This window comes from Talpa europaea, assembly GCF_964194135.1.
Source record: "Talpa europaea genome assembly, chromosome: X".
Lineage (NCBI taxonomy): Eukaryota > Metazoa > Chordata > Mammalia > Eulipotyphla > Talpidae > Talpa > Talpa europaea.
This window is the reverse complement of record NC_140081.1, coordinates 35,216,539-35,487,213: the sequence shown is the minus strand read 5'-3', so window position 1 is coordinate 35,487,213 and position 270,675 is coordinate 35,216,539. Positions and strand designations below refer to the sequence as shown.

The window sequence follows — 270,675 nt, the reverse complement described above, 5'->3', positions numbered from 1 at the left end:
AGACCTGAAGACAAGAAACAGCAAAGAAATTCAGAAATACTGAAGCATCAGGTTTCATGGGGTCTGGAAAGGGGGGCAAAAAAAATGTAGATGGGAGGTGATCAGGAACCAGATTGGAAAAGGGTCCTAAGAGCCTGGCTGCAGAGTTCAGATTTGCCTCCTGGGGCAGTGTAGTTCCCAAACTGGCTGTGTACCAGAAAGGTGGGACATCCCAGGCCACAACTTCTAAAAATTCAATTACTGCAACTCAGGTTGGGGCCTTAGGCTCTGGAGTGCTTACAAAGGTCAGCATATGACTTTAGGGTACAGCTGGGTTTGGGAGCTAGCCAGAGGCAATGCAGGAGCCACGGAATGGTCTTAAGCAGAGGGTACTCTGGACCAGATGTAAATTTAATAACCCCCTTTCTAGCCAGTCAGTGTGGGAATGGATTAGCTTAGATCTTTACTGCTGTTTTCTCCCAGACCTGTAGTTTCCCTGTTCTACTTCTTACAACGTATTATATTTGCATGTTTTGTCTCTGAATAAGCTGTAAGCACTTATAAGGGTGGGCCTATAAGGTTATCTTATAAGGTAACCTTATAACCTTATAAGGTTATCTTGATACTGGTATATATATCCCCAGCAAAAAAGCACGGTGCCTGACAAAACAGGCAGCCAATAAATTGTTGAATGAATGCACGTATATGTGAGGGAGAGAATGGAGATAAAGAGATTAGTTAGGAAACTTGAAAAGACCAGGAGGTCTGCTATAGGGCGAGGGTAGTAGGAATGGATTGCCAGTGATAAGGTGTGAACTGTTAAAGGAAGATGAACTGGACATGGTGATTGATTATTGGATGTGCAGGGTGACTGAGGATAGAATGAATACCCATTAATAGCCAAGATTCCACCCTATCCCCATTTTCCTTTCTCATCCTTCTGAATCCAAATCTTCCAGCCTCAGCAGCTGGAATTCCTCAAGTGAGTTAAATGTGTGCTGTGTGGTCTCCCCTTCCCCCAACCATTGATTCATCCATCCAGTTCAACAAGTCTTGGCTAACTAAGCACCTCCTGTGTATAGCAAGGCTCTTCCTAGCCAGGATCTGACTCCCTCTTTCCTACCTCAAGAGAGATTGTCAAGGGCTTCCCCAGGTTAGAGTCACATCCCTTATACAGTAACTTAAAAATGAGATGCCCAGATGTCAGACTTGTAAGGGAACTTACAGACTGTCCAGCCCCCTCCTGAGGCCCTCGGAGGGGAAGAAACTTGCCCAACGTCCCATTACTAGGAATAGGAACCTAAGTTCCCTTCCCATATCATCCCTAGAGCCTTGATCTCTCCCATCTCAGATCAGGGCAGGTAGAGGTGGCCAGGGAGACTTAGGTTGAGCCTTGAAGGTCTATGTACTGGACAGGCCACGCAAGAAGCTTGCCAATTACACTGCCCCCTTCTAGAAGCCCTCAGCAAACCTTCCATGCCCACAGTCCTTAGGGGTTTCTTAAGCATGAGTTGCCATGCTCTGTACCATGTGACCTCAAGTCTGACCACCGATGGTTGGTCTGGGATAGCATCTGACTTGAGGACAGCTCTTTAAGCTGGCCAGTGGCCAATTAGGTGGACTGATGTAAAACTCCGCCTTGTAGGGTTCATCTATCTTGAATGGCAAATGTACGAAACAATCAGATCCTTTTTCAGGGAGACTGAGGTGTTCAGAAGAAATGAACAGTTAATTAGAATTTGATGAGGTAGAAGTGGTGGTAAATGAGGGGTGCTAGGAACTAAGCAGCGAAAACAAGGAGAAAGCTGCAGAAACCATGAGACGTTTGTATCATGAGATCATGGGACCACAAGGCAGCAGAAGCCATGAAACGGCAAGATAACAATGGGCCAAAAGGAGACAGAAGCCATGAAGCAATGGGAGCCACGATGTAGCAAAAGCCACAAGGAGCAGAAACCAGGAGACAACCCTGAATCTGAGATCCATGAAGCAGCAGAAGGCTTGAACAGACACGATCCATGAGGCAGCAGAAGTAAGTGATGAGACTGAAAGAGCCACAAGGTAGCTGGAACTACGTGGCAGCAAGGCAACAGGAATCAAAGCAGCAGGAATGACAGACACAAAAAAGTGATAATACAGAAAAGCCCTGGATAACAGGAACTGAACCCCCAAAAGCCAGGAAGCTGCAGGAGCCAGGAGGCCTTGAAGGCCATGGACTAGTGAGGAGGCGAGTAGAAAGAAGGGAGTCAATAGCAATAGGAGTATAAATACAGCCAGAAAGAAGTTGAGTCACCGTTTTGGGGACGCGCTAGAGAAGGGAGCAACAGATGCCTGCAGCTGAGGGGGTGATAAGATAAGCCAGGCTCTAGAGCTGCTTTGGATCGTGAACCATTTTCAAGTTTCTGTTCTTCCATGAGGCTGCCTGTGTAGCTGTTTTTGTCTTCCTTATTTCCCTGTGAATGCTTCAATAAATCTCCATCACTAACCTGAGTGTGTCTGTTCCTTGTAATCTGAAAGAGGTTAACATGGTGCTGTGCACTTTAGATGGGGGGAGAGCAGAGATTTTCAGGTGGGTTGGAACTAAGGTGCAGAGGTGGGGCATTCACTCACCTCTTTTCTCTCATATCCCCTCACTAGTACAGATACTTTTTATTCATTTGTGTACTGACTTAGTTTTCTCATCTATTCATTATTTATTCACTTATTTATGCTTATTCCTCATTCGTGCATTTGTTCCTTTCTTTCCTGTATTCACACACTCATTACTTTTCCATTTATTTGTTAAGCAAGCATACTCTTGAGTTCCTATTGTGTGTCAGGCCCGGTGCTAGGTTTGGGGGATAAGATACCCTTCCTGAACTCCAGGAGTGCACACTTTAATCGGGGACTCAGATAAGCAGTTAAGGGCACAAAATGTGACATAACAAGCATAGTTGAGGCAGAGTGAGAATATAGGAAACATTGGATGTTCTTCCTGGGGTGGAACAGGGAGAGAATACTCAGGAAAGCCTTTGTAGGGAAGGGGGTACTTTGAAGGAAGAGTTGGATTTACCATATGGAAAGGGGGAAAGAACATTCCAAGCAGAGAAGCTGTCTAAACAGTAGGTTTTGGGGAGACCAGGCATTGTCCCTTAGCGGTGGAAGAAGTCACATCCTTTATACAGTAACCATCCCTTATACAAAAGCCAGCCTATCAAACTTAGTTTTGACCCAGTGTGCTATAGGAAGGTTTGAAGCAAGGGAGACAGTAAGATTGATATTTTAGGAAGATCACTTGGTAGCTGGTGTGTAAGATGATTAGGGCCATGAAACACTGAGATAGTGTACTTGAAGAAAGTAAATATAAGACTCAGGAATCGCTGAGGAGGGAGAGAAGTTCTACAAAGAAACTAAAGAAGACTTTGGGAGGAGGTGAAATTTGAGCTGAACCTTGAAGAATAGGGAGGATTCCAGTTTGTGGAGATGAGGAGAAAGGGCTTTCCAAACCTCAGAGAGGGAAACAAGGAGATGGGTGTAAATTGGCAAGTTTGGGGTAATGCTCCGTTTTGACTGGAGCAGAGCTGCGTGTAAGGGGGAGAGAGGAAGGGAGACATACTGTAAGGGTTCCCAAAGTGTGTTCTGTTCTGCAGGTTTGCAGGGATAAGGGAATTTTGTGGGGGGGTTATGGGGTGGACAGGAGTATCTTGTGTGTGCCTTGAAAAAGATGTTAATTTTAAAATAGATGCATACTTTTTATAAAATATCAGTAAGCTCAAATAAGTACAAAAGGACATGAAAAGCAAATCTGCTGCTCCACACATCCCTACCCTCACTTTCACTTTGAATAACCACTTTTAGTTATTTCTTCTGATAGTTATCTCCATAACTAAATAATATGCTTATGTGAGTATTGATCTTTTATCCATTTCAGACATTGTTAGCGACCTGTTATGACAGATGAAGATCTAGGTTATACTAATTTCAACTCTTGTTTTTCCTACTTTTTTTTTAAGATTTATTTATTAATGCATACAAGAGCTGGGGTACAGGCCAGAGATGCGGGGAGTGAGAGGATCCACCAGAGACAGAGCGGGGAACAGAACAGGCAGGTTGACTGAAATACACTGCTGAGGGGAGCAGTGGGCCAGTCAGGAGAGGTCTGCTACGCCATGTGGGTATCTCCCTGGCCGGGGATTGAACTCATGCTGCAATGGCTGTGGAAGCTTCATAGGTTGTGTCTTAACCTCTTGTGCCCATAAGTAACACCTTTATTTCTGGTTTCATGATTGAGACAGTATTTCTCAAACAGAACTTTGTTAGATGAGAATATCTTTTCCTTTCGTCCTTTTCCCTGTCAACCTTCCAACTTCTGTCATCTGATCTTTTATGTTGTCAGAGTTGGATTCTGTAATCATGATTAAGCATGTGTGTGTGTTTTGTCTGTAGTTTGAAATTTTAATTCTAAAAGTTGTAAAGCAGGAAACAATATGACTAACTGTTCAGTGCAGAGCCAATTAATGAACTTACATATATATAAATTTTTCATGTAGCAGTTCATTTTTCTTGAATTTTCTTATTATTTTTCCCTTTCACTATTTTATCATATATTCCATTTTTTTCTTTTCCAGCTCTCTCTTACACTAAGTAGTCCATCAAGTCCACTTCCCCCTTTTCACCCCAAGAGAGCTTTCTGGAGTCCTCCATCTTCTTTCTTATATCTGGACTAGTTGCTCTCTAGTTGTGATGCATGACTGTCATTTTGGGACTTTGCTTCACTACTTTCCTTGGTTATATCTGCTAATTGCTGGCTCCTACGGGTTTGGTTTTGTTTGTTTTCCATTATTTTGATGATTCACATCCTTAGTAACTTTCTCAGATAGGTTTTGTCTTTGTATGCCTGAGTCTTTGTATGTCTGAAAATATCTTTATTTATATCCTTATGCTTGGCTGCAAAGTTTGAGGTTTAGCATTTTCCCACAGAACTTCGAAAACATTGTTCCTCTTTCTTCTACTATCCAGTTTTGATAAGATGTGTGATGTCGATCTTAGTCTCATTGCTTTTAGATAACTTTCCCCATCTTTTTTTTTTCTTTCCTTCCGGAACCTCATTGTTATATCTTTGTTATAGTCTCAGGGGTCCTTATGTTTCTTTTGATTCTCTCTACACCCCCCCCCCCTTGATTTTCTCTGTTTTCATGATTGGGTAGTTCCTATTCTCTTTTCAAGTTCATCCATTCCTACCTCTGCCCTGTCTGGTTTGCTGTTAGCCCATCCATTGAAGTTTTTTTATGGGTTATTGTAATTTTTAGTCCTAAAATTTCCATTTGGTTCTTCTCCATATCTTTTATTTCTTTGGTGATTGTTTCTATTTTTTCATGTGTTTTAAGCATGTTCCTAATTGTACCTTGAAGCATTTTTAAGATTGCTCCTTAAAAATCTTTGTCATCTAGGTGTTGGAGCCTGAGTGTCTTTTTTCATTCAAGTTGAGATATTTTTGTCTCTTCTATGGTGAGTGATTTTCTATTGAAACCTGGACATTTGGGTATTAATTATGAGGCTCTGGGTCTCATTTAAATATTCTATTTTAGCTTGCCTCCTTAGACATCCATCTTGCAGTGGAAGGGGGCCACTGCTTTGTTATTGCCAGGTGGGCACAAAGTCCAGGACTCACACTTAGTTACTGTTGACACCCCAGTGGGAGATTTCCTCTTAATCCTGGGTGGGGAGGTGAGAGTTCTGGCTCCACACTCTACCTTCTCTGACACCAGCCCAGTGGGAAGGGAAAGCAGTGACTTTACAGCCAGTGAGGCTGGAAGTCTGAGTTCACATGGCCTTTGCTGGGATGGGAAGGGAGGGAGGCATGGTTTCTTCTGTGGTGTTTGACTGGAGTCTAGTGGTTATTATAATTGTTACCTTCTCCAGCACCAAGTTGGGTATAAAGCAAAAAGGAAACTCTGGGCACTTACCACCAACCATGTCACTACTGTGCTGCTGAGTTCCCCAGCAAATTTGCCTTCTCCCTTCTACCTCTCATTCTTCTTTATAAATAAATACATATGTATTTAAATACCTAGTTTATAATGTCCCAGGATTTTAACTGTACTTGGTGGGAAGACTAGGGAAAAGTACTTCTCCTTCTTCCTTCTTTAAATAATTTTTAAAATTTGCTGTTCAGAAATTTCATAATATGTTTAGGTTTGGGGTTTTTTAAATTTAATTTTATTAATTTTTTAAAGGGTGTTTTTTTTTAAAGATTTATTCATTTATGCATATAAGAGCTGGGGTACAGGCCAGAGGTACAGGGGGTGAGAGGATTCACCAGAGACAGAGTGGGGAGCAGCACAGGCAGATTGAATGAAATACACTGCTGAGGAGAGCAGTGGATGAGACAGCAGAGGTCTGCTGCACTGTGTAGATAGCTACCTGGCCGGGGATCAAACTTGTGCTGCGGTGGCTGCGTATAGCTTCATAGTGCTGCATTTTAACCCCTTTTGCCACCTTTGCCACCTTGGGGGTTTCTTTCATTCATTTTTCTGGTCATTGGTTACATCCCTTACTTACGAAATCCTTTAACCTGGGAAATTTTCTTTTATTATTTCTTTGATAATGTTCCTCTCTTCCATTTTCTTTCTCTCCTGGAACCCCTTAAATTTGGATGTTAGACCTTCTGAATTGATCTTGTGTAGTTTTTAATCTTCTCCCCTCCCATTCTAGCTCTGTCCCTCTCTTTTGATTCTGTTTACTTCCTGAGAGAAGATTTAACTTTACCTTCCAATTCTTCTATAGCATTTCTGTTCATTTTGACAATTGCATTTTTAGATCTCCAGATACCCATTCACATTCTCTTTTTTTTTTTTTAAAGATTTATTTATTTACTTATACAAGCACTGGGTACAGTCAGAAGCACGGGAGGGTGAGAGAATTCACCAGAGCCAGAGCGGGGAGCAGAGCAGGCAGAAGGACCGAAGTACACTGCTGAGGGGAGCAGCGGGCGGCAGGAGAGGTCTGCGTGCCATGTAGGACCCTCCTCCGGTGGCCGGGGAGCAGCCGAGAATTGAACCGGCGCTGCAGAGACCGCGGGCAGCTTTGCAACCCAGCGCTCAACCACTGCGCCACCGGGGAGGCCCCACATTCTCTTTTTTTTCTTTCTTAACGTCCTGTTCTTGTTTAATGGATGCACTATCACCTAGAATCTCTTTAAGAACAATAGGAGTATTTTTATATTTCCTTCTATGGTATATCTATTTCCTTTGGCATTCACTTCCCTCTGATTGCTTATCTTAGCCTCATTTTTCAATTTTTAGCCTTTTCTCAAATTCCTGGTGACTCAGGGTTGTTTACTCATATTTAAGAATGTAGCAATAAAAATCTGATTGGAAGCTCTGTGTATGGGGGACAGGGCTAGGTAACTGACAATCTGCCTTTAGGGTGACTGGAGGACAATTGACTGTTATGCTGTAGAATCCCTGAATGCCAGAATGCAAAGATCTTTTTCTCTAAGGCTGTCCAGTTTCCTATTACATAAGAACCCTCTGGTTTTTGCCTAATGGGTAGATACCTGGCTGCTGTGAAATTGTGCAAATGGGAGTGGGTTGATGTTTTGATATATAACCTTCCAATTAATCTCCCTGTTTTCAGCCCCATATCTCACTCCTATTTTACATCATACCCAGCATTATTAAGTCCTAAGACACTCTAGGCTTCTGCAGAGAAAGAGCAGCTCCTTCCTCAGTGGGATCACCTCCCTGCATACTCCAGGCTATGGCTTCCTCTGCCATGCTTCATCAGTCATCTTTCTTCCATTGACTTCCTATCTTCCAGAAATTTGTTGAAAATTCTCTTGCTGATGGACCTGCTCCCATTCTCTTCATCATTGTGTTTTTATACCCTTTTTAATTCCTTTACTGTCATTTTAGCAGGGTCTCAGGTGGGAATGGAGATAAATACATGGTAAGTCTGCCATCTTGACCTGGAAATCTACTAGTGTACTTATAGCTTTTTTTTTCTGGTAATTATCTTCATATCTCTAAATAACATGCAGATTTTCTATTTATCACTTTGGGACACTGTTGACTTCCTGCTATTATATCATCCAACTGTCTTCCTCCCATGCCCCCATTATAGCCATATCATGAATTATGTATCCTCTATTCCTTACCTTTATCTCTTTAAAAAACAGACTTATACACCCTCTTTCTGTCTCTCTCATCTTCTGTCATTTGTACTTTTATATTAACAAGGTTAATAATATATACATTCTGTTCTGTGACCATCATTAATTCATCCATACTTTGCCATTCTAAAAGTTTAAAGTCAACAAAATGTTTTATATTTTTATGATTATGTGAATATTGTTCCCTAAAACTCCAATTCATTTACATTTCTTAAAGTTTTTTTCCCCTTGGAGTTTCTAATTGCCTTTTTTTCATACATTGTCTGACTTTATCTCCTTAAGTTGTTCCAAATTCTCAAGGAAAGTATAAAATCATTTGAATCCCCTTTTTCCTCAGATACCTTCCTCCTGGAGCCCTCCGTCTTCCTGCTCCAATTTGGACTGATTGCTCTGTAGTCCTGCGGCACAACTGTCATCCTGGGACGTCCCTTCATTACTCTTCTGGGTTGGAGCAAATCTTTCCTGGACCCCAATATCTTCCTCTTTCTTACTTTACTCCTTTGTAGTGGACTGTGTGGTTGTTCTCTAACATCCATTATATTCCTCCCCTATTTTATAACAACTATACAATTTGAGTGGGATAGACCCTACACTATCTCTAGGTATAGGTCTTTATTAGTATAAATTGATCTGAGTAATACCACCCCACCTTCCACAGTGATTATTGTTTCAGTGATGATGCAATCACATTGAGACTTAATACTTTGGTTCCATGTTTGAGGGAAGAGGTAGCCTATCTTCCTTTGGATATGAACAAAGAAGCATGTAACCTGGTCACTGATGATAGCCATCTTGTGAATATGTGGAATGCCAGTACATGGAGCTGACAAATGAAGGAGGCAGAGCCAAGAGAATTACAGAGAAATACAACCATATTCCTGATCATGCCATACCCGAAGTCTACTCTATTTACGAACTTCTCAGTTAAATGAGCCAATAAATTGCATTTATTATTTAAGCCAGTTTGAGTTGGGTTTTTATTGCTTCCACCTGAAAGCATTCCAACATATACTTTTTGCTATCTCACTTTAGAGGGGGAAACTAGTGCATTTTTAGTTATACAAAGCATTATATTAGGTGGGTGCATTTTTTTGAAAAGTGAAATATAGGAAAAAGGGGTATTATGGATGTTGGACAACCAAAGGAGTGAACTTTTATGGCTGCCTCGCAACTAAATCCCCATCATGTTTTGGAAGATTCCTTCCTGTGTGAATCTTGGTGGGTGTTAGGACCTCAGTTCCTACTATGGAAACTAAAGATGATCAGAGATCTTTCCCTACTCACCAGGAAGCAAGGACTGAATATTCTTGTTCATGGCTTGGAACTCAGGGTCATCAACACATAAGATATAAGAACATACAAAATTAATGGATTATAGATTAGGAGACTATTACAATGTGCAAAAGCTGACAGAATAATAACTAGAAAACAAAGATAGTAAACTCAACAGGAAAATGAACAGAGAATATGAAGAGTAATTAGCACAAGGAGAAACGAATTTTTTTATGAAATTTTTAAAATTTATTTATGCATACAAGAACTGGGGTACAGGCCAGAGATGCAGGGGGTGAGAGCATTCATCAGAGACAGAGTGGGGAACAGAACAGGCAGATTGAATGAAATACACTGCTGAGGGGAGCAGCAGGTGAGTCAGGAGAGGTCTGCACCATGTGGGTCAGCTCCCTGGCCAGCCGGGGATTGAACTTGTGCTGCAGAGGCTGTGGATAGCTTCATAGTGCTGTGCTTAACCCCTTGCGCCACCAGGGAGGCCCAGGAGAAACGAATTTACACAAGGAGAAACTTGACTATATTAAGAGATTTTCATCTCTTCTAGTATTAGAGAATTGAAGATTAAAATGACACTGAGAAATCACTCTAAGAATGACAACATGTAGAAAGTCAGGTATTACCTAGTGCTTATGACAAGGTAAGGAAAAGGAAAACCATAGGTGGGAGTATAAACTAATACAGGTATCCCAGAGAGTAATTTGGCAGTATCTCCTGAAATTAAGTATGTGCACACTCTGTAACCCAGCAATCACATTCCTCGGTATTATTCCAAAGAAATTCTCCCACGGGTCCTTAAAGAAGTATAGTTGAGGTCATTTGTTGCAGCATTGTTTATGGTTGTGAAGAATTAGGAGCAAGCAACCAGGTCTCCACAACACTATGGACTGGATAAGCAAACAGGATAAAACCATAAAAAGAAAGCTCAATTTACATACAGCCACAGATATAAGCCTCCAAAACCTAGTGTTGAGTGGAAAAGGTTAAAAATGAGATTTACAGCATCCTACCCTTTGCATAAATGTAAAACACTATTTTCATGGATATAAGTAATAAGCATGGAAGATGTAAGAATGAGTTAGACGTGTATATATATATATATATATTTCACTAAATGTGTGTGTGTGTGTATATATATGTGTGTGTATATATATATATATATATATATTTCACTAGGTCAGGAGACTAGGAGAGGGTTGGGAACTGACAGAGGGAAAATTAATAGAATGAAATGAAGCAAAAGAAGGGCCTTGAATGAACTAATGAAAATATGCCATGGATTAGAGACTCATTAACAAAATCCCAAAGTCAACGACAAATAAAAAAGCAAACGGGAGGATGATTAACATTCACCTGCAATCACATGTGATAGTAGGATGATATCCAGGGCTTTTGGCAGTGGGAGCAGCAGTTCCAGCAGTGACCTTCTAACTCGCTTGTTCCCGGTGCCCTGGCTCCTCCTGTCCAATTCTCCAGATGTCTGTGAGTTATGTAATAACCTTGCAATAAATCCTGCTTTTTTCTGCTTAACTAGAGTCAATTTCTGTCACTTACATTCTAGAATCCTGACTGATAACATCACACATTTTGTTGGATAATATCCCCAAATAATTTCTTCAGAAAGGTAAATTTTGACATGTTTGCATGTCTGAAAATGCAGCATTATCTTACCTTCATATCTGAATGATAGTTTGTCTTTAGAATTCTATGTTAAAAATATTTTTCTTCTGAATATTGAAGGTGCCGCTTTTAGCATATCGTGTTGCTGATTAGAAGTTGGGTGTTAATATTATTCTCATTCCTTTGGTGGAGACCTGTTTTCTTACCTCTGGAAGCTTACATATTTATTCATAATTTGTGTTTTGAAATACCACAATGATGTGCCCAGAAATGTGTTTTTCCCCATTTGTTTTGCTGATGGTTGGGCCCTTTCAATCTGAAGACTCTTATCCTTGTCCTCTGAGCAATTCCTGTTTTATTTCTTTTTTTTTTAAGATTTATTTATTTATGCATACAAGAGCTAGGGTACGAGCCAGAGGTTGGGTGGGTGGGGGGCGGTGAGAGGACTCACCAGAGACAGAGTGGGGAACAGAACAGGCAGACTGACTGAAATACACTGCTGAGGGGAGCAGCAGGTAGACAGGAGAGGCCTGCTGCGCCATGTGGGTTGCTCTTGGCTGGCGGGGGATGGAACTCATGCTGCAGTGGCTGGCGATAACTTGATAATGCTGTCTTTCACCCCTGTGCCACCAGGGAGGTCCGCTGCTGTTTCATTTCTTTGTTAATTTTCTCCCCTTTATTTTCTCTCTGCTCTCTTTTAAGCCCTCCTATTAGTTGGATTTTGCATTTCCTGGATAATTGTCTTTTTATTTTCTCTCATTTTTTCCATGTTTTTGTTATTCTGTATTCTGAGACATGTTCTTGACTTTACTGAATTTTTTTGACAGTGATTGTTAATTTCTAAGTATTTTTTTATTCTTTTTTTAATTAAAAATTTTTTTTAAAGATTTATTTATTTTTATACAAGAGCCTGGGGTACAGGCTAGAGGCGCGGGAGGGTGAGAGGATTCACCAGAGACAGAGCGGGGAGCAGAACAGGTAGACAACCGAAATACACTGCTGAGGGGAGCAGCAGGTGCGACAGGAGAGGTCTGCCATGCCTTGTGGGAATCTCCCTGGCCTGCCGGGAATCGATCCCGCGCGCAGAGGCTGTGGACAGCTTCACAGTGCTGCACTCAATCTGCTGTGTGACCGGGGAGGCCCTAAGTATTCTTTTTTTAAAAAAATAGATTTTATTTATGCATACAAGAACTGGGGTACAGGCCAGAGGTTCCGGGGGGGGCGTGAGAGGATTCACGAGAGACAGAGTGTGGAGTGGATCGAACTCATGTCACAGTGGCTGGTGATAGCTTGATAGCTTGACAGTGCTGTGTCTTCAACCCCTGCGCCACCAGGTAGGTCCCTAAGTATTCTTATTCCCCAACTATACCTTTTTGTTTAAAGTGGACACAATATCCTGTGTATGTGTGCTTAGTAGCACTTTCCTAGTCTTTGGGATAACAGATGATAACAGAAAGAAAATTTGTAGGTGGATACCCAATATTACCTCTCCGAGGGAATATCACCTTGAAGGGGGCTGCTTACTGACTATTCCTCTCCTTAGCCCCCTGACCTAATACCATGTGTGTGCAAGATGATCATTAACCAGCTGGATGGTTTATGGCTGTATGCTCCCTACCTGGAGTCAAGATCTCTAGTTCTCACTTTGACATCAGAGAGAGAATGTCACTGTTCTATTCCCCATTTCTAGACCAAGTGTGTCTCCTGCATAACATTCTGCATATTCATTTAGTTTCTGGGACATTCTCACGGCCTCCCACAGTGGTGACCTGTTCTCCATGGTCCACATGAGGAAATAACAATCACCGGTACATTTCATACAGTGGGTTGTTTTTAATGTTTAATAACAATATTTTTACTGGAAATACCAATCCAGTCTAGGTCCTTTTCACAGTCTTTCTGACAACAGGAGTAACAGCAATCCAATTCTCCTATCTCTTGGTGTGGTTCAAACTGAGCATCTTCTGTGGGCAAAAGCCTGGGCAGAAATATGCACACATATTTCTCAAAAACGATGTTTAATGACACCACATTTCAAATAAATGCTTAGGATAAAAAATTAACTCAGTGGAAGCATGATATTGTTAAAGTATACCTAAATTATATCACTACACAGAAACTTAACCTTTTAATCAGAGTGCATAATATTTGCTCAGTGCTTACTTTGTGCCAGGCACTTGAATTACCTTCATTTCATAAAGAAAAGTGAAGTTCCCAGGTGTCATTCGTCTAGTGCCACAGAGCTAATAAACGACACAGAGGAAATTGCACCAAGATTGTTTACCACAGGGCCTCCCCAGTGGCACAGTGGTTGAGCGCTGGGTTGCAAAGCTGCCCACAGCCTCTGCACTGCCGGTTCGATCCCCGGCTGCTCCCCGGCCACCGGAGGAGGGTCCCACATGGCGCGCAGACCTCTCCTGCCTCCCACTGCTCCCCTCAGCAGTGTACTTCCATCCTTCTGCCTGCTCTGCTCCCCGCTCTGGCTCTGGTGAATTCTCTCACCCTCCCGCACTTCTGACTGTACCCAGTGCTTGTATAAATAATAAATAAATAAATCTTTAAAAAAAAAAAAAAGATTGTTTACCACAGCCAACCAACGTAACAGCAACGTAGCATAATACTGGTTTCCAGCAGCTACATTCAGGTTAATGGTGATAGCACAGTTTTCTCTTAGAGTTGGTGGACACCTGAGATACCTCAGTCTAAGTAAGAGACTATTCTGGTAAGTTTGTTTCCAAGGTGAATTGATATCCTTTCCTCAAGAGACAGAAAACTGCTGCCAGCTTTTATTTTTATTTTTTCATAGAAACCATAACACTATTCATTTTTATTTTTCATCAAAGTATTACACATAGCTAAAAAATAAAATAGTGCTAAAGAGCTCATAACAAAACCAGCAATATCCTGTCCCAGTCCTTCCCACTGCAAGCCCTGCTCCCTGGAGACAACCACATTAAAATATTTTAGTTGATTTTTACTTTTCTTCAGGCATTTACCATTCCCAACACCCTTCTCCCTTGGCATCTGCCACTCAGAAGCTGAAGAGCCAGATACGTTCTTAGCCTCCCTTGCAGCTAGAGATGGCTGTGTGTCCCAGTTATGGCCTTCAGATGTTTGCTGGGGCCTTCTAAAAGGTTTTTGCTTTCCTGAGAAACATATAGCTGACACTTCCCCCTTCCTTACTTCTTCCTTGAATATAGTCATGCTGCCTCGAGCTGTGACAACAATCTTGTGACTGTGAGGAGATAGTCATGAGGAGGAAGAGTCAACGCATTAAAGAAGAAAAAGATTGAAAGAACCCTGTTCCTTGTCGGCATCCTTGGACATCTGAAGCCAGGCCACTCTTCTGTTAATAAGTTTACTTGCTGAGAAATAGATGAATGAATAAATAAAGCCATATGTGTTTACTACTGTCAGTGGGTTTTTTTATACTTGAAGCCAAAAGGATTTTTAACTGAAGGACCACCATGTTTCTACATAATACGCTTTACTACTATTTCTTAACTTAGCAATTTCAGACAACTCTTGACATCTCATTATGGTATATAGAAGGATTTTGTCACCTTCCACAAACATCCCTGTTCTCCCTCCCTTCATTCTTTCAATATGTTTATGTCACAATTCCTAGTAAATCAGTAGTTGCTACATGGCCAAGAAATGTAACTAATTACCTGAATTTTGTTTTTGGCATTTTTTGTATTCCTGAATTTAGTAATTGTTGGGTTGTTTTTTTTTTTTTTCACTTGAAACATGCCCAGCCTTACTTTTTCCTATTTGCTTTATCAATTTGTCCATAAACCTACTGGCATATTTCCCCACAAATATTCAAACTTCTCAGCCCATGCATTTAAGAAGAAACCAGTAAAAAGTTGATTAGTTGGGAGCCCTGGTAAGGGACAGGGACTTGTCAAGTCCACTACTAGCCTTCTGGAGGACCTCTAAGTTCAAAAAGTGGAGGCTTTTTTTCTGGGACTATTTGTTTTCTTTGGAGAAACCTCTGTATTTTTCTTAAATATTGATACTTGGCTCTGGTGATTTCCACCCATGAGGACAGGGTAGGGCAGAGAGAGGGTGGGAGAATCAACTTATCAAACACATACTTTGAATTCTCCCCTGCGGGGCATTTGCATCTCACTCCCAGGTCAGGATATCTTTTCTGTGCCAAAGCCTTGTCAATGTTTTACAGGTAGACAAGACTCTCCTAAAGGTTCTCCCTCTCATACACAGACTGTGCCTCTGCTTTCCCTGGCCCTGATTTCTCAGCTGTTGCGCCTCAACCCCTTTCTGCTTACTAGAAATAGTTGGAATCTCTCCCCCAGGTACAGGACCCTCTCCAGGTTTCTCTATAGATGTGGGTTTATGCACTTGATTCCCTTACTCTTATTATCTGGGATCCCAGGAGTAAGAGCACACAGGTGTGTTCCCCTTCTTGAATGGAAATTAGAATCTGAATTTTTAACTCTCCTGGATTATCTGGATACATCCCCAAGTATGTAGACTGATGTTTGCAAACTACTGGCAATGGAAAAGTTCTGGGTTTGGGAATGTGATGGATATGAGTTTGCATTCTGACTTTGACCTCTTTACTCCAGTCACATCTATGGACCTGGATTTTCTCCTCTACAAAATGGGAATCATAATGTCTGTCTGATAGAGTTCTGGAAGATATCCATAGATATGGTTGTAAAATACACAACACAGGGATTGGCAGACAGTAGTTGCTGAAAGACTAGGAGTGACCACTTTTTAATGGGAGCAAGTGGGAAATGTGATGGGAAAGATCTGAATGCGGTTTTAGGAGAGCCTGGTGTGCCACAACTTATTCTTGTGGCACTGAGGACCCTTGACAGACTTGTGAGAAGGCTAGTTATTTAATCCCAAAGAATGTGTTGAATTGTTTCCTCTGTCTGATGTGGGGAGGGAGCAAGAAGCCCTTGGCCCAGCAGCTCTTGGGTTAAAATCTTCCTCTGTATCTGAGTTATTTGTAACCTGTTGTCATGGTAACGAGTTTGGCAAGAAAGCTAGTGCTTGCTGCAAGCTCCTGTCAGTGGGGAAGGGAGGCCAATGGGAGAAGATGGAAGATTTGGAAAGGGGGTTCGTCTGTGACCTGTGCTTCACTTTCCTCTGATTTGTTTGAAGCGTTCAGCTGGAGATGAGGGTGACCATCATCCAGGGAGAATGATTGGATGCTAGAGACTCCACTGCTCAATCTCCTGATATGCCAGATGTGAAAATAGACCCACAGGTCCAGCAACTGGCTCAAGGCCACACAGCAAGTTGGGGGACAGAGATAGGACTATACATTTTAAAAAGGGACTCGGGGATCATAGAACTGAAGCATGATGAACATGGAAAGGATCTTTGGAAAGATTTCATCCACCTCTCGACCAACACACATAAGCATGTTGTTATTCATATGGGAAACCTGAAACCCAGTGTTAGAGCTCACTTGGGGTCACACAGAAACCCGGGTGCTGACCTGAGATCAGAAACCAGAAGCCTCAGGTCTCAGGCCTCCCAGGCTTGGTGTTTCCTGAGGGGGTGCAGTCTAGGTTCAAGGTTCAGGAAGCCCTTCTCAACTAACTGCAAAGATAGAGCCCAACAGGTTAAGACTGAATTGACTTCCTTTACCTTTGAGGCCCTCAAAGGTCTCCCTCCTGACACACCTCCTTCTTCTGCAAATATGTGTTTCCTACTGGCGATGGCAATGCTGTTGCCCAAATGGCAGCCCAACCCTGCCCCACCATGGACTACACACACCTGTCACATGCCTTGCCCAACACATCACCCTCAGGGCTAGGCACTGCCTGGCTATTCCATGGGATTCGTTCCTCATGGTTATCATTCTCAGTCTCCTAAGTTCACAGGTGGAAAATTAAAGGACCAGAGGAAACAAAGTGACTGACTCAAGTTCACACTGTGAGTATTAGCCTGAAAACTTCCTCCAGAAACGTCTTTCTGCTCATTCTGTCCCACACTGATTTCTCAGCCCTCAGAGTTCCTCCCACCATTGTCTTTGCCTTCATCACCCCTTGGCACTTGTGCAATGTTTCCCCTGTGTTCTCTGCCTCATGTGCAACCCTAACACCAAACCCCTTCCTCCTCACCAATCACTTACCAGGTCTGGTTGACTCTGTCTCTCAGATCCACCTTCTTTCATCATCTTCTGTCACTGCTCTGCTTCAGTTCAATGTCCCTTACACGAATGACCACAGGTCACCTCCCTGGCTTCCAGCTTCTAGGCTTGCCATCTTCAACCTACTGCTATTCTGTACACCAGCAGTGAGAGGAGATTGACAGCAAATTGAATACATTGCTTTCTTCTGACACGTCTCACCCCTCCCCACAAGGATAAGTTCAAGCTTCTTGTGTGGCAGTGAAGGTCATCCAGGGTTCTGGCCTCTGCCAACACTCTCTAGTCTCATCTCTTGCCGCTCTTGGCCTCACACTGTGCTCTGACCAGGGAGCCAAGTACAAATAGCTCCTAGAATGTGGCAGACTCTCTCTTACCTAGGTGCCCCTGCAATGTCCTCTGCATGAATTTTCTTCACACCGACTCCCCAAACCTGATGAACTCACCTTAATCCAAGCAACTTTCCTGGATTCCCAAGCTGCATTGCATCCTGTCCTCTAGGCTGCCACAGCCCCGAGTTCACCTCTGCTCCTGCCCCTTTTATGATCCTCTTATCAGATCAGAAGCTCCCTGAGGATAGTCCCAGAGGAAGGGACAGTGAATCTTCGTTGTGTGATGAATGAAATTTGAGTATAGTCCCATGTTTGCACACTCTTCTTCTGGACCTTCTCCTGGAAAGACCTCTGCAGACAGATTCACTGGGGAGATTTGCTGGGACACTGACCTCCACAGACCTTCACAACCAATCTCTGCTTCAAGCTGCAGCCTGACTGCTGCTCCTGCCTCCATCCCTGCTTCTTTCATTGCCTATAAATTGGCACCATCAGCCTGTGCCTGGTGTCTCTCAAAGGGCTGTCTCCTGTTAATTTATGCCAATAGCTCTCAAAGGGCTTTAACACTGGCGCCTGTTCTCTGAGACCATTGCCTGCTGACTGGTGCTGTCCAGTACTGCTGACCTGTGACCCTCACTGCTGACCTGTGCAACCAGCACTGCTGACCTGTGTCTTACTGCCCTGAGAGCTATCCACTGCTTCTTATCCTCTGGTGCTATTGCCTCTGGTGCTTTCTGGTTCTGCATCTGGCACTGGCCAGCCCAGTCTTTGAGTAGGTGTCTCTGGCTGCTGTGGTGCCACCTCAGCAGCACCACCTGTAATCACCTCCAGCTGTCATCCTGAGTTGGCTCCTGGGTCACCATTTACCCATGTGCCACCAGCCTCAGGCCCTCATCAAAGGGATAACACCATGTAGTATGAGCAGTCTCTAGTGTGGACTACTGTACACTGTGGACACTGTCTGGTATAGGACAGTTGGCCATTTGTGGCCTTGGAAACATTTTTCCCCCAACTACCCCTTTGTTAAGAAACCCCATTATTGCTGCTCTCTGAACCTGAGTGGTATCTTGCAATTATGAGTGCACAGGTGGAAACCCACAGTGACCTGCGCCCAACCTTTGCACTGTTTTCCTTATAGGTAAGGAAACAGGACACAGGGAGATTTGGTGACTTGCCAAAGCCACACAACTATTTGAGGTCGTGGTGGCATTCTAACTAACTCTGATCAACTCCAAGTCACTTTCCACCTTGTCCCTGCCTCTCCCAACATTTCCTTTGGACACAAGGCTCATGGTAGTTAATGCTGGAGATGTGCCTCAAACCTGGGTCTTAGAGAAACAATGACCAAGCCAGAAGATAGAATAGAAATCAACTTCTGAGCATCTACTCTGAACTTGTGCCATGGGAACACCCGGAAAAATGACGGGGAGGGGTGGGCCTTGAATATTTATTGAGCTTCTATAACCCACTCAGGTCTCTCTTAACACTTAACATAAATTCTTTTTTAAAAAAGATTTATTTATTTATACATAGAAGAACTGGAGTACAGGCCAGAGCTGTGGGGGGTGAGAGGATCCACCAGAGACAGAGTGGGGAACAGAACAGGCAGATTGACTGAAATACACTGCTGAGGCGAGCAGTGGGCAAGGCAGGAGCGGTCTTGCCTCGCCATGTGGGTTTCTCCCTGGCCGGCTGGGGATCGAACTCATGCTGCAGAGGCTGCGGACAGCTTCATAGTGTGGTGCTTAACCCCTTGCACCACCAGGGAGGCCCTTAACATAAATTCTTAACACTCAAAGCAGCCGCTTTATGTGGAACTTATTAATGTCCTATTTTATCTCTGAAAACTGGAGGCTGCTAGAGAGGAAGTGACTCACACAAGTTTAGGCACCTAATAAGCAACAAGGACAGGAATCGAATAGAAATATCAGGCTCACAATGAAAGGGGACCAGCCAAGGCTCAGAAGCAAATTGGAACATGACTTGTGCAAAGGGCTGGGAGAGGAGCAGCAGGTCATGAGATGCCTGGCCTAGAGGAGGGACTGGTGGGGGTCGTGCTGTGAAGGGAAGGGGAGACTTGATGATGGAGGGACCAGAACTAGAACGGCAGCCTCAGAAAGGACACTTCCTTCTTTAAAATACACACACACACACATGCACACGCACACAAAAACATATATAGTGTATTAACACATATTCTCTTTATATGGTTATATATGAGTAAAATTTTTTTGATGCTAAAAGCTCACTAAATATATTTCAATGTTTGTCTTTGGGGGAAAGGAATGATAGTGGGGCATGGCAATTATGGAGAATAAATAAAATGAACAAACAAGGGAATCGAGAGGACCCTTGAAGGAAGCAATGATGACAATATGCCTAAACTGCAGGCCTGGGGAACTCACCCTTGCCCCGAAGTCCCCAAATGATAAAATTAATGCCTCTTCCTCTGAGTAATATATGCTCTTTGATGATAATTTTGGGAAAAAAACACATCCTACCACTCAAGCACAACCAATGTTAGCATACTGGTGTGCTTAGTCTTTATTTTATGCCTAAAAAAACATGTTTGAGATCATGGTGTGTATTCAATTATATACTGCCATTTTCACATAAATGTTTTCACATCAAAATTTTTACAGACATAATTTTAAAGGTTGCAAACTTTTTCATTGGTGGCTATACCTAAGGCATTCCTTTCTATGTGGGTCTTGGCATTCCTTTTATTACTTTTCTTTCTTTTTCCTTTTTTTGGGGGGGCATAATGGCTTTAATTTAATTTTCCTTGTGGAGAAAAGTGCATGTTTTTCTAAATGGACATCAAAGAATCACTTACACAGAACCACACCCAGGATACAAATGACCAGGTCAAAAGCTCTCACCATAGTGTTTCAGGATCATTAGGGAGAAGTCAGCCAGTGGAACCAGTGCTTGACACTGAGAACAAACTTTACCCCATATTCTTTCTTTTTTTTTTTTTCAAAAAGATTTATTTATTTTTTTATACAAGCACTGGGTACAGTAAGAAGCGCGGGAGGGTGAGAGAATTCAGCAGAGCCAGAGCGGGGAGCAGAACAGGCAGACTGACGAAATACACTGCTGAGGGGAGCAGAGGGGGCGGCAGGAGAGGTCTCTCACGTCATGTGGGACCCTCGCCGGGTGGCCGGGGATCAAACCGGTGCTGCAGAGGCTGCAGGCATCTTCGCAACCCAGCGCTCAACTGCTGCACCACCAGGGGAGGCCCCTACTTTTCTTTCTTTAGAATTGTTTCACCAGGTTTTAGGCTTTGGTCTTGTTTTGATAGATAGATGAAAGAGAGATTGTTGTTTTAGAGACTGTTAAGTAAAGATTGTTGGAAGCAGTAGTTTGTGAGGGGAACTATGGAGTATGTTAACCATGCACAAGAAAATCTTCAGATGATATGAGAAAGTAAAGTGAGGTTAGGTTTGTTTCTCGCTCCTCACCCTCAGTTCTCCACTGGGGATCTTTAATGTTCATGCTTCCTTTTATGTCCTCTACACAAGCAGTCTAAGCCTATACACAAGTGTGTGTGCATATATGTTCTAATGTTTGATGGCTATATTGAGATATAAATCACATACTACACAATCCACTCAATGGCTTTTAGATTATTTGTCGATTTGTGCAACTGTCATCACTATTAATTTTAGAATATTTTCATTACCCCAAAAGGAACTTTATAACCCTTGCTGTCATCCCAACCCCCCATTTCCTCATCCCTAGGCAACTCTAGTCTACTTTGTCTCTATAGATTTGTCCATTCTGAACATTTCATATAAATGGGGCCATACAATATGTATCTTTCTGCTAATGGCTTCTTTCACTTAGCATAATGTTTTTCAGGTTCATCCATATTGTAACATGATCAAAACTGTACTCCTTTTGAATATATAGATTTTATGTATTTTTTTTCTTGTTGGCATAGTTTTTATTTTTTTTAATTTAAATTTTATTTTTATATTCCCCATACAATTACAACCCCCTTATTTTTACCCCAAGCCCTCCTTTCCCCACCCCCCAACCCCCATAGTGTCTCTTGTTCATAGTTATTTGTTGATTTTGATGTTTTCTTTCTTATAGTTATTCTTTTTCCTGGACCCTTATTTAAGTTTTCTAGATTCCTGCTTTGAGTGAGACCATCCGGTATTTTTCTTTTTCTTTCTGGCTTATTTCGCTGAGCATGATCCCTTCCAGCGCCATCCATGTTGCTGCAAATTGCATGTGTTTATCTTTTTTGAATGCTGAGTAATATTCCATAGTGTATATGTACCACATCTTCTTGATCCAGTCATCTATTTTGGGGCATTTGGGCTGTTTCCAAAGCTTAGCTATTGTAAATAGTGCTGCTATAAACATAGGGGTGCAGGTGCTCTTCGGAATGGATGTTTCTGTGTCCTTTGGGTAAATACCTAGGAGTGGAATTGCTGGATCATATGGAAGCTCTATGTTTAGTAGGTCAAGAAATCTCCACACAGCTCTCCATAGTGGTTGGACCAGTTTGCACTCCCACCAACAGTGCAGGAGAGTTCCTTTTTCTCCACAATCTCGCCAACATTTGTTGTTGCTAGTTTTTTTTTTATATGTGCCATTCTCACTGGTGTAAAAGGGTATCTCATTGTAGTTTTGATTTGCATTTCCCTGATTACAAGTGATGTTGAACATTTTTTCCATGCCTGTTGGTCATTTGCATTTCCTCTTTGGAGAAGTTTCTTTTTAGCTCTTCTGCTGATTTTTTGACTGGATTATTTTGTTTGTTTTTGTTGAGTCTCATCAGCTCTTTGTACATTTTTGTGATCAGTCCTTTATCATTAGTGTTGTGTGCAAAAATGTTCTCCCAGTCGGTGGGGATTCTCTTTGTTTTGGTTATTGTCTCTTGCTGTGCAGAAGCTCTTTAATTTGATGTAGTCCCAGCTGCTTATCTTTGCCTTCACTATCACTGCTTTGGGTGATGTGTCTGTAAAGATGTCTTTGATGTGCATATCATGGAATGTTTTGCCTATATTTCCTTCTATATGTTTTATGGTTTCAGGTCTTATGTCTAGTTCTTTAATCCATTTTGAGTTGGTTTTTGTGCATGGTGTTAGGTAGAGGTCAAGCTTCATTCTTTTGCATGTAGTGACCCATTTTTCCCAGCACCATTTATTGAACAAACCTTCTTTGCTCCAATGCATAGTCTTTGCTCCTTTGTCAAAGATTAGTAGACCATAAATCTGTGGGTTTATTTCTGGATTTTCTATTCGATTCCATTGGTCTGTGTGTCTGTTCTTGTTCCAATACCATGCAGTTTTGATGATTATGGCTTTGTAGTAGAGTTTGAAGTCTGGGAGTGTGATGCCTCCATTCCCTTCTTTTTTTTTCAAGAGAGCTTTGGCTGTTCGGGGTTTTTTGTGGTTCCATATGAATTTCATCAATAGTTGTTCTATTTCTTTTAAGAATGACATTGAAATTTTTATTGGAACAGCATTGAATCTGTATATTGCTTTTGGTAGGATGGCCATTTTAATAATGTTTATTTTTCCAATCTATGAGCAGGGGATGTCTTTCCATTTCTTTGTGTCTTCTTCTATTTCTTTTAACAGTGTTTTATACTATTCTTTGTATAGGTCCTTTACCTCTTTTGTTAGATTTATTCCCATGTATTTGATTTTTTTTGTTTCGATAGTAAAAGGGATCCTTTTTTTTTTATTTCTTCTTCTTTGGATTTATTGTTGGTGTATAGGAAGGCTACTGATTTTTGCGTGTTGATTTTGTATCCTGCCACTTTACCGAACTGATTAATTAGATGAATTAGTTTTTCTGTGGAGTTTTTGGGGTTCTCTATGTATATTACCATATCATCTGCAAATAGTGATAGTTTGACTTCTTCTTTTCCTATTTGGATTCCTTGTATGTCTTCCTCTTGTCTTATTGCTCTGGCTAGGACTTCCAGTATTATATTGAAAAGCAGTGGTGAGAGTGGACATCCTTGTCTTGTTCCAGATCTTAATGGAATTGCTTTCAGCTTTTCGCCATTGAGAATGATACTGGCTGTTGGCTTGTCATATATGGCCTTTATGATGTTGAGGTATGTTCCTTGTATCCCAAGAATTTCAAGGGCTTTTATCATGAATGTGTGTTGCACTTTGTCGAAAGCTTTCTTGGCATCTATTGATATTATCATATGGTTTTTATATTTCTTTTTGTTGATGTATTGGATAACATTGATTGATTTTCAGATGTTGAACCATCCTTGTGTCCCTGGAATGAATCCTACTTGGTCGTGGTGAATTATCTTATGGATACATTGTTGGATTCTGATAGCTAAGGTTTATTGAGGATTTTTGCATCAGTGTTCATTAGGGAGATTGGCTGTAATTTTCTTTTTTTGTGTTGTCCTTGTTCGGTTTTGGTATTAGTGTAATGTTGGCTTCATACAACGTGTTTGGTGTTATCCCTTCCTTCTCAATTTTTTGGAAGAGTTTGTGAAGGACAGGCACTAATTCGTTTCTGAATGTTTGGTAGAATTCATTTGTAAATCCATCAGGTGCTGGGCTTTTGTTTGTGGGAAGGTTTTTGATTACCATTTCAATTTCTCTGCTTGTAATTGGTCTGTTTAGGTGTTCTATTTCTTCTTTCTCTAGCTTTGGGTGATTGTAGAGTTGCAGGAATTTGTCCATCTCCTCTAGATCGTTGAACTTGTTTTCAAATAACTGTTCATAGTAGTTACTGATTATTCTTTTGATTTCTGCTGTGTCCGTTGTGATTTCTCCTCTTTCATTTATGATCCTGTTTATTTGTGCTTTCTCCCTTTTTTCCTTTGTGAACCTGGCTAGGGGTTTGTCTATTTTATTGATTTTTTTGAAGAACCAGCTCTTGGTTTCATTGATCTTTTGGATTTTTTTTTTTTTTTAGTTTCAATTTCATTTATTTCTGCTTTGGTTTGTATTATTTCTTTTCTTCTACTGGTTTTGGGGTTTTTTTTGTTGTTCTTTTTCTAGATCTTTGAGCTTCGAGATTAGGTTGTTTCTTTGAGTTCTTTCTTGTTTCTTGATGTGAGCCTCTATTGCTATATATTTTCCTCTTATTACTGCTTTTGCTGCATCCCATACATTTAGGAAATTGGTATCCTCCTTTAGACTTTATATATTTTAAAGATTTATTTATTTATGCATACAAGAACTGAGGTACAGGCCAGAGGTGTGGGGGGTGAGAGGACTCACCAGAGACAGAGAAGGGAACAGAACAGGCAGATCAACTGAAATACACTGCTGAGGGGAGTGGTGGGCGAGTCAGGAGAGGTCTGCTGCACCTTGTGGGTTGCTCCCTGGCCAGGGATCAAACTCATTCCACGGCGAGTGTGGATAGCTTCATAGGCTGCGTCTCAACCCCTTGCACCACCAGGGAGGCCCTATAGTGTTTATATTTTTAGCAATTTTAGGTCTACTACAGAAAAAAAAGGACAGAAAATGCACAGATTTCCTATATACCTCCTCACCTCACCCAATTTTCCCTGACACTTAAAGCTTGTGTTAGTGTGGTATATTCATTACAATTGATGAGAAAATACTAATACATCTTTATTTTGTCCTTTTCCACAGCTATTGAGGTAAAATTGACAACAATAGTATTCTTAACTAATACTTTACATTAGGGTTCCCTCTTTGTGTTTTACATTCTTTGGCTTTTGACAAATGTATACTGACAGGTATCCACTATTGTATTAGCATAAGAGCAGTTTCACTGCCCTAAAAACATCCCATGTTCCACCTATTTACCCTTTTCTCTTTCTCCCTGAACCCTTGGACATCACTGATGTCTTTATTGTCTTCATACTTTCTCCTTTTTTCAGTGTGTCATGTAGTTGAAATCATACAGTAAGTCTTCAGACTGGCTTCTTTCATTTCATAATGTGCAGTATGATTGCTCCCTGAATAACATTCTATTGTGTCTGGACATACCACCATTTGTTTATTCACTCACAAATTGAAGGACATTTTGCTTTCATGTCTGGGCAAATATGAATAAATCTGCTATAAGCATTCAAGAGCAGGTTCTTGTGTAGATATAAGGTTTTATCTCATTAGGGTAAATATCTAGGAATATGATTACTGGATCTTATGGTAAGAGCATATTTAGTTCCATAAGGAACTGCCAAACTGTATTCTAGGGGAATTGTACTATTTCGCATTCCCACTAGCAATAAGTGAGAGTTCCCATTGCTCCACATCCTCACCAATATTTGATGTTATCAGTGTTTTGGGTTTTAGCCACAGTCAAAGGTGGATGGTAGTATTTCATTGTTGTTTTGATTTGCAATTCCCAGATGTAGAACATCTTTTAATATGCTTATATGCCATCTGTTTATCTTTTTTGGTGAGTTGTTTGTTTTTAAATTGGATTGTTTGCTTTCTTATTGTTTAGTTCTTTGTGTATTTTGGATACCAGTCTTTTCATGTTGTTGTTAGTTTTTCAACAAGGTTTATCTATTTTTTAATGAGTTTTGAAATAAGTTATTAATTTTTAAATTGTTTTACATCCTCATTAATATTTTGACAGCATAGGCTTTCTCCCTTCAGGTGTGGTTACCGTGGCTCACCTACCACCAAAGCACCATAGTCCTCTACCATAGCCCATGGTGCTCTCCCTTTCCGTTCTCCTCCCCACCTTGATGCCTCAGATCTATGGTCAGCTTTTGAGGGTTGGTTTTAAAATTTGTCTTTGTCTGACCCTTTGTTTGATTTCTTTGTATTCCATATATAAGTGAGATCATCCAGTGTTTATGTTTCTCCTTTGGGTGTACTTCACTTAGGATAAGCCCAATACTAATCTTTTTATCAGATAAATGTTTTGCACGTATTTCTACCCAGTGTATGGCTTGTCTTTTCATTCTCCAGTGTTTTCCACTAAGTAGGTATTTTTAACTTCTTTTAAAATTGTATTACTTTATTTATTTATTTTTTTTTAAAAGATTTATTTATTTGTTTGTCTGTTTATCCATACAAGCACTGGGTACAGTCAGAAGCGCGGGAGGGTGAGAGAATTCACCAGAGCCAGAGCGGGGAGCAGAGCAGGCAGAAGGACCAAAGTACACTGCTGAGGGGAGCAGCGGGTGGCAGGAGAGGTCTGCGCGCCATGTGGGACCCTCCTCCGGTGGCCAGGGAGCAGCCGGGGATCGAACCGGCGCTGCATAGGCTGCCAGCAGCTTCGTAACCCAGCGCTCAACCGCTGCGCCACCACGGAGGCCCAAAATTGTATTACTTTAAAAAAATTTGTTTGGGCCTCCCCGGTGGTGCAGCGGGTTGAGCGCAGCACTGTGAAGCTGTTTGCAGCCTCTGCAGTGAGGGTTCGATTGCCAGCCAGCCAGGGAGATTCTCACGTGGTGCAGCAGACCTCTCCTGTCTCACCTGCTACTCCCCTCAGCAGTGTATTTTGGTCAGTTGTCTGCCTGTTCTGCTCCCCGCTCTGTCTCTGGTAAATCCTCTCACCCTCCCACACCTCTGACCTGTACCCCAGCTCTTCTATAAAATAAATAAATCCTTTTAAAAATTTGTATTTATTTATTTTTGCATAGAAGAACTGGGGTGGAGGCCGGAGGTGGGGGGGTGAGAGGATTCACCAGAGACAGAGTGGGGAGCAGAACAGGTGGATCTACTGAAATACACTGCTAAGGGGAGCAGCGGGCGAGGCAGGAGAGGTCTGCTGTGCCATATGAGGGTTAGCTCCCTGCCTGGGGATTGAACTCAGGCCACAGTGGTGGTAGCACTGAGACTTAACCCCTAGGCCAACAGGGAGGCCCCTGTATTACTTTTTATTGTGGTAACATTAGTATACAACACCATATATGATTCAAAGGTACAGGTTCATACCTGTTCAGATTTATGATACCAAACCACACCCATCAGTAAGGCACCATAGTTAGATGTTTTTCATCTAACATTAATGAAACCCAATGTACCAATTTTCCCTTTCACAGATTGTATGTTTGGTGTTGTTTCTACCCATTGCCAAACCCAAGGTCACCTAGGTTTTTCCCTATGTTATATTCTAGATATTTTATAGTTTTGTGTTTTATACTCAGGGCTGATGATCCATCTGGAGTTAATTTTTATAAAAGTATAAGGTCTGTGTCTAGATTGTCCTTGCATATAAATGTTGGGTTGTTTAAGCACCATTTGTTGCAAAGTCTTTGGTTTCTCCTTTGAATTGCCATTGCTCCTTTCTCAAACATCATTTGATGCTATTTGTGTGGATCAATTTCTGGGCTTTCTGTTGTGTTCTGTTAGTTTATATGTCTCTCTTTCACCAATAGTACACTGTCTCAATTACTGTAGCTTTTTTTAGATTAATTTATTTATTCATACAAGAACTGGGGTACAGGCCAGAGGTGCAGAGGGTGAGAGGATTCACCAGAGACAGAGTGGGGAGTAGAACAGGCAGACTGACTGAAATACACTGCTGAGGGGAGCAGCAGGCAAGACAGGAAAGGTCTGCTGCACCATGTGTGTTGCTCCCTGGCCAGGGATCGAATTCGTGCTGCAGTGGCTGCAGACTTCTTCATAGGTTGCGTCTTAACCCCTTGCGCCACCAGGGAGCTCCTCAATTACTGTAGTTTTATAGTAAGTCTCAAAGTCAAGTAGTGTCATTCCTCACACTTTGTTTTCATCCTTCAATATGGTGTTGACTATTCTGGGTTTTTCTGTAGTAACAGACAAACTTTAGTATCAGTTTGTCAGTGTCTACAAATTAACTTGGTGGGCACTTTATTAAGATTGTTTTGAATCTCTAGGTCAAGTTTAGAAGAAGTGATTTTTTTTTTTAAATATAGAGCATGGGTTCCTTTTTTTATTTGTAATGACATAAGCAGGGAGGAAAATCTCACATTCACAGAGAAAATCACAACTGGATTCAATAGGAATTAAGTATTTGTGTGGAAAGTCCTGCCTCCTGTTCCTGTCCAGTGCATGTACAGATGGGTATATGTCTATGCCCCTCACCTGCTCCTACCAGGGTTCCCTCTTCAGCAGGTTCCTGGACCAACTGTTCTGCCTGTGGGACTGAGCACTAAAACTAAGAGGATCTACCTCACATAAAGTAGAGGTAAAACCTTGATTTCTAGACCTGTGCACCATCCACACCTTCCAATCTTACTAGGCGTTGTTGTAGGCCCCTCCTCAACACCACACACAGATATTAACAGCTCTCCTGCCACATACATTCAATCTCAGTCACAAAGAGGGACTACTTACATCTATAAGAATTACATTTTATATAATTACTTATAAGAATTACATTTTATATAATTTATCCAGAAGTACCTCTAGTACCTCAGGAACGCTGCCTGGGACAGCATTTGAGCCTTTTCTTTACAAAGACATAACTAAACAGCTAATTCCTAACCAGTGGCATTTGTACTTAAGTACTTCAGTGAACTAAGCTTGAAGAAATTTAAAGGTCATTTACAAAAATTAATTACTTTCTTAAAAATGTTTAAATATATATGTGCATATATATATTTAATTAAGATATATATTCATACTTCTCCCAAAGATAGGCATGACAGCAAGGCTCTTGGACAAGGATACAAGGTTTTTAAAAAAAATTTTTGTAGAAGAACTGGGGTATAGGCCAGAGGTGCGGGCCTGGGTGGGGTGGTAAGAGGATTCACCAGAGACAGAATGGGGAGCAGAACAGGCAGATTTACTGAAATACACTGCTGCGGGGAGCAGCAGGTGAGTCAGGAGAGGTCTGCTGCACCATGTGTGGGTTAACTCCCTGCCCAGGATCGAACTCAGGCTGTAGCCGTGATAGCACTGATACCTAACACCTACACCTCTATGGAGGCCCCTGGGATATATGGCTTGGGAACAAAGGAAGAAAAGGGGGAGGGTGGAAGCCATGTTGGAGAAAATAACTAATACAGAATTTTATTTCATTTCTATTTTTCATTTTTAATTAATTTATCAATCATTTAAATGTTGGTATAACTTTGAGTTTACATTTTACTCCCTCATACATATGCATGCTTCACTCACCCTCCAACACAACTCCCGTGTCAATTCCCTATCCTTCTATCCCTCCACCCTCCCCCCATTCCCTCTGGTAACCAGTATACTTTTCACAAAGCCTAGGAATTGTTTTTGATATGCTTTGCTAGTATATTTTTTTGTTATTTATATTACACAGGTGAGTAAAACCATCCAAATCTTTCACTTTCTGACTTATTTCACTTAGCATAATCACCTGAAGGCCCATCCATTTTGTTCCAAAATGCACTATTTTATATTTTTAAATACCTGAATAGTATTCCATTGAGTATATATTCTACAGCTTCTTTATCCAGTTGTCCGTCTTTTGGCACTTAGGTTAGTTCCATGACTTGCAATTGTGGAAAGTGCTGCTATGAACATAGGCAGGCATAATTTTTTTTTTATTTGGGTTTTCATATTTTTTGAGTAATTACCTAGCAGAGGTATTACTGGATCATACGGGATTTCCATTTTTACTTTGATGAATCTCTATACTACTTTTTACAGAGGTTGTAGCAACAGTGGATAAGAATTCCTTTTTCTCTACATCCTCACCAACTTTGTTGTTTCTTTTTGATATAAACCATTCACACAGGAGTGAGTCAGCGCCTCACTGTGGTTTTGATTTTCATTTCCTTTATTTAAGTGATGTTCAAGAATTTTGTATGTGCCTGTAGGTCATCTGAATATCTTCTTTATAAAAATGTCTATTTAAGTCTTGTGTCCATTTTTTTGATTGGGTTGTCAATTTTTTTTGGTGTGTCATAGAAATACTTTATATACATATTGCAAATTAACCCCTTTTCAGATGTGTGATGGTCAAATATACTCTCCAAGTCTGTAGGTTGACTTTTTGTTTTTGTGATGGTTTCTTTTTATTTATTTATTTTTCTTTTTTAAAAAAGATTTATTTTATTTATGCATACAAGAACTGGGGTGTAGGCCAGAGGTGCAGTTGTGAGAAGAGTCACCAGAGACAGAGTGGGGAGCAGCAGAACAGGCGGATCTACTGAAATACACTGCTGAGGGGAGCATTCATGCCACAGTGGCTGACCATAGCTTGATAGTGCTGTGACTTAACCCCTGTGTCACCAGGGAGGCCCCCTGGGCTGGTTTCTTTTGATATACAAAGCCTTTTTGTTTGATGTAGTCCAACTTGTTTATTTTTGCTTTTGTTTCCCTTGCTGCTGGTTTGTGTCCCCCAATACAATTCTGAAGTTTTATGTTTTCTTTTAAGTATTTTATAGTTTCAGCTCTTAAATTCAAATCTTTAATTCATGTTGAATTAATTTTTGAGTATGGAGTTAAGTATGGATCTAGTTTCATCGCTTTTTTTTTTTTTTTGCATGTGGCTGTCCATATGCTCAACATCATTTGTTAAAGAGGCTTTCTTTTTTCCATTGTATGTTCAAGGCTCCCTTGTCAAATATTAACTGTCCATATCTGTTTTATTCCATTGGTCTGTGTTTCTGTTTTGGTTGCAATACCATACTGTTTTGATTTCTGTTGCAGTGTAGTATAGTTTGAAGTTAGGGAGTGTGAAATCTCCATTTTTCTTCTTTTTGTCAGGATTACTTTGGTTATCAGGGGTCTTTTGTGGTTCCATACAAATTTGTAATTGTTTATTCTATATTCTTGAAAAAAGTCTTTGGGACTTTTTTTAAAGATTTATTTATTTATGCACACAAAAGCTGGGGTACAGGCCAGAGATGCGGGGGGTGAGAGGACCCACCAGAGACAGATGAGGAACAGAACATGCAGACTGACCAAAGTACACTGTTGAGTAGAGCAGCAGGTGAGTCAGGAGCGGTCTGCTGCACCATGTGGGTTGCTCCCTGGCCAGCTGGGGCATGAACTCATGCAGCAAAGGCTGCAGATTGCTTCATAGTGCGGTGCTTTAACCCCTTGCACCACCAGGGAGGCCCTCTTTGGGATTTTGATAGGGTTTTTTTTTTTTTTTGGCATTGAATCTGTAAATTGCTTTAGGTAATATGGCTGTTTTAATGATACTTATTCTTCCAAACCATGAACATAGGATAGCTTTCCATTTTTTTGTGTCTTCTTTTATTTTCTTTACCAGAGTTTTTGTAGTTTTCATGGTATAAGTACTTCATCTCCTTTGTTAAGTTTACTCCCAGGTATTTCATTCTTTTGGTGGATTGTAAATGGGATTTAAAAACAATTTTTTTAAATTCATCATTTGCATACAGAAATGCAACTGATTTTTCTATGTGAGAAATTACCTGATTTATAAAAAGATGCAACAAATTTTTAAATATAGAAAGTATCATTTTCAAAACATCAGAGAGTGTATTCAGCTGATAACAGAACGAATAGAGTAGACTAGCAACAATTCATGCTATAGCATGTTTAATGAACTGGTGGCAGAGAAAGTTGTTTGAAGGAAGGCAGAGGAACTTGATTGTTTAAGAAATAGAATCAAGAGGCCCCATAATCATCTGTAACTATGATTAGAAATGTACATGATGGGAATTCAAGTGATCTTAGATTCTTCACTTAAGGTCTGGTCAATTGTGGCCACAATGCGGCACTTGTGATGAGCTACTCTCTGTATTAAGCAGTCCTCTGCTTAGGTTCCTTTGGTGTGCATGATAATCATTCAACTCTTGGATCCTTGGCAATCACAAGTGCCATTTGAGACTTCTGTCCTATTTTCTTAATTTTAGCCATTACAGTCAGTTATAAAGGGATGCCATGCTTAGTGTCTTCCTCATACAGAATCACCCAAGTTCCACTCTTATAGTCATAGTAATCCCTAGTTCAGACTACTCTTTATTATTTACTTGGCATACAAACAGTCCATCATTCATGGCACTAAGTCCAATTTGGCTTTAATGGAAAAGTTGATAAAGTTGGTGTCAACCAGGGTGTGGTAAGGTGGGTCCAGGTGTGTATTATAATGGAAGAATAGGCATGAAGGGTGTTGGTTGACTTCTCTTTCCTTGAGTGTAATGGAATCTTTCTTTTCTTTCATTTTTGGTTTTAATCTATCCTTTTCTTTAAGTCTCTGCTCTCTGAGGCTAAGCATTTGCTTCATGGTCGCATACGTCCGTGTTTTCTTTTGCTTCCCCATGTTCAAGCTGCACTGCTGTTTCTTTGCAACTGATTTTTAGATATTGATTTTGTATCCTGCCACTTTATTTATTATTTCTAGTAGTTTTGGTGCAGTCATTTGGAATTCCTATGTATATAATCGTGTCATATTCAAATAGTGATAGCTTCACTTCTTTTCCAGTTTGGATCAGTTGTATGTCTTTCTCTTGTTTAATTGCTCTGGCTAGGACTTCCAGTACTATGTTGAACAGTAGTGGTGAAAGTGGCCTCCTTGTCTTATTCCTGATCTTAGTGGAAATGCTTTCAGGTTTGTTTTTTTTTTAGAACTTTTGAATTGAATATAATGGGTTTGTTATCAACGGCTTTTTTTACATTTAGATAAATTCCATTTATTCCCATCTTATTGAGAGTTTTTATCATAAATGGATGTTGAGTATTATTGAATGCTTTGTCAACATCTATTGAAATGATCACATAATTTTTAAAGGTAGAATTGTTTATTCATTTATTTCTTACTGTGGCAACATTAGTTTACAGTCATATATGATTTAGGTGAACAGGTTCACACTGCTCAGATGTATATCACTATACTACACTTATCACCACAGTAGCCACAGTCCTTTACCGTAGACCATTAGGCTCCCTCCCTACTTTTCTCCTACTCTCACTCTCCTTGCCCCCCTCTAGTAACTTCAGTCCAATGGTCATATTTCTAGGGCTTGTTTTCACTTAGTTTTGTCAGTTCTTTTGTTTTGTTTCTCTATATTCCACATACGAGTGAAATCATTTGGAGGTTGTCTTTCTCCTAACTAATTTCACCTCTAACTTATTTTTTCTGCTCCTTCTAACTTACTTAATTACCTCCAGTTCTATCCATGTTTTCCCAAATGGCAAGAGTTCATTTTTTTTATCCCATCATGTATATGTGTGTGTATACATATATATGTATATATATATATATATATATATACACATACATCATATTTATATATATATCACATTTTCTTAGTGGGCACTTAAGTTGTTTCTACAACCTGGCTATTGTGAATAGTGCTGCAATGAACACAGGAGTGCATACATACCTTTGAATTAGTGTTTTTGCAGCTTTGGATAGATATCTAGAAATGGAATTGCTGGGTCAATTGGTAGATCTATTTTTAATATTCAAGAAACCTCTGAACTGTTTTCTATAGGGATTGGCCCAGTCTACATTCCCACCAACAGTATATGAGGGTTCATTTTTCTCCACACTCTCACCAGCACTTGTTGTTGCTGTGATTTTTTGTTTGTCTGTTTGGTTTATTGTTTGTTTTGTTTTGTTTTGATATGGGTCATTTACAGACCATAAGTATCTCCTGTTTTGATTTGCAAGTGATGTTGGCCGTCTGTATGTCTTCTTTGGGAAAAAAAAAATGTCTATTTAGCTCTCCTGCCTATTTTGTTATTGGGCTCTTGGTTTTCTTGTTGACGAGTTACGTGGTTCTTTGTAGACCTTGGATATTAAACTCTTGTTGGATGCATGATGTGAAAATATTTTCTCCCATTCCTTGATGAGCTGGTATCAACTCACCAACATTTAACTACACAGGTCCTAAGCTTTTCTTCCTCCCTTTCATGTTTTGTTGTTGATTCAAAATATTCTTGTTCATACTTCTGATTTTGTAATCTTATGTCACTTTGTTCAGGGTTTTGTGTTTTGCCTTTTATTTTCTTGCAGAAGAACTCTTTCAACATTTCTTTTTGGACAGGGATGGTGGTGGTAAACTCCATTTGCTTTTGTTTGTCTGTGAAAGCCTGTATTTCACGTTCATATTTGAATGATAATTTTGGAGCTTAACGTATTTTTAGCTCATGGTTCTTATTGTTCAGTATTGTGAGCACCTTATTACACTCTCTTCTTGCCTGGAGGGTGACTGGAAAGAAATATGATGAAAGCATGATTTGGATGCCTTTGTAAATTACTATCTTTTTCCCTCTAGCCACATTTAATATTTTTTCTTTACTTTTGATTTGTGATAATTTAACAAAGATGTGTCTTCGTATAGGTTATTTTGCATGTAGAAATTTGGATGTTCTTTCAGCTTCCCAGATATCCATGCTGATTTCATTTCTTAGGTTTGGGAAATTCTCAGCAATTATTTCTTTGAATAGGGACTGTGTTTCCTTTTCTCTCTTCTCTTTCTGGAACACTCATTATCCTTATATCTCTTCTTTTAATTGTGTCTGATGTTCTTATAGGTTTTCTATTTTTTTTAAAGATTTATTTATTTATTTATTTATTTATTTATTTAGTTATTTATTTATTTATTTATACAAGAACAGGGGTACAGGCCAGAGGCTCAGGAGGGTGAGAGGATTCACCAGAGACAGAGCAGGGAGCAGAACAGGTAGACTGACGAAATACACTGCCGAGGGGAGCAGCGGGCAAGACAGGAGGGGTCTGTTAGCCATGTGGGTTACTCCAAGGCCGGCAGGGATCAAACCAGCACTGCAGAGGCTGCACACAGCTTCACAGTGCTGCGTTCAACTGCCTGCGCCACCAGGCAGGTGCCCTCTTATAGGTTTTCTAAATCATTTTTCTTCCTCCTTTTTTTTTTTCTCACTTGAGCCTCTATTTCTGAAATTCCCTCTTTTGTCAGTTTAATTCTTTTAAAAATGCTTTTCATATTTGTTTTCATTTTATGCAAAGTTTCTTTTTGTGTTCTTTTAATCTTCACTTTCGTTGGTACAGAACTCTTTTTATACCTGGATTTCCTTTCTAAGATCCTGTAGTTACCTATTTACCTTTGACTGACCTTCCAGTACCTCATTTAGCACTTTTTTTTTTTTTTTTTTTTTTTTTTTTTTTTTTTTAGGAAATGATATCTTTTAATCTTGAAATTTTATGATGACATTGAAAACCCTGGTATGCAATTAAGAGAGCAAAAGTTGGTAGTCAGGACTTCAAGCATAATGCTCGTAAGATTACTTTAATGCACAAAAGTGTTTTGTAATTACCTAATTGTCTGGCACCACCTCAAACCCTATTTTTTTTTTTAAATAAATTTTATTGTTATATTCCCCATACAATTGCAGCCCCCCCATTCTGACCCCAATCCCTCCCCTCCCGCCCCCCTAAAAGTGTCTCTGGTTCATAGTTTTTTGTTGATTTTGATTTTCACTATCTTATAGTTATTCATTTTCCTGGTCCCTTATTTAAGTTTTCTAGATTCCTGCTATGAGTGAGACCATCCGGTATTTTTCTTTTTCTCTTTGGCTTATTTCGCTGAGCATGATCCCTTCCAGCGCCATCCATGTTGCTGCAAATTGCATGTGTTTATCTTTTTTGAATGCTGAGTAATATTCCATGGTATATATGTACCACATCTTCTTGATCCAGTCATCTATTTTTGGGCATTTGGGTTGTTTCCAAAGCTTAGCTATTGTAAACAGTGCTGCTATAAACATAGGGGTGCAGGTGTTCTTTGGAATTGATGTTTCTGTGTCCTTTGGGTAAATACCTAGGAGTGGAATTGCTGGATCATATGGAAGCTCTATGTTTAGCAGGTCCAGAAATCTCCACACAGCTTTCCACAGTGGTTGGACCAGTTTGCACTCCCACCAACAGTGCAGAAGAGTTCCTTTTTCTCCACACCCTCGCCAACATTTGTTGTTGCTAGTTTTTTTAATATGTGCCATTCTCACTGGTGTAAGATGGTATCTCATGGTAGTTTTGATTTGCATTTCCCTGATGACAAGTGATGTTGAACATTTTTTCATATGCCTGTTGGCCATTTGCATTTCCTCTTCAGAGAAGTTTCTTTTAAGCTCTTCTGCCCATTTTTTGACTGGATTATTTTCTTTGTTGTTGTTGAGTCTCATCAGCTCTTTGCAGATTTTTGTGATCAGTCCTTTATCATTAGTGTTGGGTGCAAAAATGTTCTCCCAGTTGGTGGGGTTTCTCTTTGTTTTTGTTATTGTCTCTTTTGCTGTGCAAAAGCTCTTTAATTTGATGTAGTCCCAGCTGTTTATCTTTGCCTTCACTATCACTGCTTTGGGTGATGTGTCTGTAAAGACGTCTTTGATGTGCAAATCACGTAGTGTTTCGCCTATATTTCCTTCTATATATTTTATGGTTTCAGGTCTTATGTCTAGTTCTTTAATCCATTTTGAGTTGATTTTTGTGTATGGTGTGAGGTGGTGGTCAAGCTTCATTCTTTTGCATGTAGCGACCCAGTTTTCCCAGCACCATTTATTGAACAAACTTTCTTTGCTCCAATGCATATTCTTTGCTCCTTTGTCAAAGATTAGTTGACCATAAATCTGTGGGTTTATTTCTGGATTTTCTATTCGATTCCATTGGTCTGTATGTCTGTTCTTGTTCCAATACCATGCAGTTTTGATGATTATGGCTTTGTAGTATAGTTTGAAGTCTGGGAGTCTGATGCCTCCATTCCCTTCTTTTTTTTTCAGGAGAGCTTTGGCTATTCGGGGTTTTTTGTGATTCCATATGAATTTCATCAATAATTGTTCTATTTCTTTGAAGAATGACATTGAAATTTTGATTGGAATAGCATTGAATCTGTATATTGCTTTTGGAAGGATGGCCATTTTAATAATGTTTATTCTTCCAATCCATGAGCAGGGGATGTCTCTCCATTTCTTTGTGTCTTCTTCTATTTCTTTTAACAGTGTTTTATAGTTTTCTTTGCAAAGGTCCTTTACCTCTTTTGTTAGATTTATTCCCAAATATTTGATTTTTTTTGTTTCAATAACAAAAGGGATGGTCTTTTTGATTTCTTCTTCTTCAGATTTATTGTTTGTGTATAGGAAGGCTACTGACTTTTGCGTGTTGATTTTGTATCCTGCCACTTTACTGAACTGATTGATGAGTTGAATTAGCTTTTCTGTGGAGTTTTTGGGGTTCTCTATGTATAATATCATATCGTCTGCAAATAGTGATAGTTTGACTTCTTCTTTTCCTATTTGGATTCCTTGGATGTCTTTCTCTTGTCTTATTGCCCTGGCTAGGACTTCCAGTATTATATTGAAAAGCAATGGTGAGAGTGGACATCCTTGTCTTGTTCCAGATCTTAATGGAATTGCTTTCAGCTTTTCACCATTGAGAATGATACTGGCTGTTGGCTTGTCATAGATGGCCTTTATGATGTTGAGGTATGTTCCTTGTATCCCAAGAATTTCAAGGGCTTTTATCATGAATGGGTGTTGCACTTTGTCGAAAGCTTTCTCAGCATCTATTGATATTATCATATGGTTTTTATATTTCTTTTTGTTGATGTGTTGGATAACGTTGATTGATTTTCGGATGTTAAACCATCCTTGTGCCCCTGGAATGAATCCAGCTTGGTCGTGGTGAATTATCTTATGGATACATTGTTGGATTCTGATAGCTAAAATTTTATTGAGGATTTTTGCATCAGTGTTCATTAGGGAGATTGGCCTGTAGTTTTCCTTTTTTGTGTTGTCCTTGTTCGGTTTTGGTATTAGTGTAATGTTGGCTTCATAAAACGTGTTTGGTATTGTCCCTTCCTTCTCAATTTTTTGGAAGAGTTTGTGAAGGATAGGCACTAATTCGTCTCTGAATGTTTGGTAGAATTCATTTGTAAATCCATCAGGTCCTGGGCTTTTGTTTTTGGGGAGGTTTTTTATTACCATTTCAATTTCGCTAATTGTAATTGGTCTGTTTAGGTGTTCTATTTCTTCTTTATCTAGCTTTGGGTGATTGTAGAGTTGTAGGAATTTGTCCATCTCCTCTAGATTGTTGAACTTGTTTCCATATAACTGTTCATAGTAGTTACTGATTATTCTTTTGATTTCTGCTGTGTCCGTTGTGATTTCTCCTCTTTCATTGATGATCCTGTTTATTTGTGCTTTCTCCCTTTTTTCCTTTGTGAGCCTGGCTAGGGGTTTGTCTATTTTATTGATTTTTTCAAAGAACCAGCTCTTGGTTTCATTGATCTTTTGGATTGTTTTTTTAGTTTCAATTTCATTTATTTCTGCTTTGGTTTTTATTATTTCTTTTCTTCTACTGGTTTTGGGGTTTTTTTGTTGTTCTTTTTCTAGATCTTTGAGCTTCGAGATTAGGTTGTTTCTTTGCGTTCTTTCTTGTTTCTTGATGTGAGCTTCTATTGCTATATATTTTCCTCTTATTACTGCTTTTGCTGCATCCCATACATTTAGGATATTGGTGTCCTCCTTGTCGTTCAATTCAAAAAATTTTTTAATTTCTTCTTTGATCTCCTCATTAGTCCAATGGTCTTCCAGTAGTGTGGTTTTTAATCTCCATGAGGTAGGAAAGTTCCTTGCCTTCTTTTTATGGTTTATTTCTAGTTTGATGCCTTCATGGTCAGAAAAGATGGTTGATATGATTTCAATCTTGGTGTATCTGTTGACGTTTGTCTTGTGCCCCAGTATGTGATCGATCCTGGAGAATGATCCGTGTGCGCTTGAGAAAAATGTGTACTCCGTTTTTTTGGGGTTTAGTGTTCTATAGATGTCTGTTAAGCCCAATTGCTCTAGGTCCTTATTTAGAGCTTTAGTTTCTTTACTTATTTTTTGTCTTGTTGATCTATCCATTGTTGATAGTGGTATGTTGAAGTCTCCCACTACGTATGTGTTTTCTCTGATGTCTGTTTTCAGAGAGGACAACAGTTGTCTGATATATTTTGGTGCTCCTTCGTTTGGTGAGTATATGTTAATGAGTGTTATTTCTTCTTGAAGTATTGTCCCCTTGATCATAATGTAGTGACCCTTGGGGTCTCTTTTTATCTTTTTGAGTTTGAAATCTGTTTTATCTGATATAAGTATAGCTGTTCCTGCTTTCTTTTTTGGTCCATTGGCTTGTAGGATTGTTTTCCATCCTTTAACTTTGAGCCTATTTTTATCTTTTGTAGCTAAATGTGTTTCCTGGAGACAGCAAAAGGTTGGGTTTTGTTTCTTAATCCAGGCTGCAACTCTGTGTCTTTTTATTGAAGAGTTTAGTCCATTTACATTCAGAGTTATTATTGATATGTTAACATCTGTATTTGCCATTGTGTTTGTCTTTCCTTTGATTTTATTTATTTATTCTTTTAATAACTTTTTTTTTTGGCCTTCTTTCATTGTTATTCGTCCCTCTGAGGTTCTGGCTTTAGGACTCCTTGTAGTATTTTTTGGAGTGGGGGTTTAGTTGCAATGAAATTCCGGAGTTTCTGTTTGTCTGGAAAGGTCCATATTCTTTCTTCAAAGAGGAAGGAGAGCTTTGCGGGATAGAGTATTCTTGGTTGGCATCTGTTTTCTTGGAGTCTGTTGACTATGTCCCTCCACTCTCTCCTTGCCCGTAGTGTTTCTTCGGAGAAGTCTGATGTCAGCCTGATTGGTTTTCCTTTGAATGTTATCTGTTTCTTCCCTCTTGCCAGCTTCATTATTTTTTCCTTGTCCTGGATTCTTGGGAGCTTTACTATTATGTGTCTTGCTGTATTTTTCCTTTCGTCGTGGAAGTTTGGTGTTCTTCTTGCTTCTTGTATATCAATTTTCAGCTCCTTCTTCACATTTGGGAAGTTCTCTTCAATTATCTCTTTGAATATTTTCTCTGTTCCTACATCTCTCTCCTCTCCTTCTGGTATTCCTATAACTCTTATATTTCCTTTCCTCATGGAGTCAGATAGTTCCCGAAGTCTTTCTTCGTTCTTTTTCCTTCGTACTTCTCTTTCCTTTTCTGTTTTGGTTCTTTTTATTTCTATGTCTTCAAGATTACTTATTCGTTCTTCCATTTCATCTATTCTGCTTTCATTGCTTTTCCCAGAATTCTTTAGTTCTTCCATTAATTCTTTGATCTCCTGCATTTCTTTCACTTCCCTCTTTAGGGACTCAATTTCTTTCTTCTGACCATTGTTTTCCCTCTCTAGGGACTCAATTGCATTCTTCTGATCGTTGATTATTTTTCCCTTATCATTGTTTTCCTTTATGACTTCTGTTAGTTTTTTAATCACGGCAATTTTAAATTCTCTTTCTGGAAGGCTCAGAAATTCTTCCAAGTTATTGTCTTTGCAATCTGGGGGCTGGCTTTCTTTTTGTGGTGTGCTTTTTCTCTGGAGAGTTGCTAGGTTGCGTGTGGTTCTTCTCTTCCCTACTGTCTGTTTTCTAATTTGCCGTATGCGTTGGGACACTGTGTAGTTGGGACTGGCCGGCATCTTGGGTGGGCTTCTCTGTTCCCCTCTGGTTCTTCCAGGGGTCATCTGTCAGTTTCAAGCAGTCTTTACTGGAGAAAGGTCCCTGTTCTAAAATGCCGATGTAGGGACACACTCCCCTGTGCGCCTGGTCTGCCCTGGCGGTGGGTTCCTGCTCCCCTCTGGGCTTGGACTGCAGGCCAGAGGGGGTCTGGCGTGGGCGAACTTCCCCCGCTCACCTCTGGCTCCTGAGGAAGCCTTCTGCAGGTAGTCTTTACTGAAGAAATGTCCCTGTTCTAAAATGGTGATGTGGGACACACTCCCTGCGTGTCTGGTCTCAGGCACACTCTTCTGCGCACCTGGTCTGCCCCGGCTATGGGTGCTCGCTCTCCCTGTGGGCTCAGACTACTTGTTCGGAAGGGGCCCGGTGTGGGCAAACTCCCCAGCTGGCCACTAGCTCCTTCAGGAGCCTCTGCTGGCTTCAAGTCGCTAGGTGGTGCCAGAGATCTCTCCTAGAGCCCTTGGGGAGCTGATTTTCCACCCCGTGGGACAGGGAGCAGAGCGGGGATGGTAGGGTACACCTCAACGGCTTTGGGGTGCTGTGTCTGCCTTGTGCCCCACCGTCGTGGGGAACCCACGCCCCTAATTTCGTGCCCCGGGTCTCTGTTCCAAAGCCCTCAGTTCCAGGACGCGGGCTGTAGCCCAGATCAGTGGGGCGGGAATGGCGCCTTTTGAATCCTGCTCCCCTGCCTGGGCGCCTTGTTCCTGCTCACTCAGGATGGGCCTCTGCCGTCTCCCCCTAATTTCGTGCCCGGGTCTCAGTTCCAAAGCCCTCAGTTCCAGGATGCGGGCTGTAGCCCAGATCAGTGGCGCGGGAATGGCGCCTTTTGAGTCCAGCTCCCTTGCCTGGGCGCCTTGTTCCTGCTCACTCAGGGAGGGCCTCCGCAGTCTTCCCCTAATTTCGTGCCCCGGGTCTCAGTTCCAAAGCCCTCAGTTCCAGGACGCAGGCTGTAGCCCAGATCAGTGGCGCGGGAATGGCGCCTTTTGAATCCCGCTCCCCTGCCTGGGCGCCTTGTTCCTGCTCACTCAGGGAGGGCCTCCGCAGTCTCCCCCTAATTTCGTGCCCCGGGTCTCAGTTCCAAAGCCCTCAGTTCCAGGACGCAGGCTGTAGCCCAGATCAGTGGCGCGGGAATGGCGCCTTTTGAATCCCGCTCCCCTGCCTGGGCGCCTTGTTCCTGCTCACTCAGGGAGGGCCTCCGCCGTCTCCCCGCAAGCCTAGGTCGCAGGCGCGGGGACCTGGGCAGCTGCGATCCGGTCCGGATCCGCGCCGCTTTCCGCACGCAACCTTACCGGGCGGCCGGGGCTGTGTGCTGGTGCTGGTCTCCTCCTGGGGGGCGTGGCTCTCTTTAATGGCGCCTGGAGCTCACCTCCGCGGCGGATCCTGCAGGGTTCGCCTCTCCCGTTCACGGGGTGTGGTGGCTGCAATAGTTCCTTTCCACTCACAGTCCCACTTGCTGCGTCCGTTTTTCTTGTTGGCCGTTTTGGTTTGTTGTTTCCCTCCTTTCTGCCGGTCGGAGAGTGCCGACTTTGTGGGCGGGGGAGGGGAGCAGGGTTCTGTGCTTCCCTCCCTTCTCGTCCTCTTTTATGGCAACTTTCTTCTTCGGGCAGTTTGCTGGAGTAGTCCGTTTATCTTCCGTGTCCCAGTTCTCACTGGGACCTGCCGCTTTTCCTCCCTATTAACTTTTTTTAATGGGAGATCTTACTCGCAGCGTCTCCTCGCCGCCATGTTGCTCCGCCCCCTCCTCATTTAGCACTTTTAATATTGTTATTTTAAAATATTTGTCTGTTAGGTCCTCTGATTTCTATATCCTTTATATAGCCTATTCTTCTCCTTCTGCTTTTCCATCTTGTATTCCGATATTCCTTGTTGTGTTGCTTTATTTGTATGTATGTGTGTATGGTTGGGCACTACGGGTTTTGTTTTGTTTGTTTCTCCTCTTTGTTTACCCTGGTGGCAGACAGAGACAGGATGGGAGGCTGGAATTAAATACTCGGTCTCATTCTTGGTGAGGAATGAGGGTGGTTACATCTGCTCGTTCCAAAGCAAATTCCATTCACTACGTCAGTTATTCCGACTTATAACCTCACCTCTTTTCTGCTCCATTCTTCAGTGGGTCATGCTCCACGAAACTTGCATCTCCTGGCATGGAGGGCTAGGCATGGTCCTCATGGCTTGAATCACATGGCTTCAATCTCTGCCTGCAGTGCCAGGCAGAGGGCACCTAATGCAGACTGTGTGCTCTGCATTGCCTAGCAGTGACCTATATTACTACCACTGGGTGATGGACCAGGGCTACAAGGTACCACAACTCAATTGGATCTTTCCAAGGGAGTGGGAAGATTGCTCTCTTACCTGTTCATCTCACTGCCATAGGAACTGTGACTAAGCCTAGAGAGGCCTCTTCCTGAAGTCTCTTTGTTCTCTTTCCACTGGGAGGGAGGCAGGGGTAATTTTTCCTGCCTCTGCCACCTGAGGGACTCCTAATAGCCAAGGCTAGTTCTACGCCTGCACATATGCGTACTCCCTTCCTGAAAAGTCCCTCAGGTAAAATGTACTACATTGTGGGTGGCCATTCCCCAACCTGTTCTACAGGCTAGAGTACCTACTTTCCTAACTGTGATCCCTTTTACCTCCTCCCCTCTCTTTCCCTGCAGCAAGCCACCCATTCAAGAGAAAATACTGAGATTCTGCTGGGGAACTTCCAATCTTCCTTTTGTGAAAATACTTATTTTTTTTTAAGATTTATTTATTTATTTATACAAGCACTGGGTACAGTCAGAAGCATGGGAGGGTGAGAGAATTCACCAGAGCCAGAGCGGGGAGCAGAGCAGGCAGAAGGACTGAGTACACTGGTGAGGGGAGCAGCGGGCGGCAGGAGAGGTCTGCGTGCCATGTGGGACCCTCCTCTGGTGGCCGAGAGCAGCCGGGGATCGAACCGGCGCCACAGAGGCTGCGGGCAGCTTCGCAACCCAGCGCTCAACCGCTGTGCCACCCAGGGGGCCCTGTGCAAATACTTTTTTATAGTTGTGTTAGGAAAAAAAGTGATCCAAGCCTCTCTGTTCCACCATGTAGAATTTAAAGGTGTGGTTCATTAACTTAAGTTTTCTAATATGTTCTTTTAGTGTAAATGGTTTTTCAGGCTTTTCTGCCCACCCACCATTAGGATTGCCCTGCCTGATGGGGCACCTGCAGTTGTTACATTGCTGTAAACTGTCTTATTTACTTCTGTGGGCCATGGGAGGAGTATTGAGTTAGTCGCTGAGAGAAGCAGAAGCAGAGGCAGGAGAAAGAAGCAAGAGTGAGGTAAGAAAGAGAAGGGGAGAAAGAAAGCCCGAAGAGAGACAAGCCCAGAGTGGGGACTTGCCGGGGGCCAGGAAGTTGCTGGTTGCTGCTATATATGTAACAGCTCAATAAAAGCCTGAGAAACCCACTGAGGGCGCCAAGACTCTCCTTTACCCGTCTGCCGGATCATAGACAACCTGCTCAGTGCCTATCCTACCCCTGCAATACTAGAGGTGATCTGGCCTCCAGTTAGGTCAAGTAAGTAGGAGAGAAAAAAAATAATGAAGAGGATTTTGCTTCCACTATAAATGTCTTTTCCTCTCCTTATGTCATGATCTATATCATTGTAGGAGACCTTCACCTCCTTGGTTAGATTAATTCCTAGGTGTTTTATTCTTTTTGATAGGATTGTGAATACAATTATTTTCTTAATTTTTTCTTCTTTATTATTTGTATATAAAAATGCAAAAGATTTTTTGTATGCTGATTTTTTAACCTGTCATGTTGCTGTATTCACTTACTGTTTCTAAAAGCATTTTGGTGGCGTCTTTAGGGTTTTCTATGTATAGTATCATGTCATCTGCAAATAATGATAGTTTCGTATCTCTTCTTCCAACCTGGATTCATTTCATTTCCTTTTGTTGTCTGATTGCTCTAGTCAAATTCTTTAATACTAAATCTAATGCTAAATTAAATTAAACAGAAATGGTGACAGTGGGCATTCTTGGCTTTTTCCTGATCTTAAAGGGAATGCTCTCGGTTTTTTACCATTAAGGTATTGTATTGGTCGTAGATTTGTAATACATGGCCTTTATTTATAGTAGGTTCCTTTTTATTCCCATCTTGTTTAGAATTTTTACAATAAATCGGTTCTGAATATTATTAATATTTATCTCATGATGTTATACATGATTTTTGTCTTTTGTTAAGGTAATATATTACATTAATTTACATATATTCAACCATACTTGTACCCTTGGGATAAATCCCATCTGATCATGATATATAATTCTTGCAATTTAATGTTGGATTAGATTTGCTAGTGTTTTGTTGAAGATTTTTGCATCAATGCACTCAAGGATATTGGTCTGTACTTTTCTTATGTTGTCTTTATCTGGTTTTGGTATTAAGGTAACTTTAGCATTGTAGAATGTATTAGCGAACTTCCATATTTTTAGATTTTTAGAAATAATTTAAGCAAGAATAGGCACAAGCTCTTTAAAGTTTGATAGAATTTACTTGTAAAGTCATCTGGATCCTGGGCTTTGTTTTGGAGAGAATTTTTATTGCATTTTCAGTTTCCATTCTTGTGATAAATTTAATCAACTCATCTGTTTCTTTCTGGTTTAGTCTTGGTAAACTATATTAATCTAGGAATTTGTCCATTTTCCCAAGGTTATTAACTTTATTGGCATATAATTGCCCATAGTAAGCTCTTATGATTCTTTGTACTTCTTTTTTTTTAAGATTTATTTACTTATACATACAAGAGCTGGGGTACAGGCCAGAGATGCGAGGGATGAGAGGATTCACTGAGAGAGTGGGGAGCAGAACAGGCAGACTGACTGAAATACACTGCTTAAGGGAGCAGTGGGCAAGACAGGAGAGGTCTGCCTCACCACGTGGGTTTCTCCCTGGCCAGCCGGGGATCAAACTCATGCTGCAGAGGCTGCAGATAGCTTCACAGTGCTGTGCTTAACCCCTTGCACCACCAGGGAGGCCTGATTCTTTGTACTTCTATGCCATGCTTGGTCATTTCTCCTCTTTGATTTCTGATTCTGTCTATTAATGCTTGCGCTCCCCTTTCCTTTGTTAGCCTAGCTAGAGATATATTTTGTTCATCTTCTTGAAGAACTCTTAGTTTCATCGACCTTTTGTGTAGTCTTTTTGATCTCTGTTTATTTCTGCTCTTAATTTTATTATTTCCTTCATCATATAACTTTGGTCTTGTTCTACTTTTTTCAAGTTTCTTTCAGTAGAGTATTAAACTGTTTATTTGGGATTTTTCTTGCTATTAATATGGACCTATATTTCAATTATCTTCCCTCTTAAGACCTCTTTTGCTGTATGCCATAAATTCTGATAATTTGTATCCTCATTTTCATTAGTGTCAAGTTATTTTTTTTTTTTTACTTCTGCTTTAATTTTCTCTTCAATCCAATTGCTAAGGAGCATGTTGCTTAGTATTCATGTATTTGAGGTTTTTCCAGTTTTTTATTTAATAGTTTGTTTCTAGCTTTATAGTGTTATGATCAGAAAGAGTATTTAGTATGATTTTGATCTTTGTGATTTTATTGATAGTTGACTTCTGTCCCAAGATATAGTCCATTCTTAAAAATGTTCCATGTGCATTTGGAAAAAAAATGTACATGTAGCAGGTTTTGGGTGTAGATATCTGTTAAGCTTACCCGGTCTAGTTCTTCATTTAAGACTATTGTTTCATTATTTATTCTCTCTTTTGTTGATCTGTCCACAGTTGTAAGTAGAATATTAAAATACCCTAGTATTACTGTGTTGTCAAATCTCTAGTTTTATTAATAATTATTTTATTTGCCTTGGTGCACCGCATTTGGTACATATATATTTATAAGCATTATTGCTTCTTGTTGTATTAGACCCTTAATCATAATGTAATGACCATCTCTATCACTCATTATCACTCTTTTCAAATTTGAAATTTCATATAAGTATAGCTGTTACTTACTTTTCTTGATTGCCATTTGCTTGTAGGATTGTCTTCCAGCATTTTACTCTAAGTCAGTGCTTGTCTTTGCTGGTAAGATGAGTTTCCTATAAACAGCAAAAGGTTGAACTTCATTTTGAATTCAACTCAGACACTGTTTACCTTTTGACTGGTGAATGCAAGCCATTATGTTTAAGGTGATTATTGAGACATAGCACTTACTGTCACTTTGCTATTTATTTTTTTTCTTTCTCTTTTTTTCCCCTTTAAACATTTTTAAATGAAGTACCATTGTTTTACATCCTTGTTGATTTTTCTGATAGTCTAGTATTTCTCCCTTCAGGTATGGTCATCATTAGCTCTCCCACCACGAAAGCACCCATAGTTCTCCATCATAGTCCATTGTGCTCTTCCCTTCTCTCCCCTCTCTCTCTCCCTCGCCCCCACCCCCAGGCCTCAGATCTATCATAAACTTTCAAGGGCTGTTTTTTTTCCCCTTTTAAGATTTATTTTATTTATTTATGCATATAAGAACTGAGATCTAGGTCAGAGGTGCGGCGGGTGAGAGGATTTAACAGAGACAGAGTGGGGAGCAGAACAGGCAGACCCACAGAAATACACTGTGAAGTGGAGCAGTGGGTGAGACAGGAGAGGTCTGCAGTGCCATGTGGGTTAGATCTCTGGCCGGGGATCAAACTCATGCAGCAGTGGCTAAGATAGCTTGATAGTGCTGAGACTAACCCCAGCACCATGAGAGAGGCCCCTCAAGGATTGGTTTTGAAATTTGTCTTTGACCCTTTGTTTGGTTTCTCTATATTACACATATAAGTGAAACCAGCTGGTATTTATCTTGCTCCTTCTGGATTTGTTTAGCATAATCCCTTCCAGCTCCATCTATGTTGCCACAAATGGCATGATTTTATCTTTTTTGAATGTTGAGTAATATTCTATTGTGTCTATGTTCTGCCTCTTCTTGATTCACTTATCTGTTTAGGGGCATTTAGGTTGTTTCCATATCTTGGATATCATAGATAGTGCTGCAGAAAACATAGGACTTCAGGTTTCCTTTCAAATTAGTGTTTTTGTGTCTGCACAGATTCCTAGGAATGAACTTGCTAGGTCGTATGATAAATCCATTTTTAGTCTTTTGAGGAACTTCTGCACTGCTCTCCATAGAGACTGGATGAGTCTACATTCCCATCACTTTGTCTTTTTGGGAACATCTTCCTTTTATATTTTGTTAAGGTTTCATTTCCATTGTCTTGTGTGTTACTTCTATTCATTTTTGTTTGAAGGTTATGTTGAAATTAGCTTCTATACTTGTGGCTCATTGGACATTTGATCACAATTTGTTCTACTGCACCACATTTTTACTCTCCTCTTCCATGTTGTATAATTTAAGTGTTTGTTATCACTAGATTTGTTTTGCTATTAATTTATGTAGTCCCTTCACTACTTACGTCATGTCTGGTTTGGTCATGATGTATTTTTTAATTTTATTTTGCAGTGAAGCTCCTTATAATTCCTTCTGTCTTGAATGATATCCTGGAAGGATAAAGTATTCCTTTTCATTGAGTGCTTTTTTCCTGACATTCCTTTCTTGCCTGTAAGGTTTCCTCCAAGAAGTCTGTGTACAGTGTAATAGGTGTTTCCTTATAAGTTATTCTTTTATTGATTTTAATATTCTTTCCCTGTCATTGGCTTTCAACAATTTAATTATGTGTCTTGAAGTGTGTCTGTCTGGTATTATTCTGTTTGGAACTCTTTTGGTCTCTTGGATCAGAAGTCTGATCATTTTCCAGATTGAGATTGTTCTTAGTAATTATATCTTCTCTTTTTTTGAAGAATTAATAGTTTCACCTGTTTGGTTTTTTGGGGACTTTTTTTTTTTTTGCAAAGTTATGTAGTTAAACATGTCTTTAAACGTTTAAGATTGATTTTTTTTATATTCCCCATACAATGGCACCCCCCTTATTTTGACCCCAATCCCTACTGTCCCCACCCACTCCCCATAGTGTGTCTCTGGTTTGTAGTTGTTTGTTGATTTTGATTTTTTCTTTATTATAGTTATTCTTTTTCCTGGTCCCTTATTTAGGTTTTCTAGATTCCTGCTATGAGTGAGACCATCTGGTATTTTTCTTTTTCTTTCTGTCTTATTTCGCTGAGCATGATCCCTTCCAGCTCCATCCATGTTGCTGCAAATTGCATGAGTTTACCTTTTTTATTGCTGAGTAATATTCCATTGTGTATGTATACCACATCTTTTTTTTTTTTAAAGATTTATTTATTTATTTATACAAGCACTGGGTACAGTCAGAAGCGCGGGAGTGTGAGAGAATTCACCGAGCCAGAGCATGGAGCAGAGCAGGCAGAAGGAGGGAAGTACACTGCTGAGGGGAGCAGCGGGCGGCAGAAGAGATCTGCGCGCCATGTGGGACCCTCCTCCAGTGGCCGGAGAGCAGCCGGGGATCGAACCCGTGCTGCAGAGGCTGCGGGCAGCTTCGCAACCCAGCGCTCAACCGCTGCGCCACCGGGGAGGCCCTATACCACATCTTCTTGATCCAGTCATCTATTTTTGGGCATTTGGGTTATTTCCAAAGCTTAGCTATTGTAAATAGTGCTTATCTTTAAACTTTTCTATGCCTTTCTCTTCTTCTGGAAGGAAGCACAATGATACGGATATTATTTCTTTTAGTTTATACTTAACAGACATTACATTATTTTCATTTTCTTAATTCTTTTTTCTCTTGTTTGCTCTGTGTGTTCTCCACCACTGTACATTCAAACTTTCTAATTCTCTCGATTACTTTCATTTGTCTACTGTTGTGGTCCCCTATGGTATTTTTAAGTTGGTTATAGTATTTCTACATCCATTAATTCTAATTTTAACAGTGTGATATTTTTTAATCTTTATTGTATTCCTCTTTTACATCATCCATTGTTTTTCTTAATTCAGCAAGCATGATTGAAACTGTTACCTTAAATTCCTCAGACTACAGTATAGGACTGTGGGTGCTTTGGTGGTGGGAGAGGTATGGTGACCATACCTATACTTTCAAAAAATTAAAAAGCATGTAAAACAATGGTACTTCGTTAAAAAATTAAAAAGTAAAACTCAGGCATAGCACTCAGTTCTGCTGGATTGAGAGATCTCTCAGGTTTTTTTTCCCTCAAGCATTTGTGATATGTTCCTCTGTATCTTCATTTTTGGTTTTTATGGGTTGTAATAGAAGGTTTCCTTTCCTTAATAATTTGGCTTTACCAGAAGGAAAAAGGAAAATATCAGATGGTTTCACTTACAGGAGGAATATAGGGGAACCAAATAAGGGATCAGGAAAAAAAGCAATAAATAAAAACCCAAATTAACAGGCAGCTATAAATCAGAGACATTCTGAAGGGTAGGGAGAGGGAAAGGGATAAAAACAAGGAAGGGAAGTGCACAAGGGACTATGGTGATGGTGCATGGGTGAATTGGTGGTGGGAATTTTATGGGGACTACACCTGAGAGGAGAAAGCAAACATTGTACAAAAATGAACAATGATGTTGTAAAGCAATCAACCCATTCCGGGCAGGTTTATGAACGGTTCTAGCAGCCGCATGCTCTTCGCCGTTGTTCGTAGTCGCCCTTCTCCTCCGTACACTCCACTCCTCCACCCTCGACACCGCACTACCACCACACCGCACTCTGCTGCACCACCCTTATAAATCAGTCTCTTAGCTCAGGTGTACCCACCTACGCATGCCCCACACCCTATTCCAGGTGCCCGCCATCAGGCATGCACTCAGGACCACAGGGTTCCGTCATCCATCCTAATGGCGGGAGGGCAGAAAAGCCTGATACCTTTTACCTTACCCTACAGATGTGAAATATAAGTAAATTATTTTTACAAGGTAAAAATAAAAAAAATAACAGTTTGGCTTTATACTCCTCCTACAAGAAGCTGGGTATAATTTAGGATTTTTACCCTGGGTCTCTAGGTCTCTATTATTATTTCAGACTGCTGCCTTTGCACCTGTTCAGATGGCTGGGACACTAGTGACAATAAGGGGTAATAGGTATGAGCTGGGGCAGTAGGACACTAATTGGTAACTGCCAGTGAGCATAAAGGGTTCAAGCTACTTACATTGCTGTGCGTATCCAAGTTAATCTGGAGGGGATCCACAGTGATCCCTTTCCCTAAGTCAGTTCCTTGGTTAGCGGTAGGAAGGGCACTGTAGGGTAAAGAAAATGTCAGGCTTTTCTGTCCTTCTGCCATCAGGATAGATGATGGATCCTTGTCCTGAATGCATGCCTGATGGCGGGCACCTGGAATAGGGTGTGGGCATAGGTAGATGGGATTCAGCTGAGCTAAGACTGTGCTTTTAAGGGCGGCGTCACGGGGACGCCAGCAGCAGCAGCAGAAGCCGAGAAAGCAGCAGTAGAAGCCGAAGCAGAAGCCGAAAGAGAAGCCGAGAAGCAGCAGAACGAACGCTAGAGAGCCCAGATAGAGTGAAGACTTGCTGGGGGCTGGGAGGCCTCCCAGCCTCCCAGCCCCCCAGCCAGCACCCCTGCCTGCCATATGCCTGGTGAACCCCAAATAAAAAACCTGCAAAACTACTGAGGACTCTGACTCCTCCTTTACCCAGTCTGCATGGGATCAGAAAACCTGCACTGTGCCCTGCCTGTTCCTGCCTCTACAGGCACAGAGCAGGATATCTATGACGCGAGCAGACACAGACAGGTGAAGTCTTGGAGCCCTCGGTGGCTTTTACAGGCTTTTATTGTGTTTACCAAGTACATGGCAGGCCGGGGTGCCGGGGGGTTGGGAGGCTGGCAGGCTTCCCAGCCCCCAGCAAGTCTTCACTCTTTCTGGGCTGTCCTTCTCCTGGTCGTATGTTCTCTTTCACTCTGATGGCGTCCCCATGACACTGCCCTAATAAGCTCAGTCTCTCAGTATGCCCACACCCTACTCCAGGTGCCTGCCATCAAGCATGCATTCAGGACTGCAGGAATCCATCATCAATCCTAATGGCAGGAGGGCAGAAAAGTCTGATACTTCACTTACCCTACACTTGGTCAGTATGTCTTGAACAGTCTCATGCCAACTTCCACCACTAGGCTATGGTTGAGCACTAAATGTGGCACTAGGTGGGGAATATAACTGAGGTAGCGCCACAAGCTGGAAATTGTTCTCTTTGCTTTTTGAGTGTGGAGCCTTACCCTGGGGCACTTGTTCCTGTTGTTAAGACCCAGATGCTTAAAAGTCTGCTTAATGAGAGCACTCATCCTGGTTTCGGCCCTAGGTGGAGATAAGGCAGGTATTTCTCATACCACAACCAGGGACTGCAAATAATAGTGTCTTATATGAGGAGACACAGGAGATCAGATCTGGCTCTCCCCACCAGTTTGAGCTCCAACTGCTCTGATTTGGGAGCCACAGGATTAAGCAAGTAATCATCACTCTGCACCCTTACTCCCACAGTTCTCCAGTACACTCTCTGTCCTGCACGTGGACTCTGTGTACCGCTTTCTCCAGTATAGTCCCTGGTTTTTTTTTTTTTTAAAGATTTATCCATTTATTTATACAAGAACAGGGGTACAGGCCAGATGCACGGGAGGGTGAGAGGATTCACCGGAGACAGAGTGGGGAACAGAACAGGTAGACTGACGAAATACACTGCTGAGGGGAGCAGCAGGTGAGACGGGAGAGGTCTGCCGCGCCATGTGGGAACCCTCGCTGGCCCAGATGTAACTGGCACTGCAGAGGCTGCGGACAGCCTCACAGCGCCGTGCTCAACCACCTGCGCCACCAGAGGAGGCCCGTCCCTGGTTTTTAAAATTCCCCATGTGGGCATGTACCCTTGAGTTAACAACAGTCGAGGGACTATATAGCAGCTGAACCTCATTTCATTGGTTGTGCTGCCCTGGCATCACTCTAAGCATACTTTAATGACGGTTTTTCCTATCCCTTTCTGTTATGTCATCTCCCGTGATGTATGTGAGTGGTCATTTTTTTTCTGGGGTCATTCTCTTTGTTTAGGTTTAATTTGGTTGTGAGTATGTGGAGGAGGCAAACTTGGCATTTTACTCTGCCACTATCTTGCCATTATTATCATTTTTTATTTTGATGTTCATATATTTCAGTTTTGGCTAGCAGGAAACCCTCCAAGCTGATTCCTGTGTCCTTTGGGCAGGTATCCATGTTTCTTTTTTTTTTTAAGATTTATTTATGTATGATTACAAGAGCTGGGGTGTAGGCCAAAGGTGTGGGGGTGGTGGTGAAAGGATTCACCAGAGACAGAGTGGGGAGCAGAACAGGCAGATGTACTAAAATACACTGCTGAGGGGAGCAGCGGGCGAGTCAGGAGAGGTCTGCTGCACCATGTGGGTATCTCCCTGGCCGGGGATCAAACTCCTGCTGCAGTGGCTGCGGATATCTTCATAGTGCTGCGTCTCAATGCTTTGCGCCACCAGGGAGGCCCTATCCATGGTTCTTTGACCACTTTTTTGTTTTCTTTTCCACAAGATGCTGCAGGGCCATCTTGTGCTCCTCCTGCCCCAGCCCGGGAATCAGCATTTTCCCATGGAGTCCTGATTCTTTTTAGTAGAGAATGGCATTTAGGAACCAAGATTTAGGCACTAGTAGTATAACAATATTTTAATAATTTCCATTTTGGGGGGCCTCCCTGGTGGTGCAAGGGGTTGGGATGCAACCTGTGAAGCTATCCGCAGCCACTGCCTCACGAGTTCAATCCCCAGCCAGGGAGCTACCCACATGGCCCAGCAAAGCTCTCCTGTCTCTCCTGTTGCTCCCTTCAGCAGTGTATTTTAGTCAGTCCACTTGTTTTGTTCCCAAATCTGTCTCTGGTGAATTCTCTCACCCCGCCCCCCACACCTCTGGCCTATACCCCAGTTCTTGTATAAATAAATAAATCTTTAAAAAAAAAAAAGAATTTCCACTTTTGTGTATGGGGTGGGGAAAGCTGAAACAATGTCACTGATAACAAAATGCTGTTTCTTGAAAGTGTTTAGATGGGCAATATCTTCCTATGAATGTGGTTGGGGATTGATGTCTTTTGAAAGCAAAATGCACCTTGTCATGTGGTACCATAGAAAAGGAGCAGAATTGAAAGTAAGTAGCAATGAGGTTGGGCTGGAACAGTTGAAAGAATAACAGCTAACAGCATCCATTTAGGCAGAATTTACTATGTGCCAGACAGTGGGCTGGGAGTTTTACATTATCTCTGATCCCTGTGGTAATTCTGGAAGGTGCAGAGAGTTGTCTGACTGGCTAATAATGACCAAGCCATGATATCGATGCAGTGTGGGAAGACAATGGTGGAAGAGGTCACTGAAGTAGAAAAACAGCATATCTATGTTTTGAAGAAGGGATTCTGTTGTGATAGGCTAGGAATTTGAAAACTGAGGCTCTAGTGTCAATTCCGCCATGATCTGGAGATCTGGGACAACATAGCATCTTTGAAACTTAGTTTTGGTGCCTGAGTACCTCACAGGGTTGTTATTAGAATAAAATCAAATAACTTAAATAAGGGACCAGGAAAATGAATAACTATAAGAAAGTGAAAATCAAAATCAACAAAAAACTATGAATCAGAGACACTTTGGGGGGGGGCGGGAGGGGAGGGATTGGGGTCAGAATGGGGGGGTTGCAATTGTATGGGGAATATAAAAATAAAATTTATTATTAAAAAATCAAATAACAACTCCAAAAGCAGATTTGTAAACTTTGAAGTGCTACACAAAAGGAAGTGGGTGTCAGTTAATGGACCTAGTGATTCTAGACTTGACTCTTCCAGATGTACTGAAAATATAAATGCTCAAAAGCCACCCATACTTTATTTATAATCGCAGATGCACAAATAAAAACAAAACAAATGTCCATCAATAGTGAATGGATAAGCAAAATAATGTAGTGTCATACAATGAAATATTACTCTACTTTCAAAAGGAATGAACTTAAAAAGACCTTGGCATGGAGAGATTATCCTGGATTATCTGAGTGGAATCAAGGGCAGAAGGAGAGTCAGAGAAGGAGATGTGACAACAGACCCAGAGATTGGAGAGAGAGGGTTCTGGAGATACTACAGTACTGACTTTGAGGTTGGAGAAGGGACCTTGAGCCAAGGAATGTAGGTGGCAGCTAAGAGTTAGAAAAAGCAAGGAAATGGAGTCTTCAGAAAGAATACAACCTTTGATTTTAGCCCCATAAGATTCATTTCAGACTTTCTGACCTCCAGAACTGTAAGATAATAAATTTGTGTCATTCAGAGTCACTAAATTTGTGTTAATTTGTTGCAACAGCAATAGGAACGCCAATGAATGTAGTAAATAACAAAACTATATTTAAAAAGTATACACTGATATGTACAAGCATCCACCTGTTCTACCTTGAGCCCTAAAGGTGTAGGTAAGCCTATATCTTTACAAACTTCTTGTTCATTCATCCAACGTATCTTTATTCCAATATGTGCAAATACAAATATTTACTCCTATTTCTTCCCTTCTTACACAAAGAGTAATATACTATTTAGACTTTTCTGCCCCTTACTTTGTTTCCAAGTAACAAAGTAAAGATAAGTAATTTTAAGTGTATAAAACTTTAAACTTCAATTTAGTGAATGACTCTATAAATAAAGTCAAAGGATAAACTTGAAAAAATATTTGAATGTAATCATAAAAATGAAAAGATGATCATCCACTGATAGGGACCTACTCAATAAGTTATGTTGTGTTCATTTGTGGAACACTATTGTAGGGTAAGTGAATTAATCGGGCTTTTTGCACCACTAGCTAATTGTGGCTATCACCTGTGGCTTTGATCACGTTGATACAGAAGGTGCTTGGGAGTGTGGGTGCAGGGCATGTGTGCCTGATTGTGGACACTTGGAGCATGGGTGTGCATGCATGCATGTGTGCAAACCTGAGCCTAGGGGGCAGGGATGTAAGGGCAGCATCACTCAGAGATGGAGGATGGCTATGAGAAGAAGAGTGGTGTGACTCCAGAAGAGACAAGACCACAAGAGAATGCTAGAGTGAGCCCAGAGAACGAGTAAAGATTCGAAGGGGGCTTGGAAGCTCTGTTGCTTACCTGCCTCCTAGGCCCCCCTGTCCAGCCTATGCCTACCTCTTGCCTGCCAGCCTCCCTGCCTGGTGTGCCTGTATACCTGGTTCCCTGAGGGAGTATGAAGGCCTGAAAAATCCACCAAGGGCTCTAGGACTCTTCTTTAGCCATCTGCCTGAATCAATAATGAACCTGCCTTGTGCATGCTGGCACAACAACGATGCAGACACTAAACACATGCAAAGGCAGGGAGGAGGTTAGAATTGGTTGATGGTCAGAAAGAACTTTAGCCTCACCTTAAAGCTTTAAAAATGTTAAAAGAAGAAGCTAGAAGGAATTATGTTCAGTGAAATAAGAAGGAAAAGAAAAAGAAAAATATCAAGTGGTTTCACTTATAGGAGGAATATAGGGGAACCAAATAAGACATCAGTGTAAAAAAATAATAACAATACAACACATAAAAAAAAAAAACAAACAATTAGAAACCAGAGACATCCTGCAGGGGAGGAGGCGGGAGAGGAATCAGAGGGAGGGTGGAAGGAGCACAGGGGACTGAGGTGATGGTGCACGGGTGCATTGGTGAAGCAAACAATGATGTAAAAAATAAAAATGTTTAAAGGATAACCTACTGTTATATTAGCTGTATAATTTAAAATTGTTAAAAATTAAAATGAGAGAAAGAACAAGAAAGTATATATAATTATGGAAGTTGGAACAATGTCAAATATATATTGTTAAGAAAGTCCATGCAAAATAGTGTTATAGTATGATCCTATTTTTGATAAAACATTACTATTAACATAGACAAATATATAGAGAAAGAATATGTAACAAAGTATTAATAACAGTTATCCTGGGGGATATGAGATTATGAGGGATTTTTCACTTTCTTTTTTTTTAAAGATTTTATTTTTATACAAGAACTGGGGTACAGGTCAGAGGTGCGGGAGGTTGAAAGGATTCACCAGAGACAGAGCAGGGAGCAGAACAGGCAGATGACTGAAAACACTGCTGAGGGGAGCAGCGGGTGAGACAGGAGAGGTCTGCTGCACCACGTGAGAATCTCCCTGGCTGGCCGGGAATCGAACCGCACTGCAGAGGCTGCAGACAGCTTCACAGCACTGCGCTCAACCCGCTGTGCCACCGGGGAGGCCCAACTTTTCACTTTCTATATTAAATATTTATGTAATGTTTGAATGTTGAAAATATGTGTATCACACTCATAATAAGAAAAAAACTGAAGATATATGTATAAATCAAATTTATTTATTTACCTTTTGCTATATAACTATATAATTCCAGAAGCACAACTTCACACCTCAACATGTGCACATTTCATTCACACTCCACCGAAGCTCCAGTGCCACTACTCTATCACATTACCCTCTCTATCCCTTCCTCCCTAACCCCTCCCCTCTGGTAGCCACCATATTTTTCATAGAGTTTAAAAGCTATTTTGCTTGTTAGTTTGTGAAATGATCCTTTATTGGAACACTTTTCTTTGTAGTTCTTAACAAACTGGGTATTCCACCCCACTAGTGTTGATGTCATCTATGATGTCATGAAGGTGGTACCCATCAACATTGCAGCCTACAAACTGAGCAGTCCCCAGGATCTCTTTGATGGGTCCAGAGAGTTCTCTAGCTAAAGATCAGTGTATCTGTTCAGCATTGCTGACAATCTCATCAAAAGTTATATTTCCACTGTGATTAATGTTTTTCAGCTTCTGTCTCTTGACGGTTCCTCCAGGGCTTTAATGATGAGGGCTGAGGCAGGAGGTACCTCGTCAATCTGGGTCTGTCTGTTTTGAATGGTCAGTTTCACTCAGACCCTTCCAATCACCAGTTGTCTGCAATGTCATCACCAACTTTTTTGAAAGATGGGAGGTCACGGCAGAGGTGGTACCAACTTCCCTACTGGTGCCCCTCTGGCATATGACTTTGATCTTTTTTTTTTTTTTCTATATGCTTTCATGCTGCTCTCTAGTAACCTTTTTTTTTTTTTTAAGATTTATTTATTTATTTATACAAGCACTGGGTACAGTCAGAAGCGCGGGAGGGTGAGAGAATTCACCAGAGCCAGAGCGGGAAGCTGAGCAGGCAGAAGGACCGAAGTACACTGCTGAGGGGAGCAGCGGGCGGCAGGAGAGGTCTGCGCGCCATGTGGGACCCTCCTCCGGTGGTGGCCGGGGAGCAGCTGGGGATCAAAACAGCGCTGCAGAGGCTGTGGGCAGCTTTGCAACCCAGCGCTCAACTGCTGCGCCTCCGGGGAGGCCCCATATGACTTTGATCTTATTGGGGTCGAACTTAGGTGGTATGTTGGAGATACCTGGTATAGGATGAACTTGGGTTCAGGATGACCAAGGAAAGTTGCATCTTGGCCTTCTCCAAACTGAAAGCTCTGAGTTATTTTTGTTGTGTTTTTCCAGTTTGTTTTCTTGGTTATTTATATTCCATAAATGAGTGAAATTGGGAATTCTCTTTCACTTTCTGACTTTTTTCACTTAGCATAATCACCTCAAGATTCACCCATATTATTGACCAAAGGCAATATTTCATCTTTTTAATAGCTGAGTAGTATACTATTGGGTATATATTCCACAATTTCTTTATCCAGTCATCTGTCAGTGGGCATTTAGGTTGATTACATGTCTTGGCTATTGTGAGTAATGCTGCTATAAACATAAGGGTGCATAGAACTTATATTAGTGTCATATTCTGGAAGAACTTATATTAGTGTCATACCACCTGGAAGTGCTAATGTTGGGCTATATGGTATTACCATTTTTCATTTCTTAAGGATATCCATATTATTTTCTATAGAGGCTGCACCAATTTACATTCCCACCATTAGTGAATGAATGTTCCTTTTCCCCACACCCTTAACAAAGCTTGTTTCCAGTCATTTTGATAAAGGCCATTCTTACAAGTATGAAGTGATTATGTTATTGTGATTTTGATTTGCATTTCCCTTATAATAAGTGATGTTGAGCATTTTTTCATGTACCTGGGGGCCATCTGTTTGTCTTCTTTGGAGTTGTTTAGGTTTTTTGCCTATTTCCTGATTGGGTTGTTTGCTTTTATGTTGTTGAACTGTGTTTTTCTTTATATGTTTTGGAAATTAATCCCTTGTTGGATGTGTGAGGTGCAACTATCTTAGTCTGAGATTGCCTTTTTAGTTTTGTGGTGGTTTCTTTTACTGTATAAAAGCTTTGTAGTTTGATGTTGTTCCATGTGTTTATTTTTGTTTCCTTGGTTATTGAGTTGAATCTCCAAATACATCACTAAGGTTTCTGTCCAGGAGTGTATTGCCTATGTTTTCTTCTATGTGTTTCATGGTTTTGGGTCTTATATACAATTATTTAACCATTTTGAATTAATTTTTGTGTATGGAGTTAAACAATGATCCCTCCCTCCCTCCTTCCCTCCCTCCTTCCCTTCCCTTCTCTTTCATTTCTTCCTTCCTTCCTTCCTTCCTTCCTTCCTTCCTTCCTTCCTTCCTTCCTTCCTTCCTTCCTTCCTTCCTTCCTTCCTTCCTTCCTTCCTTCCTTCTGTATGTGGCTGTCCAAGTTGCCTAACACCATTTCTTAAAGAGATTTTCCTCTGTCATTGTGTGGTCATGGCTCTTTTGTCATGGATTAGCTGTCCATATATGTGTGGTCTTATTTCTGGGCTCTCTATTCTGTTCTACTGGTTTGTGTTTCTGTTTTCATTCTAATGTCATTGTTTTGATTACTTTTCTTCTGTAGTATAGTTTGAAGTCAGAGAGTTTGACGCCTCCATTTTTCTTCTTTTCTCACAGGATTGCTTTTGCTATTTTGGGGTCTTCCAGAATTTCAGAAGTATTTGTTCTATTTTTCTTTAAAAATGCCACTGGGATTTTGATAGGTATTGTGTTAAATCTATATATTGCTATAATTAATATGGCCATTTTAACAATATTTATCTGAAGATATATATTTTTAAATGTTTTAACCCCCTATATCCTTTACTAGTCATTTTCCTGATCAGAAATTGCATTACATCAGTGATGGCACTGTTTAACTGTAGCAGGAAATGAAATGTTTGGAATTTGTGGCCAAGTCATTTACTGTTTGCTGAATATCCAGTTCCTTCCCCAAATTTCCCAGTCCTCTTAGAGTCAGATGGGCCATGTGACTAGCTCTGACATTTAACAACTGATACTCAATATTCCAGCTGTCTCTTCCTCAGCTATGCAACTGTAGAGGCCTCAGGTGCTAGATGAGCTAGCTGAGTTGTTGCTTGGAAAGAATGGCTTGAAAAGGCACTGGACTTTCATAGGAGCAAGAAATAAACTTGTATCTATTAAGTCATTGAAATTTGGAGTTTGTTCTGTTCCAACCACTATGGAGAGCTGTGTGGAGATTTCTGGACCTACTAAACATAGAGCTTCCATACGATCCAGCAATTCCACTCCTAGGTATTTACCCAAAGGACACAGAAACATCAATTCCAAAGAACACCTGCACCCCTATGTTTATAGCAGCACTGTTTACAATAGCTAAGCTTTGGAAACAGCCCAAATGCCCAAAAATAGATGACTGGATCAAGAAGATGTGGTACATATACACCATGGAATATTACTCAGCATTCAAAAAAGATAAACACATGCAATTTGCAGCAACATGGATGGCACTGGAAGGGATCATGCTCAGCGAAATAAGCCAGAAAGAAAAAGAAAAATACCGGATGGTCTCACTCATAGCAGGAATCTAGAAAACTTAAATAAGGGACCAGGAAAATGAATAACTATAAGAAAGTGAAAATCAAAATCAACAAAAAACTATGAACCAGAGACACTTTTTGGGGAGTGGGGGGTGGGAGGGGAAGGATTGGGGTCAAAATGGGGGGGTTGCAATTGTATGGGGAATATAAAAATAAAATTTATTATAAAAAAAATATGTCACAATTTTCTTAAAAAATTTGCAGGTTGGGCCTCCCAGGTGGCACAGCAGTTGAGCACTGGGCTATGAAGCTGCCTGCAGCCTCTGCAGTGCCATGTAAAAAAAAAAATTTGGAGTTTGTTTATTATTAAAACATAAGCAATCCTATCCTGACTAACCTAAAAAGTGCCAGGTAATCCATGGGATCCATGAAAGGCCTTGGAGGACAAGACAAAGTCAGGAAGTAAGAGCATGACATGACACAACAAATATTTGGCAGGAATGGCCTGATATGATGATGCTGTTGTCCCCATTGCCAAAACTAACATTTGCCACTACAGTTGTACCATGTTGTACCCTGATATTATTGTGATACTATTGGATTTTTAGCTCTGCAGTATCTGCCTTGGAAAAGTCATTTTTGTATTATTCTCTCAACATTCAAAGTTCCAAGCAGGATCATGTGTTTTGACATCCTGCAGTCACATGTGCATGCACTAACTATGAGAGTATGGGGAGTGAAAAATTTGTGCTCCGCCACCCTGGTTTTAGTAGTCATGATAGGGCCCTGCCTTTAAACCTATCTTTGGATTACTCCCAGACTGGAAGAGTGAATACTGAACAGTCAAAATACCAATGTCCACTCTAGTCTTCAGGTCTTTTATTGACCAATCTTTTACCTTCTGACTTAACTGAAACTTGCCCCTCTCTCCTGAAAAGTGGAAATCTGCCTAGTCTGCCATTCTCTAGCCAATGATGTTCTCAATCATATATCTCGTCTTCCTTCCAGCACAGCTCCAACTCTGGATGAATATAACTCTCCACTTATTCGATGTTAGTGCTAGGCTTCTATAACTTTTCATAGGGAAACTCTAAAAAGTCATGATCCCCCAACCTCTACTGGCTCCTCCATGCTGTCTGGCAATCCTGCTTGCTTAGTATGCTCTCCAAGTCACCATGGCAGTTTTTCCAAATTCCCATTTCTTCAGCCCTCTTGCACTTTTCCTTTCTCTCTCACTTCACTTTCTACCATACATAAAATAGAAGACCTCATACAGTAATGTCCTCAACTCCAAGCATCCCCACTTGACAACCCTTGTCCTTATCCTCCTGTCACAGTGGAAGACATGCCCTTTTTCATGCTAACTTATATTCCTTTGATGCTCTTTGTCCCATTCCCCACTAACTCCTCAGAAAATTTGATCTATCAGTTTCCCCTCTCCCTCCTGTATCTTTAGTCTTTTCCCATCTATTGACTGTCCTTAAACAAGTTCAAATCTCTTGCTTCTTAAAAAAAAAAAATTACCTTATTTACAATAACATCAAATTTTAACGAAGAACATGCAAGACTTATACTCTGGGGCCTGCCTGGTGGCACAGCGGTTGAGCACTGGGCTGTGAAGCTGCCCACAGCCTCTGTAGCGCCTGTTCGATCCCCAGCCATAGGGGAGGGTCCCACATGGTGGGCAGACCTATCCTGCCGTGCCCACTGCTACCCTCAGCAGTGTACTTCAGTCCTACTGCCTGTTCTGCTCCCCGCTCTGGCTCTGGTGAATTCTCTCACTCTCCCGCGCTTCTGACTGTACCCAGTGCTTGTATAAATAAATAAATAAATTAAAAAAAAATACTTATACTCTGAAAACGAAAAAACATTATAGAAGAAAATTTAAAAATACTTGACTATGAGGAGACACCTCATGTTCATGGATTGGAAGATTTAACATTAAGATGACAGTGCTACTCAGAGTGATCTATGGATTGAACACAATTCCTGTGAAAATACCAATGATTTTTTTGCAAAAAATGGAAAAGCTGAACTTAATATTTATATGGAATTGCAAGAGACCCCACAGAGACAAAACAACTTTTAAAAAGGAGAAGAAAGTTGGAGGACTCACTTCCCAGTTTCAAAACACACTATAAAGCTATAGTAATCAAAATAGTGTGGTACTGGCATAAGGACAGACATACAGGTCAATGGAATAGAGCAAAGACCCCACAGAGACAAAACAACTTTTATTTTATTTTTTTTTATAAATTTTATTGTTATATTCCCCATACAATTGCAGCCCCCCCATTCTGACCCCAATCCCTCCCCTCCCACCCCCGCCCCCCTAAAAGTGTCTCTGGTTCATAGTTTTTTGTTGATTTTGATTTTCACTTTCTTATAGTTATTCATTTTCCTGGTCCCTTATTTAAGTTTTCTAGATTCCTGCTATGAGTGAGACCATCCGGTATTTTTCTTTTTCTTTTTGGCTTATTTCGCTGAGCATGATCCCTTCCAGCGCCATCCATGTTGCTGCAAATTGCATGTGTTTATCTTTTTTGAATGCTGAGTAATATTCCATGGTATATATGTACCACATCTTCTTGATCCAGTCATCTATTTTTGGGCATTTGGGTTGTTTCCAAAGCTTAGCTATTATAAACAGTGCTGCTATAAACATAGGGGTGCAGGTGTTCTTTGGAATTGATGTTTCTGTGTCCTTTGGGTAAATACCTAGGAGTGGAATTGCTGGATCATATGGAAGCTCTATGTTTAGTAGGTCCAGAAATCTCCATACAGCTTTCCACAGTGGTTGGACCAGTTTGCACTCCCACCAACAGTGCAGAAGAGTTCCTTTTTCTCCACACCCTCGCCAACATTTGTTGTTGCTAGTTTTTTTAATATGTGCCATTCTCACTGGTGTAAGATGGTATCTCATGGTAGTGACAAAACAACTTTTAAAAGGGAGAAGAAAGTTGGAGGACTCACTTCCCAGTTTCAAAACACACTATAAAGCTATAGTAATCAAAATAGTGTGGTACTGGCATAAGGACAGACATACAGGTCAATGGAATAGAGCAAAGAGTCCAAAATAAACCCATACATCAATGGCCAATTGATTTTTCAGCAGTGGTGTCAAGATCATTTAGTGGAAAAAGAATAGTCCCTTCAACAATGGTGCTGTGATAAACTGATAGATACATGCAAAAGAATGAAGTTGATCCTTCTTCCTCTCACCACATGTAAAATTTAACTCAATTGGTCAAAGATCTAAATGTAAGAGCTAAAACAATAAAACTTAGGAAAACATAGGGGTAAATCTTTAAGATCTTGGATTTGGCAATATTTGCTTATATATAACACCAAATCACAAGTTACAAAAGAAAAAAAGATATATTGAACTTCATAAAAATTAAAAAGACATCAAAAGACACCATCAAAAAAGTGAAAAGATAATTTATAGGGTAGGAGAAAATATTTGAAATTCATCTGATAAGGACTTATATCTGATAAGGGACTTATAGCTAGAATATATAACAAGCCCCTATAGCTTAAAAATAAAAAGACAAACTACTCAATTGAAAAGTAGGCAAAGGACTTGAATAGAAACTTCTCCAAGAAAGATATACAAATGACAGTTAAGCCCATGAAAAAAATGCACTACATCCATCAATTGTCAGGGAAAATACAAATCAAAATCATAATGAGATATAACTTCACCCCAAGTAGGATAGCTACAATAAAAAAATGGAAAATAACAAGTGTTGTCAAGGATATGGACAAACTGAAACGTTTGCATATTGCTGATGAGAATATAAAATGGTATAATCATTGGGGAAGCTTGGTATTTTCTAAAAAAGATAAACATAAAATAGTCATATGGACCAACAATTCCACTCTTGTTTATATGCTAAAAAAAATTGAAAACAGGTATTCAAACAAACACCTGTATACAAACATTCATAATAATATTAGTCACAATATCCAAAAGGTGGAAAGAACCCAAACATCCATTAACTCATGTATGGATACACAAAATGTGACAAATCCATATAATGGCACATTATTCAACCATAAAAATAGATGAAGTACTAATGTATGTTACAACATGGATGAACCCTGAAAACATGCTAAGTGAAAGAAGCCAGACATAATAGGCCACATACTATGTAATTCTCCTTACATGAAACATCCAGAAGAGGTAAATTCTTTTAGACAGAAACCAGGCTGTTGGTTTCCAGGGACTGCATGCAGACAGAGGGATGGGGAGTGACTGGTTAATCAATATGGGGTTTCCTTTTGGTAATGAAAATGTTTTGCAGGTAGATGAAAGTGATGATTGCACAACATTGCATATGTACTAAATGCCACTAACTTGTATAGTGTAAAATGGATATTTTTATGTTCTGTGAATTGAAATAAACACTGCCTCCATTTCCTAAAAAGTTATAACTTAAATTTGCCATGTGAACCAGCAATTCCTCTCCTAAGTGTCTACCCAAGAGAAACGAAAACCTCTGTCCACATAAAAAATTGTACTCAGATGTTCATAGTATATTAAGTGAAAGGTGGAAACAATGAAAATGTCTACCAACTGGTGAATATATAAACAAAATATAATATTATTTATACTATTCATCAAGATAACACAATGACATGCTACACAGTGTATGAACCTCAAAAAAAAAAATTCTCTATGAAAGAAGCCAGACAAAAAAGCACACATTATAATTCCACTTTTATAAAATTTCCAAAAATTGCAAATCTATTGGGACAGGATACTAGTAGATAAGTATTTTCCTGGGCCTGAAGGTGGGAATGGGGAATGACAGCAAATGGGTACAAAGGATTTTTGTTAATGTTTTTTTTAAAAATTATTAAGGTAACATTGGTTTACAATACTGTATATGATTCACACCTCCTCTCCTCAGATGTATGTTACTACACCACACCCACCACCAAAGCACCCATAGTCTTTCACCAGGGAAACTTTTGAGAAGATGGACATGTTCTAAAAGTGGAATATGATGATGGTTGTGCAACTCTGTAAATTTGCTAAAATTAATTGATTTGTATATTTAAAGCAGGAGGATTTAATGTAATATAATTATACTTTTATAAATCTGTTTCTAAAGAATGGTAACAACACAGAACATTCCATCCAATAATAGCAGATTACACACTCACATGTACATGGTACAGTCTCCAGGGTAGATTGCATGTTATGTTACCAAACAAATCTCAGCAAATTTAAGAAGATTGAAACCTTATAAAAGTACCTTTTCTATTCACAATGGTGTGAAATTAGAAGTCAGTAACAGGAGGGAAGCCAGAAAAGTCACAAATATGTGGATTAGACAACACTCTTCTGGAAAACCAATGGGACAAAGAAGATATCGAGAGAAACTAAAAAAAAATCTGAGATCAATGAAAATGAAAATGCAACATACAAAAACTTATGGGATGTTGCAAAAAGCAGTTCTAAGAGGAAAGGATGTTCACAGCAATAAACATCTACATTAAGAAAAACAAAGATCGGGCCTCCCTGGTGGCGCAAGGGGTTGAGCACAGCACTATGAAGCAGTCTGCAGCCTCTGCAGCACGAGTTCGATCCCAGGCCCACCAGGGAGCTACCCACATAGCGCAGCAGACCTCTCCTGTCTCGCCTGCTGCTCCCCTCAGCAGTGTGTTTCAGTCAGTCTGCATGTTCTGTTCCCCACTCTGTCTCTGGTGAATCCTCTCACCCCCACACCTCTGGCCTGTACCCCAGTTCTTTTATGCATATATAAATAAATCTTTTTAAAAAAGATAAAAGATCTCAGCAACAACTTTTTTTTTACAGTGGATAATCCAATGTTTTTTTTTTTTTATTCAGAGGATTGTGTAACCATCACTATTCAATTTTAGAACATTTTCATTGCCCCAAAAGGAAAAACTGCGCTCATTAGCAGTCACTCTCCATCTCCTTACCTTTATCTCAGCTCTATACAGTCGCTGTATACATTCTGCCTCTATAGATTTGACTACTTTGGACATCTCATAAGACATGTGATATTTTGTGAATGACTTACTTCACTTACAATGTTTTTAAAGATTTCCATGCTGTAGCATGTGCCAATACATCATTATTCCTTAGGGTTGAATAAAATTTCATTGTTTAAGTATACACATTTTTTTTCTCATGAAACAAAATGTAGTTTAATTATTTTTTCTTCTTTTTAAAAATTTATATATTTTTACATTGTTGTTCATTTTTATACAATGTTTGCTTTCTCCTCTCAGGTGTTGTCCCCGTAAAATTACCACCACCAAGTCACCCGTGAACCATCACCATAGGCTCTTATGCTCTTCCCTCCTGTTTTGATCCCTCTCATTCTCCCCGCTGAATGTCTCTGATTTATAGTTTACCTGCTAGTTTTGTCTTTTTTTTTTTCTGATCCCTTGTATGGTTTCCCTATGTTTCTCCTATAAGTGAAACCATCCAATATTTTTCTTTTTCCTTCTGACTTATTTCACTGGGCATAATACCTTCCAGTTCCATCCATACTATTGCGAATGGCATAAGTTTATCTTTTTTGATTGATGAGTAGTATTTCACTGTGTATATATACCACACCTTCTTGATCCAGACATCTGTTTTTCAGCATTAAGGTTTTTCCATATTTAAGCTATTGTAAGTAGTGCTGCAATCAACACAGGAGTGCAGGTGTCCTTTTGAATTAATGTTTTTGTGTCCATTGGGTAGATTCCTAGGAGTGGTATTGCTGGGTCATGTATATAGTAGGTCCATTTTTAGTAATTTGAAGGTCCTCCACACAGCTTTCCATAGTGGTTAGACCAGTTTTCATTTCTGCCAGCAATGAAAAGCGTTCCTTTTTCTCCACATCATCGCCAGTGTTTGTTGTTGTTAGTTTTTTTTAATGTGGGCCATTCTTACTGGTGTGAGGTGATATCTCATTGTGGGGTTTTTTTTAAAGATTGATTTATTTATGCATACAAGAGCTGGGGTACAGGCCAGAGATGTAGGGGATGAGAGGATTCACCAGAGACAGAGCAGGGAACAGAACAGGCAGACTGACTGAAACACACTGCTACGGGGAGCAGCGGGTGAGACAGGAGAGGTCCACCTCGCCATGTGGGTTGCTCCCTGGCCAGCTGGGGATCAAACTCGTGCTGCAGAGGCTGCAGACTGCCCCACAGTGTGGCGCTCAACCCCTTGCACCATTAGGGAGGCCCTCATTGTGGTTTTGATTTGCATTTCCCTGATTAAAAGTGATGTTGAGCATTTTTTCATGTGCCTGTTGGCCATCTGCATTTCCTCTTTGAAGAAATAAATGTCTTTTTAGCTCTTCCACCCATTTTTTGGCTGGATTCTTTATTTTGTGTTCGTTGAGTTGTGTAAGCTCTTTTTTTTTTTAAAGATTTATTTATTTATGCATGCAAGAGCTGGGGTACAGGCCAGAGGTTTGAGGGGTGAGAGGATTCACCAGAGACAGAGTGGGGAATAGAAAAGGCTGATCTTCTGAAATACACTGCTGAGGGGAGCAGCAGGTAAGGCAGCAGAAGCCTGCTGAGCCATATGTGGGTTAGCTCCCTGGACACAGATCGAACTCATGTTGCAGTGACTTGGCGATAGCTTGATAACACTGAGACTTTAACCCCCTTCACCACCAGGGAGGTCCTGAGTTGTGTAAGCTCTTTATAGATCTTTGATATTAGTTTTGTAGAGTGCAAATATTTTCTCTCAATCTATGGAGTGTCTCCTCATTTTGATTATTGTCTCTTTTGCTGTGCAGATGCTTTTTGGTTTGATGTAGTCCCAGCTATTTATCTTTTCCTTCATTTTCTTTTCTTCAGGGGATGAATATTTAAAGATGTTTCTAACATGTATGTCATGGAGTGTTTGCCTATGTTTTCTTCTATATATTGTATGGTTTCAGATCTTAGGTTCAGGTCTTTTATCCATTTTGAGTTGATCTTTGTGTATGGTGTGAGGTAGTAGTGTAGTTTAATTCATTTGCATGTGGTGGTCCAGTATTCCCAGCACCATTTATTGAACAAGCTGTCCTTGTTCCATTGCATATTCTTTGCTCCTTTGTCATAGATTAGTTGTCCATATATGTGTGGCTTTATGTCTGGGTTTTCAATTTGGTCCCATTGGTCTGTGTGTTTGTTTTTGTTCCAGTACCATGCTGTTTTTTCATCAGTATTTTTTTCTATTTCTTTGAGGAATGCCATTGAGATTTTTGTTGGAATTGCATTGAATATGTAAATTGCTTTTGGTAAAATGGCCATTTTGATAATGTTAATACTGATGATCCATGAGCAGGGAATGTCAGACAACAACTTAACTTTACACCTGAAGGTGTTAGGGGGAAAGGATGTTCTGAGCTAATTCCATGCAGGCTTTGTGGACTCCACCCCCACTCCAGACCTTCCCTTTGGTGGTGACGGGAGTTGTCTTTCCCAAAGGTAAAGGGAATGTGGCTGGGACCTGAGGGTGGAGTTAAGCAGCCAGGTTTGGTATAAAAACCAAACACGTGGGCCTTGGGGGGGGCTCACTCTCTTGCTCAACCTCCTGGCTTCACAGCTCCTGGCTTGCAGCCAGCTCTCAGAGTGCCATTTGGGATTTCAGATCAGCGGATTGGGTAGGAAGCATTTAGAACTTTGTCTCCCACTTTTCTCCCTGAGTTGTACATTTCATCAATTGCCCTTCCCTTGTAAATAAACCTTTTATTAACCTTTTGTGTGTGCCTGCAGTAGTGTATTGATAAGTCCTTTTAAGCGCGCGGTGAGGACCCACAGTCAGGCAACCCGTTTTGTATTGGGGCTGCCCTATAACAAAGGAACTTGAAAAATAAGAACTAATCTCAAAATTAGTAAAAGAAGTTAAAGAACAAAGAGCAGAGCAGAAATAAATGAAATAGAAGCTAAAAAGACAATAGGAAAAAAATCAATGAAACCAAGAGCTTTTTTTTTTTAATAACATACACAAACAGATCTATAAAATGGGGTGCCTGACTGTGGGTCCTCACCCGGGCGCTTAAAGGACTTATCAATACTCTACTGCAGGCACATGTGAAAGGTTAATAAAAGGTTTATTTATAAGGGAAGGGGAAATGAGGAAATGTACAGCTCAGGAAGAAAAGTGGGAGACAAAGTTTTAAATGCGTCCTACCCGATTCACCGATCAGGAATCCCAAATGGCACTCTGAGAGCTGGCCGCAAGCCAGGAGCCGTGAAGCCAGGAGGCGAGCGACAGAGCGAGAGACCCCAAAGCCCACATGTTTGGTTTTTATACTCAACCTGGCTGCTTAACTCCACCCTCAGGTCCCAGCCAACTTCCCTTTGGTGGTGACGGGATTTGTCTTTCCCAATGTCTTGATGACTTTGGTCTGGAGTGGGGGTGGGGTCCACAAAGCCTGTATGGGATTAGCTCAGAACATCCTTTCCCCCTAACAAAAAGAGAGAGGATACAATTAAATAAAATTAGAAATGAAAGGAAGACATTATCAGTGATACCACACAAACACAAGGGATCAGAAAACACTACTATAGTGACATGCCATTTGGACACCTTAAAAGAAATGGATAGAAACATAAAACCCACCAAGACTGAATCATGAAGAAATAATCTGAATAGACCAATTACCAGTAAGGACATTGAAGCAGTAATCAAAAATGTCCTAATAAACAAAAGTCCATGACCAGATGGTTTCACTGGTGAACTCTACCAAATATTGAAAGAATTAATACCAGTCCTTTTCAAATTCTTCCAACCAATAGAAGAGGAGGGGACACTTCCAATCTCATTTTACAAGGCCAGCAGTATCATGATACTGTTGCGTCAAGCAACACCACACTGATAAAGAAACAGGAGTCGTGGAGCAGGCTTCATAATGGAGGATACTGCTGAAGAGCAAGATCCTGGCCTTTTTGTTGACACATGGTATTGGTTGTAAGGGGGAGGAGCAAAAGGAAATTAAGGGGAAGGAGTTTAAAGAAAGGGGAAGGGTGTAGAAGATTGCGGATTGTGAGTCTGCCCACCAGGCACTTCTTATCTACTTGATGACACACCCTAATCCCCAGCCATGGTGCTAATCTTATCAACAAGGTGGTCCACTGATCAGCTTCTGGTGTCCCTTGTCATACATCGGTCCTCGGCCACGCCCCCCTACCCCCTAACACACACACACACACACACACCCCGCATTCCCGGTCATACCTCATGATGTATAAGTCGGGAGTAGGTGTTCTGCATTGGTCCTCAACCCCCTGGGCGTTCTGGACATACCTCGTGATGCACAACCTTCCGAGCTTGATCCAGCTTTATGCTCTTGTTTGATTTGAAGGGCTGAAGTGTTGGGCTCCTGTACCTAACTGGCCAGGCCATTTTGACCTTGTTTAGGTGACAAAATGGCAGCCAAACAGGCTGCCTAGGAGTAGCAGACCCACATGATACTGAAACCAGATAAGGGCACTACAAGAAAAGAAAATCACAATATCCTGAATTCAACAAAATAATAAAAACCACAAATAAGATTTATTCTGTGGATGCAAGTATGGTCCAACATCTGCAAATCAGTAAATGTGATACACCACATTAATACAATGAAAGACCAAAATCATATAATCATATCAATAGCTGCTGAAGAGCATTTGACAAAATTCCACATCCATTCATTAAAAAAACTCAACAAACTAGGTATAAATGGAATGTTCCTCAACATAAGAGTTATATACAACAAGCCCACAGCTAACATCAATCATAATGGTGAAAATCGGGAGATAAATATTGCATGACATCAGTTATATGTAGAATCTAAAGGAAAAAATCAAACTCATAGTAAAAGTGGTTGTCAGGGATGAGGGTGGTGGGGGAAGAAAAGGGGAAAATGTTGGTACAAATTTTCAGCTATAAGATGAATAAGGTCTGAGGATATAACGCATATAATCTTTTTTTTTCTTTTTTTTAAATTTTATTTTTATATTCCCCATACAATTACAACCCCCTTATTTTGACCCCAATCCCTCATTTCCCCACCTCCCACGCCCCATAGAGTGTCTCTGGTTCATAGTTGTTTGTTGATTTTGATATTTTCTTTCTTATAGTTATTCTTTTTCCAGTCCCTTATTTAAGTTTTCTAGATTCCTGTAACGCATATAATCTTATTATATATTTATTATATATTTATATATCCAATGTAGATAATGGTGACTAGAGTTGATTGCACTGTATTGTACAACTGAAATTAGCTAAAAGAGTGGAACTTAAATATTCTCTTATACACACAGACACACACACACACACACAACAACAACAACAACAAAACATCAGTGCCTCATCATTCTAGCTTCTGCCCTGTTTCTCTACTCTCTGTCAATTGCTAACAGCTTCAGAAGGTTGTTTGCACTCTTGTTCATTGTTTTCCCTGTGGTCAACTATTAATTCATTGCATTTTGTCTTTATTCTTTTCTTCCTGGTTCACTGTAACTTGCCATCCACCGCCACCACTCCATGTTTTCTGCAAGACTACCAGTGATCTTGTTGCTAAATCTAGTGGATGTTTTTCAGATGTAGTTTTGGGTAATATTTGGCATGTTCACTGCTCCCTCAGTTGGGAACAGGATTTGTCTGTGGTTTCTGTGACACCACAATATCCTGCTTTTTACTTTTATTCATTGGCCAATACATCTTGGTCCCTTCTGTGGGCGCCTCTTCCTCTGCTCTTTCCTTAAATGTTATTTTTGATAAAGTTATGTAGATGGATCTTTTGTTTCCTTGTTCTGTATAGTCCAGGTGGGTGATATCATCTATGTCTATAGTTATTATAACCATCTTCATGCTGATGGCTTTCAACTCTATGGCTCTCACCTATATATTTCTCCCCTGAACTCCAGATCCACATATCCAACTGCCTCCTGAATATCTTCTTTTGGCTATCCCACAAACACTTAAAACTCAGCAGGTCCAAAATTGGATTAAATATTTTCTTCCTGAAACCTGTTCTTCTTTGGGTGTTCTCTGTCTCAGTGAATCATTCCGTCATCCACCCAGCTACCTCATCCGTAAACCCAGGCTTCCTTTTTGACTCATTCTGATAACTACCACATGCAATCATGTTAATTTTTACCTCCTATGTATTCTCTTATTCAGAGATTTCTACAGAGGGGTTCACAGACCCTGGAGGATTTCAGAGAATCCATGAACATGCTGAATTACAGGCAAAATTTTGTATGATTGTGCATATTAACATTTTTCTGGTGGCAGTGTGCAGTCCATAGCTTTCATCACATTCTCAGACAAGTCTGTGACTCAATAAAAAGTTTAGAACCATTGTTCTAACTCCTGTTTTTCTTCATCCACCCTCCCACTCTGACCAGATGTAGGCACTAAAGAGCACTGTTTCTCTATGTGTCAACCTTCTATTCTCTTACAACTAAAATAAGGAGAGGGGGGTCGGGTCATGCTGAGAACATGGGCTGAGGCTAGAAGGGCTGGATACATTTTGTCTAGGCACATTCTGTGTGCCATCATGGCCTGCTCTTCTTCCCTCTTTCTGCCAACAAATCATTTATTCTCTTTCCCTTTTTTCCTCCATATGTTTTTCTCCTCCCTCCTCCTCCTCCCCCTCCTCCCTTCTCCTTTGTCCTCCACCTCTTCCCTCCTCCCTCCTCCTTCACCTCCTCCCTCCTCCTTCACCTCCTCCCTCCTCCTCTCTCCTCCCTTCTCCCCTCCTCCCTCCTCCTCCTCCTTCCTCCTCCACCTCCTCCCTCCTCCTTCTCCCTCCTCCCTTCTCCTCCTCTCTCTTCCCTTCTCCTCCACCTCCTCCATCCTCCTCCTCCCTCCTTCCTTCTCCTCCTCCTCCTCCTCTCCTCTTTTCTTCCTTCTTTTTTCCTTCCCCAGTTTCTCCCTCATACTTCATTAACACTGTAATTACAGGATAATCAAATCTCTGGAACACATAGCTTGAAGTCTCTTAAAACTAAGACTAGAAGCAGCATTCATTGCTTTTACTTGCAGAGTGTTCCCATCACCCCCTTCATGGAAGAAAATGGGGAGTGGAAGCCTGTAGTGTAAGTAGGGAGAACCCAACCCTAAGTATAGTTGCAGTGGGACAGGTCAAGAAATCATGGACCTCCAATTTTTTTTATTGTAACTTAAAGTTTGGAAGAAATTTTAAAAGTTTTCTAATCTAGTCTTATCTCTTACAGACTGTCCATCTCAATTCTGTTTTTTTCCTCATCCCACGCAGTCATCAATTTTTTTGCCCTACCTTAAAATATATTCCATATATAAAATATATATAATGTATTCCACATATAAAATAAATATATAAAATATATTCCATATATAAAATAAATATTTTTACTGATCTATGTATCTATTTCTTAAAATAGCATTCTTTCTTATGTACCATAGCTTTATAGTACAGTAGCTATCTTGAAAAGGGGTAGTTTGGTTCCTCCAAATTTGTTCTTCAGTATCATTTTGGTTGTGTTAGTCTTTTGTTTTTCCATATAAATTTTACAACCACTTTGTTTATATCTACAAAACAGCTTGGTGAGATTTTGAGTAAAATTATGTTGAATCTATAAATCACACTTGGAATAACTATCATTTTAACAATGTGGGTCTTCTTATCCATGAACATGGAATGTCTCTCCATTTATTTAGATTTCTTTTATCAGTGTTTCATACTTTTCTACATTCGGATCCTATACATGTTTTGTTATATTTATACATAAGAATTTCATTGTTTTTCTGCTGTTGTAAGTATTATTGTTGTTTTAAATCTCAAATTCTAATTGTTCATTGCTGGTACAGAGGAAAGCAATTTATTTGTGTATATTCCAGGATGATTTTTCTTTTGGTAGATTGGGACCTGCTACAATCCGACAAATTTTTATAAACTGTATTTTTATTTACTTCAGAATATTTAAAAATTTCTCTTGAGATTTATCTCACCCATCTATTATTTAGAAATGTGTTGCTTACTTTCCATACATTTGGGAGATTTCCAACAATTTTTTTTTCTATTACTGACTTCTAGTTTAATTCCATTGTGGTCTGAGATATACTTTGTATGATTTTTATCTTTTTGAAATTTTTGAAGATTTGTTTTATGATCCAGAATGTGGTTTATCTTTGTGAGTATTCTATGTAAGCTTGAAGAGAATGTGCATTCTGCTATTGTTGAATGGAGTAGTCTATGACTGCCAATTAGGTCAAATTGATTGATAGTGCTGTACAGCTAAAAATACATCCCAATTCTGTCTGCTATCTTTCTCCACCATCACTATCCTAGCCCAAGTTATTATGGTCTCTTGCCTGAATTTTCTAATTGGTTTCATAGCTAACCCCCTTACTGGCCTACCTGTTTCTAGTTTTGCCCCCACCATAATCCATTTTACATACACCAGACAGAGTGGTCATAAGTCAGATCATGTCACTCCCAGCTCAAAACCTTCCCATGTTTTTTTTACTGTACCTAGAATAAAATCTATGCCTTCCTATGGCTGTCATGGCCCATATACAGACTTGTTCCAGAATTTCTTCCTTACCTCACCTAGTACCAGTCGTTCTTCTTGTTCCCTCCAGCCAGACTTCTTTCTGAAGTTCCTTCAATACACCAAGCTTGTTCCCACGTATGGACATTTGTCTTTGTATTTCTTCATGCTTCTGGATTTTCATGAAATGACTGCCTTCTTTTCATTCAATCTCTCCTCAACTGTTAACTCCTTGGAGAGAGCTTCACTGACTATTCAATCTTATTCCCCATCCCCAGCCAGTCACATTACTTGTGTAATGCTTTATTCATTTGTTTTCGAAGCACTCTTGACTTTTTGAAATGATCTTGTTTATGTATTTTTTTGTTTGCATCTATCATCTAATATTTAAAATGTGAGATTCGGGGAAGCTGGGATCCTCTTCACCACTAAATTGTCAGCACCTAAAACAGAGCCTGGAACCTATACAGTTATTGAATGACTGCACTTCATCTTGAACATTTGCAGTGATTTGGGGCTGAATGTTTTGATCTATGAGGCAGCCAATGCCTCTTTGGTTTTGTTTGTTAGAAATGTCATATTTCTTTGGTGCCAAGTACTGCATTCTTGACTATATAAACAAGTCAGAAGAGACAAAATTTATGACCATTAGAAATGATGCTGAGGAGGGCCTCCCCGGTGGCACAGCGGTTGAGCTCTGGGTTGTGAAGCTGCCCGCGGCCTCTGCAGCGCCGGTTCGATCGCTGGCTGCTCCCCAACCACCGGAGGAGGGTCCCACATGGTGCACAGACCTCTCCTGCCGCCCGCTGCTCCCCTCAGCAGTGTACTTCGGTCCTTCTGCCTGCTCTGCTCCCCACTCTGGCTCTGGTGAATTCTCTCACCCTCCCGCGCTTCTGACTGTACCCAGTGCATGTATAAACAAAACAAACAAACAAACAAATAAATAAAACATGCCTCTATTAGAAAAAAAAGTATATAGAAATGATGCTGAGGAAGAATTTGATACAATTTAATCCCTGTTTATGGCAAAAAAGTTTTAGTACACTAGGAATACAGGGAAATTTCCTCACTCAATTAAAAGCATTCCCTCAAACTCTACAGCAAACACACATAATGGTGAAACATTGTAACTTTTCCCTTTAAATGAGTAATAACACAGAGATCACAGCTTTTGTTCACCATCAAGCTGGAGCTCTTGCAGAGTAAAACAAGGAAATGAAATAACAGGAATAAGGATTTGAAAGGAAGAAACAAAACTGTCATTTAAATCTTATATCTTTACTTACTGGTCCTCCTACTGTTTCCTAGAGGTCCACAGACCAAAGCAGTCCTCTCTTCTGTATGATTACCCAGGTCTTAGTCTCATTCTGGGCTTCAGTTGCCTCATTTGTAAAATGAATGATTGGACAAAGTTATCCCAAAAGACCCTTGTGTTTGCATGCTTCTGTGTTCATATTCTCTCTCCTATTGGCTAGACATCTCTATTTTCCTCAATAGTTTTTAATAATGATTTACAGAATCCTCCCTTTCCTATCAACACAATATACTTTGTTTTTTAAAAATCAGTGGTATCCAGTACTGGGGCAGAAGGTAAAGAAAGGACAGAGTACAAGAAGATTGAAGTACAGGGAATTAGACTGACAACAGGGCATAAAAGTGAAATGGTAGAGAGATGCAGCAGAGGGGATGGGCTGGGGATGGAGGGTTTTGGGGACAGCATCCAAGGGGGAAGTTGCCGGTGAGGGAGAACTCCTTAACTTCTTTCCCTGGAATGGAAAGAGGGTCTCCTGCATGGTTTGGGGGACAGCTTTCCTATCCTCGGGCTCGAGGGGAAGGGGTATTGACAAAAGCCAGCTCAGAATGGAAAGGGGGTCTGCAAGGAGCCAGGTCTCTGTCCAAGAGGCAGGAGCAGCCGCCACAGTGGGAGGCAGCAGCAAGCCAACAGCTGAGTGAGACAAGGCCCGGGTTATTTTTTTTCCAGTTTGTTGGCATGTGGGTGGATTTTTCTCCCTTTTTCTTCTCTCCTGCTCTCTGCCGTTTCCACAGAGATGTGGGAGTTTGCAAATTTGTTTCAGTGGAGGGGAGAGGCAAGAGCTGATTTGGGGGTCCTTGTCAGGGACCAGGGGAACCAAGAAGGATACTGCAATTCTGTTAGCAAGAAAACAAGGACCTATTCCCTGCTGGTATCACTGGGCTGAAGAAGGCTCTCATTCTCCTTTTCTCTTGAGACCACAGGGATTCCTTCTCACCTCTGCTTAGCTCTTGGCTCTCAAATGCATCCCACCTGGTGATTACAAAAACCTCTCCTTGCTCTGCAATGCTAAATGCCTTGTCTTCAGGGTCTTGGACATACTATGGGCACACCTGAGACTCTTCTGTCCAGAGTACTCTCCTCACCAGTGTCTCTAGAGAGCTGGGTATGAGGGGGCTGAGGAGTCTTCAATTTTTTCTAGTTATACATTTAAAGGATTAAAAAAAGTACCTATATAGCACATGCAAAGTGCTAAATCAATGTTTCAGGCTGTTAGAGGGGGAAGCTCTCTGAAAGTATTAAGGGGTGGGTTGTTGAAGGAAGGCTTCCTGGAGGACGTGGACCGACAAACTGACAAAGTAGCTGAGAGCATACCAGACAGGGGCAAAGAGCAAAGGGCTGTGTACACTTAAATGATGATCCTGATTGTGCTATTTATTTGTAATATGATATTGAACAAGGACATTATTTCCTTTTTCTCTGGCTTTCTTTCCTCATCTGGAAAATGGACTGGATCTCTAAAGCTCTACAGAAGTGTGGAGCCTCAAACAATACCAGGCAATCAGGGTGATTGGTCACCCTAGCAAGGACAACATCCACCCCTTGTTTCATTGTCATCACCACCACCACCACCACCACCATCAGCAACATCATCACCACTAGAGGGCAATACTCTCTTATGCCTGGGGGTAGGTCCTCCCCCACCACAAAGGGGCAGAACTCTCCCCTCATTCCAGGAACAACCAATCCTCTTGGTCTCCTTCCTAGAGAGGAAAACGGGAGGAACAGAAAGATACAGGAGCTTCCTTTTGGCCTTGCCGGTCCCACATGGTCTGGTTTTGCCAATTGTACCTGGATCCCAGATAGCACTCAAGTGCCCAGTTCATCCCACTATGGCAGAACTTGCCTGCTTCTCAGGGGACTGGGAAATAAAGAGACACTTAGTGTTGATTTGTCTGCACACAACAGGTACTTTCACAAGGTTATGCTGCTCTCCCCATGCTTTGATTGTCTAGCAGGGTACACATTCTGCAGGGCCAGCCAAGATAGACTCCATGGATACAGGAACTGGATTCCTCCTTCCTAAAAAATTGATATTTATATTCTCTTATACTTCTTATTACATTGAATTGTAATTGAATTTACCTATTTACATACCCCCGTGAGATTGTTGACTCATGTATTCAACAAACACGGGTTGCTTATTGCTTTTACCTACCATGTTCCAGGCTTTTTGCCATATTCATGGTACAGTGCAAAGAAAAACAGACATAGTATCTGCCCTTGTAGAGTTAATAGTCTAGTGAGGGAGGCAGAAGGGAAGAAAACAAAGAACCACATAAATCAATATATAATCCCACACTTTCTAGGTTCAAGGAAGGCAAAGGCCTCACTGAGAGCACATAATCAGAGCAGCCTCATCTGGGAACAAGAGAAGCCGAATAGGTGGTAAGCAGGCAAAGGTAGTAAAAAGTGCTTTCTATATACACCAAAAAAAAAAAAAAAAAATAGCAGGTGTGCAGGGCTCAAGAGGGGAAGCGCCCAGGTCCCGGGAGGTGCTGTTTGCTCCTTGAGGGCACAGGCTGCCTCTTGCCAATCTCAGGTTTGACATGCAGATGCCAAATAAATGTCTGTTGAAATGATTTGGATGAAATTTTGTCATAGAAAGCATCATAGGCTGGGGATCAAGAGGCCACCTAGTTTCTAGTTCCGTGCCCTTCTGGGCAATTCAAATTTTCAACTGCCTAATATGAGGAATCACAGTGTGCCAGGTTTCCAGGCCAGCCCCAGTTGGAGGACTAAAAGGTAAACAAAATTGTGTTGGTCCTTCAGCAACATGTGGTTGGGTAAATTAGCCGATAGATAGATAGGCCCCTTCCACTCTCTGTGCTCTTGGGAAATGCAGGTTTGGGTTCTGTTTATGGACCATCTTCATTTTACAAATGTCTCAGGAGCAATTAGGGTTCACCGTTTTGGGCTAAGATGTTTCAGTGTTCGATGAGTGTTTCTTTCCTGTCTTCTTTCCCTGCATGCCATCCCTCTACCCTCTTCTTTTCTACTTCTAGAACTGTGTTTTGCTGGCAACTGTCTTTAAAATCATTTATCCACACCCTCTGCCCAATGTTTGCTCTCCCACAGCAACAGACCCTCCAAATGAAGCTGTCCAACCACCATTTGGAGACCTCCAATCATGGTGAACTCAACATCTTCACTAAACTTTGCCTGCGAGAGATTTCTTCCCCCTGGGGAATCTGCTGCCCTGTAATTTTCAACATTGCTTCTGACTGTGCCCTTTGGAGCTGAGCAGAGTGATTCCACTACATTGCGCCCCCCGGCCCTGACAGCCTATTGAATATTTGAAGACAGTAATTGTGTCTTCATAAGCCTGCTCTTTTCTGGTTCAAATCCCCTTAACATCTGTAAATAGTTTAGTTTATACAAGATTCATATCAGGCTTAATTTAAAGAGGATATTAGGAGAGTCATCAGTACAGCATGAAAGAAAAACAAGGGATAAACATGTGCAAGAAAATAGACCAGAGACCATGTAAAGGAAACATGAATAGATGTTACCAGGTACCTAAAATGAACTGGATTATAATTGGACTCTGGATTTGGCTCAAGTTTTATGGTAGCAAGGACAAAATTGGAAACACATTGGGTTATGTGGTTTTGTGTTCTGACAGGATTGAGCTTACAAATCTTCCTCAGAGAGAAATTTTTCCTAAATTGAAACTCCAGACTAACCTATTAGGATTTCTTTCTGTGAGAGTGTTCAAGACTGACAGGAACTTTGAATACATCTTGCCCCTTCCCCCTCTAGCGGGAAGGGGGTTGGAAGGATAATTAATTAATTAGCCAAATGCTGTCTCAGTTTTAAGCACTGCTCTCTCTTCAGGGATCCCCACAGAGATAAGAATCTTCCTTTTCTCTTTCTTTTTTCCTTCGATGGTCACTCTCCTACCCATCATGTCCTTTAAAGTCTGCACTTCTGATTCTTTAGAACACCAGCCCTCAAGAAATAGTTCATGTAAAGAATTGTAGCCTAGCAGTCACACAGCAGTTTTGTGTAAATCATTTCTCTCTGGTCCTCGGTGTCTTCGTGTGTAAAATAAATTAATCTCTAAGGTCATTTTCAACTCTGATATTTTGGGCTGTAATCTCTTTGAGGGAAAGGCCAATGCTTTTTTTTTTCCCAAATTTCGATTTTCCCTTCTTGTGCCTGACACCTAACAGGTACAGTTTGAGAAGGTGCCCTTTGGAGCTTACCAGAGTGATTCCGCTTCATTGGCCCCCACCCTGGCAGCCTCATCAACAGAGCTGTACGAATCCAATAGGAAAAAGCAATTTGAACAGAGGTCACCTTAGCATATGAAGGAAACATTTCATGGTTTTCATTTTTATGATGAGTTCTCATTGACTGGACACTGGCAGCAATGAGACGTAGTTTTCCAGCTCCTTCCTGTGCTAGCTCCATGTTCCTTGGCAAGGCTGGCTCTGGGGTAAGGGGGACTGGAGCAATCACACAGGGATTGAGGCTTCTGGGAAATGATTGGGAAGCAGTAGGCAGGACATTTTCTGCTGAACAACAATCAGCCAATATGAAACTCACTTTGTAGCATGTAGTATTTGGTGCATACAATATCCCTTCCCCTCCTACCATGTTACTCCTTGCTTAAAAACCTTACGTGACTTTTCATTGCCAATAAGAGAAGGTTCAGATGCTTCACTTTGGCAACAGAGTCTTTCCAAGCTGAATCAAGCCATCTCCTATCCCTTACCCCCCCACACACACACAGCTCTCCTCAAGGAATCTAGATATGGTCTCTTAAACACACAGTATGTTCCTGACTCAGTTCTTTCCCTCTAATTGCACATGGCTCCCTTCAACAGATATTTCTCAGATCTACCACTTCCACCTATTGAAAGCCTAAGGTCAGCTCAAATACCTTGATATCTATAAATACCTCCCAGCACCCCGGTCCTGGTGCCTCCCTTCTATTGCTTTGCACATTCTGTCTTAGTCCTTTTTATAATTTATGGCTGTAGCTCTCTGACTAAACTGGGAGCTTCCTGAGGGCACAGACTGTGTCTGATCACCCAGAGTTCTCCACCATTCCTTCCCTACTTTATCTTTCTCCAGAGAATCCATCACCATCTACGTTCATTTCCTAGGGCTTCTCTAACTGGGTGGTTTAAAACAAGAAGAAGTCATCCTCTCACAGTTCTGGGGGCTAGATGTTGACTAGGGAAGAGGCCTTCCTTGCTTCTTTCTAGCTTCTGGTGGTTGCTGGTAATCCTTAGTGCTCCTAGGCTTGTAGATTCCAATCTTTCTTCACATGGCATTCTCTCTCTCTCCCTCTCCCTCTTAAGAGCATACCAGACAATGGATTAGGACCTACACTAATAGAATATGACCTTACCTTACCTTGATTACATCTACAAAGACCCTTATTACCAACCCAAATAAGATCACATTCACGGATTCTGGGTAGACATAAATTTGGGGGGAAAATATTCAACCCAGTACACCATCCAACATGTTCTAACCATTCTGTTGATTTTTTGCCTCTCTCTCTTCCCCAACAGAAACTCAGCTCTATTATGTTAGGAATTGTCTATTTTGTTCCCTGTTATATCCTCACTGTCTAGAAGAGTGCTTGACACATAGTAACACTCAATAAATATTCTGTGAATAAATCTTTTGCCCACCTTCACCCTACTCTGCAGGGAATCTGAATGAAAGAATCAGAGATAAATATGGGAATTCAGGTATTGTGCAGACCATAATAAATACATAGTAAATGTTTGATGGATGAGTAGAACTTAGGGAGCACTGGGGTAAGGGGAATTGGAGCAATCACACCAAGAATTGGTGTTAATTTAACACTTATGGAGCACCTATTTTGACCAATGTACTGAGAAAACATGCAAAGAAGTAAGAAGGAAATATCTTAGTATCTTGATTATGCCTTTGTCATGAAGATTATGTGAGTTCGTACATGTGAAGTGCTTAGCTCAGTGACTGGCAAATGGTAAGCACCCTAGATGTGTTAGCTATTATTATTGTAGTTGTCCTGTGCTAGGCTCTGTGTTATAATTCACATACCATAAACATCTCCCTTGTAAAATGTGCAGTGCAACTGTTTTGAGTAAATTAAGAAATTTGTGCAACCATCACCAAAATCTAATTCTAGAACTTTCCCATTCTCCCTCCAAGTAAGCTCATATTAGTTAGCAGTCACTCCCCTTTCTCATACCCCTGCTCCAGCCTCTGGCAACTACTACTCTACTCTTTGTCTCTATGGATTTGTCTGTTCTGGAATTTTACATAAATGCAATCATACAATATGTGGCCTTTTGTCTCCGTTATAATTTAGGGTAACATTTTCTCATTTAGAAAAACATTTTCCAGTTTCATCCATGCTTTAGCATGTATCAGTACCTCATTCCTTTTTATGACTGAATGACATTCCATTGTATGGATACACATTTTGTTTATCCATTCATCAACAGATGAACACCTTTTGGCTATTGTGAATAATACTGCTATGAACATTTATGTACAAGTTTTTGTGTGGACATATGTTTTCATTTCTTTTGGGTATATATCTAGGAGTGGAATTCTGGCCATTATGTATGGTAACTCCCATGTTGTTTCCCAAAGAAACTGCACCTTTCCGCCAGCTATGAACAAGGATTCCAATTTCCCCACATCTTCGTCAATACTTCCTGTGTGTCCACTTTATTTTAGCTATCAGAGCAGATGTGAAGTGGTATCTTATTGTGTCTTAAGAAATGGAAGTTTGTTTTTCAACCACCTATATCTACTTTCTAAGAGCCTGTGGGAGAGCAGCTTAAGACCCCTCAGTGGTCATTCCTACCTATTTGGTGACTTGAGCAGTGGGAGCTACAGACCTGTCTTCAGTGGTGGGCTAAGCACCCCAGTTTTCAGTAGGAACTGTTGGAGTGGCACAGAGGGCATCTTCCTGCCTCAGACCCCTTTGCAACCTTGGGTTGAGAAGCAGTAAACTCAGAAACTAAAGCCGTTTATTCACCTTGAAATTCCTCCTTTGCAGCAGCAGCCTGCTTTTTTTCAATCTTATCCAGATCTCTGCAGAAGCAGAGACCAGGAATAACCTCCTGCAGTGTTCATGGGAGATGGTGCCATCGCATGTTCAGAACTTCCCAGGCCATCATCCACTACATTAGACCCACTGAGTGAGCTCCCTTATTGGTATATGAGCTGGCAACATCCCCACGGTGCAGAGGAAAGTCTGTGTAAGAGTAATGGCAGGAAGATTAACAAGATGCCTGTAAGAGGTGGTGGTCAGCCCTGGCATCAGTAACCACCAGAAGTCTTGGTTCCTGGAAAACTGTCTGGAATCTGTTAGCAAAGTTTTCCGGGAGGAAGCAACTAGCAATAGAAGTGGCCCTGGTGGCAGCAGCAAACCTCAGCACAGCCCTGTAGCCAGTATTCTTGGAGGATATGGCACTGAGAGCTAGGTTTTCAGTGCTCATCAATGAAGCTTCTCCCATACCCTCTTTGGGTTTATGATGTAGATGCTATCATTTTTCCTTTTGTAGATGTACTATTCCATTTGGAAGTCAAGGTTGGTGTCACCTAAATTCCTTCTGCAAGGAATTCAAGGATTTCCTCCTCCTTCATCTGTAGGACAGCAAGGGCTCCAGATTTTGTGAAAGTTTCCTTTCAGTTAATGACTATGTAAACCCAGAACAATGCCTTACAGGGAGCACAGAAAGCACGTTGTGGTTTTTTTTTTTTTTAACATTTTTTTTATTTGCATCTTGTGGTTTTGATCTGCATTTCCCTGATGGCTAATGATGTTGAGCATCTTTCCATGTGCTTACAGATCAGTCATACATCTACTTTGGAGCAATGTCTCTTCTAATCCTTAGCCCATAAAAAAGTTGGGCTGTCTATTTGTTGTTGAACAGTTGAGAATTCTTTACATAGTCTTAGATACAAAACCCTTATCAGCTATATTATTCGCAAATATTTTCTCCCATTCTTTCTGTGCAAAACATTTTTACACGCTCTTGGCCAAGACACCCATCCCCATGCAAAGTAGTTATTATGGATAGGGAAATGGAAGTTCAGAGAGAAAATGGAATTTAAGTCCAGTTTTGTCTGACTGTAAAGCTTGTGATTTCTCCTGTTCCCCAACTTGCTAAGAGACAAAGACATGTTTCTGACTTTAAGGAGCTCAGTCTGGCAGAGGATATAAAAATAAGAACACAAATGAATGCGCTATAAGGTAGAGTTCTACTTGTCCTGTAAGTGCCACAAGAAAATCGTAGAGGAGGTGCAGTGGAAAGCCTGGAAGAGAAAGGGAGAAATCTGGCTAGGGAAGTCAGGGTTGGGTTCAATAAGGGGGCATTTGCAGGTAAAGGGTGGGTACAGTTTCCCTGGATGGAGATGATAGGATGAATGGGGTGGGGAGCATTTCCAAAGGGGACAAGAAAAAGAGGGTTGAATGAATGAACCTAAGTTTTGAACCTAAGGCTGGCTGTGGTGGGGAATCCAGGACTCCTTGGGACAGGAGATCCTGGGACTCCCTTGGTTGGAGGAGCTAGCATAAGGGATCCTGGGGTTTGGCTTGGGTGGAGAGCTTAGTGACTAGTTGGAATGGGGGTTGCCTGTGTTGTGTGTGTGGGGAGGGGAGATTTCCGGGGCTCCTGGAATGGGGGTGGGGGGGAGGAAGCAGTGAACTGGTGACACTGGAGGGGTTGGCTAGGATGAGAGATCCACGATGTGGGCTTGGAGGGAGGTTGCCTTAGAAGAGGTCCAGGGTTTAGATGGGATAGGGAACCTGACACTTGGGATCCGCACACCAAGGAGAGGAATCCTTGGGATGCCGGGACCTGGGAGCCACCTGGCATGGGGGTTCCTAGGATGGATTGGAGGAGGGTCTTGGGCCTGGGCCACCTAAGGGACATTGGAAGGGGCTGGGACGTGAGGTTTGGTTGGACTGCATTAAATGAGCACCCTACGACCGGTGGGATGGAGAGACCTCCGGCGGGCAGTGATGGGGCTAGCCCTAGCCTGGCGCCGGTGCCTCGCAGCCAGTCGGAGTTCGGGTGCGGGTGGCAGCTGCAGGTGGGGCGCGCAGAGGCGGGCCGGGCGAGCGGGTGGGGGCGGGGGCGGGGGCGGGGGCGGGGGGCGGGCCGGCCGCCGGGGCGGTCCCGCGCGGCCGCGCTGCGCAGTGACTCCGCAGCGGGCGGAGCGCCGTGGGCCGCGTCCTCCCGGCCGTGGCTGTGGCGGCGGCGGCGGCGGCGGCGGCGGCGGCGGCGGCGGCGGCGGCGGCGGCAGCCTCAGCTCCTGCTTTCCCAGCCGCCAGCCCCAGTGTTGTCTCTCGGGCCCCCCCGGGCCCCCGGGCCCTCGAGCCCGGTGCGCGCCCTCGCGTCCCGCCGGCCCCCTCCCCCGGCTGGGCCCGGGGGAGGGTGGCGCCGTGAGCGAGCTGGGACCGGGCTCTCCTGCCCTTTCCCCTGCCCCTGGGCGGCTAGAATGGAGGCGGGGTCCGGGCCCCCGGGCGGTCCGGGATCCGAGAGCCCCAACCGGGCGGTGGAATACCTGCTGGAGCTGAACAACATCATCGAGAGCCAGCAGCAGCTGCTGGAGACCCAGCGGCGGCGCATCGAAGAGCTCGAGGGCCAGCTGGATCAGCTCACCCAGGAGAACCGCGACTTGAGGGAGGAGAGCCAGCTGCACCGCGGGGAGCTGCACAGGGACCCCCACGGTGCGCGGGACAGCCCGGGTCGCGAGAGCCAGTACCAGAATCTGCGCGAGACCCAGTTCCACCACCGCGAGCTGCGGGAGAGTCAGTTCCACCAGGCGGCCCGGGACGTGGGCTACCCGAACCGGGACGGCTCCTATCAAAACCGGGAGGCTGTGTATCGGGACAAGGAGCGGGACGCCTCCTACCCGCTCCAGGACACTACCGGTTACCCGGCGCGCGAACGCGACGTGGCCCAGTGCCACCTGCACCACGAGAACCCAGTCCTGGGTCGCGAGCGTGGCGGGCGGGATGCCGGGCCCGCGCACCCGGGCCGCGAGAAGGATGCCGGCTATTCGGCCGCAGTGGGTGTGGGGACCCGGACCCCGCGGGAGCGGGGCCAGCTGAGCCGTGGCGCATCCAGGAGCTCCAGTCCCGGAGCGGGTGGCGGCCACAGCACCAGTACCAGCACCAGCCCGGCCACAACGCTCCAGAGAAAGTAAGGAACGTGTGTTTTGTGCCCCTGGCTCTTGCCCTCTAGTTCCCTCTCCAACTTGTGCAGCTGCTAAAGTAAGAAGCCTGTGCCAGATTGCCGGCCCCCTCTTCTGTCCCAACCTGTCTGGAGAAGCCAGGTTCCCCTCATGCAGCCGACACCCCTTCTCTAGTCAACCTAGACAGGGTTGGCTGGATCACTGCAGGTGTCTCTTCTGCAAGCCGTGGTTACCGAGGGCCTAGAGTAGTCATCACTCCCTTTACTTCTTCATCCCCAGCAGTCCCCTGGCTGGCTTACTTGTTGTGTATTTACTTATTTTGAATGTGCTGGTTGAGATTTTTATTGTCTGCTATGGTGTTAACTCACAGACCCAAGGGAAAGAAATCCCCCATTCCAATTACCCTTCCTTTTTTTTTTTTTTTTTTGGCCTGCTGGGACCTCCTCAGCAGGTCCACAGACCAGGCCTGGTCTTGTCTTCTCTGACAACCTCAGCTCCATTCTTTTCCAGAGAGGCAGGTGGGGTCCAGAATGGCTGCTGGAGGCTGAGATATCCCTCAGGGGGGAGCTGCAGCACATCCTGACTGGGGGAGCAAAGATGGAGGCCAGGCCCTTGCTAGTTCCTCCAAGACACCCACCCCACCCACCCACCCCCACCCTTTAAGAAAGGAGCCACCCAATTATGACTATGGGTGCTCTTCAGGGAAGTGAAGTCTACAGAGCTTTCCTCTTGTTGGATCAATGCCAATTTTTGTGTTGGGGCCTCTATGTCTGCCTATTTGGGACACCTGGGCAATAATATCTGGGATATGGGCTGCATTCACTTCTTCCATGAAGACACCAGCGTGAGCTGGTTGGGATAAATGTCAGACTGAGAGAGTCAAGGACATGCAGGTTCACAGGGCTTTCCTAAAGGTTCCCTTATTTCTGTTGTATGGGAAAGACCACTAAACTGGGGGTTAGGAGACCTGGGATCCCCTTCTAGCTCTGCTGCAGAATGGCTTTGTGACCTTGACTGAGTCCGTTCCTTTCTCAGGCCATCAGTTCCTCTTTCTGAAAGATCAGGTCTACCTTGGCTGCTCTTTGAGGGCCCCTCCAGCATAGATTTGACAATTCTGTCACTAATCCAGCCACACTACAGACCAAGTCTGAAGTCCCCTAGCGAATGGACAGCCTTCCCCCTCCTCTTACAGCTCAGCTGGTCCTACCATGTGCCACAACCAGTGGAGTGTCTCTTGGAGGCTGGGCTGGGGGTGGGGAAGCCTTCTGCCTCAGGAAATCTGCCGGGAGACAGCTCTCTGCAACTCCCCCGTGGTGAGGCAGCAGGCTGGGGTGCTGGGTTGAGATGGCTGGGCCCCAGGAGCAGCAGCTGCGGCTCAGGGACTCAGCTGGGCTCCACTACAGTGCACCCTCAGCTGAGTTTTGGTGTGCATGCCATAGAGTAGTCTGGGGGCAAGGGACCTGGGCTGTCTTGCCCAGGTGGTGTTCTGGGAAATTGGTTCCTGGAGAACTGGCCATATGTAGCTGGGGCACCACACAGAAGGAACGGTACAAATCGACTGAGCCAGACCTTTTCAGTCGAGGGCCACAGTTGGTGGGAGCAGAGGAAGATTGGATGGGCATTGTGGTCCTTGAGTCTGGCTGTGGAAGACCTTTCTGCAGTGGTCAGGCCTGGAAGAGAGGAAGCAGTCTTATTATGTGTGGCTCCAGGAAGCAGAACTAGGAGCATTGGGAAAATCTGAGATAAATCACGGAGAACTTTCTAACCTGGCTGGCTGGCAATGCAGTGGACTGCCTCAGGAGGTGGGGATGGGTTTTGACTGGATGTGTTGAAGAGAGCTGGAGACATCATAATTCCTGAATCAGCTCAGTGAAATAACTTAGGTCTTCCCCAGGTCCAGGATTCTGTCACCTTCAGATTCTTCATCCTGCAGACATGGGTCTGAATCTCTTGGCTGGCTGGAAGCCCATCTGCTCTTGAGCTCTGTGCTTCTGCCATTGTGCCGGCCTGCCTCTTGGGCCTTCCCTCTTTTTGTGTATCTTCCAGGCTGTTTGTCGGATTTCCTGGCTTCACATTTCCTACTGGATTAATAAGGGGGTTTAGATAGTACTTTGCATACTTTGCATTTCCCCTAACCATATATTAAATATTTGCACAGCCATCATTACCTCTTTTGGTCCTCTCAACAGGCCCATGCAATAAGCATTAGCAACTATTTTAGAGGTGGGGAAACTGAGGTCCCAAGACAAAGGGAGCTTGCTCAAGGTTATGTTGCTGGTTACTATTGGAGCTGGGACTAGAACCCGAGTCCAGTGGTCTCCGAGGCTGTTATTTTTCTGCTAGTGCTTTCCAACCCATAGGAGTGTCTTGACTGCAGTCCTGAACTGGGAGCCTTCGGTATCTAGAGGATTAGAGCAGAAGGAGGTGACTGGGATGAGTGGGGGAATCAACAGAGGATAGAAGAAGGCTGTGTCTGCCTCCCTCCTTCCCATTCCGTCTCTTGGCCAGGTGTCAGGAGGGCCTGTTGATGCAGTAGCCATTGCTGCCATCACGGCTGCTGCAAGCGACTCCCCCTGCCAGGCCTGTTCTGGGTTTGGAAGGAGTGGGTGAGAAGGCTGCTGCTGGAAGCCAAGGCGGGCAGGGTGGGAGTTTAGCAGGAGAGGCTGCAGCATTGGGGGAGGATAGGTAGAGCTGGTACAGGCTGGGTGCTCCTGGTCCCCAGGCTCCCTCTGGTGGAGGAGGAGAGGAGAGAGGGGCTTGGGTACAGCTGCCCCTTGTGGAGGACCCCCTCATCCCAGGGACTTTTGGTCCTCCCAAGGGCCACAGTCCACAATTTACAGCCAAAGAAATTGAGGGCTCAGTGAACTGACACACCAGAGGTCATACTACCAACAGGACCACCTCCTGATCCTGTGAACTTTCCCTCTATTGCAGTTGATGGCAGCTGTCACCCATGTTGTGCCCACAGGATTCCCACATCCTCCTCTACCGGCTCTTCTGGGCAGGTTCCTAGATGCCAGTATATCTTCTGCTGTGCTCTGGGTGTGGCCTTTCTAGAGCAGCATGGAATGAGATGACACCCAACATTCTTCCTGCCAGCCCTCTCTATGTGGGGAGGCTTTGCTTATTTGTTTTTCTGTTGTTGTTAGTAGCTGCTGGTCTTTTTCACTGGAATTGTTGCCACTCCCCCACAGCCAAGATGATTAAAGAAAAGATTCCTGTCATTGTTGAACTAGGCTTAGCCCCCCTCCCCTTTTTGGTTCTGGCATCTGGAAGGATTTACAGGTACACTGGGGGCCATTGCTGAGTCGCTGCACTCTAGAGAGCACTGCAATTTCCATGCTTTCTGCGTGGGCCCAGCTCTGGATCTGTTATAGGTGGTGGTGGGCTGAAGCTAGTTTGATGGTAACTCTCCATTCCTGCTCCCACCCTCTGTCCACCCCACAAGCTGGCCCACATTGGGGGACAGCAAGTGGCGGGGCTGACCTGGTATTCTTGACAGCCAGGGTACTGCATGGTCTCCTGCATAGCTGCTTGGCTATCTCCCAAGTGGAGTGTCAGCGTGCTCCGTGCAGGGCTGTGGGCACCAGGAGGGAGGGAGGGAGGGATCAAGTGAGCCCAGGGAGGGGCTCTGGGAAAATCTGTCTCCTTTGGGGTCTTGGGTACTTCCCTGGGGTGGGGGGGAGTTCTTCTTCCCAGAGGGAAAACTATTAATTGTGCCCCCACTGTGTTGTGAGCATTATACTTGTGTGGGAGGAAATGATACTGTCGAGTTGAATGAGAATTTGAGGACTCTTGCTTCTCTGTCTAGATCTGGGGCAGGAATGGGGTTGTTGTCAGCCACAAACATTTTTTTGGCTGTGTGTACAGAGCAGGAGGGCCCACCAGGCTGAGCAAACACCATGCTCTCTGGGTTGGTAGAACTACCCTTCCCACGCCAGAGACACAAGGTTCTGGACTTGGCTGCCATGGGGATGGTGCTCAGGACAAAATGAATAGCAAAGGTGGCACGAAGTCGAGGTTTGGGGATGAAGAGGGGACCAGAGCAGGCCAGGCCACTGGTCGAGGACCCAAGTGGGGGCCTTTGAAGGAGAGTGAGTGTCTCCTAGTGTCAAACGGAGAAGAGTGAGAGGAATAAGCTGGACCCAGACTGGGCACCTGCTACCCTTTCCTGATCTGTCCCAACCCTGTCCCCTGTGACCTTTGAATGTGCTGGGAACAGAGTACAGGCCTGGGGCATAGAGAAGAAGCCACATGTGTACTGAGTGAATCTCAGCCTTCTGTGTGCCAGGCACCACCGTAGGTGACTTTATGTGATAATACCTAACAATTTTTATTGTATTTGCTGTTGCCAAGCACTATTTGTCCTAAGCGCTTGCTATGTATTCATTCAGTCTTCACATGAATCATTTGATGTAGATATTATTATTAAATCCATTTTACAGATGAAGAAACTGAGGCCTAAGAAAGGTTGGATAAATTACCCAAGGTCACTCAAAGAATAAGCAGCAGAAGTGAGAAGGAGCCCAGGCAGTTAGAGCTCTAGCATCCTCAATGTTCTTACCCACCAGGCAGTAGTCATTGTCAGAGTCCCTGCCAGGGGGAAGTTATTATTATCCTCAATTGTCAGATGAAATGAAAATCAGAGAGGTGCAGTGAGCTGCCTAGGTTGCATACCTGCATGGGGGCCAGAACTGGCTGACTCCCCAGCCCTTGGGACATCCTTGCCTCCCAGGAAGGGGTGGAGGGTAAAGATGTTGAATACAATCTAGGCATGACTCTGGGCTTCCCCAGTGGAGATCCTGGGACAGTATACTGCTGGAGTCAGCTCATTTTCTGGGTTTTTGCTGCTCTAGCTCTTGCCCTGTCAAGCCTCTGATGGGGTGCAACCAGGTTCAACTTTCTGTAAGATGCCAATGGTTTTACCCACTCTTTGGCCTGTAGGAGAATGTTAAGACTCCTCTGCCTGCCATATCTAGCCTTTTAGCATCTGCTCCCAGCTCACCTCCCTCCTCTCACCTTTTGACAGTCTCCTACACACAGACCATGCTCTAGCCAGAATGGCCCATGTGCCCTGTTGTTAGCTCCACAAGCCTTCTGCTAAGCTCTGGGTCTTTGTGCATGTTGTTCCCTTCTTTTAGGCTGCTCTATCTGGTTCCCAGGTTGAACTGAACTTTTCCTTCTCACATGCTGGTTGGCTGGTCTGTCCATCACCCTTGAAATGAGCAGTTTGGCCCTTTTTATATATCTTGATGATTATTTGTTTACATCGTGTATCCCCTCTATTAAATTGAGAGACTTTTGAGACTGAGATTTAACTACCATATGTTGAATGCTTGTTGTGGCAGGCCCTTTGCTGGGAGTTGCAGACATAAGTGAAGGAGCTAGGACCTTTAAAACATGTAGCACAGTGGGCCTCCCCTGGTGGTGCAGCAGTTGAGTGCTGGGCTGTGAAGCTGCCCACAGCCTCTGCAGCACTGGTTCAATCCCTGGCCACCAGCGAGGGTCCCACATGGTGCGACAGACCTCTCCTGCCGCCCGCTGCTCCCCTCAGCAGTGCATTTCGTCAGTCTGCCTGTTCTGTTCCCTGCTCTGGCTGTGGTGAATTCTCTCACCCTCCCGTGCTTCTGACTGTACCCAGTGCTTGTATAAATAAATAAATAAATAAATCTTTAAAAAAAAAAAAAAAACATGTAGCACAGCACATAGTAGGTGCCCAATAAATGTTTAGTAGGCAAATGAATGTCAGATTAAGTCCTGGTACACTAATGTCTGGGGGTGCCTAAATTTTTCTTCATTTCAGGATTCCTATAGAGAGAGGTGACTCAACTTCAGAATCCTCCTGATCTTTTTGTGGCTTTCTCCTTAGGCTCCCTGAAGCTGTTTAGCCCAGCTCTCTGTGTTTCTCACACATCAGTCTCCCAGTTCATAAAATGTCAAGGTAGCTGAGTTGGATGAGACTGTGGAGGCTTTTTGGCCAATGTGTCCATGTCTTCTCCTGGCCATGAACCTTCATGCAAGGTCTTCTGTTTTGAAAGGGAAAAAAGAAGCCTGATTAGGACCTGTGTGCAGTCTGCCCTGTCCAGTGAGGAGTTGCTATTTATTCATCAGACTCTAGGCTAGGCAAGGTATCTTGGAGTCAGAATTACTTGAGCCCCTCTGGTTCATACCCTGTTGTGTTCCCTGGCAGAATAATAAACACTGGTGGGGGGAGGGTGATGCATGAATATCTTATTTCCTCTTTTTAGGCAACTCATTGAAGGCAAGTTAATTTGCTAGTTACTCTCACTTCCTCGTGGTATCCAGTCCTTCTCCAAGCATTCATGTTGAAAACATTTGCCAGGGGAAGCCCGTCCTCAACCACCTAGAAGATAAACTCTGGGACTTTAGCATTTTCAGAAAGTGTGGTGCCAGGGAAGGAGGGTTTTGTGTGACTTCAGGCAAGTCACTTAACTTTCAGACTTGATATTCTCAAGTGGTAAATGGGGACGAAACTATATTTTCTGATATGTAAAATTCGTATTGCACCCCCCCCTCACCCTCACCCATGCACGTATCAGAAAATCTCCTGTCTGCCTAGCATACCCATCAAAGTCCTGATCAGGAGGGAAAAAGCAGAGGGACTGGATGGAAAATAATATGTGAGGCTGCCCTGCCCCCTAGAGGTGGAGTGTAGCAAACAAAACAGCCTGGCCTAGATCAATGCATCACATCCTTTTAAAAACAAAGATGACAAACCAGGGCTATATAGCAGGTCAGGGTGATTCCTCTGTATTTTTAAAAGAAAAATTATTATACTTACCACCTGACATGTACATTTTGCTAATATCAAATGTGTTTCTTTGTCGTTGTATGATCTCCGTTCCTTTTTAAAATGGATAAAATGGATAATATGACTATATATCTGGACATCGTGGCTTCCTACTGGATTCCAGTATGCAATGTACTGCATTAACCAGAAGAAAACCAGTATTTTCCTCTATCTAATCACTATAGAATTATTGTCATTTTGTCTGTGTTAAAAAGTAGCTCCTTTTTCATCTCTAAAATTTCCTTATGAAACTGGGAGACATCTCACACAACTGTACATCTGATATGCCAGCCAATTCATGAATAACCCAGGTATTGTGATTGCTGTGAGAATTAAATGACATATATAAAGTGCTTGGTACCCAGCATGTGCTTACTCAGCAATAGGCATTATTATTAATAATAACTTTGCAAAAAACTCTATGCTGTGGAAGGGCAGGAGGGAGAAAGCCATGTGACAGCTCACTGCATTTTGAGAAGAGGTCAGTGCAGTGAATATTGTGTGCCTACTATGTATCACACTTTATGCACTTGCAGGCAGGAAGCTCTGTAGTTCGTACTATATGGTTCCTGGCTTTGGGGTGCTCATAGTTGGGTGGAGAAGATGGGCATTGAAACAGATGACTGCAATGTAGTGCCCTGGGTACTCTGCCAGAGGGAGCACAGAGGTCATGGGTACCCAAAGGAAAGACTTCTAGCTAGGCTGTTGGGCTTCCTGGAATAGGTGATGGCTGAGCTGAGGCTTGGAGGAAGAGGAAGAGTTAGCTAGGTAAAGAATGATGCATAGGTTGGTGGGAAATGGAGGCAAAAGCGAGGTTAAGTCTGAGGAGACAGCTTGGGCAAAGGTACAGAGGAATGGAACCAGCAGCGTATGTGGGGAGGTGAGGAGCACTTTTAACAGGTCAATAGAAAGTAGAGCACAAAGGGGGAGGCAGGGAGAGTCGGGAGAGGAGGCTGAAGAGTCAGCCACCCAGATCATAAGGACACTTGAATAGCAGGATTAGCTTTACTCTTGGAATTTGGGAGCCGACATTGGGTTTCAAGCTGGGAAAGAAGTGTGCATTGTAGAGTACAGGGTGACCTGTTAAGAGTCATGTTTTGGAGAGATCCTGCTAGAGGGCAGTTTGGAAGATAGGTTGGAGGGCATCAAGTGAGGAGGCTTGTGTGACAAGCCCGATGAGAGATGTGAAGGCCTGAGCCCAGGCACTGCATGGAGACAATCTGTTGGGGGAGAAAGACAGAGAAAACATGTTGGCAAGTACTGGGACAGAGGGGGCATGGCCTATGGCATGAGCTCAGGGCAGCGGCAGCCCCTCATGACCAGTAGGGTTTTAATAATGCCAGCCTAAAAGTCAAGAAAGTTCAAGTTGGAAAGCCTTTAAAAGTCATTCAATTCAAGGTGTTCCTTTCATAGATAAGACTGAGGCACAGAAAAAGGCGTCATCTATGACCACTCACGATCTGAGTGAAGGAGCTGTGGTGAGAAGTCACTCTTGATTATGTCTGCGTTCAAGTCAGTGTTTCTTAAATGGGCCAGTTTATTCTTTGAAATCCTGTGATGGTGGCAGAGATCTTTACCTTTGTGTCCTATAGATGGGAAAACAGGCTCAAGGAGGCCAGGTGGCTCCTTGGGAGGAAGTGATGAAGAGATGCCATCTCCTAAAGCATTTCTTGTTTCAGTGCCAGACAGGCCCTCTGCTCCGGTTCTGCCCTTTGGAAATCAGATTCATAACTGGGGAGTAGACCCAGGCTTCCCTTTCTCCAGTCAGCCCCAGTCTTCTTTCTGCTGGGTTCTTCCTTCAAGGTCCTCATTTAACATAACTGAGGCAGCTCAGAGGCAGCTTCGGGTGTGACTGACTGCCTGACCTATCATCCTCCTTGTCTTGCTCTTAGGGCCTGTCATCACTGTGTCCATGGCCTTGGACAGGGCATCTCTAGCTGGGTGCTTTGTTTTGAGGCCCCATGGCATGATTCACAAAGAATGAGCTATGGAGACACCCACCTAAGACTGAATGTAAGCTCCGCCCCAACCCAGTGGATGACCTCAGCTAGGCATTTTACCTTCTCTGAGTTTTAGTTTCCTCATCTGTAGATGGGAATGCCCATGTCTCAGGATTGACCAAGATCATTTGAATGGCATTCCCCGACACTTGTAGGTGCTCAATAAAGTCTTTTCTGGGGGAAGAAAAACAGTGAAATAATCCATGATTGTGCCAAAGCATATGCTCTTATGCCTTATTTTGTAATCATGATAATGCCAGGGATTCTTTAGTTTTTAAGATTGGAATAGTGCATCATTAAAATAGTTTAAAAAATCAGGAAAACAGAACAGAAATGGCCACTTCCTTCTTCATGAAATCTTCCTTGGATAATAACTTGAATGATTCTGTACTAGGCAAAGATTTGCTCCCTCTGAAAAGTGGTATATTTCCTCCTTCCTAATAGGAGGCTGTCATGGCTCGTTGTATCTTCTTTTCTGCCTCAGCTACCAGTTAATTTGAAGTACAGCTCTAGCATCTCCGTTGATCTTATTTTTTAGTTCAATTTGTATCCTCTCCTTCTGTGTTCTTGGAGTAAACTACCTCAAATCCTTTGTGACTCAGGCAGGTATAAATAACTAATGGGTGTAAATAGTTGAATGAATGGAAAGCTGGAGAGACTGGACTGGCAATGGTGGGGGTTGACAAGGACCAAGGGGTGGTGCAGGCTGGGGCAGCTGAGAGAGAACGCATCTGCGCAGATGACTGTGGTAGGAGGAGCCCAGGCGTGTGTTAGTTCTGTTCCCTCCCTAAAAAGGTTGGATTGGAAAACAAGACCTTATATCTCTTCGAATCATCCATCTCCCCATTTTGAGGTGCAAAGAAAGAGAAGGGACTTGTTTTTAAAAATTCAACCAAAGCAGCACATACACATAATTTTACTAAGGCAAATAGTACGCAAGGAAGTATAGTAAAAAGCCGTTTCCAACGCAGTGGATTATGGTGATGGACGTTGAGTGCTTTGGTGGCGGGTATGTGCAGTAACAACCACCAAAGGGGGAGATCCTACACTTCTGAAATACAGCATTGTAAACCAGTGTTATCTCAATAAAAAGAAATTCAAACAGACCAAGAATAAAGGAAGAAAAGCTGTCTGACAGGCACCCATTTCCCAGCCCCCAGAGGTGGCATTTTTTTGTTTTGTTTTGTTTTTTCCACTTAGGTTTTATGGTGGCAGCTACATATCTCTAAATAGTGTGCTTCAATGGTTGTTTCTTCATTTATCAACTGTAGGCATTATCAATTGACAAATGAGCATTTAGCTCATGGACAACACCTGGCTCTCTCCCCCTTTTAATTCCTCTATTTGTTACCTTTGTAAAATACTATTTTATTTCCTTTTTTTTTTTTTAAATTGAAGTACCTTTGTTTTACATCCTTGTTTGTGTTTGGATACTATAGGATCTCTCCCCTCGGGGTGTGGTGACTGTAGCTCTCCCACCATGAAATCACCCATAGTCCTCCATCCCCCAAGACCTCCTCCCTCAGCCCTTGCCCCTCCCCCTCTGGATGCTTCAGATCTATGATCAGCTTTCAAGGGTTGGTTTTAAAGTTTTTCTTTGTCTGCCCCTTGTTTGGCTTCTCTGTATTCTATTTGAAACTGTGATTTCTGATTCCATCAGTTTCCCATAGGACCTCTTGACCACTCCATTTGTTAAGACATGGTTATTAGTGCCCCATCCTCCCTCCATCTCTCTTCCACGCTTCCACCTCCCACTTTCTGGGTTCTGTACTTTAGCATCCAGTGATGTTGATTACATTTGCGTTCTGTTCTGTAACAATAAATAGAGTCTCTAGTGCTTTCACAAAATTAATCTTAGAAGCCACGCATGGATATACCATGTTTATGTAGTATGACTATGTCATTGTTATTCATTGCAGGCAAAGTAGTGTACTAGAATTGCACTTTGCTTCCCACAGGTCCACTGTCATAACCTCTGTATTCCCAGGGAAATGTTCCAAGCATCAAGATCAGATGAGTTTTCCTTAAGCTCTACAAATTGCTCAAAATCCTGCCACTTTTTTTTTTTGCTTCATATTTGGACCAGGACTTATTTATTATTTTGATTGCTTGCTTACTTGCTATCATGTGGAGTTCCTTGAAACCACAGGATAATCATAGCTCATCTTCTGGTGACATTTTACTTGGAGATTTTTAGGAGAGGATTTTTTTTAAGTTCACGTTGAAATATAATATGCATGGAGAAGAATGCTCATATTGTAATTGAATAACTTGGTCAATTTTTACAAGCCTTTTACAAGGTTACACCTAAATGACCAGTACTCAGATCAAGATCTGTTTTTCACTCACCCTCCTTGGTACTCAGTGAAACCCTTTGAATTTGATGCATTTTGTCTTTTGCTACATAATTTCTTGAATAAATTCCTCCCCTCCATTTTCTCTTTTTGGAATGTCTCCTAGTTGGATGTTGAGCTTTCTGGATTGATCCTCTAGTCCACTAACCTTTTCTCTCATATTTTCTATTTTGTAATTTATGAATGAGTTAATAGAAAGTCTGACTGAGATCTCTATATACCCAGACTGGCCTGTCCACTGCTGACTTTATTTTTGGTGAGCCACCAGGGAGATGGTTGTTATGATGGTGGTTTCCAGATGACAGAATGAAAAGCATTTTATTTTGGGGGCATCAACATGCTACTAGTTGCCCTGACTCCTCCCAGTTGTATTCCTTTAGCAAGGAACTCCCTGATATTTTGCTTATGGGTGAATGCCAGGCAGCTTTTGTTCTGAGTCTGAGAGTTGGGGGACAGGGGAGGATTTCACATATTTACCTTCAGTTTATCCCTGTTTTTAGCCTCCTTTGTATCTGCCATCTCAGTGTCTGGAATCTCTCTGGGCTTCTGGCTCTCTCCCCTTAGTAAGGTCCCTAGCTCTCATTCAACTGGAAATACTCTTCTCTTGGTTTTTTGCTTACAGGAATTTGCTGAACTCTCTCACTTGATATCATCCTCTCCTATCCTCTTCACTGTTCTGAGTTCATAACCTTATTTTATTTCTTCACTTTCATTGTAGTGGGGGTCCTGACATAGAGGGGAGATAAACACGCTCTTGAGGTCCAAACTAAGGCTAAGGCTACTTTTTAAAAAATGGTTGTTCTGAAACGAATGGACTAAACAAAAACAAAAACAAGACCTTAGATATAAGAACAAAGTAGTGGTTACCAGAAGGGAAGGGAGAAGAGTAAATTGCCTAAACAGGGTAAATTGTATGGTGAAGGGTAGAAACTAGACTTCTGGTAGTAAACGTAATATAATATAGACAGATGTTGATTTGCAAGGCCTTACACCTGAAAAACCTGTATTATAATGTTATTAACCAATACTGCTTCAGTTGAAAAGAAGAACAAGAAAAAGAAATGGTTGTTTTGCTTTCTCAAATCAGATTGAGAATAGAAATTATCAGTAATCACCTGCACCTCCCCTACAAATGGCCAACCCCAAGAGGCTCATTTTGGCATGTGTTGCCTCTGACTCCAGCCCTGTCATGATTGCTCCTGGGGCAGCCTCCAGAGCGCCCTTATTCCTGACTTCTGTCACCTAGACCCATGCAGTCATGTCAGAGCCTTCAACGGAGAAACTGGAGACCTGGCTTCTGACTTCCTGACCTCTCTCATGCCACTGCCTTCCTTTGGCCCTTCCACCTCCCTGGGTGCCCTCACTGTGACTAGAGAGGGTCTGGTTGGCTGTGAGTTGTGCTTTGGCAATAATGGGTGGGTGCTTGGAGAGCTGCCCAGCCTCTTTGGCTTAGGCAGTGGGAGCAGGTGGGCCACAGACAGGCCTCAAGTGCACAGGAGGGAGCCTTGAGGCTGAGCTGAGGCTTCTGCAATAGCAGGCTGCTTTAGCTGCTCCCCCTTCCACCCACTCTCTTTCCCATCATGGCTGAACCTCCATCCCTCTGCCTCCAGCAGAGGGAGGCAAGATGGGATGCCTGGAGAGCCAGTTCTGTTTTCTTTCTCTCCCTCCCTCTCTCTCTCTCTTTCTTTCTTTCTCTTTCTCTCTCTCCCTCCCCCTCTCTCTCCCCCTCCCCCATTCTCTTTCTGTCTGCTTAGTGCTGAGCTGATCTGGGCTGCAATACCTGTGCCTAACCCTACCTTCCCTTTTCAGTGTTTCCCTCATTCCATCCTTCAATGAGTGTCTCTTCCAGAAGCCCTCCCTGAATGCACATGGTGTGGGAACCTGCATGGAGGGGAGGTGGAAACCAGGTGAAGGAGGGGGGCCAAGCTCACCACAGCATGGGAGATGAAATGCTGCTTAGCTCTGGTGTGACAGAAGGAAGCCACAGCTGTGGCAGTTAAAAGCATTGGTTTTGGAGTCAGACAAACACAGCCTTGAAGCTCAGCTCCCTTACCTACTAGCTGTGTGACTCTAGTTAAATTTCATTGCTGCTCTGAGCTTCAGTTTTCACATCTATACAATAAGGAGAAAAGTAATTACCTTGCATAGCTGTTATGAAGAAAACACAAGTCCCAGACCACTGTAGATACTTAATAAATACTCACTTGATTAATTTTGGGTTATTAGAAGGCAGAATATGTTAAAGGCCAAATCAAGCCAGCTCTAGTGATTGAAGGGTGTGAGATGATGGAAGGCAGCATTTCACCTTGTTATTCCATGGACTGAGCCCCTAGAGGCTCCCCAACAATTGTAGCATGAGGTTCACACTCTGGCCTGGTGTTCAAGGCTCACCTTGCAGTAGTCTCCGCCTGTTTTTCTTCTATTTAAATGAAAACTGTGAAATGATACTTGCCTCTTTATTTCCTGGAAAAGAAATTTTTTAAGTGATAGATATTTTCTTTAAAGTGTGTAGCCATTACCCTCTTCCTTTTCCTTCTCCCACAACTTGTTCAGTGAGTAGTGGTAATCAAGGACTGTAGGAAGAGTAATCACCAGCAAAAGGATAATCAGCAACTGAAACCACTGTGACCTTGGTTTTGCATCCCTACACCATCTTGGCCTTCAGTGCTGTGTGGATCCATTGCCCAAAGCAGGTTATCCAACAAGCTTTCTGATTTGTCCTGTGGTTCATCTAGTTGTTCTCTCTTTGATAACCTTTGTAAGATTTTCTTTCTTGTCACCATGACCTCATTCACCTGACTTTGGTACCTGTCTCTTTTTGTCATTGATAGGTCTGATTCTTGGCTCAGATAGGCCCCTTAGAAAGGAGTCTTCCTCTCCACCTGAATTATCTTTCAAAAGGTTTTTACTTTTATGTCTTTGTATTGGACTGATTTAGGTAGCATTTTCACTTAAGGAGGCATCTTTGTCTCTCCCTGAGTGCTTTTTTAACTTCCTGGCCATCACAAATAGATCTTAACACCCCTTGTGGTCTGGGAAAGCTTTTACATGCTCTGTTGGGTAGGGCAGCACATGTCTTTCTAGTCACTTTATATCCTTTCTAACCTGCAGTCCAATCTAGGGTCCCCTCATCCCCTCAGCATAGAAAGTTATTCTTGCTTCCATGCCTATATTCTGGCCATTCTCTTGGCTAAGAATACCTTTTCACCTCTGTCTATATGGCAGAGATCTACTTGATTGTTGAAAAACATCTTTTATGTGCCCCACACTGTTTCAGGCACTTAGAAACAGTGAGCAAAACAGACAAAATCTTTGCCCTGCAGAGCTGATGTTCTAGTGTCTGTACCTGGGGGTCAGGGCAGAAAAAAAACAAATAAGCAAAACACAGAGTCTATCAAATAGTGGAAAGTGCTATTGAGAAAATAAAACTGGGTGGTCAACTCCACCATAGCCAATATTGGAATGATTAAGCAGCCTTTTCTCATGTAAGCATTTTCCAGTGTCATTACATGTTCATTACAAGCATAACTCCTTTGAACAACTTTTATCAGGTTAGTGTTATTATTGTCTCCATTATATCAATGAGCAATCTGAGCCTTAATGATCTAAATCACACAGTTAGGAGGGGCAGAGTTGGGATTCAGACTGAGGCCTATCTGACCCAAAGCCTGTGCTCATAAACACTATGCTTTTTTACCCCCAGCAAGCCTTATCACAAGTCTCTGAAGTCAGAATTATTATACCTATTTTATAGCTGGGGAAACTGAGGTTCAGAGAGGGGAATGAATTAATCCACCATTGCATAGCAAGTAATTGGATTTATTTTATTTATTTTTTTATTCTTTTAAAGATTTATTTATTATTTATTTATACAAGCATTAGGTACAGTCAGAAGCGTAGGAAGGTGAGAGAATTCACCAGAGCCAGAGGGGAGAGCAGAGCAGGCAGAGTGACGAAATACACTGCAGCGGCGGCAGGAGAGGTCTGTGCGCCATGTGGGACCCTTGCCCCGTGGCCAGGGATCCAACCGGTGCTGCAGAGGCTGTGGGCAGCTTCGCAACCCAGCGCTCAACCGCTGCGCCACCAGGGAGGCCCAGTAATTGGATTTAAACACAGATATTTCCAACACTCAAGGCTAGGCCTTTCTATAAACCCTGAGCACTAGGCACTTTTGTGCTTGACTGTCTTCACGTTTGTAGCACCCAGCCAAGGTATCAATTGTGGCCTTTGGCCTTCCCTCTTTGTCTTCCCACCTGTGGTTCATATGGAACCTTGAAAGGTGTGTGAACAACCCAGCACACATCCAAGCCCTCTAGCTCCCATTCCTCCTGGGCCTAGCAGATGGACCTGGATGATAATGTTAGGGGGAAAAGGATGTCCTAAACCTAATTCCGTACAGGCTTTGTAGACTCCACCCCCCACTCCAGACCAAAGCCAAAAGACACTGGGAACTCCAAATCCCATCACCACCAAAGGGAAGGTGGCTGGGACCTGAGGGTGGGGTTAAGCAGCTAGGTATGGTATAAAGCCAGACATGTGGGCTTTAGAGGGGAATCCCCCATTTTGGCTCCCCGCCAGCTCACAGCATCCGGCCAGCTCCGAGAGTGCATTTGGATTTCCAGGTGGGCGGATCGGGTAGGACGCATTAAAGACTTTATTTCCCTATTTTCTCCCTGAGTTGTACATTTCCGTAATTCCCTTTCCCTTGTAAATAAACCTTTTATTAACCTTTTGTGTGTGCCTGTAGTGTAGTATTAATAAGTCCCTTTTAAGCGCGCGGGTGAGGACCCATAGCCAGGCAACCCGTTTTATATCGGGGTTGCCCTTTAACAATAAGACCACACAATTATTGAAAGAAGGCTTAAGATATGGGCAGGAAATTCTGGCTTTCTGAGGTTCCTGGCATTCACTCGAGAAGAGAAGGGGCCAATGATCCAAATAGACATATTCCCTTGGCTTTGCAGACCCTTTACCTCATGGAGAGGCACTTGTACTGTGTAGGGCCCAGAGAAGGGGCCTCTGTATCCCAGTATTGCCTATGATATTGACATCTGTAGTAGGCTAGGCTCCAAGATCCTCCTCCCTTGGCTTCCTGAGTTAGGTCCTACTTTGTAGTTGGGGGTGAGAGTGTTCTATGGGACTGGGACTCTGGCGTGTCTGGCCGGTGAAGAAAGGAACCTTGCCAGCAAGCACAGCTGAGCGTTCACGCAGACCCTTAGTTCCCTTTGTACTGTTATTCATGGCACTCTCAGCACACGCAGCCTCATTTCTTAGTTGTTTAAAAAAATTATACACTTGATGTGTTCTTCCATTAGAAAATTTAGAAAAACTTGGAAAAGTAAAGGAGAAAAAGATTACCCATCATTCTAACAAAGGTACCCACTCTGAACATTTGTTGTAATTCCCCCTTCTCTGCATTATTTTTATAGAGTCGAAATACTTCACATTTTTCTTGCTGTTTTCATTTGAACATTTCCCCTTGTAATTGCATATTCTTAATAACCATCATTTTAAATGGCAACTGATATACCATAATGTACTTAATCATCCTCTGAATACAGGGCAGGAAACTCGACCCATTTTTTTCATTGCTTTCAATCATGCTGGGGTGGGCATACTTGCACATACAGCTTTTAGGGAATTGATCTTTAAGAAACCACTCTACTCAACTTCTTTCCCTTCTTTCCCTGTAGCTAGATCTGATTCATTCTTAGAGTTATTCATTTATTCATTCATTTCCTCGGTACACATTTACTCTGTACTTCTCAGGACCAGACCCTGAGATCTCACAGGTGTGAGTAAGACAAAGCCCCAGCCTGCTAGGAGCTCCCAGTCTGCAGGGAGAGTCAGGCATGGAAATGGGCAATTTCAGACCAATTTGATCAGAGCTGTAATGGAGGCAAGATAAAAATCCTGCAGGAGAACAGAGCAGGGGCTCCTGATCCAGCCTAGGGACATTAAGGTAAGCTTCCTGGAGGAGGCTTTGCCTAAATGAGTCATGGAGGATGAATAGGAGTTGGCTTGAAGAGTAACTTCCTGTTAAACATAATGAGTTGAATTAACTTATTTATCTCTGTTTATTTATCTGCTGCTTCCCCAAATTCTACTGAAATATGAGTAAAGGAATAAAACAGGTAGAGACATATAAGGTATGAAGTGCTGACCAGAAGTAAATTATTGCACTCAGAGAACCTGAGAAAGGCTCAGGATTCAGAGGTCCTATGAATGCAGAAGGAAGGGTAAATAAAATGTGCAACTGAAAACAAGAGACTATTGAAAGTCTCTTAATAGACTCTCTTGACTCCTTCCCAATTCCCCCACCCCCCACCTTATCTCTGCAGATGGAGAGTGATTCTTTGGAGAACTTGAAGTTGAGAGGCTCTGGGCTTGGGGACAGCAGGCACAACAGAGGTTGGGGTGAAACAGGGCTGAAAGCACAGGGATCTGCATTCTAAACCATTGAGACTCCCACCTCTTCCTCCACCCCTACTTTCAGCACACCAAAGTCAGAAGCACATGAGAGAGTGAAGGATTCTTCTTTGGGGAAACTGAAAGGCCCCAGAAAAATGCATCCAAAAGGTGACATTTGGGAGTCTTTCAACAAAATCATAGGCTTTCAGCCCAGTAACTGTGTAATGGGGCCCACCACCCAGCATGCTCCATCTGTACACAGAGCTTCCCATCAGCTCATTAGTGTTATGGGAACTGATCACCAGGATCATCATCCAAAGACCCTTAAGATAAGTATATATCATCTTATATAAATGAAACCTCAATACAACTGGCATTAGAAAACTCCCAAGCCCTAGGTAGCCAGAGATGATCATATAGTGCAGTGCCACTCGAGGAAGACCATCAACCTGCAAAGTTGACCCAAAAAAGCAAGCAAACAAGCATAAAAAGGAACTTGGAAGGAACAGAGATAATGAAGGGAAGACAAGAAATTCAGAAAATTAAAGATAGTAGGATCCAAATAAAGATTACAGCAAGATTAGAAACTAAAAGGCGAGGAAATCTCCTTTGGAGCAAAACAGCAAGATGAAGAGATGGATAAAAGAAAAGTTCAGAAAACAGAAGGATCGTTGAGGTGCTCCAACATATGACAACAAGAGTGGTAGAAATAAGAGAATGAAAGAAAAAAGAAGGGAATGATCAGAAACATAATACGAGAGCATAAGTGATCAGCAAACTAAATGAGAAAAAGACCCACACCAAGGCATACCATTGCGAAATTTCAGAACACCGGGGATAAAGAGAAGATCCTGAAAATGTCCAGAGAAAAAAACATATCATATACAAAGGACTAAGAAAAAGAATGGCATGGGGAGGCCTCCCCTGGTGGCGCAGGCAGTTGAGTGCAGTGCTGTGAAGCTGTCTTCAGCCTCTGCAGCACCGGTTTGATCCCTGCCGGCTGGTGAGGGTCCCACATGGCACGGGACCCTCTTGTCTTGCCTGCAGCTCCCCTCAGTGTATTTCATCAGTCTGCCTGTTCTCTTCCCCACTCTGTCTCTAGTCAATCCTCTCACCCTCCCGTGCATCTGGCCTATACCCCAGTTCTTGTATGTATGGATAGATAGATAGATAGATAGATAGATAGATAGATAGATAGATAGATAGATAGATAGATAGATCTTTAAAAAAAAAAAAGAATGGCATGGGACTTCTTGGCAGCAACACCAGAAGCTAGGAGACAATGGAGTAGTGTTCTCAAATTCTGAGGGAATATAATTTCCAACTTAGAGGTCTATACCCATTTGAATTATCAGTCAAGAGGGAGCACATAAGGAAGACATTTTCAGACATGTACAATCTGAAGATTCTATGTCCTGTGCCTCCTTTGTCAGGAAGTACTGGAGAATGTGCTCCAACAAAACACAGGCATAGGGCCTCCCCTGGTGGTGCAGCGGTTGAGCCAGGCTGAGAGCGCTGGTTCGTTCCCCGGCTGCCGGCGAGGGTCCCACAAAAAAAAAAAAAAAACCCACAGGCATAAATGCAGACATGAAGGAATCTAGGAAATGGAAAATCCAACACAGATAAGAAGGGACTCTCAGGATGATGGAAAGGGGGAAGATCTCAGGGCAGTGCCTGTGCAGGCCTAGAAAACAGTAAGCATCATTGGCAGCAGGGATTGATGTCTCGAAGGAAAATAAGTCTGATGGATTACATGATGTGTCAAAACATATTGAGTGGAGAATTGCACAGGTGACAGAGTTTGGGGAAAACTGATCATAGGAATGAAGAAAACTAAGCAAGAAAGTGTCCCCTCCGCCCCCCAAGTAATCAACACAGGGTGAGGTGGCATATAAGTTATAAGGGAAAGAAAATGTAATTATAGCAAATGATATTTATCCATTAATAATATCTATGCATCATAGTATTTCAAACCACCAATATTGATTTAACAAAAAAACTGATTTAACTGCACTGGTAGAATGAGAGGAGGGATGTGCATCTGCATGAAAACTGGGGCCTGAGGGTGGTAGTATGTGTAAGAGCACTGTATCTTCTCCCTGCATAGTAGGAATTCAGTAAGTAACGTAATTTTTTTTTAACTCAAGAAATAGAAGTATGTATGTGTTATTGAGAAATGAAAGGTAAAGACCTAGAAAAATAGTTAAAAGACTTGGGAAGAGTTTGTCTCTGAGAGTGGAAGGTGGAGGTGAGGAGAGGGAGAGTGGGGCATTTGTGTTTTTCGTTATCCTTGTAGTATTGTGAGACTTGAAAATCTATATGCATGCATTACTTTGGTAAAAAAATAAAATTTGAAAAGGATAGACTTGGGAAAAAATTTCAAAAACAGTTTAGCAATATGAACATCGACTTTAGAAATATGAAAATGAACTCTAAGAGTTGTAAAGGAGACTTATTTTTAAGAGCCTTTCACACTTTAACTTTAAAAACTATTTCACTTATTACTTTTTTAAAATTAAAAAAAAGTAATTTAGAAAGCTTAAAAGGGACAAGAGAGTTCCAGGTCGCCAATACCAGGTGGCACAAAACGTAGGTAGGAGAGTGAAATGAGATTTTTTTTAAAAGATTTATTTATTTATTCATATAAGCACCGGGTACAGTCAGAATCACGGGAGGGTGAGAGAATTCACCAGAGCGAGTGGAGAGTAGAACAGGCAGAGTGACGAAGTACACTGCTGAGGGGAGCAGCGGGCCGCAGGAGAGGTCTGCGCGCCATGTGGGACCCTCTCTGGGGGCGGCCGGGGATCGAACCCATGCTGCTGAGGCTGCGGGCAGCTTTGCAGCCCAGCGCTCAACTGCTGCGCCACCAGGCGAGGCCCTGGAATGAGATTTTAGAGCTCTTGCTTGGGCTCCTTGGCCAGGCAGGGGTCAATGGGGGAATTTACTGAATGTTTGAAGTAGACTGACAGATTGGTGCTTTAAAGATGTTAGATGTTCCTTTAGCAGCCAGTATGAGAATATAGTTGTTCATTGAAGAGAATTCTAGTTAGACAGGTGATTTTTGGGAGAGGAGGTCCCTGGCCGCCCCAGGTCTGGCTCTTAGTTTTTGGAGATACCTGTACAATCGCTGGGTCACACTACGTACCTGTTTTTCTTCAGGACATTCCAGGGAGAATCCCTGTTTATAGATGTCCCTTAAAAATAAAATTAAATTAAATAAAGCAACAACTGTTCAGTCTCATTTCCGTTGGACTCTTGATTTTTAATTTTTTAAGATTATTTTTATTAGAAAAAAATTTTTGTTTAAATATCTTTTTTTTTTTATGACATAGGATTTCTTCCTGCAGGTACAGTCACCACACTTTTCCCATCATCAAAGTACACACAGTCCCCCACCACACTCCACTGTGCTCACCTCCCCCCCTGTTCTAACTCTCCCCCTCTCCTTCCCTCTCTCCAACTCCTCCTGAGTGTCTCATATCTATGGTCTGCTTTCAAGTGTCAGTCTTATAGTTTGTCTTTTTTCTGACACTTTGGTTTCTCTAGATTCCACATAAAAGTGAAGCCATCTGGTATTTATCTTTCTCCTGGATCACTTCACTTAGAACAATCCCTTCCAATTCCTTCCATGTTGCCACAAATGGCATGAGTTTATCTTTTTTGATCACTGAGTAGTATTCCATTCTGTATATACGCCAAATCTTCTTCATCCATTCATCTCTTCTGGGGCATTTAGGTTGTTTCCATATCTTTCTTGGCTATTGTAAATGGTGCTGCAATAAACATAGGAGTGCAGGTTTCCTTTTGAGTTAGTGTTTTTGTGCTTTTTCGATAGATACCTAGGAGTGAAATTGCTGGGTCATATGGTAGATTGATTTTTAGTCTTTTGAGGAAACTAAACACTTCTTTCCCATAGGTGCTAGACCAGTCTACATTTCCATCAACATTGTAAAAATGTTCCCTTTTCTCCACACCCTTGCCAGTGCTTGTTTCTGTTGTTGTCTTTTAATTGGGCCACCTCTCAGGTGTGAGGTGATATCTCATTGTGGTTTAACTTGAATGTCCCTGATGATAAGTGATGATGAGCATTTTTTCATATGTCTGTTGGCCACTAGCATGTTTTCTTTGGAAAAGTGCCTATGTGGCTCTTTTGCCCATTTTTTGATTGGGTTTGTTTTTGTTGTTGTTGTTGAGTTATATAAGTGCTTTGTAGATCATTGGTATCAATCCCTTATCAGATGTAAGGTGTGCAAATATTTTCTCCCATTCGGTAGGGTGTCTCTTTGTTGTACAGAAGCTTTTTAGTTTGATATTGCCCCAGTTTATTTTTTCCTTTATTTTTCTTGCTGCTGGAGATGAGTCCACATAGATGTCTCTGAGGTTTATGTCATGGAGTGATTTGTCTGTTTTCTTCCATGTATTTTATGGTTTCAGGTGTTACATTCCAGTCTTTTATCCATTTTGAGTTGATTTTTGTGCATGGTGTGAGATAATGATCTAGTTTCCCTCTTTTGCATGTGGCAGTTCAATTCTCCCAGGACCATTTATTGAAGAGGATTTCCTTGTTTCTAGTGTATATACTTGCTCCTTTGTTGTATATTAATTGTCCATAAATGTGTGGTTTTATTTCTAGGTTCTCAATTCTATTCCATTGGTCTGTTTGTCTGTTTTGTTCCAATACCATGCTGTTTTAATTATTATGGCTTTATAGTATACTTTGAAATCCTCCATTTTCCCCCTTTTTAGTCAGGTGAGCTTTGGATATTCCATATGCATTTCAGTAATCTTTGTTTTACTTCTTTGAAGAATGCCATTGGGATTTTTATTGGGATAGCATTACATCTATAAATTTCTTTGGGTAGGATGGCCATATTGACAATGTTGATTCTTCCAATTCGTGAGTAGGGTATGTTTTTCCATTTCTTTGTGTCTTCCATTTCTTTTAACAATGTTTTATAGTTTTCCTTGAAAAGTTGTTTCACCTCCTTTGTTAGGTTTATTCCAAGGTTGTTGGTTTTTTTTTTTTTTTTTTGATGAGATTGTAAATGGGATGGCTTTCTTAATTTCTTGTTCTTTTGGTTCATTATTTGGTTAGGAAGGCGGGTTATTTTTGTGAGTTGATTTTGTATTCTGCCACTTTGATGAACTGGTTTATTATTTCAATTAGTTTTTCCATGGAGTCTTTGGGGTTCTCTATTTATATTATCATATGCAAATAATGATAACTTCTTTTCCATTTTGGATTTCTTTCATTGCTTTCTGATGCCTAAGTGCTCTAGCTAGGACTTCTAATACTATGTTTAATAGTAGTGATGAGAGTGAACATACTTGTCTTGTACCAGATATTAGTGGAAAGGTTTTCAGTTTTTCACCATTCAGAATGATACTAGCTGTGGGTTTGTCATATGACTTTTATTATGTTATGATATGTTCCATTTATGCTGTTTTTCAAGAATAAATGGATGTTGGCTCTTATCCAATCTTTTCTCGGCATCTATTGATATAACCAAGTGGTTTTTTTCTTTCCTTTTTGTTGACGTGGTGTATTACATTGATTGATTTTTGGATGTTGAACCATCCTTGTGTTCCTGGTATAAATCTCATTTGGTCATGGTGTATAATTGTTTTAATGCATTGTTGGGTATGGTTTGCTAAGATTTTGTTGAGGATTTTTGTGTCTGTATTCGTTGGGGAGATTGGTTTGTAGTTTTCTTTCCTCGTATTGTCTTTGTTTTGTTTTGGTATTGGTGTAATGTTGGCCTTGTAAAATGTGTTTGGAAGAATGCCTTTTTTCTCAATTTTTTGAAAGAGCCAGATAGGTATCAGTTCATCTTTGAAGGTTTGGTTGAACTCACTTGTGAAGCCATCTGGTCCTGGACTTTTGTGTTTTGGGAGAGTTTTGATTACTGTTTCAATGGCCTTGCTTGTGATTGGTTTGTTCTCAGTTTCTATTTCTTCCCTATTCAGTCTTGGATGATTGTATAATTCTAAGAATCTGTCTGTTTTATCTAGGTTGTTGAATTTGTTTGCATATTTATAGTCATCCCTTATCCTGTGAATTTCTGCAGTGCCTGTTGTAACTTCTTTTTCATTTTTGATCATATTTATTTGACTTTTCTCCCTCTTTCTTAGTGAGCCTAGCTAAAGATTTGTCTATTTTGTTTTTTTCAAAGAAACAGTTTTTGGTTTCATTTATCTTTGGGCTGCCTTTTTTATTTCTATTATATTTATTTCTGCTCTAGCTTTCATTATTTCCTTTCTTCTACTGTCATTTGAATTTTTTATTCTTCTTTTTCTAGTTCCTTGAGAGAAGATACAAGTTTTTTTTTGGGCTCTTTCTATAATAGTTTATTAATGTGGGCCTATATTGCTATATGCTTCCCTCTTAGAACTGCTTTTGCTGTATCCCATACATTCTGAAAGGTTATATCCTCATTGTCATTTGCCTTAAGGTATTTTTTGATTTCTTCTTTGATTTCCTGATTAACCCAGTGGTCATTCATTCGTGTATTATTCAGTCTTCACATTTTAATGTATTTCCTTGCTTTCTTTTTATAGTTGATTTGTAGTTCAGTACCTTTATGGCCAGAGAAGTTCCTTGGTATGCTTTCTATTTTCATGAATTTGTTGACATTTCCCTTGTGACACAGTATGTGGTCAATCCTGGAGAACAACCCATGTGTACTTGAGAAAAATGTATATTGACTTTTTATGGGTGTAATGCTCTGTAAATGTCTGTTAGGTCCGTGTGGTCTAGTTCTTTGTTTGAAGCAACTATGTCCTCATTTATTTTCTGTCTCATTGATTTGTCCATTGGTGAGAATGGGGTACTGAAGTCTCCAATCACATATGTATTTTCTCCAATGTCTGTTTTCAATTTTGATAGTAGTCATCTAATGTATTTTGTGCTCCTTTGTTTGGTGAGTATATATTGATGAGTGTTATGTCTTCCTGTTGTATTGTTCCCTTGACCATTATATAGTGCCCATACCTGTCTCTTGTTACTTTTCAAAGCTGGAAGTCTGTTTTGTCTGCTGTAAGTATGGCTGTTCCTCCCTTCCTTTGGGTGCCATTGACTTGAAGGATTGTTTTCCACCCCTTTACTTCCAGTCCATTTTTATCCTTGGTACTTACATGTGTTTCCTGGAGGCGGCAGAAGGTTGGATTCTGTTTTTGTTTTTGTTTTTGTTTTTAACTGAATTTTTAGTTTTTCCACTTTTCAGCAATTTAATTTTTTTCCTATTTTATTTTTAGATTTTTTTATTTTAACATTTATCATTTTTTAGATAATACTTGCTTCCCCTCACCCCCTCAGATTGAGTCCCCCTAGAATTTCCTTCCCCAAGGTACCCTTGCACCATCACCACAGTCCCCTGTGCTCTTCCCTCCCTCCCTCCCTCTCACCCCTCTCCCTCCTCCTCCCCTGCAGGATGTCTCTGGTTTATAATTGTCTGTTTTTGCTTTTGTTGTGTTTTGTACTGTTATTATTTTTTTTACACTGATGTCTTATTTGGTTCCCCTATATTCCTGTTATAGGTGAAACCATTCAATACTTTTCTTTTTCCTTCTGGCTTATTTCACTGAGCATAATTCCTTCTAGCTCCATCCACGTTGCTGTGAATGGCATGAGTTTATCTTTTTTGATTGCTGAATAATATTCCATTGTGTATATATACCACATCTTCTTGATCCAGTCATCTATTTTTGGGCATTTAAGTTGTGTCCACGTTTTACCTATTATAAATAGTGCTGCAATAATATTTCTCCAAAGAGGAAATGCAAATGGCAAACAGGCATATGAAAAAATATTCAACATCCCTCATAATCAGGGAAATGCAAATCAAAACCACACTGAGATACTACCTTACACCAGTAAGAATGGCACATATCAAAAAGCAAGCAACAACAAATGTTGACAAGGATGCAGTGAAAAAGGAACTCTCTTACATTGCTGATGGGAGTGCAAACTGGTCCAACCATTGTGGAAAGCTGTCTGGAGGTTCCTCAGTCTACTAAAAATGGAGCTACCATATGATCCAGCAATTCCACTACTAGGGATCTGCCCAAAGGACACAAAAACAGTGATTCAAAAGAGCACTTGTACACCTATGTTTATTGGATTCTGTTTTCTAATCCAACTATGTCTTTTTATTGGTGAGTTCAGACCATTGATGTTTGCAGTGATCATTGATACGTAAAAATCCATCTCTGCCATTTTGTTCCTAGCATTGTGGTTCTATTTAATGCCTTACTCAGTTCTTTGTGTTCGCTCCACTCTCTAGTTTAGATCTAAGGATTCTTTTAATATTTGTTGGGGTGGGGGGGAAATCTCCCTAAGATATTCTTTGTTTGAGAAGGTACTTCTCTTTCTGTCATACAGGAAGGAGAGCTTTGCAGAATAGAGTCCTCTTGGCTGTCATTTTTTTTTTTCTTGGAGTATTTGGATATGTCATTCCATTCTCTTCTTGCCCTTAGTGTTTCTTTAGAGATATCTGCAGGCAGTCTCATTGGTGCTTCTTTATACGTTATATGTTTCTTCTACCTTGTCGGCTTCCTTATTTTTTCTTTGTCTTGGACTCTTGGGAGTTTTACTATTACGTGTCCTGTTGTAGTTTTCCTTTCCTCTAGAGAGCTAGATGTTCTTTTGCTTCCTGTATTTTTATGTTCATTTCTCTCTTCAAGTTTGGAAAGTTGTCCTCCACTATTTCCCTAAATAGATTCTCATTTCCCTTCTCTCTCACTCCTCTTTCTGGAATTTCTATGATTCTTACATATTTCCTCTCCTCATGGTGTCAGATAATTCTTGAAGTGTTTCTTCATTTTCCTTTGTTTTCTTTTTCCTTTGTTTGTTTTCTGTTTCTCTCTTTCCTTTTCTATCTTTCTTCTTATTTTTTTATTTTCAAGATCACTGATTCATTCTTCCACTTCTACTTCCATGACTTTTTTCTGATTTTTTTGCTTCCTTCTGTAATTCCATTATTTTCTTGTTTAAAGTTTCAATTTTGAGCTTCTGTTTGTTGATTCTGTTACTCACAGTATTCATTTTCATTTCTGAGTTTTCTTTGTGTTGTTCCCATTCTTTAGCTTCCTAATCATGGTCATCTTGAATTCTGTGTCTGATAGGTAAGGAAGCTCTTCCATGTCTGTGGTTTGGTTCTGGGGTTTTGTTTTCTATCTGTGGTGTATTGTTACCCTGAGGGCTTGCTTGGCTATTTGTATTTTTCTTTCTCCTCATTGTTTGCTTTGTTGTCTTTGGGGCTTTTGTTGTGTATGAGTCCTTCTCCCCCACTGTTCTGGGTGTTTTCTTAATGGTGGGCACAGCTACTGAGGTCTTGTAGGATCTGGGATGGTGCTAGAGCCTCCCCAAAGAACTTCTGGCCCTTTTCTGGTGGCTGGAGGAGGCTAGGATGGTGCTGGGTCAAGAGGTTGAGTTGCTGGCACCTCACCTTGCCCAGAAGCAGTGGTTCAGAGTCTGTTTCTGGTGGCCAGGAGAGCAAAGGGTTGCTGAAGAGCCATGATATATAATGAAGCCCTTTTTGGCCCAGGCTAGGGCTTGAGTACACCAAGGCACTGGTGGCTGGGTGCTGAATGGGATGCACTTCCCAGGTGTGGCTAGGGGCCTGTGATGAAAAGCTAGGCCTTGTGAGGCCTGGAGTAGGGATTGTGTCTACTCCTGAGGAGCCAGTGGCTGAGCCTGGAGTCAGGGGTGCTTCCCGGGAGTGTTGCTGCAGAGCCCTGAGGTAGAGCAAAACCCTGTGAAGCCCAGGTTGCAGCACAGGTCTGCTAGGAGGCACTGGTGGCTGAGCAGTGTGCAGGATTCCTGATTTTTTAGACATATTACCAAATCCTGGCTCGAGGTTCAGTCTGTCACTTTCAGCTAACTTTGCATTTCTTGTTTCTGATGCATTTTATGTTTGTTTTATTAGTTGAGCTCTCAGAGGACAGTGTTGTTTATCTAATTGAGATTCTTGAGGAAAAGCACCTGATTGTTTCCCCAGGTGATGTTTATAGATGGCTTGGTGGACCCAAACTGAAGGTGGGAAATCCAGTCAAGGAGACAGACATCTCAATCTGGCAACTTGAAAACTTACATTTTTTTCAGTCATTCTGCCCTGTTGTCTCCATAAGTCCCTAAAAGGCTCAGGAACTTTAAACATTTTGCCATTCATTCTCTCATCTACCAGATAGCCTCGTGTACTTGGAAGTGCAATATCAAAATCCTTGGTCAGATTGTACACTGGGTTTTTGGTTCATAAAATATGGTCATAGGCTTCAATAAGTTACCTTTATTGAACATCACATCTAAGGATGGGAATTGGCATAACCAAGCCTTTTGAGATCCCCAGAGTGGTAAGTGGCCTTTCATTAAGAGAAGTCTGTGAGAGTAATGGGAGAAGTCACCTCTTCTGCTGACAAAGAACGAGAAAAGGAAACCTGCTACTTGCTCTTTGCTGTGACATGTAGACAGCTAAATCTCCAGGTTCAGCCACTGGCTCTTCAGGAGTAGACACAATTTGGTTGATAAAAGAGAAGAACTTTTTGAGGAAGGATCTGAAGACTGTTTGGAACTCTGCTACCATACCCCATCACTTTGTTGATGAGAAACCAAGGTCCAAAGATATTTTTCTACCAGTCTGTACTGCTTCCCAAAAGAATTGGCACCCAGATTCATAAAGAGAGGTGTAGAGTGACCAGGGGCAGCACATCAGCCTTGCAGAGGTTGAGGATAACCCAATATTGATGATTGTTACCTATTCATAATTAATAATCTATGCATAGCCCTTTTTGCACTCTGTGGGGGGGGGGTGTAGCCCTATACTGAGGGTCATGTGAGGCTCTACATACTCTTGATTTAGTAAGAATCAGTGTGCAGTGAGAAGTGGCTAATTCACTCAACATCAGGCCTTGGAGTTCTTTTGTTCTCAGCTGACATCTTGATGCTTTTGGGACAAAAGTACATGTCTGGTAACCTCTCCAAAGAAACAGCCCTGATGAAAAAGGTCTAACTTAACCTTGGTGATTTTAAGGAAAGACATTGGGAGAATAAGGAAAGTCACCTTAACAGTGCATAAGTGTCTTCACTGGTGCTTGTGGTCCAGGGGTGTGTGGTGGTGAAAGCACAGGGTTTGGAGTTCACACCGTGCTCCCCTGCTCATATGACCTGGGACAGATGTTTTAGGGAAAGAGACTCAGGCTTACTCCTTTGAGCTGCTGGGGAGTCCTTGAAGATAGGACCCACCGACCTGGTACCTGCAAATAGTTGGGCCAGGCCTCAGAAGCAATCTTGTTGCTGCAGAACAAGATAGAAAGTTTTAATAAATTGAGAAGGTGCTTGGTGACTCTGGTCCTGTCTCTTTAGGGGGCTGAGGAGGCTAAAAATTGTCCCACTGTCATTGTCTGGGCATCATGTGCTGAGCTGTGTGCACGGTGAAGCATGTAGCCTCACATCACCCTGGAAGGGGAGGGATTCCCATCACCCCTTCCCCATCTTACAAGTGAAAAATCTGGGGCTGGGCATGGGGGAGTGTCTTCCCTCAGATGATATGGTAGTAAGTAGCAGAACTGGAAGTGCTGTACTCAACTGCTGTCTGGCTCCAGCACCCTAATGCTTGCTTACCCCACCAGCCTGGTGGAGACTCCTTTCATACTTCCAACAAATACTCCCTTCCGAGGTCTGGCTCCCCTCCCTGTGTGTCCCTCTCATTCTGCACTCAGTATAGATGATGCTCCCCTTCTAAGGTCTGAGAACCTGAGGACAACCTGTTCTGTGTCCAGCTGCCTCCTCGTCAGTCAGCTTAGGAGAGTGTGGCTGGAGGCTGAAGGAAGAGGAAGAAGACAAAAAGGAAGAGGAAGACACTTCCCACACTCTCCCACTTCCAAGTTCCCTTCTTCCTTCCTTTCACCCTTCTTTCTGTTTCTGTCTATCTCTCTCTTCCCCTCCTTGCCCCCCGCCAGAAACAACCAGAGGGGTGTGGTTCAGACTTCACTCATTCCCTGGGTTCCCTCAAAGCTGTCCCCCATTCCATTCTCTTTTTTCACCCTTCCTTTGCCTCTGAGGGGGCCTCACAATGAAGAAGGCAGGCCCATGTAGTAGAAAGGAACCTGGCAGCTGACTCACTTACCCCCTCAGCCTCATTCTCTTCATCTGGAAAATAAGCAGGTTGGACCAGGCAATTGGCAAAGCCTTTGCTATGTTGTTAATAATACCTGGCATTTGTCTGATGGCTTCCAAAGGGTTTAATCATCCCAACAATCCTGTGAGGATTGGCCTCATGTTACAAGTGGGGAGACTGAGGCTCAGATTCTGAGAGGCGAAATGACTTACTCAGGTTATGGGCTGGTAAGTGGCAAAGCCAATATCTGAAGCTCTGTCTCTGTGTTTAAAGCTCAGGCTTCACCCCTGTCCACGGCTTCAAGCCGCCTCTCAGCCACTCTGAGGAAGACTTCGTTCCTCACTGTGACCCTCATGATCAGTTCCTGACCTCATCTCCAACCCTTTGTGCACTCCACTCCAGCCACGCTACCCTCCTTCCTGTCCCAGCAACTGGCCAGACTGTGTCATTTCATGGCCTTTGCACTGACTATTCTCTCTGCATGAAATACCTTTCCCCTCTTTTCATGACATGTGCTAAGCCTCAAGGCCACTGCATAGGACAGAGAGAAGAAGACTACAGAGTACATACTGACTTGGGTTTTTTTTTGTTTGTTTGTTTCCCTTTCAGATCTGATGGCGAGAATTCCAGAACAGTCAGGTCAGTACCTCTTTTCTTTCATAGTCGTTGGGAGATGGGCTTGGGACTAGGGTGGGGGCCTCTATTTTGTTACTTTGGGATTCATGGGGAAGAGTAGGGGCCACCTCACCAGGTTTTATCCCGTTGGTATCAGGGGTGGGTATAAAGTGGAGTTGTGGGTATGGGTGGCATGGAGAGGGAATAAAAACTGTTCCTCAGTCTTTCTGACCCTAGCTGCCTCCTGGGCTGAGATGAGCACCATAGGGGCTCAAGGGAGCGGTTCAGATGGCAAAGCCATCTCTGTCAGCTCGGGGCTTAGACTATTCTCCATCTTCTCCTCCCAGGAGAAGAGGGCCCTGGGCTTCCTAGTCTAGCTTTTGACCTCCACCCTAACCTGTGCTAACCCTGAGTAGTGGGACTTGGGTGGACTTTTGATGTGTACATTCTCCACAGAAGAAACATGTTATGGTGACAAGTGTGCATTCTTTTAACTTCATTAAGTTTTCAGGGTGTGATCAATCGGCCATTTGAGGATGGGAAGTAAAACTGGGGTGGAGGCAGGGCTGTTAGTGCATTTCCCAGGCCTGAACCCATCAGAAGCTTTGTGAAGACTCAGCATCAAATGTATGGACCCTTTGGAAGTGATGAGGGATTCAGGGTGGACCCACTCAGCTTAGCCAGGGGTAATGGTACAAGGCTCTGGGGTGAGATGGGCCCAGGCAGCAGAGGCGTAGGATGGATATGCCTGGTCTCAATCAGGGCTCCAGCTGGCACATACAGCACTTTGGTGAAGAGTAGAATCCACTGAATAAATCAACTGGAGTAATGTTCCCTTTCTACTGGGTGACTATAGCCCCTCACCAGGGTTTGCAGTTCAGTGAGCACAGAACAGGCTTGATTAAAGTTCCCACTTGTGCTCTCTGGGCTGTGAACCCTTGTTCAGGTTATAACTTGCCCGACCAGGGCCTGGCATGTCTCATTCCAGGGCCTGGCATGCAGGCAGTGGATATGGGAGGAGGCCAGAGAACATACAGATGGAGGTGCCTAATGAGATATATCATATCCCAGCATCCCCAGCAGGGAGTGTAGAATGAGCCCACTGATGCCAAGGGCCAAAGTCAGGACTGTGGGTGGGGAGCAGGAAAGCAGGAGGAATGTGATGGACACAGTCAGGCCAAGTGTCTAGGCAAGGAGTGTGCGATGAGCCACAGATCATCCCACCATGCAGCCAAGGGGTATAGCATGGGCACAGCCTGTACTAGCATTTAGGAAGGTACTCTTCTAGCCAAAGATACAGATCCCACTGCCCCCCTGCGGGTTTGGAGAAAGACAGCTTGGGCTAGCTCCCAGGTAGCCCCATTGATATGCCTGCTACTTGTTGGGGAACCCAATTGAAGGTGTCTCTAGTGCTCGGCTCTTCCTTGCAATGGAGCTCCTGGGACCTATTGCTCAGGTTATTTAATAATTATAATAATCATAAGTCATATGATGACATATGTTATGTCTTTACAACTTACAGATGTTGTCAGGGACTTTCTTTTGTTTGATCCTCCCAGTGACACTGTAGGTGGAATCTCACTGGCCTTATCATCATTGCTTTACAGTTGAGGAAACTGAGGCTCAGGCTGCTTATGGTTTTGCCTACAGCCACACAACTAATAGATGGATGAGCCAGGATTCAAACCCAGGTCTGCCTGGCACTAAGCCCAGAGCCCTGCCCACGGCGTCACTATGGGAACCCTCGGCAGCCTTTGCACATAATAACAACTATCCGTATCCTCATCTGAACATTAGTAATAATAGTAGTTATCATTTCCTTTGCATGTGCTAAGAACTCTGAACATGATCTTATTTAATGCTTAAAGCAGCCCTACTATACACGGATAAGGATCCCTGGTTTGTGGAAGATGAGGACAATGAAGTTCTTAGGAGGGTCAGTGCCGTGTCCAAGGAAAGCAGAACAGTGGGGCAGGTTGGCATCACTCTGACTCATATCCTGGACTGTCTTGTTCCAAAGCCAGCATTTTTTTTTTTACTGAGAGCTCCTTCCTGACACTATTCCTGGGCCACAGTCAAGGAGGCTATAAGAACCTTGAGAACTCAGCAATTGAGGAAGCAAGGGTCAAAACTGGGCTATGGAAAAAAAAAAAACTGGGCTATGGAAAGGGCCTGAAACATAGCACTGTAGGTCTTGCAAATGAGGTAGGAAGTTCCTTAACTGGGGGCCAGGACTGGCTGGGGCCATCTGATGCTCTCTGGAGACCCACATGTAAATTCCTGCACTCACTGCAGCTAGGGGTCAGGGATAGCTTTCTGTAGAAGGTAGCCTCTGAGCATGGCCGTGGATGACTAATGTGCAGACTTTGCATTGGGGGCATCCCTGGAAGTGGGAACCAGCATACACAGGAAATGAGGGTGGGGTTAGAGACATGGGGGCGGGGCAGGGGCCATCAGTTGGGCTAAAACAGATCTGGGCAGGAAAAGAACAAATATTGAAGTTCAGAATGCTGGTCTGGGCTGGATCATAGACTTCTTCTGTCAGCAGTGGGAGCCAAGGAAGGCTGGAGGAGAAAGACTGGAGTCTGCAGCACAGAAAGGGCAGCATCTAGATCTAGGCAAAGGGCTCCACTTATGGCTTGGTTGCTCTCCAGTTACATGTCTTTGGGAAAACCTATTTGTTCGTGTGTGTGTGTGTGTGTGTGTGTGTGTGTGTGTGTGTGTGTGTGTGTGTGTAGAGGAAAGGGTTCGGAGTATAAAGAAATATGAAGGAAGAGGGGCTGGGTGAGGTCTTCCTGTTGTGGAAGCTGGACAATAAAGAGAGAGCAGGGTCAATGGGTTGCAAACCACTCTTGGCAGGGCCCAGACCTGAGGGTTAAGTGTGGGGTGCCAGAGGAAGTATGTAGCAATGCTCAGCATAAGATAGTGACTCCACGTATTGTAATGCCCTCTGCCCTCCCCCAGCCTATTCCAGTGTCATAAACTTGAGAGTCAAGCTTGAGAAATGCGGAACTTGTGAACAGGGAGGCAGAAGGGGTGTATACTTCTACCACCAGATGTGGAAGGAGCCCAGGCCTGGAGGGGCTGCTGCCACAGCGGGAGTCAGGCTGGAACTCAGAGACCCTGGGGACCAGGCTGGGGTTGCTAAGCACGCAAGGATGAGAGCTGGAGGAGGTGGCCTGTTGCTAGGAAAGGAGGGTATGGGTGGGGGAGTCACTGACACCCGCAGAGCCAGGAATGTCCCCATGGCAACAGGAACCGCAGTCGCTGGGGAGGAGAAGTGGGAGGAGGAGCCAGGGCTGGCTCTGTTCCCAGAGGAGGCCGCCCACTCTGGGCCTCAGTGCCCCCATCTGTGCAGGGGGAATTTGGATTAGATAATCTCTAAGGTTCTTCCTTGTTTTGACCTCCTGGCAATCTGGGGTGCCCGAGACCACCTGGACCTTTTGTGGCTCCCCTATCCATACATCCAGGATGCTAGCCATCTCCAGAGCCATCCCAGCTATGTCCTCTTCTTCCCCCCATACTGCCTCCTCTCCACAGCATGGTTGCTCACCCCCTTCAATGTTCCCTTCCCACCATTTTCTTGGCCTGGGACCTTGTCACTGACTGGACAGTGAATGCTCTTTGGCTGGCTACCCTAATCCACCTAACAGCTCTCTCCCTTCTGGGGCTCTCCGGCCCCCATGGTCTGAAATTCTCCTGCTATCTTAGTAATCACTGTTGTCATTTATCAAGTGACTCCTAAGAGCTGGGGTCCACACAGAATATGTAACAGGCTCAGATCTTCACAGCGAATCTGTGGTCTCATATGCCAAACCCGCATTTTACGAATGAGACAAAGCTTGGAGAGCTCATGTGACCCATCTGAGGTCTTCCACATGCTCTGTAGTGGAGCCCGGCTTGGGACTTGGCTCTGTAGTTATCGCTCCTGCCATCTACTTAACAGCAGCACTCACTGGGTAAAAACTTGCTGGGTACATTACCTCTGTTCTCTCATTTCATCCTCACATAATACTATATAGGCTGTGTATTATTGTCATTTTACAGCCGAGGAATCTAAGTCTTAGAGAGCTCAAAGAATGCATCCGTGGTAGAACTGGGTTGGACGTACATACCATCAGAGTTGCAGTCACCACGCTCTACCACGATCAACTTCATCATGTTCCAGAAGCACATACAGAGCCTTCCCTGTGTACCAGGCCTGTGTTGGGTGATCCGTGGGGGGTAAGAAACCAGGCTGCAGAGACAGCTAAGCCAGCTCTGGTGAGCCCAAATGGGAGTATGTTGAAGAGGAGAAGCTAGTTCTAAGGACAAGAGTCTAGAGTGGGTAAAGCTAGAATCTGACAGTGGGATGCGGGGCCGGGGATAGTTGGGTAATCTTCCCAAAGAAGGTACCTTTCCAGGAAGCCCTTGAGGGGCAAGGAGGGATAAGAGGGTCCTCCCTGCCTTTCCTGTTTGTGTTCCCCTGCACCCACATCTGGCCCAGCCCCAGGAAGTGGGTGACCCCTAAACTGGCTGCGTGCCTGGTTGGCACCAAAATAAACTTGCCTTCTTTCTCTTTCCCTCCCCTCGCCTCTGTCCCCTCTGTCCTGGCTTTAATTAGCAGCCCTGGGGATGAGTCACTTGGCAGCTGGGGAGGGAGGCTTCACAAAGCCCAGTTAAGCCTCAACTCCTGCCCTGAGCCTGGTGGGCAGTGCCACTGTGTTCACAAATGTGGGTGCCCTCCTGCGTGTGGCATCTCTGTGTCCTTGTGGGTGTGAAGGGTGCAGGGGGAGCCCTCGTACTGGTACGTGTCCATGCATGTCAGGGTATCCGCATAGAAGCATAGCTGGTCGCTACTGTCTTTGTTTCTATATGCCATTGAATGTCAGCATGTGTGTATGTGTGACTGGAGTGTGTGTCTGTGGCAGTGTCAGGAAATGAGGGAGCATTTGGGTGAACAAACACAAACGCTTTATAATTGCATTCATCCCTCCCTACATAAGTGTTCTTTATGCGTTTTTGCTTATGCAAGCCCTACACTTATATTCCCAATTTTCCCTTGTCTTAGTCTGGTACATTTTGTTGCAGGGAACAGAAACCCACTCAAACTCACTCAAGAATAAAGGGGGTGTGTGTGGGGGGGGACTATTGTGAGGCTCCATCTCCTAGAATCTAAGAACAGTAAATGAGATATGGCCAGACCTCATGCCAGCTGGAAGTGGGGCCAAGAAGTCAAGGATCAAGACTACCCTCTTTCTGTATCTTGGGGGCCCATGTCTCTCCTCTTTTATCTCTGATGACCTGCCTGGTCTCTGTCATCTCTTTGTCACTGACTCTTCTCTCTGGACTAACTTCTCTGTTTTCACATAGCCTGACAGTGGCTGCCAGCCTGGAAGCTATGTGACCTCCCAGCTTCAGGACCTATCCCCACGTAGAAATGCTGTAGCATTTCTGTCTAACCTGTGGCAACACGCACGAGGACAAGGGGCTGTTGAAGGGAGTTGCTTCTCTTGGAAATGGGTGAAGGTAGAGTGTCAAATACCTGGTTCTGGGTGTTTTTTCATAACGAGCAGTGAGGTCAGACTGGAGGGGAGGGGGTACCTGCTTCAAGGCCCACAAATGTCAGCTTGACCATTCATTGAAGTTTGGGTTCCTGTTCTAATCCAAGCTGACCTTGGCTCACTATGCTTCCAAGTTCCATGCTCTTGCATCAACATGCCATTTCACCTAAAAATGTCCCCATATTTTGCGTCCAAACAACATTTAAGTGCACAGTGAATGTTACCACTACTGCCACAGTGGTGATTTTCATAGCTTTGGAACAACTGGCATAAAGCTGCTCATGGTACAGCTGCTACCAAGTTCTTGGTTGCTTCAGGAATTCTTACATTTTATTAGTGCAGTGACTGAATTTATAGTTATCTGCAGTGTATAATTACAGGCGCACATTATCAATATTATCAGCTTGACGCTTGAGCTGACTTTTCCATTAGTACAAACCCTGCATTTTTTACATTAATTACAGAGGGAATTAATGACCCCCTTAGACAAGTTTTCACCTATGAGTAAAGAGTTTGGAACCAGCTGTGGCCATAATGACTGTTCTCCAGATGCAGGGGCAATGCCCATGACTCTGACCTTAGCCTTGGCCTGGCATCCTTTGACTGAGACTAGAGGCTGCCCACCAGCTACTAGAGGCCTTCTGTCTCTGACCTGGCACAGAGCAGGTGTTGTTATTTTTAATAAAATCATAGTTTCCTTACTGTTGTTAAAGACATCTTCTGTATGTAACTGGTAAAACTGACTGGGAGAGATCATCCCAGGCTCAAGGCAGTCTCCTTCAACATGCCCTTTATCCCCCCCCCTTTTTCTTTACTATTCCAAGCATTAATAATTGCTTTGATTCCGAAAATGTCTGCTGTGTGTTAGGTACACAACATGCATTATCTTAAATCCTCCTGGCCGACATGCCAAGTATGGGAAACTGAAACCCAGAGAGGATAAAGTGACTTGCTGTAGAACATCCACCTATCCACGCACCACCTACTTGTGATTTGTTAAGTGCCTACAATGTGCAAGGCTCTGTGCTTAATGAAGTGCAGTTGACACAGTGATGAATGATAGAGGCCCCCTCAGAGGAAGCTCACTTGCTGATTGGGCTATGGGCCAGGAAATAGCCACAGAGGATTACTGGGGAAGTTCAGGTCTGTGGGAGCACATCTCAGTACACCCAACCCAGCTCGAGGGTGAGGGAGGCTTCTCCAAGCTGACATCTAAGTTGAGACTTGGAAGATGAGTAGATGTTAGCCTGCTGAGGGGTGGGGATGTGATAAGGTGAAGTGGTGCATGTTTGGCACCCACATTTGTGAAGAACTTTTAGCCATAATTGCAGTAAGATGGTGCCATCATGAGAATGGTCTGGAAATAGGGCAGAAGGTAAATTGGGAAATTGGAATGGAGACCTAGTTGATTAAACCCAGAGCTTTCATGTTTCCTGGGCTCTTAGAAACATTTGTACAGGGGCAATGGGGGGTGGGGCACTCTGAGGCAAACTATGTTGGCCTGACCAGCATCAGGTCAGCATTCCATTGACCACAGTGCCCTCTAGTGTCCACCAGCCCATCTTGCAGCCTCCACCTTGGCATGGGTAGTCGCCCACCAAAATTTAATGACCTGTGACTAGGTGCCCTGTACCCAGTGCTGGGAACACTGGGATGAATAAGACACAGCCCTTGTCCCCACAGAGCTCTTGGCTTAGAAGGGTCAACAGTGTGAAAGACAATGTGAGAGAAGTTCAGGGTAGTTATCTCAAAGGGAGGAGTCAGGGCAGGTTCCCAGAGGCATAAGCTCTGAACTGACTTGTACAGAACAAGGGAGGGGGAGCAGGCAGGCAGTTGGCAGTAGGGGCCACAGTGGTGGGGAAAAGTCTTTGGGGCAGAGTTGAGCCCTGTACATCAGAGTGGCAGGCAATTGCAAGCACTCTGTCTGGGCAGAGCACAGGTTGAAGATGCAGAGATGGCTAGTTGGAGAAAGGGCCAGCTCACACAAGTTTCTAGGATGCCTGCCTCTAGCTCATAGTAGCTGTTTAGTGAATGGAATCATAAAAGGAGCTCCCTGCCCTTTTTGGATACCAAACCCATCTGAGGATTTAATGAAAACTTGCATTCCCCAGAAATGTGTCCTTACTCTTTAATACTTTTCGTACAACTTCAGGGGACACTCCCTCTACTGCCGATATATGAAGCACAGGCTGCCCAGTTGCTCATGGTATAAATACTCGAGCCTTATTGTGCCTGCCAGGGCTATGCACAGTTGCACTCTACCTGTGTTTCCATTCTTGCCTCTCTCCCCTTTGCTTTTACCTCTCACCCACCTTGGCCTCTTTGCAGATCCTGGAAATACCATCTCAACTCCTTTGCCCAAGTTGTTTGCTCTGCCTGGAACATGTTAACCCCATGGTTTACTCAGCTTAAATCCATGAGTTGTTGACTGGCTGTCTCTTCTCTCAAGTATACGTTCCATGAAAGGAGGATGTTGACTTGAGTCACTGCTGTATCCAGCTCCAGCCCTGTGCCCCATGCACAGGTGAATGGCCTGCCGGTGTCCTGTGACTGGGCCAAGACCCTCACCCTTAGTTCCTTCTTCCCTCAGCCATTGGTAGGTCATCATGAATCTACTCAACATACCCAGATATATATGAATTCCAAGAGTGGCTACTGAAGGATATTTTCCTAGAAATCCTCCTATCCTTGAAACAAAGGGCTCTCATGGGTCTCCCCTGCCTCCCTGGGAGAAGGGCAGACTCTCTCGTGCTGAAACTCTTCATCACATTCCATGTTCATCTCACTGAATCGTCACAAGCAGCCATGAGATAGGAATTGTCACTCACTTTTTTATAGATGAACACACAGGGCCACAGAGAAGTTACCCAAGTGAACTTGTACCCGATTCTACCAGGCACATGTTGCCTATCAGAGAGGGGTAGGTGGCTTGCCCCAGGTCACACACATCATTCATAGAGCCAGGACTGGAATTTCTTTCTCTCAACTCCTAGCAGGACAAGAGGAAGTTCTGGACCAGAGGTGCAGCTCTTTTTATTTTAAAGATGTATTTATATATGCATACAAGAACTGGGGTACAGGCCAGCGGTGTGGGGGTGAGAGGATTTACCAGAGACAGAGTGGGGAGCAGAACAGGCAGACTGACTGAAATACACTGCTGAGGGGAGCAGCGGGCCAGTCAGGAGAGATCTGCTGCACCATGTGGGTAGCTTCCTGGCCTGGTATCGAACTCGTGCTGCAATGGCTGCAGTCAGCATCATAGATTGCGTCTTAACCCCTTGCGCCACCAGGGAAGCCCCAGAGGTGCAGCTCTTAAGGCAATAACTGCAAATGCTCACAAGAGCAGCTGCACAGGAGCTAGTCCTCTAGCTCCTGAAGGAGAAAGGAAAAGCAGGGGCTGAGGCTAGAGCCCTGAGGACTGCGGGCTCTATGATATGGACTGAGGGAGAGAAGGCCACAGAGGGCCCGCAGGTGCCAACTTGTGGTGGTCTGGAGGGCCTATCCCTCTCATCGGCTTTGGCTTCCTTGAGAAGAACCAGCTGACCCAGCAGGGAGGCAGGAAGGCAGGAAGGCTGGGCTGTTGCCTGTCCACTCCTATTTCTTCCAGATCACTGGCCCCCTGGCCCCTCCCAAGGCTGCCGTCTGCTCAGAACAGCTAAGGGCCAGAGTCTGCGGCTGCGAAAGGAAAGGTGTGCTTTGAGCTGGATCTATGTGACTCTTCAGGAACCCCACATCTTTCTCAAATCCTCCAAATTCTGTCCTTTCTCCAGCCCCACCTGTATCAAGGAGAGATTACTGTGATAGGTTGTGGGGAGTCGGCATGCCTGGATTCTGCTCTGATATGTGACCTTTCTTAAGACATCCCCCTGCTCGAGGCATCAGTTTCCCCATCTATACAACCAGGTTGGACAATTTCCTTGGAAGAACAACCTCTTGATTGTGGCATTTCTTCTGATTTTTGCTTGTCTCTTCAGGGAGCATTACCCTAGTCCAGAAAAAAAAAAAAAAAAACATAGAAGAGAGTAAGAATTTGTTGCAGCGGGAAAGAGTATTGACCAAGTCCTCATCTTGATTTCCCAAAATGGGTGATTTGAATTTTACTTGATCTGTAGCATCCAGGAACAATGACCAAAGAGAGTCTTTTTAACTCTGTCCAAAATATGAGGTTTCTGTATTCACAAGGGGACAGTATGGCCATGGGGACAAGATTCCAGATATGGGAATGGTCAAACTAGGTCCCGATCTCAAGGTTCTGCCACTAACCAGCTTTATTACTGGTGCCCCATTCTACTTGTCCTCTCTCCATCTCAGTTCTCTTCAGAATAGAAATAGTGACACATACTTGACAGGGTGCTGGGGAAGATTCCAGCTGATGTACTCTGAGGGAGTCCAACCTGGGGTTTGGCCCAGAGGAATCACTGCTGCTCTCAAAGCTGCTTCTTAGTAGGAGTTCCCAGCCCTCCTGGGGAAGCAGGGGAAGGAGCAAAGTTTCCATTTGCAGTCTGGCCTGTGGCCCAGCTGGCCTGGCCCCGCCTCCCTGGTTCCTCCTTCTAGGGAAGGCCTAGGGAGGAGGGGCTGGTGACACAGTAGAGTCACCGCTTGGGCCAGGGGGCCTGCCCTCTGGACAGGTCTAGACCTATGGAGCCCCCCGGAAGGAGCAACAGGTAGGAGTCTGCCCCCCACCCCCAACCCCACAGCCTGGCCTCTCTCCCTGCCCAGACCTGGACCGGGTCTCTGGGCTGCTGATTCAGCAACCTCCTGGCTTCCTGGTTCCTGTCTTCCCTCTTGGATTCTTGGAGGCATTTGGCTTGGGGGAGGGAGCCAGCTTTAGTGGGTAAGCCCTTGTGCAGCCGGTACTCAACACCATAAGGACCCTGGAGCCCTGAGCAGCGTGGTGATGGGTGTGTGATCTGTGGCTGTCCTGGCCTGGCACTGCAGGGCTCCCCGTAGGTGCTGAGAATCTCTGATACCAACATTTCAGCAGCCTCAGGGGCTCCAGGTTCAGGTTTTAATGAGATAACACTCAAGGACTTGGGCTGGTGACTGGCACATAGATGGCATTTGAGAAACAGTTGCTCTGATGATAAGTATTCCACAGTCTCTGATGAGAAGAATCTCAGATTCAAATATTATTTGTAAGGTTCTGAGATTTGGGCACCGTCAAATTTACAGCAAGTGAAATAGTGGGCAGTTGACCTGGCCTGCAGCCACAGGCCTAGCCTTTACTTGGGCTCTTGAATGGCCCTGACCATGGTTTACCTTCAGGGGTTTGTGTGGGGGGAACAGGGACTGGCGACCTGGAGGGGCAGCTCCACTCCCAGCATCTGCCCTGTTTGGGGTAGGGCAGGGATCAGGCCCTGGGTCTCACTGTCCTCCAGCCCCTCTATTCACTCCCCATTCTCTGGACTTTAATCCCAGGAAGCAGGAGGCACATGAGCCTTTGGACTCTGCACTAGGGGTGGGGGCACAGCGCTGGGGCTGGGGGTGGGGGTGTGGGGAGGGTGGAGCGTGGGCCTTGCCCTGGGTTGGGGGCGCAGCACTGGCCTTGGAAGTGTTAGGGGGAAAAGGATGTCCCGCTTCACCTTCCCTATCCTTTGGCCCACTGGGCCCGACCTGCCCACTCAGCCTGAAGTCCCATCCTGTCACCAAGACCACTGAGACCTTGTCAGCTCTCCTCCACCTCGCCTCTCCTCTCCTTTGCTCTGGCACTATGCCTTTCCCCTGTCTTCTCTCTGTGTTTTGTCTTGCCCTCTCTCTGTCTTTCACTGTCTTTCTCCTCTGTCTCTCCCTTTCCTTGTCTCTTTCAGATTCTCTCTGTCTCTCTCCCTCTCCTCCTACAGTGTTTCCTCCATTCCCCTGGCCTGGGTTCTCATTTTAGACTCAGAGCCTGTCCTCTTTTCCTCCCTTCTTCCCTCCCTTCTTATGAGGGGTCTTCTATAAGTGGGAGCCCCCCTAAACATCTTTCCCTTTCTCTTTCATCCCTTTCCCTCCTTCCCTACCCTGTGGCGTCTGGTGTGAGGAGGGCTCCTTTCCCCCTTCCCTGCTGTGGTGTCCCGGTGTCTCTGTGGCTGAGGTCCCCACCACGGAGTCACCTGGAACACAGGAGGCCCAGCCCAGCTCTTTTGTCTCTGCTGCCCCCTGTTGTCATTGTGTTCTGTTTGTGGTTCGAGTGCCGTCCTCTCTTTCTTGACTGTGGTTTTTTTCTTTTTTTCTTCCTTCCTTCCTTCCTTCCTCCCTCCCTCCCTCCCTCCCTCCCTCCACCCTTCCCTCCCTCCCTCCCTCCATCCTTCCCTCCCTCCCTCTCTCCCTCTCTCTCTCTCCATTTTCCTTCCCTCCCTCTCTCCTCCTTCCCTTCTTCCCCTCCCCCCTTGCCCCTCCATTCCTCTTCTTCCATTCCCTGTCCTCTACAACCTGTTTCTCCCAGTCTTCCCCTTTCCCCTCCCCATTCACTTCTTACTTCCTTGTCCTCTTCCCCCACCCTGCCTCTCCCCTCCCTCCCTGTCTCTCTCTCTGTCTCTCTCTCTCTGTCTCTCACTGTCTCTCAGGTCCACAGCGTCTCATACTCTACACCAGTATTGCTGTCCTACTCAGGTCCTTGACTCCATGAAGCTTACCCCCTCAGTCAGGCTGGCAGATAGCAGGTAAGAGCTAGACCCATCCCAATTCCTCCCCGCTTCCAGATAAACATTCAATATCATTACCAGACCCCACCCCCATCTCCCTCTAGACCCTGGAGTGATCGTGGAATGGGTGTCTGAGCATGTGAGGTGAGTGACTGTGTGACCAGGTCAGGGCCTAAAGAGGACATTCAGAGTCTATAGTTTATCCTTCCTTAAAAATAATCCTTCCCTAGATATCTGCCCCACACTCCCCAAAGCAGGAGTGATTGATGCTAGAATATGTAAAGTGTGAGCTGTTTTGAAGGGTGAGTAAGAGTTTGCCAGTTGGATAGGATGGGGAAAGTCTTTTAGGCAGAAGGAAAAATCTGCCCACATCTTTAGATAACATTATTTCCAAGTTACTTGGAAAAACATTTCACATTTTATAATGCTAATGCAATAGGATTAAAGACTAACAGCAGTGGCTAAAAGGCTAGGCCCTCCTCCCAAGAGTAATTGTGTTAAAGAGGAAATAAGAATGGAATTTATAGACTATTTACAATAAATATGAATGAGAATACCATATATCAAAATCTATGGGATATAGCCATGGGGCGGGGGGGGGGGGGGGGGGGCTCCCCAGAGGAAAATTTGTATTCTTAAATGCTTGTATCAGATAACAAGCCAATTTAAATTAAATTAATTATTTCACTCAAGAATCTAGAAAAAGAACAACCAAAAGAAAGCAAAATAATTACTACAGATAAAACCAGAAGCTAATGAAATAGGAAAAAAAGCTTTGATAAACTAAGAGGTAGTTTTGTTTTTTTTTTTTTTTAAAGACCATTAAACTAGATAGACTATGTTCTGGCAGCTATGACTGAGGAAAAGGCAAGAAAACATAAATAAAATAAAGTATGATGAAGAGGACTTTACCATAGGTTCTGAGGAGACAAAAAGTCATAAATAAATTCTTTGGAAGATTATGAAAGACATGAACTCAGGAGAATATATGCACTCCAGTGTTCATTGCAGCACTATCCATTATAGCCAACATATGGAAACTACCTATGTGCCCAAAGAGGGGGTGACTGAATCAAGAGGTTGAGGAATACCACTCAATTATAAATAATATAGAATCTTGCCAATTGCAACAACATGGATGGAACTGCAGGGGGCTGGGGGTAGGTTAAGTGAAATAAGTCAGAAAGAAAAAGATAGGGGCCTCCCTGGTGGCACAAGGGGTTAAGAGTCAGCATTATGAAGCAATCCACAGCTACTGCAGCATAAGTTCTATGCCCAGCCAGGGAGCTACCCACGTGGTGCAGCAGACCTCTCCTGTCTCACCTGCTGCTCCCCTCAGCAGTGTATTTCAGTAGATCTGCCTGTTCTGCTCCCCACTCTGTCTCTGGTGAATCCTCTCACCTCTTGCACCTCTGGCCTGTACCCCAGTTCTTGTATGCATAAATGAATAAATCTTTTTAAAAAATAAATTCTTTGGATACTTTTACACCAATAAACATGAAAATCTAGATAAAAGGGTAGTTTTCTAGGAAAATGTAAATTACCAGAATGACTCAAAGAGCAGCACAAAACCTGAATGGAATAGCACACTGTAGAAGAAATTAAAAAGATGACCAACGTTTTCGCCTCTAAAATGGTACCAGGCATAGTTAGTATAATTGAAGTTCTAGTTTGATGGAAGTCCTACTAAATCTTGAAGATCACATAAAATATGGACAGCTTCCAAGTTCATTCTAGAAGACTAGAACAGGTTTAGACAAGTAAAGGGAAAACTTTAATCTCATATGTTAATAGAGCAGCAAATATTTTAAATAGAAGATTCTCAAACTGTATCCATTAGTGTATTGAGTAATGTATCATGACAAATGAAGGTTTGTCCCAGGAGTACAGGGATTGGTGAATACTAGGATAGCTGTTATTGTAATTCATTGCATTAATAGATTAAAGAGGAAATATAAACCTTTATCTCCATATGCTAAAAAGTAATCTGAGAAAATTAGACATCCATTCTTTTTTTTTTAAAGATTTATTTATTTATTCATACAAACACTGGGTACAGTCAGAAGTGCAGGAGGGTGAGAGAATTCACCAGAGCCAGAGCCGGTTGCAGAGCAGGCAGAAGGACCGAAGTACACTGCTGAGGGGAGCAGCGGGCGGCAGGAGAGGTCTACGCGCCATGTAGGCCCCTGGGATCGAACCAGAGCTGCAGTGGCTGCGGGCAGCTTCGCAACCCAGCGCTCAACCGCTGTGCCAGCGGGGAGGCCCTAGACATCCATTCTTGAATTTTAAAACTCTTAGGGTTTTAGTTATCTCTTGCTGACTTGGGATAATTTGTTACTCAGTAGTATTTAACTAATATAGTAAGCCAGGAATCAATGAAAACCTCCTTAACTTGGAAAAGGATTTATATCAGAAACCAATACAATCATCAAATGTAACAATGAAGTACTAGATAAATTTCCATTAAATTCAGGAACAAAGTAAGGATGACTGTTATTGCTGATACTAGCCAAAATTTTTCTGAAAGTTTTATTCACTGGGGTTAAAAAATGAAATAAGTAGTATAAATATTAGAAACAGTCAGAAATTATTATTAAAAAGTCAGAAAGATAAATATACATTCAAATCTTTAGCTTCTCTGAAATACCAGCAATGACTAATTAGAAGACATAATAGAAAAATATTCCATCCACTACATATATGTCATTCTTAGGAATTTACAACAAGTATGAAATACTTCTTTGTAGAAAACTATAAAATGTCATAAAAGGCTATAAGAAGACTTGAATAAATCAAAAGGTGTGTCCTATTCCTAGGTGGGAAGATTCAATATGGAAAAACTGATTCTTTTCCCAGTTTGGTTAGAAAGTTCAATGCATTTCCCATTAATATTTCAGAATTGGGTAAAATTATTTAAAAGTTAATTTGGTATAGTAAATTACCCATGAGTTACTTAGAAAACTTCGAATAAAATGAAAAATGAAGGGGACCTGCCCCATTAGAGAAACTTAAAATCTCAGTAATTACAAATATTATATCATCACAGAAATAGAAGTATACATAAATGAACAAAATAGAGAGTTTGGAAACAAACCCATATATTCATAAGGGAATTTAATTTATGATAAGAAACATACTACAAATCAGTGTGGAGTCAATAAAAAGGGTGGGACTATTGGCTACCATTTGGGAAATAAGTCAAACCTCTACCTCATACAAGAAAAATGACAGGAACAAAAGTGTAATAGTATCAGAGGAAAATCTAGAATATGTCTATAGTATGAGGTAACAATGCCTTCCTGAGCATGACTTTAAAATCCAGAAGCCACAAAGTAAAGAGCAGTAATTTCAACAGCATTAAAATGATTATCTCCTGTGTGGAGAAAGAGATATACAAAGTGAAAACATAAACAACAGTCTCTGAAAAAAGTATTTGCTACGTAGATATGAAGCAAAGGCAAATGTCTCTGAAAATCAATAAGAAAAACATACACAATCCACCTAAAATGGAGAAATAATAATATGATTTGACAATTCAGAAGAGAAATTAGGACAATTAGCTAATAAATGAGAAAGGGTGCTCAAGCTTTCTAATAACTAAAGACATGTAACTAAAACAATTAAATATCATTTTTAAAGAACCAAAATGTAAACAATTGAAAGGTTTGTGAGGAAACAGAATCTTCATATGCCTTGGCTGAAATGCAAATAGGTCCTTTTTTTATAGGATCAATTTGCTAGCTTTCACCAGAATCTTAAATGTGCGTATTCTTCCAAACTGAGAACCTTGTCTTAGAGCTAGATTTCTCGAAGGTTTTATTACTAGATAGACCCCAATTGGGCCAGCCAGAGGCCTTTTCTAAAACATTTCAACCCCAACTGCAAATATAAGCCATACTGTGCACCTCTTTAATCACATGCCCTTGTAGGATAGTTGGAAAATAGTATTTTATCAGATGTGGGTATCCATTGTTCTCAACCAACTTTTTGGGGGTTTTGCCAGAAAAATAGTGATTTAATTCTCAGTGTTGGAATATAGGTAATTATCATATTTTCTTTTTTTTTTTGAGGTAACATTGGTTTACAACACTATACATGCCACCTCCTCAGATGTATATGTTGTATGATGTACGCTTCTGAAAATAAAGACAAGATTATATGAGTGGAAATAGTCTTTATTTTTAGCCAGTCTATGAACATGTTAAAGCAACAGAAATGACTTCTCTATATTTTAAGCAAAATGGGCATTCCTCAGACCAGCGATTCATTAGGAATCTATCCTTCAAAACTACTTCCAGACATATGCAAAGATGTTCATTGCAGCATTGTTTGTGATAGTGAAAACCGAAACAACCTACATGTCCATTCAGAGGGAACAGCTTTTCCCTGATGATATACCCATGCTCTTTATTAACCTGTAGCAGATCAAAAGAAAAAGATATATTTCTAAATAATGGCATGGAAACATTGCTAAGACTTACTGTTATATGAAAAAATAGCAAGTTGCAGAACAGGACTTAAGAGTGTGGTCCCATTCCAAAGAAAGTCCCATAACAACAGTGAAAATATGTTATACATACCCTATCATAATTTCAAAATTACTGGCCTTTTCTCTTGGTCCCATTTCCTCATTTTTAGTAACTCATTTCCCTCTTCTTCTATGCCATTTCCTTTATCCAGCTATTCAGATCTTGCTTTAAAAAAAAAAAAACATTTATTTATGCATACAAGAACTGAATTGTAAGCCAGAGATGCGGGAGGGGGGTGAGTGAATTCACCAGAGAAAGTGGGGAGCAGAACAGGCAGATGTACTGAATTATACTGCCTAGGGGAGCAGCAGGCAAGGCAGGAGAGGTCTGCTGCGCCATGTGGGTAGCTCCCTGGCCGGCCGGCCTGGGATCAGTGGCTGGCGATAGCTTGATAGCCCTGTCTTTAACCCCTTGAGCCACCAGGGAAGCCCAGCTTTTCTTTTTAATACTACCGCACTCATTCAGCAAGCATTTGTCCTGCCTGTTTTAGGGTAAGCCTCAAGCTGAACTGTGGTGAGGTATGGGAATGAATTATGTTCGTTCCTATTGTCAGGAAGCTCAAGTCCAGAAGGGAAAGAGAAACGTAGCACTGTGCTGTCATTGGGATGGGACAGAAGGAGGCTCAGAGGGTACTTAGCCCCATCTGGGAATCAGGGAAGTCTTCCCACAGGAGGGGACATTTCTACTGAGTCTTGAAAAAGTAATAGCTTATCTTCATTCCCCAACCCTACCAGAAATGATCTTGTCCACTTTGGGGTTCTTTCAAGCAGAGTGGCAGAAAAAGAATTCATCAGTAACTTTACTCAAGTCCAAGGTCAGCCACTTCCAAACTCTAACTTTGGGCAAGCCATATAACCTCTGAGACTCTTGTTTCCTCATCTGTATAATGAGGATAATGCCTACTTACCTCTTGGGGCTAATTTTAGGATTGGGGTTGTACATGTAAAAATTATTGACTGTCAACTCTTGAAGGGCAGAGCTACCCATGTCCTGTTTTCTCACAGCCAAGTGTGTGGGGTTGGATTGGATTGGATCTAGAACTTGTACGTGTCTGGGGATGGTTCTGGAGCAAAGAATGAGTCTGACTAGAGTGGAGTTTTGGGATGAGGAGGCTGAGAGTAGTGTGTGGGGGTGGACAGGACTATGCCATAAGGAAAGAGAGCCGGTGTCTGTCATGTCATGAAAGTGACACAGCAGGGAAAATAAGAATAGGTAGCCCTAGGAAATGGAGTCCCGGCAGGGAGTTCTGGCCCTAGTTCCTGGTTCTGTTACTTTGCTGATGCCATCTCCCAATCTCACAGTGCAGGGCAAGGAAATGTGGTGGACCAATACTTGAATTGGTGCCAGTATGTCTCAATTTCAATCCCAGTTCTGTCACTAGCTGGGTGGTCTTAACCCACTCCACATTTCTGGGCCTTGTTCTTTATCTCTTAAAGAGACACAGTACCCCCATCACGGGTTTATTCTTGAGGAGTATATGAGTTCATAGCTAGAATTCACTTTGCTGAGTGCCTGGCACATATTGGGTACTCGTAAGATGGGTAGCTGTTATTAGTGCTCATCTGAGTAGGCACTTACCAAGTCTATGCTGGGTAATGGTTCTTGCCTTCCACAAGTCTCCAGTCAGTTGAAGAGACTCAGAACAGGTATGACAGGCTAGCAAAGGGGCAGTGGCAGTCCAGAGGAAAAGATCTGGCCTCATCTAGGGCTGGTGCAAATCAACCCAGCCTAAGAACTGAGTCTTAGAGGATGAGTAAGAGTTAGCCAGGGACAGAAAGGTGAAATGTGGACGAGCATTCAGGCAGAAGGATCAGCATATGAGTAGAGTCAGAGGTTCTTAACCTGGAGTGTGTGGATCTCAGATGGGCTTCAGGGAGCCCATAAACCTCTTGAAATTGAATGTAAAATGTTGTCTGTCTCTACCTATGTGTATTTTTCTTTGTTGGAGAAATACTCTATGGCTTTCATTAAATGCATTAAGAAATGTACCCCCCCAAAAAAGAAAAGATAAGAGCCAACGTTGCTGGTGAATGGATTCTAAATAGGAGAGAAATTTGGTAAAATCTGTGTTTTAGAAACTTCATATCAGCAGCCAGTATGAAAAATGGATTGTGTGTGTGGAGGTAAGCTAGAAGACCACAGCTGGGGTGTTGGCATGGATGAGATGGAGCTGAGCAGGGCTAGCATGTTGCACTACTCCAGTGAACACCGATTATATAAAATCATTTTCATTTCAAATGATGGAGTCGGAATCCTTTGAGAGTTAATGAGATAGACCAATAGAAGGTGAGGGAAAGAGTAGAGGTAAGGATGACATGAGTCTAGGAAACCAAGGAAAGCAGAGGAAAGGGGAACCTCTGTTAATGCTCAGCTAGCAGCCAACGCCCTTGTTTCTGATATAATTGCTGACTTCCATCCTACCCCTGGTTCTTGGAGATTCCAAGGGACACTGGAGACACTCCTCTGGATTTTGGAGCTTGTGAGTCAGGTAGTTGCCTGAAGAAAGTAGTGTTTACATCATTCATTCCAAGTCCATCAAGATTTTGAGACTAGAGATGGGGAGGATTCTCTGAGAGTGTGCACAGGGCCTGGAGTGAGAAAGGGTACAACTCAACACTGGGGTGGCACAGAGTTTAGACACACCTCAAAAAGCTGTCCAGGTAATTTAGGCTCCCTTTTTTGTGGTAGGCAATTAGAGAACCAGGAGCAGTTCTTGAATAGAGAAAATGACATGATCAAAAGTAGCATTTTAGCAGGAAGGGAGACTAGGGAGAAGGCTGTTGCAGTCATCCAAGAGAGAGATAAGGTAAGGTAGTGGCATTGGGGCTAAAACAGAAGAGATGGGTTTGAGAGGTGTTTTGGAGGAAGAGAGGACTAGACTTAGAGACTGAATAGATCATGGGGGAGGAAGGGTGTGCACAGCAGATAGCCAAGGGGAGAGTTCTTAGAGTAAGTTGCAGTATTCAGGCCTGGCCATGGAGTCTCTCATTCACCAAATATTTATGAGGCAACAGGCTCTGTGATGGGCATTAGGCTTGTAGCACTTAACCAAGAAGATGCCTTTCCTGATGGATCTTACAGTGGGTGAGACATATAATAAATGACTAAATATACAGAAATGTGTCTTGTGCCACACCTATTTGGGGATAGAAAGAGCAACAGGCCCTAAGTGCAAAGGCCCTAAGCCAAGAGTGCCCTTGCTAAGTTTGAGGCACAGCTGGGAGAATAGTATGATTGGAGAAAGTATGAACAAGGGGCAAGAGGAGTAGAAGATAAGGTAACAGGGCCAGATTCTGGCTAGCCTTTTACAGCTATTTAGGAAGTAGAATCAATAGGATTTGGTGACTTAGTTAAGGGAGCAGGAAGAATCTAGTGTGACTGCCTAGATTTGTGTTTTGAGCTTGGGCTACTGGGGTGGATGGGGGTGTCTCACACTAAGGCGGGAAATGCAGTGATAGTTAAGGTCCCTGTGAGCTCTGAAGACTCTAAGTTAGGCCATTCTGGTGGGACTGCCCAGAAAGCATTAGGCTTGATGAATCTGAGACCCAGCAACTAGACCCCATGCTAGAGAGACGGAGGCAGGGACAGGGGGCCTCAGCCATACCTGAAATTATGGAATGAGATCACTGACAGAGTGTGGAATGAAAAGGAAGAAGAACAGAGCGGAACTGGGGAAGAGGTACAAACAGACAAGGAACAGGGAGAGGAACAGAGATGGAGGTGGTCAGAGAAGTAGGAGGAACAGCAGCAGGGAGTGGGCTCAAGGCAGGAAGGAGCTGTCCGTGCACAGGAGGGGCTTGTTAAGAGTGGCAAATGTTACAGCTGGGGGATGTAAGAGGCGAGTGGAAGGGAGTCTATTGGCTTTAACCACTAGGAGGTCCTGGGCGAGCATCCTAAGAACAGCTTCGTGGCGTGGTGGGCGCATGAGGCAGATTGCAGTGGGTTGAAGAGCTCGTGGGAGGTACTGAAGTGGAGATGGCCAGTGTAGACGAATTTCTTAAGAAGCTTAACTGTAAAAAGAAGAGGACAGTGATTGCTAGAGGGAGATGTGGGGGCAGATAGAGGGTTTTTATTCCCAGATGGGAGTGACTTGAGCTTCTATAAATATTGGTAGGAAGGAGGCAACGGAGAAGGAGAGGGTGAAATACAGGAGGGTGGAGTGATTGTGTGGAGGTGGTAGGTAGGGGTATGCTCCGGAGCTCAGGTGGAGGGACTGGCCCTCTCTCTCCCTCACAGAGAAGGAAGGAGGGGTAGGAGGATATACAAGGGCATTAAGGAGATCTATGAAAGAAAAGCTTCAGGAAAGTTCAAAGCAACAAATAGAGATCTCTGACCAAGGGCATGGATGCTGAAGCTAGGTGGAAACAAATACTTCTGTTTGGGACTCAGGGAGGACTTCCTGCAGGAAGAAGCATTTGAGCTGGGCCATGAGGTTCAGATGAGATTTCAACAGACAAAGATCATACAGAAGGAAGAAATAGCATGAGCAGAGGCATAGAAGTGTGAAAAGGCTGGCCATGCTGATGGTATAACGAACAAACTAGTTTGCTGAAGGCTGCAGGAGCAGGCGCTGAGCACCAATACCCCTGCTAATGACAGTAATAATAGTAGTTGCCATTTAGGAAGCATCAAACCTATCTCATGGCAGGTGCTTTACATACTTGAATTCATTTAATCCCACCACACTGTGCAGAATAGCTATTTCCTCATTTTACAGATAAGGAAAAGAATTCCTAGAGAGATGAAGAAATGGACCCAAGGTCACCCAGCTAGTGGGTGGTGGGGTTGGTATTCAAACCCAAAACTGTGTGACTCTAAAGCCCATGCTTTTTCCACCTGACAGGAAAGGCCAGGTGAGGCCATATGGTGGGGGAGCCTTGAATGCCAAGTTGAGGAGTCTGAACTTTATCCAGGAAGCAATGGGGAGCCAAGGTGGGTGTCTAAGCAGAGAGATTCATGCTTGAAGGTGGGCTTTAGAAAGGCTAATGTGGTCCAAGAGGGTAGGGAGAAGAAATCAGGAGGTGACTACAGTGTCAGGTTGAGGGATAGCAGGGACCTGGCCTGGATACAAAGGGGGAGTGAGGAGTGGAGCTGGAAAATCACTTGTTCCTCATGACAGCCTTGAGAGGTATGCATTTTTTTCCTCCTTTTATAGATGAGGAATGAGACTCAGAAAGAGGGAGCTACTTGCCTAGGACTTGAGCCCCCTGGTTCATGTGATTTGCCTGACTCAGTGACTCTGTGGAACAATGTGTCAGAAGGAGCTCTGAGTATGAGGATGTGTATGTAAGGGGGTGCGCATGTGTGTGCGTGTGTGCATGCTTGTCTGTGTGTCAGACGGACAACAGCACCTTCCCTTGCCTGTCCTCTTTCCTTCCTATCTCTTTGTAATCTTCCAGTTTCCTGGAGTCCGTACTTACTGCCTCTTCTGAGCCAAGGGGTCTGGGAGTTGGGTGATACTGTTTTGTTTGCTATCCACAGATCAGCCTTTTCATTCCCTAGGCAACCTGGTCCCTCCACCCCAGGTCCTACTGTCTGTTCGTCCATCCCCTGAAGCTAGCCCAGCTCCAGTGACTGCCACATGCCGACTAGCCCCTGGTATTGCTTCCTCTAAAGTACCCTAGGGCCAGACACTTGTCTCTGCAGTGATTCCTCCCTGCCACTGTGGCATTTCTGTATCAGTACAAATGGCCACCTTGGGCACTGGATTCAGTTAACAAAAACTACCACCACGTTCCCATTGCTCTTGTTTGCCAGGCACTTGACATATGTTCCAGTCCTTGCAACAATCCTGCGGAGTTGGCATCATGAGCCCCATTTTTACAGATGAGAAAACTGAGGTTCCCAAGAGGGCAATAACATGCCCCAGGGCACATGGCATAGAAGCATCTGTAGAGCTGGCGTTAGAACCCAAGTCTGTTTGCTTCCAAAGTGGTGGGTTTTCCACATTCCATTTTTAAACATCTATTTTCCTGACTCTGAGCATTCAGGAAATACAAATCTTTTCCTTCAAGGGCAGGGTGGATTTTGAGAGATAATGCCAAGGTTACCTACAAGATCTGGTAGGACCAGTCTGAAACATAGAGCTCCAGGAACTCTGGGTTTAAATCCTGCCTCTGTCACCCAGCTGTGTGAATTTGGGCAGGTTATTTAACCTCTCTGAGCTTCTACCTCATCTTTAAAATGCTGCAGATTGTTGCTAGGGTGGGTGGGGTTAAATGTAATAATGTATGCCAAGTGCCAGCATGGAGCGATGAGGGCACTGTGATGGGCATCAGAAATACAGCATTTTCAAATGAGGCTGGGCACCTGGCAGGTCAGAAGTGGAGTTTATAGTCTCTGGGCATGACCTTAAGACCCAGTCCAGCCTGGGTGTGGGGGAGGGATTTCCCAGGAGGGGACCAGTAAGAAGACTAAGTTGGGTATGGCCCTGGCTAATTGTCACACTGGCCAGCCAGTGCTAGCCCCACCTCCTTGGTTCCAGCCCTTCTTGTATCTCCCCTGCTCTGCAAACTAATGCCTCTGCCTCTCTCTATCACCTGCCTGCCTGTGGCCTCTACCCTGCCCTCACTGGTCCCAGGGAAGAGGAGGAGGAGGAGCAGGAGGAGGAGGAGGAGACTGAGGAAGAGGAAGAGGAAGACGCTCATCAGTTCTGCTGTCCGGCCTCCGAGTGCAGTAGTCCCTCCTCTCGATAACTGAGAGGACGAGGGTCATTTTCTATGCAGAAGCAAAAGCCTTAACCAGCCCCTCCCCTACCCTGTGAGCCCCCATGAGACCCCCTTCCCTGCTTCAGGAACCAGATGGGCAAGCATCCTGCCCCTTCCTCTCCCACCTCCTTCTTGGAAGTCCCACCCTCACTGCTATCTCCCCTGGACTCCAGCCCCTGAATTATAAAGAGCTGGAGTCCTAGGTCTGACTAAAATGTGGGAGCAGCAGAACTTGGAGCTTGGCGCTTAGAGCCTGGAGCCTCCTATACCCGCACTCACTTCCCAGGCACCCTGGAGCCTGCCACTCCTGGAGAGGTCTCCAGATGACATCCCAAGGACCTACCTCTGTCCTGTGTGAGCACAGAGATGCAGGGTGCTTGGGCTCAGAGGACCAGATGGGGGTGGGACCCAGCTTGCTCAGCCCATTGACCTGTTGCTCAAACCCTCGCTGTGGCCATTGCTACGATCTCTTCTACTGCTTGAAGGCCTAGCCCCGTGCCCCCTGCCATTCCCATAGCGCTCTGTACATATGACTACAAGGAAAGGCCTTTCAGAGTGTGTTGCTGTGTACAAAGGAATGTCCATCAATAAAAGCTGATCTCTTCTCTCTGTCTGATGTATGTTCCATCCCACTCCTGTTTTCCTCTCCCCACCCCCACCCTTCTTTTCTATTTCGCGCTGGGAAAGGGGCTAGGAGAAAGAGTAGAGTTTGATTCATGCTGTTGTCAACACTCAAAAGGCCCTCAATGAATGAATGAATGGTGTGTATGCTCACCATTTGCAAGCCTATTTTTTGCCTTCTTCAGCCTGAGGCAGTACAAGCTGATCAACTTAGCGAGTCATTTGACCTCTGATACCTGTCTTCCTAATGTGTTCAAGGAGGGGTGAGGTTAGACCAGAGGACCTCCAAGGGCTCCCCCAGCTTTAATATACTGTCAATCTGAGATGTCACAATGAAAAAAGAAGCTATGATTATATGACTTTAAGATAGGATAACTCAGTAACACATTTCATGGAATTCTGTAGTTTCAACAATGCTGATTTTTGGGTTCTCTAATTCTATGGTTTTACGATTTCGTGACTACATAAATTTTTAAAAAATTCTGGTGGTGTGATTTTAATATTCTGTGCTGTTCGGAGTCCTTAGATTCTGTACTTTCAAGGTTCTGATTCTACAACTTATGGCTCTCTGAATCTGAAGGGAAGTAATTTACCCCAGATGCAATGTCCCTATCTCCTGCACCTGCCAGAAGTTGGTTCTAATAATTCCTAGAGAGTGTCAGTGTGGGGTGGAAGCTGTCCTTTGTAGACTGCAGCTGTCCTTTGTAGACCCACACCACCCATGATATGTCTATGTTAGGAGCAAGGCTGGGAGACCCTGAAGTCAGCGTATGCTGCAACTCTTCCTTTCTGAGTCTTTAGATAAATCTGAGTTTTCATTCCAGTCCTGCTGCTTACCATGTATGTAACCTTGAACAAGGACTTTCTTCTACTTGAAATTAATTTTCTTCCTGAGTGCAGTGAGAATATGTCTACCTCTCTGGATTGTCAAGAAGATTAGCAAGGAAGAACACAGGGAGTCCGGTATAGAGTCTAGTACATGGCTGGGCTAGTGTGCCATGATCAGTAGCTCTTGTTTTGATTAAGGCCCAATAAGGCCCTCCTGTCTTTTCTTCCTTTCTCTTCTTTAGCATCCCCATCACAGCAATCCTGTAGTTTTTCCAGAGACTCACTTCATTCCCTCATTCATTGTCTCACTCAGCATTCAACTCATGTACTCATTCAGGTTCTCATTTCTTTCCCCCTTCCTCTGTCCCTATCTCCCTCTTTTTTTTTTTTTTTTACTCTTCCAGAAGGTATTGCTTGAGCACCTGCTATGTGCAAAGCTTCAAGCTAAATACTGTGAGGGATTAAGAATAAGATACCACCATGTTCTCTATCTCCCAGGGGATGAAAATTCCTTCGGGAAAATAGGCAGGGAGTTGAGAGCAAAAATGATTGAGCAGATGTGACTTCAGAAATGGGTGAAATATGTTCCTGGCCCAAAGAGGAGGGGTATGTCAAGGTGGGCTGGAGGGATGGGTGGTATGCAGAAGGACCTACTAGAGGAAAGGGCAAGAGTGGAAGGCTGGAAAGCCTTTGACTAGGCAGCAATAAGTAAGGAGGCATTACAGGAGACAGGGACAGCAGAACAAAAACCTACTGGAGAGGTCCAGGGTCATGTTGAGGAATAGTGCATAGATGGCTGTTTGACAGGCTCTTCAGTGTGTATGAGGCTGTGGCAGGGGAGGGGGAGAGCACTCTACCTTTAATTTGACTGGATATAGAAGAAAGTAGTGAGGGCAAGCGTTCACCTAAATGGAGGGTTAGTGCAAGTCAAGGTCAGATGGCCATCCGGAAAGCCATGGGGGTGTAGACGCCTGTGCAGGTGACTGACTTGGCTGTGGGCATGGGCTGTGGGCAGTGGGGAGGCTCTCTCACTTGGGAGGGAATGTATATGCTCATGCATACATGTGCATGTCTTGATGTGATGCCTGGCAGGTATGGTGGGAGTGGGAGACTGCTCTGTTAAGTATCTGAGGGAATGTGACTATGTGAGGAATTTCAAGTGTGAGGTTGACTATGTAAGGTGGTACCCCTCTGTGCCTGCAGGCTCACTACATGTGCCTGGTGGAGATAATCACAAGACTGGGTGTAGGTGCCTTTTGAGCATGTGGGGCTGTGACTTTTAGGGGGACAGTTGTTAGGGAGAATGGTCATACAAGTGTATGTATGCTACCTGTGTTCTCAGGGACCAAGGCAGTTGCTGAGCACATGCTGTGTGCTGGGTTCTGGCCTTGGCATGGAGGGGCGGCAGGGGTGAACTGTGCCAGGGAAATAAGAGCAGGGTGAGGGACAGACACTTCAAGAGAGAATTACACGTTAGTGGGTAATAAGGACAGCCCATGACATGGGTGTGCACAAGACACGGAGCTGGGTGTATCTGCCCTTGTCAGGTTCTCGGGGTGGGGGTGGGGGGGTGGGAGTAAGTCAGAACTGACTTCCCAGGAGGGCTCGCCTGCTCAGGATACTGTGAGATGCAGATGATTTCATCAGAGTGCTGAAGTCTAGCGAAGGGCTGAGGGAGGCCAACTGGGGCAGAAGAAAACAAGGAGGAGTCTGAGCAGAGGCCTGGCAATGTGGACCAGCTCATCATAGGCCGTGCAGCGTGAGTAGCCTATTGTAGCTGATATCTAGGGACTTAAAGATTGGATGTGGGAGCTGGACAGATACAAGAGGGCCTCTGAAGCTAAAAGGAAGACACTGGCCTGGGAAGTAGGGGTTCTGGGTTCTCATCCTCCGTGACCCAGGACAAGTCACTTTGACTTTCTGGGCATAATTTGGGTCTATGAGATTGGAAGGTTCGTAAAGCCCATTCCAATTCAACCCTTGGCCAGTCAAACCCACAAGTCATTGCTCTCAAAGTCAGGCACTTCTTGCACCTAACCTCAGCCTTTCCTGTTTTCTTCTGAGTGCTTCCTCACGCACACATTCCACAAATATTTTCTCAGCATCTGACCCTCTGCATGCCACTGTGGGAAGGCATGGGGAGGTGGAGAATGCAATGACTCGACCTTGGAAGGGCTGCTTGGTGTGGGAATGGTAGGTAAGAGCATGAGTGTTGATTTAAATTCTGGCTCTAATACTGCTTAGCTTTGAGATTCTGGCCAAGCTGCTTCATCTCTCTGCCTCTTAGTTTCCTCATCTGTGTGACCCCTTGGACCTAGTCAGGATTCAGACCAGGTCTTTGTGCACCCAAGCCTGTGTTTGTGTGCTGTCCACCCAGTCTGCCCCTTACATGGCTTCCTTCTCCCCCACCAGCCACAACCCCATACCAAGCTGGGCTGGCCTCAGGTTTGGTATCTGTGGTTCTGGTACTGGGCAGCAGAAACATTTTAGAGAAGAGCTGTCAGAGGAGAGGGAAGTGACTGTAGTCCTTCCACCCCTCTGCCCCCACCCCCTACTGGGTCCAGTCTCCTTGTGCAGTCTTTCTCCAGAGCCCAAGCCCCGGGCCCCATGTGGGTGTGCTGACCTCCATGTCCTGTTTCCCTGTCTCTCGCTTCCAGTCCCTCTGCCCTCTTCCCTTGCAAGTTGTCATGGGGATAGTCCTCAGCATCCCTAGCTTCCTCTTGCCCTCATCTTATGGTATCCATAGCAACAGCCCCCATTCATTTCCATGGCAACTGCATCCTGATCCCATCCCCTGCTGGCTGCTTGGCTTCGGGGCAGTGCCAGTGAAGGTGAGGAGGAAGAGAGACCTCTCATGAGGAGCAGCATTGGGGGAGGGTCTGTGCCTCTGCCCAGAACAGGCCAGCCAGGAATACCTAGGGAATGTTCTGCCCTGCTTCTCCCCATTTTAGTGCCTTGGCCCATAAGGTCCTCTCACTTCTCATCTCTACCAACTCCTCCCAACAAGGCACTCATTCAGCAGCTTTCTCCCCACGGGAAATCCTCAAGGTAAAGAGGGAGCTGGCGTAGCTCTGGACTTTGCACCCCTATTCTTCCACTTGAAGTCTTTGGCAGTCACTTTCCCTCTCAGAGCCTTTTTCCTCACCTGCTAAATAGGAATCCTTCTCCTTCCTTCATGTTTGCCATGCAGATTAAGTGATGTGTGGAAAATGCCTGACACAGGCAAGGTGCGCTCTAAGTGCGAGTTTATTTTTATTCTGCTCAGCCACCCCCAAGCAGAAGGAATCTCTCTCCTGAGCTCCCCCAACACTTCCTCTGTTCCCCAGCCCCAAGCACTTTCAGCTTTGTACTGTGGTTATTTGTGTAACATGGTTTATTCCCCCTGCTGCAGAGGATGCTCTCGAGTTTCCCCTACAGAATAGCTCTGCAGACAGTGCACATGAACACGCGCGTGCATGTGTGTGTGCTAGTGCATGTGTGTGCACGTGTGTGCTTTGCTCCTGACAAGGAGGAGTTCAGAGAGGTGTGGGGGGGGGGGCTCCCTGGCCTTTGCTGAAGCCCAGGAATCCAAAAAGGGAACTGCATTTCCTCAAGCCTTGCACAGATAAGAAACAGAGGTGCAGAGAGGTAAAGGGACATGTCCAGGCTCACACAACTGGCAAATGGCAGTCAGGATCTGAACGTAGGTCTGCCCAGCTTTTTACTCTTTAACATAGTTTGTCCCTGAGTATTTGTTGGGGAGAGGGGACTCTGAGTTAAAGGGTTTCCTATCTACAGCTCCCATTTCTTCAGCAGTGTGTATGATGTCAGGAGCAATGCCCTTTAAGTGCTGTCCTTTTGGAGGAGCCTGTCCTTACTGATTGACATCCCTGCCACTATTCCCTTTGCAACGAAAATGGGGGAGAAGCTTTTGAAGGGGTATTGCCAAAGAGCAATGAAGCTAGGAGTGGGGAGAGTGAGGTGTCATGAAAAGAACCTGGGCTCTGGCTGTCTGGGTTTGCCTCCTGCCATTCTCACTTAATAACTGTGTGACCTTAAAAAGTTGATTTACATCACCTCTTTGAGCCTCAGTGTCCTCATCTATAAAATAGACCTAGGGGTGCCTGCCTCGATGAGTTGTGAGGATTCAACAGGCTAGTTAATACTCTTGCCCTGGGGATAGAGATGACTCTGGAGCTCCGTGGCCACACAGAAGAGGAGCCTGTAGGCCAACCTGTGTGGAGGGGGATGGCAGACATGAAGCTAAGTGTTGAGAGGCTAGCGTGCAGCCAGGTAGGGGTGATGGGGCCAAGGCTGACAAGGCAAGGGTCAGGTCTGGGGAGCCACCCATAGCTATTGTGAAGAAATGGAGGTTGTCCTATGAATGGTGATTCCTGTAACACCCAAGTATGAGCATGTCTCTCCTCTGCTTGTCTCAATAAACAAAATCTTTGTTGTGGGCTCAGTGCCCCTCATGATTTGCCCCATTACCTCTTTGACCTTATCTTCACTACTCTCCCCTTTTTCACTCTGCTTCAGCTGTGCTAGCCCCTCAGTGTCCCTCAAATGTGCCAGGTGCAGTTTTACCTCAGGACCCTCGCTCTGGCTACTATTGCTCTGTCCAAACTGCTCTTGCCTTACACAACCACACAGCTCACTCCCTCACTTCCATTAGAGCTAGGTTTGTATGCCATTTCTTCAAAAGACCTTACCATCTAATATAGCACCTTTTATTACTTTGCTGTATCTTCCTTCCTAGCACCTATCTCTACCTGAATTGGTAGTATTTATAGTCTGCTTCTCCCACTAGAATGCCAACTCCCCGAGGGAGCAATGTATCTTGTTCACTTATATTTCCCCCATCAGCATTGTGCCTGGCACAAGGAAATTGTTCAGTTGTTCATTGAATGAGTTATAAGGAGCCATGGAAAGGTTTCTGGTGGGACAGTGAAATGGCCAGATTTGTACTTTGGAAAGCTTTCTCTGGCCACAGGACAGAGAACAGATTGGAGGAGGAGACTAACAGCTATGGTGAAAGTTCAGGTGAGAGGGTTTGTTAGTGTGGCCACCAGAGCTTGTTTGTTGACTGCCCCCCTCCTGGAGCTTTGACGGTGCACCTATTGTGTTCTGGGCCATGCGCACTCTGTTCCTTTAGGAGATTACCAGATTCTCTTCCTGCGCTGGGATTCTGGGAGTCATGGACACAAATAGCTGTCACACTTTGCCAAAGCTAACCTGCGCCATAAAAAGAAGGACATGTGCTGTGTGTGGGAGCTCTGAAGAGGATCAGCAATCATTTCTGGCCCGAGGTGGGCTTCAGAAGGGCTTCTTAATGGTGGCATATGACCTGAACCTTGATGGAATTAGGGTTTGGAGGGATTCCTCAGATCGGAGATGGCAGAAATGATAGAGTATTCCAGGTAGAAGGTACTGCCGGAGCAATTCAAGGTAGAAGGTACTGTCGGAGCAATTTGGGAGGTGAAAGACAGAGGTGTTTTGGGGAGAAACAGGATCTGGGCCAGTCTAGAGGGAAAGGTGGATGGGTTGGGGGCTGGCAGCCAACCCTGCAATATGGCTTAATGTCTAAGAGTGTAAGCTCTGGAATCAGACTGCCTGGATTTGAATCCTGGCTCTATCCTTAATAGCTGTGTGACCATAGATATGTTACTTAACCTCTCTGAGCCTCGGTTTGTTTATGTGTAAAATAAAGATAGATAATAATACCTATCTGATAGGGTTGTTTTAAAGAGCAAACAAGTTATTAAATGTGAAGTGGTAAAAACAGTGCCAGAATGTGTCGAGTGCTCTGTAAGCTAGTATATCTTGTAAAAGCCTCAAATACCAGAATAAGGAACTTGGGCTTATCTCTTTGGGGCAGTGGGATGGTTCATGGACAGAGAAGGCAGGTGATTGAAACTGTGCTCACGCTGGGTGCTGTGAGGGCGGAGGTTTAAAAGGTTGATGGGCAGGATCCTGCAGTCCTGAGTGGGGCAAGAAGAGCATCTCAGATGCCTGGGGGAGGGCTGGACTGGGTCTTATCCCTGCAGGGGGCATTATAGGCCCCTTAAGCCCAGGAGGAGAATTTGGGATAGAAGATAGCCTTTCCTGTCTGTTTCCGCCTTGCTCCTGGCAGTGCTACAGACTGATGCTTGGAAGGGTGGAGGTTGTGCAGCGGTAAGGTGGGCCCTCCTGCCGGGATGGGCTGAGCTCTGCCACTGCAGCCTAGTCTGACCCAACTTTGCCGGTACAGCTTCCCCACTCTACCCAGCCCCCAGCCCAAAGTGCTGTTCTGCAAAGTGGGCAGACCTGTTGAAGCTCAAGCCCTGCACTGGTAGGGCGCCCCTCCCCTTGCTACCCACCCCAGCTTGCCTCAGTATCTGTCAAGTAGATATCTGTCAAGTAGGGACTGGGGAGTGGCCCCTTAATTCTTTCACTAGCCAAAAGCGTGGGTAGGGGGGGCCCAACCCTGTGCCTGCCCAAACCACATAATTCTCTGGGCCCTAGTCACACCCATTCCCCCACAGCCCCCTCCATGCCTCACCTGTCCCTCCCCTCCCAACCCCCATCCCCTGTTCTCCTGACTCTCTGCCTCCTCACCATACCCGCTTGACTCAGGGCGCCTGGGCTCCGTCGCCACCTGGGTTCCCTGGCAGCCTGGTTGTCATGGCACCATGGAAGCAGGTCTGCCAGAACAACAGCTCTGGGTAACCAGGGCGGGCAAGGCCCAGTGCTCAGCGTCTGCCACTCTTCGCCCTCGAGACCCCCGCCCCCTTCCCTCAGCTGAGCAGAGGAAGCCATGAGGAGAAAAAGGAAGCTGCCCCGAAGGGCAGCTCTTTACCTGTGAGGATGCTGGATGGGAGGCGCCTCCTACTGACCCGGAGCTGGAGCCCTGGCAGCCTGAGAACCCTGGGAACTGGCCAGGCCCAAGCCCAGGCAGCTGAGGGCAGGGGTGGGGCTGTAGGGGGCAGGGCTGGGAAGGGGAAGGAAGAGCCTGGATGAGGAGGATGCTGGAGTGAGTCTCAGGCCTGGGGTCAAGGCTGGGAGAGAAACCCTAGCACACGGTAGGGGACAGAGTCACAAGTGGATGGATCTGTGAGGGGAAGAGGTCTGGAGGGAGGGAGTGGAGCTATGAGGGAACTGGTCCATTGGAGGAAGGAGGACTTGGGGCCGAAGCTGTTAGGGGCCAGGGCCACCAAAAAAATGGTGGTTATGGGGAGGTTGGAGGGAGACAGGTCTGGGAGGAACTGGTCTGGAGATAAGCCTGTGAGGGGACATGGATGTGGGGGGTCAAGACTATAAGGGGTAGGGGAATAAGTCTGGGTGGGAGGTGAGGGTGTTTGAGGATAGAACTATGAGGGATCGGGGCTAAAGGGGAATGAGGATAGGCCTGTGAGGGCCGGGGGGGCTGAAGGGAAGGAAATGTGAGGTCAGTGGGGAGACAGCTTTGGGGGATGGGAGTCCCCTCTGACCTTTAAGTATTCTGGTCCCTATGTCTGTGAGGAAGCTGGGTTGCAGGAAAGGATCTGGTCCACCCACTCTCAGTCTGGCCCAGCAAGCCCATCTCCTGTTCCCACATCCTTGCTCATCTTATCTCATCCCCACAGTGTGGAGGGTGATGCCCCAGGCAGTGACCTGAGCACAGCGGTTGATAGTCCTGGGAGCCAACCCCCCTACCGGCTGAGCCAGCTGCCCCCCACCAGCAGCCACATGGGGGGCCCCCCTGCTGGGGTGGGCCTTCCCTGGGCTCAGCGGGCTCGTCTCCAGCCAGCCAGTGTCGCCCTGAGGAAGCAGGAGGAGGAGGAGATCAAGCGCTCCAAGGCCCTATCGGACAGCTATGAACTTTCCACGGACCTGCAGGACAAGAAGGTGCAGATAAGATGGCTTTGGCTGGGAGTGGGAGGATAGAGAGATGTGAGAGAAATCAGGGAAGGGTTGGGATGTCGTGTGGATCGAGAGTATCCAGGGAGGTATAGTGAGACTGGAACAGGTGAAAACTGACTCCAGGACCCTTCAACCTATTGGGGACTCATTTCACCATCCATCAGCAAACATTGATGTACAGATGAATGAGACCTGGACCTGGTCCTCAAGAATCTCAGTCTAATGGGAGAAGCATACATAGAAATTGACAGTTTCAGAACAGTGTGCTACGCAATATCATATCAATCTCATACTATTTTGCTAAAAAAAAAATAAAGTTAGAGGTGGGGTGGGGAGCACAATATACTATGTATAGGAAAAAAAACCTGAAAAAAACATACACCAAAATATTCACTGTGGTTATGCCGAGGTGATAGAACCTCAGGTGAACAAATCTTGTTCCCTCTTTCTTCCTCTTTTCCTTACCCTTTTTACTTTTCCTTCCCCCTTTCCTTTCCTCCTCCTTGCTCTCAATTGCTTTCTGTCCTGTTTTGGATTGATTTTCCAAACTTTTTTTGAATGATGAATATCTACTTCTTGTAAATAAAAAAGGAACCCCCCCCACCCCTGTCCTGTCTTGTGTGACACACAGTAGCCGAGATAAAGTGAGAACACGACACTGAGATCACTGTCCTATGCATTCAGGCAGCTGGAAGCAGCCAGCTTTGACTTGGGGGAGGGGGCGGCAGGGGGGTGGTTGAGGCTGAGGGAAAAGAGGCTGTAGTGAGTTTCTGACCTTGTTCACCTCGACCCTCCCCTGCTAGGTGGAAATGCTGGAGAGGAAGTATGGGGGCTCCTTCCTGAGCCGCAGAGCTGCTAGGACCATCCAGACAGCCTTCCGCCAGTACCGCATGAACAAGAACTTTGAGCGGCTCCGTAGCTCAGCTTCAGAGAGCCGCATGTCCCGCCGCATCATCCTTTCCAACATGCGGATGCAGTTCTCCTTTGAGGAGTACGAGAAGGCCCAGAACCCCGCGTACTTCGAGGGCAAGCCTGCCTCGCTGGACGAGGGTGCCATGGCTGGTGCCCGAAGCCACCGGCTTGAACGGGGACTCCCATATGGAGGCTCCTGTGGAGGGGGCATTGATGGGGGGGGAAGCTCCGTCACCACATCTGGAGAGTTTTCTAATGACATCACAGAACTCGAGGACTCCTTCTCCAAACAGGTCAGCATCCCTAAAGGGCCATTCCTCCCTGTCCCCATGCTCTGGTGCTCCTAGGACCTTTTACCTATACTCCAAATGGGAAGTAGTTGCCCAACCAGCATTTAAGACCAATAAATAGCTACCCTCTGAGTAGGGACCATGAGGATGATGAGAAACACTGCAAGACAAAAAACAGTATAGTTAAAATGAGAAAGGTGAAAGTCTGGGTATATAGAACACAAGAAGATAAAAGTTCTCACTCTTTGGAACTTGACCCACTTTCAGATTAAGGCCTAACTAACAGGTGACGAGCCCTCTTATGTGCCTGGTGCTGCGGGTGCCTCATAATGACCTGGGAGACAGAAGTGGTTATCCCAACTTTACAGAGGAGGGGACTGAGGCTCAGAGGCCTTGAGAGGTAAAGTGACTTTCCCAAACTGGATTGGAACTCAGCTCTGTCTGGTTCCAAAGACCATGTCCTTTACTTTATACCACACGATCACAGACCAGGTTCTGTTCTCAGCACCTTGAGGGAGACAGATAAACTGGTCAGGGGCCTTGTTCCCAAGTATCTCTTAGGCCAATAGGGAATGACAGATACCCATACACATGACTGTCTCCTAAAACTGAGTGTGCTTGGAGCCATGCAAAAAGGATCATGTATAGTACCATGCATGGGAACCCAGAGAAGGGAAAAAAAACTTTCATCTGGGAGAACCAGAGAAGGCTTCATTGAGAAAACAGTGCTGGTGCTGGGCATTAACGGGAAGATAAGATTTAGCAAGTTACAGATAGCTAGGAGGGTGTTGCTCGCACAGGCATTGCATCAGCAAAAACATGGACAGGTGGGAACGTCACAGGCGGTGATGGTGGTGAGAGATCATTCTAGGCGCTGGGTGTATCAGTGTGGCTGCTCAGGTACAAATCTCAGTTCTGCCATTTCCCAGCTGTGTGACCTTGATCAAATGGTTTAACTTCATTGAAACATCACTAAAATGGAGATTAAAAACTCCTTAGAACTGTTTTGAAGATTCTGTTCGGCTAGGTGATATATATGAAAGCACGTAATATGTGGTAGCTGTTAAGTACATGTTCGTTTCCTTCCTAAAATCAAGGTGGTATTTGGCAGAAAGTAGATGAATGAATGAAGCTTTATGAAAGAAGAGATTTCTCTGTTCTAACTTCTGTGATCTGGCCCTGCCATTAACCTAAACATGTTTCCCTATAGCCTAGTAAAAGGGATGTGGAGGGGGAGGGGTGCTGAGGGAAGGAAAGACGTGTTAAAAGGAAGGTTTAAATCACTCATCTACACTTAACTCTTCATTCATACAACAAACATTTGATTGAGCAGCTCTTCTGTGTCAAGCAATGTGTTGAACTGAGCTTGAAAAAAAGAGAAACCAGATCTGGATCCTGTCCCTTAAGGGGAGACCAAGAAACCAGATCTGGCCCATTTCTCAGTCCTACCCAAGTCTGATAAGGAAGTGTATTTGTTGTCAGTTGCCATGTAACAAATGACCCCGAAATTCAGTGACTTAAAACTTAATTTCAAAGTTTAAGCTTAACACACATTAATTATCGCTTACAGTTTCTAAGGGCAGGAACTGAGAGTGGCTAGGTGGACCTTGACTTAGGGTCCTCATGAAGCTGCATTCAAGCTGTGCAGTGGGAGAATAGATAATTGGGAATGTATAACTAAAGAATATATAACTGAAGATATAACTGGGGCCAATGGATCTACTTCCAGGCTCTCTCACTTGACTGTTAGCGGGTGAATTGAGGCCCTTGCCACAAGAGCCTCCATAGGACTGCTTATGGTGCAGCCTCCCCCAGGGAAAGGGATCTGAGAGAGAGAGAGCATAAGCAAGCAAGAGCACTCAGAGCAGAAGCCTCGGTCTTTCATAACCCAAACTCAGAAGTAATATCCCATCACTTCTGCCATAGGCTGATGGTCCCACAGGCCAACCCTGGGGCAGTGTGGTTCAAGAGGGTGTGAATATCAGGAGATGGGGATCATCAAGAGCCAGTTTGGAGGCTAGATACCACAAGGATAAAGAGTTATCAGCCATGGTCCAGATTCTCGAGGTTGAATATTCTGTTTTTTGTCTTTTTTTCCTCAGAGAGAAAAAAACGAGAGCTCTGGAAGCCTAGGGGAAGCTGGGAATTTGGTTTACTCTGGGAAGGTGGGGGGAATGTGTGTGGCACAGGCAAGGATATGGGTTGAACCAGGGAGGAGGTGGCATTTGATTTGGTGTATATGGACACGAAGGAGGATTGGGCTATCTGAGAAGGGAACTTGTGGGCATTAGTCCCAGCTCCTGTGAGCTCACAATGGCTCCCTGGGAGTTATTTTATAAACTGCAGAGAACCTGTGGAAGTGGGGGAGGGGAATCCTTCTTGACTGCCTTCAGGAAGAATCCCCCTTTTTCCTTCCCTCCTTCCTTCCCTCCCTTCCTCACAACTTCCTCCTTTTTCTCCTTCATTCCTACCCTTTAACCATCCCACCATTCCCTGCTTCATCTTCCTTCCTTTTTTTCCCTTTCCCTCCTCTCCTTTCTTGCCAACATAGGTAAAATCTCTGGCTGAATCCATTGACGAGGCCCTGAACTGCCACCCATCGGGATCCATGTCTGAGGAGCCAGGGTCAGCCCAACTGGAGAAGCGAGAATCAAAGGAGCAGCAAGAGGACAGCTCAGCCACATCCTTCAGTGACCTTCCCCTCTACTTGGATGACCCAGTTCCCCCACCATCCCCTGAGCGACTACCCAGCACAGAGGCCCCACCCCAGGGCCGGCCTGAGTTCTGGGCATCAGCTCCTCTCCCGCCAGTTCCTCCACCAGTGCCACCAGGGACCCGGGAAGATGGTAGCCGTGAGGAAGGCACTCGCAGGGGTCCCGGGTGTTTGGAGTGCCGGGATTTCCGTCTGCGGGCTGCCCACCTTCCCCTGCTTACCATCGAGCCTCCTAGTGATAGTTCCGTGGACCTGAGTGACCGCTCAGATCGCGGCTCTGTCCACCGCCAGCTGGTGTATGAGGCTGATGGCTGCAGCCCCCATGGGACCCTGAAGCACAAGGGGCCACCAGGCAGGGCCCCCATCCCACACCGCCACTATCCAGCCCCAGAGGGCCCAGCTCCAGCCCCGCCAGGGCCCCTGCCACAAGCCCCCAACAGTGGCACTGGGCCCAGTGGTGTGGCTGGGGGTCGTAGGTTGGGAAAGTGCGAGGCCACAGGCGAGAACTCTGATGGTGGAGATAATGAGAGCCTGGAGAGTTCCAGCAACTCCAATGAGACCATCAACTGCAGCTCTGGCTCCTCTTCGCGGGACAGCCTGAGGGAGCCTCCAACCAGTGGCCTGTGCAAGCAGACATACCAGCGGGAGACGAGGCACAGCTGGGACTCACCAGCCTTCAACAACGACGTGGTACAGAGGCGGCACTACAGAATCGGCCTCAACCTCTTCAATAAGTAGGTGTTCCCTGTTCCGCTTCCTCACCTCCTCATGAAAGGGCACTTTTATCCCTGGGGCTGATCGCCAAGCAGTAATCTGGTTTTCATCATCCTCTCATTTTGTGGATGGTTTTTCTTCCCAGCTGTTCAAGAAATAGGATTGGCAACAGAGTGACAGAGAAGAAAGCCCCTCAAAGCACCTATCAGAGGCACTTCTAGTCCTGGCACTGCCTCTGACTGACTGTGATCTTGGGAAAGATGTTTGCCCTCTCTGGGCCCCAGCTCACTGTCTATAAGATGGATTATGAACCTTGGACCCCCGCCTTCCTTTCTTGCGGGGAGAGGCAATATGCAGAAAGAGCCCTGCTCTAACAAACAGGTCACATGGACCCCTAGCCTGACCTTGACCAGACTAGGCAAGATGTAGCCCTGGGCAAGATGTGCTCCCTCCTTGGGCTTCAGTGTTTCTGTCCATCAGCCATCAGGGGTATATATTTGAGGTGCTGGGGGACAGGGTGAAGTGCTCTTTTTAGGAGTCTGGTCTTGTGCCAGGTGCTCTGGAAAGGGACAGCATTGTGACATTTCAATAGAAAAGAGTTAGGAGAAAAATGCTTTACGTCTTTTTAGTCCATTAAACTGTTCTCAATATTCTCACATTCACTCAACAGGGTGGGTAGTAGCTGTCCCTATTTTATAGATAAAGAACTTAGGCTTGAAGAAGGAAAGGGAATTGTCCAGAGTCATGCGTGATAATGATCAAGCTGAGAATAGCACCAAAGTCTCTTTCAAGTTCTGGCTCTGGGGTTCTGAATATGGCATACTTCAAACTGAACTTGTCTTACAAACTGAACTTGTCTTAGTGGAAAGTGGGGAGTACTTTATCTGTAGAAGCACTCAAAGAGAGTGCGTGATACCTGTTTGGTTGGTATGCAAGATGCAGGCAAATTAACTTCTTACCTACTGTGGGGGTCCCGGACTCAGAGAAAAGGCCTACCCTGAGGCTCAGGCCTTCTTCAAGAACTCCTCAGTACCTTTGGGGGATAGGCAAGCACCTCACATTGAGCAAGCTCTCACTGGATCTTCATTTTCTTTCAATAATAGTGTGGCTCCAGTGAAGGAGGAAGTTGGATTGAAGATAACGGAATTTTGAAGCTCTGTGAAATGGGAAAGTGGCTTCCCTCTCCATGGGTGTCATTTTTTTTCATGTGTGCCACTGAAGGGATTGGACCAAATTTTGTTTCCTTGGTTCTCTCAGGCCATGGTTGGGCCTAAAACTAGTTCATAAAATGGGACAGAGGGCAGTGTTTCATGAGGATGGTCATCTCACCTACCTCCCCTCTTTCTGCAGGAAGCCAGAGAAGGGAATCCAGTATCTGATTGAGCGGGGCTTCCTGTCAGACACACCAGTGGGCGTCGCTCACTTCATCCTGGAGCGGAAAGGCCTGAGCCGGCAGATGATAGGGGAATTCCTGGGGAACCGACAAAAACAGTTCAACAGAGACGTGTTAGAGTGAGGACCCCGGGATGGGGCAGGCTGGGCCAGGGATTCCTGAAAGAGGAGACTAGGAGAAAGGAAGGGGATAACTTGTCCTTTTTGCTCAGATAAAATTTATAAAACAGGATGACTAGACAGACATTCCTGCTCCCATACCCCTCTGCCCCAAAGAGTTCTGATCTCCCCTGGCCCTATTCCTAAAGTTTTCTGAGTGGCTCTAGTCATGCCTCTCCTTTAACCTGCAATGGGCCTCAGTTTCCCCATTTCTGGAATGAGTGGTTGTCAGAATGTGTGAAGGGATCCTTAGTAACAATGTATCTGACTTTGATATTCTAGGATGGATTCAATTTCAAATGTACCATCCTCATGTGTACTTGCTTCAGCCATGGAACCAGAGTTTGGAAGTCTGTCAGTGGAGTGTTTGTCTATTTGAGCAGGTCTGGGTGGGTCAGAGATTTTCTGCAGAGGAATTGAGTGTCACACACCCCTTCTTTGCTCTTCAGCTGTGTGGTAGATGAGATGGACTTCTCTTCCATGGATTTGGATGATGCACTCCGGAAGTTCCAATCCCACATCCGGGTTCAGGGTGAGGCCCAGAAAGTGGAGCGACTCATTGAAGCCTTCAGGTGTGCCTGCTTCCCACTGCTGGAGCTGCCTTTCCCTGCTTTGGAGGGTGGTGTAGTGTGTATCTATATGTCTGAGCCTCATACTTTTCTCACCAGAAAATGGCAGTTATAAACCCTGTCTCACAAGGCAGTATTGAGATCAGAGGTAATGTGCATAAAGTATCTAGCTCAGCAACTGGGATGCGGGTATCAAATTAGTGACAACAAGGTCGCAGCGACAGCTAATGTTTGCTGTGAGTGCTCACTAGGTGTCAGGTGCTAAGCTGGACACTTCACATTATTATTTCATGGAATACTCATAACAGCCCTATGAAGTTGGTACTTCTATTATTATCTCCATTTTACAGATGACAAATCTGAAATTGAGAGAGATTAAGTAGCTTGCCCAGAGTCATACTGTGAGTGAGCAATGGAACCATAATTTGAACTCAATAGTTAAAGGCACGACCCATCCCCCTTAACTATTATCCTTTACTATGAATGCTTTAGGGATCAGGCAGACCTGGGTATAAATCCTAGCTCTACCACTTTGGGGTATTTTGTGAAGAAACAGAAGAGCTGTTGAGAACCATTTCCCATAATGGGAGAAAGATTTGCTTTGCAGTCAGGAAAATGTAGATTTCCATCCTGGTTTCACCATTTACACAGCTCTGTTACTTTGGGCAAGCTACCTTGCCACTTTGGGCCTCAGTCACTTCATCTGTAAAATGGGGCTGCTAATGCTTACCTTGCAAGATTGTAATAGGACTAAATGAGACAATGTACACAAATCCCCTGGCAAAACTCTGTAAAAGGTGATTCTTACATGCTAGTCTTGGGAAAATTCCATAGAAATAGGACTGACCCAAAGGACTTAGGAGTATTTCTTAGAGGATGAGTTGATGGTGGCAGTCTGGGTGGATGATGATAGGTGGAGATGACTGGTGTCTGACCCTGACCCTGATCCCTCCTGCCCTGCAGCCAGCGGTACTGTGTGTGTAACCCTGCCCTTGTGCGCCAGTTCCGGAACCCAGACACCATCTTCATCCTTGCCTTTGCCATCATCCTCCTCAACACCGACATGTACAGTCCCAGCGTCAAGGCTGAACGCAAGATGAAACTAGATGACTTCATCAAGAACCTGAGAGGTGACCCCAGACTTTCCTATCACCTCTCTTGTCCTTAACCTGGGAAGAAAAAGTGGGCAGGATGGGCGTAGAGAAGGACAAGAGAGATCACATCCGCTCCCTGGAAATTAACCTGTGATGCTCTCACTCTCTGTGAAAACTGGATGTTCCCAGGGCATTCACTCATTCATTCAAGTTGTCCTTCATTGACTCATTGCATGTACACAAGATATCAAAGTCCTGTTATCACAGAGCTTATACTTAAACTATAGTATATACTATACACAGAGCTTATACTATCCACTTATTGCTGCCTCTTTCCTTTTTTTCTGTATGTATGTAAAGACTCATTTAATCACTGTAGGTACCCTTTGCTTCATTCATACATTCAGTGATTCATTTGACCACTGAGTGCCTCATGTGTGCCAGACCCTATGATGGGATGATGAGAAAGTGAAGGAGCATCACCAGTCCCTGCTCTAAGAGAGCTCCCTGTTTGTGGGAGAGATTGACTCATAGTTCCAGACACTCAACACAAGACAAAAAGCAAACCAAAAAGCAAACCAGAGGGACCAAAAATGTAGTCAGAGTTCAGGGAGGGAGAACCCACCTTCAATGCATTTCCTGGAGGAATGTGACAGAATGGCAATAGAGGAGGTCTTGCCTGATGGTAAGAATAGCACAGGCACAGAGGTGGAAAAACTTAAGGTCGTTTGGAGAACAATCTGCAGGGTGGACGATCTACTTGAGGTTAGTTGGAACCAAAATATGAGAGCCTTGAGTGACAGAGGACTGGTGTCACCTTGACCATTTTTCTTGGCTTATTGCATTGATACCTCACCTTTCACCAAGAAGAAGCCTACTAAAAATGACACAGATGTTAGGATGATTTAAACAGGGAAATAGAATTGAGGAAAAGCAAACAGACCAGACATATTTGCTGACCATCGTGGTTGGCACAGTTAATGGGCTTTCAGCTCTCTGGCAGCAGTGTGATAAAGGATATGCCTTTAGCACCTGCCCAAGGAGGAGGCATGGCATTTCCAAAGGAGAAAACATTCTCTCTAGCAGAAGGTTTAGAGGGGAAGAGTGAGTGGGTTTCACTCAGCAGACAATCGGGAGTGGAGAAGGATGGTAGACTGGGAGGAGGGAATTAGACCGATTAGAGGCCATCTGGAGCTGTCTCCCAGAATCCTGCCATTAGTCATTTGTTCGTTCATTCATTCATTCATTCATTCATTCATTACCTCTCCCTTTCTCTCTCTAAGAGTATATAGATATGTGTGTGTGTATGCTTACAAATATGTATACACAGATATACCTACACATATATATGTGTATTGTGTATATACATATACACGCATGTTGTGTGAAATGCATACATGTGTATACATGTATATATAATCTATGTGTGTTGTGTATGCATGTATATTTCCTCCTCCAATTATTAATAAATAAGCAAACAAATGAAACAAATACCTGTGTTGCATCAACACCGAAGAAGACTTGTTGCGTCAACAACTTACCAGCTCATTCCAGAAATAATGGAAATATAGAAAGTCTTTTAATTACCCAAAATCCTGCCCCCTAGAGGCAACCACGGTTAATGTTTTTGTCTAGTCTAGTCTTTTTTTCCTATGCATATGTCACTTTTGACATAGTTAAGATAGTGATGTACATGCAATTTATTACCCAGCTCTTTTCATTTAACTTGCCAAAGAATTTTCTCATGTTTTTTGTAACCATCAAGTTTTTAATAGCTGCATTATTTTATTAAATGGTTATACTCAGTTTTACTTAACTTTCTCTATTGTTAGAACTCAGATTGTATCAGATTTTTCCCATAAGTAGCACTTGCGTATATATACTACATCTTTACACATATTTCTCAATTATTCCTTGGGGCATAGTCCTAGAACAGGAATCACTGAATATTGTCTTCCAAATTAGTTATGTTAGTATACATGCTCACTTCCCTGCACTCTTATTAAATGTTATGATTTAGCATTATTTTTGCTGCTAGAAAGGCAAAAAAAAAAGAGGTATCTGATTGTTTTCACTACCACATGCTCTGAGTTATTTAGACAAAATCCCCACTCTGGGGATGGAAGCAGCGGTGGCTGTCTTATTGAAGGGTACCTTTCCTGACCGCGTCCTAGCCGAGGGACCAGGGGGACTGCCTCCCTCCAGTCCTGGCCACTGTTATGGCCCATGCCTTGGTATGGGAATTTGTGGAGAACCCCTGCCACCCTTTCCCCATATTCATGTGATGTCTGCCTGTGTTATTATCCCTCCCCGCACACCCAGGGGTTGACAATGGTGAAGACATCCCCCGAGACCTCCTGGTGGGCATCTACCAGCGCATCCAAGGGCGCGAACTTCGGACCAATGATGACCATGTGTCCCAGGTGCAGGCTGTGGAGCGAATGATTGTGGGCAAAAAACCGGTAAGTGCCTTGGGAGGCTGTAGGGGGGACAGGGCCTGGGTCTGCTGCTGCCTATGAGGGTAAGTCAATGCCCCTCTCTGAGCCACAGGCTTCCCTCACCAAATGGAGGAATACCAAATAACAGTACATTCCTCAGGGTGTGTGGTGCAGATTGAGATGCTGTGTGAATGTATCCAGCAGATTGCAAGGCACATAGTGGGTGCTCTATTAACATAAACAGTGTTCTTACATGCTTATCACAAGTGAGGAACTAAGTTAATAGTTAGCTGATAACCAGAGCCAAGAACAAACTCTACTCTTTGAGTTGACAAACATTTACAGATGCCTTTCCACTGAGCTTGGCATTTTACTGGACACCAGGGACACAGATAGGAATCAGATGTGGTCTTGTTCTGGGATCACACTCATACCAGGGAGGGTGTCAGACAAAGACACAATACTTCTGTCTTATTTCAGGGTAGCACAAAGAAAGGGAAATCATGAGTGGCTTCTTAGACGAGATAACACTGGAATTGGGATTGGGAGAAGGGTGGAATGTGGCCATCTGAAGCGGAGCAAGGGCGCTATAGGGATGAAGGCCAGACAGCAGAAAATCTAGGCTTAGTTACTTAGACTCCGTGCATCAGAGTGACAGTGACATGTGTCAAATGTAAACTTCTTATGGTCAATGTTAAGGTGCCGGAGGCCTGAAGCTGGCATGCTGGCCTTGCCAACATCTATTCCTTTGTGCCCATCTAGGTCCTCTCTCTTCCTCACCGTCGACTGGTTTGCTGTTGCCAGCTCTACGAGGTGCCAGATCCAAACCGTCCCCAGAGGCTAGGGTTGCATCAGCGTGAGGTCTTCCTCTTCAATGATCTGCTAGTGGTATGAACACTGTCAGGGAGGACCTGGAGGGGAGGTGGCGAGGTTGGCCTCCATGTCTGGCATGAACCATGTAACATGGTGGAGGCATAGTGGGTGAGGTGCTTCACTGTGTGATCTGTGTGGTCTTGGCTCAGGAAGAGGCCACCTCTGCCCCTCATGAATCTATTTGGAGTTAATAACAGCCACCAAGGGTAGAAAATGTGAGGACCAGGGGAGATGACAGACTTACAACCTGGGATGTGGTAGGAAATATCCACCTCAGTAACCCAGAAGGTTGGTTGAAGGGAGGTGAGCCTGTGACCCCAGGGTCAGTTCAACACCTTGGGGTGGTTGAGAGGCTTAAAGTAATTCTTAAGACTGAGCTCATCATCAGTGTGGACATGTGTCTTTTAGAGCTGGGACTCTTAGGACTCTGCAGGTGGAGAGGAAATTCCAGGGCCTTCCCTTCAACCTCTTACCCAGGGCAAGAACAGGCTTCCACACGCTCCCCACTTGCATGACTGCAGGGAGCAAAGGCTGTCTTCCTCCAAGGCAGCCAGTTCCCATGTCAGTCAGCTCTGACTGCTTGGATCTCTCTCCGATGGGTCTCCTCCATCGATCGTCACTAGACTCCTGGCATCACAGAGAACAAGACATTTCCTCAGGGATTTGAGGGCAGTGATCTATCCGCCCTTGGTCTTCTCTCCTTTAGAACAGGATCCCTCTGCCTTAGCTCTGTTAACATTTGGGGTAGAATACTTCTTTGTTGTGGGCGCTGTCCTGTGCATTGTAAGATGTTTAATAGCACCCTGGTCTCCACCTTCTAGATGCCATAGCACTCCTTCAACCAAAAATATCTCCAGACATTGCTAAATGTCCCGGGTGGGGAGGGGAGTAGGCAAAGTCACCACCAGTGGAGAATCACTGCTTTAGATGTACCCCCTCTCGTGTCCTCTCTGAACCTTAATATCCTCCTCTGTGAAGTGAAGCTAACTCCTATGACAGCGATGAAACAGAAGGTCAGATGTGAAACAGCCTAACCCAGAGCAATGCAGGGCCCACACAGGGTATCCCTCATGCCCTGACAACCATGTGTGTAGCCCTACGCTAGGCAGTGGGCTCATGGAGGTCAGTGAGACTCTGTCCTGTTCTCAGGGAGCTCACATGTGAAGGACTAAAAAAATGTTTTGCTAACTGCACACTATAACCATCCTGATATCAAATAATTCCGCTTTAAACTCTACTTGTAGACTGTCTGAGGCATTCTCAACCAATATAAGCAAATACCAGGATGCCCAAGTCCTTGATAAAGATGTAGGTTTGTTGAAAGGAAGACTTGTTCTCCCTCTGCATTTTATTCAGCCAAGACTGCCTTTGTGTGCTGGGTTCCATGGGAGTGGGCCAGCTACACGGAAGCCAGGGTCCTGCCTCTTGGTGCCCTAGGTGCAGCAGGGGGCCATGGTTTGCTTGGAGCCCTTCCTCAAGCCTCAGGGTGCAAGATGCGGCACCAGCACTTAGAAATCAGAAAAGGAGGGAAAATGTGTGTGTGATACTGGGGCAGGCTTCCTGGAAGGAACAGTAGTTGCTGCCTATAAAAGTTGTAAATGCCTGTTGCACATCATCATTACATAAGGAACTTGTATTTTTTCCCATCTTTCCCGTTTCCTGTTCCTTGGGCTTCAGTTCTCCCCAATTGTGGGTATGTGTGTTTGTGGGTAAATGTCTGTTAGTGGCGGTGGGAGGGGAGGGCAACCACTAGAATTAGATACCAAGTGGAAATTCCCCACCCCAAACCCTGCCTCTTGTCTTTTTCCCACCCCTGCCAAAGGTCACCAAAATTTTCCAGAAGAAGAAGATCTTGGTGACATACAGCTTCCGTCAGTCCTTTCCCCTCGTGGAAATGCACATGCAGCTCTTCCAGAATTCATGTGAGTCCCAGCATTCCAAGAGTCTATACCATGGCCCCCTGTGCTCACCCTTCATCCACACCCAAATTCCAGTTTTTGGAATCCATTACAACTGGGCTAAGGTCTCCAAAGCATCAACTTGGTCCCCAGATACAGAGCAGTCCAGGGTGGAATATGACTTGTGTCTGTCCAGGGAATCCTGATCTGGCAGAGAATTACAGTTTATATGTTTTCTGGTGGGCCAAAGAGATGATCTAGCTTCACTTTGAAGTCCTAAGCCAGCGGAACTTTGTCCAGTGACCTGTGGGGCAGCAGAGGCATGAAGGAAAGAGTCCCAGAGAACAGCCAGAGTTCAGTTTGCATTTACATCCAGAAGTACGGGGAGTAACAGGGCCATGACTACCAAGAATTTGGAGACTGTGGGGGCCAAAGGGAGCTGCTGAAGTTGCTTTAGCAGCGAGGAGGCTGGCTCAGAGTTTGGTGTTAAAAAAAAAATTTCTTGTATAAGCCACCTTGCTTACATCCAGATGTGCCGACCTGCCCTTTCCCCACAGATTACCAGTTTGGGATCAAGTTGCTGTCGGCAGTACCAGGTGGGGAGCGAAAAGTCCTCATCATCTTCAATGCCCCCAGCCTCCAGGACCGGCTGCGTTTCACATCTGACCTGCGTGAATCCATCGCCGAGGTGCAGGAGATGGAGAAATACCGCGTGGAGTGTGAGTAGCCCCGCCACATCTCCTTCCCCCTCTCCTAATTGGTGCCCAGCAGACACCAAGAATCCCATCCTCTGAGAATCTGAGTTGAGGGTTAGCTCATCCAACCTTCCTACCCTCATCCCTTGACCCCCTTCAGCCTTTGCTTGAATACCTTCATTGACAAGGGATTCATTACCTCTCAATCTCGGGTTGCTATTCCAATTCCTAATTATCAGCTAACTCTTCCTTCTATTGAAAGGCAGCAGGGAGAAGAATCGGGGTGTTGGAGGTAGGACTCTAGTTTCAGGTCCCAGGTATGCTACTTATTTTCTGGGTAAACTGGGGCAAGTTGCCTGGTTCTTTGAGCCCCAGTTTCTTCATACATAAAAATTGGGGTAATAAAATCTCCTCTAGAGTGTTGTGGCGATTTAATGCATTAAGGTAGATGGAGCATCTTCCATGTTAGTAGCACAGTGGTGTTGAATATCCTTGGTGTCCAACAAGTGGTATTCCCCTTCCCAGCCTCTTCCTAGTTCCTGAGCTGAGTACTGGTATTCCATCCTCCTGACCCACAGGGGCTACACCAAGTCATTTTGATAATAGAAAATATATGAATTTCATTCTTCCCAATGCCCTCCAAGTTTTCTCATCTCCAGGCTAAGCAGTCACAGTTAAGTGTTAAAGAAAAAGAGAGAGGGAGGGAGGGAGGAAGAGAGGGAGGGGAGGGGAGGGGAAGGGAGGGGAGGGGAGGGGAGGGGAGGGGAGGGGAGGGGAGGGGAGGGGAGGGGAGGGGAGGAGAGACACACACACACACACACACACACAAACATTAGGCAGCACACAGCTCCTTGGTGAAACCTGCACTGCCCCTCAGCAAGGAAGGGTCACACATTGCAATTCACTAGATCCTGAAGAACCTGGGGAAGATTCAGAAAGAAATGAGAGGAGGGAAATAGACAAATGTCTCCTCAGGGAGCTAGGAGGTTATAAGGAGACTGGGTGAACATGGGCTCTAGCCCCAGGTAGACTTGCTTCCAGAGTATGGCCTCCACTATTCCCAGCTGTATAAACCTGCACAAGCTTCTAGGACTTCTCAGAATCTCAGTTTTTTCTTTTGAAAAAATGTGGACAATGATATTTAACCTGGGAACTACTGTGAGGATTGAGTGAGGTCAAGTATGGCATACTGATGGCTCATAATACAGCTGTTGATTCCTGTTGATTTCCTGCTCCTGTCCTTCCAGGAGCCCTGTGCTCTGGATCAAGGTATCTGAGAACTGAGAAGACTCTAGAAAGATTGCCTTTTGGCATATGCTAGAAGGGCCATCCGTCCTTGCCAGAACAAGCCACTGTGAAGCTCCACTTTGAAGGCAGTGATGGTTGGGAGGCCAAACTGAGAGTGGCAAGGGAGAGTAGAAGTGAGAAGGGTGAAAGGAAGGGGAGAAGGGCAGGAGCAGCAGGACCTAAGAAGGACAAAAAGAAGACTGAGCCAGAGGAGATGTTGTGAGAAAAGGTGAGGTGCTGCTGGGACTTAGGAGATGTAGCTAAGGCTATCCAGGGGGGACAGACCTGGGGACAGAACAGGTGAGGAGGAGGGGAAGGCCCATAGAGGACTAGGGGCAGTCAGGTGGTTTCTCACTCCTGTTCCTGACTTTTGCTCCCCATCTCCCCCACTGCCACTCAGCGGAGCTGGAGAAGCAGAAAGGTTTGATGCGGCCTAATACCTCACAGCCCGGTGGGGCTAAGGACTCAATGAATGGCACACTGGCCCGCAGCAGCCTGGAGGACACATATGGGGCAGGCGATGGGCTCAAAAGGGGAGCACTCAGCAGTTCCCTTCGAGATCTTTCTGACGCAGGCAAGTCTCCCGGGCCCCTGCCCTGGCTGGGGAGACCGGGACTGGGGGTCCTCCTCTTTACCTCCTATCACTACCGCCAGCCTTCCCTCTACCTGCTACACCTGCACGTACCCTGCCTTCATCCAGAATCCTGGGCATTGTGCTGCAGGGGGCCTGGTAGCCCAGTCAGAACAGGTGAAGCCCAGGGGTTGGGCCAGGGAGTGTGAAGTGGGGCCACAGTTTTAGCCCCTCTCTCTTGCTGCTCCCCTTCTCCTCTCTTTCCTCTTCTATCTCTCCAGTACCACCTCTCCTCCTCCACCATCTTGTCCTCCTCTTGATCCTCCTTCTCCACTCTCCTCCTTCCCACCTCCTCCCCCTCTTCAACGGGGGCAAGGGAATAAGGGTGTCTTTCCCGGGAGGGGCCCAGGCCAGGTGCCCAGCAGGGTGGGGAGGGGGGTTGCTGCTCTGACGCTGGGCTCCTTGCTTGTGGGTGCAGGGAAGCGGGGGCGGCGTAACAGCGTGGGATCGCTGGACAGCACCATCGAAGTAAGTGTCAGCTCCTGCCCCACTTATCCTCTGCATGAGCCCTGACCCGCTGTGGAGTTCCAGAGGAGGAGGGGACCTGTTGCTTCCCCCTCTTCCCTGCTGGGAGCCGTGGGCTGCCTCTCCCAGCCAACTACTCTCTCCATCTGTCCTCAACTCTGTCTGTCCTCACTCTCCCTGTCTCTCAGTCTGTCTTCCACTCTCCAGAACCCCCTCTCTACCCCAGGGCTGACTCTGACCTCAAGTAGTGATGCCCTGGGGGTTGGATCATGAGAAGCTCTTACCTCCAAGTCCTGCTCTTTGAGCCTGAGCAAGTCACTGTCTCACATTTTCCTTGCCTGCAAAATGGGGATGAGGAGGAGGCACTACTGACTCTTCCTCTCCCAGCTGAGGCTCAGAGGATATAGTGGAGCAGAGCTCTAAAAGATGGGGAGCTCCACGCCCAAGTACAGGACTGTCGCTTGGTCTTCATGATGCCCTGGCGGTTCCTAGCTCCAGCCCTCAGGGACGGGGTGGAGTTTAGGGTTGGGGGTTTAGGACTTCTAGACTGGCCTGACTCCCCCCCCTCCCCCTTCCAGGGGTCTGTTATTAGCAGTCCACGCCCTCACCAGAGGATGCCACCTCCGCCCCCACCCCCGCCGCCAGAGGAGTACAAGAGCCAGAGGCCCGTCTCCAACTCCTCATCCTTCCTGGGCTCCCTATTTGGAAGCAAGCGGGGCAAGGGGCCCCTCCAGATGCCACCACCGCCAACTGGCCAGGCCTCTGCCTCCTCTTCATCTGCTTCTTCCACCCACCACCACCACCACCACCACCACCATGGTCACAGCCATGGTGGCCTGGGGGTGCTGCCTGATGGGCAGTCCAAGCTCCAGGCCCTGCATGCCCAGTATTGCCAAGGACCAGGCCCTGCCCCACCGCCCTACCTCCCACCCCAGCAACCTCCTCTCCCCCCACCTCCTCAGCAGCCCCCACCCCTGCCCCAGTTGGGTTCCATTCCACCACCTCCCGCCTCAGCCCCACCTGTGGGGCCACATCGCCACTTCCATGCCCATGGCCCAGTCCCAGGTCCGCAGCACTATACCTTGGGCCGGCCAGGCAGGGCTCCCAGAAGGGGAGCCGGTGGACACCCTCAATTTGCTCCACATGGCCGCCACCCCCTGCACCAGCCCACTTCCCCATTGCCCCTGTACAGTCCTGCCCCCCAGCACCCTCCAGCCCACAAACAGGGCCCTAAGCACTTCATCTTCAGCCACCACCCACAGATGATGCCAGCAACAGGGGCCACTGGGGGCCCTGGGTCCCGGCCACCAGGGGGCTCCTATTCCCATCCCCACCACCCACAGTCGCCATTGTCACCACACTCACCCATCCCACCCCACCCCTCCTACCCACCCCTACCTCCACCCTCACCCCATACCCCGCACTCACCACTGCCTCCCACCTCCCCCCACGGCCCACTGCACGCCTCTGGTCCCCCTGGCACGGCCAATCCACCCTCTGCAAACCCCAAGTCCAAGCCAAGCCGGATCAGCACCGTGGTCTGATGAATGGAGAGAGTGAGCTGGGGGGCCCAGGGAGGTCTGGGGACTCTATAAGAGAAGGACCTTGCACCTTCTCTGCTTCCTCAGTTTTTCCAAAATATATACACACATGGAAATGTTCTTTTCCCCACTTCCTCCCTGCCTCGGACCTCTCCTCTAACCCCTGACAGTTGCCACAGGGTTTCCTTCCAGATTTGAGGATCCTTGCCACTTGAAGCCTGGATGCTAGGCTCTCTAGCTCTGGGGAGTGGTGAGGACCTTTCAGAGATCCTCATCCTCTTCTTCCTCTCTTCATCCTTCTCCCCACGCCCCAGGTCTAACTGGGTGGCCTCAGACCTCTGGGCCAATGTCAGCTCCCTATCAGCTCTGACTGGTAGGGAAGGGCAGGGTCAGGAGCGGTGAAGGTGAAGGCTTCCCTGGGATTCCTCTAGCTGCACAGGGCTAGGAGGCAGCTCTGTAGAGTTGTGGTCAAACCTCAGCTGGCTTGGCCCACACTCTGACTTCAGAGCCAGGCAACACACCTCCATGTGTCTCTAGGAGTTCATGGACTGTCAGTGTACTCACTGGGTATGCCCCCACTTCTGTAGGCCCCCAGATGGGGCAGTGCTTCCTCTCCAGGGCCAGTCTATGCCCTTTCTCCACTGGGTTCCAACCCAGGCCTCTTCAGCTCCAGGACCTTGCCTCTCCTTGCAACATTCTTACCCTGATCAAAATCTAGACAGGTTTTTTTTCTTGGGTGGGGGGGGGCTCAGGTCTGGGATGAGAAGGGCAACGCCCTCCCTCACCCATAGTGCATGCCCCCCCCATTCCCTATACCTCCCCCACCTACAACTGAAGACAATGCACTTTATAGATATTGCCCACACACAAACCTCGCTGGGGCAGGGTACCCAGCACCAGCCCTGGGGAGAGAGGCTTCCAGAGGGCCATCACGAGCCCAAGATGTGCTTCCGGAGGCAGAGATTGAAGCCATCAGAGCAGGGCCTGGGAGCCAGGATGCCTGAGTCCTGTACGTCAAAATCTCTGCTGCCTCTCTAGTCCCTTTCCAGCCCTGTTTATTTATTATAAATATGTTTTTTTACATGCCCCAGCTCCTCTTCTTGCCCTACACATCCAACTCCTTTCTCAGCTCCTGCCTCCCTCTCCCCTTTCCATCATTGGCTGCAGTAAAAACAGACAGACCCTGGCTGTACTAAGGGACCCCAGGGCTTGGGGGTGGGGACGGGCAGCAGTGGGAGGGCTGTTTGGAGAGGAGATGGGGTTCAGGCATTGTCTTTTTTTCCTCCTTGTATATAAGAATGTATATTTGATGCCGCATAAAAGACCTTGTGCTCACCTCCCGCCTCTGCCTCCTACTTATGCCCCCTCCCCCGTGGCAGAGCCCAGGGAGAGAGAGGCCTTAGCCCAGGGAGGTGAGGTGGTAATGTTAGAAGCTCAGGCAACTGGGTGGGCAAGATGCTTTGGGTGGGTGGGAGGAGGAGATGAGGGAGGTCTTTCTATCCCTTTTCATTCACAGTTTGCATGACAGAAAGGCAAGAGTATGGGCTTTGCAGTTGGCCCAATTGAAATCCTGGGGTTTTCCTTTGCTAGCCATGTGCACTTGGGAGAGGTACCCTCTCTGAGCCTCGGTTTCCTCAGTTTGGAACTTGGTGATAAGTCATTTCCTCATGGAGTTGTGATGATTACATGATTATGTGAAGCAGTCAGCTTAGAGTGCTCAGCAAGTTAGTTCCCTTCTCGTCCTTCCATGGGTCAGATACTTCCTTCTACTCTTGTGGCATCTATTCTCACCCTTCCTGTGGCTGATCTGGCTTTGCCCTGGAGCCCTTCCCTCCATTCTCCCCTCCCTGCTGCTAGCCACATTCCTGTTCTTGAGAATGGGGGTGGGCGGTGACCTGTCCAGGAAGCCAAGGGCTGGACACAATATAAGAGTGCTGTAGGATGTTAGATAACAGATCATTGGGCTTTCTTTAGTTTACAAAGGAGGACAGGCCAGAGATGGGCAGGGTCTTTCCCAAGGCTACACATCAAGTCAGGATGGGGGTTTCTGACGTCTAGGCCAGACCCCTTACCAGCAGCCCCCCAAACTGCCTCCCTATGAAATGAACATATTTCCAGCACCACTGATGGGGCAGAGTGATGGCTCTTGGTTAGGATCAGCAGGGTCTCCAGAAGCAGCAGTAAGTACATACCTTTGGTACCTTCTTATAATCTGGAATGACCTCTAACAAGGAATGGTTTAATGGCACTACTCTTTAAATTTTTTTTTTTTTTATAGAGGCATGCTTTATTTGTTTGCTGGTTTGTTTGTTTGTTTTGTTTATACATGCACTGGGTACAGTCAGAAGCGTGGGAGGGTGAGAGAATTCACCAGAGCCAGAGCGGGGAGCAGAGCAGACAGAAGGACCGAAGTACACTGCTGAGGGGAGCAGCGGGCGGCAGGAGAGGTCTGCGCGCCATGTGGGACCCTCCTCCAGTGACCTGGGAGCAGCCGGGGATCGAACCGGCGCCGCAGAGGCCGCGGGCAGCTTCGCAACCCAGCGCTCAACCGCTGCGTAATGGCACTACTCTTTAGCAGCTTGAGCCAGTCTTTCTTTTCTTCCCCGTATGCTTGTTTAAGCAAAGGCAACATCTGGGCCATCTAAGCATTTGAGGCCCCTGTAAGGACCAGACCTGAGTGTTTAAAGAACTTAGACACAGAGGGTCCAAAATCAAGTCCAATTAGCATCTTTTTGGTTCCTTCCTTGGTGAACCAAACTGGACTGCCATTTGGTTGTTCTCCCTTCTCCCACTTTCTATTCAATGCTGGTTTTGTCTTCCCAGAGCTCAGCTTTTAGTACTCAAATCCCAGCTCTGTCACAGATTTGACTGTGTTGCCTTTGGCAAATTATATAGCCCATCTTTCACCTACAAATGAGGAGCCTGATCTTGCAGGAAAATTATTAATAGATACATATGAAATACCTACCTCCTGCTAGACACACAGTGAACTGTTCCTGGCCACCTACAGAATCAAGTGCAAACTCCTTGTCTTGACACTGGAGATGCTCCAATATGTGATCTCAGCCAATCTCTGTAGTCCTAACTTTCATTCCTCACCCACACTTGGACCATCCACTCACTATTCCCTGAAAAGGCCTCTGTGTAAATTTCTAACCTCAGCATTTTATCTGCACCTCCCCATCCCTGCCCACAGGTGCCCCCCCCCAACATCCCTGATGCTGATGGACTTAGAGGACTCATCTGTCAAAAATGTGCCCTCATCACATTCTCTGAGGTCTTTCATGCCATAATCTATCTTCCCCACCAGACCATAAGTGGCTTGCTGGTGACACTGGTCTGAATCATCTCTGTTCAGAACATTGCCCAGCATAATACTTGACACAGCACTGATGATGCTAAAATTTTTGTTGATTTCAATGAATGAATGGTTGATCAGTTCTTTCTAAGCTAAATCTTAGAGTAAGGTATCTTTTCATTGGTTGATTTATTAGTTGATATAACCTGTGTACTCTCTGAGACCTCCTCATGCTTCCAGCTCCATCTCTTTCCTAAGCTCTCCTCTTCATTGCAGGCCCAGCACTGGGCTATCTCTGCCCCAACCTCCCCTCTTCCAGGAAGTTCACCTTCCAGACTGGGGAGGGATAGTGCAACTCCTCACCTCCTCATTTCTTTGAGGAACCTGAAGACAAGAAGCCTGTTGACTGACATCATTTCAAAGGTTATATAACCAGTCTTTTGGGGGATATGGCTGGGAGGGACAACACATAACAAAGGCCAAAGTTCCTAGAAACTCATATAGAGTTCTTATCTTTGACCTCGACTAGTATGATCCTATAGGTCTTTCTGTGATGATAGAAACATTCTATATCTGTGTCATCTACTATAGTAACCCTCTAGCCACATTGCATTGGTTGACTTATTTAATTGGCTACTGAGTACTTAAAATGTGGCTAGTGCAACTGGGGGCCTACATTTTTTTAATTTAAATAGCCACATGGTCACCACAGTGGACAGGGCAGCACAAGACCTTCAGGAGTGGACAGCCTAGCAGGGATAATGTCAATACTATATATTAAAAGTGCAGGCCTAGAAGGAAGCACAACATTTGGGGGGCGGTAAAGAAGGGAAAAACTCAACTTGGGGATTTTAGCTGAGTCTTGAAGGGGGAGCAGGAATGAGCCTGGTAAAGAAGGGCATTTGTCAGAGGGAGCAGTATTTGCAACAGCCTGCAGGTGTGCAATTCTGTGATGCTAGTGGAATAGTGAGAAAGGAGTGGGAGACAGCGGCCCCGGCATCGGCCACCACATAGCCCAGAGCATCGATAAGGACAGTGCACATATCCTCATTCCTCTTGCTCACAGGCTGTCTCACCCCCACCTCAGGGGGACCTAAAATAAAACCAGGGGTCACACTGGGATACACAGTGCCTCCATTGTAAGATTACTGTTTTTCCTTTTGTCGTTTGGGAGTACATTGTGGAGTGATGCATTGAAATTATGCACAGTAGTCCCCCTTATCTGTAGTTTCAGTTACCACTGTCAACCACAGCCCAAAAATACTACTTAGAAGAAGTTATTTTGAGGGAAAGGGCCACATCCACATGACGTTTATTACAGTATGTATTGTTACAGTTATTCTGTGTTATTATTAGTGTTGTTGATCTCTTACCGTGCCTAATTTATAAGTTCAACTTTATCATAGGTAGGTATGTATCATAGATAGGTATTGTAGGTAGGTATGAAAAAAACCACAGTATATAAAAAATAAAGTACTATTTGCAGTTTTAGGAATCCACTGGGGGTCTTCAAACATATCCCTCATGGATAAGAAGGGACTGCTGTAAATGTCCTGTAACTCCTCACACCAGTTTTAGCACTCACAGATGATTCTCCAGGTTTCCAAATGGTGATTTCTAAATGGCATCATTCTTTTGACACATATTAGTTGGCTTTCCACTATAAGGGAGAACTTTCCCTTCACTTACATTTATTTATGTTTAGCCTCATGAACTCATGGTTGTCTATTTTATCCGGTGAGTTCTATATAACCCATTAATATCTTTATTTTGATGTTCCGTGTGTCCAGGTTTGACCAGCAGAAACCTCTGAGGTGGCTGCCGTGTCCTTTGGGTGGAGCTCCATAGTTCTTTGAGCACTGCTTTGTTTTCTGGCCCTACCAGATGCTCCAGACCCATCTTGTACTTTTGCTGCCCTAGCTTTGGAGTCAGCATTTTCTAAGGCATTTTAGTTTTTATTTAATGGAAATTGGGATTTAGGAACCAAGAATTTGGTACTAAATGTTATACCTATATTTTAAGAGTTTGCTCTTTTCATTTGGGGAAAGGTTAAACTTTTATCGATGATTTTCTAACTTCATCATTCTTGTAAGAGAGGACTTTCCCTTTTCCCTTATTTATTTATATCAGTGTGAAGTTGGAGATTTTTGTTTTGCTCAATGAGTTATAATCTACCACCATCATCATTTATTTGGGATTATTTTGAATATATCATTGTTATTATGAAGCACATAATATCCATTTCTATATACATATGTATTATGTATACCTATAACCATGAGTTCATGGAGATACCTTGAGGATGCTTTTTATTTTTTTAATATATTTTATTATCATATATTTTACATCATTGTTCATTTTTGTACAATGTTTGCTTTCTCCTCTCAGGTGTAGTCCCCATAGAATTCCCACCATCAATTCATCCGTGCACCATCACCATAGTCCCCCAATTGCTGATTTTTTTTTGTTATTATTTTTCCCCCAATCCCTTGTTTGGTTCCCCTATAGTCCTCCTATAAGTGAAACCATCCAATATTTTTCTTTTTCCTAATGACTTATTTTACTGAGCATGATCCCTTCTAGCTCCATCCATGTTGCTGTGAATGGCATGAGTTTATAATTTTTGATTGATGAGTAATATTCCACTGTGTATATATACCGGTCATCTATTGATCCAGTCATCTATTCTTGGGCATTTGGGTTGTTTCCATATCTTACCTATTATAAATAGTGCTGCAATAAACATAGGGGTGGGCCTCTCCTGGTGGTGCAGCGGTTGAGCACTGGGCTGCAAGGCTGCCTGCAGCCTCTGCAGCGCTGGTTCGTTCCCCGGCCGCCGGCAAGGGTCCCACACAAAAAAATAAAATAAAATAAACATAGGGGTGCAGGTATCCTTTTGAATGAATGTTTTTTGTGTCCTTTGGGTAGATTCCTAGGAATGGAATTGCTGAATGATATGGTAGCTCCATTTGTAGTAGTTTGAGGAACCTCCACACAGCTTTCCCTAGTGGTTGGATCAGTTTGCACTCCCACCAGCAATGTAGGAGAGTTCCTTTTTCTCCACATCTCTTGAGGATGCTTTTTAAACCCAGGCTAGAGTTAGTAACTGGCTCTTGCAGGGAATAGATTAGAAAATGGCATGGGGGAGAAAGGGATAGATTCCAGAACAATTTAGAAGTTAGAACGCACAGCTTATACCTATTTTAGAACTGGAAGAGACCCTATTTTACAAATTGAACAAGTGAGATATAAAGTTACTCTCATCCAGTTCTTCCAGAAAACATGGACGGGGTGAGTGTGGTCAGGAGCCCAGCCAACTCTTCCAGTCATGGCTTGGCATCAGCTTCATGCCAGACTCTCTTCTCAGCTTGGGTGGGTAAGCCAAGCCAGTCTTTCCTCCAGGGTGAACTTCCTGGTGCTTCCCATTTTTTAACTCTTCAGTGTCCAGAATTAGGTTGGTCCCTAGCAAAACCCAAGGAAATCTGTTTCCTGAATACTTTACTCAGGATAGTGGCGGGCAGGGCACCGTCTAAGACTATTACAGGCACTCAGACCTAAGTTTGAATTCTGGCTCTGCCACTTATTAACCATGTGACTTGGGTAAGTTTATACTTCTCTGAGCTTCAGTCTCCTCATCTGTTAAAAAGGGGTAATAAGATTTAATTCATAGCACTTGGCCCTTGGTGCATGGCAGTCATCCTTATCTCTACATAACAACCCTGTGTGGAAGGGATTATTTAACCTCATTGGATAAATAAAAAGAAAAATCAAGGCTTAGGAAGATTAAGATACTTGGCAGACATCGGTGGGTGAATGCCAGCATTAGGAAAGCAGGGACCATGTCTGTCTTGGTCATCATATATTCCCAGTGCGCAGAACAGTGCCCAGTGCATAGTAGGAATTTAATAAATATCTGTGAATGCATTGGTTCTGACTGACTTCAAAGACTGTATGCAATTTCCAATTCCCCTTCCATTTGTTCTCAGGTGTCTGAGCTAAGGAACTCAGAGAAGGCTATGGGGAGTCTTGGCTGAGCTGAGTTCCCAAACTGGTCTCCTGTTTTTTTTTTTTTTCCAAAGATTTATTTATTTTTGCATACAAGAACTGGGGTATAGGCCAGAGGTATGGGAGGGTGTGAGAGGATTCACCAGAGACAGAGTGGGGAACAGAACAGGCAGATCTACTGAAACACACTGCTGAGGGGAGCAGTGGGCAAGTCAGGAGAGGTCTGCTGTGGGTTGCTCCCTGGCCGGGGATCAAACTTGTGCTGCAGCAGCTGCGGATAGTGTCATGGGTTGCACCTTAACCCCTTGCGCCACCAGGGAGGCCCTCTCCTGACTCTTGATTCATGCTCTTTGCTTTTTGCTGAGCTGCCTCCAGATGGAAATACCAAATTTTCTTCAGCCTAGGCATATTCTCCCACCTTCTTCATTCTCCTCACCCCTTTTTTTCCCAGTTTCATTCCTGATGAGGGCAAATTACAGAAAGAACAGTTGACCAGGAGTCAACAACTTCCTGTGTAACAGCTGTACAAATTACTCTTTCTGGAAATTGGTTTCTCATCTACAGAATGGGAAAATCAACCTACATCTTTCCCATGACTGGTACAAAGATTAAAGGAAATAATTGATATGAAAGAGCTGTGTGGGCTGTCAGATGCTTACACATGGGAGATGCTAGTGATTTTACTGTTGTTAATATCACCTTGCCTAGCTTTGTTTCCTATCCAGAGAGTTGTTCAGTTGGTTCATTCACCTGTGTTTCTAGGGGAAAGGGATGAAAACTTCCTCTGATACCTAGAAACCTAGAAAGATGTCACTATTTCCAATTCTTGGGACAAATTTCCTCACAAGCCAAATGGGAATAAAGATACCAAACATTAAAGGTAATATAAGGATTGAGATGATTAAAAAATGTGAACTCACTGGCACAATGCCTGGCACAAAAGAAATTCTTAATGAGTTTTGACATATTGGTTGCCAACACCTAGAAAAATAAGTTAACAGATGTTGAGGGGCTGCTATGTGCCAGATACTGGACAACAATCCTGCAAGGTAGGTATTACCATCCTCATTTCAGTTTCAGAAGTTTGCCCAAGTTCTCATAACTAGAAAATGACAGAGCTGGTAGTACTAGAAGTCAGACTTCTCTGCAACACACACTCCCCCTCCCCCGCCCGTGAGTTCCTACCTATATGTGCTCCATTCCCTCAGAAAGGATGTCCTTAGCTCAGTCCTAAAGTAGGCAGAAAGATGTACCTGACTGGGACACAGTATGTGATGAGAAACAGTTAACTGAATGAAGGAATGACACTCTCCATCCCCTTGAAATATATTCAAACTTATAACAGATGTTAAATATACACAGGAAATGTCTGCAAAGAGTATACACTATTTTCAGCCACTATACACTAAAGCTCCTCAAAAATACATATGTAATTTTGTTTATGCAACATTAATTTACTGCTTACCATTCTAAGTGCTATGGATGTATAAGCCACAAGGTCCCTGCCCTTGAGGAAGTTAGTCTGATGGGGGAACACAAAATAAGCACTTAAATCAGCATGTGCACAAATATTCTAATATGTGCACAGTAGGTTTCTAAACTGTATGCAGTAGGCCCACAACTGATTAATAACATAACATAAATAATCCTCAAATGCAGTAGATGCCTGATGTATGAGAAAATTACTGGCTTGATGTTCATTCATAGGTCCAATAAATTTAGAAGCTGCACATCACAATAGCTGTATACACAATAGATACTCAAATGCATAATGGGGACTATGCACAAATAAATCCATGTACACACGTTTGAAAAGTACACAGCAGGCTCACAAATGGGCAAACACAAGGTGTTTCATATGATAAGCACTGGAAGGGTAATAAATACGCTGCTGTTAAACATCCAATTGTATATATATATATATATATATGTATGTATGTGTACATACACACACAGGTTTAATTTGTAGCACTACATGCCACAAATGTGCACACGGTGGAAGTGCATACAAAACATTTTGAAAGTGTTCATTAAAATGTTGATTGACAATGATTCCTTGAGAGTTAAGAATGGAAGCACCATCTGGGAGATCTCTACGCATAATCTTAGGCGAAATATTTCCATCCTCTTCTTGGGACTCAGGATTCTAAAAACCCATAATCCCAGGGGAGTAAGCACCCTCCTGCCTTCCTTCTTTCAAAGCCCCAGTTGTATCAGCGCTTAGAACGAAGAGCCCAATACGACTCCCACCACCTGAGGGCGAGCAGAAAGGGCTCCTCCCAATCAGGAACCCGAATCCATCTTCCGTGGTCCGCACCGGAAAGACCCGGGAGGAGTGGCCGTGGGGGCGGGGCTCGCGCCAGAGGTGAGGTCATCGAAGGGGTGTCAGTTTAGGCCCACCACCCAACAACGCCAGCTCCTCTTCCGGTCTCTCTCCATAACGCGCATGCGCACCACTGGCCTTTAAACGTGCACCGCCGGTCCATCCGGAAAAAGGATCCGGCAGTTTAATTACAACCTTGTTCCTCCGCCGCTGAGGAGGACTATTTGCTCTCAGTCTGGGAGGTACTTTTGAGTTCCCGCTTCCAAACAGGGAACCCACGCTAGCCGATTCAACTTGGTCCCCACGGAATGAGAGCTTCCTAGGCTTAGCGTCAGGCAAGGTATGCGAGGCTCAGAGAGACACCCCGCGGAGGGATCCGGTTTGTTGTGGTGAGAGGTGGAGACGCTGACAAACCAAGATGGCGGCGGCGGCGGGGAAGGCCCCGGCGTTTGGGAGGTAACTGTGGTAGTGGTGGATACTGCAGTATTTGGGAGGCAGCGGCAGAATTTGGAAAGAACGGAGCAGGACGAAGAAGCGGTAGCAATAACGTCAGCCTGAGCCTTTCAGAGCGCGGCAGCCACACGCCCCCTGGGCCCTCGGCGGGCGGCGGCCGCTCCGCTTAGGGCCTAGTCTCCGAGCAGTGTCTCGGCTTCACACAGCGGCGGCCGCCATGAGTCCTTAAGGGCGGTCCGAGCTCTCCAGTCCTAGGGCCCACCATGGAGCCGGGCTCCGATGACTTCCTTCCGCCGCCGGAGTGCCCGGTGTTCGAGCCTAGCTGGGCCGAGTTCAGAGACCCTCTTGGCTACATCGCGAAAATCAGACCCATCGCGGAGAAGTCGGGCATTTGCAAGATCCGCCCACCTGCGGTAAGGCCTGGGGCCGGTGGTCTTCGGTGGCGAGGACGGGGGATGCAGAACTAGGGCTGGAAGGGGTGGAGAAGTCTGGGGTGGAGGGTAGCTTGAGGTGTGGGGAAATTGGGTGCCTGGGACCGTTGTGAATGCGGCGCGGGCCGTGGAAGGGGTGTTGGGGCCAAGGGTTCTCTCGTGGAGTGAGGTCCCCGTTTGACCTGGAATCTGAGATCCACCCCACTCCCACCCGCTCTTCAAAATCATTCCTGGTAAGGTTCAAGATAGGGATGCCTAGTGGATAGGGGAGAGTTACAGAGAGGCACCAGCACATCTCTTAGTTATCGCCCAGGTCAAGGTTTCACTAAAAGTCTTTCTTCCAATGTGTAAGGAAGGCAGCCCGAGGGGTTAGTGAAAAGATCACAACTCTGAAAGGAGACATACCTGAGTTCAAAACTCTATTCTGCAGCTTAGCAGCTATGTGACCTTGGATAAGTAAGGTAATCTCTTTGAGCCCATAAAATGGGTCTCATGAATGGTTCTTTCGAGAATTGGATTAAACTAGCATCTGTGTCGTAGGCATTAGATAAGTGGTAATTATTGTGACTGAAGGTTTTTTGATGTGGTCATTAGTTTGCCCCCATGTGGGTTGACTCATATTTACTCAAACCCTGCCTGGCCAATCTGTCTATGAGAATATGCTAGCTTGGAATACCTGTCAGGAAATCAGTCTTACAGAGAATGTGCTATCTGGCTGGCCTGATATCGGTTCAGGGAGTTGTTCTCTTTTCCTTGTTGAAACAATGTCAGGGCCTTTCTTGCACATCAACGCCCCCCACCTCCCACCCAACCCTCACCCACTTCTGAAGAGGCTTGGACAGGTCAGCTTGGGGGTGAATAGGAATCCTTTTCAGAAGATTTCTACTCTGCTATATCCCAGGATGTAGGAAATCCTAGAGGATGGGGCATTTTTGGACTCGCAGAAACAGATTGGAGCTTTGGAAGTCTGCCCCTTTTAGAACATTTGATTCCCAGAGGTCACCAACAAAAGGGCATACATATCTTTGTTCCTAGGCCTGGCTTTAGGCCAGGAGAAGTCCCCAAAGGGCTAGGCTGCCGCCTTGCTGGCATGGAAGAGAACTGATATGTGTTGTTCAGTTGACACTTTGGATTCTAAATCTGGAATTAAGTTTAGGTGGAACAGGGTGTTTTTTGAGTGCGTGTCTCCTGGTTGAAAGGGGATGGGATATTTCACTCCCACCTGAGGAGGGCACCACAGGCCTCCTTACTCAACTCGGTGCTTTCTGATGCTCAGTCACAGATCTTAGCTGGTTTCAAATGGATCCTCCGAAGTGTTCGGTACGCTAATTTCTTCCTTGTTGGACTCTGGCCACCGATCTCTGAGGTATCCTTGCCCATAGTGAGGGAATGATAGCGAGTAGAAAGCTTAGGAAGACAAGTGGAAGGGTGAGGCCGGAGTCCTGAGCAACCTCAAGGGGGCACTCCCTGAAATGGTCTAGAAGGCCTGTGGGAAAGAGGCATATCTGACATAGGGGATAGCTAGTTGAGGCCTGAATTTCTATTTTTCTGTCTTGCTCTTATCTGGACAGGCTGGCCTTGTACAGGTGTTGTTACCTTCTTTTGGAGGACTAAGAAGGGAGAAAGTGACATGCTCCTGGGAAGGGGCTTGTGTGTGTGTCTGTGTCTGTGTGTGTGTCTTGCAGGAGCTTATCCTTTGTTATATGACTCTTTGCCAACAGTGTGCTTCCTCCAGTCCAAAAGACCTGGCTCTCTGGTTTTGTTCTGTTTTTCCTCCTGTGGAGTTGCTCCTAGGTCCCTTTAGGCAGCTGAGCCTTCTGGATGGAATTTGAAGTACTCACCCAAATGGTGCTTGAACACAGGGTGGGGGTATACGTGTACGGGTGGGTGCTAGGAAATTGGTGTTTTACAGATTCTGAACTGCTAGACAGATGATTACTAATGTTGGGGAAGGTGAGTGGGAGGAGAGTGTTGGTACCCTGGAGAAGACCCAGGGAAGTTTGTAAGAGCCTTGCGTTCTTATCAGGTAACCCACCTTTTTATCACCAACCTGATAATAGTGACAAAGTGAGTATTTGGCACACAGGCTTATAGGACTGAAGATGGGATGGGGAAGCTTGTAGGTCCCAGGGACAATCAGGCAGAAGGGTTTGATGGACCTTCCACAGCTATCTGTTGCATTCACAACTCCTGTGCTAGGATTCTCGCTCTACTGTTTCCTGTTAGGTTGCTTGATGTTGTACTTACTATATAGAACTTGAATCAGCAGGAAAGATGGATGCCTGGAGTTCTGGGTTTGAGCATCATTCTGCCTGGGTTAAGTGCACTAAGAGGTGTGCTCTCCTGATGGGAGGCAAGAGGGCATGGAGATCTTGCCTGGGCTTGAATTTTAGCCACTTTTTGGGGAGCAGGGGGAGCAGTTTCATCAAACCTCAGGTGTTTGCTATCTGCTGCTGCTGGGGTTGGGGAAAGGAGGAGTATGTGCCTGCGAGAGGAGTCCTTTGGCTCCTTTCCTAAAAGTGTGCGAACAGAAGAGGCCAATAGCTTTTTCTTCTCTTTTACTGTGCCCCATCCATATGTACGCATGTATGTATATGTGCATGTATGAGCACTGGTCATCTGGTATAGTGCAGAGAGCCTTGGGCTGGAGGTTAGAAGAAAGAGATTCTAGTCTTAGTTCCACCACTAACAAACCATGTAATTTAGAAAAAAATGCATTTCTTCTCTGAGCCTCACTTTCCCCATTCATAAAGTGAGGGCATTGGTCTAGGTTACTATATGCTTTTTTTACCACCCCAGCAGGAATCTAGGCTCTGGGAAGAAGACAACTGTGTGGGAGGTTTTGGAGGAGAGGACATTGTGGAAGGGGGTCTTCACAGACACCCTTTAGTAGGACAGAACAAGTTCCAGTTTGACAGGGCAGTATCTCTTCCACTTTTATTTTTCCCCTGACTTCCTCCTCTTCCCCAAATCCTCCTATTTGCTGCCAGAGTCAAATATCCCAGCACTTACTCTCCAGACTTCATCCCGTACATCTTCCTGTACAGTTGGATGAGAGATGACCCACAGTCAAGCCTTCTAGACTGAATGAGTGCAGATTCTTGCTCCCAGCTCCTTACTCTTTCCTACAGTGTCTGTCTCAGGCCCTTTAAACTGAAGGCATTAAAGGGCCACACCTTTAAGTCCTGCCAGAATTGAAGCTCAGCTACCCTGCATGTGTATTGGGTGGTGGGTCAGCCTTAGATGTCAAATCTAAATGATGATTCCTTTAAATAACATTTTCTTTTGAAAATCACTTTAATTTTCCATATTAGCCTTGTGAGAAAGCCAGGTCAAGAATTCATATTCCCACCTTACAGATGTGAAAACAGGTTCAAAAAGATAAAATCCCAATAGCTAGTAAGTAGTGGGGCTAAATCATGAACCCAGGTCTTCTGACTCCAGATCCTATGTGCTTTCTAGTACTCCCAGACTGTGTGTCCTATAGCACATGCCTAGGGAATGAGATTTCATGTGGATTTAGAGAGTGTTTGGGGTCAGCTGTTTTGGTCCCATCTCCGTTACTTGAAATCCTAGCACTGTACTATTGGAAAGATTTAATATGAGAAGTTTCCCGGGGCATATGCTTGGGTATGGACTTAAGGCACTGCCAAGGCTCTTGTGAGTTCTGTGTGAGGGGATGGTGGATTGAGTGTTTGCTAAGTTAATAGGTCTGGGAAGAAGTGAATAGGGGTACTGAGATGCTTTTGGTGCCCTCTGGTCTTGTACATGCTAGAATAACCCAGCCTTCTTTTCCCCTCTGTACCCATTCAGGACTGGCAGCCACCCTTTGCTGTAGAAGTGGACAACTTCAGGTTTACTCCCCGGATTCAGAGGCTGAATGAACTAGAGGTGAGAAGACTAGCAGCTGGTGGCGGGGTTGGGAGAATGAATACCTGAGCTCTGATCCCACTTCCCTCATACCTTCTCTTGCTAAGGTACTTTGCCCTAATAGGCCTTTATTCTTTCTTCTATGAAGTTGCATAAAGTACTTAGAAGAAGCTTTAGAATTTTTAATATAACCAATATCATGGGGCATTTAACAAAGGCTGAGGATGTCCCTTTCCCACAAAGGTTTACAACTGCTAAAGTTCCTGTCAAATGACCTGCCTTACCTAGATCAACAAAAGGAAAATATGGGACTTGCTAAGACCCTTTCTTGCTTGTCCAGTTGAATGTGACCTCATCTATCCAATTCATCCACTACCTGGTGCTTCCTCCCTTCTTGCTATGGTGGTTGGTAAGGTGGGAGGTGGATGGGTCGGAACAACACAAGAACTCTGGTCTGTGTGTTGGATGAGTTGATTCCAAAGTTGGACAGGGGGTCAGGAAGGTAGGTTTCTCCCTGTCCCGTTTGTTCTATACAGGAAGTCCAGGCCCTTCGCATGGATAGGTGAGGTTCTCTGCCAAGGATTTAAAGCTAGATCTGGGTAAGGACCTGGAGTTGCCCATGGAAGATGCAGGTTAGAAGTATGCCACCCCCCTCTGCCTCATTATTACATATCTGCAAGCCTTACTAGATGTCCAGGGGTGGGAGGAGTATTAGGCCCAATTGAACATCCCAACCTAAAAACTTGGTTACCTTCTACACCACAGTTTCTCAGCCTTGGCACTTTTGATATTTTGGGTCATATAATTTTTTCTCATGCAGTACTATCCTGTGCACTGTAGAATATTTATCAGCATCCCTGACTTCTCATTAGTTGCCAGTAGTACCCTTTCCCAATTATGGCAGCCAAAAAGGCATTGCTAAATCCACCTGGGGGCAAAATTGCCTCTCATTGAATAACAACTGTTCTAGAGTTCATCTAGGTGTTGTTCTGGTCCAAGCAAAAATCATCTCATAGAGGTACAAGTTCCTTAAAGAAATGGATATGACCAAGTCTTTGGGAGTACATCTGGGGCAAGGTATTGCCTATCATGGATGAGGAGCAGGTTTGCTAGAGAAAATCTAGAGATGGTGTTGGCTACTGAGGAGGAGCAGGGATGACTCCATCTTGGAAAGCTAGAGTTGTGGAAGCAGTAAGGTTCCTGACCCCTTAAGGGTTCTCACAGCTAAGGAGCCATACGTTATTTCTTTCTACAAGTAGACCTTAATTTTCCTTGTCCATAAGATGGAAAGAACTGTCCCCCCTAAAGGGATCAGAGAAAGGTAGTGAATGGTAATGAATATCTAATTCTTCAGAGAACCAGACCCTTTGACCAGGGTATGGTAGTTGTAGACTTGGGGCCTTGGTGAGCCCATCGTGGGTCACTGAGGTCACTTGAATCACTGAAATTCCAGGGAAACATGGTATGTGCTTTCTTCCTAGGATTTTTGGCCTACATTGGCTCCTGAGTCGGCTTGGTGCCAGTGCTCTTGATATATTTACCATCTCTTAGTTCTTTAGACCATTGTGTCTTTAGCATGTACACTCACACTTCAGGTATCATAGAACAAGTTTCATGTGCATATGAGATGAATGTGGTTTTTCAGAGCCTGTATTCTCTGAAACATGCCCAGAGTTCAGGTAGACTCTGGAGTTTCCAGTGGGCCTACATTGTTCTTCTCATAAATCTACCCTTCTGGGCTAAATGTACTAGGCAGTTATTTTATCCCTTTTGGGGATCAGAAAACAGGCTTCAGAGAGTAGAACTGATTTGCTCAAGCTCTACAACAAGTCAGTGGCAGAGGAAAAACTGAAACAAGTTATTTCACTTCTAGTCTCTTGCTACCTGCTCTGTGACTTTAGGAAACAGGCTCTCTGTAAAAGATGGTGATACACAGCCCTGTTGGGGAGATTGAGAGAGAGGATATGTAAAGCTTTGGTTATTGTGGGGCCCTAGGGCTTATCCTATTGACTAGAGGGTGACAGAGATGAGAGCCCCTGATAGTGGGCTGCTCCTATCCTTTCTCCTCATCTAAGATTAGGCCAGAAGACGGGTGAGGTGGAGGGGAAGGCCAGCTTCTTTGAGCCATATCTTCTCTAGGCCCAGACCAGAGTGAAACTGAACTACTTGGACCAGATTGCCAAATTCTGGGAAATCCAGGGCTCCTCCTTAAAGATTCCCAATGTAGAACGGCGGATTTTGGACCTCTACAGCCTCAGCAAAGTAAGAACAGGTTTTTCTTAAACTCCTACCCACCTCACTCCCTAATATTCCTTATATTCTGGGGGCTTCCTGGGCTTAGATATTGAACCTCTAGTCTGCAATAGAAAGGGCACAGCCTGGTAGCACACATGCTGTCTTTAGAACTTCTTGGCATCTCTTGCTGCAATTTGAGCCTGAGTGGTGGTAGTGGGAGGTGGGGGTAGCTCCCAGTGAATGTGGGACTGGCGTTGTCCTCATTGCCCTTTCTACAGGTCTACTTCCTCATGTGTATACACACAACACATCCATGTTCCTTCCCACTTCTTGCAGATCGTGGTGGAAGAAGGTGGCTATGAATCCATCTGTAAGGACCGTCGGTGGGCCCGGGTAGCCCAGCGCCTCAACTACCCACCAGGCAAAAACATTGGCTCCCTGCTACGCTCCCATTATGAACGCATCGTTTATCCCTATGAGATGTACCAGTCTGGAGCTAATCTAGTGGTAAGAATGCCAGACTAGGGTTTCCCCCCAGATACTGATTTCCACACTTTCTCTTAATGGAACTGGTTCAGTGGACTGGAGACCTGGAAACCAGATTCCATCCTTTTAGTGGTGTTTATTCTTTTCCCACACTGCCCAGATGAGAGGTCCTAGAGGTACTCACAGGGCTAGCCTACTCTGTTAGGTGATGAAATTGTAACTTCTAGAGGAATTAAAAGGCAGGAGAGATCTTTTGGGCTGGAGAGGTCTGCGAAGAGATGAGGTCTGATTTAGTTGGGGAAGTTGGAAGGAGGAATGGCGTAAGCAAAGGCATAAGAAGAATTTTCAGTGTGTGTGCTAGTGTTAGTGGTAAAGACTTATTGACTGGGACTTACTGATGAGGGTCAGGGGCTTGTAACCACAGCTTTGGTTTGCCATTGAGTAAAGTTAGAGGTACATCCTTGCTGTTGGGGCTAGGACCCCCTGCCCTGACCCTTATCCTTTACTTGTCCCCAGCAATGCAATACACGTCCATTTGATAATGAAGAGAAAGACAAGGAATACAAACCACACAGCATTCCCCTTCGGCAGTCTGTGCAGCCTTCCAAGTTCAACAGCTACGGCCGGCGGGCTAAAAGACTGCAGCCTGATGTGAGTACTTCCCTTCTAAATTAGAGCTTTAGGGGTAGAGAGAATCTTCACCCTCCCTCTGGCCAAGGCTCTCTGTTCTGCATTCTACTCTCCTTTCCCTCAGTTCTCTTAAGCAGTAGTGTGCCTCTCTCTGGCCTTACTTTTGTTGTTTGCTCTCAGCTGAACATAGAAGCTGGTTCTTGATCTGTTCATGCAATAGCTTTTCTTGCCTACCTTGTTCCTGACTCACTCTGCTCAAAGGGTAGAACTCTTCTTCCTCCTTATATCTATCTCCCAGTTAAGCACTGGAGATATAACAGAAGGAGACAGGCACTGTTTCTGGGCTCACTGAAGCATAAATTTAGCAGATTGTATTAGTCATTGCCATTTATTGGTAGTGCCAAACACTGTTAGATTTCTTCATACATATTAATCCTCAAATCCCCATGTAACTGTAAGGTAGGAGTTAATACTCTCATTTTACAATTGGGAAAACTGAGATCCCATCTTAATTTCTTTCCAAGAGGGGTGAGGAGGCATCTCATTTGCCCCCAGTTTCCAAAAAGTAGCTCTGGCCCACCTATGCCTCAGCCCCTGGCAGGATCTCAGGTGATGTATAGTCAAAGTTATTTTTCTTTTAGGATGTGGCTGTCTGTCCCAAATAACAGTCTTGATTCATTTTCTTCTTTTCTTCCAGCCGGAACCTACAGAGGAAGACATTGAAAAAAATCCAGAGCTGAAGAAGCTACAAATCTATGGGGCAGGCCCCAAGATGATGGGCCTGGGCCTCATGGCTAAGGATAAGACTCTGCGGAAGAAAGGTGAGACCTGATAGGCTGGGGCACTGTGAAAGATGGCCTCACCTTGGGGGAGGGGATGGGGTCCTGACTGTTCAGAACTGTTCTTTAGAACCTCTGTTCTCTCTCTTAGATAAGGAAGGACCTGAGTGTCCCCCCACTGTAGTAGTGAAGGAGGAGTCAGGTGGGGATGTGAAGATGGAGTCAGCCTCACCCAAGACCTTCCTGGAAAGCAAGGAGGAGCTGAGTCACAGCCCAGAGCCCTGTACCAAGATGACCATGAGGCTGCGGAGGAACCACAGCAATGCCCAGTTTGTAAGAACCCAGCCCTGACTGCCTAATACTTTATTTCTCATCCCTTAAACAAGCATTTCCCCAGCATAGCGCTGGACCAGGTTACATTAAACAGAAAAGTAGGCTTAGTGGGGAGACAAGGCCAACTCAAATGGAACAAGGAACAAGAAAAGGTGATCAAGTACTGTCATCATAAGTGCTGGAAGGGTCCAGAGGATACTTCCTGTCCATTGCTTCAGGATAAGGGCTGAGCTCCTCATTACCATGCATTATCCAGTCTTTGCTGACCTCTAGCCTCTTGCCCCAGCACTGCCCACCTCACTTCTCTGCTGTAGCCACACTGAACTACTAGTAGGTATGTTCATTTCTTTCCCTGAGACACACCATGCTTTCTGCCATCTTTTGCATGTTATTTCTTCTGCCTGGTAGAGTTTCCGCCTCTGCTCCACCCCATTGCCAGACTTCAGTTGCCTTCAGATCTCAGTTTCAAGTGTCACCTTTTCAATAAAACTCTTAAACTGGTCCCTCTTAATTCCCAGCTGATTTGAGTGCTTCCTTCTCTACGCCCCCACAGTACCCTTTATGGACCAGTTTCTACACTGCCCTGAAGTTTTTATGTATGTGTGTGGAGTACTGTATATACAATTAGAAGGTGGATACCTTTTGTCACTGTGCCACAAAGTTCAGCATATTGTTGAACCCATAGTGTTCAGTGTTAATTGAATGAGTCAAAATGGGGAAACAAGACTGAATGATGAAGACTGCTTTAGTGCCTCCCTGGTGGCACAAGGAGTTAATAAGTTTCAGCATTATGAAGCTATCGGAAGCCACTGTAGCACGAGTTCAATCCCTGGCCAGGGAGCTGACCCACATGCCACAGCAGACCTTGCCTTTCTCGCCCACTGCTCCCCTTAGCAATGTATTTCAGTCAATCCACCTGTTCCCACTCTGTCTCTGGTGAATCCTCTGTTCTGTTCCCACTCTGTCTCTGGTGAATCCTCTCACTCCCCACATCTCTGGCCTATACCCCAGCTCTTGTATGAATAAACACATCTTTATAAAGAAAAAAAGAAGACTGCTTTAATACCTCTACCAGTTTATCTTGGGAGAGGTTCTGTACATGTAGTTAAACTCCAGACCTGCCATGACTAGCCTGTACAGGGCCTTGAATGATCCAGCCAGTGCACACAGCAAGTTTCTGATAGAGAGCTCTGTGGACTAGGTTACTCTCTGGAGGGGCCTGATGTTTGAAGACTGGATAGAGCTTAGGTTGATGAACTTTTGCCTCCCTCCCCTGGCAGATTGAGTCATATGTATGCCGGATGTGTTCTCGAGGGGATGAGGATGACAAGCTCCTGCTGTGTGATGGCTGTGATGACAACTACCACATCTTCTGCCTGCTGCCTCCTCTGCCTGAGATTCCCAAGGGTGTCTGGCGGTGCCCAAAGTGTGTTATGGCGGTAAGACCTTCCCAGTCCCAGGCCTTGCCTGCTTTCATCAAGCCTTATTGAGAGTAACCTAGCTCAGCCACAGTCGTACGTTTTTTGGATCCCTGTGATGGGGCTAGGCTGGGCAGAGCTTTGGGAGAAAGAGAAGATTCAGGCTTTGGTTGTTTCCTTTGGGAACTCTTACACCACCCGGTGAGGTGAGAGTCATTAAACCAACTGTGTGATGACGTGGAATCAGATGCTAAATTGTGTGTTAGGAACTCTGAGGTATAGAAGTTCAGGGGTGAGGAAAATGAAGTTAGTAACCTGGGGAGGTGTCAGAAATGAGATTTGGAGGATAGGAATATGAAGAAAATACTGTTACTTCAGTTTCAGTTTCCAAAGTGTTTATTCTGAGGTTGTTGGATTTTTTTTTGTTTGTTTGTTTTGTTTTGTTTTTTAAAGAAAGCTTAAATTACTTGTCATCTTACCACCTAGAGACAACCAGGTAAATAGTCTGGTAATGATCAGGTATATTTGCTGCTCTTTTTTTTTTTTTTTTTTTTTATTGCTGCATCTATATAATTATCTTGAACAAATGTGGGACCTTATTGTATATTTTCACTTATTACTCCATAATCATTTTTCTATATTTATAGAAAAATGGATGATTTTTGTTTTCCATGTAGGGTCCGATAGGGGTATAAAGTTTACTTATTTTCCTTCTGTTGTGATAGATTGGCTTGCAGTGATGTAGGCTTTAACCGGAGGGAGTGGTCAAGTGTTCCAGACTGGGGTGAGAGGAATGCAGGAGTAAAGGTATATTCACAGGGAATATTGAAAGCAAAGGGAGAGTCTACCTAGTGTAAGAGAGGCAGCAAGGAGGGCAGCTGAAGCAGCAGTGAGTGTTAAGAGGTCTCTGAAGGTCTGTTTTATGAGCTTTCTAGTTTCATCCAAATTGAGTGCTCATCTGCATTTCTCTTTGGGTTTCTGGAGAGCATATGTTGACAGTTTTTTGCTTTGACTTAGGGATTTGATTCTACTAGTCATAAAAACCAGGTGTGCACATGCGCGCGCACAGATGAGGAACAAGAACCAAGGCAGTGTATGTTAGCCTTCGTAGTAATGGAAATTCCATTAGGGAGGAGTTTGAGTACCAACAGTTTATAGACTGGGGTATATATATGGCTCTCATTTAAAACCATGGCTATAGGTACACAATGAGGGAGTTTTATGTGGTAGTCTTTTGTGGTAGTCTAAAGAATAGGACTGTGGTTTGACACTGTAGAAACTGGTACTTCTGTTTTTCATCCTCCAACATACTTGAATGTCCATTTTCCCAGGCCTGTAGTTCTAGTCTGGACATAAAAATGTTTTCCTGAGCACCTTGTAGAAAACTCACATTTTTGCTCAAGAGGAAGAAATAGTAACAGAAGAGCATAGAATAGCATATTTAAGTCAGGGTCTGTGGTATAGCAGTCCTAAAGGAAGAGAAGAGCAAAACTGTGGTAGAGGGTGCCTGTAAGAATGAGAAAACTTAGCTGAAGTTGCAGGAGAAAAAGGTGGAACTCTATAGTAGGCCTCCCTCAGTGGCCCTGAGTGGAAACCTAGGGCTCTTCTACATTCCTATTCCTACCCTATATTCAGTTCCACCTTTGAGGATTCTCCACCTCTTTCCCTCTGCCTCGGTGACATGTTCTTTGGGTTTCAGGAGTGTAAGCGCCCCCCCGAAGCCTTTGGCTTTGAGCAGGCTACCCGGGAATACACACTGCAGAGCTTTGGCGAGATGGCTGACTCCTTTAAAGCCGATTACTTCAACATGCCTGTACACGTAGGTGATGGAGGACTGGGGTCGTAGGTGTTGATGCCTGATGGTCTCAGCTCTCCTGGGTCAGTTGGGCAAGGATACAATGAGTCTCGGTCATCTGCTACCCCTATTTCCCAGATGGTGCCCACAGAACTCGTGGAGAAGGAATTCTGGCGGCTGGTGAATAGCATTGAGGAAGATGTGACTGTTGAATATGGAGCTGACATCCATTCCAAAGAATTTGGCAGCGGTTTCCCTGTCAGTGACAATAAGCGGCACCTAACCCCTGAGGAGGAGGTGAGTGGTGACTCACGGTTATATTATCAATGTGAGCTTAGGCAAGTCATTTAGTACCGTGAAGGATTCTAAACTCTTTAGGATGGGGATTATGCCTGCTTTACATGGGTGCTGTGAGATTTAGATGAGAGATGATGGTGGTTAAGAACACAGCCTAGTATCTGGCATGGCATCTCTAGCCATGAGATTGGCAATTTACTTGTCTATAGAATGGGATAGTATCTGCCTCACACATGTGTTATAATAATTAATTGAGACAGTGCATGAAGTATCTGACAGAGTGCTTGGCTCATTCATAAGAAATGTTCAGGGACTGGGACTGTATATGCAGGAAACAGTGAGAACCTAGGCCTGCCTCAAAGGAAGGGTGCATTTGTTCTGGAGCAGGATCTTTTAACTTGGAAGTATTTTTGATGAGTGGGTACATCAGGTGGGTAGCCCCTGAAATTGAATTGAATTGAAATTTTATGTATGTCTTTAGAAACTGAAAGGAAGAGATACCTATACTTTTTAGATGTTTCAGAAAGGTTTGTGACCTCAAAATTAATGTTCCCTGGACTAGAGATCTCAGCTCCTTAGCATAACTCATCCTCTTTCTGCAAATATCTGTCCTGACAGGAATATGCTACCAGTGGTTGGAACCTGAATGTGATGCCAGTGTTGGAGCAGTCTGTACTCTGCCACATCAATGCAGATATCTCCGGCATGAAGGTACCCTGGCTTTATGTGGGCATGGTCTTCTCAGCTTTTTGCTGGCATATTGAGGATCACTGGAGTTACTCCATTAACTACCTCCACTGGTGAGCTGGGACCCTGGGGAATCAGGGAGGCAGTTAGGGTGGGCTCCCTCAAGGCCATGGATACGACCATTCTGTGTCTTTCTACTTGAACAGGGGTGAGCCAAAGACTTGGTATGGGGTACCCTCACTTGCAGCAGAACATTTGGAAGAAGTGATGAAGAAGCTGACACCTGAGCTCTTTGATAGCCAACCTGACCTCCTGCACCAACTTGTCACCCTCATGAATCCCAACACCCTCATGTCCCATGGCGTGCCGGTGAGTACCCAGGAAACAAGGACAAGGGATAGGAATGATTTAGTGGTAGCCTTTGCGGTGGTTGAATCTGGCATCTACTCTGTCCCTTTCTCATTTATGTTCTTAGTTGGACTGTGGGTTTGATGGGTCTTAGAGACCAAAAATTATAGTGGTAGGATATACAGTGTGATGGTGAACTCTCAAAATGTGTTTGAGGGCCACACATTTTGGATGGTTTCTTATATCTGCATTCCAGCCAGCAAAACGAAGTGGAGGAAGGATGGGGCAAGACCACTTTTCTTACTCGCAAGGGCACACACCATTTCCATTCATCTGTCAGTCACAACCTAGTCACATGACCACATCTAACTGCAAGCAAACTGGGAGATTTAATTCTTATTCTGGGTGGTCATGTACCAGCTTGAATTGAAGGTCATGTTGTTAGGAGAAAAGCTGGAAATGAATATCAATGGACAACTAGTAGTCTGCCATACTTTCCATACTGTAAACCTTCCTGGAACAATGAATAGTAGGTCTTTTTATCTATTTAGCAGGTCAAAAGTGTTTTTGTGGTAATCATTTTTAATGTATAAGTGTATGAGATCAATATATTATACACCTTAAACTTACACAATGTTATATGTCACTTTTATCTCTAAGGTGGGAAGAGAGGAAGGTAACTTCAAATAAAAGTGCCGATGTTTATCAATAGATAAGAAAAATGAATTCTAAGCCACTACTGGAATATCTGAGAATCAACATGATTTATACTCCCATAATTCCCCAAAGGCTCAGTAGTTGGTGGCACCAGATATTCTGGGAGTAAAGGTGAATAAGGTGAAAATAAGATTGGTTCATGTCCATGTAAGAAGCAGTAAGATCCCCTCTAATATGGGCAGCTGGAAGTGTGATCTTCCCTTAATTCTGGCAGACACCTGGAGATTTACTTTAGAACAGGTTAAAATAGAAGACCTTATTCATGAGATCTTTTGGTTATAGTTGAGGAAAAAGGTACAGTGAAAATAGTAGGACTCATATATGTACTTAATGCTGAGGGTCCCAGCTACCTCCTCCACTTGGCTTTTAGAATGTTCGCATCCATACTTTTTTCCTCCAGGCAAAAAATGGAGCATTTTCTCTGGGGAATCTGGCCCAAAAAGCAAGACCTAGAGTTTCTCAAACTAAATGGCTTAGCCATGCCATCCTATAATAAAGGTCACAGGTAAAAAAAACTTGACTTACATGTTAAGAGCTTCCATTCAGCTTTTTCATCTCGTCCACTAAATATAAGTAGATAGCACAGATTAACAGATAACTGAGAATCTCTGGAAAACAATATAGAACCAAACAGAAAAAGAAACTTGCAGATTAGGCAGGGAGAAGTGAACTTCAGAAGAAAAGAGACTTTGTAATCTTCAGAAGCATATATTGCAAGCAGATTATAAGAACAGGATACTATTTTAAAAGAACATAACAGAAAAGAGCTCTTGAGAATTAGATCAAAAGGGAAAAAATCTTTTGGGAAAGAAAAGGGTTAGAAGATCAATAATTGAGGTAATCTCCCATAAAATAGGATTAAAAAATAAAGATTGGGAAAAGGTAGAGAAAATGAGTTTGTCCAAGAGGTTCAATATTCAAAAAAGAGTACTGACATGAGGACCTCCCCTGGTGGCGCAGGCGGTTGAGCACAGCGCTGTGAAGCTGTCCGCAGCCTCTGCAGTGCCAGTTCAATCCCGGCCGGCTGGCGAGGGTCCCAAATGGCGAGGCAGACCTCTCCCGTCGCACCCGCTGCTCCCCTCAGCAGTGTATTTCGTTAGTCTGCCTGTTTTGCTCCCCACTCTGGTGAATCCTCTCACCCTCCCATGCATCTGGCCTGTACCCCGATTCTTGTATAAATAAATAAATAGATCTTTAAAAAAAAAAAAGTTCTGAAGTGAGAGAGAGGCGAAAACCAAAAAGGTCAAATAATTGATAAAATAATTCAGAAAAATCTCCCTGAATGAAAGATTGAGTTTTCAAAATCAAAGGTACCTGAATGAAAACATATATACTGAGGAATGTCTAGTGAATTTTTATGTAGTTTACTGGGACCAGAAAAATTCTAAAAGCTTCTTGAGAAAATATTGATTTAACTCAAAGCATTAGAAATCAGAATTGGTTCAATCTTTTTTAAACACTGGCATCTACAAGACTAGAGCCATGCCTTCAAAATTATTTATAACTTAGAATTCTATATGCAGTCAAATTGTCAAGCGTTAGAGTAGAGTAGGCATTCCTTCCCACCCCCAAAATAGTTCTTCTCAACATTTCCCAGATAGCTATTTATTGCAGGATATGCTCAAGAACAGCAAAAGAAAAACAAGAACGAGGAAGACATGGGATGTAGGTAATAGGAGAATGGCGATCCAGAGAGAATAGCTGGTCCAGATTGGAACAGGTCATAAGACTACATGAGAGACTGCTACATACAAAAGGGAAAAGTGATCAGAAAGAGGAGAGTTGGGTCTACCTGGTGGCCTGGGGGTTAAGTCTTAGCACTATTACCACGAAGGCCTGAGTTCAATCCCAGCCAAGGAGCTAACCCACATATGGTGCAGCAGACCTCTCCTGTCTCTCCTGCTGCTCCCCTTAATAGCGTATTCCAGTAAATCCACCTGTTCTGTTCCCCACCATCTCTGGTGAAAAAACACACACACACCACCACCACCACCACACCCCACCCCACCCCCTGCGCCTCTGGCCCACACACCAGTTATTCTACGCAAAAATAAAATCTTTTTAAAAAAAAAAAAGTTGGACATTTGTCTGAAAGGCTGGATTAAATTATACATGTTTAGAAAGCTAAGCAAATTGAGAAACAGGAGTTTATTTTTAATTAAGTCTAGAGACGTGTTGTTTAGGGTTGTAAAAAGCCAAAATAATCAGAAAAGGTGAAAGTGATTGGCTCTGGGGGAGTGAAGAATAGAAGAGCCTGCTGATTTTAGAACAAACCTTGTAGAACCATTTGGCTCTTGAAACTATGTGACTGATAAAAATAAATACTAATGAACAAAACTTGGCCAACTTAATGAAATCTGTTATTTTATATTTTTATAAAAATTAGGAAAGGTGAAATAGTTGGTATGTACATTTCCTACTTTTGGCTCAGATCTTTCTGCCAACTGACAACACAAATCAAAACCTTGAGAACAGGGACTAACAGTGGTTCTTTCCTTTCACAGTTGGAGGGTCTGGGAATCTGGTTGGACTGTGTTCTCTGAGACTTTGTGTCCTTAAGGACTGTGCACTTAGATCGGGTTTCTCCAGACTGAAAAACCTCTGTTTTAATGACCTTGGCATTTCTTTCTCAGGTTGTCCGCACAAACCAGTGTGCAGGAGAATTCGTCATTACCTTTCCCCGTGCTTACCACAGTGGTTTCAACCAAGGCTACAATTTTGCTGAAGCGGTCAACTTTTGCACTGCTGACTGGGTGAGTCTAGAGTGTGGTGGACTCCAGGGAGAAGCAGGAGGGTCACAGGAAACTGAGGCACTATTGCCTCCAGGCTTGACTACACTCAACTTTGAACCTGTCCACAGTTGCCGGCTGGGCGCCAGTGCATTGAGCACTACCGCCGGCTCCGAAGATACTGCGTCTTCTCCCATGAGGAGCTCATCTGCAAGATGGCTGCCTGTCCAGAGAAGCTAGACCTGAACTTGGCAGCAGCTGTGCATAAAGAGATGTTCATCATGGTGCAGGAGGAGCGTCGTCTACGAAAGGCCCTGCTGGAGAAGGTGGGTGGTGGGAGAGTTCCCTGCATTAGACACCCTAACCTGGTAGAGGTGGGGGGTGGAAGAGGGCACCACCAAAAAATAGAAGACATAGCCTCTACTCTTGGAGTGCTGAAAAGAACTGGATGCATCTGGATTGGAAACCATGTTCCATTCTCAATTTACTTAACTGAGCATAACCCCATCTGAAAAATGGGGGTTATAATAATAATTATCTTGTTGAATAGTTGAGTGGGTTTAAGATGTTTGTTATGTAATTGATCCATAGTGTATGCTGTTAGTCATTATTTAAATAACAAGACTGAACATATGAAACACCTGCTGTGCTGATTATCTGGATGACCTTAAATTCTCATTTCTCTTTCCAACTCTATAAAGTGAGAATAAATACCTAACTTGCAAGATGATAGTAATGCTTGAGTAAGGTGATTTATTGTCAGAGTTATCTGTTACTGTGCTTGCAGTATAGCAGCTGCTATTATAGGTAGTATTCATACGTGAAGAAAATGATTAAAATGTGGAACATTTCTTGGGAAATGCTAGTCATTACATTCAGTGGTTCAGGAGCTCAAACCAGGATAGTATTGTCAAGTAGAAGGCAGTCTTAAATGATTCCTCATAAGCATATGTTAGTTTTGTGTGTAGATTAATGGGACCACTGACTACCCAGTAGATCAGCTGCCTTAAAGCTTCACACTTGGAATTGACTTAGAGTTCTCCATGAGATTGCAAAGAAATGTTGATCTTGAAGGGTCCCTTGCTTCCTGTTTAGAGTAATACTTTCATATCTCAAAGCTCATTTATAATGTTCTAATAGCATGGATTATAAGGAGAATTGGCAGCTGCATTAAGTGTTGGAAATGTGGGAGCTATCAGTCTGTGACATCCATTCATAAGCGCCTGAGCTTTTTCAGGCATCATTTTTCTCTCTGTTTAATGCTGTTATTAAATGATGACCTCCTCTCTGCCAGCCTATAGAGAGGAGCCAAAGTAAGTTGAGTAGACTAGATGTTCTCATCTTGATATTGAGAATCCTTTGCATTTGGCTGTTACCTTAGAGAAGGGTTATGGACCCTCTAGTCTTAAACTTCTGTAAAAGGTTTTATGTGAGAGAGTACATTTCTGGGGAGAGGGCTCTTAGTTTACATAAGTTCTCAAAGGAGTTCATGATCCAAAAATACTTAGGGGCTTCATCCTTAGAACGTTCTCTGACTTCAGCGTCAGAATTGACTACAGTCAAATTCTCAACTTGGGGCAAGTTACTGACTCTCTCCCCAAAACTCAGTTTTCTCCTTAGTCTGAGATAGGCCTGTGAAATAGATATCTTTCTTACAGTAAGTATTTGTTGAACATTTTTTTTCCTGTAATTATCATGCTATACATTAGCATGCCCAAAACTTACTCATCTTCTGACTGGAAGTTTGTACCTTCTGATCAATATCTCCCCATTCCCCACCTCCACCCCCACACCCCCAGCTCTTAGTAGCCACCATTCTATTCTGTTTTTTATGAGTTCAGCTTTTAAGATTCCACATACAAGTGATATCCTGTAGTATTTGCCTTTTTCTGACTTATTTTACTTAATGTTATACCCTCAGGCTTCATTCATGTTGTCACAAGTGTCAGGATTTTCTTGTTACTCAGTAATGAATAATATTCCATTGTATGTATCTCACACATCCATTGACAGATCCTGGCTATTGTGAATAAATGCTCAAATGAACATATTGGTGCAGATACCTCTTTAAGATTTTGATTTCATTCTTTTGGCTATATATTCAGAAGTGGAATTGCGGGATCATATGGTAATTTTAATTTTTTGAGAAACCTCCTACTGTTTTCTACAGGGCTGCATCATTTTATATTCCCACCACCAGTGCCACAAGGACTCCCTTTTTCTACATCTACTCCAGCACTTGTTATCTTTTGTCTTTTTGATAACAGCCATTCTCACAGATGTAACGTGCTATCTTGTTGTGTTCTGGTTTGTATTTCCCTGACAACTATTGATGTTGAGCATTTTTTCATATACCTCTTGGCACCTGTTGGCCAGTTTCTTTGGGAAAATGTCCATTCAAGTTCTCTGCCTACTTTTTATTCAGATTATTTGGGTTTTATTTGTTTGCTGTTGAGTTGTATGAGTTCCTTATATATTTTAGATAGTAACTGAATCTGATGTGGTTTGCAAATATTCTCTCATTCTGAAGGTTGCCTTTTCATTCTTTTGCTGTACAGATGCTTTTTAGTTTGATGCCAGTCTCTTTATTTTTGTTTTTGTTGCTTGTGCTTTTGGTGACATATCCCGGAAAATCATTGCCTAGACCAACAGCAAGGAGCTTTTTCCCTGTTTTCTCCTAGAGTTTAAAGGTTTGGGGTCTTATGTTTAAGTCCTTAATACATTTAAAATTATTTTTTTTTAATAATAAATTTTATTTTTATATTCCCCATACAATTTCAACCCCTCCATTCTGACCCCAATCCCTCCCCTCCCTCCCCCCAGCCCACAAAAAGTGTCTCTGGTTCATAATTTTTGTTGATTTTCACTTTCTTATAGTTATTCAGTTTCCTGGTCCCTTATTTAAGTTTTCTAGATTCCTGCTATGAGTGAGACCATCCGGTATTTTTCTTTTTCTTTCTGGCTTATTTCGCTGAGCATGATCTCTTCCAGCGCCATCCATGTTGCTGCAAATTGCATGTGTTTATCTTTTTTATACATTTAAAATTAATTTTTACAGATGGTATAAGGATCCAATTTCATTCTTCATATAGTTTGCGTAACACTACTTATTGAAAAGATTATCCTTTCCCCATTGATTTTTTTTGAATCCCTTATCAAATAATAGGTGACTGTATATGCAAGGGTTTTTTTTCGGGACTTGATTCTAGTCATTGGTGTGTATGTCTTTTTTTATGCCAGCACCATACCATTTTGACTACTGTTGCTTTGTAGCATATTTTGAAATCAGGACACGTGATGTTCAGCTTTGTTTTTCTTTCTCAAGATTGCTTTAGTTATTCACAGTCTTTTTTCATTTTACTTATTCTAAGTGCTAAGATGTTTTCCTAGGTCCTTAGTTGTTTAACCTTATTAATCCTCATAACAACACATTGAGGAAAGTACTATTGTCTCCATTTTACAGGACAGGGAAACTGAAATCCAGAGAGATTTAAATCTTAAATTTACTCAAAATCACTCAGTTAATAAGTAGCAGGGCAGGATTTGCAATGGGCAAAGTATTCCTATTTTATGCAGAGGTTAGGTGTTAAAGTTGGTATAGAAGACAAATACTCTAAGAGTCAAAATTACCCTTTAAAATTCCTAAAATTGCCGTATTTGTCTTTGTATTTGACTTACTCCAATATTAGCTATTCTTCCATTTTTGGAATGGATTATTTTTACATCTGAGCAACAGATAAACTTATTAGCCTAGGTTTGAAGCCATATTATTGGGGGGAAATTTTTTTTATCTTTAAACACTGGGCACAAACTCTTATTTCTGTAAGTAATATATGTGCACATAGTGTGTCCTCCCAGTTCAACCATCATGGTGCATGAAATACATTGGTCACTGGTCACTGAGTGACTAGAAGCCAGCATTGTTCCCCAGTACCCAGCCTTTCTCTGGGCCACTCCCACATGTTGCCACCTCTCTGGTGCCTTGGTCCATCACATTCCTCATTACCTTCTCTCACCCTGAAGGCCTTTTTTGCTTATCTGAATCTTACCTGATTTTTCTTCATGTGAGCCTATTGGCTTATCTCATCCCATCCATCAACCCCCCCTCCCCCGGTTTTGAGTCTGGACTTTATAGAGTCAGTGTGCTCTATGGAATTTGATCTCCACAACTCTCAGCACAGATTTGAGTTTAAAGTGGTATTTGGTAGTGACTGAAATCAGGATTTCTCTGACCCTGTTCTGGTTCTATATGCAGATCTTTGTTGATTTACAACCAGTTGTATCCTAATAAACTCATTCTAAGTTAAAAATCTACCGAACACCATAGCTTAACCTAGCCAACCTTAAATGTGCTCAGAATGGTTACATTAGCCTACAGTTAGGGCAAAAACATCTAACACAAAACAATTCTATAATAAAGTATTGAATATGTCTTATAATTTATTGAATTACATGATTTGGCTGACTGGAGCTATGGCTCACTGTTGCTGCTCAGCTTTATAAGAGAATTTTATTCCACATATCACTAGCCCAGAAAAGGATCAAAATTTGAAGTATGATCTCTATTGAATGTATACTGCTTTTGTACCTTCATAAGGTCAAAAGATTATAAGTTGAACCATTATAAGTTGGGACTGTTTGTAACAAGTGTGGGTTGACCTACCACCAGGGCATCACAGAAGCTGAGCGAGAGGCTTTTGAGCTGCTCCCTGATGATGAGCGCCAGTGCATCAAGTGCAAGACCACATGCTTCCTATCTGCCCTGGCCTGCTACGACTGCCCAGATGGCCTTGTCTGCCTTTCCCACATCAATGACCTCTGCAAATGCTCTAGTAGCCGGCAGTACCTGCGGTAAGCAGGGGTCCTACCTGGAGGAAGTGTACCAAGGAGGAGGAAGCAGAGCTGGGCCAGATGTGCTCTGCCCTGCCTTCTTCCCCCAGGTATCGGTATACCTTAGATGAGCTCCCTGCCATGCTGCATAAGTTGAAGGTGCGGGCCGAGTCCTTTGACACCTGGGCTAACAAAGTGCGAGTGGCCCTGGAGGTGGAGGATGGACGGAAGCGCAGTGAGTGATGGGGGGACGGAGGGACTCCACAGGCAAGTTCTATTCCCTTTTCTTCTGTACCCCCACCCTTTTCCTTTGCCTTTACTCAATACTGCCTACTCCTTGCTGCTCATTCTCTCCCCAGGCCTTGAAGAACTGAGGGCACTAGAGTCTGAGGCCCGTGAGCGGAGGTTTCCTAATAGTGAGCTGTTGCAGCGACTGAAAAATTGCCTGAGCGAGGCAGAGGCTTGCGTGTCCCAGGCTCTGGGATTGGTCAGCGGCCAGGAAGCTGGGTATGGCATCATGAGGTGTTGGGCACAAATAGCCTGCTGAGGAACCACACCTGGGAAAAGTACAAGGGGGTGGATTCTGAGTACCATTGGGTAGACTTAGACATCTGTAGGAAGCTGACAAGCACTGTAGTATGAGGTGCCATGGAAGGCATTAGGGTGGCAAAGAGACCAGGCAATTAGAATGGAGACAAGAAGTACATCTCAGTGTGAAGAAAGCTAGAAATGTTTCTTTTTTATTGACATATGGAGCAGATTTCAGACAGGCTTTGTGGTCAGAGAAGAGTTGTTGAAGTGTTAGTGGCGGGAAAGAGCACAAGCATAAACCTGATCATAGCTACAGAGTTGTAGAGTTCACAGTAGAGTATGGATTGAATAGTCCAGCTTCTGTTACCCTCAGTCTCTAAGCCCCCCCGCCCCATATGTCAAATATTCCAATCTTCTCATTCTTTTCCCTCATATGAACATGCTTATATCAAAGCCCTTCGCCTAACCAGGGCATCTGGTGGGGAACTGGAATAAGAGAGCTCAGGGTGGTCAGGGATGAGGAAAGGTGTTGGGTCTCAGCACAGAGATGGAGGGAGGGAACTGGATTTGGAGCTGAAACCCCACATGTGAAATTCCATAGCCCCCACAGGGTGGCTGGTCTACAGATGACCCTGGCTGAACTCCGGGCCTTTCTGGACCAGATGAACAACCTGCCTTGTGCCATGCACCAGATTGGGGATGTCAAGGTGAGGAGGGGTGGAATTGGAGTGCTGCTAAAGGGTCAGGGGGGTTGGGGGAACTTGAACAGCAAGTTACTGTGGGCTCCCTTAAATGTTTGAATAAGACAGGGTGCACATGTGAAAAAAATAATGGGAGCTAGAAGACAAAGGGTCTAGCAACTGCCTCTTAAAGATGGGATCGGAGAGGGCAGGTCGAACGGGTATAAGTCCAGGCTGCAGAATTAAAGTTTCCTGATGAAGGTGGCAGAAGAGAAGGAAGGAATAAGGACGTGGGCCTGGAAAGCCGAGTCAGATTCAGTAAGATAGAGAAGTGGGGTGGAGAGGGCAGTGGACACCAGCATGAGTATAGGGGTTTGTGAGAAGGCCAAACGTGGTATTTTAAGGGGAGAGGGTGTCTTGGTGCCAAATATCAGACTCCCACGGGGACTTAAAGCATTGACTTGGGGCCAACCCTTATTAAAAATATCCCGGGGTGGGGCACAAGAATCTGCATTTTAATAAATTCCCCAGGGTGTTCTAACAGGCAGAGTGTTAGGAACTTCATGGTGAAGGAGGAGAGCCCAGTCATGTTAGGCTCTTCCCAAAAGACTGGAGGGTAAGAAAAGGTAGGTGGGATAAGTATATCTGGTGGTGGGACCTCTAAGTGGGCCTAGCTGAGTTTGTTCTTCATCCTATATTCTGGTAGGGTATTCTGGAACAGGTGGAGGCCTACCAGGCTGAGGCTCGTGAAGCCCTGGCTTCACTGCCCTCCAGTCCAGGGCTTCTGCATTCCCTGTTGGAGAGGGGGCGGCAGCTGGGGGTGGAGGTGCCTGAGGCCCAGCAGCTCCAGCGGCAGGTGGAACAGGCGCGATGGCTGGATGAGGTGAAACGCACGCTGGCCCCCTCAGCCCGAAGGGGCACCCTCGCTGTCATGAGGGGACTGTTGGTCGCTGGTGCCATTGTGGCCCCTAGCCCTGCTGTGGATAAAGCCCGGGCTGAGCTGCAGGAGCTGCTGACTATTGCTGAACGCTGGGAGGAGAAGGCCCACCTCTGCCTTGAGGCCAGGTAGGCCCAGCCTCTTTCCTCTCCTGCTCTACCCCATCCTTCAAAGTTTAGTGGAGAAATTCCCACAGATGGCCATTGGCATAGACTCTTGTGTTAGTATGTTTCCATCCTCCCCTCTTTTGTTTCCCTGTCTTTTTTTTTTTTTTTTTTTTCCTTAATACCATAAACACCTAGAGCAGAAATAAGTTGATGAGGAAGTAGAGATTGGCAGAGTCAGATGTGTGGAAGTCTAGCTCCTCAGAATGATGTGCACATGACACGAGCACAAGTACCACCACCAAGAGATGGACAGATATTGGCAGAAACACCATACAACAGGCAACCTGACAAACTCTAGCACCAGATTAGTAGTACTACAGGTAGTGTGTGTAGGCACTGCCAGCAGGCTGACAGATTGATGGACAAGAAAAGGCACAAGGGCTCTCGCAGAATTTACATGCATGTAGTCTAGAACCAGCAGGGACAGGCAACTGTCACAGGCAGAATACAAGCAAGTAGGCCCAAGGTGTAGGCCCAGGGCCGCTGATGTATTTGGTGGTCAGGCTGGGCTTCTGGTCAGGCAGGCCACCAGACTGAGCCCTCTTTCTTCCCACCTTTAGGCAGAAGCATCCACCAGCCACGCTTGAGGCCATAATCCATGAGGCAGAAAACATCCCTGTTCACCTGCCCAACATCCAGGCTCTCAAGGAGGCTCTTGCTAAGGCCCGAGCCTGGATTGCTGATGTGGATGAGATCCAAGTGAGGACCCTGTCATCCCCCACCATCCAACCCCGACCTTCACTTCATCTCAGGGAGATGGCATATACATTGGGTTGTGCTGGGTTGGATTGTCTAGAGAGAGGAAGGGGGCATGGCACATGGTGAGAAGGCAACATGTGCCTGATGAACAGCATGAAAAGCGGCTTCGAGAAGGGACAATGCTGGGCAAGGATCAAGTGGTGGTGGGCAGGAAGGGTAGAAGAGAAACCACAACACAATAACTAGTCTGGCGGCTGACTACCTGGGAACTGAGCTGATATATGTAAGAGTTGTGGGAGGTAGCCAGGTGAGTGATTTCCTTAGGGTCATCTCTGATTTTTTTCTGCCTCAAGATTACAAGTCCAGTCCATGTTTCCAACTCAGGGGCAAGCATCAAGTTGGCAGATTAAATTGAACTTTCTCTCGCCCCTGTACCAGAATGGAGACCACTACCCCTGCTTGGATGACTTGGAGGGCCTGGTGGCTGTGGGCCGGGACCTACCTGTAGGTTTGGAGGAGCTGAGACAGCTAGAGCTGCAGGTGTTAACGGCACACTCCTGGAGGGAAAAGGCCTCCAAGACCTTCCTTAAGAAGAATTCTTGCTACACGCTGCTGGAGGTGAGGCCTGGGACCCTAATCCTTTCCTCACTTGGCCTGACTGTTGTAAGACCACTCATATGAGAACATAGGGGACTGGGGGCACTAGAAGGGAAGTCTTTCCTCACTTGGCCTGACTGTTTAAGACCACTCATATGAGAACATAGGGGGCTGGGGGCACTAGAAGGGAAGAGAGGGGCTGTGAGATAGGGAATGCTGGTCATTCCCCTTCTGTCTGCCTGCCTCAGGTGCTCTGCCCGTGTGCAGACGCTGGCTCAGATAGCACCAAGCGCAGCCGGTGGATGGAGAAGGAGCTGGGGTTGTACAAATCTGACACAGAGCTGCTGGGGCTGTCTGCGCAGGACCTCAGGGACCCAGGCTCTGTGGTAAGGAGCTTAGGCCCAGAGGGGGAAAAGAGCCTGGCATTGATAGTGTCTGAGCTGGGTGACCGTGGACAGACTGCTTGCTCTCTGAGCCTCAGTTCTCCTGGTTTGGGAGTGGGGTCTTAATGTCGCTGGACAAGGGAAGGGCTGGGCTGCTGACCTCCTCTTCCCCTGTCCCGGGCATGGCAGATCGTGGCCTTCAAGGAGGGGGAACAGAAGGAGAAGGAGGGTATCCTGCAGCTGCGCCGCACCAACTCTGCCAAGCCCAGTCCCCTGGCATCATTGACCACTGCCTCCCCTGCAACCTCCATCTGTGTGTGTGGTCAGGTGCCAGCTGGGGTGGGAGCTCTGCAGTGTGATCTGTGTCAGGACTGGTTCCATGGGCGATGTGTGTCAGTCCCCCGCCTTCTCAGCTCCCCAAGGTCCAGTCCCACTACATCCCCACTGCTGGCCTGGTGGGAGTGGGACACCAAATTCTTGTGTCCACTGTGCATGCGCTCACGGCGCCCGCGCCTGGAGACCATCCTAGCACTGCTGGTAGCCCTACAGAGACTGCCTGTGCGACTGCCTGAGGGCGAGGCCCTGCAGTGCCTCACAGAGAGGGCCATCAACTGGCAAGGCCGTGCCAGGCAGGCTCTGGCCTCTGAGGATGTGACTGCTCTGTTGGGACGGCTGGCTGAACTTCGCCAGCGGCTACAGGCTGAACCCAAGCCCGAGGAGCCCCCTATCTACCCTGCAGCCCCTGCCTCTGACCCTCTCAGAGAAGGCAGTGGCAAGGAGATGCCTAAGGTGAGCTGCCCAGCCCAGCTCTTGATCTCAAACTCTTGTCTCCTATTCCTCACCCCTGTTTAGGCTCCAGCCCTGTCCCTGCTCTGATTTTCTAACTCCTTTGGCCCAGCTTCCCTGCCATTCTCCATCCTATTCAGATCCCTAGACTAGTCCCTGCAGCAACCTGTGTCTGTCCAGGAGATGAAAGATTCCAGGGTTGGGGGAGAAGACTAGGGCTTGGTTCTTCACTTCAGTTACCATTAACCATTCTTGCCCTCCTTGCAGGTCCAGGGATTGTTGGAGAATGGAGACAGTGTCACCAGTCCTGAGAAGTTAGCCCCGGGGGAGGGCTCAGGTAAGAGAGGTAGGTCTAGGTGTGGGTAAGCTGTTGACCACCAGAGTGACCCCTGTGGTCCTTAACTTGGTTGTGGTGATGGGGATATACCAGGGGTAGCCTCTGACCAGCCTGTCTCCGCAACCCCTCCAGACCTGGAGCTACTGTCCTCGCTGTTGCCACAGTTGACTGGCCCCATGTTAGAGCTGCCTGAGGCAACTCGGGCCCCGCTGGAGGAGCTCATGTTGGAGGGGGATCTCCTTGAGGTGACCCTGGATGAGAACCACAGTATCTGGCAGCTGCTGCAGGCTGGGCAGCCTCCAGACCTGGAACGGATCCGCACACTTCTGGAGGTGAGGAGAGGGGTCATGGGCAGGGGCCAGGAGGTCAGGCTAAGCAAGCAGGGAATCCAGGCCTGACCACTGGCCCACATCTCTTTCTGCCTATCTGTGATCACAGCTGGAGAAGGCAGAACGCCATGGGAGCCGGGCACGGGGCCGGGCCCTGGAGAGGCGGCGGCGGCGGAAGGTGGATCGGGGTGGGGAGGGCGATGACCCAGCCCGAGAGGAGCTAGAGCCAAAGAGGGTACGGAGCTCAGGGCCAGAGACCGAGGAGGCCCAGGAGGAGGAGGAGCTGGAGGAGGAGGCTGGGGGTGAGGGCCCCCCGCTACCCCTCTCCACCGGCAGCCCCAGCACCCAGAAGAACCAGAACAGCTTGGAGCCAGCACTAGGGGCCAGTTCAGACCCCTCGGCCCCCTTCTCTACTCTGACACCCCGGCTGCATGTGTCCTGCCCACAGCAGCCACCTCAGCAACAGTTGTGACAGTGGCTGAACCTAGCACAGACCCCAACAAAGACCCCCCTTGGCCTCAAGGATCCTTTTTCTGACCATCAAGCCTGCTTCTCGGGAGGTGGGCAAGTAGAGGGGGATGGCCACCACCTCCTCACCAGCCCACCCCTGAGTCCCTTGACTTTTATATTCTGACTCCAAGGTATTGTTCAGACCTCAGCTCCTGGGGGCCGGCCCCTGGAGTTCCCCTCCCTGGTAGCCTCTAACCAGCATTCCCAGACACCTGAGGCAGATAGATGGGCAGGTGGGTAGGGGGGTAGCTGGGGCTAGGCCAGCACCATTCCAGAAACAAGGCCAGTGCATATGCAAACTAGGGGAATCTCCTCTCTCTCCTCCAGTTCTGACCCTGGCCAGGCCATGCTACACTAACCTCACTTTCCCCTCTCACTCTTTATCAGCCCTCCCCCCTTTCCCTGCCTCCCTTCCCACTTTCACCTCCTTGTCCTCCCTCCCTGACCCAGACCACCCAGGAGGAGGAAACTTTCACATAGTTGTGCTTACAGTTTTTTATTTTAAACAAATTTGGTTGGGGAGCCAAACAGGGCTCTCTGTGATCTGAAGAAAGCTATTGGTGCTTGTCCTCACAGCCACCCCAACCTTCCCCTCTCTGTCCTGCCCTGACTGTCTCCTTTCCTCCTCCTGGGTTCATGTTGTAATAAAAGAACATTGTTGGTGTGTAATTAATTTGTTCCCCAAAAAAAGCAAAACAAGAAACTTGGTTCCAACTGAAGCCTATTTTAATTTTATTTTATTATTTTCCTCTTGTTAGAAATAAAACCCTTAGCAACATTTTTTGGAAACCTGTTTCTGAAGTGCATTTCTCTTGGAAGGGGGAGAACAGTGCCTCCATCACCTATGAGTGGAGCTGCTACAGTGCTGGCATTAGGGCTGAAGCCAGGGAGCTCTGGGTTCTAAAACTGAGTTCCACCAGGTTCTTAACCTCGGGTACAACATCCCCTAATCTGCCCCCACCTGACCCCCAGTCTCCCAACAGATAAGCCATGGCGCCCCTCACCTGACCTGCGACAGCCGCCTCCAACTTGATGCCCTCCAGTCTCCTCAAGTTCCCCAGAGAGGGTTGAAGGTTTTTTTTTTGGGGGGGGGGGTTATTGAGGTATCATTTATACACCATGTAGTTTACCTATTTTAAATGTACAATTTAGTGATTCAGAGGGATGTTTCTAAATTGCAGATCTGACCATGTCACTGCTGCTTCCCCTAGGCCATGATGCTTCATTGCCCTAAAGGTCAAGATTATATATTTAATCTTATTCTTCCTGGAATGCTATCCTGTCCTACCTATATGACACATTCAGGGACCCTTCCTGTAAACTTTATCTTCTCCACGCTAAAGGGTTTTGCCCCTGTGAACAGGAACTAAAGCTCAGATGTGTGGTCATTGGCAACTAGTGAGTTCGCTTTTTAAAAACAACTTTATTGTGATATGATTTATATACCTTAACATTTTGCCCACTTGAAGTGTAGAAGTATACAGTTAAGTGGCTTTTAGTATATTCTAGTTGTATGACCATCACTACAAAAGATTTTAAAACATTTTCATCATTCCAAAAAGAAACTCCATACTCCTTTTAGGGCACCACCTCCTTCCCCAACCCCATAACCCTAGGCCACTATTAATCTGTGTGGATTCACCTATTTTGGACATTTTTATATAAATGAAATCATACATGATCCTTTATGACTGTTCTTTAACTTAGCATAACAGTTTCAACTTGAGTTCACTTTTAAATGTAGATACTAATGGTTCCATTATACTGGGTAGAATTTTTTTCCCCTCCTGGGCCCCAATCTTTAAAATGAAGGTGTTGGACTAGGTCTTTGACGATGTCTTGAAAGAGATGAGCATGAAAGCTGGGACAGGGACAGGTAGGGCTTCAACCTCAGCACTTCACTACCATTCTCTATCCCGTAAGGCAGCCACCAGAAGTGACCAGACAGTAGCGGAAGAGGGAGTGCCTATGACCCGCAGCAGCTCCCAGGCTAGAGATCTGCTAGGCCCAGAATGTGGGCCCTGTTGCTTCTTGGCCTTTTGGTTAAGATCAAGTACAGAATGTGCACCCAGCTCTATTTCTGGACAGCCTTTTCATCTCGGCCACCCTGCCCCATCCCTCACTGTGGATGTGCATGCAATGAGCTCTGCAACAGAAGCCCCAGCTCAAATGTGACCCCTTCCAGAGAGCTTGCTCGCCTTTCCCGGGAGACAGACAGCTGTCCCAGACACAAGAAAGGGAGCAATGGCTTACTTGTGCTCTTCTAAACCTGCCTATTTGGTGGTGGAGTGCTGCTGCACATTGACAACTTCATGCTTGACCAGTTAACACAGCTCACCTTGGGCAGCTCAGCTCACACAGGTCACATGGTAGCCTAGGCTTAGTCACAAAACATTCCTGCTTTTATATTTTTGTTTCTGGGACTCCTGATAATACAATGTAGGCATTTTATAAACGTCTCCGTTATACTGTCACCTCCATCCTAGCCAACCAGAAGAGGGAAAGATCACGTGGGCGGTTTTTATTAGCTAGGCCTGGATATTGTGTACATCATTTCTGCTCACATTCTATTAGCTATAATTCAGCCGGTAGCCATACCCAACTGCAAAGGACACTGGAAAATGCAGTCTGAATTTGTCCCAAGGAGGAAAAAGAAACAGGCTTAGTAATCACCTAGCTAGTCTTTGCCACACCTCAGAATTTATTTCTCAAAACTAAAAGAACTGTCATCAGAGTGAGTTAAGTGGTTTATACATGATTAAACCATTCCAACATTCTTTACTGCCCTAAATATTTGGAAGGCAGTACTTGCTCCACTTTGCCACCAGTGCCACTAGCATTTGGATTCTTCCCTCTATACTGTAGAGCTGACATAGCTGATTCAGCTGACATAGTATATCTAGGATTGCTGATAAGTGCACCCATTAAAAGGTTTGGCCTTACCAAAATCAGGAAAAGACAAGAAAATTGCAGACCAATGTCTTAAGAATAAATTCAAAAATTCTTAACCAAATACTAATTATATACCCTGATCCAGTTGGACTTAACCCAGGGATATGAGAGTGGTTTTTAACATCAGAGATTAGATCAAGGTTATACATTATATTAATAGAACAAAGTAGCAAATCTACATAGTTACCTCCATGTAAAAAGCATTTCAAATACAGAAAAGGCATACAGCAGGATACAAAGAGCAACAAAAATCTTACGTTTTCAGGACCAATCCAGCAATGAAATTAAGACAGTAATATCTAGGAATGAATTTAACCAAGGAGACACAAGATTTGTATGCTGAAAATTAGAGAACATTGCTGAAAGAAATTAAAGGAGACCGAAATACAAGTTATCCTGTGTTCATATATTAGAAAACTTCATGTTGTCAAGATGTCCATACTACCCAAAATATCTAGATTCAACACAATCCTCATCAAAACTCCAACAGTCTTTTTACAAAACTCGAAATGCCAACCTCAAATTTATATGGATTTGCAAGGGACCCTGAATAACAAAAACAATCTTGAAAAAGAATAAAGTGAAATGGTCAGGCAGCTTTTAACAAGGATGCCAGGTCCCTTCATTGGAGGAAGGGGATAGACTTCTCAAGGGACGGTTCTGGGGCAACTAAATGTCCATGTGCAAAAGATGAAGTTGGGCCCCTACCTTACACCATATATTACTAACTCAAAATGGATCAGTGGCCTATGTTTTCTTAGAAGAAAACAGTAAATCGCCATGACCTGGGATTTGGCACCAGATTCTTAAGCATGTTGCCAAAGGCATGAGTAACAAAAGAAAATATATAGATAAACTGGATGCAATAAAATAAAACTTGTGCATCAAAGGATATTATTTTAAAAAGTGAAAAGACAACTCACAGAATGAAAATATTTGCATATCCTATATCAGATGAGAATGTAGAACTATGCTTCAACAACAAAAAAAAAAATCAAAAATATGGGCAAAGGATTTGATAGACATTTATCCAAAGAAGATATTCAAATGACCAAAAAGCACATGAAAAGTTGCTCAACATGATTAGTTACTAGGGATATGCAAATCAAAACCACAATGAGACACTACTTCATACCCACTAGGATGGCAATAATCAGAAAACAAGCATTGGAGAGGATGTGCAAAGATTAGAACCTTTGCAGATTGCTGGTGGGGATGTAAAGTGGTATAGCCACTGTGGAAAACAGTTTGGTAGTTTCTCAAGGAACTATATACCCAAAAGAATTTAAAACAAAGACAAAACAGATACTTGTACACCAATGTTCATTGCAGCATTGTTTGTGATAACCAAAAGGTGAAAACAATCAAAATGTGCCTCAACACCTCTGTGTTTTATACATGTATTGAAATATTATTCAACTATAATAAAGTGTGAACACATGCTACAATATGGATGCACTTTGGAAACATTCTGGGTGAAATAATCCAAACACAAAAGGACAGATAGTCTATGATTCCACTTACATAGAATATCTAAAATAGACAAATTCACAGGGGGAGGGGAAAATGGGGAGTTATTGCTAAATAGTGCAGAGCTTTTGTTTGGAATGATGAAAAGGTTTTAGAACTAGGTAATGGTGATGGTTGCACAACATTATGAATGTAATTAATGGTACCTAATCATGCAATCGAAAATGGTTTAAATGGCACATTCTGTTATATTTATTTTACAATAAAAAAAGTTTGACCCAACCTAAACTCACATTTCTTTCTGATTTATCATCCCTAGAATCAGTTCCCACACATATTACTGAGACATCTGCCAAGATAAATTATCATTTTTTGTTGTATGTAGGCTTTCTCCTCACAGGTGCAATTCTACTTCCCATGGGACATGCAGGAATCTGAATCCAGGAATGGGTATTAAGGCACCAAGGGATGATAAGGGTGGACATTGAGAAAGGTTAAAGAAATATCAATAATTAGAGGATCCTCAAGTCATGCATTTCAAGTCCCATTTTATTGGGGAGAAAGGGCTGCCTCTTTGACCAAGGGAAGCTGAGGGAGAACTGGGCTTAAAGAATTAATTCAGGTCATTCCTACGCCAGTTTTCAGGGTTCCACTCGTTCTCCAATCGCTGGTCTTTTGGTTTTACTTTAGGTATCTGAAGAGCTTGTGAATTCAACCTTCATTGTAATTCAGCAATCTGTAGGATTAGCTCTATGTCTGATTTCAGGCTAGATCAGTTTTGTGAGTAGAAGAGATTTCTTCAAGCAATCTTCAGAGCAATTTTAGGTTCAGAGTAGAGGGGCACTGTTGGTCCACATCCTAAGCAGTGCTTGGTACTGTCAATTTTGAAGTTGTGCCAATCTGAGGAGCATGAAATCATGTTGCATGTGGTTTAAGCTGGCATTTCCCTGATAACTAGTGAAGCTGAGCACATTTTACTATACTTACTGGCCATTTGGGGATTCTCTTCTGAAATGCTCATTCAGCTCTTTCACATAGTCTACTGATTAGCTTTCTCTTGTTGAATTGTAGGACTTCATTTTATACTCTGGATATTAAATCTTTGATAATTTTAAGAGATATAAATATGTTTTCACATGTAGTATGCCTTTGTACTGTCTGTGGTATTTCTGAGTGAAAAGAATTTTTTTTTTTTTTTTTTTTGGTGGGACCCTTGCCAGTGGCCGGGGACCGAACCGGTGCTGCTGAGGCTGCGGGAAGCCTCGCAACCCAGCGCTCAACCGCTGCGCCACCAGGGGAGGCCCGAAAAGAAATTATTTTTTAACAATTAGGCAAAAATATGCTAATTACCAGAGGAGAAGGGGGAGTGGGGGAGGGATGGGGGCTAATGTGATAGGATAGTGGCACTGGAGCTGTGATTTAGGGTGAATGGAGCATGTGTGCATTTTGAGGTATACTGTACTCCCCAAATTATACAGTTTTATAAACAAATGGCAAATCAACAGAATTTGATATTTTTAAAGAAAGTTATTATTTTTAACAGTCAATTTTATCAATCCTTTTATTGTTAGTAATTCTGGTGGCTTGTTTATGAAATTTTTAGTATTCCAAGTCAAAAAAATATATTCTCCTATGTTATCTTCTTTGCTTTCAAATTTAGTTTTATAATCCACCCATAATTCCTTAAATGTATGACATGAAGTAAATATTCACTTTAGAATTATTTTTCCTTTTGGATAACCAATTATTTTAACACCATTTTGAAAAAACTGAGCTGCTAATGGTGCCCTACATACAGAGCCACAACTTTGGTAATCAATTATGCAAATATGAGACCTCCCTGGTGGCCTAGGGGTTAAGTCTCAGTGCTATCACCGCTATGGCTGTCTCACCCACTGCTCCCGTTGGCACTGTATTTCAGTAAATCTGCCTGTTCTGCTCCCCACTCTGTCTCTGGTGAATCCTCTCACCCCACCCCACTCCCTTGCACCTCTGGCCTACACCCCAGTTCTTCTACGCAGAAAAAAGTATGCAAATATGTGTAGGTCTTCTGAGCTGTTTGTTCCACAAAACTAGTTTTATTTTTAATTGTATTTTTTATTTTAAAATTTATTTTTATGGCCAACAGGCATATGAAAAAATGCTCAACATCACTTATCACCAGGAAATGTGAATCAAAATCACTATGAGATACTACCTCACACCTGTGAGAATGGCCCATATTTAAAAAAAAGCTAGAAAAAAATGCTGGTGAGAATGTGGTGAAAAGAGAACTCTTTTTCACTGCTGGTGAGAATGCAAACTCATCCAGCCCCTGTGGAAAGCTGTGTGGAGGTTCCTCAAAACAGTAAAAATGGATCTGCCCTATGATCCAGCAATTCCACTCCTAGAAATCTACCCAGAGGACACCAAAAAAAAAAAAAAAAACCCACTAATTCAAAAGGAAACCTGTACTCCTATTTTTATTGCATCACCATTTACAATAGCCAAGATAGGAAACAAATGACCCAAAAAAATGAGTGGACCAAGAAGATGTGGTGTATATACACAGTGGAGTACTACTCAGTGATCAAAAGATAAACATGCCATTTGCAGCTACATGGATGGAGCTGGAAAGGAACATGCTGAGCGAAATAAGTCAGAAGGAAAAAGATAAAATTGGATGGTTTCACTTATATGTGGAATATAGAGAAACAAAACAAAGGATCTGAAGAAAGACACAACCTGCAAGCTGACCATAGATCAGAAGCATCAGCAAGGGAGGGGGAAAGAGAGGGGTCAAAATGGGAGGGAAGAGCACAAGGGACTATATACTAATGGATCACGAGTACTATAGTGGTGGGCGAACTATAGGGACTACCCTTGAGGGGAGAAATCAAATACTATACAAAAATGAACAACAATATTAGAAAATAAATTTAAATATTTTTTTAAATTGTAATATTTTATTGAGGAGACATTGATTTACATCACTGTATATGGTTAAGGGTTCATATCTCTTCAGATGTATATTATCAAACCATGCCTACCACACCCACCTCTACAATAGTTCATTTGGGCCTCTCCCTCTGCTTCCCATCCCCAACTTCCCCCTCTAATAGTCTCCATTCAGTCAAATTTCTAGGTTTTCATTTGGTTTATTCTGTTCCTTTGTTTTGTTTCTTTATATTCCACATATGGTAATATAAATAATCTGATATTTGTCTTTCTCCTTTTGACTTATTTCATTCAGCATAATTCCAGTTCCATCCATGTTGTCACAAAGGGTAAGATATCATCATTTGTATAGCTGAGTAGTAGTATATGTGTGTATATATATATATGTATATGTATGTGTATGTGTGTGTGTATATATATATACACACACACAAATCACATTTTTTTTTCATCCTATTTTATGGGGTTTTTTTGTATGTATCTTCATCTTGGTTATATTCCCCATACAATTGCCCCCCCTTATTTTCACCCTAATAATATTTTGACCCTTCCTCTCCCCACCCTTCCCCCCAACCCTGTAGTGTGTCTCTGGTTTATAGTTGCTTGTTGATTTTGATTTTCACTTTGTATTAATTAGTCTTTTTCCTGGTCCCTTATTTAGGTTTTCTAAATTCCTGCTATGAGTGAGACCATCCAGTGTTTTTCTTTTTCTTTCTGACTTATTTCGCTGAGCATGATCCCTTCTAGCTCCACCCATGTTGCTGCAAACTGCATGTGTTTATCTTTTTTGATTGCTGAGTAATATTCCATTGTGTATATGGACCACATCTTCTTGATCCAGTCATCTATTTGGGGGCATTTGGGTTGTTTCCATAGCTTAGCTATTGTAAATAGTGTTGCTATAAATGTAGGGATGCAGGTGCCCTTTGGAATTAATGTTTCTGTGTCATTTGGGTAAATACCTAGGAGCGGAATTACTGGATCATATGCTCTACCTTTAGTCGGTCAAAAAATCTCCACACAGCTCTCCATAGTGGTTGGACCAGTTTGTGCTCCCACCAGCAGTGCAGGAGAGTTCCTTATTCTCCACAACCTCGCCAACATTTGTTGTTGCTAGTTTTTTTAATATGTGCCATTCTCACTGGTGTAAGATGGTATCTCATGGTAGTTTTGATTTGCATTTCCCTGATTACAAGTGATAAACATTTTTTCATATGCCTGTTGGCCATTTGCATCTTCTCTTTGGAAAAGTTTCTTTTTAGCTCTTCTGCCCTTTTTTTGACTGGATTATTTTCTTTTTTTTTTTTTTTGTTGAGTCTCATTAGCTCTTTGTAGATTTTTGTGATCAGTCCTTTATCATGAGTGTTGTGTGCAAAAATTTCCTCCCAGTCGGTGAGGTTTCTCTCTCTTTTTTTTTTTTTTTTTTTTTTGGCTATTCCCTCTTTTGCAGAAGCTCTTTAATTTGATGCAGTCCCAGCTGTTGATCTTTGCCTTCACTATCACTGCTTTGGGTGATGTGTCTGTAAAGATGTCTTTGAGATGCATGTCATGTAGTGTTTTGCTTATATTTCCTTCTATGTATTTTATGGTTTCAGGTCTTATGTCTAGTTCTTTAATCCATTTTGGGTTGGTTTTTGTGCATGGTGTAAGGTAGTAGTCAAGCTTCATTCTTTTGCATGTAGTTACCCAGTTTTCCCAGCACCATTTATTGAACAAACTTTCTTTGCTCCAGTGCATATTCTTTGCTCCTTTGTCAAAGATTAGTTGACCATAAATCTGTGGGTTTATTTCTGGATTTTCTATTCAGTTCCATTGATTGGTGTGTCTGTTCTTGTTCCAATACCATGCAGTTTCAATGATTATGGCTTTGTAGTATAGTTTGAAGTCTGGGACTGTGATGCCTCCATTCCCTTCTTTTTTTTTTTTTCAGGAGAGCTTTGGCTATTTGGGTTTTTTGGTGATTCCATATGAATTTCATCAATAATTGTTCTATTTCTTTGAAGAATGTCATTGAAATTTTTATTGGAATAGCATTGAATCTGTATATTGCTTTTGGTAGGGTGGCCATTTTGATAATGTTAATTCTTCTGATCCATGAGCAGGGGATGTCTTTCCATTTCTTTGTGTTTTCTTCTATTTCTTTTAACAGTGTCTTATAGTTTTCTTTGTATAGGTCCTTTACCTCTTTTGTTAGGTTTATTCCCAAGTATTTGATTTTTTTTTTTTGTTTCAATGATAAAAGGGATGGTTTTCTGATTTCTTCTTCAGATTTATTGTTTGTGTATAGGAAGGCTACTGACTTTTGCATGTTGATTTTGTATCCTGCCACTTCACTAAACTGATTGATTAGTTTAATTAGTTTTTCTGTGGAGGTTTTGGGGTTCTCTATGTATATTATCATATCATCTGCAAATAGTGATAGTTTAACTTCTTCCTTCCCTATTTGGATTCCTTTTATGTCTTTCTCTTGTCTTATTGCTCTGGCTAGGACTTCCAGTATTATATTGAAAAGCAGTGGTGAGAGTGGACATCCTTGTCTTGTTCCAGATCTTAATGGAAATGCTTTCAGCTTTTCGCCACTGAGAATGATACTGGCTATGGGCTTGTCATATATGGCCTTTATGATGTTGAGGTATATTCCTTGTATCCCGAGAATTTCAAGGGCCTTTATCATAAATGGGTGTTGTACTTTGTCAAAAGCTATTGATATTATCATATGGTTTTTATATCAGCATCTGTTGATTTTATATCAGCATCTATTGATTTTATATCAGCATCTATTGATATTATCATATGGTTTTTGTATTTCTTTTTGTTGATGTGTTGGATAACATTGATTGATTTTCAGATGTTGAACCATCCTTGTGTCCCTGGAATAAATCCTACTTGGTCATGGTGAATTATCTTATGGATACATTGTTGGATTCTGATAGCTAAAATTTTATTGAGGATTTTTGCATCAGCGTTCATTAGGGAAATTGGCCTGTAGTTTTATTTTTTTATGTTATCCTTGTTCGTTTTTTATATTAGTGTAATGTTGGCTTCATAGAATGTGTTTGGTATTATCCCTTCCTTCTCAATTTTTTGAAAGAGTTTGTGAAGTATAGGCACTAATTTGTTTCTGAATGTTTGGCAGAATTCATTTGTAAATCCAGCAGGTCCTGGGCTTTTGTTTTGGGGGAGGTTTTTGATTACCATTTCAATTTCTCTGCTTGTAATTGGTCTGTTTAGGTGTTCTATTTCTTCTCTATCTAGCTTTGGGTGATTGTAAGGTTGTAGGAATTTGTCCATCTCTTCTAGATTGTTGAACTTGTTTGCATATAACTGTTCATAGTAGTTACTGATTATTCTTTTGATTTCTGCTGTGTCTGTTGTGATTTCTCCTCTTTCATTTGTGATCCAATTTATTTGTGCTTTCTCCCATTTTTCCTTTGTGAGCCTGGCGAGGAGTTTGTCTATTTTATTTATTTTTTTGAAGAACCAGCTTTTGGTTTCATTTATCTTTTGGATTGTTTTTTTAGTTTCAATTTCATTTATTTCTGCTTTGATTTTTATTATTTCTTTTCTTCTACTGGTTTTGGGTTTTTTGTTGTTGTTCTTTTTCTAGATCTTTGAGCTTTGAGATTAGGTTGTTTCTTTGAGTTCTTTCTTGTTTCTTGATGTGATCCTCTATTGCTATATATTTTCCTCTTGTTACTGCTTTTGCTGCATCCCATATATCTTGGAAATTGGTGTCCTCCTTGTCAATCAACTCAAAGTATTTTTTAATTTATTCTTTGATCTCCTCATTAGTCCAGTGGTCTTCTGGTAGTGTGGATTTCAATCTCCATGAGGTAGGAGAGTTCCTTGCCTTCTTTTTATGGTTTATTTTTAGTTTGATGCGTTCATGGGCAGAGAAGATGGTTGGTATGATTTCAATCTTGGTGTATCTGTTGATGTTTGTCTTGTTTCCCAGTACAAATACCATACTGCTTTGATTACTATAGTTTTATAGTTTAAGTGATACCTCTATTCTTCTTTATTTTTGTCAGGATTGCTTTGACTATTCAGGATCTTTAATGGCTCCATGTGAATTTCAGTATTATTTGCTTTATTTCTTTGAAGAATGCAATTGAAATTTGATAGGGATTAAGTTGAGTCTATATCTTGCTTTGGATAAGATGACTATTTTAATAATGTTAATTTTTCTAATCCATGAGCAAGGACTATCTGCATTTCTTTGTGTCTTCTATTTCTTTTAATAATGTCTTAGAGTTTGGTTATACAGTTATTTCACTGCCTTCATTAAGTTTATTCCTAAGTATTTAATTATTTTGTATGTGTAATGGGACTGTAAATGGAATTATTTTCTTTATTTTTTTCTCTTCTAATTAAGTTTTTGCATATAAGGTCACAACAGGTATTTTTTGTATATTGAATTGGTAGCCACTAAGCTAGTTTTCTATTCTTGTGCCAACAGTACAGTTCTAATTACCATAGCGTTATTTAAAAAATTTGTACATTTGATAGAGTAAATACTCCTACATTGTTCTTTTTCAGAAGTTGTGGCTATTGAGGGCCTTTTTTTATTTCTATATATTTTTTGGAATCAGTCAGTTTCCACAAAAACAACCAGCACCCATCAAGATTTCAACTGGGATTTCATTGATTCTATAGATCAGTTGGAGATAACTGACATCTTTATAATAGTAATTCAACAGGCTATGAATGTGGTATGTTATCCATTTATTTACATCTTGTTTAATTTCTCTTTTAAAAGTTATATAGTTTTTTCCACAAAGGACTTATATGTTAGATATATTTCTAATTTATTTTTACATGTCACTTAAATGTTAATCAAAAACTTTTATTTTCTATTTGTTTCTGCTTGTATATAGAAACATGTATAGATGTTCGTAAATTAATGATGTTTATAAATGGATTTTGTACCCAGAAAATTTTAATCTTGTTTGTTTATGTTTATTATTACTCTTTCTCTGATATTATCAAGATGCTGGCACAGGGGCCTCCTTGGTGGCACAGGGGTTAAAGTCTCCACGCTATCAAGATACGCCAACCACTGCAGCATGAGTTTGATCACGGGCCAGGAAGCTAACCCACACAGTGCAGCAGACCTCTCCTGTCTTGCCCACTACTACACTCAGCAGTGTATTTCAGTAGACCCTCCTGTTCTGCTCCCCACTCGGTCCCTGGTGAATCCTCTCACCCCCTGCACCTCTGGCCTACACCCCAGTTCTTGTACGCATAAATAAATAAAAATAAATCTTTTTTGAAATGATGCTGGCACTTCTCTCTTGATTTTTTAAACAAATATTTTGTATTTTTAATTATTTTCTGTTGCTTTTGAATTCCTCAATCTGACTTTCAACTTGCTTATTTTTATCTGTCTTCATGCTATTTATCCTATAAATTGTATTCTTTATTTCAACTATAGAGTTTCCATAGCTAATTTTCCAAGTTTCTGTGCCTGAGGGACATGGTAAGGGAATATTGCACAGAGAATATGATGGTGAACTTTCTGGAGAAATGAGTAGGGCTTTGCCAGATAAGGAGAGGGAGGAGAATCAATGTGAGGGTTCAGCAGTAGCTAAGACCTGGACACCAGACAGAAAGCCCAGCTTGTCCTGCTGGGAATGACTGGAACATTGGAAGTAGGGTGGGAGGGAGATGAAATGGAAACTGCAGGGCTTTATACTTTATAGGGCCAGGGTCGTTGTGGCTAGTGGAGAGAGCCCTGACTTGTGAGCCCTGCAGATTACAGTGACCTTTGGAAAGATCGCAGCTTTAAGACAATTTTGGAGGGCACCCAGCCCTCTGAGATGGACAGATTCCCGTCCACCCCATGCTCCAGATAAATTCCTCTATCCTTGGCCACCAGCCAGGAGTTTCCTCCTTTATTTCTTGGGAAGGAAGGTAAATGGAAAAGGGGAAGGAGACTTAGGCTCAGAAAAGTCACCCTAGAGAAACTGTGATTCGATCTGGATTTTGTGGGATGCTAGTGGCAGGGGTGGCAGTAGGAATAGAATGATTCAAATAAGGAAGAGTAGAAAAAGGCAGCCATGATAAAGGCTGCATCTGTGTGTGATAGAAAGGTGTTGGGGAAGCGCCAAAAGTCTACTTTTGAACAGAAAGGCCTAGTCTGGAGAGATTTGGGAACTGAGGCTGGTTACCCTGGAGTTGCCTCTAGGGCAACTTTTGAGAAAAGCCACTGCAGATCTTAGGCGCCTCTCTCCTCCTGACTGCCCCCCTGCCTCCTTCCTAGTGGTTTCCTGGCACTGAGGCCCAAGACTTCTTTAAAACTCTTCCACCGTCCTTAAAGAAAGAGTGCCTCTTGCTCCAGATGGGTAGTCCCCGGGGCCTCGATAGGTGTGAAACCTCCTTGGATGCCCTGTTCCACTGACAGATTTTGTAGTGCCTCCTTCCCCTGATGGGGCCCACATAGAATTCTTTCCAGGATTTTGAACAATAGGATGTCTTTGGGATTTTCTGATGTAGATTTACCTCTGAAAGGGGAAAGATAGTTCTTAAATAGATATAGGACTGAGTGGAAGTATGTGGAGGGCTTAGAAGTTGCATCCTCAAGGTAGTAGGGATGTATGAATAATGTCCTTATGATGGCCTTGATCCAAAGTGAGATTTTGGGGAAGGGGGTTTCTGAAGACCAGAGTCAGGGAAGGTAGTTCAAACAGGTCTAGAAACCAGAGACAGAGAAGCATCTGTGTGTCCCCCACAGTATAGAGGGTAGATGGCCTGGTTAGGACCCAGGTTTTCCACCAGAATAGCCTTCAGAGAAGGAAAAACTTTCTAGAGGCCTTCAGATATAAATAAGTCTACAAAGATTATGAAAATGAAAGCCACAAGGCTACAAGAATATGACAAAATGCTCAAACAACATATCCATCAGATAAATACAAATTAAAACAAGATTAGATGTCATTTCATACCTAATAGACTAGTGAAAAAAATTTCAGATGGATAAGGCCAAGTGTTAGAGTGTCCATACACATGCACATGTATATGTTTAACTCTAGGAATCTTCACGAATTGGTGGTGGCAGTGAAGATGGAGCAGCCATTTTTAGAAACCTTAATTAAATTAAGAATAGACTATGAACCAGCAAATCTGCTCCTTCTAATACATCCCAAAGAAATTCTCCCAAAGGTGCATAAGGAGACATGTTTAAGGATGCTGATAACAGCAAAAGTTGTGTTAGCAAAGAATTGGAAGCAATCTGAGTGTATTTCTGTAACCAGGCAGCCAAGGCATATCCAGGGACCCTAAATTGTTAAAGAGTGCACATTCTAAAAGTGTTTGGCCATTGCACACACAAAGACAAAGGAGAGAACATCTGAAAAACCCATTCAACAAATTAACTGACCAATACTCTTCAAAAGTATCAAGGTCGGGAAAGACTGAGTAGCTGTCACAAATTAGAGGATACAACTAATAGTGATGTGGAATACTAGAACAGAAAAAAAATGGGGGGGGGGGAACTGGTAAACCCTAAGTAAAGTTCAAGGTGAAATTTTAATAGATCAGTTAATAGTATTATATCAATGTCAATTTCTTCGTTTTGATAATTGTACTGTGATTATCATAAAATGGCAACATTTGGGGAAGCAGGGTGAAGAGTATATGAGAATTATTTGTATTAGTTTTGCAATTTTTTTATGTCTGAAATTATGACAAAACAAAAAGTTAAAAAATGTAAGAATTAAAAGTGCATATCACCACATAAATCAAGTAAGAAACAGAAGGAAATAAATAACATAATATCCTTAGATAAATTATATATATTTTTTTAAAGAGGCATGAATTTTTATTTATTTATTTGTTTGTTTGTTTGTTTGTTTATACATGCACTGGGTACAGTCAGAAGCGCGGGAGGGTGAGAGAATTCACCAGAGCCAGAGCGGGGAGCAGAGCAGGCAGAAGGACCAAAGTACACTGCTGAGGGGAGCAGCGGGCGGCAGGAGAGGTCTGCGCGCCATGTGGGACCGTCCTCCGGTGGCCGGGGAGCAGCCGGGGATCGAACCGGCGCCGCAGAGGCCGCAGAGGCTTCGCAACCCAGCGCTCAACTGCTGCGCCACCGGGGAGGCCCTAGATAAATTATAAATACATACAAACAAAATAGTTTACATTTAGAAATTAGTTTGATTCCTGAGAATGGTCAATAGGAATAAAAGAGAATCAATGAATTGATCAATTCAAGAGGACAGGAAACTTGGAAGTGTTTCTGGAGATGGTGGTATTGATTTGGACCTGGGAAGGGACTTGGGAGGACTACGGGGTAGTAGGAAGCCATGACAGTGGCAGAATGTGGCAGATAGACTAGATGGAACTTGGAGGTGGTACCAAGAGTCTACCTTGGTCTCAGCAGAAGGACCTCGTCCAAAAGCGTTGGAAGTTGAGGCTGGTTATGGTGGACGCTGGGAGTATAGGAACCCCCCCCCCTGCAAGTGTTATTACCATAGTACACCCACCTCCTGGCAGTCTCACTCCTGCCATTTCATCTCCTCAATCACTGCCAGGAGATGCTGCTGGGTCTGTGCCTCTTTTCCACCCTCTACCTGGTATTTAGGCCTCCTTATAGTCTAAGGAACTCCTGGTCCCCTGAATAATGGCCTCCAATGTGTTGTCCTGTGGATCAATTCCAGACAGGGTGGTAGACAAAAAGGTCAGGCCTTTTTTCTAGACTAGAACTTAAGGTCAGTCTGGACCAGGGGCCAGTGCATTCATTAATCCCTGCTTCCCTTGCTGTAGACCTCAGGGTCCTCAGCTGGGTCTGTCTTCCTATTGGTATGTATGGCCAATCACCTGGTCAATTGCTAGTTGGCCAGGGACAGCCCCAATATCAACATTTCTACACAAACCAACCACTGCAGATAAAAAATTGAGGCCCAAGAGGAGCAAAAAGGGGTCCAGAAGAAGCAGACAAATTGGAGGGATACTCAGAGGAGAGGAGTCACCCTCCCAGGGACTTTTGGATTTCCTGGGTGCAAATCCAGCTTCCACCAATTACTGACAGTGTGATTTTTGACAAATGACTTAATTTCTTATGGCCTCAGTTCCCACCTCCTTATATTGAAGGAGAATAACAGAATAATAGTATTTATCACAGAGGTGATCCTGACAATTAAATGAGACTATATATCTGAGAAAGTAATTTCTCAATAAATGTTAGCTGCTATTACTGTCATTAGATGTTCATAGTTCTGACAGAACTAGAGCAAGACTACCTACAGCACAGAGGAAAGAGAAATTGAGAATAGTGACAGAGAGGGGGAAAAAGGATGGAAGAAAAAGATGGAAGGGCAGGAGGACAGAAGGGGAAAGAGAATGGCGAAGTAACAACTAAGAAAGTAAAATCAACTGTGTTCTTTTTTTTTTTTAAAGATTTATTTATTTTTATACAAGAACCGGGGTACAGGCCAGATGTGCGGGAGGATAAGAGGGTTCACCGGAGACAGAGCAGGAACAGAACAGGCAGACTGAAGAAATACACTGCTAAGGGGAGCAGCGGGCGCGACAGGAGAGGTCTGCTGCACCATGTGGGTTTCTCCCCGGCCGGCAGGGATCAAACCCGCGCTGCAGAGGCTGCGGACAGCTTCACAGTACGGAACTCAACTGCTTGCGCCACCAGGGAGGCCCCAACTGTGTTCCTTTTAACAGCACCTAATAATAGATGTCAATGATGCTGACAATAAAGATAAGATCTTCACTAAGTTCTGTGTCACTAAAAGAATAGTCAAAATAGAAGATTGACTCTAACAAAAATTTAAATGTTATATATATGCCCACAAAACAAAGCATCTTGACAGCAGAAGCGAAGTAAAAACCAGATTAAGTGGAGTGATTTCCAGAGAAAGTCAGGGGAGTGCCACATGGTACAACCCCCACAGAGCTGCTCCCATGTCACCACAATAACTGCTGGATTTAGAAGCTCACAGAGGGACTCATGTGAATACTGTATGTACTGTTTAAATATAGTTTTAAAATATTTGAAATCTGGCTTTTAAAAAGTTGTAAATGCTTGTTAGAGATATTTTATAGACACTTCTATCAATATTTTAAAAATGATACCTATCAATAACTCCCAAGCCTGGAGCAGATCAATTCATAGCACTATAGGGTATCTAAGCACACAGGTTGGGAAACTCCTCTTCAAAAAGGAAGGGCTTGTATTTTTGCCCTTGGGGGCTTCTGATTTGAAGAAACATACATGCATACATACATAATGTTTATTTATTTTTGCCTTTTCTTTTTACACTTAATGCTGTGATGAACATCCCCTTATACATCTGTTGTATTTCCCTGGGGGTTACTATGCCCAGGGACAGAATGGTTCAGTCATGTACTATGTACATTGTATTTGACCAGATAAATAGCTGCCAGACAGCTCTTCAGAGTAGCAGTGCCAGTTCACACTGGTAGCAGTCATGTGGGTTGTTGGTCCTCACATTCTCACCAGCACTTGGTATTATTCAGCTTTCTAATTTTGTCAGTGTCACATCCCGTTGTGATTTTAATTTCTCAGATTTCCAATGATCTTGAACTCCTCATCATATGGCTTTTCAAATTTTTTTTTTAATTTTGCAAATTGCCTATGCTAAATTTTGCTCAATTTTCTATTGGGGCTGTTGTTCTCTTCTTGTTGATCCATAGGAGGTATTTGTAAATTCTAGCTATTAAATTCTTTGTTGATTTAGATATTGCAAATATCCTCTCTCAGTCTGTCTTACCTTTCTAGGCAGTATCTTTCGTTGAGCAAAAATTCTTAAAGTTAGTCAAATTATTATGTTGTTTTTCATTTTAATAATCTTTATTTTTTTTAAGTTAAATTAAGAAAATTCTGTGGCTCAGTATAAAAAAAAAGTGTTTAACTGGTGATATAATTTTTTTTCTTTGAGTTAATCAAACCAATCAACTCTTTATCATATGGATTATAGACTTATAATTTTATCTACTAAGTCATTCCAAACCCCCTAGATCACAAAGATATTTGTTGTAGTTTATAGGGTTAAAACTCAGTCTCTTCTTTGCCTTGCACACAGGAATGCAAAGTTTTGAACAGATAAGGGGAACTAAAGGGTTACCTTGGGAATTGGCCCAGAGACCTTGGAGAGATAGGGGAACCAAATCATTGTTATTGAAGCAGGGCTATAGTACCCTCCTATGGCCATTAAAGGCTGATGTAAATTCTAAAAAATGCAAGAATTAATCACAGACTGACACTTTAGTAGATAGCAGCCAACACAGACCTGTGTCCTAAATCTCAGAAAGCCCTCAAGTTCAGAAGATAAGAAGTACTTCAGGGCCTCCCTGGTAGCTCAGCGGTTGAGCGCTGGGTTGCGAAGCTGCCCGCAGCCTCTGCAGCGCTGGTTCGATCCCTGACTGCTCCCCGGCCACCGGAGGAGGGTCCCACATGGCGCACAGTCCTCTCCTGTCACCCGCTGCTCCCCTCAGCAGTGTACTTCGTCATTCGGCCTGCTCTGCTCCCCCGCTCTGGCTCTGGTGAATTCTCTCACCCTCCCGCGCTTCTGACTGTACCCAGTGCTTGTATAAATAAATAATAAATAAATAAATCTTTAAAAAAAAAAAAAAAGAAGTACTTCAAACTTCCCTCGCTGAGCAGACACTCTGGTCTCACCCATTTCTCCAGCAGGGTAATCAATAAATCTGTCTTTTCTACTTTCCATAAGGTCTCTAGTGAATTCGTGCATGCATGCACACACACATACACACACGCACACACACAAACACACGCACACCCCTACTTCCCCCCATCCCCTGCAACCTGGTGGCCCTTCAAAGACATTTGATTGCCTTCTCACAGCAATATCCTCCTATATCAAAGTTTTATTTTTCATATTTAGTTCCTCTACCCAAAGTTTATTTTTGTAGGTGGTGTGAGGTAGGGGTCTAGTTTTATGTTTCTCCATGTCATGAATCAGTTCTTTAAACACCGTCTAATAAACAACTTTCTTTTCTCCATTGATTTATTAAGCACTAGGTTCCTTTTTATACACAGGTCTGTATCTATGCTGTATTCTACTGGTCTACTTTTTTGGGTTTTGTGCCAGTGCCACACTGTGTATATCATTAAATCCAAAGAAACAAGAAATATTATAATGATAAGGCAGAAATAAACAAAATACAAATGAAAGATAATCATGAAAATGAACCAAACCAAAAACACCTCTTTGAAAACACTATTAAGCAGGCAAACGTCTGACAATAGTGATGAAGAAGAAAAGAGAGAGAAAATTTAAAAACCAAGACACAGAATGAAAAGGGGGCAATAATGATGGACCCAAAAAAAAGATGTTTTAAGAATTATGAACACTATGCCAATGTATTTGTTGTTCTAGATGCTTGGCGAGATCCAGTTACACACACCCCAACTGGCCAACAGCATATGGTTAATTTGCAAGGAATATGTCTATCTGATGTTAGTAGGTACACAAGGGTTATGGAGGAAGGCACATACTCGGTGAGACATCCCATGGCAACAGGGAGTCATTTCATAAGATAAGGCATAATTGGCTTGACGTCAATTTCAATGGCAGCAAAGAGCAGGTCTAATGAGGCTAAATGAACATGGTGGGGGAGAGGCAGAATGGATGGCTTCAGTGGCAAGGAGGAAATAATCCATTTGCCATCAAGAGACAGGGACACTAGGACTGGGAAACAGAAGGGGCCACAGTATGGTTAGTGGTGATCTCAGTAGACTCAGTGTAACACCCATGATTCTTTTCTAGGCTGAGGATGGCTGAGGTTTGCTCAAGCACTCACTTTTTCCAACAGTCAAGATTTTGGTCTTTGTTTTTAAACTACAGAGGTAATTTTCAAGACATGGCCCAATACGGAACTATACTTCTAAGGCCTGAGGATCTGGTCTTTTCTTTTGGAGTCACTTGAGCCTCATTTCCTGCTTTCTCCACTGATTATTTTTAAAGATTTATTTTATTTATACAAGAGCTGGGGTATAGGCCAGAGGCGCAGGAGGGTGAGAGGATTCATCAGAGACAGAGCAGGGAGCAGAACAGGCAGACAGACCGAAAGCACTGCTGAGGGGAGCAGTGGGCGAGACAGGAGAGGTGTGCCGCACCATGTGGGTATTTCCCTGGCCGGTTGGGAATCGAACCCGTGCTGCAGAGGCAGTGGACAGCCTCACAGCACTGCTCTCAACCCACTGCACCACTGGGGAGGCCCTCTCCACTGATTTTTTAATTTTTATTGCGAACTGGGCTGATGTACCAAGAGCTGCATTTGGAATCCTTCAGGAATGTTGCTCAGCAGTCCATGGACAAAACTTTGGAGAAATGACCACTCACAGGTGCCTTCAGAACCCTCCAACTCAGAAATTTTTCTGTCATATCATCTACTTGATTTTACTAATCTTTTGGGTATTGTGGTGTGTCTTTACATCTATTGTTCTTGGACCATCTGATTAATAAGGCCTAGATTCTTTTTTTTCCTTTTTTTTTCTTATAAATTTTATTTTTATATTCCCCATACAATTGCGACCCCCTTATTTTGACCCCAATTCCTACCTTCCCCACACCCCACACCCCATAGAGTGTCTCTGGCTCATAGTTGTTTGTTGATTTTGATTTTTACTTTCTTATACTTATTCTTTTTCCTGGTCCCTTATTTAAGTTATCTAGATTTCTGCTATGAGTGAGACCATCCGGTATTTTTCTTTTTCTTTCTGGCTTATTTCGCTGAGCATGATCCCTTCCAGCGCCATCCATGTTGCTGCAAATTGCATGTGTTTATCTTTTTTGAATGCTGAGTAATATTCCATGGTGTATATGTACCACATCTTCTTGATCCAGTCATCTATTTTTGGGCATTTGGGTTGTTTCCAAAGTTTAGCTATTGTAAACAGTGCTGCTATAAGCGTAGGGGTGCAGGTGCTCTTTGGAATTGATGTTTCTGTGTCCTTTGGGTAAATACCTAGGAGTGGAATTGCTGGATCATATGGAAGCTCTATGTTTAGTAGGTCCAGAAATCTCCACACAGCTCTCCACAGTGGTTGGACCAGTTTGCACTCCCACCAACAGTGCAGGAGAGTTCCTTTTTCTCCACATCCTCGCCAACATTTGTTGTTGCTAGTTTTTTTAATATGTGCCATTCTCACTGGTGTAAGATGGTATCTCATGGTAGTTTTGATTTGCATTTCCCTGATTACAAGTGATGTTGAACATTTTTTCATATGCCTGTTGGCCATTTGCATTTCCTCTTCAGAGAAGTTTCTTTCTAGCTCTTCTGCCCATTTTTGACTGGATTATTTTCTTTGTTTTTGTTGAGTCTCATCAGCTCTTTGTAGATTTTAGTGATCAGTCCTTTATCATTAGTGTTGTGTGCAAAAAGGTTCTCCCAGTCGGTGGGGTAAGGCCTAGATTCTTTATCACATTCAATATTCAGGTGCAGAAGGTATATGAAACTACTCCATTGGTCATACCTTATCATTATATTTGATCAGTAGAATGTATATCTTTTCATTTATTCATTCCATTTTCTCTACTTTTTAAAAAAAGATTTTATTTATACAGGAACTGGGGTACAGGTCAGAGGCACGGGAGGGTGAGAGAATTCACCAGAGAGAGCGGGGAGCAGAACAGGCAGACGGACAGAAGACACTACTGAGGGGAGCAGTGGGCGAGACAGGAGAGGTCTGCTGTGCCATGTGGGTTTCTCCTTGGCCAGCTGGGAATCGATTCTTCACAGTGCGGCGCTCAACCCTCTGCACCACTGGGGAGGCCCTTCTCTACATTCTTCATTCCCAACCATTCCCCTCCATCAGCAGATATTCTAATGTGCTGTGATTCTCTTCAATTCTATGTGTTCTGTCAGATGTAAATGTTGCTGGGTTTGAAAACTGAAGGTTTTTTTTTACATTATTTAATGCATTCAATAATACAGAAAAATCTCTAAAACTTAATTAAACAGTCTAAGGAAGAAGAATAAAACACCATTATACCCACCAACCAGGCTAGGATCCAGAACATGACAGTATTTTAGACGCCTCCTTCACATGTCTCCTTCCCTTGCCCCAGAGGACACCATTAACCTGGGTTTTATGCTTTCATTCTTTTGTTTTTCTTGCAAGTTTTTTTAAAGATTGATTTATTTATGCATACAAGAACTGGGGCACAGGCCAGAGGTGGGGAGGGGTGAGAGCATTCACCAGGGACAGAGTGGGGAACAGAACAGGTGAATTGACTGAAGCACACTGTTGAGGGGAGCAGCGGGCGAGACAGGAGAGGTCTACTGCGCCATGTGGGTTGCTCCCTGGCCGGGGATCGAACTCACGGTGCAGTGGCTGCAGACAGCAGATAGGTTGCATCTTAACCCCTTGCGCCACCAGGGAGGCCCATTTTTCTAGTAAGGTTTGCCTCCCATGTATGTACCCCTAAACAATATACTGTTTCATTTTGAAAACCTGAGTGGCAAGCACATACCTAGTTGGCCACTAAAGTTACTGTTAGGAAAAGATGTCCAGGAGAGGATGAGCAGAACAGAGTTTCTCTGTCAAGTCTGGCTTCAGATTCCCTAGAGTTTACAAGAGCTGCTTCTGGGGTAGTTAGTGGGTGAGTCCAGGCTAGTAAACACAAGACTCACCACAGTCAGGGTGTTGTTGTGTGGACCAGAAATGATTTGTATGGTAACAATATGATTTGACAGGGAATGGATCCCTCTGACTTCTCTGCTTCTAATCTCCCCATGAACATCCCCCGGAAAAGAAGATAACAGCAGGTAACTTCTGTGGAGTGGAAAGTAAGTCCACACCTGATCCGTGCTGCTGTAGCACTTGGAGAGAAGGTGTGCAGCGGCTTTGGCAGCATGTGGTCAAGATTAACCAAGTACAGATACTCTGAGCCAGGCTCACCTGGGCATTCTGTCCTCAGGTTAACAGAGAACAGTTGGGGCTGTTTCTGCCTTAGCAAAGATGCTAGAGGATGAATGCCATGGGAAGTGGGTAACCTAATACAAGGGAATATACTTTCTGTTTATTTCCTTTCTTGTTTTGTTTATTCCCTATAATCCAATTCCCATTCCTTTCCAAACTGTGCCACACAGTCATCTTTTTTAATGTGTTTAACTTATGTCCTTTTGTTTGAGTGAGTTCTTGTAAGATGTATGTTTGGTGTAGATGTGCATCCATTTTTAACTTAGGTCAATAGTTTTTTATGTCTTATTTGTCTCCCCTCGTTGATGTTTTGAAACTCATCGGTGTTGCTCTGTGTCCATCTAACTCACTGCTCTAACTACTGACTGGTGGAGTGCATCCCTGGCTATTTCACTCTGCACTTCCCCAATGCTGGGCAGAAACCTCCAACTTGGCCACTGTTGTAAATGACAGCAAAATGAACATTTTTTGATGTGACCTGTTACACATCTGTGTAAGAAATCCTTCAGCGGGCTCAATGGGATATTGAATTTTACTAAATTCTGCCTCACTCATCTCTGGAATGACTGCCAAAGTCCCCATTACCACTAGAAGGGCAAGAAGGTCCCTGTACGCCCACAGATCCACTATATGAAGTAGTTAAAAAATTTTCCAATCAATGAGAGCTAAAGTGAAATCTCATTGTAGCTTTATTTTGTACTTTTCTGATACGTAATATACTCGAGTAACTTTTCTTATGCCCATTAGCTTTTTAGGGTTTCCACTTTAGAACTTGCTTGTAGACCTGTTTGTGGAGGCCCCGCCACTATTTTGGCCCACTGATAAGATTTTTATTTGGGATTATGTTGAATGTATACATAAATTTCAGAAGAACTGACACAAAAATACTGAGTTTTCTGATCCATGATCAAGATACATATTTCCATCTATTTTGTTCTTTCCCTTATCATGAGATGTGTACAGGTCTTCTACATCTTTTGTCAGATTTATTCCTACTTCACATTTTTGGATGTTACTGGTGTTAAAAAATTTCTATGCCCATTATTAATTGTTATATATAGTTGATATATACAATTATCTCATGTATATTAATCTTTTCTCTTACAACTTCTTGGAATTATTAGTTCTAGTAGTTTTATTGGGTTTTTTTTGGTAGATCCTATTAGATTTTCTACAGATAATCATGCCACCTTCAAATACAGTTTTACTTCCTCCTTTTCAATCTGGAAGACTTTAATTTCTTTTTCTTGTCTGATTGCACTGGCAAGAACCTCCAGTACAATGCTGAATAGAAGTGGTAAGAGAGGACATCCCTGAGTTGGTCTGAGAATGTTCTATATCTGGTCAAGGACATCCCCTTCTATTCTTACTTTGCTAAAGGGTGGTTTTCTTTTTAAAATGGGAAAGGGTACTGGATTTCTTCAAATGCTTTCCTGCATTTATTGCTATTATCATATATAGTTTTTCTTTTTAAAATTGCTAACATGGTAAGTTGCATTGGTACATTTTCTGATCTTAACCAACCCTGTGTTTCTAAGATAAATCCCACTTGGTAGTGTTATCCTTTTAATATATTGTAGGATTTTATTTGACCGTTAGATTTAATATGATGTTGGGCTTATTTAAAATTTTTGCATCTCTTGAACTTTTACTTTTGACAGTGTCCTCAAATTTGTTTCCCTACCAAGCACTTACATTTTGTATGAAATGCTTCTCCTGTTCATATTCTCTAGATTGTGTCTGTGATGGTTACTGAGGCTGGGACTTTTCCAAACTCAGAAAACTTGGAACAGAGACTGATAGTATTTTTGATGTGGTCAGTCCTACCTCTGAGAGTGTGAATCAACTTCCGGCAGCAGATTTGCTACGTACCCAGCCAACAGAGCCATCATACCCTGTAAAGTCTCTCAGTACCTGACAAGTTAATTCCAAAAAGGAAATCCTTATTAAATGTTGAGGATTTTTTTTTTTATCTTAGATTAGGTCCTCAGTGTCATTGCTGCCCCGCTTATTGCTGTGTTCCAGTGAGGGAACAGTCAACACAGGCCGCCTCTCAAGAGGGGCCCATCCTTAAACATAGCTTCCTATTTTCTCACTGAAGAATCTTATCCTATTCTGACTATCTAGTGAACTTGATATTCCACACCCTAAGGTGCCCAAATAAGTCCTTCAAATTGCTGACCTTATTTTTTTGAGAATGGCTTTTGTTTTTAAGATATTGGGGGCATATGGAGGGTAGGATATTATCTGTGCTTTACTCATTGTACCACAGAAGCTCTTCCTCTCTCTTCAATCCCCAAGCACAAAAGTAATAATAGTAATAATAGCAGATGTATATAGAGTGTTTATTATGTGTAGACACTATTCTAAATGCTTTATATATATATATATATATATATATATATATATATATATTATCCCCTTCAATGCCTTTAGTAAGTCTGTGGGTCAGGTACTATTGTTATCTCCATTTCTACAGAAGATGATACTAAAGAATATTTATGTTAAGTAACCTGCACAACTATGAAATGAAAGATCTGGGATTTGAACCTAGGTAGGCACTACCATGCTGTCAAGTGACAACAGTAAAACTGATCCATGCTTGCACACTGGTAGAAAAGCCCCTTTCTCATCATCACTATGTGTACAAACTAAGACTTCAGAAGATGTCATGTCTTCAGTAGCTGTGATGCCTCTGGCTGAATATGGCTAGAGTGAGTTTCCAAATGTAGAAACAAAAGCTAGGCAGAGGAAAAAAAAAAACACTTTTTGAAAAAGGACACTATGACTTAATGGCTTCAGAGTGACAAGAAAAATTACTCCATTTATGAGGCCAGATTAAAAAGCCTAAAAAGGAACATTCAGAGAACAACAAAACGCTCTTTGAGTCAAGCAATAATCAAAGAAGGATCTTCAAAGTGGCCAGAGAAAACAACTAACTAAAAACCAACTAGACAGACAGCAGGCTTCTTAACAGCAAAAATGGTAGCCTGAAGACCATGTCATATCTTCTACGTGTTAAGAGGGAAAAAAGATAATTAGAATTGGGTACTCAGCAAACCTATCTTTCAAGAAGAATAAAGTACAATGAAGGAATTTATAGGTAAACAAATATTAAGATAGTTTCCTGTCAAGAGAGCTGAACCTGGGCCTCCCTGGTGGCACAGGCGGTTGAGCACCGCACTGTGAAGCTGTCCGCAGCCTCAGTAGTGCAGGTTCAACCCCAGCCGGCTGGCAAGAATCCCACATGGCGCAGCAGACCTCTCCTATCTCGCCCACTGCTCCCCTCAGCAGTGTATTTTTTCAGTCTGCCTGTTCTGTTCCCCACTCTGTCTCTGGTGAATCCTCTCACCCTCCCGCGCATCTGGCCTGTACCCCAGCACTTGTATAAATAAAAAATAAATCTTTACAAAAAGAGAGAGAACTGAACCAAAAGATCTTTAAGAAGGAGAAAAAATTTACGTCTGAAGTATAAACAAAGGAAGGTGAACAAATAATATAGTAAGCAAGTATTTAAATATGAACAATGTCTGCATAAAATAACAATATTGTTAATGTTTATTTTATGTGTTTGTTAATGTCTTCTTTAGAAAAGAAGGAACTAAATCAGTAAACAACAACATAACTTGGAAGGCAGTGATGTTTTATAAAGTTCCTGTAGTGTTTGGGTGGAGGATTGTGATAGTGTTTAACTTTAGGCTTTAGGTAAGATATGCATGGTAAAATTTCAAGAATAACCATTTAAAAACCTCTGATGCGGGCCTCCCCTGGTGTCACAGCGGTGGAGCGCTGGGCTGCAAAGCTGCCCACAGCCTCTGCAGCGCTGGTTCAATCCCCGGCCGCTGTTGAGGGGCCCACATGGCACGCAGACCTCTCCTGCTGCGCCCACTGCTCCCCTCAGCAGTGTACTTCATCAGTCTGCCTGTTGTGTTCCCGGCTCTGGTGAATTCTCTCACCCTCCCGTGCTTCTGACTATACCCAGTGCTTGTATAAATAAATAAATCTTAAAAAAAAACCCAAATGTTGAAACTAAAGCTAAGTTTAGGAACTTGACCAAGGTTACAACACTAGTAAATACTTGAGGTGCAATCCAAATCCAGGTTGGATTGTTCATGTTCGTAACCATTATGCTATTCACTCTTTAACATTGATAGCAGTAGGGTGATCAACAAAGGGTGGTCAGGTGCCAGGTACTCTATATGTGCCATAACACCCACAACAACTGTCCAAGGTGGGCATCACTTATTTTTCTGATGAGGAAAGTAATGCTTAGAGAGGCCAAGTGACTTGGCTAAGGTCACACAATTCAGACAGGGAGGTTCCATGCTTTGAGGCTAGGTCTACCAGACCTGACAACCCACAGGTCCTAGATTATTATGGGTATGAATGAAGCCCCAGAGGAGATGAACCCCAATATCTGAGGACAAGTTGGGCAGGCCTTGTCTATTCTCTTAAAGATGAAGATCTCTATGCCATGGCTGGTGTCTGAAGTCAGAAAAACTCTTCACAATGACATCTCCATACATGTGGGTAAGGGAGAGTCCATGACCTCCACGACAGTGAGAATCGCCCAACTCAGGGACATTAAAAACTGGTGTAGAGAGGTTCATGAATAGTCATGTCCAACCAACTTTTCATTATTTTTCTAAATATATGACAGATTAATATGTCAGAAGAAGCCATAAACGCCTTGTGTTTGAATTTTGGTATGTGCCAAAGTGTCTGAGGATGCTCTTGTAGAAAGACAGGTGAATGGTGAGTGTAATTAAGCAAGTTGGTGCACACCATGCTGCTGCCTACCTTTAGACCTTAGCCCATGCTCAGTCTTTTGACTGGATTGCTCTTCTCTCCCTCCTTTAGTCACCCAGAAGATTCCTACTCATCTTTTAAGACTCTGTTCACATGTCATTTCTTCCAAGAAACCTTCTCTGGTCCCCTGAGTTAGGCTGTGTGTTCATAGTGTATTGTACCAACTCTGTTACTACACTGACCACATTGCTCTGAAATTATAGTTCTATGTCTGGGAACACATCTTGCTCATCTCTATGTCCTTGGTGAGGAGGAGGAGCCTTGACACATAGTAGGTGGTCAACTTTGCTCAACTGAACTTTTAACTGGTTGGAGGGTTAAACCCAGTGTGATAAAAATTAAAGAATTGATGTTGGCCTGGAGAGATCGTTAGTGGCATGCCACAGGGCCCTGTGTTTATTGATGGCATTCTGATGAGAATAGTTGGTGACAAAAAATTCGGGGAGTCACACATTAGACAACAGAATTAGTATGCAAACAACCACTGGCAGACAGAAACACTGAAGCTAGCCTGGTCCCCAAAAGGTTTAGGGGAAAGTCAGGACTGAAACTTCACAACCCATTATAGCCTGAACAATGGGAAAACATATTTTTTAGGTGAAACTTACTTCCCTGCAGTGTCCACCATTACAATAGCACTTAGCATGTGCTATATTTGCACTACCCTCTCCCCATCAAGTACTGCATGGCAAAAAAAACTTAATGAGGATGTGATCTTCTTGGCCTGTGGACCACAAAATAGTTCCTTAAAGGGCAAGGGAAAGGGGGATTCTAGTTGGGACCTGAAGGCCCAGTGAGAGCTGTGGTTTTGGTTTTCACAAAAGGCAGGCAGGACAACACATCTGTTTGGGAAAGAGACAGGTCTACCTTCAAGAGCCCCAGCCATAGAGAATATGGGGTTTTGTTACCACTTTACTAACTGAACTTGCTTCTCAAAGAGCCTAGGAGTTAACCTCACTCCTTCTTTATAGGCCCCAACCTTCTGAACAATAACAACTCCTTAGTATGGCATGAAAGGCCATCATGCATAGACTAGTTCTCAATGCATTTCTCTCTCTATCCTCCACATTAATCAATTCATTCATTCATTCTGATTGTTCCACAAATATTTATTGAGTGTCTACTAAATATTACTGTCTACTAAATATTACTATGTACTGTTCTTCTTGGCACGGGGCATACAGCAATGAACAAACAAAATTCTCTGCTTTGTGGAGCTTACAGTCTATTGGGGAGAGACAAACATTAATCACAACAAATAAATAAATAAATAAATAAATAAATAATTCCAGTGGTGATCAGAGCTTTATTGAAAAACATAAGACATAAAATGCTCCTCAAGGGAGGTGACATTTGAGCATACTGCAAGTAGGTAGAAATTCATCAGATTATCTAGGAATAAGAGTGTTTCAGGCAGTGATGACAGCAAATACAAAGGCTCTGACATATTTCAGGAATGGCAAGGAAGCCAGTGTCACTAGAATACAGTGAATGATGAGAAGAGTGATAACAAATGAGATCAGAGAGGTGATGGAAACAGGTTGTGTAGAGACCTTTGAGCCATGGGCTGTGCTTTGGTGTTTATTCTTAGGGAGCTGGGGGCCATGGGAGAATTTTAAGCAAAGGAGGGATATTACATAATTTGGTTTTTACAAATAATTCAAAGGAGAATTAATAATAGATATTAGAACACTAGACAAAAGAAAAAAAAATACTCAGAAAACAAAAAGGTCTACAACAAAGGATATATATAGTCAGAGTATATTGTGTGGTTTAGAGGTGAGTAATACGTACAATGTCATATTTATGCAAACAGTGAACAAAAATGTATAAAACGATTAAAGAAACCATAGATGCGACCACAAAGATGAGCAAGCTACAAGAAACTATTAGGGATAATGAAGCACATTAGAAATTAAATATATAGAGATTGTACAAACAAAAAATACAATTATCAAATAAAAATCTCAGTGGCTATATTAAACAGCAAATAAGACATAGTAGAAGAGAGAATGGGTAAGATGAAAGACATACCTAAAGAATTGCTCAGAATGAAGTATAGAAAGACAAGAATATAGAAAATACCAGTGAGATGTTACAAGCTATGGAAGATAGAATGAAGAGGTCTAAAATATGTCTAACTGGATTTTGATAAAGAAAAAAATAGAAAGACTGAAAGAATGGCAATATTTGAAGAGATAATAATGGAGAATTTTCCGGAAATTAACATAAATCTAAAGGCAGGAAGCACATTTCCAAAGGGGAATTAAAAAAGAAATATATGCCTAAACAAGTTAGAATGAAATTTCAGAATCCCCTGCACATCCCCTTTCCAAAAAAAGGACAGAGAAAAGATCTCAAAAGCAGCAAGAGTATGAAAAAACAAAAATACCTATATAAAATAGCAATTAGACTGATAGCAAACTAGAATGCCTATGACAAATTATATTTTAAGAATGAGGATAAAATGAAGACATTTATATTTAACATGACTTGTAAAAGAGTATCTACACATTGTATTCATAATGAAGGAAAGTGATCCCAGCATGTATGCACGTAAATCCAAACCAGTACAATCCATAAAAATAAATTAATGATGATACATAATTTGTGAGGTTAGAAAAAAAGGAATAAACATACTCAAAACAATAGCATATGGTCATGAAACTAATTACTACAGTTGAAAAATTCTAGGGTTCCCACAGTCTTTAAGAGAAAGGTTAAAATACTATTTAACTCTAGGTCTTATAAGTTAAATATGTGCATGGTAAAACTTCAAGGATAACCACAGGAAAAAAAGAAACAGAAAAAGAATAAATAAATTCTAAAAAGTAAGGAGGAAAATAATAAAGGCAGCAAATCTGAAAACTAAAAAAATGGTATGAAAAGAGTAAAATGAAGCATAGAAAAGGCAGTGGTAGGAAATAAAAATAAAAAAGCATGATGGTGGAAATAAATCCAAGTATATCACAGTAAATGTAAACAAGCTAAACTTGCACTTTAAAAGAGTACATCAGATTAGATTCTTTTTTAAAGGTGCAGCTATATGCCATTCCCAAGTGGTATAAATAAAGCATAAGAATGTGAACATATTGAAAAGTAAAAGGATGGAAAATTATATACCACACAAATCCTAACAAGAAAAAACGCTTGTGTTGCTATATTAATGTAAGATAAAATAGACTTCAAGGAAAAATACATTATTGAGAATAGCGTCATTACATATTTACCAGGAATATATATATATATAACAATTTTTAATTTGAATATTCTTAATAAAACACCCTCAAAATATATAAAGTAAAAAAAGGAACACGGAGAAATACACTCCACCATCATAGTTGAGTATTAATATACTTCATAATTATTGGTATATCATGATCAAAATAATTAGTATAATTAGTATAGATATAGAAAATTTGAACTTGATAAGACATATGTAGAACTCTGTATTGAACAATTAGAGAACATACATTCTTATAAAGTACATAGGAAACATTCAAAAATATAGATCACATACTAAGCCATAAAACAAGTCTCAATAAATTTCAAAGTTATTATCACACAGATCACATCCTCTGACCACACTGCAATTAAGATAAATTTCAATAATAATAAGATTAATTTTAAATATGCAAACATTTAGAAATATAAAAACACACTTCTATGTAATGCACAGGTCAAAGAAGTAACCATGATGGAAATGTTGAAGTACTTGGAACCGAACAATAATGAAATATGACATATCTGAACTTATAGAAAAGCAGTATCTGGAGGGAAATTAATATAGCATTAAATGCACAAATGAGAAAACAAGGCTAAAAATTAATATCCTCAGTGTCTAAAACATTAGAAAAAGAACAACAGAATAAATCCAAAAAATGTGGAAGGAAGGAGATCAAAAAAGATAAGAGCAGAAATTAAAGAAATAGAAAACAAAGATACAATTGAGAGAAGCAACAAAGCCAAAAGTTGGTTCTTTGAAAAAACTAATAAAATAGACAAACCTCTGGTGAGATTGATCAAGAAAAAAAGTGAGAAGGCACAAATAACCAATATAAGCAATGAAAAAGGAGACATAACTACAGATTATATACAGCAGAGAATAAAAAAAAAGCCAAGGGAACTTTATGCCTATAAATTTGAGATGACAAAATGAACCAATTCCTATAAAACAATAACTTACCAAAATTGACTCAAGAAGAAAAAGAAACCGTGAACAGCCCTTTAACTACTAAAGGAATTAAAGTAGTTGTTAAAACTCTTCCTACCCAAAAGTAAACAAAAACAAACAAAAAAAAACCACAGGAACAAAAAATAGCAGAAGGCAGAATTTTCCAGTTGCTATGTGGATTACAGGCAGGTGAAGAAACACTAATCGTCTCAGTTGTGAAGGTGTCCACGTACACCTTCACCTAAGGCAGTGGAGATCCTGGGCAGAGCACCTGTCTCTATGGGAAGCCCCCTATGGAGGTCCTTAGAGGGTGGTTCTTAATGAAGCTGGGTCTGACAAATCCCTCTGCAGTCCCTGTAGGTGGTAAGCATGAATGAGTAACATCCAGCACTCAGTTACTGCTCTTTGGTAAATGTGCTAAGCAAGGCCAGAGAGGAGGCTATCATGTGGACAACCTATTCAGTAGCCAGTCTCTGTAGTTTTCTGCTCACTGTGGAGCTTCTGAAGGAATCCGTGTTTAAGTTTCCAAGAAACACCACACACAGTTGTGACTGGTTGGATGGGGTTGGTGCTTCAAACAGGGACTTCTAGAGGATGTAGCTCCAGGTAGAAGTCCTGGAACTCTGTCTTCACAAATACCAGATTCTTCTATCCGTTTGCAGCTGATATGCCCTTTTATTCCAGCTAGCTGCAGGGTGATTGTTCTAACAATGATGTATGTTCTGTAAATAAGAACTTTATCATTATTTTGAAATTGTTACTATGAATGAGTTCAATTAGATTTGAAATCACATTATCACAAGAAATTTTTAACATATCTGTCAGTGAAACACATACACACAAAGCTGTTAGATATAATTTGTTGTTACACATTTTTGAAGAATTAAAAAAAATGGCTTTAAATACTTTACTACCTAGTTGTACAAAGAAAGGCTGTTAAGAATTTGGAACACATCATTAAAAAGTCTTGATCAGGATTTTTGTGTAGCCATACATGTTACTGAAGCAGATTTCAAGTCTGTCATTTAAAACTTTGAAAATATTTTATTTAGCTTATTATTAATTTAATATCACAAAGGGAAATACCAGACCAATATGATTTTACAGGTGAATTCTACCACAGAGATTATTTCAAAGTTATAAAGCATTGTTCAGAATATTGCAAAAGAAGGAACACTTGGACTCATTTTATGATACCAGCAGAACTTGATCCAAAAGCAATGAGAATGGGAAATTAAAGGTAATTTTACTCATGGACACAGATACAAAAAGCTTAAACAAAATATTAACAAACTGAATGTAGTACTAAGGAAAAGATCATGACAAAGTTGTGTTTACAACAGAAATGCAAAGGTGGCGCTAACATGAGAAAAAATTTATAAATGTCACTTATCACACTATCAGATTATTAGAGAAAAAAACCATATTCACCCTAAGAAATAGATAAGGTATTTGATAAAATATTCAACACCTTTTTATGATTTAAAAACAGTAATAGGGACTCCCCGGTGGCGCAGCGGTTGAGCTCTGGGTTGCGAGGCTGCCCGCAGCCTCTGCAGTGCTGGTTCGATCCCCGGCTGCTCCCCGGCCACCGGAGGAGGGTCCCACATGGCGCGCAGACCTCTCCTGCCGCCCGCTGCTCCCCTCAGCAGTGTACTTCGTTCCTTCTGCCTGCTCTGCTCCCCGCTCTGGCTCTGGTGAATTCTCTCACCCTCCCGCGAGTATAAATAAATAAATAAATCTTTTAAAAATTAATAAAAATAAAAAAATAAAAACAGTAATAAAAACTTCTTAGCATGGAGGAAAGGATGAAACTTCTTTAATCTGATAAAACCTGTAGACCTCTACAGTAAATACACTTAATAGGGAAAAGTTAGTGTTGTTCCCTCTAAAATACCTAACAAAACAAGTGTTCCCACTGCCATATTTTCTATTCAACATTGCACTGAAGGTTCCTGGTCATCTTAGTAAGTTAAGAAAAATAAATTAAAGGCATAAAGATTGGATAGGAAAAAAATAATACTGCCATTATTTATAGTTAATAATTGTAGTTCTATGTGTCAGCATAGAAAAGACAAAAAAGTATATAGAAAACTTAAAAGGAACCAGGGCCCCTTGAGAAATGGTTGATTCCAGGGCTGAGGCAGGACAATACAAGATGAGTAGGAATCATCTTGTGGTGCCAGCAAGTAAGGATACATTCAAAAACAAAAGGGGGTCTGGACCTCCGTGGCGGTGCAAGGGTTTAAGTCTCAGCACTACCAAGCTATCATCAGCCACTACAGCATGAGTTCAGTTCTCAGTCAGGGAGTTCACTACTGTCTCTGGTGAATTTTCCCACCCGCCCCTCCCGCACCTCTGGCTTACACCCCAGTTCTTGTATACATAAATAAATTTTTGAAAATCTTTAAAAAAAAGGGGGGGTCCTAAGGGACATGGAAGCCAACCTGAAAGAGCCCCAGTAGGCAATGCTGAAGCAATTTGAGCAGCAAGACAAATAACATTGTATTGAATTTATAACTCAAATTATTAAATAAATATGCATGAGTTCACACTGATATAAATATGTGACTGAATAACAAATAAATAAATGAGAAGAAACAAGTCTTTTCTTTCTAACTGAAGAATTACAAATAATATATGTAAATACAACCATTCCTTTTCCCTGGGGGTAGGCAAGATTCTTCCAAAGAATAGATAATGAAAAGAGAAAAAACAGTGACTTTCACTATGTACAAACCTGGTAAACCCCACTTTAACCAAGCAAACAACATCACCAGTGCTGATATATACTCTTGGCATGTAATGCTAAGAAGAGCATTTCTACTCTGGCATTCTTTGCCAAAACAACCCCAGTCTAAATATGAGGAAAACTTCAACCAAATACAAATTGAGGGACATTCTACCGTACTTCTCAAAACTATTCAAGTTATAAAAAATAAGGAACGACTTGGAAATTGTCATAGACCAGAGAACACTAAAGACACATGACAAATAAATGCAATGTGGTATTTTGAATTGGAGCTTAGAATAGAAGGAAAACTGATAAATCCACATAAGTCAGATGTGCAGTTAACAGTACTATACCAGTGTAGCTTTCTTTGTTTTGACAATTGTACCAGAGTGAGAAGTACAGAAGCTCTCAGTGCTCTCTCTTTATTTTCCTGTACTGTAAAATTACACTCAAATTAAGAGTTTGCTTAAAAATAAAAGTTTAGCTAAGTAAATAGATATATTATCAACATAAAAAATCACCTTCATTTCTACACACCTGCAAAAGAGATAAAACATGTTAAGTTACAAGATCTCATTTATAATAGCAGCAAAACAATAAATGCCAAGGAATAAATCTAACACAATATATGAAAGATCTTATACAGAATGACCAAGGTCTACCAAAGGTCACTGAAGAATTTATTTATTTAAAATAAAAGGATATATCATGTTCACAATTAGCAAGACTCAACATCATAAATATATCAGTTCTCTTCAACTGATCTGTACAGATTCATTGCAACTCCAATATTTTTGTAGAATATGACAAACTGATTCTGAAAAGTGTTTGAAATAACAAAGGGCCAAGAACATATGATAATCCCCAAAAGAGTAAGATGGGAATATTTTGTTCTCTCAAATATTAAGATTCTTTAGAAAGCTAAAGCTTTAAAGATAGTATGATACTAGTCTGGGAACAAAAAGTTGGCCCACAGCAGAAATCCGAGAAACAGACCTATACAGATATGGAACTCTGCTGCATGACTGAGGAGGCAGTTCAGATGGAGAGGTCATCCATGTGCAATATAATGAACCCAGGGCCTCCCTGGTGGCGCAAGGGGTTAAGTGCCAGCACTACAAGCTGTTGGCAGCCTCTGCAGCATGAGTTCGATCCCCAGCCCTCTGCTCCCCTCAGCAGTGCATTCTGTCCAGTCTGCCTGTTCTGCTCCCCACTCTGTCTCTGGTGAATCCTTTCACCCCTAGAATCTCTGGCCTGTGCCCCAGCTCTTATATGCATAAATAAATAAATCTTTAAAAAAGAGAAAATAATGAACCTGCTCCCTGACTTATACCTTATACTACACAAAAATGAATTTTTGGTTAAGGACGTAAGTGTGAAAGGTAAACTTTAATTAGAAGAAATTAAAGAATACCTTTGTAACCATAAGTTAGGGAAGACAACACATAAAACGCGCTGAACACAGAGAAACAGTTAAATCATTCAGTTCAATTAAAATTAGAAATTTTTGCTCATGCAAAAACACCATAAAGGAAAAAAAGCCACAAACTGAGAGAATACAAAGGTGATATGTGATGAGTGTCCAAATAATTAAATAACTCTTGCAAATCAATAAAAATGATAAGCATCCCAATTTTTTATTATCCCTCCCTTTTTTATTCTGTAACATTTGTTTTATTGAAGTAACATTGGAATACAACACTGCATATAAAAACCCAATTTTTAAAATGGACAAAAGATATTAACAGTCATTTTACAGTGTGGCCAATAAACATGAAAAGATGCTCAATCACATTAGTGTCTAAGTTCACAATGTGATAGATAACATTTTACACCTACAGTAATGAAAAAAATTTAAAGTGAGACACTGTCAAGTGTTGATTAGGGTTTGGATCCATGAGATCTCTTATAAATGCTGAGAGGTGTGTAAATTGGTACCATCAGTTTAGAACACATTGTGATATGCTCCTGTCACTAAATTCTAGACAACAGTGTGATATGACTGCTTTGGCAGGGAATTTAAAAGGAAATCATAGATAATGAGACAACCATAGGAAAATCTGAAAATCTCTGACACGTTCCTGGGGATCAAAAGGGCTGTGCACATATGCAAAGATATATGCATGCCCAGCAGAGAGCTGGAAAAGGAAAGGGCCCAAGTCACGCACTTGTGGCTGACAATGAGGCTCTGTGTAAGAAGAAAGTAAAAGCAAAGGCTGTTGTATAACTGACTAAAGTTTAAAAGCATGCTTTCTCACACAGATCCTCTTGACATACAGATACAGCATTTAAGAAAATCTAACCACTAGTCACTGGCTACCAAATTATACTTACCCAGGTATAACCCACAGAAATCCAGATTTAAAAATGAAAACAAGCACTTTTTAAAAAGCAAGCAGAGAGCTCAGGGGCCACATATGCAGGGAATATAGAATCCACAGAATTAGCTGCAAAAAGCCACTAAACAAACACCAACAAGAAATATAACAGTAACAACACACACACACACACACACACACACACACACACACACACACCCAGAACAACAAAACCCTGAGGGTGGAAGAATTTGATCCCCAAGTTGTTATAACAGAGTATGTAAAATGTCCAGTTTTTGACAAAAGAAATAATGAGTAAAGTATTTTATATATACAGGGGTGAAAAGCAGCTACAGGAACATGTCCCCAAGGGAGGCCATACTTGGAATTTAATACACAAAGACTTTAAATTAGTTCTTATAAATATTTTCAAGGAAAATCATATCTAAAGAGTTAAAAAAAAGTATGAGAACAATGTCTCACTAAATAGATAATATCAATAGAGAAAGAAATTTCAAAAATGAATTAAACCAAAAATCTGGAGTTGGAAAGTATAACTGAAATGAAAAAATCACTTAGAGGAACAAAATAGCAGATTTAAGCTAGCAGAAGAGAGGAAGGATAAAGTTGATGCTAGGTCAGTATTATTCATTCTGAAAACCAGAAAGAAAGAAGAACTAAGAAAAAAGGAACAATGCCTCATGGACCTGTGGGACACAACTAAGCATACCAGCACATACAAAACAGGAGTCCCAGAAGGACAAGAGGAAGACAAAGGGGCCAAAACATCACAAGTTTTAACTACACACTCACAAAACTGAAGTAGAATAAACTCAAAGAGAACCACATCTAGTCACATCACAGTAAAACTGATGAAAGTCAAAGACAAAAAATATCTTGAATGCAGGAAGAGAAAAATGACTTAACACATATAAGAGATCCTGGGCCTCCCCGGTGGCGCAGCAGTTGAGCGCTGGGTTGCGAAGCTTCCCGCAGCCTCTGCAGCACCAGTTCAATCCCTGGCCTCCGGGCGAGGGTCCCACATGGCAGGACAGACCTCTCCTGCCGCCCGCTGCTCCCCTCAGCAGTGTACTTTGTCACCCTCCCTGTTCTACTCTCTGCTCTGGCTCTGGCTCTGGTGAATTCTCTCACCCTCCCGCGCTTCTGACTGTACCCAGTGCTTGTATAAATAAATAAATAAATCTTAAAAAAAAAAAGAGAGATCCTCAATAAGATTAGCAGCTGATTTCAGGTCGAAACCATGGAAGCCAGAAGACAGTGTGACTATCTCATCTCCTCAAAGCGTTAAAAGAAAAGATTATCAACTAAGAGTTCTTTCTAGCTAATTTGTCCTTCGAGAAATAAGAAAAATTGAAATTATCTGTTGCTAGCAGACCTCTTTTACAAATTTTAGGCCAAAATTAAAGGACATTAAATGTGTAACTTGTAAGTAACTACATAGATATTATGAATATCATGAAAGAAAGCATTTTTGTCCATAACTTGTATTTTCTATCTTTTCAAAAAGATGACTTATATATTAATAATATGTAGCATGACATGCTATTATATGATAATATTACTACAAAGGAGGGGGAAGGAACAGATCTATATTGGAGCAAAGTTATTATATACTACTGAAATTAAGTTAGTTTTAATCTAAAGTAAACTGTTTCAAGTTAATATGATGATTGTAATCTCCAGGGCCGCCACTAAGAACTTAATTAGGAAATATACAGTTAAGGAAATTAAAATGTCACAGTGGAAAATATGTATTTAACACAAAAGAAGAGAACTAAAAAATAAATGAACAGATAATATATAAGACATACACAAAGCAAATATTAATCCTTTATCAACTCTTCAAAAAGTAGAAAAGGAAACATTTCCCAACACATTGTAAACTGCCAGTATCACCCTGATACCAAAACCAGACAAAGACATCATAAGAAAACTACAGACCATATCTCTTATTAATTTAAATGTGAAAATCCTCAAAAAATACTAGCAAACCAAGTCCAGCATATTATAAATGTGTTACATAAGATGACCAAGTAAGATTTATTTCAGGAATGCAAGATTGGTTTATCATGTGAAAATCAGCCAATGTAGTACAACATATTAATAGAATAAAGCATAAATTCCACATGATCATCTCAATAAGATGTATAAAAAAATTTGACAAAATACAACATGCATTCATGACCAAAACACTTAAAAAACAAGGAGTAGAAGAGAACTTGTTCAACTTGATATGGGGCATCCAAGGAAAATCCATGATTAGCATCATACTTAAATGGAGAAAGACTTGATGATACTTTTCTTCCTAAGATAAGTAACAAGACCAAAATATCAGCTTTCATCACTTCTAGTCAACATTATATGAAAGATCATGCCAGGATAATTTGTCAAAAAGAAATAAAGGGGGCCTCCCTGGTGGCAAAAGGGGTTAAGACACAACCTATGAAGCTAGCCACAGCCACTGCAGCATGAGTTCGATCCCTAGCCAGCCAGGAAGCAACCCATATGGCTCAGCAGACCTCTCCTGACTCACCCACTGCTCCCCTCAGCAGTGTATTTCAGTCAGTCTGCCTGTTCTGCTCCCCATTCTGTCTCTGGTGAATCCTCTCACCCGCCCACACCTCTGGCCTGTACCCCACTATGCATAAATAATCTTTTTTTTTTAAAGAAAGAAAGGGTATCCAGGATGAAAAGGTAAAAGCAAAACTTTCTCCATTTGCAGATGACATGGATTTGTATGTAGAAAATCCTAAGGAATACTTTAAAAATCATTTGAACTAATAAACAAGTTCAGTAATGTAGCAGCGGGATAGATCAATAAACAAAAATGAATTGTATTTCTATACATTAGCAAGGAACAACTGGATACCCAAATGAAGAAGAATGAAATTTGGATCCCTACCTTATACTATACACAAAAGTTAACTCAAAATAGATCATCAACCTAAATATAAGCATTAAAATCACATAATTCCTAGAAGCTAGGAATAAATCTGTGACTTTGGGTTAGGAAATGGTTCCTTGGATATAGTAAAAACAGTTCAAGTGACAAAAGAAAAAATAGATAAATTGGACTTCACCCAAATTATAAACGCTTGCACATCAAAGGACACCATCAAGAAAGTGAGATGACAGCCCACAGAACAGGAGGAATTATTTGCAATTTATATATCTGACAAGAGATTTGTATTCAGACTATTTAAAGAAAACTTAAAACTCAACAATAAGACAATCTTATTTTAAAAGGGCTAAGAATTTGATTAGCTATTTCTCCAAGGAACATATACAAATAATCGATAAACACATGAAACAATGATCAGCACCACTAGTTATTAGGGAAATGCAAATCAAAACAACAATGAAATAACACTCCATACTGACTAGGATGGCTACAATAAAAATGATAGACAATAAAATGCTGGTGAGGATACAGAAAAAGCGAAACCCTCATACATTGCTGATGGGTGCAGTCACCTGGTTATTTCTCAAAAAGTTGAACATAGATCACTAAATGACTGAGCAATTCCACTCCTAGATACCTACCCAAGGGAAAAGAAAACATACATGCACACAAAAACTTGTGTACAAATGTTCAGCACAATGTTATTCATTAAAGCCAAATAGGGCAACAACTGAAATGTCCATCAACAGATGAATGGATAAACAAAATGTAGTACATCCACACAATGGAATATTATTTGGCAATAAAAATGAATGATACAAGCAACAACATGGATAAACTTCAAAACTGTTGTGCAAGAGAAAGAAAGTTAGATTAGTGATTGTCTGGAGCTGGGAGGAGGGGATTTATGGGGCGTGGCTGCTAATGAGTATAATACTTCTTTTGGGGGTGGTGGTAAAATGTACTAAAGTTGATTGTGGTGATGACTGCACTATTCTGAATTTACTGAAAACACAGAATACTACCCTTCAAAAGAGTGAATTTTATGGCATATGAAATATCTCAACAAAGCTGTAACAAAAAGATGGAAGCAATAACAGAATGTCTGTATGTTAATGAGAGAGATATATATATTTTTTAAATGATCTTGTAGAGAGGGGAAAATTGCTGGAGCAATGTCCTCCAGTGGGTTGGAATGGGATATAGTGCTAAAGTGGAGGTACTCGGGCCTCCCTGGTGGCGCAGCAGTTGAGCGCTGGGTTGCGAAGCTGCCCGCAGCCTCTGCAGCACCGGTTCGATCCCCGGCTGCCAGGCAAGGGTCCCACATGGCGCGCAGACCTCTCCTGCCGCTCGCTGCTCCCCTCAGCAATGTACTTCGGTCCTTCTGCCTGCTCTGCTCCCTGCTCTGGCTCTGGTGAATTCTCTCACCCTCCCGCGCTTCTGACTGTACCCAGTGCTTGTATAAATAAATAAATAAATCTTAAAAAAAAATAAAGTGGAGGTACTGGATTTTGATGATAGCGAGAACAGCCTAGAAGACAGAATAAGTGAGTATTGATGCTGTATAGTGGTTGGATGTGGTAGTGAGAATCTGCAGAGGTTTTCTTGGGATTTTTTTTCCTAGTCAAGTAGTCAGCCTGAGTATAGAGTAGGAGTGAGGAAGTGTTGGGAGATCTGAGGAGAGAGAAGGTATGAAATAGTCATCTAGGAGACAGGACAACTAAATGCAATAGGGAATTCTGGATTACATTCTGGAAGAGAAAAATTCTATTAATGGAAAAACTGATAAAATTCAAATAAGTTCTGTACTTTTCTTAATAGTATTGTACCAATGTTAATTTCTGGATTTTGATCACTGAAATGTAGTTATATAATTTCTTATTATTTGGGGAATCTGAGTGGAAGACATTCTTTGTAGTGTTTTTACAACTTTTCAAAAGTCTGAATTAAAAAAATATATTTTTAATTTATAAGAAAAAGGTTATTTAAGAAGGAGGGAGAGAAAATGTCTGGGAATAGCAATTAGAGTGAGGACACCTACCACCATCTCCTGGCCTCTTGGTAGGAGGGTTTTGAGGAGGCTGCTGGAGAAAAGTACTCATGGGAAAGCCAGATTTCTATTAAGGCAGTGATTCTCATTGGGGGGGTTGGGTGGGGGTGTATGGTCAAGGGATATTTGGGGCATTTTTGATTGTGTCAATAATGGGAAATCACTAGTGACATTTGGTGGGCATGGACTAGGGATGTTAAGCATCCTGCAGTGCACACAGCAGCATCACACAACAAAGAATCATATCACATCCCACACAACTTTAGAATGTTCCATCAGATCATGTGGGTGATAACCCTGTTCATTTGTTCATTCAACAAACATGTCTTGAGAGTCTACTGTGTGTCAAGCACTGTTTTAGGTAATAAGCTTACATCAGGGCACAAACACAAGCTTTCAATCAAGTAAAGAGTCAGACAATACGCAACAAACATAATAAAGATGCAAATTATATATGAGGTAAGAGGGTGAGGAGCACTATGGGGAAAACAAAGTAGGATAAGTGCTAGTGGAGAGCTGTAATTTTAAATACAATGGTCAGGGTAGGCCTTATTGAGAAAGTGATATCCCAAGGAAGTAAGGGCACCAGCTTTGTGGCTAACTGGGGAAAAAGCATTCTAGGTACAGGGGATGGTCCAATACAAACCACTAAGGTGGAAGTGAGCCTATGTTCAAGTAACAAAGAGGCCAGGATGGTGAAACAGAGTAAGTGGGGAGAGTGTTAGGAGACAGGGTCAGAGAGGTGATGGGGGCCACATGGTGGATTTTAGTATCTATTATTTTTTCCAGAAATTCAACCATCATATACATTGAGAAAAGACTGTTTGGGTTAGAACTTTACAAAAAACTGTTCATCATTTAAGAAAATCTCATGAAGATACCATCTTACACCAGTGAGAATGGCACATATTAAAAAAACTAGCAACAACAAATGTTGGCGAGGTTGTGGAGAAAAAGGAACTCTCCTGCACTGTTGGTGGGAGTGCAAACTGGTCCAACCACTTTGGAGAGCTGTGTGGAGATTTCTTGACCTACTAAACATAGAGCTTCCATATGATCCAGCAATTCCACTCCTAGGTATTTACCCAAAGGACACAGAAACATCCATTCCAAAGAGCACCTGCACCCCTACGTTTATAGCAGCACTGTTTACAATAGCTAAGCTTTGGAAACAACCCAAATGCCCAAAAATAGATGAATGGATCAAGAAGATGTGGTACATATACACCATGGAATATCACTCAGCATTCAAAAAAGATAAACACATGCAATTTGCAGCAACATGGATGGCGCTGGAAGGGATCATGCTCAGCAAAATAAGCCAGAAAGAAAAAGAAAAATACCGGATGGTCTCACTCATAGCAGGAATCTAGAAAACTTAAATAAGGGACCAGGAAAAAGAATAAGTATAAGAAAGTAAAAATCAAAATCAACAAACAACTATGAACCAGAGACACTCTATGGGGGGTGGGGGGCGGGGAGGGGAGGAATTGGGGTCAAAATAAGGGGGTCACAATTGTATGGGGAATATAAAAATAAAATTTATAATAAAAAAAAGAAAATCTCATGAATCTCCTTATGGTTTCTGAGTCACCAATCATTGAAATGTGTAGCTGTCACATGCCTGGTTGTAAGTATTACATGTGCAAGACCACTGCATTATATCTGCTAGTAGAGTTATATCCCAGCCTTTACATATTGAAATGTGTATTGTTCTGTTATCAATGACTCCTCTTTTACTTTTCCCTTATATTATAATTAGGACATTACATTGGTTTGGGGGGAATTACTTGCATAGACAGATTCTACTATCTATGCACTTCAGTATAGAATAGCAAAGGGGAGCATTTCAAAATATATAATTATAAAAATGGAGTGTTATGTCCAATGGGTATGGGAACCACTAAGATATGGAATGAAAATGAAGGGACTATTCAGAAGACAGAGTAAAAATAGATGGGATTTTACTGATGACTGAAGGTAAGTTCTAGGAGGCCTGGGGGCAAAAAAAAGAGGATGCCCAGAGCTATATGGGGCTGTAACTAGGAGAATCCCTGGTCTTGTTACGGTGACAGAAATGATACTGGATAAAGGGTCTGATGCACTATTTTTATCTTCCTTGTTCCCCAACCTGGGAGGGTCTCTACCTGTTTAACACAGTAAGCTGGGGAACAAAAAGGGTTCTCTCCTCAATGAGATCAGAAGCAGACCAAGGCAGCTTTATTTATTATCCACAGAACTGTCTGGAGCCACAGGCCAGGTTATTGCTATAAACAGTACAGTTCTTACCTGTTTAGGGATGATAAATAGGTAGAAAGAGGAACAATAACAGAGAAAGACATGTAGAAAGAAAAGCCAGTGGAGGAGGGTCAGAGGCAGGTGTATGTGTTTGGCTGGGGGGGGGGCGGGGCGGGGAGCCAAAGAACAAGAGAGATAACATTCTTTCCAATCACATCAGTCGTTATTGAAAATTTTCTAGGGGCTGGGTGCTGGGCAAAATGATGCACATGTATTGTCTCAGATGGAGATTATTATATCCCCATTAGGCAGACGAGGAAATTGAGGCCCAGATGGGTGGATGAGATGGTTTAGGGTCTTTTGGCTAGTTTTAACTGTCAGGGTCAGGACGCAGCCTTTTGGGTCTGGGCTGTCTAGTATATCTCAGAGGGGAAGAGAGACAGAAAGATGCAGACAGAGACTGAGTGGGAGATTGGGGGCAGAGAGATGGAGATTTACAGACCTGCACACAAACGATCACGTGAGCTGCAGACCTGCAAGGTCCGTTTCCTGAGAGAAGAGGAGGTTGGGGGACGGGGGTGGGGAGGCGGACATGGCTGGTGGGCCCAGCAGGGTACTCACCTGGATGCCGGCTGGGGCCACAGAAGCACTTGCCCAATCTTTGCTACCCGCACGATCCTCCGCAACCCGCTGACCTAGGGTTGAAAGGCGGCCCACGTAAAAGCCGGCTCAGGTCCCAACCCTCATGCGCTCGAGCCGGGTCTCATTCCCCCGCGCACCCCACCCCGTCTTTACAGCGTCTCACCGGATACCTCCGGAAGTGGGCGCCGCTGCTGTAGCCGGCGAGCGGAATCGAGGGGTGGGCAGCTGGATCTTGGGAATACGCTGGATGCGTTCTCCCGCGCGCTGGAGCGCGAGCCGGGTCACAGGCCTCCACCACGGGATCCAGGCCGGAGAAAACTCCACCCCTTTGATTGGTTTACGAGTCAAACCCACCCTTTAATAGGATTGGCCCAGCAAAGAAGACTGTTGTAGCCCTTGGCAGGTCTATTCCATGGGGTTTCAGCAGGTGAAGGTGGGAACACGCAGGCGCGAAGCCCAAAGTGAGGTCTGGCGCGAGTCACTGTAGAATCGGGCGCCCGCGGCTTCTTGACGTCTTCCTCTCCATAAGCCACCTCGACTAAGCGACCGCTCCGCTAAGAGACACATTTCCCATAACACTACCCTTTCCTCCACCCGCAGTGATTTCTGAGTCCGGTTTCTCTCGTTCAAATTGAGTGTAGTTGCTAATTGCATCCAAAAAGGATGAGGTAGTCACCCTCCAGCCCCTGCTACTTACTAAGGCATCTGTCAAGTTATGATGCTCCCTGGTGGTCTAGTGGTTAGGACTGGGTGCTCTTATCGGTCAAGTGACAACCTCTCTAGAAGCCTCGGTTTAACCATCTGTAAGATAGACAATTTGAAAAGCTCTCCTGACAACATAAATGGGAGGATTAAATAAAAGAACCTAAATTAATTGCCTGGGATATAAAGAGTTAAATTCTTGGGGCCTCCCTGGGTTAAGACGCAACCTATGAAGCTAGCCTCAGTCACTGCAGCACAAGTTAGATCCCCAGCGGGCCAGGGAGTAACCCACGTGGCACAGCAGACCTCTCCTGTCTCGCCAGCTGCTCCCCTCAGCAGTGTATTTCAGTACATCTGCCTGTTCTGCTCCCCACTGTCTCTGGTGAATCCTCTCACCCCCCCCCCACACACACCTCTGGCCTGTACCCCAGTTCTTGTATGCATAAATAAATAAAATCTTTTTTTAAAAAAAAGAGTTAAATTCTCGCCACCCAGTTCTTGCCTTTCCCATTGTTCAGACTGAGAGAACTGATTGACTTGAGGTCATTATAACCCAGAAAAAAACTCAGGCTTCTGTCCTCTAAAGGAAAGCTGTTTAAGAAGAAAGGAGGGGGGCCTCCCTGGTGCTGCAAAGGGTTCAGCACAGCACTATGAGGCAGTCAGCAGCCTCTGCAGCACAAGTTCGATCCCTGGCCGGACAGGGAGCAACCCACATGGTGCAGCACACCTCTCCCGTCTCACCCGCTGCTCCCCTCAGCAGTGTATTTCAGTCAGTCTGCCTGTTCTGTTCCCCACTCTGTCTCTGGTGAATTCTCTCACCCCCCCTGCATCTCTGGCCTGTATCCCAGCTCTCGTGTGCATAGATAAGTAAGTCTTTAAAAAAAAAGAAAAGAAGGAAGGAGGGACAAGGAGAAATTTCTTATTACCAGGGAGGGGTCTAAATCCGAGCCCACAGATCTCCAATCCACGCGGGTGCAAGATTTGGAGGGGCTAATGAATTTGGATGGGAAAAAAATTACATCTTTATTTTACTCTCCTCTAATAGAAATGTAGCATTATTTTAATAAAGAATGCAACAAATCATAGTAGCCACAGTACCTGTCACTGTTACCAAAAGAAAAGATATTTTCAAATCACTTTATAGATATTGCAGATCTCTTGAAATATCTTGTAATCTTACGTTTTAAAAATTGTGGTAGTAATTAGACTCTCCTTTGGATCTCATTAATGAATTGAGAGCACACATACTACTGTAGTAATCTTTGCTTTTTCATATTTTAATAACTATATTTCAATATGATCAGTCCCCTTTGTAACTCTAAGTATTTTATTTTATGCATTTAGAAGATTTTTTTTTTCTGAGAAAAGGTCCAAAGGTTTCACCAGACTACTAAACAGGTCCATGGCACAAAACATGTTAGGAATCCTTGTCTTCAACTCGAGGTTACAGGAGGAAAAAGACTTGGTTTATCTTATTTTCTTGTATCACTGTCACCCACTTTAGCATCAGGCACACAGTAGGTACTCAATAAATGTTTACTGACTGACATCACTTGTAATCAGGGGAATGCAAATCAAAACTACAATGAGATACCATCTTATACCAGTGAGAATGGCACATATTAAAAAAACTAGCAACAACAAAGGTTGGCGAGGTTGTGGAGAAAAAGGAAGTCTCCTGCACTGCTGGTGGGAGTGCAAACTGGTCCAACCACTATGGAGAGCTGTGTGGAGATTTCTTGACCTACTAAACATAGAGCTTCCATATGATCCAGCAATTCCATTCCTAGGTATTTACCCAAATGACACAGAAACATTAATTCCAAAGGGCACCTGCATCCCTACATTTATAGCAGCACTATTTACAATAGCTAAGGTATGGAAACAACCCAAATGCCCAAAAATAGATGACTGGATCAAGAAGATGTGGTACATATACACCATGGAATATTACTCAGCAATCAAAAAAGATAAACACATGTAGTTTGCAGCAACATGGATGGAGCTAGAAGGGATCATGCTCAGCAAAATTAGTCAGAAAGAAAAAGAAAAATACCGGATGGTCTCACTCATAGCAGGAATCTAGAAAACCTAAATAAGGGACCAGGGAAAAGACTAATTAATACAAAGTAAAAATCAAAATCAACAAGCAACTATAAACCAGAGACACACTAGGGGGGGTGAGGGGTGAGGAAGGACTAGGGTCAAAATAAGGCGGGGTGCAATTGTGTGGGGGATATAACCAAAATGAAAATGCATACATTGTGCAAAAATGAAAAATGATGTAAGAATTATATAAAATAAAATTTAATTTAAAAAAATAAATGTTTACTGAATGAATAATAGTATTCCTCCACAACCACTCTATACCCCAAACTGAAGGAGCCCATACTGGCTCTTTTGGCCACCTAGGAAGGAGGGATATTCCTGAATCTAGTTATGTCTCTGCCAATATGCTTGTATTCACATAAGTGGGTGGCAATTTAAAGGTTTGGTCTCAGGAAATGCTAGGAACCTCACCCCCAGAAGCAGGGCCCTCTGCTGCAGCAGAGAGGGGTGGGCTATGAAGGATACCAAGACAAGTAGCTTCTACGTAGGACCATGCCCTGGGCACACTGGGCCCACGACTCCTCATCATCCTGTTTTCTGTTTAGGGTCCTCTAAAACGCGGTCCAACTTCCCTGGTCTTCAACAAAGGCTATATTTTGGAGTTGGATATAACCTTAAAGGCCTTCTAGACCAGCCTTCCCTTTTAGCAGTCCAGACTAGGACCTGAAGCCCCACTATACACTGAAGACTGAGAGCAAGGAACAAGATGTCACTCTAGTCAAAGAACATCCTCTCCTCCCATGCCTTAGCCCAGGACATGAACACCCTAGCCAACTATATTAGAAGCCCATAAATGATCCCTCACAGTGTTTCTGAAGCCAAAGGCCCTCTCTGACCGGATGGGTGAAGAGGAGTCTCAAATGCCAAGATGAGGGGCCTGGGGATTTGGTGAGAGGACAGAGAGGAACCAGGGAAGTACATGATGAAGGCCAGGCTTCAAAGTTCTGCTTTGAGACTAAACTCCATCTTGGGATCTTAGGCAGGTTGCTTCTCCAAGGTTGCATCTCCCAGCATGATTAGCCTGTTTGCAGATGGGGAAACTGATGTCCTCTAGAGGGGGTGAGAGAGTCACATTATGAGGCAGATCACATTAAGGCAAGATACCCAGGCTATCTGTTTCTCAGACTAGCTGGGATGTTGCCAGGTTGATCTCTTCCCGGTGCACTCCAGGTCATTTGCCCCTGTTGCTTTCCCCTTCCCTTCACTTTACCATGTGCTCCTTGGGACTGGCATCAGATATTGCATGTAGAGATGTGTTGACTTAGGGTGGGTCCTACATTCTCAGCTCTCGGCCTTGAGATAAGATATTCCTCTTTCTGGGCCAGTCTCTTCCACCCACTACTATCAGTGTGGTCCAAGATCAGAACCAGAGACATCCAAACCTCCATGCTGTTCCCAAAACATCTATCAAAGTCATGGAATAGATCTAAGATCTGCCAGAGAGGGAAGGGGATTGCCAAAGATCCCACAGCAACCTGATAGTCATCCCTGACTCCCCTCAATCCTTCTTTTCTAGTATCTAAAAGACTTTTGATTCCAGTATCTTAAAAACTCTCATAGAATAGATACATTCAGCATGTAGGAGAATTCCAACTGATTTTCGTAGACACTTCCCCCTCAAGGAGATGAAGCACAACACCCCACTCCCTGAGCATGCGCTGTGTTTAGTGGTTGCCTTCCAAACAGTACAGTATGGAAGTGGGTGAGGAGTAATTTTACAGTGGAGAAACCTACCTCAGTCAGGTGATTAATATTAACATCAACAGTGATAAGACATATTGATAGCATGTAGCCTTTACATGATGAGGATGGCACTTTATTCCTGGGTCTTCTTTCCCAAACCCATAGTAATCATGGGTAAACTAGCAAATGTAATCATGAGAAAAAGATCAAACAAATCTCAATTGAGGGACATTCTACAAAACACCTGACCAGTACTCCTCAGAGGTTGATGACTCCAGGTCATCAAAAACAAGGAAAGTCGGAGAAACTGTCACAGTCAAGAGGAGCCTACAGAGACACGGAAACTAAATATAATGTGGTACCCTAAATGGCATCCTGGAACAGAAAAAGGACATTAGGTAAAAACAGAGGAAATCTGAATAAAGCATGGACTTTAATAACTGTGATGATATTCATACTAAGACGCTAACGATAGGGAAATAGGCTACGGGCTGTATGGGAACTCTCTATTATCTTGGCAACATTCTGTGAATCTAAAACTTCCAAAATAAAAAAAAAATTGAAAATTTCTCATATTCCCCAACCTGCCAAGCTGAGGTGTATTGTCAACTTCCTCATTGCTCTCCCTCTTTCCATTCCATTCCCCTGGCAGCCGGCAGAGGGCAATCTCTAAAACGCAAAACTGACCATATCTGAAGCCGCCTTGAGCAAAATAAGGGCGTTGGATAGAAAGTTCGGGAGCTGTACTGCAGAAGACTGACTCGGATGTCTGAATAAATTATTATGATCCAGAAAAAAAAACTGTTAAGTATCTCTGGTGTCCTTTGAAATAGTTACTGTGTTCAAAATTTAAAACAACTTGGCCTTTCTAATGTCGCCCAGATAATGTCAACCTTTCAGACGCCCAACTCCTCCAGGCCTTCCCTCCCCCACCACGGGGCTGCATAGCTATTTCCCTTTGCTTTTTCCTTATCTCTTTGCCAACTCCTCGGCCCGAGCCATCTTTTTTTTTTGTTTTGTCCCCCAGTTCTAGCTCCAAGGAAGCTCTCCCCTAAAATGAGAGAACACTCATTAATTTTTTGATTGTGCTATTCCTACCGATGTAATCTTTGTGTTACAGGCAAAGGAAAAAACTGAATTCTTCTGGCACCCCTACGCCCAGCTCACACCAGGCCCGAGAAAAGACTTGACGCATGACAAAAAAGATGAATCACCGAATAAATGGATATTCTAGGGTGCAGTGCATTTCTATGCGCTTGCGCGAGAAGGGAAGGCGTGGGAAGCGACTTGCTACCTGGCTGAGTCCACTGCAGTCTTCGGGAGGGGGAGGGGTTTCCTCAGCCTCGCCCTGCCATTGGCCAGGATGGTCCGCATTGGCCTGACGCAACACCTCTGCGCCCCCGCGGAGCCCACCCCCTACGAGCCAACCCTCCACCCCTCCCATTCCCCCCAAGTACGGTCTTACTGGCTAGTACGTAGACAAGGCCGCAGAGGGCCTGTGAGAAGGGAGACTGGCTGCTGGGGACGGCGCACCGGGCGGGATATGTGACTCAAACAGCACTTTGAATTTGCTCTGACCTTTATTAGGATTAACTAGTCTCACTGGGAGCAAGGAGGGACTTCTGGGGGAGGGGTACAGGAACACCGCAAAGGCAAAGCGGCCTTGCATAGACACTGAGGCGAGCTAGCGGGCACAGCAAGGAAAGATGAGGGATGGAGGAAAAGAGTAAGACTTGGGAGAACAGGGTGGCAACAGAGCCCCCCCCAAGGCCACAGCGGCCCTCCCCGCTTCGGGGATCAAGGGTGTCCACTCCATACAGCATGAGGAGGGGGATAGAGGGAGCCCTGACCAAGGCATCACAATAAATACGTTTAGCAGCACACAGAAGCCTGCAGGGGAGGAGGGCCAAAAGGAAGGGGTAATTCCCCTTCCCCTCCCCCCCAAAAATAAGAACTCTGCAATTACTAAACCATAAAAATAAACTTTAAACCCGTGTATGAAGTCGGTTAACCCCCCAGAAGTGCAATGTGAGGCCGCATGGCCCTAGCTGAGGGGGAGGGTAAATGGGGCAGAGGGAGTGGGATATAGAGAGGCATCCCTTGCAATGGTAAGCCATTTATCCAGTGTTGCCCCTCTTCCCTGGGTTGGCCCATGCATGTTGGACCAGAAGCACCTCCTCCATGTCAGAGTCTTCCCCTTCTGAATCTTCTTCAAATCCGTCCTCCTCATCTATTACATCCTCCTCATTGCTTGCTTCCTCCTCCTCTTCATTGCTGCCCTCACCTTCTTGATCACTGTCTGCATAGGGAAGAGAGACAAGGAGGGGAAAATGGAAGGATGATTAGATTGGGCAGGCAAATGTCACTCTTAACAAAGAACACTTAAAGGGGACGTGTGTGTGTGTGTGTGTGTGTGTGTGTGTGAAGGCACAGAAATGTAAGCATGGAAAATGTGCTGGGGGAGGAGCAGAAATCTGGGCAGGGTGGGCTCTCAGTCTCTGTCCTACCAAAATCCATACATCTCTGAAAGTATCTTTTTCTCTCCCAGTATGTATCAATGTGTATCTCTCATCAGTTTGACCTTGGCTGAATAAACCTTCTATTCATGCCCCTAATCTGATCCAAACAGGCCCTATTCTATCTTCTTCAAGCCAACCCCCCACTACCACCCTAAATCTGGAATAGCTGTCACCCCTTCTCTAAAAGAGATGTTGGGAAGGGGTAGGATGAGCAATTCCCTCAGTTTCCCTACCCTACCTGAAAATGTCTCTATTGAGTCTACTCATGCATTTAATGACTCCTCCCTCAGTATATGCCCCTGCTCTCAATGGTACCTCATCGCCATTGAGGAGTGGTTGGTCTTCCTGCTCCTTCCACATCCTCCAAGGGCATGCCTTTCCTGCATACAGCTGGGCTCAAACATCTCCCTTTTCTGCACTTTGCTATCCCCTTCCTAGCCAAGGTTTGACTCTACTACTTTACCTCCTGCTCATCCTCCTACCCCACTACATCTGGTTCTGCCTCCACCAATCCATTGAAACCATTCTTACCAAGGTCACAGATAACCTCTTCAGTCCCAAATCCACTGGACATATCCCAGTCCTCATTATACCTGAACTTCAGCAGCCCTGGACATTACTGACAACCCCGGACATTACTGACAACCCCCTTCCCTGCTGAGAATGTTCCATGACCTGGTTCTCCTCCTAACTCTACCTCTCAGTGCCTGTTTCCTCATTTATAAAGCTGGGATAGTATTATCTACCTCATAAAAGTTGCTGAGAGGATTACATGAATTAAAATGAGTAAATCAATAGAATAGCGTCTGGCATATCACAAATGCTTCATTAATGTTAACTGGACCCAGAGTCCAGAGCAAGGATTCTGCTATTACCCACTCCCCACTTTCTTTACAACCTCTGACTTCCCAGACATATAGCCAAGTACCTGCCTCTGGGTCACCTGTGCCTTAGGTAGCCCTTCCAACTCCATGTTCCTTTCTGCATCCTACCACCATAATGTTCCCCACCCTAAGAAATTGTATCTCCTTTCACCAGTCATCCAGGCCAGAACCAAACCTGAGAGTCACCTCAAATACTGCCTTCTCCTCAAACCCTCACATGGAACACTTTCTCAACATTTCTCAAACCACATTCTTTGGTGAGCAGTGAACAGTGGCCTTGTGGTCAAGAAGTTTATATATTACTGGATTCCACAAAGTTTAAATAGGTTTCTTACAGCAGGGTTGATTTCTCTGCATCTTTAAGGTGCTAATGTACATGTGTCTCTACATGAGGATGTCTTTGTATGTATTAATTTCCCCAACATATTTGACCACTGAACCTTCTTGTGAGAAGATGCTTTCAGAACGTGAAGGGTTTTCAGAAGACAATTTTGGATACTTTGCCAACATACTGTGCATTTCACCCTTGCAAGTGCTTGTTCTCTTCCACTAAGAAAGTCCCGTAATAATCCTTAATGTGAATGTACCTCTCCAATTCAAATGTCACCTCCTTTCTCTAGTTCTCCCTTTCCCAACTCCTGAGGTAGAATTAGCTGCTTCCTTCTCTAGGCTCAGAGTACACTGTTCACTCCCAGCTCACCACACAAGCCTGGGAATTCCCAGAAGGCCAGAGTCAGGTACACAGTGTGCTGGAGTACAATGTGTTTGCCATTCCCCATCTCCCCTTTGTGAAACTATCCTTAGTTTCCTCCCACTGTCTCCTGTACCTCTTTTCTCTACTTCATTTGTAGTTTGCTCTGTTACAGCGTATCTACCCTTCACCTAGAACTGAAATGTTTTATTGTTTTGCTTTGTTTTATCACAATTGTAAATGTTCCCTGACCTTACTTGCTTACAAAGTTAGGCAGAAAGTTTTCTCTTTCCTCCACGAGAGTGGACTGTGTTCATGCCTTGATACCCAGATCCAGGCCAGATTTTCTGTGAGAGAAATAAGGGAAGACAAGTGGTAGGGGTGGGGGAAGTATAACTCACCTTCCTCACTGCCCTGCTCCTCCTCTTCTTCCACTGATGATTCTTCTTCAGAGATATTCTCTACTTCGTCCTCATAGTTATTTTGGTTGTTGCTGTTCTCCCTGTCCTTGTTAGGGTCTTCAATGTCATTCTCGTAGTCTTCTATGTCTCTGTCATCATCATCACTGCCTTCATTGTCACCTTCATTGCCGTCATCATCACTACCTTCATTGTCACCTTCATTGCCGTCATTGTCTTCATCATCACTGCCCTCGTTGTCACCTTCATTGTCACTGTCACTGCTGTCTTGATTGTTGCTATTGTTGCCACCTTTGTGATTCTCCTCTTCACCATCAGCATTCTCTTCATCATCTGAGTTCTCATCACTGTCATCAGGGTTTTCTTCATTGTCATCAGTGTTGTTGTCTTCAGGGTTCTCACTGTTGTCATCAGGGTTTTCATTGTTGTCTCCGTGATTCTCGTCATTGGCACTCTCATTGCTGCCGGTAGTTTCATTGTCGTCAGAGCTCTCGCTGTTATCAATGGTTTCATTGTCATCAGGGCTGTCACTGTTGTCAGTGGTCTCGTTGTTGGGGTTCTCATTGTGGTCAGGGCTTTCACTGTCACATAGACTCTCATTAATGTCAGTTATCTCATTGTCACTGGTCTCAAAGCAATCAGTGGTCTCCATGAAGTCAGAGATCTTGATGTCATGAATGGTCTCAAAGTCGGTGATAGCATCACTGTCTGAGGTCTCACCAATAATGTCTTCCATTATGTGATAGTCATCATAGTCTTCCAGGATCACCACCTCATATCCATCCCTGTTTTTACTGTGGGGAAGTTTGGGGTTGGTGGGAAGCGGTATATTCAGGGCAGACACTGAAAGGGGGTAAGTAACTGAGGAGGCATTAACCTAGGACTCCCAAGAATGAGGCTAGGATGGGAAGAGTCCCATTTCTGCCCTTGACTGTGTAGCCTAAGGTAAACACAGCCAACATCTGGGCATCATTCTCCACTTGTAAGACATAGTGGACTGGATTATCTTAAAGGTCCCTTTTCGATCTATAAATCCTGTGAGACAGTAGCCTAGTCCTTGCCCCCTCTCTAACAAACCACCTCAGAACCCCCCTCTCCCCATTACCTTCTTTCCTTTTCTTGCTTCTTTCTGTTTGTCCTGTAGCCCCCTTCGCCCATCATGTAGTAGCGCAAAGGGTTAACCCACAGGTCATTCTTGATAATCTGTTGAAGACAGGAGGGGGGGAGGACAAAGAAGTTAGGCGTATAAGCCCCAAAGCCCATTTCCAATTCTCCAGGCACTCAGAGGCAAGCCTAGCAAGGCCTTCTCTGGCAATAACAGGAGGGGTCCCACCTCAGCAATCCTATCAGCCTCTGGAAGGCTGTGGTTTGAGAACCAGCTGAAGAAGCTGTGACTGATATCCTGGTTCCTGTGCTTTTGGGCCTGGGGTTCCTGGCCCCGGTGCCAGCGAATTGGTGTGGAGTGAGACACCAGCCGACCTGAAGGGAAAGGAGGTCATGGAGAAGGCACTGGACAAGAATGAATCGGGGGAGGCATGAACAGCCTCTTACCAGAGCGGTTGCGCTGGAACTCCTTGACAATCACCATGTTTGTGAAGTAGGGGTTTGTCTGGAAGTACAGCTTCATTTTATAGCCCATGGAGATATGTCTTAGATCCTGTACCTGCTCAGGGTGGGGGTAATGGTGGAATCCCCACCATACCACAGCCCCTCCCACCAAACCCCCCTCACCTCCAAGGACCAGATTCCTTGCCCAGTCCAAGTAAAAAATCTCTTTGGCCTGACCTGCAGATTGGTCAAGTAGCGGAAAATGTCTTCATCACGTTGGTTGATCAAGATTGAAATTTTGGGGTGGTTGAGGAACTGATGGAGGGAGCAGTTTAGGTCAAGGAGTGACTACCCAATGAGAAAAGGAGGGAAGGAAGGCCTGGTAGGGCAGAGCAAAAGAGAGGCTGGAGGAGAGTAATTCCTTATATGTTCATGTGTGTAGAACAAGTGGGTCATGAGAAATTATCTGTATTTTCATTCCCATCATATTGTCTATGTGATAAGAGCATGTTTATACAATATTAAACCTTTCTGTTAGGTGGCCTTGCCATGGTTTGTATTTGTTATGTCTGGGTGGATGGTGAGGATCTATGCCCATGTGGTGTTGTGTCTGGGTGCTGACCACTTGTTTTCATAAGACATTGTATGTCTGAGGGCTAAAGGCCCTTGTCTAAGTGATACTGTATGTACAGCCCCTATTGAAGGGCTATAATCATATGATGTTGTATATTTGGGTGTTTTGGGTCTGTGTCCAAGTGATGCTGCATTTCTGGGTACTGAGGGCAAATAGTCACATGATGTTGTGTGTCTGTGTGCTGAGAAGCTGTGTGTTAATACTGTTACAGTGCTGAACTACTATATCCTCATGATACTATGGTGCCTGTGTGTGGAGAGCCTGTGATCATGTGATCCTTTGTATTAGCATGGCAAGAGTCTGTATTCACTTAACTCTATGAGGAAGTTACACCTATGAGTATGCAACACGTTTCACATATGTATGTGTTTCTCCCAGAGATGAGCTTATCACTACTACAGTAAATAGGTTTCTTACTCTCCCCTTTTTCTTCACTTAATTCCTTGATCTCTATACTCAGGTACTCATACCAACCCTTCCACGGCTCCAGCACCTTTCCAGGCCCCTCCTCTCCATCCAGGATCAGAGTCTCCCTAGTTACTAAGTAGAGATGTAGGCCTGCAGAGTCACATGTGACTCAAGTACCCTTTCTGGGAAATTTCTCTGCTGTGTGCCCTTCCCTCCCTCTTCAGTGTCTGAGGTTTATCTTCTGTGCCCTCCTTTTTTCCTTTCACCACCCCTGGTGCAAATTTTTTTGCTGTGTCCCTCTACTACGCCCCCCTCCCACCCCTACCGTCTGCAAACCATTTTTTGTTATGCTCCTCCCCTTTTCCATTTGTGGGCCAGTCTTCATGCTGTGTGCCCCCCCACCCCCTCCCCCATCTCTAGTCCAGCCTCTCTGCTGTTTTGCCCCTCTCCTTCCATCCCTCCCAACCCCCCTTACCTCCAAGGACCAGATTCTTTGCCTGGTCCAAGTAAAAAATTTCTTTTGGATTCTTTCAACAGGGGCTCACCCCCACTCTTTTACCCCAGTTGCCCCTCCCCCCCTTCTGTCATGGGCTCCTGGCCCATGAGTATAGATGACAAGGATACTGCTTTGACCCAGAAGCCTGGGATATGCTGGATGATGAGGTCTCTGCGCTCCAAGAAGGGTCTTCGCATCTGGATGAATTTGCGCTTAAGGCGGAGGAAGGCCTTGCCCGCCTTGATGTTCACCGCCTCCAGGTCCAGCTGAATGTTCTCCAGCGCCCGCAGGATACACTCTATCTTCTCAGCATTCTTCTCTTTGTTTTCCTTCTTCACCTTCCTCTGCTTCCTCCTCCTCCTCCTCCTCCTCCTCCTCCTCACACTCTCCTTTTCATCCTCATCAGCGTCTTCCACTAGGATGACTGCCCCCTCTGGATCAGCCAACATCTGGGGGCCCCATTCCCCTGTGCTACAGGTTTCTAGGACCTTCTCTTCCGCAAAGCTGCTGGGCTCCAGAACCTGAAAATCAATTTCCAGGCCTCCCCCAGAAGCCTCAGGAGAGAGCGCTTCCAGGTTCCCGGTGGGAGGGGTCGAGCCCCCATACCCCGACTCCATCGCCGACTCCCAGCCCGGACCCCCTGCGCCCAGGGTGAAATACGCGCGGATCCCACCCTCCTCTAGAATGACATAGGGCGGCGGCGGAGGCAGAGTGGGGCCCACTCCCACCCCCCTCATGTCGGCCAACACCTGTGCTGCCTCGGTTTCCTCCCGGAGCCTCGGGCGCTGCTGAGGTGGAGGCAGGGGCAGTCGCAGGAGCGGCGGGGGCGGCGGCGGCGGCGGATCGCTCTGAGGATGCTCCGAGCTGCTCAGTCGGCGAGTCTTGGCCGGAGGCCCTTCATCCGGGCGATCCATGGTGCCCGCGCTCGACAGCTCGGGCGATCGTGGCCGCCGCTACGCTCTCAGCCCGGCCGCCGCTGCCCGTTACACCTGAAGAGGAGCCGCGGCTCCTCACGCGACCAGCACTCCTCACAGCCTCGCTCTGGCGTTCCCTCCCACAGCGCCTGCCCGACTCCCTCCGCGCCAACAGCCCTGGCCCCGCCCTCCTTCTGACGCAAGGGACCCATTCTGCCTTGCCATTGGCTGCCATCCGCCGCGGCGGCGTCGCGCTCCCTCCACCTTCACAATCTGCTTGGCAACACCGCACCCCAGAAATTTCCGATTGGTTTCCTGGGTCCCGCCAATCATCCGGCCGACTCCCCTCAGCCACTCGAGGGAGACTGCGGGGTGATTGGCGGCGAGGAAAGCAGAGGGGAAAAAGCCCCTCTCCTCAATCTTCTTGCGTTTTATCCAATGGGAAAAGTACCAGTGGTCTGAAGCCCCCCAAAACAAAACAAAAAATACGCCAGCACTGAGCGAGGTGTGCTCAAATAAAATCGGGAGAGTCTCGCCTCGCTTCCCTCCCCTTCCCTTCTCTCCTCTTAGCTCCCTCCTCTTCCACCTCCTCTTCGCAACTACGCACTTCTAAAATCTGCTCGGTTCCCTAACCTCGGTTTCTGCCCCCGCCTAGAATTGCCTTTTGGCCCCTCGGGGCGTTCGTCGCCCTAAAGGAACCAGGGATTTAGAAATCTAGGACCTTTGATTTGGGGCCACATTTTGACGTGGCGTTTTCCATCTCTGCGAGATGGCTCTAGAAATAATAATCACAGAAAAAAGTTCCCCTGCGTCACTAAAATGGTTATGATTCATTTCGTGCTAGATTTTTCTAGGACTTTCTATCTCATCTACTAAATAGTTCTTCCTATCTTTTCCTTTACCTTTCTCCAGTATGCTGTTTTTCATTGTTTGGGGGTTCGTTTGTGGGGTTTTTTTTTTTTTTTTTTGACCAGAGGGATGGGCTTGTAGGGGGAGGTAGGGAGGCACTTGGGTGTGGGATTCACTTCGTTGGTCTTACTCGTTTTGTAACCTTAACCAAATCACTGCCTCTATCTGAGTTTCTGTTTCTTCTCTAAATTAGGCATCCCTAAAGAGACAGGTAGGAAACTGCTCATTGCAACTTTGTGGTAGCAGAGAATTGGAGGCCACCTAGAGACCCATCACCAGGGGAATGGATAAGAAAAATGTGATATATGTATAAGATGGACCACTAGAATGAATTAGATCTACATAGGCAACATGGCTGGATTGCTCAAAAACAGAATGCTGAGTGAAAAAAGAAACAACAAGATTTATAGTACAGTACTATTTATGTAAATTAAAACACATAACAATACCATATTTTTTCACAGATACACATATATGTAAATAAACACATGAACGGTGGATTGGAAGGACATACATTAAATACACAAGAGTGGGTGCCTAAGTGGGAGGGGGCATGGGATCAGGGATGGGTGATGAAGGGGACAAAACAAAACAAAATATAGAATAAAAGGACCTTGCATGGACCAATGATGATCTAGTGTGCCAAGAACTGAGGAGTACAGTCCACTTGATTCTGTGCACCTGAGCGAATAAGTACATAAATAGTAAATTAATTGAGTGCCCAAGGAGCAGGCTGACTGGGTAGACTCCCAGGCTTGGGTTTCTTCCCTCTGTGACATCTCTTCCTCTGAATTTAGACAAAGCTTACCAAAGTCCCAGCTGTATTCCTCCATCCTTAGGAAGACACCCATCCCAGACTGAGCAGTCCCTCCAGAAACCACTATTTTGAGGGGGGCATTTCTTAACCCCATCAGTTCTCCCCAAGTTTGATTCCCAATTCCCAGTCTCCATGCTGGTCCAGTTTCAGCAACACCTTCTTTGGGTTTTGGAGAGGAGACAGATACAGGAGTTGGGAGTGATACCTGGGGGGGGGCTCTAGGCTTTGGGGGAAGTGGGGGTTTTCAAGTATCCTGTCCCCCATGTTCAAAACCTGGGCCAAGGAAGATCTTATACAATGGGAGTCTAACTTCTTACTAACTACAAATGTATGGATTTCAAGTTCCATCTCGCTGACCACTCTTATTTCCTGCCAAAGGCATATGCTATAGTTTGTCTCCTCTCAACTAGGTGGATACGTGTAAGTGTGCGCGCCACATACAGGCATCTGCTCACATGTGTGCACCAGGCAAGAATGCCTCCCCACACAAAGGCACACAGACACACACTGTCTTACTCGACCATGTGGTCATGCAGACAGGACACACAGACAGACACACACATACATACACACACACAGTCAGAAAGAGAAAACATCCAATATAGCATTGTTCATTTCAGTTTTCCATTTACAAAATCCAATGGTGAATCCAGGCAGTTAGAAAAAAGAATTGGAGGAAAACCCTCCAGAATGTACCTATCTCCCCCCACCCCTGTTGTTCCCCCACCCCACCCCCTGGGAAAGGCACCCCCATCACTATCACTGAAAGAACAGGCAGCCCCAGTCCCCAGTCTCTCAGCCACTCTGGCCTGCCTTTCCAGGGTCACTCCACAGCCAGGCTCATTAATGTCTCTCCTGCCTAGAGTGCCCTCCCCATTCCGCTTGGGTCAAGGCTTTCCCAGTTCTGGGACTATCTTGGAGTAGGAAGAGAGCTTAGGACAGGGCTTCTATAAGGAAGGGAAGGGAGGGTGGATAAATACAGATTTCCCCTCTCCCAGGAAATGACAGGAGGCCAGAGAACCCAGGCAAGATCAACAAAGGAATGCTAACTTGGCTCACCAGTCCATAAGAACTGGCCTTGATGTGAGCCCAGAGTGAACTCTGCCCCTACAGGGAGGCTTGGGATCTCCCACCTAGGGAATCTGGCTTCAGTCTGTTCCACTTTGGGTGGAGATAAGGGTGGAGGGAGGAATCAGAGAAGGGTTGTTGGGAGGAAGTTTGGGGTTGAGGGCCCAGAAGGCCAAGGGCTACCATGGAGGGGCTGGAGGCCCCTGAGGCTTGCGGGACACAAAAAGAGGTCAGATAGGAATGGACTCAGGTCCACTGTGCCTTGGAATACGTACCAAGGTCCCAAAAGAATTTTTGTCTTCAGAAGAGTAGCATGAACCCAGGAGACAATTCTGGGATTGAATTCCATTCTGACCCCAGGGTCTGGGATCCACTTACTCTGGGGAGTTCATTTTTCTCCCCATACTTCCTGGGGGACTGCTCCTGCCAGTACGGAGACCCACATCCACCCTAATGGGACTGGAGTGGATTGTCATCCTCAAGAACAAGAGTTGGGGGCTAGGGATCCAGGAGGCAGCTCGAGAGAATGCAGACAAGCTCAGGTCTCTTCAGCTCAAGGCATGTAGCTCACAGCCTGCTCTTCACCTCCAGGGGCTGTTCTCCCTCCCCTCCTGGTTCTCAAACTGATGTTCAAGAAAAACTTGGGAGATCTGGGCATGGTGGGGAGGCAGAGGAGACTGGGTTTGAGGCCAGGGTTAGCCTAAAAGAACATTGCACACAGCATAGCAATTAAACATCTCTGCTCCCTGGGAACCCAGCACCCTCTTTGGTCCCTCTTGTCAGCAGATCAATTTCTCCCTAAACATCCAGACCTTGCTAAAGGACTTAAGGGGAGGGTGCATGGGAGCATAGGGGACAATAACAGCTCTGGGAGTCTATTTTACAGGACAAATTCCCCTCTTCTGGTCAATGTCAGAAGGAGAGACATTAAAGCAAAGCCTGTCTCCGCTGTTAGTAGAAAAACCTGCATTTTCAGTTTTGTTTTCTTTTTCTGAATTTAAGAGGGGAGAGAAAGGAAGAGAAGGAGGGAGGGAGGGAGGGAGGGAGGGAGGGAGAGAGAGATTATAGAAATGGAGAAGGAGGCAGTGGAGACAGGCCCCACAGAACTAGAAATGCCTCTTTCCCAGCTTCCCACCCAGTCCCCAGCTCTGGGGAGGTATTGGCAAAGATGCCTAGATTCTGGGTGATAAGAGGGGCTGGGGCTGGAGCACAGAAAGAAAGGCTCCTGTATGGGGCCCCATCCCTCCCTTTCTGTTGGCCCCATCATGGTGGCCACGACCTTTTCCCTGCCTGTCTGCCTACAAGCCTGCTTCACATGACACAGTAGGGTTCTCTGGGAGCTGGGGCACCTCCTGTGCCCCAGCAGGGGGCATGAGTCCTCAGGCACTTCTTGAGGTCCTTGTTGAGCAGGAAGCAGACGATCGGGTTGACGGCAGCCTGGGCGAAGCTCATCCAAACAGCGGTGGCCAAATAACGGTGGGGCACGGCACAGGCTTTCACAAACACTCGCCAGTAGCAGGCCACAATGTAGGGTGACCAGAGGAGCAGGAAGAGCAGTGTGATCGCGTAGAACATGCGGCCCAGCTGCTTTTCACCCTTGACCTCGTCCATGCCCAGCAGGCGGCGGCTGGCTGCGTGCCCATTCTGCCGGATACCCAGCAGGGTTGGTGGCATGGGCCCACGGCCAAAGCCGGCGATCCAGTTGGCAGCAGCCTGACCGGTAGCCCCAGGGCCATGGAATGTCCAGTTCTGACTGATGGCTGGCACCATCTGCACTGGCTTCATCTTGCGGTGACGGTACTCAAAGAGGAGCAGCTTGCCATAGACAGCATGTGTGGCCGCCATCAGCACGGCCAACATAAGCATGAAGCCCAGCGTGTCATTGGCCTTGAAGTAGCGATGCTCAAAGATGCATTGGTCCTCCTCACGGATAAACTTGTAGGTGCCCACATCGAAGACGGGTGGAAAGGCCATGGCCACAGACAGGGTCCAGGCCATGCAGATGACAGCTGCACATGTCCAGAGTGTCATGCGCTTGGCATAGAAGCGGTGGTGGGCAATGGCCATGTAGCGGGTGACGCTGATGCAGAACAGCATGAAGGCCGCATGGAAGCAAAAGAGCACGGCCATAAAGGCCACAATCTTGCAGCTGAGCGCACTGAAGGTCCATGAGGAGCCGTGGCGCACAGAAGCCAGCACAAAGGGGAAGCAGACAGCAGAGCGTATGCCGTCGGCCAGGCACAGGTCCAGCAAAAAGTAGTAAGGAGCCTTGTGCAGGGCACGCTCCTTGAGCACCAGCAGGGACAAGATGGCGTTGCCTGCCAGGCTCACGCACATGATCAGTCCCAGCAGCACCAGCTTCACATAAGCAGATGCTGATGGCGGGGACAATGCACCGCTCACCTCCTCGGGCTCTTCAGTGGTGTTGGCCATACTGAGAGGCAGGGGCTGCTTCCAACCCTACCGGGTCAGCCAGTCCGGTACTTGATGGGCCCCGTGGGACTCCATCAGTGGTCCTGCTGGGCTACACCTGCAAATAGGAAGAATGGAGGGGGGAGGTAGCGAGGGGGAGAGAGAGAGAGAGGAGGGCGGGAGAAAGAGAGTAACACATAGAGAGGCAAAGAGAGTGGGAAAGTAGAAAATGGCGACAAAGAAGTAAATGAATAGAGATTGGGTCGGAAGTGGAGGGGATGAGAATGAGAAAAGATAAGAGAGACAGAACCGAAGAGACTAGAAGAGGGGGAGAAAAGGAGAGGGGATGGGGGAGAAAGAGAAGAAAGGGGTAGAAAGGAAGAAGTGGGGGAGGGAGAGAGAGAGAGAGAAAGATGGGCAGAAGGAGGGAGGAAAGAAAGAGAAGCAAGAGAAACACAAGAAATGTAAACAGTGAGAAGCAGGTGGAAAGGAAAGGTGAAGAAGAAACAGAAAAGACAGTGTTAGTGTGTTCATGAGGCCTCAGCAGTCACTCCCGGCTGGCCTGGTGTCACACCCTGTGTGGCCCACTGCCGCTCCTACCCCCTCCTTGCTGGATGAGGGTGCTTCATCTCTCTGCAAGTACTTAGTTACCTATTTCCTCCATAGGTGGATGTATGGGCTGGGAATACTGTTGTGTTTTTTCTTCCCCTTTGCAAAGCACTGAGGATGTGTTCTTCAAACTTTTTTGACTGCCACCCACAGTAAGAAACACATTTGACATCACAACCTGGTACACATACATGCATGTGCACACACCACTAAACCTGATGTCTCACAATAGAACTGATCCTATGTTTAATTGTACCCATCAGTTGCTATTCTACCTCACATTTTTGTTACTGCTGGTAGCCATTAATTAACAGGTTTCTTTACTCATGATCAGGAATGTGCTTAGCATGCTTGAGGAACAGTGTGAAGACCAGTGTGGCTGGAGTGGGACAAGTGAGGGAGACAGTGGTAGAAGTTGAGGTCATAGAGATAACTAGGGCCAATTGTTAGGCCATGGGCCATGATGGGGACTTTGGGTTTTATTTTAAGTGAGGTGGGGAGTATGTGTGAATATCAAGATGTAGGTATACTTGTACTCATTCTTTGAAACATGATTTATTGAGCATCTACTGTGTGCCCCTGTGGAGCTGACACTCTAGATAGTGAAGAAGGTACATAGGTGAAGTACACATGCCACTTAACAACATTTCAGTCCACAACAGACCACATACAGGCAGTGGTCCCAATGGGTTATACCACATGGCATAGGTGTGTAGCAGGCTTCACCATATACATTTGCAGGATTCCACTCTATGGTGTTCACATGACAAAATATCCTAAAAACACAATTCTCAGAACACATCCCAGTCATTAATTCACATGTGGAGGTAGAGCAGATGATGCTAAGTTCCTTTAAAAATCAATGAAGGGGGCCTTCCTTGGGCGCAGGGTGGCACAGGGGTTAAGTTTCAGCTCTATCAAGCTATCACCAGCCACTGCAGCATGAGTTTGATCCCCAGCCAGGGAGCTAACCCACATGGCGCACCAGACCTCTCCTGACTCACCCACTGCTCCCCTCAGCAGTGTATTTCAGTAGATCTGCCTGTTCTGCTCCCTACTCTGTCTCTGGTGAATCCTCTCACCCCCACCACCATCCCTCCCCTGCACCTCTGGCCTAGACCCCAGTTCTTGTGTGCATAAATAAATAAATCTTAAAAAAAAAAATCAAGGAAGGAAGGGAGCAGGAAGTGCTAGGGTTTGGGGAAGTGCAATTTTTGATGACAGGGAAGGTTTCACAGAAGTGGTGCTATCTGAGCAAAGACCTGAAGGAGGTAAGAGAGTGATTCACATGGATATCTGGGGTAAGAAAAGTCCAGGGAGAGGGGACAGCCAGAGCAAAGGTCCTGAGGTGGAACTACGCATGGTGTGTTTGAGAAAAAGGAAGCAAGAGTGGGTGAGGGGATAAGTAGTGGGAGGAGAGGCCACAAAGGAGGTGAAGCAGATATGTATGCCACAGTGAGGACTTGACTTTTACTCTGAGTAAGATGGGCATCATGGCAGGGTTTTGAGCTGAGGTGAGATATGATATGACTTAGAATTGGATGGGCTCCTGCTTGGGATTGTGAAGAGCACATACCACATGGGTAAAGGTGGAAGGAGAAAGACTATTTAAGAAGCTCCTGCATGATCCCTTCCAGCTCCATCCATGTTGCTGCAAATTGCATGAGTTTATCTTTACTGATTGCTGAGTAATATTCCATGGTGTATATGTACCACATCTTCTTGATGCAGTCATCTATTTTGGGGCATTTGGGTTGTTTCCATAGCTTAGCTATTGTAAATAGTTCTGCTATAAACACGGGTGTAGGTGCCCTTTTGAATTAATGTTTCTGTGTCCTTGGGTAAATACCTAGGAGTGGAATTGCTGGAAATAAGCCAGAA

General features: G+C 43.8%; 5 protein-coding genes and 1 pseudogene across 25 annotated transcripts; 2 read left to right on the top strand and 4 right to left on the bottom strand.

Annotated features, from left to right (window-relative positions):
* Nucleotides 1-32,023: 32,023 nt before the first annotated feature.
* On the bottom strand, nt 32,024-32,646 carry LOC311187528 (rRNA-processing protein FCF1 homolog; annotated as a pseudogene). The gene is made up of 2 exons: nt 32,334-32,646; nt 32,024-32,247 (listed from the first exon to the last, which is right to left on the bottom strand). The product of its transcript is annotated as an rRNA-processing protein FCF1 homolog (transcript).
* A 53,155-nt stretch (nt 32,647-85,801) lies between these two features.
* IQSEC2 (IQ motif and Sec7 domain ArfGEF 2) lies at nt 85,802-167,189 on the top strand (the record flags this gene model as incomplete). Of its 8 annotated transcripts, XM_084258757.1 has the most annotated exons (16): nt 85,802-86,508; nt 116,799-116,828; nt 128,893-128,988; nt 149,239-149,500; nt 150,319-150,720; nt 153,269-154,164; nt 155,495-155,656; nt 156,145-156,267; nt 157,228-157,394; nt 159,681-159,820; nt 160,559-160,684; nt 162,492-162,591; nt 163,125-163,286; nt 164,950-165,123; nt 165,599-165,648; nt 166,224-167,189. In XM_084258757.1, 16 exons carry the CDS (start codon nt 85,802-85,804, stop codon nt 167,187-167,189), a joined length of 4,563 nt encoding a protein of 1,520 aa, XP_084114883.1. The 8 variants fall into 8 exon arrangements, with proteins under 8 accessions (XP_084114883.1, XP_084114885.1, XP_084114884.1 ...); XM_084258759.1 differs by lacking the exon at nt 128,893-128,988 and having other exon boundaries at nt 160,559-160,657; XM_084258758.1 differs by lacking the exon at nt 128,893-128,988.
* A 10,339-nt stretch (nt 167,190-177,528) lies between these two features.
* KDM5C (lysine demethylase 5C) lies at nt 177,529-204,907 on the top strand (the record flags this gene model as incomplete). Of its 13 annotated transcripts, none has more annotated exons than XM_084258229.1 (26): nt 177,529-177,678; nt 181,510-181,587; nt 183,706-183,828; nt 184,138-184,305; nt 184,804-184,938; nt 185,615-185,738; nt 185,848-186,029; nt 187,310-187,468; nt 189,147-189,266; nt 189,381-189,539; nt 190,158-190,339; nt 190,433-190,595; nt 193,925-194,044; nt 194,152-194,346; nt 198,690-198,871; nt 198,961-199,085; nt 199,210-199,357; nt 199,983-200,088; nt 200,768-201,126; nt 201,726-201,864; nt 202,303-202,482; nt 202,710-202,847; nt 203,034-203,633; nt 203,898-203,967; nt 204,100-204,299; nt 204,406-204,768. In XM_084258229.1, 26 exons carry the CDS (start codon nt 177,529-177,531, stop codon nt 204,766-204,768), a joined length of 4,668 nt encoding a protein of 1,555 aa, XP_084114355.1. The 13 variants fall into 13 exon arrangements, with proteins under 13 accessions (XP_084114355.1, XP_084114352.1, XP_084114353.1 ...); XM_084258226.1 differs by having other exon boundaries at nt 203,898-203,976; XM_084258227.1 differs by having other exon boundaries at nt 184,138-184,308; nt 203,904-203,976.
* A 31,826-nt stretch (nt 204,908-236,733) lies between these two features.
* On the bottom strand, nt 236,734-237,315 carry KANTR (KANTR integral membrane protein). Its single transcript, XM_084258303.1, has one exon. The coding sequence runs from the start codon at nt 236,971-236,973 to the stop codon at nt 236,743-236,745; it is 231 nt and encodes a 76-aa protein (XP_084114429.1). The 5' UTR covers nt 236,974-237,315; the 3' UTR covers nt 236,734-236,742.
* A 19,268-nt stretch (nt 237,316-256,583) lies between these two features.
* Nucleotides 256,584-263,063, bottom strand: TSPYL2 (TSPY like 2; the record flags this gene model as incomplete). Its single annotated transcript, XM_084258478.1, has 7 exons — nt 262,194-263,063; nt 260,765-260,842; nt 260,531-260,642; nt 260,313-260,458; nt 260,085-260,182; nt 258,962-259,773; nt 256,584-256,765 (listed from the first exon to the last, which is right to left on the bottom strand). The coding sequence occupies exons 1-7, from the start codon at nt 262,977-262,979 to the stop codon at nt 256,584-256,586; spliced, it is 2,214 nt and encodes a 737-aa protein (XP_084114604.1). The 5' UTR covers nt 262,980-263,063.
* Nucleotides 263,064-267,084: 4,021 nt separating this feature from the next.
* On the bottom strand, nt 267,085-268,206 carry GPR173 (G protein-coupled receptor 173; the record flags this gene model as incomplete). The annotated part of the gene is made up of 1 exon (XM_084258105.1): nt 267,085-268,206. One exon carries the CDS (start codon nt 268,204-268,206, stop codon nt 267,085-267,087), a length of 1,122 nt encoding a protein of 373 aa, XP_084114231.1.
* Between the last annotated feature and the right edge of the window lie 2,469 nt (nt 268,207-270,675).

Coding starts and splice junctions, on each gene's coding strand:
- KANTR (XM_084258303.1), bottom strand. CDS start 236,973: ATGTCTCCTTTTTCATTGCTTATATTGGTTATTTGTGCCTTCTCACTT.